Source organism: Balaenoptera acutorostrata, chromosome 20 (genome assembly GCF_949987535.1).
Source record: "Balaenoptera acutorostrata chromosome 20, mBalAcu1.1, whole genome shotgun sequence".
NCBI classification, from domain to species: Eukaryota; Metazoa; Chordata; class Mammalia; order Artiodactyla; family Balaenopteridae; genus Balaenoptera; species Balaenoptera acutorostrata.
Genome location: NC_080083.1, coordinates 22,548,391 through 22,835,909, shown reverse-complemented (window position 1 = coordinate 22,835,909; position 287,519 = coordinate 22,548,391). Strand labels below are relative to the sequence as shown.

Genomic DNA, 287,519 nt, shown 5'->3' with positions numbered 1-287,519 from the left:
CCTTGAGAACAAAGGCGGCAAGTCAGGGTGCCGAGGGCTGTAGCAGATGTACACACACACACGAACGGGCACATGTAAGCATCAGCTTAGCTACCTTCCCACTCTCACTGCAGCACGCTGATGCCTGCCTGGCCTCTGTCTTCTTCACAAGCCTGAGTTACCCTCATGCCCTGTCTGGCTTGCCCAGCTCTTTGGGCTCGGTGGCAAAGCCACTTCCAACACTAGGCTGGCTTGCATTGCTCCCGCTTCTCCTAGTGGCCTTGCCCAAGGTCCCGTCCTGGCGGGATTTCCAGAGGGCTATGGAGCGGGGAGAAGTAGGCACAAAGCCCCTCTTGCTTCCATGAGCTCAGGCCAGTCCCTCATCCCGTCACGCCTCACGCCACGTTTATCCATTTTTAAAGCATGGCAATTGGATCGTCTCTGAGGCCATCAGGCTCCAGATGTTCACAGTTTGTTGCTGAAGAAAGTTGGGCCTCTGTCTAGGTCAGAGAGTACAAGACAACAGCAGAGATGGCCCCAAACTGGAGAAGACTCAGCCCAGCCCTGAGCTCCCGGCCTAAGAGGAGCATGAGCCTGGGGGCAAGACCAGAGGTGGCAGCCTCACCGGAGCACGTCCTTGAGAAAAGGAGTAGCAATATATAGTGAAGGAGAGAAGTGGGACCAGGATCCAATCGGATCCAGCTCAGATGGTTATAGGTGCCAGACATGGCTCTTGTGGAATTTCATTCTATCTTCAAATACTGGAAGGGCTGCCATGGGCAGAGGGAAGGGACTTCTGTGTGATCCAGTTGATAGAACTAGCACAGTGGAAAAGTGGGCGGAAGCTCCAAGGAGACAGACAGACTTTGGTTCAATGTAATGATTGGTGTGATTTCTCCGTGTGTGTGTGTGTGTGTGTGTGTGTGTGTATGTGTGTGTGTGTGTGTGTGAATTCTGCTCTTGCATTTTTAGTTTCCTTGTAGTCCTTTATCTCATCTACTCCCTTATCTCTCCTCCTATTTCTTTTTCATACCATACTGTTTTCTCTTCATCTCAGCCTGTTCTTTGGGTAGAAAATACTCTCTTTTTAAAAAGTAAATTGTATTTTTACTAACAAAAAGTATTACATACACATGATGAAAAGTTCAAACTGGTCAAAAGTTTTACAGTGAAAAGGAGTTCTCTCTCCCTTCCCAGACTCCCCAGTTTCATAGTCATTCAATTTCCCTCTCCAGAAACAATCGCCATAACCAATTTTTATGTTTTCTTTCAGAAATTGTGCATCAAACATCTGTATCTATCTATTGATCGATCAATCGATCTTTCTATTTATCTTTCCAGCCTCTAGATCCTTTATTCTAACACAGAACAGAGCACATATGACCTAACCCTTGCCCCCTCCCTCCGGCCCCCAACCTAACCTATGTACCTTGTTTCTAAGAAAAAGTTTTCCATAGGGGAGTGTCCAACAGTGGAATGAGTTAATGAGTTCCCAACACCGGAGATGTGGAAGCACAGGCTAGATGACCACATGGAGAAAGGAAATGGGATAGCTGAACCCTTGATTGAGGGAGGGAGGTTAGGCTCCTGCCTTTTAAGTCTCCATCCATCACCCAGTTTCTTTCTTTCTTTCTTTTTTAACCTTTTTTTAATTTGGTGCCGAGTTCTAACCACTGGACTGCCAGGGAATTCCCATCACCCAGTTTCTTAAATACAAAGAGTATGGCTCTTTATCTCACTCTACCCTTTCTCCCCATCCCTCCCAGCCACCCCCCACCAAAGCCAGCCAGGGTCACCAGTGCTGAAAGCCGCCCAACCATGGCTTCCAGCCCTACTGTAATTGACAAGAACCCCCCCCCCCCGAGACAGCCGCCTCTCTCTCCACCAGCCACATGCCACTAAACTTCAGATTAAGAGGCCCAGCTGAGATTTCTCGTATTCCACCCATACCCCTGGGGCCAATCCTCTCTCATTTCAGGAAGGGAATGGAACTAGAAGTTTGGATTTGGGAAGGGGGGTAGAGGGGGCTCACCACCAAAGCTGGTGCCTCTATGCTCCGGAGAGATGTACGTGTCCTACCATGCAGCTTAAGACTTCTCCAAAACACCGTCCCCCCAAATCCAATAAAATTGCAAATTTCACTGTATTTCACAATATCCTAAATAAACATGAACAGCATGCGTTTCTCTTCCTTGCATCAAATATTAATCTGCCCATGGCCAGCACCCGCTCCCCCGCGTGTGTGCACATGCTGGGTAAACACCAGGGAGATTGTGATGCCAGACCTTCCCTTCTCTTCCCCAAGTCGAGAGCATGACAAATTTTTCTCCTAATTACACCTGCCATTGTTTGCCTTCTAATACTGTAAATCCTCCATCACATAGTTCTTCAGATTCGGGATTAGGTTCTTTTCCTGTCGTACAAATGATTGGAGGGGGTGGGGATGGGGGAGTGGGTGGGGGTAGGTGTGGGCTGCGTGGCATTGCTTTTCACGATTTCTCTGTGGGGTTCCCTGAGTTGGGCACGAGCAGGGTTCCTAGGCCCCTGACCCTCCTGCAGGGTGGGAAGGAGGTTTCTAGGGGGAGGCGAGAGGAGAGAATGGAGAAAAGACACCTGCTCAGGTGTGCAGAACCTGCTCACCTCAGCTTTATTAGATCCCTAGCTGCCCCCATATCCTGGGCATAAAAAAAAAAAATCCCAAGACGAAGGGAGAGGATGATGAAAAGTGTCCGGTACAACGTCCAGCACACAGTAGGTGAACAATAAACAATAGTTCCCTTCCCCTGTGCTCTATCTCCTGGATGAAGCCAACATCATCTCTCTCCTGGACCATGAGACCTGCCTCCTCACTGGTTTCCCATCTTGCCTCACCCCTCTCCAATGAACCCATTGTCTCCCAGCTGCCAGAGTGTTCTTTCTAAAGCCCAGAGCTCAGACTTCCCTGGTGGTCCACTGGTTAAGACTCTAAGCTTCCACTGCAGGGGGCGCAGGTTTGATCCCTGGTCGGAGAACTAAGATCCCACATGCCACATGCCATGGCCAGAAAAAAAAAAAAGGCCCAGAGCTCTCCAGTCATGGCAGCTCTGCCTTAAAGCCCCCAGTGACCTCCTACCATGTTTGAATCATGTCCAGTTCCAGCACATAAGACCATCTGCTGCCAGGCCCACCTTGATGCTCTGGCCACGTTTCCAGCCCTCCCCATGCCCCTGTGCATCCACTCCACACTGTGGCCCCCTGCTTACCATCTCACGCTTCCCCAAATGCACCGTGCAAGTGGCCACTTCCATCCATTCCTTTGCCTGTTGAGATTTCGGCTTTCTTTCAGGTGTTCACCCTGATGACAGCACCTCCTTGAGTCTTTCCAGATGCCCCCATCATTCTGAATCGTGGTCTCCTTTGTGTTCCCGTGGGGCTTTGCATCTACCATGTTTTGGCTCAGAACTCTGCCTTGTCTGTCAATGGTGTAAGAGGGTCTCTGGGGGCCTTCGAGGTAGGGAGCATCTCTTGTCAGCTCAGTGTCTCTCTAGCTTCCAAGTCTTGATGCTGCAGAGGGTGATATTCGGTGTGTGATTGCGAGCAAGGGGCTTCCTGCTGCCCTTAATCTCATGATCAAGTCAACTGCCCACCTGCTCCATCTGTGGGTTAAGAATGTGCCCCCAGGGGCTTCCCTGGTGGCGCAGTGGTTGAGAGTCTGCCTGCCAATGCAGGGGACACGGGTTCGAGCCCTGGTCTGGGAGGATCCCACATGCCGCGGAGCAACTAGGCCTGTGAGCCACAATTACTGAGCCTGCGCGTCTGGAGCCTGTGCTCCGCAACAAGAGAGGCCGCGATAGTGAGAGGCCTGCGCACTGCGATGAAGAGTGGCCCCCGCTTGCCGCAACTAGAGAAAGCCCTCGCACAGAAACGAAGACCCAACACAGCCATAAATAAATAGATAAATACATAAATACATAAAATTAAAAAAAAAAAAAAAAGAAAAGAACGTGCCCTCAGGGCTGGCCACCCAGCCTGGCAGATAGCATGGAGTCCCCACCAGCACAAGAGAATCAACCCCTCAAGGCCACAGTGGCAGACGGGAGGGGGGGCCTATGACCCTCCTGTCCCCCCACTCCTGTGACCAGCTCACCCCCCGCCCCAATTTCCTTCCCTGAGCCTGGGCTGATGGAGTCACCTGTCAGTCATCTGCGTGGTTGGAGCACCCAAGCTGTGCAAACAACACCCAAATCATTCCCGGGGGGCTTTGGCACATGCAATATCATCGGCTGCTTTTATTTGTTGAGGAGGTGCAGGTAACAGCTTTGCCTTTCTTATTCTGCTTGGTTCCTAGAGGCCCATCTGCCTCTAGGGATGCCCCATCCCATTGGCAAAGGAGGGAGACCCCACCCTCGGGGGCTGGAGGCCTAGAGTTGGGCTGAGGAGGGAGGTCTTGGGCATGCCCAGAGCTACCCTGGTAAAGCCCCCTTTTACTAGGGGCGGGGGTAAAAGCAGCCTCCAGCCTGCCAAAGCCCCCCACCCCAGCTGTTCCTGAAGACTTCTCTCGGAGTCAGCTTGTTCATGAAGCTTGAATAATAACTGGCCCTGGCCCTGGCCCCTCCCCACACATTTCACCTTCAAAGGGCTGGGAGAAATTTCCCTAATTAATTAACTCCTCTGCAGCCTGCCCTCCATGTCTTTGAGTGATTAATTGTCACTGTGCCTTTAAATCCAGAGGCGGAGGGAAGGTGCGTTGAGTTGGCAGTGTTGGATGCCAGAAGCAGGCAGGATGGGGTGAGGGCAGCCTGAGGGCCTTTCCTGGGGTTGGAAGACCCCCGCCTCCACCCCCAATCCTGTCCTTGCCCAGGGCCTAAGAGGTCCCAGAGCCAGACCACAGATGCATCCGTCAATAATCAATCGATGAGCCTAAATATGACACGGAGGGAACTGGGGCATTCTGGGAGAGGCAGGGTGGCTGGCGCCTATCCTAAAGGCTGCGAAACGGGGCATGGGCTTTGGAGTCAGGGAGAACTGAGTTCTAATCCTGACTCTGCCTCTTTCCGGCCATGTGATCATGGGCAGGTCTCTTTGCCTTCCTGAGCCTCAGTGTTCTCACCTATAAAATGGGGGCTAGTAATAGGACCAACTCCCAGGATTGCTGGGAGGATGAAATGAGATGAATGTGTGTGAAGCTGTTAGCGTGGTACCGGGTACACAGCGCGTGCTCAGTAATGGTGGCAGCGATTACCCTGCAACTGATGCCTTCTGAAGGGGCTGTAAGGCCACACTCCTCGTCCCCATGCCCATCGAGGACCTTCGCTCCCCCAACTCTGTTCTCCTTAGCAGCTCCTCCCCGGCCCCCTCCTCTGGGGGGGGGGTCACTCGCCAGATCCCAGCTGCAGCCCTCACCTGCTGAAGCCTGAGGTTTTCAGGTGTGTTCACTTCATTCACTCCCCCACCCTGCCCTGCCCCCAGGAACGCAGACGTGCACAGGTGCCCCGCGCTCACAGGGTGGGTCCTCCAGCGGGAGCGGGGAGCCTGGGGGCATTTGTCCAGTCTCAGAGCAGGTGCAGAGGGACCTAGACGTCTTCTAATGCAGCTCCTGCACTTACCAATGAGAAAGTAAATGCTGGGGGGACGGGGGCAGGACCTTGCCTAAGGTCACATGGGTTCTTGGTACTAGAACCCAGAACTCTGGGCCGGGGTTTTTCAGAACAGGATTCCCAGTAGGAAGAGTGTCGGCTGGGGGGAAAGGGAGGAGCGGGATTGTTGCCTGTTGTGGGGAGCAGGGCGGGGGGACCTGGCGGAAACAGCATTTGGTGGAACAAGCAGGGGGGCAACTGCATCCAGGAGGTCAGGATGCCAACATTTTTGAGACAGCGCAGGGTAAAGTAAACAGGTTTCGGAGCAGAGACACCACACTCCCCTGACACCTTTTACTTCACCCCTCTGACCATCAATCTCCCGAGTGTGAAGTGCTCAGTTCACAGAAAGGCTAAGACAAATGCCAGTTTTCTTCTGTTTCCCTTCTCCTTGCCCCTTCCGTGGGAGCTTCACCCTTGTTGTAGTTCCTGGTCGATTCATTCTTTTGACAGAAGACTCACGAGGTGCAGGTACGGTTCTAAGCACTGGGTCCAAGCAATGAACAGAGAGACAGAAATGATTGCCCTCCAGGAGGTTACATTCTAGTGGAGGGAGACAGACGGTAAACAGCTTCAGGTGGTGAGTGAAAGAGAAAAGGGGACGTGGAGGCGGTTGTGGAAGTGGGGTCAGTTTTAAATAAGGTAGTCAAGGAGGGCTTCACTGAGCAGGTGACGGCTAAGCAGAGACCTGATCTAGGTGAGCCATGCAGAATTCTGGGGGAAGAGACTTCTGGGCAGAGGGAACAGCTAGTGCAAAAGCCCTGAGGCAGGAGGGGGCCTGGCGCACTGGAGGAAAGGCAAGGTGGTGAGTGAAGCGAGTGGCGTGGAAGGGCGTTCCGAGAGGGGAGGGCACAGGAAACAGAAAGGGTGGTCCTGGGGGGTCACCAGAGGACTCTGGCTCTGCGGGAAGCAGGGAGCCACTGTAGGGAAGGGACATGATCCGACTCAGGCTTAATGGGTTGACGGTAGACTGTAGGGGAAGGAGAGCGGGAGCCAGAGGCCCATGTGGAGGGTGTTGAGACCAGAGGGGGTGGGACACATTGAACACGAACCGGTGGTTTTCTTCTGCTTAGAACGTGTTCTGGTCGCTGTCCCCAACTGGAGCTTCCCCCCTCCAATCGCCTTCTCTTTTCTGCCCACTGAGGTCCATGGCAGGCATTTCTTCTGGAGTGTGAGCCTCGCAAGGGACCTGCCAGGGGAGGCACGTACACACACACACACACACACACACACACACACACACACACACACGGCAGGCTGCCTCCTGGAGCTTCGAGATACTGTTTTCTGGGATGAGACTCAAGCCTCCCTCCTCCTGCTGCTGAAGCAGAATCAGGAAACCTCAGGTCAAGGAGCTGGAGCCTTTCTGTTTGTCTGAGCCTTGGTGTACTCATATGAGAAGTGGGGCAAAGATTGTGGGAGAGCCCCGGGCCGGGCTGAGGGCCGTGTAGGTGGGAGCTGGACCGTCCGTCTGAGTGTAGTTGCAGTGAGGCCAGGAGGGGGGGTTCGGGAGGGTGTCCAGGTACCCGAGGTGGGGTACAGAGGGGGCAGAGTCTAGAGGAGTGAGGAGGGTCTGCGGACAGACGTGAGAGGTGGGTCAGGTGTGGGAAGGGCAGGTCCAGAGGGGAGAGGTGACTGGGAGGCCCTGGGGTGCAGCAGGTCTTCACGGATGTGTGCTGGCTGTGTGACGAGCACTCCAGGTGTGCACGGCCCTATCCCATCCGCCGGGCACCTCTCCCACCTCCTCTCCCAGCCCTCTCCCCTCTGCTCACTCCGCTGTCCTCATGGGTCCCAGACCCACTCGCACCTCAGGGCCTTTGTCTCTCTTCCCCCAGGTGTCCACATGCTCCCTCATCCCCTCCATGTCCTCACTGAAAGGTCCCCTCTCGGCGAGGTCTTCCTGACCACCCTCTTTAATGCTGTAGCCCTACCCCCAGCACTCCCCCTTCCCTTCTCCTACCTAATTTCTCTCCATAGCACTTGTCACCATCTTTCATATATCTTTACTTATTTTGTTTATTGCTCTCTCCTTCCATTAGAATCTAAGCTCCATGAGGGTAAAGACTTCTGTTTTGTTTGTGTTTTTACTGTAGACTATAAATAACGTAATATTTATCATTTAAGTCATTTGTCAGTGTACAATTCAGTGACATCCAATGCATTTGCAATGTTTTATAACCATCACCGCTATCTATATCCTATACTTTTTCACCATCCCCAGCATACACTCCATACCCCTTAAACAATAGCTCTCCGTTCCCTCCTCCCAGCAAATCCTGGTAACCCCTATTCTACTTTCTGTCTCTGAATTTGCCTATACCTCATATAAGTGGAATCATTCAATATTTGTCCTTCTGTGTCTGGCTTATTTGACTTAGCACAATGTTTTCAAGGTCCACATATGTTGTAGCATGGATTGGAATCTCATTCCTTTTTATGGCCAAACACTACTCCATTGTATGTATATACCGCGTGTTGGTTACAGCTGCAGGCTCAGTGCCTGGCATAGTGCCCGACTCAGAGTTAGTGCCTGATCAATATTTTTTGAATGAATGAGTGAGTGGGTGAATGAATGAATGACGGGCAGGAGTGATAGACCTTTATGGTTTTGCCTTTGTTTTAGAAACATTGCATTTGAGAGCCTAGAGGAGCATTCATGTAGAGATGCCAGCGAGTGTCCTGGGTGCTGAGGATGAAGGGGGCTGAGCAGTAAATGGGCCACTGGGGAGACAAGCAGGGGTATAAGGAGGGACCCAGCTGCTCTCCCAACTCAAGGGGCTCCTTCCAGCCCTGGACAGAGCAGCCCCTCCCTCTCTTCCTCACTCCAGAGGAGACTGGTGGGGCAGGGAGGTGGTTTTTGGTGGGGATGCAGGTTAGGGCTCCTTGACCCTGCCCTAATCTGGCTTCTTCTCCCTTTGGGGTGCTCAGAGTGTGTGGGTTCTCTGTGCCTATCAAGGGGGGCAGCCCAGGTCCGGCAGACTGGAGATGGTATCCCTGCCGGGCAACTGTCCTCCGCCGGAGTGCGCTGAGGGTCTGAACTCACCCGGGAGAGGGTCCAGATGTCCGGCCTCATCCCTGCTAATTAGTGCAATTAATTAACAAGTGGCTCTGTGGCTCTGGGAGTCCGGAGCTCCCTTGGCATTCTGGATCAGGGGTCAGCACTGTAAACAGGCGTTGGGGGTCCATGAGGGGGTGATGAAGGAGACAGACTCCAAGCTGACCCTGCCCTGGGCAGTGAGCGCCCCCTTCCCCGAGTGATTTCAGTGACCTCTCTCTCTTCTCCTGTCCAGCTAGGCCCAGGAGAGCCACAGCTGGAAAAAGGTGGGATCCAGCATACCTAGGTGGGTGGGGGAAGAGGGGGGAGCATTCAGCCAAGCCCCACCAGAGGAGGCCCACGTTCCATGGACAGAGCTGCAGAAGGAACAGGAAACATGGGGCTACCTATTCCAGGTTGATGGAGGAGACATAGGTTCTGCCAGAGGACCCTCTGGGCTGATGGTGGGCGGGGGAGACACAGCTCCGGCAGGAGGGCTTCCTGACCTGATGCAGGAGATGGACTCTGTCCTGGAAAATTTCCCCAATCTGACGGCAGAGTCACGGCTGCTGCCCTTGGGGGAACTCCTAGTCTGATGGGGGAGACTCGGTCCCTGCCTTGAGGAAAGCCCCTGGTCTAGTGGGGAAATGGAATAGAGCCCTTTGGGTGATGCATATACAAGAGCCAAAGGAGGGTGTTCAGAGATAGGAGGGTAGATCGGGTCCTCAGGGAAGAGGCTGCCCGGCTCCCCTTGAAGGAGCAGAGAGGGGTTGAGAACACGTGAGCAAGATCTCAGCTCGGATGCCCTTGGCACCTCCTGGGGACAGTGAACTGCAGCACTGAATTGGGACATGGACGTGCTGGCCTAGACCAGAGGACTGGTTTGAGGGAGAAGATGGCCAAGGCCAGGAAGAGACCTGGCAGACCACGGCCTTGGGACGTCAAGAGGGTGAGGCCTATCTCAAGGCTGGGTGGACACCTGCCACCCAGCCCCCAGGGATGGGGGCTGGAGGGATGGCATGCTGGCTCGAGCGATGGAATCAGAGAAGGAGCGGAGGATGCTTCTGATCAATGTTGTGACCAGCAGGTCATGGGCAAGAGAGAGAGGGCGGCCAGGGAGAATGACCATCTGGAGGGAGGCGTATGGGATGAAGTGATGAGTCTTTTCAGTTGAGCTTTTGTTTAAGAACCACTGAGTTTGAGGTCCGAGAGGAGCATCCAAAGAGAGACGACACGTCGTTAGGAGGGGCCCCGATGCTGAGGAGAGAGGTCAGACCAGAGGTCAGAGTCAAGGCAGCCTCAACACCTGTGCCTGGTACTAATTCGCTGTTAACAAACAAGCCCTTGTTCCTCAAAGTGGGGGCCACCAAGCAGCATCGCCTGGGAGCTTGCAGACTCTCAGGCTCCGCCTTGGGCTGCTAATCGGGATCTGCATCTAAACAGGACCCGTGTGCGCCCTCAAGTGCCAGCAGCTCTGCCCCAGGTGCTGTTATTAGTCCTCTGATTTGGGGGTTGAGGAATCTGAGGCTCAGCAGTAGAAGGGGGGCATTGGCTGGTGTGGGGAGTTCAGGGACTCAGGGCCCCTGGGCTTAAGGAACTCACTCAAGGGGCGTAAAGTTCCCAGTGGGAACAGGAACACGTGTGCTGAGGTACCCGTGAATGTTTATCAACTGGCTCTCTGGGGAAAAATGTCCTGGCTTGTAGCCTTCACCCATTTCCGAGGGGTAAGTCCTCCCACCATAGCGGGTTTCGAGCTATCCACGTGGTGTCCCTGAACACGGACTTGGAAAGAGGTGTGTGTGATTGGCTCTTGTGAGGTAGGAGCTGACTCCAATGCGTGCACATTTCTTTTCTTGGTCTGAGAAAACTATCAGATGAAACAGAACCCACCCCTCCCCTACCAGCCTTAACGTGTGTCCTCTCCCTCCCCGGCCCTAAGTGTGGACAGGTGACCACGAAGACCGATGGCAGGTAGACACGAGGTGCTGTACTGGTGCCTCTGCATACAGTTGGCCTTCGGTGCTGTATGTGTATGTGTCCCCTCCTTGGGGACTGGCGATCAGTGACATGGTCGCCTCTGCCCCCTCTCCCAGCTGAGCGTCACCCTCAGCCAGCCTGCGTTTCAGTGAGCCCTCCAGGACATGAGCCCTAGGCTTAGAGCCGGGGCCTGGGGAGCTATCAGTGGCCAGACGTGTCTAGTTCACTCTTTTCACCTGAAAAGCCCGATTTCTCCTAAGATTCAGGTCACCGTGTGGGAGCAGCCCGAGCAAAAAAGCAGCCCAGCGCCAGGACCTGCCCAGCTGTGGGCTGTTTGGTGCCTTCCTCCCGGACCCCCGGGTCTGGGCTGGCACTCCCGCTCTCCTGAAAAGTCATGGACGGCAGAGAGCCTGGGCAGAGCCCAAAGCTCTGGGGTTCTGGCCTTCCCATTGTTGCTGTTTCATGAGCAAGCCTGGAGACCCATCTGTGACGTTTACGCGCTTGTGTGGGGCACTTGTGCGTTCACAAAGCACTGGGACGCAAAGTGTCTCTATCCTCACAACAGTCTTGCAGGGCAGGTGCTCTCATACCTTTTTCTTTTTAGTTAGATGAGGAAGCACGGGGCTCTGTGGCAGTAAGAGAATTTCTCAAAGTTACCCAACGAGGCGGGCAGAGCTGCTGGCTGCAGGGCTCAGGGCCCGCTCCGCCCAGGCTTCCTCTGCCTGCCGGGCCCCGTCACTCTGCTGTGCCCGGTCGACCCACCTGTAAGTGAGAAGGACGGACTCAATTCCCTTTAAAGCCCCGTCCGGTGCTAACATCCTGGGCTTTGCAAAAGACCGGGGTCGGGGGGTGGAGGGGTGGGAAATGCCAGGGGGTCTTTTATTTTTTTAGACAAACTTGCAGAGTTCTGTAGCGTGCACCAGGTAGATGTGAGGGGGTGGATACGTGTGCGTGGCTGGGCGTACGTGGGTGATCGGGGATATTGAGGGTACGTGGGTGTGGACATGTCTGCGTGTGGGAGGTGTGTATGTGAGCGTGTGCAGGCACACGGGGGTCCTGCTGGGGGTTGGCTGTCGTGAGCATGGGGATAGTTGTGAGTGCGTACAAGAGTGGTTGTGTCTGGGGGCTGAGTGTTTCGTGCGCAGGTGTGCTGCTGGGTGTCCTGAGCCCGTGGACATGTTGCACAAGTGTGTTGCAGAGTGAGTGTGGATGTGTGAGTAAGTGCACCCGTGAGTGTGCATTCACGTTGGGCGTTTAGTAGGGGAGCGTATGTCGGTGGAGAGAAGCATAGCAGGACAGGTTGGTGTCCATCTTTGCACCTCTCCGTGACTCGCATGCTGTGCTCCCTGCAAAAGGGCTCGTGGGGGGGGTTTGGAGCTGAGCCAGATCCTGACTGCCGCCCACCCTGAGTGCCAGGACCCCCTCCCGGCCCAGCATGGGAGATCAGAGCCCCTGTCCGGTGGGCTAGTGCCCACAACAGTGCTGGATTAGCGGCTGAGTGATACAATGGGCACATATGGTCCCGAGTGCCGGGTGCGGCCCAGGGCCCCTTACTCAGCGCCACTAGGATTAGACCTAATGAATTGGAAGGAGTTAACAGGCCCAGGAGGCCTGCTCAGACCCTGCGCTGTGACCGCCTTTCACCACAGAGGTGTAATCCGCTTTGAAATCAAAGGTGGTACAAAGTATGAATTTAAATTCGGTATTTACAACTCCGGTGAGATGAAGTATTCTGGAAAGGTCTCTTCTTCTTTAAGGGGTCCAGGGGTGGGGAGAGAGGAGGAGAGAGAAGCCATATGCTCTCAGAGGAGGCCCAGGCTGGCCCAGTCCTGGCCAACCTGCCCCCAGGCCTTGGGCCAGAGGAGGGGGCAGCGGGGGGCATTGGGGGCAGCTGGAAAGGAGGAGGAGGGGCAGTACAATCGGTCTCCCACCCTCAATTCAGAGGGTCTACCCAGTGCAGGGCTTCCCTGATCCCAGAGCGTCCCCAGAAGAGCTAGAGCAGAATTCTCGCCAAAGAAGGATTTGGCCCCGTTTGTTTTCCTGTTGGATTAAAATTTTTTTTTCAATTATGGTAAAATATATACAACATAAAATTTGCCATTTTAACCATTTTCTAAGTGCACAGTTCAGTGGCATTAGTTACATTCACAATGTTGTGCAACCATCACCACTATTTCCAAAACTTTTTCATTGTCCCAAACAGAAACTCTGTACCCATGAAGCAGTGACCTCCTGTTTCCCACTCCCTGCAGCCCCTGGTAACCTCTAATCTACTTTCTGTCTCTACGACTTTGCCCAGTCTAGAGATTTCATATAAGTGGAATCATACAATACAATACATACATACAATAGTTATCCTTTTGTGTCTGGTTTCTTTCACTTAGCATAACGTCTTCAAGGTTCATCCATGTTGTAGGATGTAGCATAACTTCATTCCTTTTTGTGGCTGAATAATACTCCATTGTATGTCCACAACAAATTTTATTTATCCATTTATCTCTTTTTTTTAAATTAATTAATTTAGTTTTTGGCTCTGTTGGGTCTTCGTTGCTGCATGCAGGCTTTCTCTAGCTGTGGCGAGCAGGGGCTAATCTTTGTTGCGGTGCGCGGGCTTCTCGTTACGGTGGCTTCTCTTTGCTGTGGAGCATGGGCTCTAGGCACGCAGGCTTCAGTAGCTGTGGCGCGTGGGCTCAGTAGTTGTGGCTCACGGGCTCTAGAGCGCAGGCTCAGTAGTTGTGGCGCATGGGCTTAGTTGCTCTGCGGCATGTGGGATCTTCCCGGACCAGGGATCAAACCCGTGTCCCCTGCATTGGCAGGCGGATTCTTAACCACTGCGCCACCAGGGAAGTCCTATCCATTTATCTGTTGATGGACACGAGTTATTTCCACCTTTTTGGCTGTTGTGAATAGTGCTGCTATGAACACTGGCATATTAGCATCTGTTTGCGGTCCTGTTTTCAATTCTTTTTTGGATATACACCAAGGAGTGGAATTGCTGGGTCATATGGTAATATTATGTTTAAGTTTTGTGGACCCTCCAAACTGTTTTCCATAGCAGCTACACCATTTTACCCTCCCACCAGCAATGCACGAGGGTTCTAATTTCTCCACATCTCACCACCATTTGTTTTCTGTGTTTGTTTTTTCATTTGTTTGTTTTGTTATAGCCATCTTAGAAGAGTGAAATTGTATCTCCATTTCCCTAATGACTAATGATGTTGAGCATCTTTTCATGTGCTTATTTGCCATTTGCATATCTTCTTTGGAATCTGGTCCCATTTTACAGAGAAGGAAGCTGAGGCTCTAATGTGTGGTGTGGCATTCTGGGCCCATTTTTATTTGGCCCCAGGCTCTCCACCCTCATATCCCCAGCAGCCACAAGGTACTCCCATGTTCCCCAGACACCTCTGGGACTCTGCTGAACTCTGGGCCGGGTAGAGGGGAAAGGAGAGGCATCTACTGTGTGCCAGCTCTGGGCTGGACTCCTTCCCTCTGGCCTGAGTCCCCTTCCCTCTGTCCATCCATCATGACTTCCTGCTTGTTCTTCCAACACAGACAACACCTCCTCCAGGGAGGACTTGGCATCCTCCTCCGGGCTCCCAGAAAGCTCTGTCCTTGTCACACACTGAGCTCCTCACGGCAGAAGGTAAGTTATGGTTTAGGTCCATGTTCAGGGGTTTTCTCTGAGAGCGGAAGCCATGCCTCTCCCATGGGTGCTCAGCTTGGAGCCCTGGAGCCAATGGGGACTCCATGTGCTTTATTTTCTCCTCCTGCACCTCATCTCAACAAGCACTTGTTTGGGAGAGCGATAGGGAATGGGAGAACATCCACACTTTCCAACATTTATTGAGCACTTACTATATGCCAGACCATGCTGAGCCCTTACATCATTTGTCTCAGCTTTAGGACAACCTCACGAGGTGTAGGTGTTCTTATTACCTCCTTCTTCAGAAAAATTCACCCCCTCACAGGTGGGCACAAGGGGGCCTACTTCCTGTTGTCCTTGCCTCTTTGATGGCCACCCTTCAGCCCTCCCAAGACTTCCCCTCTCCGACACAGTCCTTCTGGCTCTTGTATCATTTCATCCCATATCTGTCATGTCCCAGATTTGAATCAACAGGCCTGGTGGTGAGAAAATGATGTCTGACCCCTTCCCCAAGTGTAGGCCTTAGTGCATCTTAAACTCATGCGTAAGGATTAGTGAGCCCTCTATCTGCTATGTAGTGAAACTGAGGCTCAGAGAAATTAAGCAACTTGTCTGATACCACAAGACGGTGGAGATGGAGGCCAGCCTCAGTTTCAGATCTTTTTTTTTTTTTTAATAAATTTTTAAATTTTTATTTATTTACTATTTTGGCTGTGTTGGGTCTTCGTTGCTGCACGCAGGCTTTCTCTAGTTGTGGTGAGTGGGGGCTACTCTTCGTTGCGGTGCACAGGCTTCTCTTGTAGCGGAGTGCAGGCTCTAGAGCACGTGGGCTTCAGTAGATGCGGAACGTGGGCTCTAGAGTGCAGGCTCAGTAGTTGTGGTGCACGGGCTTAGTTGCTCCGTGGCATGTGGGATCCTCCTGGACCAGGGCTCGAACCCGTGTCCCCTGCATTGGCAGGCGGATTCTTCACCACTGCGCCACCAGGGAAGCCCAGTTTCAGATCTTTTGCTCAAATCCAGAGCTCTTTTCTCTAACCAGTTTGCCTCTTTAGATCCAAAAGCTTGTCTCATCAACCTCTAACAGACATTTTATTTTATTTTATTTTTATTTTTTTAAATTATTATTTATTTTATTTATTTATTTTTGGCTGTGTTGGGTGTTTGTTGCTGCCCGCGGGCTTTTTCTAGTTGTGGCGAGCGGGGGCTACTCTTCGTTGCGGTGCGCAGGCCTCTCATTGTGGTGGCTTCTCTTGTTGCAGAGCACAGGATCTAGGCACGCAGGCTTCAGTAGTTGTGGCACACAGGCTCAGTAGTTGTGGCACACGGGCTTAGTTGTTGCTCTGCGGCATGTGGGATCTTCCTGGACCAGGGCTTGAACCCGTGTCCCCTGCATTGGCCGGCGGACTCTTAACCACTGCACCACCAGGGAAGCCCTAACAGACATTTTAAAACACAACCCCAGCCTTAGGTTGACTTGCCTCCAGCCCTTAATGTTCTCATCCCCAAAATGGGACTCATAAATCCTACCTCTCACAGCCGCTGGTGGAGGTTATAATGAACGAAGAGCATCCAGCACAGTGCCTGGAACATAGTAGGTTCTCCATCGTTTCTTTCCCTGCACTCTTTGGACACATACCTCCCCGTTTCCTTGAGGGTCTGCTGCAGTGGGAAATGAGAATTTCTGGGCTGGGGGGTAGTCGACCGCGTTTGAAGTGACAGTGACAGATGGGTGCGGTGGCTCTCCCAGGCACCCCGCCAGCCCTGCGGTGCGTGTCCGCCAGTCCCCGGACATTTTCTTCCTCCTCCTGGCCACGATGAGGTGTCATTTGCCGCCTGTCCCTTCTCGTCATCGATTTCCAAGTCGTTAATTAACGGGGCTTGTCAGCTGGGAAGATGAATTCTGTCCTCAGCTCTCGGGGCCTTTTGTTTTGGGATTGTAAATGTTATAGATCTCCCATGATGGAAGGCCATGGGGTCAGGGGGCGCCGGGCTGCCCAGTGGAGGTGGCAGGCAGGGAGAAGAGCCTGTGGGCCGGGCTGGGCCCCGCTGGCCTGGGACAGGCCCCCAGTGGCTCCTCACAGCGGCCTCTCTGGCTTGGCTACTTGGGATTGGGGTGGGAGGGATAGGGGAGTTTTTCTGTCATCCAGAATTTCATTCTGGGAGAAACTGCCTTGTGCCAGATTGTGTAGATTCAGTCGTGCCCAGGATGGCGACTGGCTGGCGGGGGATACAGACCCTACTCAGTCTGATGGGGGAGACGCAGTTCCTATCCGGGGAGAACCCCCAGTCAGTTGGGGGAGACATAGCTCTGCCTTGGGACCCCAATCTGATGGAAAAACACAGATCCTACACTGGGGGAGTTAAAGCCTTGAAAAAATTGTTTTGCTGGCAAAAAAACGACTCAGAGCTTGGTTCAGCTGGGTTTGGATCCTGTTTCCGGGTATCTGAGCAAACCACTCCCTGGGCGGGCAGGGCCATGGGAGGTCTCAGGGCGGATCAATGGTTTCACCAACAGCTGAGCTGAATTCCAGGCAGGCAAAACTGATGCCTAAGCACTCGGGCTGATATAAAAATAAAAATGACGCCCTTGGTTTTTGGTGACCTGAGCCATGGGATTTGTGTTTTTGAACTGGTAACCAACAGCACGGAACAGCCCCACACATGTGGGAGACCCGGCTTCTCTTCCGCTAAGGACGGGGTGGGGCGGGGAAGGGAAGGCGCCTCATTTCCTGGGTAGTGGGGACTGCCGTGCCCTGAGCCTCGCCAGGACCGGCTGAATGCAGACGAGAGCTCAGGGTAGGCCCTCGGGAGACCAGTTTGAGCCACAAGATTGCTTCTGTCCTGCTGTGTGATTTGGGGGGATTTTCTTCCTGTCTCTGGACCTCTGTTTCCCACGAGAGGAGGAGAGAAGAGGTGCCCCCCCACTCTGATGCTCGGGGTGGTGGGTGCAGCTCAGGCTTCCGAGCCAGACCCCTGGGGTGTGAACCTGGCCGTGATCTCTTATCTCGGCCAAGCAGTTCCACCCCTTTGAGCTTCATTTCCCACCTGGAAGTTGGGGATAATTGTAACATATGCTTCTTGGGGTTGTTGTGATGATTAAAATAGCTGTTATGGGTAAAGTGCTTAGGACAGTACTCGGCTCAGTAAATGTGACTTCATCACTGTCATCTATGAGGTTGTACCACAAACGGGGGCTGAGCGCTGCCCACGGCCCAGCAGCCAGATTGGCTGCTTTCAGCCCATTAAGCATTTATGGAAACCGCCGTGGCTGTCCCCCACCTCGGTCATTTCTTCACCCACTCTTCTTTCTGCTCCCTGGGGCCCTGATGCAGGGGCACTGCTCCAGTGTCTGCCTGCTGCTGGGCATGCGCAGAGGAGACACACGAACCCGGACCTCTCAGAAGCCCCCCCGGGCTCCCGGGGTCCTGCTAGAGCTGCAGGAAACGCAGCCTGGTTCGGGCAGCCCTGCCTGGGTTGGGGGGAGGGGCTGCCATAAGAAGCCCCAGAAGGTGGCTTCAGTGTCTGGGTGACTTTGAGAGTAAGGGACCTCCAAGAGCCTGTGCCCTCAGGCTGAGGTGAGACGGGGCCCTTGGCCTTGGTGGCAGTCCCTGGGGTGAGGGGGACACCTAAGCAGCACCTGCCCTCCCTCGGCCCTCCTCCAGAATCAGGGAGTTGCGGGTGCAGCATAACACGACTTGTGGGCATGGGGGTCTCTGGGGAAGCCAGCTCAGGGAGTGCTATCCCAGGATATAGACTCCAGGGTGGGAGGCAGTGAGGGTGCCCCTCAGGCCCCCCACCCCACCTCTCCCAGGCCCCCATTACATAGACGGAGGAACCGATGCCCGGAAAGGGCCGCTTACCCAGGGGAACATCGGTGCTCTTTGCAGGGCAGGGACTAGAAACCAGACATCCGGTCGCCGTCCAGTGCTCTTTCCCCATCACCACCTGGTGGGATGAGGCCCAGGGCAGACAAGGAGCCCGAGAGCCCCCACCCCATTCCCTCCAGACACCCTAAAGCTTCCTTTCTGTGCAGTCTGGGCCCTGGCTTTGAGTGAGTGAATAAGTGAATAAACGAAAAATAATGAATGCTGTGGTTTTCTCCTCAGCTCTAGTGGGGCCCTGGCTAGAGCCCTCCCCATTTCAGAGTGATCCCCCAATAGTCCCATTGGACAGATGGAAAACTAGAGGTGAGGGAGAGTAGCTGTGAAATGAACCTCTTTGGGAGCTGATGCTTCCTGACTTCCCCAGGAGCCTGGGGTGGGGTGGGGTGGAATGCCAGCTGGGAGACAGAAGAGCCATGCCTAGGGGGAGGGGTTGGTGGATGCCTGGGGTCCCTGCTCCAGGCCTGGGGTGAGGACATCCCCTCTGCCAGGGCTGCAGGTACCCACTTCCAGCCTGCAGAGACAGCTTCTGCTTCTCTCCGTCTGTAAATCACAAGCTAAGGGGCTGGAATCTGGGAGGAGGAGCCCGGCAGGGCGCTGTTGGGGAAATTGACAGCGGTGATCTTCTCCTCCGCGTTGGGAGCTGAGGGGGCTGCAGTAGCTCTGCTGTGGCCCGTTATAAATATCACCCATGCCTCTAGCCTGACGCTCCATTTACCGCACAGGGGCAGGGGCAAGGCTACTGCGGGGAGGCTGGAGGGTAGACTTCAGGCAGAACTTCCCAGGCACCAGGAGGGTCGCAATGGGTGAGTGATGGAGGCAGCAGTGCACAGAGGCTGGGGGATGGATGGGATGGCCTACGGGGTACCACTCATCCACTCGGCAAATATTTAATGGGTGCCAGTTTGTGCCAGGCTCTGTCTGTGCCAGGTGCTGTTAAGCATGACGGATGTGAGCTGAACCCACTGGAGTTCAGGGGCGAGATGGGCTTTAATGGGATAAGCCCACAAACACATCCCCGAGGGATGGTGAGCCTGCTTGCAGATTCCTTACGGCCCGAGGGAGTCTGAAGGAATCACTGCCCTCCAGTGTCTGGGCTGGGTCTGAGGCCTGGGAGTTGCCTTCTCTGCCCACACTGACCTCCAATCAAGGTCTTAATTACAGCTGCCTGCCCTGTGCCGGCCTGGTGGTGACATCTTCATGCAGCCCCGGGACCATCAAGTTTGCTGGTCTTTCCTCCCGGTCTCTCCCAAACTAGTCCCAGGGAACCCAGCTTTCTGTGGAGTCGGGCCCGGGCTGGGCCGGGCTGGGCTGTGGGGATAGCCCTGCCCATCTCCCTCCCATCCCCACATTGCAAAATGCCCCGAGTTCCAGGACAAGGACTCAGTTAAGAAAGTGACACTTCTTGAGCAGTGGAGGTGAGAGTGGGAGGGAAGAGGGTCATGTCCAAGGCCCTCAGAGAATAATTTAAGATGCTTAACAAAGATCCCAGAGCCAGAGGCAGCCTGGCGAGGAGGAAAGAGCACCGTAGGCATCAGGAAGCCTGATTCTTGGCTCGGTGACCTTTCTGAATGTAACCTTGGGCAACTCACTGAGCCTCCATTGCTCATCTGTAAAATGGGGTTAAACACACCCAACACTGTCATGAGAATTAAATAGGAAAATACTTTGTAAATTGAAAGGGGTACATGTGCAGATTAATAATAACAAACATAATCAAGCACCTATGCTAACCCAGGCATTAACTTACTCAATCCTCACAGTAACCCAGGGGGGGCAGACATTATTATAACATTTTATAGGCAAAGAAACCTTCGTTCAGAGAAGTTAAGCCATTTGCCGGTCTCACAACGAGTGCTGGCAGAGGGGGTATTTGGGCTCAGACCTTTGCTTCCAAAGCCTTAAATTTCCATCCAGCGTCTGAGCTGGGTGGGGCGCAGATTGCCCCGACCTCACCCCGAGCTGTGCCAGCCACGGAATATAAGAACTAGAACAGTTTTTTCAAAAGTAATCTACCTACTTTTACTAGGTAATGCACGCCCGGAGTACCAAATTCAAAAGGACAAATGGGTGAGAATAGGGAGTAAATCTTCTACCTACCACTGCACCCGACCTCCCAGGTCCCCTCCTTGGAGGCAACCATTATTGCTTGTTTTATCGTGTAGCCTTCCAGAGAAGGCTATGCTATGCATATTAGGTATATGTATATTTATGTGCATATTTTTATATATTTACATAGATAATTTAAATTTTTTATAAAAAGAGGCACACACTGGATGCACCTTATTTCTAGGAAGCACTTTCTGGGGTCAGAGGTGAGCTCCCCATTACAGGAGATGTTCAGGCAGAAGCTGGGTGATTGATGGGATGTTGCAGATGGGAGCCCACCATTGGGTAGGGCTGGTCTGTGCTTCTATCGGAATCTTCTCCGCCCCCACATTCCGCAGAGGTGGAAGGGACGTGATCCGTCGTACAGAAAGCCTGTAGAAAAGCTAGTGAAGACCAGGTGGGTGAAAATGACGCAGAGGCTGAGCCCATGGGAAGATGCCCAAAAGTGCTTGGGTCCAAGATGGGGGCAGGCGGGGGAGGCCCAGGACATCCCAGGAGAGGGTCCACCGTGCCTTGGGGTTGATGTACAGCGTGTGTACTCCCGCAGCCCTTGCGTTTGTTTGTAAAGGCTCAGGCAGGAATCTGCCCTCGTGATCCTGAGGCCTCAGGTTTCAGGGCTCAGAGCTGGCCCTGGGGACAGAGTGGGGGCAACTGGCGTCTGACCCCCTAAACCCGGTGTCTCCACTGATCACCAGGCCAGATAAGGGGCAGGTCACCCGCTGACCTTAGGCCTTGGAGCCCTTGGTGGGGAGGGGGCGGTAGTGCTACAGTTAGAGGGTCCTGCTCTCAGGAAACCCCCAAAGAACTTCTTGGCCACTGTTTCCCAGACGTCACTCATCTGTATTCTGCTTTCACACTGCTGGCCACGTCCGAGTTCCCTGATGTCTTTTTTTTTTTTTTTTTTACAGCTTTATTTTTATTTTATTTTATTTTTTTTAATTGATTGATTGACTGCTATGTTGGGTCTTTGTTTCTGTGCTAGAGCTTTCTCTAGTTGTGGCAAGCGGGGGCCACTCTTCATCGCGGTGCGCGGGCCTCTCACTATCGTGGCCTCTCTTGTTGCGAAGCACAGGCTCCAGATGCGCAGGCTCAGTAGTTGTGGCTCACGGGCCTAGTTGCTCCGCGGAATGTGGGATCTTCCCAGACCAGGGCTCGAACCCGTGTCCCCTGCATTGGCAGGCAGATCCTCAACCACTGCACCACCAGGGAAGCCCTCCCTGATGTCTTTAAGCTGAAAGTGCACATATTTAAGCACTCAGCTTGATCGATTTTTGCATGTGTTTCCCCCCATCACAAGGTGGACCATCTCCAGCTCCCAGAAGGCTCCCTCTTGCCCTCTCCCAGTTGGTACTCTACTCTCCAAAAGTAACCATAGACTAGTTTTGTCTGTTTTTGAACTTCATATAAGTGGGCTCATCTACTAGGCCCTTTTCTTTGCCTTGCTTGCTTCTCTCAGCATCTTTTCTGGGAGCTCCATTTGCCATGTTGGGTGAGGCCATAGGTTGCCCTTTTCACACACTGTATAGTATTTTATTCTATTAATACACCGGAGTTTACTTATCCAATATCCTGTTGGTAGACATTTGAGTTTTTTTCTGGGACTATTAAAAACATACTGCTGTGCACGGTCTTAACATGCCGTTTGGTGGATACATGAAAACGTTTCTGTTGCGCGTACCTCTGGCTGGGGTGGTGGGGGAAGATACTGGGTCATGGGGTTTCACCCTCTAGTTCTGTTTATATACAGTATTGTTAATGGACCCACATTGGTATAAAATTTGACGGTGTACATACAGAAAAGTACACAACGTATATGGGAATTTCTACATGAATTTTTCATGAAGGAGGGACACATACACCTGTGTAACCAGCACCCAGAATGAGAAAACATAACCAGAACCCCAGAGATTCCCACAGACCCCCTTGCAGTCTCAACACCCCCACTCTCCTGACTCCTAACACCAAGGATCAGTTTTGCATTTTTAAAACTTTATAAAAATGGAATCACAGGGGATAGACCCTTCGGCATTTGGCTTATTGCGCTCAACATTATGTCTATGAGATTCGTTCACATTGCGTGTAACAGTAGTTCGCTCTTTTTCATTGCTGTATAGTATTCCATTGTATGAATATCCCACGATTACTTTATCCACTCTTCTATTGGTGGACATTCAGATATTACCAACAGTCCTGCTCTGAAGAGTCTTGGACAGGCTGGGGTATACACTTCTCTGTTTCTAGAAGTAGAATTGCCTAGTGGACAAACTTCTTAAATACATTCACTGAGTTTTAAATTAACAGACTTTATATTTGAGAGAACTTTTAAGTTTTCAGAAAAATTGAGCAGAACGTACAGAGATTTCCCATAGAACCCCATTCCCTCTGCCCACAGTTTCCCCTATTATTAACATCTTGCATTGCTGTGGTACATGTTACAATTAATAAACAAATACTGATATGCTATTATTAACAGAAGTCCACAGTTTATATTAGGGTTCACTCTTTGTGTTGTACAGTTCTATGGGTTCTGACAAATGCATAATTTCATGTGTTTGCCTTTTAAATATCACACAGAATAGTTTCACTGCCTTGAAATTCTCTGTGCTCCACCTATTTATCCCTCCCTCCCCTCAACCATGGATCTTTTTACTGTCTCTATAGTTTTGCCTTTTCCAAAATTTCATAGAGGGACTTCCCTGGCAGTCCAGTGGTTAAGATGTTGCCTTCCAATGTAAGGGGTGAGGGTTTGATCCCTGGTCAGGGAGCTAAGATCCCACATGCCTCGTGGCCAAAAAACCAAAACATAAAAAAACAGAAGCAATATTGTAACAAATTCAATAAAGACTTTAAAAAATGGTCCACATCAAAAAACTCTTTAAAAAAAATGTCATAGGGCTTCCCTGGTGGTGCAGTGGTTGAGAGTCTGCCTGCCAATGCAGGGGACGTGGGTTCGGGCCCTGGTCTGGGAGGATCCCGCATGCCGCGGGGCAACTCGGCCCGTGAGCCACGATTGCTGGGCCTGCGCGTCTGGAGCCTGTGCTCAGCAGCGGGAGGCCGCGATGGTGAGAGGCCCGCGCACCGCGATGAAGAGTGGCCCCCGCTTGCCACAACTGGAGAAAGCCCTCGCACGGAAACGAAGACCCAACACAGCCATATATACATAAATAAAAAGAATGTAAGCAGACAAGAATAGCATTAAAAAAATAAAAAATTTTAAAAAAATGACATAGAGTTGGAATCATGCATTATGTAGCCCTTTAAATTGGCTTCTTTCACTTAGTAATATGCATTTAACTTTGCTCCATGTCTTTTCATGGCTTGATAGTTCATTTCTTTTTAATACTGAATAATATTCTATTGTATGGACGTACCACAGTTCATTTACCCAGTCACCTTTTGAAAGGCATCTGCTTCCAAGTTTGGGCAATTTTATCAGTAAAGATGCTATAAACATTCATGCACAGTTTTTTGTGTGGACCTAAGTTTCCACCTCATTTGGGTTAACACCAAGGAGTATGATTGCTAGGTCGTATGGTAAGAATATGTTTAGTCTTGTGAGAAACTTCCAACTGTATTCCAAAGTGACTATACCATTTTGCATTCCCACCAGCAATGAATGAGACTTCCTGTTGCTCCACATTTAGTGTTATTGGTATCTTGGATGTCAGCCTTTCTAATAGGTAGTTAATGGCATTTCATTGTTATTTTAACTTGCAATCCCCTAATAACATATGATGTGGAACATCTTTCACATGCTTATTTGCCATCTGTATATCTTCTCTGGTGAGATGACCATTCACCTCTTTGGCCCACTTTTGGAGTTGTTTGTTTTCTTACTGTTGAGTTTTAGACATCTGTGTATATTTTGGTTACAAGTCTTTTATCAAATATGTGTTTTGCAAATATTTTCTCCCAGTTTGTGGCTTGTCTTTTCATTTTCTTAAAATACATTCATTTAAAAAGTGAAACTTCATATCACAGCAATAATGGGGAAACCAGAATCGTTTGCCATGAAAGAAGGTAACCATAAAAAAATAAAAGAGAAAATCCCACGTTATTCCATTCTAGTGAGTCTTGTCCCCTGCTTCAGAGCTCTGAGCCTGAGGCTTAATCTCTCCTGTTAAAAAGGGAACAAACATGTGGTAGAGAAGTGCAAGCTGTACTAGCACCAAACCAAGACCTTCTCCTGGTCAAAATCAGAAAGTTTGAAAAATAATTGAAGGAGTAATCTTTTTCTCTGTGTACCAGATGTTATTTGATGCTGGCCAAGGTATCTCCTAAATAATCTCTGGGAATCACCGATACAGTCTACCCCTTGGCCCCTGCCTCTAAAGTCCTTTGATCTTTCACCCTGTGTGTGCACACTTCCAGTGAACAGGAAATCCCTCCCTTCCAAGACAACCCATCTCTCCAGAGGCGGCTCTAGTAGGAGGCTCTTTATTGTATCGAGCTAAAATCTCCCTGTAACTTCCCCCATTGGTCTTCTCTCTCCACCTCAGGGACCCCAGGATCAAAGCCATTAATTTCTCAGAGCCTCAGTTTCTTCATATAAAAATTGGGGGGAATAATACTCACTTACCAGGGAGTTTTAATGATGAAATGAGATACCGCATGTAAAGTGCTCAGCCCCTGGCCTGGTGCCCAGGGAGGTGGGAAGAAACGAGCCTTTCTGTTGATTCTACTGTGAACTCCTCCATAGGAGGAGGTGGGGAGGGGTTGGTACAGTTTTATCTGAGGAGGCAGGCAATGGGGGGTGGGATGGGGTGTCTCAGCATCACTGAGAGGGACCAGGATCTGAAAGTCTGAGGAGGCCCTGCCATTGAATGACTGGGTCTGTGTCCTAATAGAACCTTGGGGATAATCTGACCCAACTTCATTCCACAGTTTAAGAATCTGGAGATTAGAGAGGCTGAAAGATGTGTCCAAAGCCACACGATGAGAGGCAGAGCAGAAGCCTGTGGGGACAGACGTGAGTTTCTTAGTGCTGGAAGTGGACTTGGAGTCCTGAGCCTTAGATATGAACTATGTAGTTTTGTGGATAACTTGCTGTGCCACCTTGGGCAAATGACTTTCCATCTCTGGGCCTCAGTTTCCTCACTTATAAAATGAGGTATTGACCTAAAGGAATTTTGAGGTTCCTTCTGGCTCTAAAATTCTATGATCAAAGAGGTGGTTCTTGAGCTTGAAGGAAGGGTGGGAGCAACTTATCCAAGATACAGTGCATTTCAGGTGAGGAAAACGATACAAGAAAAGATTGGGGAGCTAACTGAATCGGACATTTGGGGAGATGAGAACCCAGAGCCTTTTAAATGTACAGGAAAGCATTTAGCATGGCGTCTAACTCAACAAATTCTTTTCCCTTTCTCTGAGCAAAACTTTCCATTTCCACTTCTCTACTTTCTCCATTAAATAGAGGATAATGTTATTGAACCAAAGTCCATTCTCCTCTTCTTCCAAAGCAGTGAAGGTGTGGCTTGGCACGTGGTTGACCAGCTAGGGACCAAATTCCCCCACCCCCTTGTAGCTTGGTGTGATCAAGTGACAACTTCCCCACTAATGGAATGGGAGCTGAAGCGATGTGTTGCTACTTCTAGGCCTGGCCCTTAAAACACTACTCACGTGCTCTCCCCATGTCTCTCCTTCCTGGAGACATTACATGGACATGCCTGTGACCCAGCATGACCGTGCAGACAAGGGCAGCACCAAGGGCTGTTGGAGAGAAACTTGAGGAAGCAGCAGGTTCTTGCCTGGCTGTGTGGAGCAGCGCAACCCTCCTACCTACCCTGTTACACGGGAGCAGTGGACTCTTTGTTACAGCAGCTCAGCCTTTTGCCAGGACCAACACGATGTCTCCGGGTGACTAAGGGTAAAGAGGACATCAGGTGGCTCCTCAGTGCTGAGTTCTGAGGGTTTCTGAGGGCCAGCTCACTGCTCCATCATGGGGAGCTCAGTCCTTTGGCCCCTCTCCCTGGGTGATGGCTATAAGTACGTTAAAATGAATGGAAGATTCCTATTAAAAAAAGGAAAGAGAAAGAAAAAGAGGTAGTTCCCTTGTTGCCTAGTGGTTAGGATTCTGGGCTTTCACTGCCATGGTCCAGGTTCAATCCCTGGTCGTGAACTGAGACCCTGCAAGCCTTGGTGTGGCCAAAAAAGAAAGAAAGAAAGAGAGAGAGAGAGAGAGGGAGGGAGGGAGGGAGGAAGGAAGGAAGGAAGGAAGGAAAAGAAGGAAGGGAAAGAAAGAAAGAAAGAAAGAAAGAAAGAAAGAAAGAAAGAAAGGAAGGAAGAGAGAGAGGGAGGGAGGGAGGAAGGAAGGAAGGAAAAGAAGGAAGGGAAAGAAAGAATGAAAGGGAGAGAGAGAGAGAGAGAAAGAAAGAAAGAAAGAGAGAGAGGAAGAGGGAAGGGAGGGGGAGAGAGTGGGAGAAGGGAAGTCAACCATGAAGCCAAAGAAAGAATCCTAGGGTCACAGAGGTGTAAGAGGTCTTAGAGATGGTCTCGTCCACCTGCAGCCCTCTCAGCCACCATGGCCTCCCCCTTTTACAGAGTCTCCCTTTTGACTATCTGGGAGGTATAGCCTTAGCTAAACCAAAATTTTTTTTTTTTAAATAGAAAGTCTTTATTTATTTATTTATTTATTTATGGCTGTGTTGGGTCTTCGTTTCTGTGCGAGGGCTTTCTCTAGTTGTGGCAAGTGGGGGCCATCTCTTCATCGTGGTGCGCGGGCTTCTCACTATCACAGCCTCTCTTGTTGCGGAGCACAGGCTCCAGACGCGCAGGCTCAGTAATTGTGGCTCACGGGCCCAGTTACTCCGTGGTATGTGGGATCTTCCCAGACCAGGGCTCGAACCCGTGTGCCCTGCATTGGCAGGCAGGTTCTCAACCACTGCGCCACCAGGGAAGCCCCTAAACCAAAATATTTGGGAGTTAGTGGGGAGCGGGACCAAGCGGGCAAGGGCACGCGTGTTGCTGTCCGTGGTCCTGAAATGCCTCATACTCGTACAAGTCTCGATTATTTCTTCCATTCTGGGACATCGATGATTCCGGTTCATTCTCTTCTAGGAATTCTGAACCAAGGGAGAGAAGAGGGGGATCATGGGGCAGAAAGGAGGTCACTGAAATAGAAAGGCTTAGGAATAGAAGCTATAGCGAGGCATAGCTGTAACAGATTGTCAGGGAGAAGCAGAGAGACTTTTGTTTTGACGTTTTTTTCAAACAACTGCAGTTACCTGGAAAGAAACCAACCACTACCAACAATAGCCTAAATATAAAATGACTGAAGAAGAATAAGAAATGTATGTTTCAAGTGATGCAAAGCTGTGCACGTGTCAACATGAGTAAACTAATTCAGATGGGCATGCAGAACACAAATAGGAAGGGTGATGGGGTTGACTGTACTTAGTCTTTGTTTTTCTGTTCTTGCCTGATGAAAAATTTGCAATTTTTACACTGTCACAGAGCAATCAAAACTGTGATTATGTTTCACAATGTTGACAGCTAGTTTCATGTACTTTAAGTAGTTCTATTCTGTTATAGACCGTTTAAACAATTTGCTCTTCCCTGGAAAGTTAAGGGAGGACTACACATGCCTCTACTTCCCACTAAGTCCATATGAGAGCAAGCCATAGAGCTGGAATTTCTTGATCCCTGCTCTAAGTGCATTGTGCATAAGAACTTATTTATCCTTCATAATGACTCAGAGAGGAAGGTGTCCTTAGAGCAGATGAGGAAACAGAGTGTCAGAGTTGTAGGTACCTGGTCTGAGGCGACCAGCTGGAAAATGGCAGGCTGAGATTTGAATCAGGTAGTTTGGTTCCATATCTTTCCTTCTCAGCCCTTCCAAACCTTGGTGTCTTACTTGGCAATAGCAGAACCGTACCCACACTTCCTGATTCCCAGAGTATACCCTTTCTTCCCCACCATCTCCATGTAGGTACAACACAGAACTGAGGTCCATTTGCTGAAGGGAGATGCAGTGATAGGGGGTCCTGTAGATCTGCTATGCAATGGAGGGACAGGGCTAATCTTGGTGGGAGACATGGGGATGAGAAAGTAGGCTCCTGCTGAGACCTGGGTTCCAGCACCCCTTCATGCCCCAGGGAGCTCTGGCCAGGGAGGAAGATCCAATTTCCAGGCATGGTTGAAACCAGAGCTGGGCTGCCCCCTCCCACTTGCCTCCTGTGTCCCTCCCCCATGTGTGCTGATGTGGGATAGGCCGAGGACACAAGGGGAGGTATTGTTCCTGCCCCCACCTTGCATGACCCAGCTCTCAGCAGAGCGTGGAGGAGTTTGTGTAACTTTCCTGGGGGTTAAGAGCAGGTCAGCACAGGGCTGCAGCTCAGGCTACTCTCCCAGCAAAAGGAGCCTCAGGCTAAACCGGGCGGCCCCGTGGGAACAGCAGCACATACCTGCTGCCCATGCCCTGAAACGAGAGGGCAGCCTGAGCTGCTGGGTGTGAAGATGCAGACCCCAAATCCCCCAGCTGCCCTCCTCCCAGCCTGGGCCTTGGGCACAGAGGCAGATCACAGAAGCCAGGACTGACAGGGAACTGCAGACAGGCAGCCCAATGACCACATTTGACAGGTGGGCATAATCAGGCCCAAAGAGGAAATAGGAGCTAACATGAATTGTACACCTTACGGAGTGCCATTCATTCATTCACTCATTCATTCATTTACTGAACAATCACTTGTGGAATGTTAAGTGTGGACACTGAGGGGTTCATTACATTTCTCATTCAGAGGAGGAAATAGAGGCTCAGAGAGGGCAGGGATCTTTCCAAAGTCACACAGCTGGTTTGCGTCACATCTACTAGTGTCAGCCCTAGACTCTCACCCGCGTACCATACATGCAAATGTGTATTTATGTATGGTTCCTAGAAAGTCAGATGGAGGAGGAGCCTTAAGAACCTATCTGACCCATTCTCCTGTCTCCTGGCAAATATGACTGAGTCTGTTCCACTCAGCGATTTATTTGGTGTCTATTCTGGGCAAAGTACTTAATTGATTCTCTTCTTCTGGGAAGATTTCCAGGAACCAACCAACCTCCTGTATTGGGAAGTTAGTCCTAATAAGATCTTTCCTCCTTTACTTTAAGCCCTTTTCATTTGTCCTACATAGGATGGGAACATCAGTTGTGTTTCAAGCAAAATTCTTCCCCACCACAGGGTGAGTGAAGGCTGGAATAAGGTCATGAATATGGAAGTGCAAAGGTGTGTTCACTGCCTGGCATCTGATGGAGAGTCAGAGCTCAACAGAGACTGCGGGGATGAATGAAAATGTACCTGAAATTCAACATTTAAGCAGTGTTTCAAAAGTTTACAGAAGATGTTCATAGACACTCTCCTTCCACAAAGCAATCCTGGAAGGCAGGCAGGCAGGCATTTTATGCCCATTTCAAAGATGAGAAAGTCGAGGCTCAGAGAGCATAAGTGGGTTGCTGAGAGCCACAGAGCTCATGAGCAGCAGAGTTGGACCTGCCCCCAGGCCTCTTGACTCCCAGTCCAGTGATCCTTCTGTGATGCCATGTGATTCAGGTACATGTGCATGGTACGAGTGGGCAGGATGGTGTCGTGACAGTGGCAGGTGTGTGTCTCTGGCATTCTTGCGGGGAGGGAAATGCTCAGTTGGGCTGGAGCCGTTTCTTCCTTTCCTGGAGCGGAGGTGGAGGAGGGGCCTCTATCCGGCCAGATGTGTTGGGAGGAAGAATGAGTTCATGGCTTGGGTTAATGATCCCTGCAGCCCACATCACTGGGTGGTGGGAACAGGTGGCCAAAGCCAGGCTGATCGTCCAGGGAATGAGGGTGACTGAGTTAGGAGGCACCAGCTGCGGTCCACTCCTCCCACCCCCAGGGAGATGGGACATGGGGTATCTCATCCCACTATCCCCACCTTGGTTCGAACCCTCATCAGCATTCATCCTGGCCATTACAACTATCTCCTAACTGGTCCCCGGTCCCCAGCCCCATCCAGTCCCAAGCTTCCTCCTTGCTGCTGGCAGAGCTGGGTTTATACAGGTCAAACCTGCTCATGTCACCTCTCTCCAGAGAATCCTTCAAGCCCCTCTCCCCCAAGTGCAGAGCCCAACTCCCAAGCAGGCTCTCAGCATTTGGTCCCAACTTACCCTTCTAAACTTGGGTACAGAACTCCCTTTAGGCACCCTGTGCCCTCACAGTAGCTCCCCCCACCTTTGTCCTTGCTCTTCCCTTTACCTGGAATGACCTCCGCCTCAGGCTCTGACATTGACCTTTCCCTCTTTTCAACTTGCAACTCAGTTTTTCTCTTGTGACATTTCCCACCTTTTTACTTGTGTTTCTGTGCATTTTATCTCCTGACCTGGACCATGAGCTCCTCAAGATATATCTCATTTAGTCCCCTCCGGCCCCAGCACAGCAGTTACTCATGGTAGGGGCTTAGTAGCCTCCTGAGGGGTGGGCAGGGGGCAGGAGAGGGGAGTGCTCGCCGTGCAGGCTCCAGAGCCAAGCCGTGCCTGTTTTCAAATCCTGCCTCTGCCACTCATTAGCTGTATGACTTAAGCAAGCTGCTTCACACCTGTGCCTCAGTTTCCCTACTGTCAAATGGGGGTAATAGTATCTGCTTCATGGGGTTCTTTGAGGATTACATGAGGTAACATGTAAAACATTCAGGACAATACCTGGTACATAGTTAGTATTCAATAGATGTTAGGTATTATTAATAATTTAGTCCTATCAATGGGCTTGACAAGATTTTCTTTTTTAAAAAAAATTTTATTTATTTGTTTATTTATTTAGGCTGCATTGGGTCTTCATTGCTGCGTGCGGGCTTTCTCTAGTTGTGGTGAGCAGGGGCTACTCTTCATTGCGGTGCATGCGGTGCAGGCTTCTCATTACGGTGGCTTCTCCTGTTGCGGAGCACGGGCTCTAGGCACGTGAGCTTCTTCAGTAGTGTGGCATGCGGGCTCAGTCGTTGTGGCTTGTGGGCTCTAGAGCGCAGGCTCAGTAGTTGTGGCGCACGGGCTTATTTGCTCCATAGCATGTGGGATCTTCCTGGACCAGGGCTTGACCCCGTGTCCCCTGCATTGGCAGGTGGATTCTTAACCACTGTGCCACCAAGGAAGTCCCGAGATTTTATTTTCAAATGAGAATTTCAAATGGAGAGTAAGAATTACAATTTATTGAGCACCCACTATGTGCCAGTCAGGGTGCTGAGATTTCCACATGCTTTTCTTCATTTAGTCCTGGCAAGGATGCTGGGAGGTAGGCAGTGCTCCCATTTTTCATATGAAGGATCTGAGGTTCAGAGATTAAGTGATGGACTTGTGGACACACAGGTAGGAAATGGTGGAGCTGAACTTGAACCCAGATCTGTGTAACTCCGTGCTCTAGCCTTTCTTTCTGTTCAACCCTACTGACTCAGGAATCCAGAGAGACATCCCTGTGAAGTGGTCCCTGGAAGGAGGCACCCCCTTTGCTGCTCCACAAGACTCGGCACCCTTCACAGTTCCTCTCCAAGGCCCACCCCTCCAGGGAGCAGTGGAGCTGGTACTGAGGTCAAGGTGTGGTCTCAGCGGCTGGGGAACTTTCTTGAATCTCTCTCTTCTTTTCTCCTTCAGCAGCTGAGCCAGGACTGCCTCTTGGGCTCAGCCTGTTGACTCCAGGCCAATTGCAGATGTCACATCAGGCCTGGATCCCAAGAGGCAGCAGAGTACAGGCAAGGTGCCTATTCCAGGGGCCATCACAAGGGCGCCATTGTACCTCTTACCCAGGCCCCAGCTGAGTGATAGAAAGCAGGGGCTCTTTGGAAGCTAACCCACGTGTGCTGGAATCCTGGCTCTGGCACCCCCTCAGCTGGCCTCGAGCAAGCTACTTAAGGGCAAAGGGACTCAGTTTCCCCATGTGCAAAATGGGGAAAATAATCCCTATTCCCCAGATTGCTATGAGCATTAGTTAAGATGGGGCTTAGTAGGTGCTCAGTAAACACTAGTTTCCCCCCACTGGAGCTCCCCCAAGACCTTCCTCTGAGGGCCTTGTCTAATGCATTTGAGAAGTAGACCTGCCTGAAAGTCCCCCCAGCCCACTCCAGGCAGCAGAAATTGCCTGGGGAGCCTGTCCTGTCCACCTTCTGTCCGAGGCCCTGGTCACTTTGGCCTTTCCCTCTAGGTGTGGAGTGGGGAGAGGACTCAGCCTGGTCCTGCCTAGACCGCTTTCCTATCCCTTTGGGGGGGCTTTTAAGTACCCCCTGCGGATACATGAGCCCCAGGCCCTGGGCTGGCTGGGGAAGGAGGTGCACAAGGCCCCAGTCTGCCTGCCCCTTGGCCAAATTCCTGGCATCCCAGCAGGAGCCGACCTTTTCCTTGCCTCAGTCAAGTCAAGGGATCCCCCCATCAACCTCAGTGCACCTTAAGGAGGCTCATCCTGGACCCCAGTCAGTGGCTTTATCTGCTCCATGCCCTAGGGCCCCTGTAAGGATGACGTGCTTATTCACACTTTACAGATGGAGAACTTGAAGCTTGGAGAGCATACAACGGGCTGCACCACTGGGAAATGCCTGGGCTGGAGCTCAAGTTTACCTAGCTCCGAAGTCCATAGTCTTTCCCCCATACCCCTTGCCTCCCGGGTCCCGGCCCTGGGAGGAAACACTCCAACCTCACCAGCTAAGGAAGGAAGTTCCCTCACCACCTAAGTAATGTGGCCTTTGCTTTGAAAGGGCCTTGCTTCTCCTTGCCTAGAATGGACTCCCTTTGATCTATCCCAGAGAGGGGGAAAGAAAGATGATGAATTCCCTGGGGGGAGGCAGAGAGAGTCTGAAGACCACAGTGGAAGGAATTGGCCACTGAAGCTGAATGATAACAACAGAGGTGGGCTTGCCCCGGACTGGCCTCACTGTGGCCAAAATCCCCCAGTAAACATGGTAGACCCCAGGGGGGAGCAGGCTGCCTAGAATAGAAGTGAAGGAAAGTAGATTAGGGGGTACGTTTTGGCTTTAACTGTGAGGGCTTGCTGGGTGTGCTAACCTTGCAACACACAGCATGCATGTCTGTGAAGACTCTTGGTTGCAAGTGAGAGAAAACCCTCCTCAAATAGGCATCAGAAAATGAAAGGAATTATTTGTTCTCATAATAGAGTAGTTCAGGCATAGGTCTGGCTTCAGGTATAGTTTGATTCAGGGCCCAAATGACATCACCAGAAGTCATCTCTCAGTTTGGTTGCCCATGGTTGTCTCCATTCTTCAGCTCCATAAGGTGGCAAAAATAGCTGTGCTACACTAGGATAGATACCAACTCACTACAATGGAAAGGAAGGCACTTTCCTTTCCCAGAAGCCCCAGCTTTCATTGGCTCTGATTGGATTATATGCACACCCTGGAATCAATCACTGTAGCTGGAGGTGAGGGTGGGGGACACAAAGATTGAATTAATCCAGAGCCCATCCCTGGAGTTATGGGTGGTACAATCCACTCAAACCCCCTGGGGATGGGGAAGGAGTAGTGTCCCAAAGGGAATTCGGGATTTGGTCCTGAGAAGAGGCAGCAAGTGCTGGGCAGTCAACAGCAGTGCCCCCCACACCATCTCCCCCAGCAAAGAGAACTCCAGTGCCCATTCAGACAGCCCAACCTTGGTTCTGAATTCTCCTCTCTGCCCCTCTCCTTTCATCTCATCCCATTTCACTCCTGAACTTGCAGCTCAGGCTCTGTCTTAGGTCAGGGTCCCTAGAAGCAGAGCCTGAGATAAGGATTTGGGTACATAAGATTTCTTGGGGGTGTGATCTCAGGAGAAAGGGAGTGAGAGAAGCAGAATTAGGCAAGGGAAAGAGCTAAGCAAGGATGAGGTCTCAGCTTCAGCCTGACCCCCCAGGGAGCACTGGAGCATCAACTGCTTCCGAGGTTGTCCCTTCTCGAGGCAGGGAAACCAGCCTCTTGCACTCCCCTCCTCTCCCCATGCCAATCACTCAGTGGTTAAGGGCTACCCAGTGTGCGTGTCCTCTCGGGAGGCAGCTCCCATTCACCAAGGGTGATCCTCCAGAGGTGGGGACAGCTCAGAGCCATTAGCAGCTAACACTCATAGCAGCAATGAGGGTTTGGGCAGAGTCCAGTACAGACTTTTGCTTGCCCTTCAGACTGAACACTTAGTCCTGTTTCTTTGGCAGCACTCTCTCAGAGACCTCCCTGGGCTAAATCACCATACTTCTCTGGTTGCTTATAAATGCCTCTCCAAACTTGGTGGACTCCAAGGGCCTCCTACCTTTGACACGGCCCCCAAGGCGGTGCATGGTCCTACCTGGCCCCTGGAGCAGGAACGAACCAGAGATAGGTATCCTGCCCTGGGATGCAGCCTCCTGCAGAAGCAGCATTTATATGGGGCTGCCACGGAGAAGGGCAGAATCGGTGGTCTCCTGGTTTCCTCACTCTTCCCTAGTCTGACCTTCATCTGCTACTTCAGCATTGGGATTCCTGGGACGTCTCCTGCCCGCCTTCTAGTGAATGCCGTTGAGCCTCTTTCTAGGATGGTCAATTCTGCTGGCCCTACCAGTTCCCCAGCCCTGGATTCTTCTTTAAGCAGCTGATCCCCTCTGACAAAAGTGGTTCAAGTGAACTCTCTTACCAGGTGCCAACTGCGTTTGAAAGCTTTGCTTGGCCTTGTTTGGGAGCTTGGCTTATCTAGTTTAAGAGCAGCCACGCTGTACAAACTTAAAGGACAAGCAACAAATGTTTGCAGAGATAGGACCAACAAGGGGTTAACACTGTAATCTACAAAAAGGTTTTATAAATCAATAATTATATATATGAACACTGCAATAAAAAAATTGGTCAAAGGAATTAAACAAGCAATATTATAAAAGAAGGAGTAGGAATCATCAATATGCATACGAGAAGGTGCCTGACCTCACTGGTAATCAAAGAAATTCAAATTAAAGCAGCGATGAGGAATCATTTTTTTCGCTTTTCCAATGGGCAGATATTCCAGCGAGGGTGTGGAGAAATGGCCACCTTCGTGCCCTGGTGATGGGACAACAGGAACGTAAAGAGGTACATTTCTGGAGGGCAATTTAGAAACCTTGGCAAGCCTGAAACCTTAGAACCTGCAATTCGACTTCTTGGAATTTACCTCCTTAGGAGGAAACATAGGAAGATGTGCCCAAGGATGTATGTGCAGTGATGTTTATCTCAGCACTATTTATAATGACGCCCCCCAAAAAAGGAAGTGACATAATGATCCATCAATAGACAACTGGTTAAATCAATTATAGTTCATTCCTATAGTGGAATATTATGCAGCCATTAAAAATGATGCACATCTTAAATAAGTCAGAAAGAGAAAGACAAATACCATATGATATCACTTATATGTGGAATCTAAAACATGGCACAAATGAACCTATCTACAAGACAGAAACAGACTCACAGACATAGAGATCAGACTTGTGGTTGCCATGGGGGAGGGAGAGAGGGAGAGGGACGGACTGGGAGCTTGGGGTTAGTAGATGCAAACTATTACATTTAGAATGGATAAACAACAAGGTCCTACTGAATAGCACAGGTAACTATATCCAATCGCCTGGGATAAACCATAATGGAAAAGAATATTTAAGAAAAGATGTGTATATGAGTAAAACTGAGTCACTTTGCTGTACAGCAGAGATTGGAACAACATTGTAAGTCAACTATACTTCAATTAAAAAAAATGAAGCACATCTGTGTCCACTGACATCAGAAGAGCCCCATGATCCTTTAAATTTTAAAAAGTTAACAAAATATGTAGAGTATGCTTTATCTATGTTGAATTTTATACCTAGGTGTGTAGATAGGCCCAGGAGGTTGTCTGGAAGGATGGTCACCTGTTTCTGGGTGGTAGGAATAGTGAGTTCTGTGGGTTGTGCCTTCTTCGGGTAACCAGTGCCACATGGCCCTCTGGGCTTGCCATTGCCCTGCCTTCTCATTCTGGTGGAGTTGACTCACCCCAGGGTCAGAATGACCGGCTGTGCCCCTTGTATAGGCTCAAGGGGATTGATCATGGGGACCTGAACCAATCTGGATTGTTCTGGAGCTCCTGAGAAAGACTGTGTTACATAACAAAGCTCGCCGAAAATTATTGGTGTAAAACAACAACCATTTAGGAATTTGGAGAGTGCACAACTGAAATGGCTTATCTCTGATCCATGAAGTCCGGGGCCTCAGCTGGGAAGTTGTAGATGACCAGAATGGCTGGAGGCTGGAATCATCTGGAGAGCTCTTCACTCACACATCTGACACCTAGGATGACTTGAAGGCTGGGCTTAGCTGGAGCTGTCGACAGGAGCAACCTACTCATGGGCTGCACGTGGCTTGGGCTTCTGATAGCATGGCAGCTGGGTTATAAGGGGAGGGGAGAATTTGGAGAATACTTCAAGAGATGAAGGTAAAAGCTGCAAAGCTGCTTCGGTCTCAGCCTCGGAAATCATGCCGGCATCACTTCCGTCACATTCTATTGGTTACTAAAGCCAGCTCATATCCAAGGGGAGAGGAACTAGATTCCACCTCTAGTTGATGGGAAGTGCAAGGTCACATTGCAGAAGAGCAGGTGAGATGGGAGATAGTGTGGCCTCTTGTGGAAAGGGCAGTCGGCCGCAGGCAGTCTTTCTTTCCCGCTGGACTCAAAGTTGAGAGATGTGAGATTTGGAATAGCCAGAGCCACCTTGGAACCACAAAGAGGAAGCCTGTGCAGGAAGCCAGCTTGGAGGAGAGCCAAGGGATGTGTGAGAGCCAGAAAGAGAGAGACAGAGAGACACAGAGAGAAGGAATATGAATATGAATATGAAAGGGAGAGAGACCAGGTGCAGAGGGCATCATGTGAAGCCAGCCCCACCCCTGGCTCCTCAGTCCCAGGAGCCAATAATCCCCTTATGCTTAATCCAGTTTGAGCTGGTTTTCTATCTCTCGTAGAAGAAATGGTCCTAATCAATATAAAGGGATTTTACAAGAATAGTACTCCCTCTTTTTAATACTTTTTCATATGGTTGAATTTTCTACAATGAGTTTGTCACATTTTCAGTGTTTAAAAAATTAAACAGCCATTTGTGAGTCACCAATGGCAGCTACCATGACTTTAATAAACTCCCATTTTGATCGATCGGAAGACTAACGTCCTTTGCCTTCCATGATCTTTTGTTTGTCGGAGTGCAACACCCACACTCCCATCCCACCATGCCTCGCTAATTCCTCAGTGTTCTCTGAGCTTCAAGCACCTTCCAGCTATCCCATCCAATGTACGGTTAACTGGTGGGAGGGTTCTGGTACTGCATGGTTCCTGGCCCCCAGGATTCCTCAGTCCAGGTAGGAGACAGAGGCAGGCAGAATCATTCTGATCAAGGGCTCTGGGTGCTAGGTTGGAAGTACAATGTGCTGTGGGAGGAGATGGAGAAAAAGGGGGAAATTCTTACTAAAATGGAGATGAAGGGGGCATTCCAGGCAGAGAGACCAGCTTGAGCCTGGTAGTGAGATCATACGATGTATGGTTCACATGACACAAAGCAAGTGATGGCAAAATAGGGAGCATGATATGGGGGCTTCAGGGGAGACTTAGATGACCGGTTGGAACCTAAGCTGGGAGGGCCTTGAATGCCAGGATAAGGAGTTTTAGCTTTATCCTGAAGATAATGGGAGACACTGGAGAGGTTTAAACAGACAAGTGTCATGATCAGATTTTGAGATGGGATGGTAGCTCTGATGAAGGTGTGGATAACAGATGAGAGAGGCCTGAGACCAGGTAAGCAGCCATTGCAATAGTCTAAATGATCAGTAGTGAGAGCCTAAGTCACCTTGCATCCTTGTAGCTAGTCTGTCCAAGCCTCACCAAAGAGCAGGCCTTCCTTGCTGCCTATGCCCAGATCCTGGGCTGGGGGAGAGAAGGCATTCTGGTGTCCTCCAGAGTCACACTCTGACCTTGAGACCTCGTCCTGCCCGAGCTGCATCCATACAGTTTCCCCGCTATACCCAGATCCTGGTTCTAGGTAGGGTGTGTGGGAAGCAGGGGGTGTTTGTATCTACCCTCGTTCAATCCACCTGACTGAGTAATACCCATACTGGAGGCAAGTCTTCAAATCACAAAAGGTGAAAACAATAAAGACAAGAACAATCATCACGTACTGCAAGACGGTGTAAACACTTGACATGGATTATCCCATTTCCCCCTCTTGGTAAGCCTCTGAGGCAGACCCCAGTGCCCTGTCTACTTCACAGATGAGAACATGGAGTCTCTGAGTCAATGCAATAGCCACTCACACTGGAGGCACCCAGGCCAGGGCATTGCCTGAAGATTCTACCCCAGCAGCTCTGAGGTCCTTGGTCTTCACAAGTGGAATGCAGTGGCCCACTTTCTCCTGCCACTCATCTGTCCAAGATCAACAAGGATGTCCCCTCCTCTAGGCAGCCCCCGACTACCCTGGTCCCATCCCCACCCACGCCAGTGGGGACAGGTTTCCTGCTCCCTTTCCACTGCCCCAGCATTCATCTCGCCACACTGTAATGGTTTGCTTGTCTGTACTACGGGGCCAACTTCCCGAGGATAAGCAGGCAGCTCTCACTCACCCTGTGGTCAGCAACCACCCAGAGCAGACTCACAGTACATGGTCAGACATTGAAGGGAGGGGTAGGAGGTGCCCCCACTTCCCCACCAGAAGGCGATGGGGCCTTCGGGCTCTACAGAGGGCTGGGCTGCCTCCCCTGACTCCCCTGAAACCTGCCCGCCCCCTGCACGGAGGGTCTTTCCCAAGTTGTGTGTCCTCCATCATTACTACTGCTCCCCACCCCTTGCCGTCTCTTTTCCAAATAAGGGTTCAAGTTCAAGGACTGCTGATAATCTCTAAATGAAGCGAGGCTGGTCCCGGCTCAGTCTCATATACCGGGGTGCCCAACCCATGACCAACCTGGAAAAAAATGAGGAGAGAGTAAGAGGGAAAGGGACGAGCTGGAGGCAGATGAAGAAGCGAGAGAGCAAAGTGTCTTCTCCTTTGGAGCCTCTTTTGAGTCAGGGATGTGGAGAAGTGGGGGAGGAATCGGCACAGCCTTTAGCAGACAAAATTGAGCAGTTGTGGTGTGCGGCAGCCTGTGGTACTTAAACACAATAGCTGATCTAATCACCAGCCTCATTCTCTGGGAAGCTTTTTGCTGCATTTTAGCACAGAAAAGTGTTGCCTTTCTCTCTTTTGTGGCTCGAGCTGCTATTTAAGAAAGCAAAAAAAAAAAAAAAAATCAATATGCCTTCTCTGGCTTTCAGTCTTTTTCCCCCAAAAGGTGTTTCTTTGGGGAAGGGGGAAAGGTGAGGGGGGGGGGGTCGAGGAGTGTTTTTGTCATTCATAAGCCATGGTGACAAATCCTTGACACCATCCGCAGTTCCTATCGATCAGCCCCATTCGCGGCACCAGAGGACAAATAGAAATCATTTGTCTGTCTTGGCTCCCAAACAGCCCGAGACAAAGGGCTCGGCGGGCAATCAGCAGCTGGAGGTATTAGCAGTGGGTCAAGTTCGGAGGTCAGAGGTCAAACAGGTTGTCATCAGTTTCTCACAGCTATCAGAGCAAGGGCAGGGGAGGGGCCAAGTAAAAACCCACCAACAACACAGCTGGTTCTTATTAGCCAAATCCTGCCTCCCTGTAAAGAGAGATGGGCCAGTCGGGTCCACAGCCACCCCAGGGACACCTCAGGGTGCCGGGTTTCATGGCGCAGTGGCAGGGCCAGGGGGTGGTGAGGGGCTAGGAAGAAAAGAAGTGAGATCTGAGCCCTGCCTTCCACTATTCATCCTTTCCACTCTCCCCGGGGAAACCCTGAGTTATTCTGTCCTGGGCCCTGAAAGAGATAGAGGGAAAGACCTTGGGTTTCTTTGGGAGTCTGAGCAAGCGAGTTAATCCTGTAAAATTGGAAGTGGCTTAGATGGCCTGGGAAACAGGGGATGCAGCCAGGGGATCCTTGAGTAATTTTAAGTCCCTGATTACACACCACCTGTTTTGGTTTCTCCTCCCACCCTTGGGAGGAGGAGACCCAACTCTTAGGGCAATTAATCTAGAGAAACATACAGAACGATGAGCATGACAAATCCAGCCTCAGGGGAGTAATACATTGGGTGGTGACTCAGGAGGGCAGGAGAAGCACGACAAATAGGATGGCAGCTAACAACCCTTCTCATTGAGCACTCAACACCAAGGCTCTGGGCCTACTGCAGAGGTATCTCACTTAAGCACCATTGAGAGCCCTGTCAGGGCTTATTGGTGCAATTTTACAGATGGGGAGACTGAGACTCAGAGAGATTAGATCACCAGTCCCATTGAAGCTGCAAGAGGACCCCAGCACATACCTGAGAAGTAGATCTCCAGGAAACAAAGGTAGAGGCACCTTTGATGGGGTATATTCTCAGTGAACAGGAGTCCACCTGATAGGAATATGGTGAGAGTTCTGGGTCCCTGGTCTTGTCAGCTGCTCCTTTGGCATGACCCCAAACACCCAAGGACTGTATTGTCTTACAAGGATGAAAGGACCCAGAACTGGAACTTGCAGCCTCAAAGAGGACCCCCACTCAGGGAAAGAAAGGTGATGTGCATGTAGAGCTGATCAATGTGAGCCCAGGTTGGACTGCAGGACTTGACTCCACCAATCAAGTGGTAAAGCCAGCTCTCAGGAGCCTTCTAATCAGGTAACAAGAATGATGATCCTCTTCAGTGCTACAGAGAGACAGGAATGGGTGGGTTTAGTGCCTGTCTAAAGACATGAGTGGCCTGCCACTCAGAGGACTCTGCTGGAACAGGGGCCATTCCCGAGTCCAAGGGTCTCCAGGGGAGACCTTGGAGTGTTTGAAAGAAACCTCAATGATCCATGGGGTAAATAGTCCTTCTGAAACAGAAGACCTTAAAAATAACTAAGGGCTTTGTCTATAAAAGGGTAGCATGAAGGGTCCACAAATCTGCACATGGGATAAAACTGCATAGAACTGAATACACACACCCAACTGGCAAAATCTGAATAGGGTCAATGGATTGTACCAATGTCAGTCTCCTGGTTGTGACATTGTACTATGATTATGCTAGATGCTACCATTGGGGGAAACTGGATGAAGGATACATGAGATCTCTCTGTATTACTTCTTACAACTGCCTGTGATTCTACAATTATCTCAAAAGGAGAAAAGGTATAAAGACAAAAAATAAGAAGAATTCTGTTCCCTTAACAGAGTTCTAGTCTCTGCTGCTTGACGAAGAGACAGGGAAAAGCAGAGGGAGGAAAGAAACAAGCCCTTGATCCATGAGCTCTCTCAGGGTAGAAGACAGAGAAGAATGACCCACATTATCTTTAATCACACATTATTATCCCATTTTTTGGAGGGGAAAACTGAGGCTCAGGTTTGTGTACTCATTTGGTCTGAGGCCACACTGGCTGAGAAGTCATCCCAGTTCTGGTCCACTGATTCCAAAGCCTGGGTCCTTTCCACCACATCACCAGGTTGGTAGTGTTCCTATTCCCAGAGTCCCAGAAAGTGTGCTCTCCACAGGCAGGCTTAGCCCAAGAAGAAAGCTGTGTCAATTCCATCAAGTATCCATTAAGTACTTTGCCACCAAGAGTATGGAGTTTTTAAAAAAGGGAATAAAACAAGACCCCTGTCCTCAAGAATCTGTGGTTGTGTACAGGAGACCAGTGTACCTAGGGATGGGCTGGACTTTCATAAGAGCAACACAGGGTCAGAGAAGGGGACATCTGTGGGGAGTGGACAGATAGGGAGGGCCTCTTGAAAAGGGCAACTATGTCTTTTTTTCCCAGTTTTTTTTATTGTGGTAAAATACATATAAAATTTGCTGTCTCAATAATTTTTAAGTGTACAGTTCAGTGGCATTAAGTACACTCAATTATTGTGCAACCGTCACCACCAGCCATCTCCAGAACTCCTTCATCTTGCAAAACTGAAATTCTGTACCCATTAAACAACAACTCCCGGGAATTCCCTGGTGGTCCAGTGGTTAGGACTCCATGCTTCCACTGCAGGGGGCATGGATTCAATCCCTGGTCAGGGAACTAAGATCCCGCAAGCCGCACTGCATGGCCAAAATACAAGTAAAAATAAAAAGCTAACTTCCCAATCCCCTCTCCTCCCAGCCCCTGGCAACCACCATTCTTTCTGTCTCTGTGAATTTGACTACTCTAAGTACTTTATATAAGGAGAATCATGCAATATTTGTCTTTCTGGGACTGGCTTATTTTACTTAGCATAATGTCTTTAAGGTTCATCCATACTGTATCAGATGTCAGACATTTCCTTCTTTTTTTAAGGCTGAATAATATTTCATTGTTTGGATATACCATATTTCACTTATGCATTCATCTATGGATGGATACTTGGGTTGATTCTACTTTTTAGCTATTGGAATAGTGCTGCTATGAGCGTAGATATACAAATATCTCTTTGAGACCATGCTTTCAATTCTTTTGAGTGTATACCCAGAAGTGAAATTGCTGGGTCATATGGTAATTCTGTTTTTAATTTTTTGAGAAAAGGGGACAGTTATATCTTAAAGATTATAAGGTTTTGGTTTTAGTTTTTATTTAGGGTTTTTTCTTTTGTTGCTTATTTTTTGTTGTTGTTTTTAAAGTAAGTAATATATGTTTATATGGTTCACAATCCAAAAGGTCTAGAAACATCCTGAAAAGTCCCCCTCCCACTCCCATTCCCCAGCTCTCCCCTCACAACCCCCCGCCAGAGATAACCAATGTTAGCAGCTTCTTGCTTATTCTTGAAGAGAGATTTCAGGCATGTACAAACAAATACATATATTTATTAGCAGGGTTTTGGTAAGTGGAGAAAAGAAGAAAGGGCACCAGGAGGTTTAGAATTGTCATGGGGAAAACTCATCCTTGTCCTCTTAAATTTTCTATCTCTTTGTTTTAGGGATGTCTCATAAACAGCATGTAATCTGATTTTAGTTTTCACTCAATCTTCAAGTTTTTGTCTTTCACTAAGGAAATTTTACCCATTTACATTTTTTTTCCCCTGTATTTAACTGATTTGGTCATACTGATAGACAAAGGGGAAAGAATTCCTTTGGTGAAAACAAATGCCTCTTGGTTTTACCTCCTGGCTCATTTTTTTTTAAATTAATTTATTTTATTTATCTATTATTTTTGGCTGCGTTTGGTCTTCGTTGCTGCGTGCAGGCTTTCTCTAGTTGCGGCGAGCGGGGGCTACTCTCTGTTGCAGTGCGTGGGCTTCTCATTACAGTGGCTTCTCTTGCTGCGGAGCACAGGATCTAGGCACACGGGCTTCAGCAGTTGTGGCTCGCGGGCTCCAGTAGTTGTGGCTTGTGGGCTAGAGCGCAAGCTCAGTAGTTGTGGTGCACAGGCTTAGTTGCTCCACGGCATGTGGGATCTTCCCAGACCAGGGCTCGAACCCGTGTCCCCTGCATTGGCAGGCGGATTCTTAACCACTGTGCCACCAGGAAAGCCCCTCCTGGTTCGTTTTTATTCTTTCAAAGATTCTGATCTTCTAATCTCCACTGTCCCTTTTACCTTTCTTCCCTAGTGTTTTGGAAGAAGTCTTTATTCCATTACCGGTTAACTTTAAAGTTTCGTTTAACAATTCTTTAACTTGTAATCATTTAATATTTTTATTTTGAGATCCTTAAACTATAAAGAAATTAAGAAAAATATAATCAACATCTGTATTCCCACCATCCATCGTTAGTGTGCCAGTCACCAACGTATTGCCTCTTACCTCCAAATCCATCACTGTTTGCCCTGCTCGGTGATACTGGAGCTGGGCCCTGTAAACACTTTTCTTTTATCAGCTGGCATGATGTTAGGCTTTATGAGTAGAGGGCCCTGGAGGTGCACTGCAAGGCATAGCAGAGGAAGGGGCTTCTCTTCCTGGTTCCCGTGTGCAACTCTTCCTTCCACGGCAGAGCTGCTAGCAGCATATGGGAGACCCGGTGGCGCTCACCCTCCAACAGGTTACGGTGGCACCCCTGTGGGCAGATTCCTGGTTGCCAGCTGTGGGCCAGCTCTGGCTGAAGCACCTCAGTGAACTCTGTGGGGTCCCTCTTGAGTCTGAACCTCAGTCTTGGGTTGGGGGGGCCCTCTTCCAAGTGTGTTCCTTCCTTGGATACCCTCTCTTAGCCCTAGATGCAGTAGCTTCTCCTCATGTTTGTTCCTTTAGAGGTCCCTTTTACCCCTCTTAGTAGTTAACTGCCTTCCACCAATTAATAATTTTTTCTGAATTTTTGAATTTTATTGTATTTATTTTTTTATACAGCACGTTCTTATTAGTTATCCATTTTATACATATTAGTGTATATATATCAATCCCAATCTCCCAATTTATCACACCAGCACCCCGCCACCACCACTTTCCCCCCTTGGTGTCCAAATAATATTTTATATTAAATGTTCCCTGTGTTGTTCCTGTCTCCTGATTGGACCCTGACTGATACATTTAGTAAAGTTAATATCTTGTGGGGTTTTCTTGCTTTTGTTTTAAGTGAACTACACATTACAGATATAGTTAAGACCCTCTCTAACTGCCATTCCCAGTTCTATACTCATTCTGCAAGAAGGAACCATTATTATGAGTTTGAGGTGAATCCTTCCACTTAAGAAAAGTTTTACATCCACTCATAGGTAGCCATAATAGTAATATTGTACTATTTTTATATTTAAAAATGTATATAAGTAGTATACTTTCCATACGATTCTGAATAGTGTTTCTATCCACCCAACATTACATTATTTAAAACTATCCATGTGGGGACTTCTCTGGTGGTCCAGTGGCTAAGACTCCACGCTCCCAATACAGGGGGCCCGGGTTTGATCCCTGATCAGGGAGCTAGATCCTGCATGCCGCAACTAAAAGATCCTGCACACCACAACGAAAAAAGTCCCGCGTGCCACAACTAAGACCTGGTGCAGCCAAATAAATAAATAAATACATATTTTAAAATAAATAAATAATTAAAATGATCCATATGGATATGTATAGTCGATCCTCCAATCTGCAGATGCAGAACCTGCAGATATGAGGGCCAACAGTGCTGTGCCCTCGTATATAGGGACTTGAGCATCAGCGGATTTTGTTTTTTGTGGGGGATCCTGGAACCAATCCCCCGTGGATACTGACGGATGACCATATCGATCTAATTCATTCCCACCATTTAAACATATCATATGTCATTAATTCATTCCCCTATAGATATTCGCTTATATTGTTTACATTATTTGGCTGCTTGTGAACAATTGTGTAGTATACATCTTGTGTATACACACACCAGAATCCTCCAGGGAACATACCTAGAAATTGAATCTTCTGAATAGGTCTTAGAGTATGTACATTTAAAAATGTTATTAGATGCTGTTTATTTGCTCTCCAATTGGCAGTATTTACACTTCCACCAGCCCTGTATTACAGTATTATTTTCCTTACATCCTCACCAACGTTTTATATTGTTAGACCTCTTAATTTTTCCCAATCTAATGGGTGAAAAATTGTATCTCACTTTTCTTTTCACAGCTTTAGTGGATATTTGAATATCCTCCTCTGTGAATTGTCTGTTCATATTGTTTCTCTACTTTTCTGTTAGGTTATCTTTTTCTTACAGATTATAGGAATTCTTTGTACATTCTGATAGATACATTATATATCGCAAATATCTCCCAGTAAATTGCCCACCTTTTAATCTTGCTTGTGGTATATTTTGCCTTAGACAAGATATAATTTTAATAAAGTTAAATAAATCTATATTTTATTTTATAGGTTGTTCTTACGTTGTTCTTGTTTGAGAAATCTTTCTCCATCCTGGTTATGAAGAATATTTTCCTCTAATTGTTTTTCATAGGTCACTAAAACATCTACATTTTATTTTTGGGAATGATGTATTACAGCTCTATTATTTCATAGTCTTTCTTTTCCCTAGTGATTAGTGGTGATATCTCTAACACTGCCATTTTCCTATATACATAAATGAATATGTTCCTGGGCTCTCTATTCTGTTTTATGTGTTTATTATCTATGCCTGTGTTAATCAGGATTAAAAAAAAAACAAGCTGATATAAGAAGAGTCCCAACAATTGTGTGACTTAAAGAACAAGGTGTATATTTTATGTACATAATAGTCCAAGGTGGGCTCGGCTCCGTGGAGCCATTCAGAAACTCATGTTCTTTCCATCTTGTGCCTCAATCATTCCCTGTTGATATCTGGGTCACTGCCACATATGGGTTCCAGTCTAGGAGAAGGAAGAAGAGCATGGAGAAAACCTTCCTGCTGCTTTAAGAATTGTAGCCCAGAAGGGGAACATATCACTTCTGCTCAGATTCCATTGATGACCACGTTTTCTCATAGCCTCACCTAACTATAAGAAGGACTGGGAAAAGCAGCGCCCATCTAGACCACCATGTGTCTACCACTCTATGAGCCTGCAAAATGGGAAAAGTGGATTTGGGAGGACAGCTAGCATCTCCATCACAAACCTTGACCAGTGTTACACTGATTTCATTACTATTCTGTCCTGTTAGTAGCTCCCTTCATGTTGGCAAACGGTTATCAGGGCTCCAAGTGTCCTATCCTTACGCACTGCTGGCTAGCCATCGATTGCGTCATTATGAGTTACCCCAAAAGGTAGTGGTTTAAACAATAAACTTACAAGTGAAGATGACGGAGCAGAAAGACGGCATCACTCAGCCTTTGAATGAACTAATCCTGCCACAGAACATCTTATTACAGAGATAATAAATCCCCTTAAGGTTGAAGCTAATTTGATCAGGGTTTTCTGTAACTTAGTAGCTGAAAGTAACCTACCTGATACATATTTTATATTTTTAAATACCTGCTGTATCACTCAGAATGAACTCAGTTATGCTACAATAATAACCAGGAAGATCCCAGTAGTTTAACACAGTAAAGGCTTTTTTCTCTCTTATACTACGAGTCCATCACAGGTTGGCTAGGGGCTCTGCCTATGCCACACTCACTCTAGTCACCAGCTATTGGAGCAGCCAATATCTGAAATGGTGGTGGTTGCCATGGTAGAGAGAAAGAAAGCACTAGATGGTTTTGTGCCAATAATTAAATGTTCTACCTTGGAAGTGACACAGATCACTTTAGCTCACGACTCATTGGCCCCATGTAACCAAAAGGGACCAGGAATCGTAGCCCTACCATGTGCCAAAGCACTGGGAATATCTAGTGAACAGCACTAACGACCATGACACATATATTTAAGGTTATAAAATTTCCTCTAAATACTGCTTTAACTGCTCCTTACAATTTTTACCTTGTACTTTCATTATCATTCTTAAATAAACGTTTAATTTTAGAGCAGTTTTAGATTTACAAAAAAAATTGTGACGATGGTACCTAGAGTGTTCCCCTATACCCCACACCCAAATTTCTCTATGTTAATATCTTACATTTAGTGAGTTACATTTGTCACTATCAATGGATCACTATTGATACATTATTATAAACTAAACTCCACACTTCATTCAGCTTTCCTTAGTTTTTAACCTAAGGATCCCATTCAGGATACCACATTACATTAATCATCATGTCTCCTCAAGCTCCATTTGGCTGTGACAGTTTCTCAGGCTTCTCTTGTTTTTCATGACCTTGACAGTTTTAAGAGTATTGGTCAGGTATTTTGTAGAATGTTCCTCAACTGGGATTCGTCTGATGTTTTTTCTCATGATTAGACTGAGGTTATAGGTTTTTGAGAGGGAGACCATAGAGATGAAGTGCTATTCTCATCACATCATACCAAGGGTACATACTATCAACATGATATATCACTGTTGATGTTGACCTTGATCACTTGGTTGAGGTAGTGCTTGTCAGATTCTTGTAAAGTTGCTCTTTTTTAAAAAAATTTATTAATTATTTATTTATTTATTTTTGGCTGTGTTGGGTCTTCGTTGCTGCATGCGGGCTTTCTCTAGTTGTGGCGAGCGGGGGCTACTCTTTGTTGCAGTGCGCGGGCTTCTCATTGCGGTGGCTTCTCTTGTTGTGGAGCGTGGGCTCTAGGCGCGCAGGCTCAGTAGTTGTGGCTCACGGGCTTAGTTGCTCCGCAGCATGTGGGATCTTCCCGGACCAGGGCTCGAACTCGTGTCCCCTGCATTGGCAGGCAGATTCTTAACCACTGCGCCACCAGGGAGGTCCCGTAAAGTTGCTCTTTCATCTCCTTTCCACACTGGACTGTTTGGAAGGAAGTCACTATGCACAGCCCACTCTTAAGGAGAGAAGAGTTATGCTCCATCTCCTTGAGGGCAGAGTATCAACACAAATTACTTAGAATTTTTCTACACAGATTTTTCTATTCTCCCTATTTATTCAATCATTTATTTATATCAGTACAGACTCATGGATATTTATTTACTTTGGATTATAATCCAATACCACGGGGGTTTTTTGTTTTTGTTTTTGTTTGTTTGTTTGTTTTGTTTTTTTCTCAAATTGTTCCAGCTTTGGCCACTGGGAGCTCTCAGTTGGCTCCTATGTCTCCTGAACAAACATCCATCAATGTGAGTTGTTTCATATTTGAGCACTTTCTTACTTTCTGGCAAAACAAAATGCTCTAGGATCATCTTGTATATTTCCTGCCCTAGTCCTAGAATCAGTCATGTCTCTAAGGAACTCTGGTTCCTTTCATTGAAGAATGGTATTAGAAACCAAGATCTGAGTACTAGGTATGATCATTGCTACCAGGGTCATTGTTTCTAGGCCCTCTCAGCTGGCAGAGCAAGGAAATATATGTGTGTATACTAACTCATGCATGCATACATATCTATATAAGATTCTATATGTAACCATCTGTATCTTTTATTTATTTATTTATTTATGGCTGCGTTGGGTCTTCGTTGCTGCACATGGGCTTTCTCTAGTTGCCACGAGCGGGGGTTACTCTTTGTTGCGGTGCACGGTCTCAGTAGTTGTGGCTCACGGGCTCTAGAGCGCGGTCTCATTAGTTGTGGCACACGGGCTTAGCTGCTCCGTGGCATGTGGGATCTTTCCGGAACAGGGCTCAAACCCGTGTCCTCTGCATTGGCAGGTGGATTCTAACCACTACGCCACCAGGGAAGTCCTGTATGTATCTTAAACTAAACATAAATCCATCCTGATGTCTCCAACTCTAATCCATCACCACATGGCTTATTCTAGCCTCAATCTCTTGCTCATCCATAACTTCCCACTACAACAGTGAGAAGCCCATCCATTAACTTAAATGTCTGAGTCCAGTGTACACATACAGTCATTCAGAATTGTTCAGAATTAACCCTTTAATTATCATTTAATTATAACTAATTAATTTTCATTGATTTAATGTTTTTTATTGGGGTATAATTGTTTTACAATGTTGTGTTAGTTTCTACTGTACAGAGAAGTGAAGTAGAGTTCCCTGTGCTATACAGCAGGTTCTCATAAAAGGGAACAAAATTGGGTCACTTGTAGAGACATGGATGGACCTAGAGACTGTCATACAGAGTGAAGTAAGTCAGAAAGAGAAAAACAAATATCGTATATTAATGCATACATGTGGAATCATTGATTTAATCTTTAACCACAAATTATTTAGAAGTTTGGCTTTCAGTTTCAAAACATAGAAGGTCTAGACAGATCTCTTTCTATGGTTGATTTCTAATCTTCTTGCATGCGGTCTGGAAACATGTTCCATGTAATGTTGATTCTCTGGAATGTTTTGAGACTTCCTCTAGGATCTAATATATGTTCAATTTTGGTAACAGTTGCATATGTGATTGGAAAAAAATGTATAAATTTTGGTACCTCTATGCCATTTAAAACATCATTATGAAAATGTAGAAAGTATACAAATGTTCGCGGTAATGTGAAATGAAAAAAAAGAACGCTAAACACATGCTGTATTTGCAGCAATGTAAACTATTCAGGCATAAAAACAAAGACTGGAAAAGAATAAGCAAAAATGAAAATAAGTATCGACAAATAGTGGGGGGATTCTAAGTACATTTTTTTCTCTTCTAAAAATAGTATTTAATGTTGTTTTATTGTTTCTATAATTTATAAAACTCTAAAAAAATCATCCCAGAAGACACTGGTTTGATAAATTAGCAAAGGATCAAGAGTATTTTATTCTACAGACATTTTTGGAGCTCCTGCTATGTGTTGCACCATGTTGGGTCCTAGGGATCCAGGAATGAGAAGTCAAGGTCACTTTCTTTAGAGACTCTTAGATCAAGAGGGGCACACCAGGCATAAGTAATTCCTACATAAGGCAGATAGTGAACGGTCCCAAAGAGGTCCAGACACAGTACAGCTGGGAGACAGGAACGGGAGAAATTAATTTAGATTCGGCAGGGAAGATGAGGTATGCAATGTCCTTGGGGGACCAGCGGGAGCCAGAGAGGATTTCAAGGCTCTGTGTGTGGACACTGGGATGGACCATAGGCAAAGGCGAGACCTTGAATAATAATAAAATTTGATGTTTGTATAGACTGTAACTTACAGAATCTTCCAACACACACACACACACACACACACACACAATCTCATTGCTAGTATCCTATCTTTATGCTCTTTACCCTGTGAGGCAGATATTACTATTTTTATGCACATTTTTTACAGAGTTGGAAACTGAGGTTCAGAGAGGGGAAGCAGCTTGTCCAAGGTTACACAACTAGTAAGTGACAGAGCCAGGACTCAGGTCCTAGTTTTCTAGTTCCAGGTAAAGATTCCTTCATGTAAACCCCGCTTAGAAAATAACTCCTTTGAAGTACACTTAGAAAGAGCCAGAAAAATGGCTCAGCAATGCTGTCCCCCTCAGTGAGAAAGGATATTATCAAATGTCTTCTCAAGGAGAAGCTACTGTGAAAACAGACATTGAGAGTCACACGAGGTGGGCAGCTGAGCAGAGACAAGACCTAGTTGGGTGTTTTGTGGAATTAGACTCTTGTTCTTTGTTGACCACAGAAGGGGCCCATCCAACCCCCCCCCCGAGGCAGCAACCCACAGTGGTGAGAGCTCAGAGCCACTAGCAGTCATGGGGCCAGGCCAGGGGTTCAAGTTAGGTTACTGTTCCATACCCAGTTGAAAAAAATATGGTGTATACATTTTGGTATATCAGTGTATTAAAAGGATCATTTGAAACATCATGAGACTTGAAAGATGAAAAAGTTGCCCAGAAGAAGAGCATTCCAAGCTGAGGGAGGAGAGTGTGTGAAGGCCTTGGGCTAGGAAGGAGCTGAAGACTTTGGAGGATTGGAAGCCTAAAGCTGGCCGTGGGGCTGGAGCCAGAGAGAGGTGACTGGGGTGGGGAGAAGAAGGCACGGGCCAAGTAATAAATAAAATAGAAATGCATATACGTGAATATGTGCAGAATCTAAAAAATAATACAAATGAATCTATATACAAAACAGAAACAGACTCACAGTAAACAAACTTATGGTTACCAAAGGGGAAAGGGGGGGGTAAATTAGGAGTATGGGATTAACAGATACAAACTACTAAAACAGATAAGCAACAAGGATTTACTGTGTAGTACAGGGGACTCTATTCAATATCTTGTAATAACCTACAATGGAAAAGAATCTGATATATATATAGATAGATAGATATAAAACACAATCATTTTGCTGTATACCTGAAACTAACGCATTTCTTTTTTTTTTTTTTTAAATTATTTATTTATTTATTTATTTTATTTATTTATTTATGGCTGTGTTGGATCTTCGTTTCTGTACGAGGGCTTTCTCCAGTTGCGGCAAGCGGGGGCCACTCTTCATCGCGGTGCGCGGGCCTCTCACTATCGCAACCTCTCGTTGCAGAGCACAGGCTCCAGACGCGCAGGCTCAGCAATTGTGGCTCACGGGCCTAGTCGCTCCGCAGCATGTGGGATCTTCCCAGACCAGGGCTCGAACCCGTGTCCCCTGCATTGGCAGGCAGATTCTCAACCACTGCGCCACCAGGGAAGCCCCCGCATTTCTTAAAAAAAGAAACGCATATAAGTGAATAAGAACCGAAATGCATTACAAGAGCCGATTGTCACCTCCAGGCTCCTAGCCCCTTCCTCCCAAAAGTTCCGTGCAGCATACAGACTTCATTCTGAACTGATTTGGAGTCAGAAAGACAACTCAGAGAGCCAGCGCACCCTGCATTCCCTGAGTCCCCCCTGCCATGCTGGATTCCTGGTGCCTGGCCTCAGCCCCAAGATCCTCACCTGGGGATGATATCAAGGTCAGAGTTCAGGGGAAATAATGGCTGGAAGGCCTGCCTCATAACAGGTGTGCACATGGGACTTCCCTGGTGGCACAGTGGTTCAGACTCCGCACTCCCAGTGCAGGTGGCCTGGGTTCAATCCCTGCTCAGGGAACTAGATCCCGCATGCCGCAACTAAGGAGCCTGCCTGCCACAACTAAGACCCAGAGCAACCAAATAAATAACTATATTAAAAAAAACCCAAAAACACTAGGTGTGCACAACGCCAGTGCCCTGCTTCTGTCCTCCTTCTCTACACTCTTTCAGCCCATTTGGGGCGCTCCTCAGCTGCAGTGTGCCGATGCCTGGGTGCGAATCCCACCACTCTCAGTTAGCTGTCCCTGGGCTGTGACTCTGGGTGCCTCAGTGTCTGCACTTGTGAAAATGAGGACAATCGCTCCATCCACCTCGAGCTGCGGGGGAGGGGAGGGGGTAAAAAAGATAATAAGGTACTTTACATACTTGGCATTGAGTTGAGCCTGGCACATAATAAGCACTCAATAAACGTGGTGTTACTTCTACCCCACTACCATGTCTGGGTGAATGATAACCAGGACGGACAGGGACAGGACGGTTGCGGGCCTTTGCGGGTGCGTCCCTCCCGCCCCGCCGCCCCGCCGCCCCGCCGCCCCGCCGCCCCGCCGCCCCATCCCTCCGGCCTGGCCAAGGGCAGCACCAAGGGCGGACGCCCAGGCAGCAGCTGCGCGGGGCGGAGCTCCACCCCCAGCCCCTGTCGTCGCACGGATCCTCCTGAGCATCCAACTTCATTTCCACTTCAATTTTATCAGCGGCCGGGGAGCCGGGCGGGAGATAGGAGACCGGCCCTGACACGAATTAGCCCGGAGATTGCCGGATACGCTGGCCCGGGCTCTGGCGCGCGCTCGCCTCCCTCGCCTCTCCTTTGTGTCGCCTTGCGGCTCCCGCCCGCCGCCCTCACTCTGGATGCGCCGGCCCCGGGGCCAGCGAGCTTGTTTGCATTTGGCCACATTTACCAGACCGAGGCGGGCGGCGGCGCGGGGCTCCCACCCCCGCAGGGCCAGGCAAGGGCACCCTGGGGCCGTCAGGGCGCGCAGGGGCCTTGCTGCTCCTCCCAAAGCCCCTCACCTTCCGAGGGGCGGGGGAGCGCCTGGGAGCCCAGGGGAGCGCGTCCGGTGGGGACGTCCTACTGGGGGACCTGCCTCTGTGTAGGGACTCGTAAACACCATCCTATTGAATCTGCCCAAGAACCCTGAGAAATGAAGCGATAAAGGGAAACTGAGGGTCAGAGAAGCAACGGTACTCGCCCAAGTTCACACTGTGCTTAAGGGGTCCGGCCAACATTTGGACTCAAATTTGTTCCTTCCACGAGCCTTGGTGAGGGGTGGGGGGGTCTGTCATATTTACACAATTGGTATTCCGCCTTTTCCTACTGCAGAAGTCATGGGAATTAATTATTCCCCCAAGTTACTGCAAGAGAGTAGGCCCTATAAGATGGAGACAAAGGAGGCTCTGGGGTTTCCAAAAGGGGGTAGGGTAATGACTTCCTTCTGCTTCTTCTGCCCCCAGGTGCCCCCCACCGCGACACACCCCCTCCCAAGATCCCTCCCCACTTTACCCTGCAATCCCCACCCTCACTCCCAGCTCGACCCAGAGAAACCACTTTGCTCTGTTCTAGCCAGGAACCGGCCTCTGGGACCCAGGGGGTCTCTCCCCAGACCTTCCCTGGGGCCTGGGGGAGGGGAGGCTAGCCCTAACGGGCTCCCCACCTCTGTTTCCGGGGTGCTGCTGGGGAAAATTTATGACCCTCTCAGGTTTGGGAACTGTTCCCACACTAAAAAGAAAGAAGAAAGAGAGAAAGAAATGATTTTAATTTTTTTTAGGTCCAGAAATGAAGCAGAAGTGAGTAAATTTTAATGAAACGGTGCAAAAATGACATCATTTACTCAGAAATCATTAATTTGTCAGCATTAATATTTCAGCTACAACATTGCCTGTCATTTTGTGCCTGCAATGACTGATAAATCTATAAAAGCGTGCTGCTAATTTACTGAATATTTATGTGCAGTGTCATTTGCAGAGTAAGGATGGAATTTATTTCATGCCGAGTTCTGCAGGAGAACATTCCCCACAAACCTTCACCCTGGTGGGTGGGGGAGGGCAAGGGGAGATTCCAAACTTCCTGGAAAACTGATGACAAGATGGGGACAAAGAGGTCCCCAGGGCTCAGTCCCGCTCTCCGCCCCCACCCCCTCCCCAGCTCCAGTGCACCCGGGAGGGACCATCTTGGTTTTGCTCTGATGGTTTAAAGGCACTTTGGGGACACCCTTCCCTCCCCAATCCTGGCAAGTCCAAATTTTACCTTCAAATATTCCTGCTCCCAGGAAGCCACCCTGGATTGTGCTGCCCCTGCACTACCGGGAGGTGGGAACACTGTTCAGTGGATGTGGGACTGGCCCTTAGTAGAGAGGATGGCAGGGCAGGTGGGCTCCAGGCCCTGGGTGAGTTATCAGAAGAGGGCATCAGAGAAGAGGTCAACTGCTGGGTGTGGGATTCAGGCAGCCTGAATTCCAACTCCGGCTCTATGAATGGTCTCAGAAATCTGGGTCTCAGTGTCCTCATGTGGAACATGGGGACACTACCAGTACTTGTTCCTGGAGACTCTGGGGATTGACAGACCTAATGCACAGAAAGCTTCTTAGCAGAGGACTTCGGGAAACATTAGCTGCTGCCTTTGTTGAAGGAATCACCACCACGGTCCCTGCTCCTGAAGTGTCCCTTTCCCAGGTCTGTTTCTCCAGATGGGAAGTAGGGGGCCCTGAGACCCCATCCCCATGGTCCTGAGAGGGACATGACCTTGCTCCTTGTTCCTGTATGTGGGTCTGGCTCCGTCGACCTCAAAGGAGAGCCCATCCCCTCTCCCCACTCCCTCCTCATTTCCACATGCTTGAGTGACCAGAATTCCGGAGGATCTATCCAGAAGCAGCTTCATGGAAGCATCCAGCTCGTGTTCCCCCGGCCCTGGGAGCTGTTTGGGGAACAGATGGCTGTCCTTTGAAATGCCTCCATTTTACAGAGACCAAAATCAAGGCTCTGAGAGGGGCACCCGAGCCCGATGACCCCTCACCCCCACTTCCCCATCCCCCATCCCAACAGGAGCACAAATCACGAGCCTTCGAGGTTGGCACAATTTTGCTCAATTTCCTGCCTGAATGGCACAGGGCTTGACCCTCTGCAGGTGCTCAGGAAATGTTCGTGGAATCAATAAAGAACAGCTAAATCTCCCATCTTCTGAGGGCGTTGTCTCCTCCTCCCTCCCGCTCCCCACCCTCCAGCAGGGGTGGACTCGGATGGTGGTTGCGGTGTCCTCCTCTGTAATGCCTCTCCAATCGTTCCTTTTTCTTCTTTGCTGCTGCCGCTGCTCCAGTGGCATCCCCCATTAAGTCTTCCCTGGACCACTGCGATAGTCTGCGCACGGCCCTGCCTGCCTCCATTTTCCCACTGCAATGAGGTCAGCACAGGGCTTGGTAAAGAGCAGCCCTGACACTGCCACTCAAAGGGCTCCAGTGGCTCCCGCCGCCTAGGGATGGCGTTCAGCGCGCCCTCCCAGGTCCTTCAGGCCTGCTCCTCTCCGCTCTCACAGACCCACCCACTGCTTAATATACACGTCCTGTGTTTTCCGGGCTCCAAGCCTTTGTTGACCCTTCTGCCGAATATCCCTCCATTCCTCACAGCCAAAGCCCATCTGTCCTTGCAAGCCCCATCACTACCAGGAAAGCTCTAGAAAGCTTCCCGATCCCCTCAGAAGAATTCCTCCTTATTCCAAGCAGGGCCGAGGGGCAGGGAGCCACGTTTCCTTCCAAGAGGGTCCTGGTGTGGGAGAACCTCTCAGCTAGAGGAGGAGAGGGGCGCCCATTGTCTGAATCCAGGGGAGAGCGCTGGATCGGTGGCCAGGGGACATGGCCTCTCATACTTACAGATGAACCCTGTGTGGCCTTGACCTTGCCATACTCTTATGAAATGGGCTGGTCCAGCTCTCTCCCGTCTGTATGAATCGGTCATGTCCACAGCTGCATCCTGGCACCAAGCATCGTGCCAGGCAGACAGCAACCACTCAGGAGATACTGGCTGAATGCCCTCTGTGCCAAAGTTCTGAAGTCCTGTGACTCAGCATTGTCCAGGCAGTACTGGGGGTTCACCCAGGACAGGCAGAGGGGGATGCTTATGATACTATCATTGAAGAACAACACACTTTCCCATAAATGATGTTATTTAGTCCTCACAGCTGCCCTGTGAGCTGGACTTTCCTGTCCCCATTTCACAGATGAGGAAGGTGAGGCTAGAAGGTAAAGTGACCTGCTTGGGCCTCACACCCAGGCCCTTGACTCCAAATCCAGTGCCCTTCCTGCTGCTGCATCCAAATGCTTTCCCTTGCTCTTAGAATAAACCCTAGTCCTCTGTGGCCTATGTGGCCCGGCATGATGGGGCCCCTGAGACCCTCTCCAAGCTCACTGTCCCCCTGCGTCAGAACCACGCTGCCCTTCTGGCTGCTCCTTCAACACTCGAAGCTCATTCTCACCCCTGGGCCTTTGCACTTGCTGTTCCCTCTGCCTGGAAAAAGTTCATCCTCACCATCCAGCTCTCAAGTCTAATGTCACCTTCTCAAGAGGCCTTCCGTGCTCACCCAAACTGAAATATGTGTTTACTTCCTTTCCCTCCTCCACCACCTGAAATGGTCTTATGCACCTGTGTCCTCCATGAGGGTAGGGACGTAGCTGCCTTGCTCACCCCTGTAGGCCTAGCACCTGGGGCAGCGCCTGGCTGAGGGCGGCTGGTGGTTAGACAGACCCATGCTTTGGGTCTGCTAGAGTAAAACTGTGAGCTCCTGTCTTGCAGGAGAAGATGTGGGGGCTCTGGGGCCGGTGGGGTGGTAAGGGGGTCGGGGGGCAGGGATTTGGTAGGTCAGGGACACCAGGAATAGACGGTGCTTCCTGCTCCCAGAAGCTGGATGCGAGAGAGGATGAAGCTGGGAGGTGCCTCCCCACCCTCATCCTCACCATCGCCCCCCCGCCCCCCCCAATGCCTCACACTCATTTCCTTCCTGGAGTCAGTCTCATTTGCTTTCCCTAAAAGCCGCTGGAGGAGCCAATATGTATGTGATGAATATTTCATCTCCTGAGCGTGGGTTTGCGGGAGAGCTGCGATCACCCGGGGAGGGAGCGCTGCCCAGCCGTGCCTGGGAAGGAGGGGGCCTGAGAGGGGTGCTGGCAATAGCATCTCAAAGATGCAGGTTCTCCAGGGCCCACCCACCTGCTCCTGCAGACACCCTTGGCCTTAGGCTCAGAGCAACTAGGGCAGCCATGAATCTGGGGCACAGATACCTCATGCTTCCTGGGGCTCCCACTCCTTCCTTGGGGTTTGCCTCTGACTAGGGGCAGACTTGACCATAAGCTCAGAGGCTCACGTTGCCCAGGCTGGAGGTTTGACTGGCATGGCCGTGGCCAAAGCTGTTGAGTCTGTTCTGGTCGTCGTGTAGAGTGGCTTCTCAACTAGGATCGTGCGAATCCTCTCACCCCAGGGACTGAGGCTGGGAAACTGCAGACTGAGAAAGGAAGAAGGGACAGATAAAGGGACAGACTGAGGCTGGGAAACTGCAGACTGAGAAAGGAAGGAGGGACACTGTGGAGTGGGGCAAGGCAGGGACTGGGAGCGGCCTGTCACTCCTGGGCCATGTCCATCCTCAAACCCTCCATCACGCTTCCCCGCACCCATGACTGCATCATCCCCAGGGCGATGGTCAAACTGAGCTTCTCCAGCTCTGGAGTCTGGTGGTCCTGGCTGTCAGTCATCTGCTCCTTCACCGGTTAAGCGACCACTGAACCTCTATGAGCCTCAGTTTCCTCATCTGAAAGATGGTGTTGGTCACGCCACCTGGCAGGGTGATTCTGAGGGACCAGCAGAGTGCCTGGCACATAGGAAGTACTCAAAGGATTCAAGGCCTGCACTCCACACACACACACACACACACACACACACACACACACACACAGCACCACCATTCCAGTTCCATTAGCATCCACCTCCGGTTAGAAAACAAAGGACCATCCATCCCCTCCTCCTTCAGCCAGGTTCTCTCTTCTCTCCCTCTACCCTGTCCGCCCCACTCCACAACCTTAAACCTCTGCTCCCTAATGAATTGAGGCGGGAAGGAAGGCACCTTGCTTCCTGGGCCTCAGCCAGCCCTGGGTCCAGATGACCCCTTGCCGGGGAACCCTCGGCCCCAGCTCCAGCCCTCTGCAGCCAGCCCCTGTCCCTCCACCCCTGGCCAGGAGCAATCCCGTCCTTCTCGTCCCTACCCACCACATTACCCTCTGAATACTCTCATTATACCATTACTAATTAGGGCCGCTCAGCAAATTGGCGGCTGCATTAGAGGAAGACAGTGCGTGGGAGCATATGGCATAATATCGTATTAATGAACACTCTAAATTCAAACCCGGGTCAGCTGCTCGCTTCTCGCCGGTGTCACCCACGCTAAAGGGAGGGAGGGGGGAAAAAAGCAGTCAACCTTTCCCTCGCTTTCCTCAGCTGCCTCCAAACACACATTCCCCAGCGTGGGCTGGGCTGCTGGAGGTTTTTATCATATCTGGAGAGAAAAGAGTCTGGGCCTTCTCGGGGGCTGCAGAAGGACCTCTCCGTCCCAATCATGTATAAGCGTATGCTTAGCATGGTCGGGAAAAATAATAATTAATAATAATACACCAGGCTGTGGGCCAGGCTTTTGAGCCAGAATATCTCTGGCTCCCAATAGCCCTTGGAGGGGTTTTAGCACAGACGGCAAACCAAGGGCTACGGACGGAGGTCGTGGAGCTTACTTAAGGTCACATGGCAGCTGAGCTGGAAAGTCCAGGGGGAAGGGACGAGTCTGAGGAGACTCAAGAAGATCCCAGCACAAGACCCTTTCCCCTCCAGGAGTCCAGTAGCATCCATAGACCCCCGGAGCCCCAAGGTCAACCAGTGAATTCAGGGACAGAACTCAGACCCAGATCCTTGTCTTTAAGCCGCTGGGTGATGCTGGGGGTCGGTTCCCCGTCCCTCCCCCAACAGGCTGAGAATTTGGCTTGTGGAGCTCAAATCAGCAAGCCAGGGGTGGACGAGGTCCTTCCTCTTCTCCTTCTCTCTCCCTCACCTCTTTCCCACGTTCCTCAGAGGAGTGCGGAATTCACCGGCTGGGCTGTGAGTCTTGGAGCTGCCCTCCTGCCTCCCTGAATCCTGGCAGGAGGAGGTGAGGGGGGAGACACCTGTGAGTGGGGGCCAGGTTGGGGTCAGTCTGAGGGGGCCTCGAAGAAGAGGGGAGCTCTGACCGAGGCTCCTGAGTGGAAGGGGAGGACCTGCACTAAAGCTGCCTCTCCCCCTCCCCCCAGCCAAGGGGGCAGCAGCCACCGATGGCCGGCCTGGGCCCGTCCAAGGCACCCTGACTCTGGCACTTCTGAGCCAGGCCTGAGCTGAAAGGGCCTCCCCGTGCCATCCGTCTCGCTGTCTGATGGGGTGATGTCAGTGATCCTCTAACAGAAACTGGCTTCCTGAGCTCAGAATTCCTCATTTCACCTCCAGATGAAGGGCTGTTCCGTTCCTGCCGCCTGCTGAGCTCAGAGCCTGGGAGGAGCACGGGGCTGGTCCACTCAGGCACAGGTCTCCCAACCCTGCCCAGGCTCAGCCTTGCCCTGCTCACGGCATCCCTCAATACTGTCTCCTCTGGGAAGCCTTCCTTGGCTGAGACCACAGATCCTTGGCATCTGAAAGTGTCTTAGAAGCTCATTTTATGTGATGGCCTCAACCGAGGACCCAGTGTCTCTCAGAGCCCGGCTAGACTCCAGACCAAACCAAACCAAACCACCCTCCTCCCTCTGCCCATCACACCCCAACGCTGGGGGCCCAGTTCCCTAGGAGGAGGGTTATTTGTCTCAGGTGTGTGTATGGGCTAGGAGACAAGATGGATTTCAACTCCAAATGAGTCACAGTGCAAACCTATTCTAGCACCTACCCTGGCTTCAGTGTTTATGAATTCTCTTCCTCACACCCTCCCTGTCTCCACCCACCTGAGAGGATGGGGACAGGAGCAGCTGTGACGATCAGTGGATATTCTTGGTCCGGGAAAGGGTTTATTAGGGCCCGCTGGACAGAGCGCTGGAGCCCCCATGAGGAGGCCCTCCTCTCCCGAGTTCCTGTCAACCTCTGGGTTTCTGTGATGTGTATGTGGAGGAGGGATTAGGGGTGGTAGGGCGCTCACCTCCTTCCAGGGCCCCCGTCTGGAATCAAGGAGCAGTCCCCTGACCTTGAACATTTAATGTGGCTGCAGGACTTCGGGGAGTGAGTGCCTTCTCTGTTTACTTTTCCATCTGTGAAATGGGCGTATTGACATTAGCTTAGCCAAGATTGGGGGATGTGTCTGTGAAAGACCCACCCTCAGAGGCAGGAGACTCTGGCTGAGCCGAGTACCGCCAGGCTCCTCCCCAGTCAGCTCCATCAAAAAGAAAAAGCACCTGGACAAGCAACTGCCCCTCCCCGGGCCGTCCCAGAAGGGTGGCGGCTGGGGGTAGCTCTGCAGCGCTGACCCCTCACGCAGGCTAGCAGGCTGCAAGGCTTGAGGGGCGCCAACAGGGGGTGCGAGAGGGCCCCTCCCCAGCAGACAAGCAGCCCCTAGGAGCGGCATCCCCCCACGGCAGGACGGGGCACCAGAACCCAACACGGGGGCGGGGTGGGGGACCCAGGTTACCCTATGGGGCCCTCCCCTTCCCCAGGCAGCCTGGGCCATGGGGGCGCCCCGGCCGTGGACTGTCTGCGCGTGCGCACCGTGCACACCCTGCACCCCGCAGCCGCCGCCCCGGCCGCCCAGGCCCCGAGCCGCGTCGCCCTCTCGCGTCCCTGCGCCCTGCCACTCACGCCCCCGTCATAGGATCATTTTCCTTTGTCTCCAGAACCCGCAGATCCTCTCTCTCCTCTCCATAGCTCTCCCTGCAGGGGAGCCCAGGAGAAGTAAATAATTGTCGCCCCTCCCGGCCCTGAGCAGCCAGGCGGAACGCGGGGGTGTCATCAAGCAGTGGATGCCAATTACTTCATCCGCCCCCACCAGCCATAACCACGGCACCCTCTGCAGCTCCCCAGCCTCTAGCAGGGGAGGCAAGCCTGGGAAAGGTGCTGGCTGGTCTCTGGATTTCCGAAGCAGCTTGTCTGGACTTGCCTGGGCGTGGAGACACCCCCGCTTCATCTCTCCAGAGGCAGTGATAACAGCTCTGTGTTGAAGCTGTTGGCTCTGGTGTGTGTGTGTGTGTGTCCCTGCAGTAGGTGCCAAGATTCCAAGGTTTGGCCTCCTCCCCAGGAAGGAGTGGCTGAGCTAGAAAGGAGCTGAGAGGTCATCTCCTTGGAAGCCTGAGCTTGGGACCCAGAGAGGTGAGGTGACTTGCCCAGGTGACAAAGACAGCAGGACAGAGCTCCAGGTCCGGGTAAAGTGCACTTTCCACAAGTGACCGCCCTCACTAGAGCTCTGTCCAGAGACCCCCTAAACAACAGAACCCCAGACTCACACTTTGCACACAGCCTTGTCCCACTGGCCCTGTGTCAAGGGCGACAACAGGACCGGCTACAGCATTTGGGGTGCCTAATGCACAATAAAACTTCAGGGCCCCTTGTTCCCAGTTATTAAGACTTCCAAGACAGGAGCAGAAGAACATTAAACCATTAAACCTTCTAACTGCAGGGCGCTGTGCACACATCACCAGCCCATGAACCCTGCCCGGCTAGGACCAGGTCAGTCTACTTCCTCTGCAGCTGTGAAGGCCTTGAGTAAAATCCCCACACACATTCTAGAAGCTTCTCTGCCTGGAGTCAGGGTTCTACAGCCACCGTGACCCCACTGCAGCCCCTGCTAGGTGCAGTCAGCCCAGCAACTCCAGCCCAGGTAGGGGGAAGTGGGTCAGCATCTTGGCCTGGGCTGATCCCTAGAATCAGGGGGAGCTGACCTGGGGATCAAATTGGATCTGGCTCTTGCAGACGCAGTAGGCATAGGCTCTGGCATCTAAGGGAGAAGCTTCCAGGCTCTGTGGATTTCAGAAGAGGGCAGGGGCCAGGGGCTCTTGGGGGCTGTGCTTCTTCAGTGTTTGCATGTGTCTTGTTGCGATTATGGGCCGTGCAGATATCGTTCATTTCTGTGCCTCCCCGGGTGGCCCTTCTGTACACGGGCTGCACTCAGAGCCTGAGAGCAAGGTGGACAGGCTTTACCCTACCCCCAGCCCCCATCCCCGACCCGAGCTGCCCCCATGGGTACCCTGGCCTCTGTTATGGTGGATATGTTCCTATCCTCAGGCATTCTGCATTGGAATTCAGGCCCTTGCCAGCCTGTTCCCTGCTTGCTAACTATAAACTATCTGATTTATATTCATTAACCAGTACTAGACAGTGGCAGGCGCAGCAAACTTCGGTGGGAGACATGCCTCCATCGACAGGCGAACTGCATTTCAGTTAATTAAGGGGCTGTAATTGTTGTCCAGGACAAGGGTCCCCAGGGCACAGGCTTTGTAAATAACTACCCTCCGCTGCCCCCACCTCTCACCCTGCCCCTCCCTCCCTCCTTCCCAGACCTCAGAAGCCAGGTAAAGGGAGCTAGGGCCGGAAAGAAGGCTGTGAGAGGTGGAGGTGAGACCTGGATGCGGGGAGTGCCCTGCCAACATCCCAACCCCAGAAAGGCCACAATCCTAGGACCTGGGGTGGGCTGGGGGGGAGTCCTGGGCAGAGCACGGTGCGGCTGGGTCATAGGAACCTGGGTTTTACTGCCCAAACTGGCTCAGTCCAGGAAGGCAGGACCTGCCTGCACACACACACACACACACACACACACACACACACAGTGCACGTGTGCTCACATGGAGCACCCCCACAACCCCAGTAGTTTGTGCTGTTGCCCCATCTTCTGCCTACATACCCACCCTGTGAGCTCAACCCTGGAACCTGGGCACGGGGCAGGCTTTCTGGCATCTGTCAGGCACTGGGGGACTTCAGTGGGTCCAGCAGGGAGCTAAACAAACGGGGGGGGTCATCTCACCAGCCCCAACAAATGGAGAGGGAATCTCTTACAAGAATCGAATGAGGAAGGTTTGTCCCCTCTGGAACTCTCAGACCAATGGGGGGACCTGCGGTCTGATGGGGGCATGGGAGTGTGATCAGAGATCCCACTTTGATAGGGGAAAGGGTCCCTCCTCTCAAGAAGTTCCTAGTCTGGTGGAGAGCGAGGAGCAGGGGGCAGCCCAGGAAGACAAAAGTGGTGAGAGAGGTGCATGTTGAAGACACCCAGGGCAGCCAGTGTAAATAGACATCATGCAGGCGAGTGGGCCATCCCTGTGGATGACAGAGCAGGAGAAGCCTCCTGGGAGAGGGGTCTGAGCAGGGCTTTGAATGAAGGGTGATCGAGCCTGGAGGCGGGCTTCATCCAGCTCTTCTCTGCGCAGGTGTTTCCAGGTGCCCACAAGGTGCTGGGGACAAAATGGCAAATAAGACCAGCATGTTCCCTGCCCTCCCAGAGAACAAAAAGATGGAGATGTGTGTGCACTCATGTGTATGCAGGCCTGTGTGCATGCAGGGCATGTGTGTGCGTATGCATGTGCTATTTGGGCATATTTTCTAAATATCTATTGAGTGCTTGCTGCATTTTATTTTATTTTATTTTTAATTTATTTATTTAATTTATTTATTTTTGGCTGTGTTGGGTCTTTGTTACTGCACGGGGGCTTTCTCTAGTTGTGGCGAGCTGGGGCTACTTTCGTTGCGGTGTGCAGGCTTCTCATTGTGGTGGTTTCTCTTGTTGCGGAGCACAGGCTCTAGGCGCACAGGCTTCAATAGTTGTGGCACGCGGGCTCAGTAGTTGTGGCTCGCAGGCTTAGTTGCTCCGCGGCAATGTGGGATCCTCCTGGACCAGGGATCAAACCCGTGTGCCCTGCATTGGCAGGTGGATTCTTAACCACTGCGCCACCGGGGAAGTCCCCTTGCTGCATTTTAAACCTATGAGGCACAGGAGAAAACAGCCAGCGTGATGGTGGTTCTGCCCCTGTGGAACTTGCATGGGCCCACGCAGATGTGTGTACACATAGGTGTGCAATGAGTGCTCATGATCTGTGTTCTCTGGGTTCTGTGTCCGTGTGTGCAGGTCCCAGAAAGCACTCACTCAGAACTGGATCCAGGATTCACATTGCTCTGCGACTGTACTACTCTGTGACCTTCCCCAGCCTACCCTCAGAACTATCACCTTCTGACATTTTGAACCTGTGACCACCTCTGCTCACACCTCACCACCCCCATCCCTTGCCCAGAGAACCCACATGCGTTTTGCTTTCAGCCTAAAAAGTTATCAGCTGCCCTTGAATCACTGAATAATCACCTGAAGGCAAATCAGAATTGCTTTTTGTTAACCTGGCTTGCAGTTTAGGATGAACTGTGCCCATCTTCCTCTTCCTCACCCCCCATCCCACCCCTGGCATGGATCTCAGGGTTGACCACAACCTTTAACGTGACTTTTGACAAGATGCTCCTGGGAGTAGGTATTTAACTTGGATCTATCGAGACAGAGTCGAGCAAAGAAGAGACGTTTCTCTGTCCTCCCCCCACCGCCTCTCCCCCCCCCCCCATTTCCACCTATCAGCCCTTATCTGAAAGAAAAATTAGAGAGTTATTAGGAGTTTCATTAGGGGTGAGCAGGTTGGTAATGAAATTACATTTCAGCTCCTTCTCAGCCCCTGTAAGTATTAAGTGGTTTGATCAATGGTGTTCACACAATTAATTCTGCCTGATTGCGGAGAGTGGCTGTATTGACAGTTGGGTTTCACACCTCGAACTTTGTCACTTAGCCAAAACGTGCCTTCAGGAAGGAAGCTTGGAGTGTGAGGGTGGGGACCCCTGTCGATAAAGGCCTTTGCTGAATGCCACATTCAAGCTCATAGATTATTTGTTTCTTTAAGCTTGTAAGGAAATTTCGGGAGCACAGCACAATTACTGAACTCTAGACCAGGAGAGGTGATATGACCTGCCCTCCTTCCTCCAGTGTATGAAGTGGACCGGCACCGCGGGAGTCGCCGCCCCAGTTCTCGGGCCTCCTTCCTGGGACAGGGAAGTACAGCCTCCTTCCCCCGGCCTCTCCTGCCTCTCCTGCCTGTTAGCCCAGGCTATCAGGACAGCCTGCCTTGGAGCCCACTCAAATCTCTGCTGCTTTAATTTAATCCACCGACCCTTGTTGGGTCTTCCAGGGATATGGAAGGCAACTTTTATTTGGTCCTTTGTGAAACGACACTACCAACAATAAAGGTCATGTTCTTGAAGATGGGGAACCTCCAGTTCCTGGGACCCTGCCCATCAGGACGTATGTCCTTCCCATCACCCCCAGTCCACGTCCCTGCGGCCTCTGGACATGCTGCTCCGGTGAGGATGGGGGAGGCCCTCACACCAGGGTTTTGGGTTTGCAGTGGCTCTTTACACAATCCCAGAGTAAGTCCTGCTTCTCAGTAATGTCCCCCGTGGGAGAGCCCGAGTTTACTGGAGGGGAAGGCTGTAAAAATGTTGGTGACAAGGATGTGCTGGGAAAGGGGTGGAGGGGCAGAGAGAGGGGATGGACAGACTAAGACCGGGACCAACAGTGACATTCTCTGAACCCTCACATGTGCTGTTTTACAGACATGGTTTTGTGAAATCCTCCCAACTGCCCCAGAAAGTACATTCTCTTTTATTCCCCTTTAGCAGATGAGCAAACTGAGGGCCAGAGGAGTCAAATCTTTCCCAGACTCCACCACTTGTAAGTGGTTGAACTTCCTGAGAGGATGGGAAAGAATCATGTCTTCCCTGCTCAGCTAGGCTCACCCAGTTGTGCCAGAGACCACCTCCACCTCCAAGAAGTCCTCCAGCAGAAGCAGAACGTGAGGGGGTTGCCCACACACCCATCACTCATCCCTGCCTGCACTTTTTTTCTCAGCATCAAGAAGGCTTCTGCTTGGGACTTCCCTGGTGGTCCAGTGGTTAAGAATCCGTCTTGCAGCGCAAGAGACGCCGGTTCGATCCATGGTCGGGGAACTAGGATCCCACATGCCGCAGGGCAACTAAGCCCGTGCGCCACAACTACTGAGCCTGCACACCTCAACTAGAGAGAAGCCCACGCACCACAACGAAAGATCCCGCGTGCCGCAACTAAGACCCAACACAGCCAATAAATAAATAAGTAAGTAAGTAAGTAAGTAAGGCTTCTGCTTCTGCTGGTTTGTCTGCCTGTGTATCCTGAGTATTTCTGTTGGGTCACTTGTCCAATTCTGGCAGCAATGGGCAAATCGTAACATCCGGCCCCCAGTACTGCAGCATCAGGGCTTAGCAAAGGAAACCCTAGGAGGAAAAGGATTCTGTGCTCCCTTCCTAGAAGGAGGTGCTAAGAATGAGGAGGCCAGCTGGTCAGAGCCTTGAGTGAGGGGCTTCTACTCCAGGGAGTGGTCTTTCATCCAGGTGGCTGAAAAGGAAAGGAAAGGATTATTGGGCCCTCCTTGTCTTCATCGTAAACCTTCACTCCAGATCCCAGCTCAACAACCACAATGACCAACAATAAAGGATTTAGGCCACCATTTGCCATATATTCATCTGATGGAATATTGTGCGACCATTAACAGTACATAATAACACAGGGACCTCAAGGGTGCGGGTGGGAATCGGAATGGAAACAGTATGAGCCCAATCTGGGGTGTGTGCGTGTGACTCTATGTCAGGCCCTAGCGCTGAGCAGCAACCACACGTCTTCAACCTAATCCCGTGGGGCAATAATACTATCCTTTTCTTATAAATTCGGAAACTGGGACTCAGAGCAGTTAAATTAATTACCCAAGGCTGCACAGCTAATAAGTGGTGAAGTCGGGATTCCATTCCAGACGCTCTGACTCCAGCACCTGTGCTCTTAACCGCCACCCTATGATGACCCCGTATCACTGGCCAATCCTTTTCACTTTACGAAGTGCTTTAATGTTTATGATCTTTATACAAATATTCACAACAGCTCTATGAGGTGCCTATTAAAAAGCCCATTTTATAGATGAAGAAACAGAGAAGTTAAGAGACTTGCCCAAAGTCAGTGTCATTCCACGCTGGCAAAAGAAGGTCTCAGACTCGGGTTGTACTTGACCAAGCCCTGCACTAGTTCAAGAACAGAAATAGACAAGAGAAGGCAACACACACAGATGTCAAAACAGACACAGCAGAGACCAGGAAAAGGGAAGGAAAAGCATTCTCTTCCCTTTGCCCGTCTCTACTCAAATGTAGAGGGGAAAAAATCATTTTAAGCAGGTGACTTACAGCCTTGAATTTAAGAAAAATGCATGGAATTAAGTTCCTAAAAAGCTAGGAAAGCTGAACCAAACCATCATTGGGGCTTGAAATGAGATTTTATGTTTTCCCATTCTGGGCACTGAGCCGTCAGTGGTGCCACGTGCCAGGCTGATGAGGACCACTTGTTCGTTCGAGGCACCCGGGGCTGGTGGCCGTCCGCCCAGCCTGGCCCTGCCCTGGTGAGTGCCAGCTGCTTGCAGCCTATCAGAGGGCTGGGCTCAGAGAACAGACATAGGGCTGTTCTAGCCCCTTGCTTTTCCGAGTGTGGCCCACAGACCGGCAGCATCACCTGAGAGTTTGTTAGGAATGCAGAGCCCTCTCTACCGAATCAGAATTTGTATTTTAACAAGACCTGGAGGTGATGTGTCTGCCTATCACAATTGCAGAAGCCCTGCTTTAGCTAAAATCTGAATAGAGGAAGGACAGGTCCAGGTCTCAAAAGCCCCTTCTCCCCCTGCCCTGGGTCCCCAAGTTCCGAGCAGCTCACACAGACCCTGGGATCCCTGAAGCCCGACAGCATGTGGCCATGGGCACAGGGGAAGGAGGGAGAGAGGAGGCCCTCCCCAACCTGAACCGCTGGAGGTGCCTGCCAGCCACAGCCAAAGAGGGTGGGGGTGGGGAAGTTTTTCTTTGTCAGCACATCTTTCTGGAAGGAGAGTCAAGGTGCCCCTAGTTTCCCCCTCCCACGTGGGGACCGAGTGTAAGGACGCCGTGTGCAGAGATGGCAGGGCAGGTGGCCAAGGGCGCTGGGTTCACCTTCCCCAGAGGCACCAGGGCTCGCGTGGTCTGTCCCTGTCCCTCCCAGGCCGGTACTCCCAGAGCTGGTCTCAGAGGGTCAGACCAAGGAGCTGCTTCTCTCCAGAAAAGGGGGGACCTCTGTCCCCTGCTCCTGCCCCAGGCCTGGAGTTTCCCCTCCTCCCTGCCTGCCTTTGGAAGGTTGCTTCCCCAGCTCCTGCCCAGCCCGCTCCCCAGCCACCTGGCCAACCGGGCTGGGCCCTCTGCTGGCTCCTAGCGCACCACCTCCTTAAAGAGGCAGCTGTGCCATGTTTCTTTGCGGTGTATCCACGCTGAGCACAGAGATGCAGAGGCTGCAGTCTCCAAACCTGGGGAAGGGGCTGGGCTGCACCCTTAGCCCCGAGAACTAGCCATCCTCTCGTCCAAGGGATTCTCAGCCCTGGCGCACACCTAAATCACCTAAGGAGCTTTAAGGAATACTAATGCCTTTGGCCCAGCCCAGGCCAATTAAATCAGAATTTCTTGGGCTAGTGGGGGAAGGGGGAGGGTCATTTTTAATATGTATTTAAATATTTAACTAATATATTTAAAAAATACCGACTCATGTGCAGCCAAGGAAAAGGAAGCACTGAGTCAGTCCATCAACCTCACTTTCCTGATGAGGACGTGTGGCCCAGATAATCCAATAGTGTAGCTGCATCCCAAGAGATGGGCTCACTCAGGGTCCCACAGCAGCCGAGCCAAGACCAGAACATACCAGGCAACACAGTGGGCTCTAGGCACTAACAAGTCTACCAACCTCAGGGCCATATGACCTTGGGTGAGTTTCCTAACCCGCCTGACTCTCAATTTCCTCACCTATAAAATGGGGATAATCATGCCTAAATGATAGACTCATAGCAAGGGTACCTGACACGTGTAGGTGCTCAATAAAATGTTGCCACATGAACGAAGGAAGGAAGGAAGGATGGATGGATGGATGGATGGTGAATGAATTAACACTTGACTGTTCCCTGGGATTGGCATGGGGTGCTCTGCTTAGAAATCTAAAATCTGCAAACCAATCCCAAGAGAATCCTGCTTGTCCAAGGTTCTAGAACTTTTGAAACTTCTACTGGGAGGGGTCACGGCAGAGAACCAGGCAGTGGGAGGCTTTTCTTCAAGGGGCCCCAGGATTTCAGGCCAAGGTGTGGGTAACTTGACAGAAGAATAAGTGCTTCATTCATTTTCCAGCCGCCTCCTGCCCAGCGCAGTTCCACTGGAGTGGCTCTGGCCCCATTGCGGGAGGGCCTGGATGCTCACCTTCCCCTTACCCTTCTCCCTCGCTGGAGCCCAGCCAGGGCACCTGTGGGGTCACAGAGATGCTGGCACGGCCGGCCCCTGGGGTGGGGAAGCCAGGCAGGGGCCCCCTTCCCGTGCTGGCCAGGGTGAGGTCTAGCCAGCAGAGGAAGACGGGGGCAGGGGTGGGGGCCCTCTCAGGACAGGTAAGTGGCCTCCTCAGAGGGCTGGAGGAGGGTGGAGGAGGGGAGGGGGTGATGGGACATCCCTCTCAGCCTCCCCCCCCCTCCCCTACAGGCCCCAGCAGGCACCTTTCTGCCACCACTCCCAGCCAATTTCCTGGTTCTCAAACCTCTCCCGCCTGCTCTGCTTCACTGCCGCTGTTCCCCTCCCATTAGAGCCACAGGTCCTGGCCTTCCTTCCCTCAACTTCCCCACCCCCACCACTTGTCACCATAACCCCCAGGGCAGCCTGGCGCCCAGATGAACCAGGACAGGGCCCACCCTAATCTGCTCCTTCATCACTGCTCTGATGAGACAGAAATCCTGCGGATGGAGAGATCAAACTAACTGTAGTGCGACATGAATGGGGGCAGGGAGTATCTCCTGGATCTGAGCTGCCATCCTGGGCAGGAGGGGGCACTGGCTTGTTTTCCTTCCTTGAGCAGGTACAAAAGAAGCCACATTAATACAGCCCTGCCTTTGAAGCTCACCTTTGAAACCTGGGTTCCTGGGTCTGAGCCAAGCAGACTCAGCCGCTAGTGCCCTCTCCCCAGCCACGCCAGCCACCCCTCCAGAGATGCTTCGAACTGTGAGATCAAAGGGTCCTGGGCCCCTCTCCACCGTGCAGTTAGAGCCCTGGTTAGGAGTGACTGTGGTGGGGCTGGGCGGTGGGGGGTGTGCTGTGCACAGGGTCCCCCGCAGGAGTGCAGGCCTGGATTTCAGGGCTCCAAGACACATATGCTCCCTAATAGGTATTGGACTTCTACACACGTGGTTGGCCTCATTTCTTCCTCGCAGTTGTTATTGTGTCCTCTGTCCCATTTTACAGATGGGGAAACTGAGGCTTTGAGAGGTTAAATAACTTATCCAAGGAGTTAGGATTGGAGACCTGATCCCAAATCTAGGGCTATCTCCCCATTGGAAAGTCCTACTCCCACCTGAAAGGTAATTTTCAATTCTTGGTCACCAACCCAGTTATATGCTTCAGTCCCCAAAGCCAACAGCTCGCAAAAGGCTGCCATTTTCCTATTTCAAAGTGGCTAATGTCAGGGGGCCCTCTCCTCCCTCCGCAACCTGCACAGGCAGGACAAACAGGCATCCAGGGCTCCACCACAGACCCCAGTTTTCCTTCTTCTGGAGGCACATCTGCGCTCACGTTGCCTTTGTGTTTGCTGTATGGCCGCGAGAACTGGAGAGCTGGCAGTGGGGTTAGCAGGGAACTCAGTCTCAGCGTTGACCTCTCCTTAAAATAAAGGAGGGGGTTTCCCTGGTGGCGCAGTGGTTAAGAATCCGCCTGCCAATGCAGGGGACACAGGTTCGAGCCCTGGTCCGGGAGGATCCAACATGCCGCGGAGCAACTAAGCCCGTGCGCCACAACTGCTGAGCCTGTGCTCTAGAGCTTGCGAGCCACAACTACTGAGCCCGTGTGCCGCAACTACTGAAGCCCGTGCACCTAGAGCCCGTGCTCCGCAACAAGAGAAGCCACCGCAATAAGAAGCCCCACGCACTGCAACGAAGAGTAGCCCCCGCTCGTCACAACTAGAGAAGCCTGCGCACAACAACGAAGACCCAACACAGCCATAAATAAATAAATAAATTTATTTTAAAAAAAGAATAAAGGAGAGATGGGAGGGGCTGGCCCCTGGGCAGGGACTCAGCTCTTTCTCGGGTGCAGAGAGCCCGGGGTGGAAGACTCACCCCCACTCTTTCCAGCTCGGCAGCTGAGTCTCTCACCTGACCACTCACCTGACCCTCTGCTTCCTCTCCTTCCCACCACCCCTCACCTCACTCCAGACTACCTGATCAAAGGCAAGAATTTGGGAGCCATTAATGATCTCCTCTTCCTCCTCCTCCTCCCTCTGGCTCCCCTCTCCACCCCTCCCTCTGCTCTTCCTGCCTGGACACAAATAACTGTTTCCCAAGGTGGAACCAGACTGAGTCAGAGACGGAAGGGCCTTCTACATCAGCTCCTTCATTTTACAGCCGAGCAAGCTGAGGCCCAGAGAGGGTGACTTTCTTAAAGTCACATAGCACATTCATGGCCTGGGACCAGGGCAATATTTAGGTCTTTGGAAGCCTAAATAATGAACTGATTTTGTTTCTCCCCCAGCAAAGGTGTTTCAAAATAGAAACAACATTAAACTGTGAAACATAGCACTAATAAAAATCAGATAGAACTTTCTGCAGTGGTGGAAATGGCCCTATGGTTGGCCAGTAGCCACTTGCGGCTCTTGAGCACTTGAAGTGTGGCTAGTGTGACCGAGGAGGTGAACTTTTAACTTAATTTAATTTAAATGAATCTAAATTTACCTGGAAATAGCCACGTGTGACTACTGGTTGCTGAATTGGACATCCCTTCTTTCTAGATTTTCTGCTTGCAGAATTCTGGTTCAGTTTATTAAAGTGAGAATTTGGGGGGTTGAGCTTTGTTTTAGGAGTACCCCAAACCACTAAGTCTGTCTGTTAAGTAATCTAGTCCTGTCTGGAACTCAATTTTGGGTCTGTAAAAGGTGATAAACGGTAAAATAAGATTCTAGGGAGGGACTTCCCTGGTGGAGCAGTGGTTAAGAATCCGCCTGCCAATGCAGGGGACACGGGTTCAAGCCCTGGTCCGGGAAGATCCCACATGCCGCGGAGCAACTAAGCCTGTAACTCACAACTACTGAAGCCCGCACGCCTAGAGCCCGTGCTCCGCAGCAAGAGAAGCCACTGCAATGAGAAGCCCGCGCACCGCAGCCAAGAAGTAGCCCCCACTCACTGCAACTAGAGAAAGCCCATGCACAGCAACAAAGACCCAACGCAGCCATAAATTAATTAATTAATTAATTTAAAAAAAAAGATTCTAGGGAGTATCAGAAGGAATTGCATCCAATATGGGGGTAGGAGGGCCAGTTGAGGGAGAGTTTCATGGAGGAGACATTGAGATAGACCCTGGAAGCAGTGGGAACAGCATAAGGAAAGACACAGAGGCAGGCAGTTCAGGGTCTGCTCGGGGCCAGTGTCCAGTGCCCAGGAGACACAGAGGCTCAGCAGGACACACAGATTCCCCAGGCCTCTGAGCTGCGGTCCCCTTCATCTTGTCATGCTCTGACTGTTGTCCAGTTTTCCCAGGGAGACTGTGGTGGCCTTGTGTGCCGGAGGAGGAGGAGGCCCACCTGACGTGATGGGAAGGAAAGCAGGGAGCCAAATGGCCACGGGCTGTGTGAGAACTGAACAGTGATGGGGAGCCCGGGGCCTCCCCATCTGCATCCTAACTCTGGCAGAGACACCAGGAGGGCAGGACAGATGCTGAGGCCATTTAGTCACACCCCAAGGAACCATAGCATCCCAAACTCGTCACCTAAGTTTCTGGTCCAGCGTCCTCAGTAATAGCCTTCTAATCCAGGGGCTTGAGAGTAAGGACGTGGAGTCTGACCTCCACGGTCAGTCTGAACATTTAAAACTTGGGGATCCAGAATATACAAACAACTGAAAATTAATATGACAAAGAAAAAGAACTGGACAGAAAAAGAAAGGTCGGGGTTGGGGGGCAAAGGATAGGAGCAGGGAATTTACAGAAGAGGAAACACAGATTAATGGTCAATTATCAGGAAAGAATAATCAACCTTGACACATTGTACACTTAAATTTACACCATGTTATACGTCAATTATATCTCAATAAAGCTGGGGAGGGGGGAGAAGAATCAACCCCACTAGTAATCAGGACAGTGCAACTAAAACAATCCTGTGACACCATTTCACATCCATTCGATTGGCAAAATTAAAAGTCTGGCAATACCTTTGTACTGGTGTGGACACACAGACACCATTGGCAGGAGACTATACAAGGGTTGGGAGATTATAAACTGATACTTCCTCTTTGGAGAGCCATTTGTCAATATCTCATAATGTTGATGATGCCGTACTCTATTGTGGTAGGCTGTCATATTGGTGGTCCCCAATGAACTATACCTTGCAGTATCCACACCCTCCCTCATTGAACTCTAGGCCTGTCCATGTGACTTGCTTTGGCCAACAGGTTATTAGCAAGAGTGAGACAAGCAGAGGCTTAATAAGCACTTGCGCAGTGTGGCTTGGAATCCTGGACCACCATGCTGTGAGGAAGCCCAAGCTATCCACAGGAAGAGGCCATGTGGAAGAAAACTGAGGAACACATCTGACAGCTAGAACCACAGCCCCACACATATGGCCCCAGTTGAACTGTCCCAGGTGTTCAAGGGGCCCAGACTGAGACCTCAGACACTGTGGAAAAGAGATAGCTCACCACTGTGCCCTGCTTGAATTACTAACCCACAGAACTGTGAGCACATAAAAGGGATGTTGTTTGAAGTCACCAAGTTTTGGGGTGGTTTATGATGTAGAAATAGAAAACTGATAAACCTGTCATCCAGCAATTCCATTCCTAGCTACATGCCCAGAGAAAACTTTGCATGTGTGCACAAGGAGATTTGTACAAGGGTACGTATCACAGCCTATTAATAAACAAAGAATAAGCTGAGGCATATAACTTCGTTAAATGAATATAGCACAGAGCCACATGGAACAAGAAGGATAAAACGAAAACATGCTGAAGGAAACACCCAAGGTGCTGAAGTTTACATACAGGATGTAATACATAAAGTTTATATAAAGTTGAGAAGCATGCACACTCATACAGTATAGTGCTTATGTACTGATAATCTAAAGTTAAAACCTGCTTGTAAAGAATAAACCCTAAATTCGGAAAGGTGGTTCCCTCTCAGGAGGAAGGGAGGAGAACGAGCCTTGGGAGGAAGAGACAGGGAGTTTCCATGGGATCTATAATGTTTTGTTTATTTAGAAAATATAAATCTGAAGCAAAAATGGCAAAACATTAAGATTTAACAAAGCTGGGTAGAAGAGACTTGGGTGTTCATTATATTATAGTTTATAGTTTTCTCTGTGTGAGAAATATTTTATAATAAAAAAGATAATTTAAAAAATAAGAATAGAGGTGGGAGGCTCTGAGTAGTGAAGGATAATTTAAGAGGAGATAGAGGGCTTCCCTGGTGGCACAGTGGTTGAGAATCCACCTGCCAACGCAGGGGACACGGGTTCGAGCCCTGGTCCGGGAAGATCCCACATGCTGCAGAGCAGCTAAGCCAGTGAGCCACAACTACTGACCCCGTGCGCCACAACTGCTGAGCCTGCGCTCTAGAACCCACGAGCCACAACTACTGAAGCCTGTGTGCCTAGAACCCATGCTCCGCAGTAAAAGAAGCCAGCGCAATGAGAAGCCCGCGCACCGCAATGAGGAGTAGCCCCCGGTCTCTGCAACTAGAGAAGGCCCTCGCACAGCAACAAAGACCCAATGCAGCCAAAAATAAATAAATAAGTTAATTTTTTTTTTAAAGAAGAGGAGATAGATTTGGAGAGAGGGTTCTGATGCCTCCTAGGCATGGTCCCAGTTTCCCCTTTCCCAGGGCAGCTGCATTCCTGCCCATGGGTTCAAGTCCTCCCCATACGCTTATCACAGAGACCCTGTTTCTATTAAAACAAACAAACAAAAAAACCAAAAAAACTTCAAATAGTTAAGTTGCTTCAGCCTGCAGAGGGTGCAGGGGGGGCATGCAGGGAGGGGTGTGCAGGGAAACAGATCAGTAATAGACACCTGACCAAGGCTCAGGAGATTTGAGCTGGGGTCCCAGCTCTTTCACAACCCCCTGCATGACCTTGCACAAGGTCTCTCTCTGAGCCTCAGTTTCCTTATCAGCAGTGTGAGATTAGCAGATCAGATCAGGGACAATCAACCAGACAGAGCTATCAGAATCAACATTCCCCCTCCACACCCAGCCAAGGTGACCAGAATCTCTCTCCATAAGGCAAGGGAAGCAAGCATTTGAAAAAGCCCCTGGGGATTGTGGTGCCCACACCTGGGCAAGATGACCTCTCAGAACCCTCCAGGCCCAGCACTGTGGGAGTCCAGGACGTGGTAGTCTCTATCTAAATTACGTCAGGATTGTCAGCAAAATTAATAGGGCACGTCTGAGGTGTCCACTGTACACACTTCCCCTCAGGCTAGTCTATCCACCCATCCATGCATCTGTCCATCCATCCACCTATCCATTCCCAAAACATTTGTTGAGTGCTTATTATGTGCCAGGCCCTGTGCAAGATTCTGGAAACTCAACAGGGAATGAAGTAGACATGATAAAAATTAACACATAGATACCAGCCACTTCAGAACACTTTACATTTATTATTTATCCTCGTAAGAGCTCTGTGAAGTAGACACGATTATCCCATATTGCAGATGGGGAAACTGAGGCACGGAGTGGTTAAGTATCTCACCTAAGACCAGCAGAGTATAAGTGGAGGAGCCAGGATGCAGCTAAACACTCTGCACCATCACCCTCTACATCCTTCCTGGCTTCCCACTCGGGTCCCTCTTCCTGGGCTTTCCTCCCACACCTGTCTACACAGAAGAGCACATTTCTCTCAACCCCGACCCCTCACCTCCCACCGGGAAGGGAGGAGGGACTCTGAGTGACACAGGGCCAAGCGGGCCTGCCATGTGTTGGAGGCAAGTCTCATCCCTTGTGTTTGTGAAGTCAGAGAGGGCCACGAGCTCCTGCACAGAGGGAGGGAAGGCAGGAGCCTGGATTTCCAATTGGCAGAGCCCAGGGGGTGGGAAGAACTGGCTTCACAGGAGGTGGGTGGGACAGGGCAACAGGGGACCCAGAAGCCATCAGCACAGTAACTACCATTTACTGTGTGTCTGGCAGTGATTCAAGGAAGTGCTTGACAAACATCTCATTTCACAAACTCCCTTAGGTGATAATCGCTACTCCCATTGTATGAATGAGACAACTGAGTGCAGAGGGGCCGAGTGACAATCCCAGTTGCTCAACTGGAATCTGAACCCAGGCTCTCTAACAACAAATACTTCTTGTAGGAGCCAGGCACTGTTCCAGGCTCTGAGGACAGCAGTGAGCAGGGTGGGCAAGCTTCCCGCCCCACTGGAGCTCACATCCTAGTTGGAGCAGGCAGGCAGTAAGTGAGCAAACAGATGATGATCGTTATTTCAAGTAATGACAAGTGCTATGAAGACAAAGTGCCCGAGAGGCTTCAAAGTGCACCATGAGAGTGCCCGAGGGACTTCCACTCCTTACAATACAATGAACTGGACACCCCGTCCCAAACTTCTAATGCAAAACACCTAGAAACCCAGAGTAAAATATACAAATATCCCATTACAGGGAGAGCTGAGGTGGCAAAAATTGAGGGAACTATCAGGGGTCAAAACCAAAGAAGAACCTGGAAATCTGAAGCTTCCACTGCTGGTTTTGGCAATTTTGAGGTTTAATAGTCTTGGGAGGGACAGGAGACAAGTTGGGGAGATGGGAATGGGACACCCATCTCCTACACACACCACTAAAGCCTAGACCTTTGGAAAGCTACACCCTCAGTGAAGAGGAGAACTTGGGGATTGGGGGTGGGGATCTACCTACTCAAAGGAAATCAACAGAGAAACGTGACTGTTCCTGTCTTCCCCTGGACCCTGACTGAAAAGGAAAAAGCCTCTGGTGAGAATTCCATAAGCACAGGCCTGCCTTCAAATGGGTAGGGGTCTACTCTCCACCACTCGTGTGGAGCAGGAAAACCCAAGGCAAGAAGTGAACTAAAATGGACCTAAGCTGGTATTCGCCTTAGGGTTGAGGAAAGACAGATTGTCTCTGGAGGGACCTACCTCCAACCCAAGCCTCTCAGAAATCTCATAAATAAGCTCTTCAAGCAGAAGCCCACGTTCCAAACACATAGTACACATCCTACAAGGAAATCAGCAGCCATGAGTGAGAGCCTGCCGACACAATGAGCAGCAGGTTTAGTCCCTGTGAATTTCGTCTCATGGAGTTCTCAGAGAACCACAAATGTATATATTTAACCTGTCAAAAGAAGTACACGAGGGAATTAAGTATGACTAAAGAGGCAACATTGGACTGGTGGTCAGGGAAGAGCTTGTGAGGAAAAGACTTAGGAGATAAGACTTGAATAAGGGCTTCCCTGGTGGCGCAGTGGTTGAGAATCCACCTGCCAATGCAGGGGACACGGGTTCGAGCCCTGGTCCGGGAAGATCCCACATGCCACAGAGCAACTGGGCCCGTGAGCCACAACTACTGAGCCTGCGCGTCTGGAGCCTGTGCTCCGCAACAAGAGAGGCCGCGACAGTGAGAGGCCCGCGCACCGCGATGAAGAGTGGCCCCCGCTTGCCGCAACTAGAGAAAGCCCTCGCGCAGAAACGAAGACCCAACACAGCCCAAAATAAAAATAATAAATAAATAAATAAATAAAATGTATTTTAACAAAAAAGACTTGAATGAGAAGGAGCCGACCTCCTGACAGGAGAGGAGCATTCCAGGCAGAGGAGACAGCAAGTGCAAAGGCCCCAAGGCAGGACTGCCCTAGGCCTGTTGAGGAGCAGAAAAAGGCAGTGTGCTGGCTGGGATGACCTTCAGGGACCATGATAGGGGATGAGGTGAGAGAGCTAGGAAGGGGTGGGATCACACTGATGGGCTCTGCAGGTCCCGATGAAAAGTCTGTTTTTATTGTAAACGCAATGGGAAGGCACAGGGCTTAAAGCAGGAGCATGCCGCGATCTGATTTGCATTTTTAAAAGATCCCTTTGGGAATACCGTGGCAGTCCAGTGGTTAGGACAAGCCACGCGGCGCGACCAAAAAAAACAAAAGCAAAAGAATGAAAGATCACTTTGGTTTGCCACGTGGAGAAAGTAGGTGACGGTGCCCATGTTAGAGCCTAAGACTCCAACTCTAATCATCTCTAGAAGAAGACTCTCCTCGCCCAGAGAGGGGTCCCAGAGGAGTATATGGGGAGTAAGTGTGTGAGATGGGGGTGGAGGTGGGGTTTGGGGGAGAAGCTGTTGGTCTGTAAACTCAACCACAGAGACAGAAATAAAGAGCTGAGACTGGGCAGCCCACTCTGACCAAGCCCCAGTGCCCAAATTAGTGACTTAATCCACTGAGTCACTTATTCAGTAAAATGCTACTGGGTGTATCCTCTGTGCCAGGAGTAACCATAGTCATCCTACCTGCTGGGGATGGAGAGCTGTGAGGCCCAGTCTCTGCCCTCCAGGAGTTTGCATTTAACAAAGAATGACAGCCCCTGGGGAAGGTTCTGGGCTAGGGAAAGCCTCTGGGAGCACAGAGGGAGGGTAAGGGTCTGTTCTCAGGGAGAGACAGTGTCAGGAATAATTTCTTAGAGGGGGCAACAGGAGCTGCTCCTCCCCTCCATCTCCCAGGACCCACCACATCTCCTGCTAAACATTTCTGCACCTGTCTAAAAGAGTGGGGTGGTTGAACCTCTCCTACCAAGAGCCCTCAGCTGAAGAAGAACTTCCCTGTCGTCCACTGTGGAAGGAAGAGAGGAGACAGCAGCTAATGATAATAACCACAAACCTTAGATCTAGGCCTCTTTCACTTCCATTCCCTTACTTGATGATGTCAGCCGAGCCAGGATCATTACCCCATTTCACAGATGAAGAAACTGAGGCTTAGTGAAGCTAAGTGTCTTATGCGAGGCCTCACAGGGAACGTGTGGCTGGGCCCACACCAGAAGTTAGTCTTCTGTTCCAATGCTCTTGAGAGGAATGTCCCTCTGGCCTTCCTCTGTGTCCACTGCCCTCACTCCCGGTCCCACCCAACTGCCCTCTGCTCCCCATCAGGGCCCCAGCAGCAGAGGTAGTGACAGCCAAGCTGCAGCCAGGAGCAAAGAAACTTGAGGCAGCCACACCAACTTCCGGGGCTGGGCATCCCAACTTCTTTGCAAGTTCCCCAGGAAGAGTTCCCTGGAATGGAGTGCAGGGAACAAACTTTATAAAATTCTCCACAGCCAGCCAAGCGGAACCTATTTTCCCTCACAATGCAATTAACAGCACCAACATTTACAAAATATGATTTCAAGCGCTTTGGTTAAGTAGAGGAAAGTATATTAGATAGCAGCGAGGGGTTGATCTTAATGTGCATTTTTTTGAGAGACTTGCATTTTCTTTGTGCAAATAAAGAGGCCCTAAATTCTCCATAGGCACTAAAATCAATGCAGTGGAACCATGATAACAAACACAGGCTCCACTTTTTGCTACATCCCCCAATTAATTAAGCCTTTCACGGGCATGTAATTAGGAACATTAGCAAGTCATAAAATTGCCGTGAGTCTTTAAATTATGTGCTGGCCCTCAGCAATTTGTTTTTAATTCCTTCTGAAGACAATGGCACTGCGGGGCCCAATAGATCTTCCAAGCGGCCTACTGTGCTCTCCTTTATTGAGGGAGGGCCGGCAGGCAGCCCTGGTGCCCCGACTTCGCTCCCAGGGCCCAGGATGCTGCGAGGCTCTTTCTTTCTTCCTCTTTCTTTCCCCCTTCCTTTCTCTTCTTTGTTTTTACTTCCCCTTTAATTCTCCTTCCTCCCTCCCTCCTCACTTTTCCTTCTTTTTCTCTCTTCCTTTTGACCTCTTTACCTCCTCCTCCTCCTCTTTCCTTCTCTCCTTCCTCCTCCTCCACCTTCACTGCTTTCTTCTCTCTCTTCCTCCTCCATCTTTTCTTCCCTGCTCTCCCTCCCAGCTCCCACCCCAGCACCAGGCTCCTCCTTGCCCTTCCCATGATCCCTCAGGAGCGCTGGGCACACAGGACTGCTTCCCCTCCCCTCCCCTCCCCTCCCGCAGGGCCCAGCCCCTGGCCCCTGATTCCCATCCACGTTGTAAAGGACCATCAGAGGCCATCTAGCCTAACCTGCCACCTCTGATTTATAGCATCGGTTACACTCCTTGGGAGCCAGACACTGAAGCAATGTGGAGGTGCTGGAGGGATGAGGGGCAGGGGTTATGACCCCACTCCCACCACCCTTCCTCCTCTGAGGGAAGGGAAAGTGGGAGGCAAAGCAGAGGGCTGTGGTGTCCGCCTTGCTGGCAAAACGCCCCTGAGAGGGTCTCCATTGGCCTTTCACTCATCTGCCGGGGCCCCCTGGGACCCGAGGGAGTTGGAGAACCCTGCTCCCCATCCCTGCACCCCCCAAAATCCCCTGCCCCCCAGATTGTTACCCTTCCAAGTTTACAGCCACCAGCTCCAGGACTTAGGGGAATTAGGTCTTTGCGTTTAGGGCTTCTAAACCAAGCCCTGCCCTTACATCCTCCACCCAAGGCTTCCTTTTCTGTCAACCAGAGCTTTCCGAGTTATGAATCAAGATCTACTAGAAGATGATGTGGAGCCTGGAATGGCAACTCCCCAGGCCTATTGGCACAATCCAAGCCTCCTCCAGGGTTTGCTGAAATTCTGGCTGGGCCCCCCCTCCCTTCCTCTGTACTATCAGCATCCCCTCCCCACTCCTGGAGATCACAAGGCTTCTGTGATATCTTGGAATCCTCACAGTTTAGAGCGGGGAGGAACATTACAAAGGAGCAAGTGAGAACCACACTAAGCAAGAGGTCAGGAACAAAAGACCTGCTTGCTCAGCAGCCAACCACCGTGACCATCTCTTGTTCACAAGCTGCCGTGGGGTCAGTGGCTCCTCTGCTTCCCAATCTCTTGTCAGCTTGTCTTCTCACTGAGAACTAGCTCTTTCTCTCCGCACCTCCCAAGTACGATAGACATTGCTAGTGCTCAATGGTATTTTTGCTTCTGCTTTGCCTTCCGGGCAAGATTATATTCCTGGCCCCACTGAGGTTAGACAAGGCTATGAAACTTACATGGGCCAGTGAAAGGTGAGCAGAAGGGGTATGTGTCACTTCCCGGTAGAAGTCTTTAAGAGCCGATCTTCAATTCCGTGTGTCTTTTTACCCGGCCCCTATGGAAGCACTTGCTGGTATGGAGGTGCCGTGGTGGAAGTGGCCCGAAATGCTCAAACCACACCTGGCGGCACCTGCTCTGGAGAGCTGCCCAGACCCAGCAAAGAATTCGCACGAGCAAAAAGTAGATCTTCGTTGTGTTAAACCACTGAGATTTGGGTGATGTTTGTTACCACGGTGTAACTTAGCCTGTCCTGACTAATCCACCAAAAAAGAGCCTCTGGCTGGTCCAGCTAAGACCTTACCTGAACCGATGTGGGGGGTTAGTTGCCTTTGGATCAAATGCATAGCTTGCCTGAATCCGGGAAAACAGTTCTTCAATTTATGTTTCCTATTCTCAACAGAGTAAACATTTAACTTATTTGCAAGGCTCTCGGTGGGCTGACCCCTGCCTACCCTCCAACCACATTTCCTGCTACACCCAACCCTGTTCCACATCTAAGGCCCAGACACACTGAGCTCCTCCTTATTTCCTCAGCATATCAAGCCATCTCTTTATACTTGCTTGTTCCCTTTGCCTAAAATGCTTTTCCAGTCACACCTCCTCCTGAGGAGATTCTACTAAGTAGTTTAAGGCCCCAGGTCAAGTCTTATCTATTCTTTGAAGGCTCCCCTGGTCAATCCTGATGTGTACCCCTCATGGCACATGCATCTATCGTAGACTTCTCACGTGAACTTTTTTTTTTTTTTTTTTTTAAGAGCGTGCATTTTATTTTATTTATTTATTATAGCTACTTTATTTATTTACTTATTTATTTTTGGCTGTGTTGGGTCTTCGGTTCGTGCGAGGGCTTTCTCTAGTTGCGGCAAGCGGGGGCCACTCTTCATCGCGGTGCGGGGACCGCTCTTCATCGCGGTGCGCGGGCCTTTCACTATCGCGGCCCCTCCCGTCGCGGGGCACAGGCTCCAGACGCGCAGGCTCAGTAATTGTGGCTCACGGGCCCAGCTGCTCCGTGGCATGTGGGATCTTCCCAGACCAGGGCTCGAACCCGTGTCCCCTGCATTAGCAGGCAGATTCTCAACCACTGCGCCACCAGGGAAGCCCTCACGTGAACTTTTAATTATTTGCTTATCTGTCTGTGTGCTCAGTCCTCCCTAGACGGTAAGGTCCTCGCAGCGTGACTAGCTCCGCGGTCATCACTGGGCCTCCTCCTCCCTCCCACACATTGCTGCCAACAAACAGCACAACGAGGCCACCGTCTACTGATTGCCTACCACTGCCCCGCCTCCGCTACACACCGTACCTAGCTGACCTCCTTGAATGAATATTAACATCATCTTCATTGCACATCCTCCAGAACCTCTCCATCCTACGGCCTCCCCTTATGGTCCCTCAATTTCTCAATAATACTCTGTTGAATGAATGAATGGTTGCGTGCATGAAATTAATGAATGAATAAGTGAATTCTGACTTACACAGAGGCCAGGTCTTCGTGGGACATACCTGTGAAAGCCCACCTCCTCCCCGAGTCACATATGCCTGCTTTACAAACTGCCCAGGCTGCTGTTCACTTGTCTGGGTTTTTTTGTTTGTTTTGTTTTTTTGCCTGGGATTTTCTTTCACTGAATTTCTAAAATTCACCCAACAAAGTTTAACCATTTCAAAGTGAACAATTCAGTGGATTTGGTACATTCACCTTGCTGTGTAACTATCACCTCTATCCAGTCCCCAAACATTTTCATAACCCCAGAAGGAAACCTTGTACCCTTTTAAGCAGTCATTCCTCATTCGACCCTCCCCCCATCCCCCCTTCCACCCCCACCCCACCCCCTCCATGGGCACTTTTAAACCAGGGAGTCTGTGGATGGGCAGGTGTGTCCCCAGGAGGAAGGACATGCATTCCTGGGTCCCCCAGGAGGCACACGCAGGCATTCCTGACCTGAGCCAGCAGCCCTTGAGATTTCTGCTAGCTCAACACCAAGGTAGGCCGGCTGCCCCAGGACCCCAGCCCAGGGCTCTGCTGGGCCCATTTTGAGACAGCCACATTCCCTAGGAGAGGCAGCTGTGATGGGGAGCCTGGTGAGCAGAGTCTAACCTTGAGTAAGTGTTTTCCTGTCGTCATCCGCAGATCTAACTCGAAGTCTGCCGAGAATACTCGGCGGGGACATATATTACACCCAGAGCTTTTTATCTCGCACACGTGACCCTGCCCATCATGAGCTGTGTGTTTTATTCTTGCTGGTAGGACAAAAACCACCTCCCACTGCAGCATATATCAAGGGGAAGAATGTTGAACTTTCTTTGCATTAATATAAATAGCTGTTTAGGCCTCATTCCCCACCCCAGGACCCTCTGTGCACCTGTCCTTCATCTACTCTATTTGGCATCTGGTTCAAGTTTGGTTTATTTAGAGCCCAAGTCGGCAGGCTTTTACATATTAAAGGTGCATTTTAGAAGAGCATTTTCTATTCTAATTTGGGGGAGCCAAGCTCTTTAGGGCTTTCAGGAGCGGTGTCCACCTGATTTACATTTTCCCCACTGGAGCTGAGCCACCGAAGCACACTAGAATGTAAATAATATAGTGATGGAGACGTGTATCTTTAAAGATCCATTTTCTCTCCATGTTTTCTATCTTTGTGGGGAGGGGACAGGCCAGGGAGGAATGGAAGTACCCAGGCTGCGGGGGCAGAGGAAAGAAAGAGCAGGGAGGGAGGACGCAGTGGGTTCCCTGGGAAGGCTGGCTCCGAGGGAGGAAAGGTTGCAGTTCAGGGGGTTGGGGTGGGGGCAGGGTTTCTGCAAGATGGCGGTCAACAAACTTGGCAGAGCCAATCCCTTCTCAGTCTGGGGAGAGGCTACTGTGCTGCAATTAAGCCAGTATTCAAATATTGGTTCCTGTGTGACTTTGGAAAATTCACTTTGCCTCTCTGTGCCAGAGGACACCTATCAGGCTATGGGCATCATCATAATCACCCCATCCAGGGCTGGCATGAGGTGTACATGAGAGGACACCTATAAAACACAGGGCATAGTCCCAGGCACGCAGTAGTTGAGCAACTTAATACATGTTATCTCTTGTTTATTATTATTTTCTTTGTACATTTTGTCTTCTATGCCAAGCCCAAGTGCCCTGCACATGGTAGACACTTGATTGGCGTGTATTAGCTGGACTCCCCATTCATTCAATGTCAAAAAATTTACCTGGGGAATTCCCTGGTGGTCCAGTGGTTACACCTCTGCGCTTTCCCAGCTGAGGGCCCGGGTTCAATCCCTGGTTAGGGAACTAAGATCCCACAAGCTGCAAGGCGCGGCCGAAAAAAAAAAAAAAAAAGGGAAATTTACCTGGCTCCTACTCTGGACTATGGACATGGCCCAAGGCCCTGGAGAAAGATGATGACTGAGGCCTGGTTCCTCTTCTCTACCCACTTGCCACTCCCACAGAGGCTCCCGTCTGACCTACCTCTTCAGGTCCCCATTTGAGCCATGCTCTCTCTTGCTTTCAATACCCTCAGTCCAGGACCTCCTCTCCTCTGTTCTTCACCTGAATAAATCTCATTCACCTCTTCCAGGAAGCCTTCCCAACTCTCCAAGCTGGGTGAGGTGCGCTCTTCCCTTCACTCCACCACACTGCTTACCACCCTGTGTGATAACTCTTTCGTGGGTCCATATGCCATATAGAGTGTAAGCCCCAGGGGGAGAGAGGAAGACTGTCTGTTTTGGTCATCATTCTATTCCCAGCCTGACACACAGTAGGCGCTCAACAAATGTTTGCTAAGTGAAATGATGAAGTTGATGCTTTCAAGGCAATCACAATCTTGGCGGGGATGGACCCACATACAAGTTGTTGGCCACATACAAAATGAGTTTGGAAGGGGCAGCTGGGTGAGTCAGGAGGGCTTCCCAGAGGAGGTGACAGTTGAGAAGTGCCTTGAAGAATAAGTAGGGGCTGTTCCAGAGAAAGAGGGAGAGAATTTGAAGGGAGTGAAAATTTGACAAAAGAGAGACCCTGAATGAATACAAAAAGAGGTAGAATTCATTTCTGGATTTTGGACCACCTCTTAGAGGTGGGATGGGACCCATCTGGGGGGTGTTTCCCAAATGTGGGCACTAGGCAGATCTAATTGCGAATGGCAAGGAAAGGGTGGAGGGAGCAGGGAGAGGATGCCCACCTGCCCTACCCCCCAACCCGGCTTAGGCCCGGGGCCAGGACAGTGAGGACTGAGGAGGAGGAGATGAGAAGAGGAGATCCTCCTGGCCTCAGTTTCCCCATCCCGGGAGATCTGGCTGATGTGACTGCTTCAGAAATGCAGGGGAGAAAGCCTGGGGCCCTCGCTCATGAGCCATCTTGCGGGTGGAAGGCCGGTGGAGACAGGGAAAAAAACAGGAGAGGGGAGGGAATGAAAAGAGAATCCAGTCAGGTGCTGGAAGTGCCCTTGATCCAGAGAAACAGGAAACTATGGGGAGGGAGTGGGAAATGGGAGACGGGACAGCAGGGGCAAGGGGACGTGCAGAACGGGGTGGAGGTTGGGGAATAGCTTCCCAGGGAGGTTTGACTGTAGCAAGTGCTGGGAGAGGAGAAGGAGCGGGGAGGGGGCGAGGACAGGAGGCAGAGAAGAAGATGAAGATATTGTCTCATCCTCTTCCTGGAGAGAAGGGGCCAGGTTGTGATAGGGAGAATGACGGAAGGTCTCATTGGAGCTGTTGGTTTGAAAGAATTTGTCTTCGGAACAAGCTTTTTGTCAGTCAGCCTTAAAGATCAGGATTCCTCAGAGGCCGCTGCATCTTCCCCTCTCTCCATTTCTCTCTGTCTTACCCTCCTTTCCCGTTCCCTCTGGCTCCCATCGCAGCTCACGTCCCCTTTTTCGGCCGGTGTCTCTCTCTCTCTGTGCTTTTTTTCCAAGTCGTGGGAACCCTCGCCATCTTTCTCGGCCCGGCCTCGCTGCTGGCTGACAGCAGGCCAGACCCTCCTCAGAATCTCAAGGGAGCCGAGGGGCCGAGAGGGCAGCGAGCAGGGCCTAGGCTGGCAGAGCCTCCTTCCAGGCTGTATGTCTCCTTTGGCCAAACCATGGAAGCTCTCTGGACCTCCTGTTTCCTCCTCTATAAATGGACAGGGTCAGACGCTGTGACCCTTAAGACTGAGGTGGTGGGTAGGCAGGTATGACAGTCCTCAAGGCGGGGAGAGCCTTGCGGCTGTCCAGGAGAGGGGATGCCTTAGAGCTGGTGCGCCTTTACCTTCCTGTATCAAATGAGGTCCTGGGGCGGGGGGCTGCCCAGAGTCCTACCATCCTGTGCTGGCTGACCTCCAGACCTCACCCGGGGAGGGGGAAGGGAGAGGTCTGTGCCTGTGACGGGGGGCAGGGGGCACCAGGGCTACCTTAAGACCTTTAGGTGCCCCTCTCCAAATGTAATTTAAAAACCCACCAACTCAGTGATAAATAGGTATAAGGAAGGCCAACAAATTTGATTCCCCCATGTTGCTTATATGCTTTCTTAGGAATATTAAATTCTTTCCAAAACCATATTTTGGTGGTCCCACTTTGCTGGTGCTCTCGGCCTGCCCGGTGTGTAATCTAGCACAGCCCACCAGGACACAGCAAACCTAGAGATCATGGGTGAGCCAAGGGCACAGCCACAAAACCCCCTTTCGAGCTGTACTTCAGACAGTGAGGTTGGGGCAGAGAGGGACCGGCCTCTCCTGAGGAAGGTGTGCTCTAGGCCAAGCTAGGAGGCCCTGAGTCCCAGGGAAGAAAGGGGTGGGGACAGCCTGGGGGCCCTGGAGGCCCTTGCCTCTGGCATAGCCTCCCTGCCACCACTACCACTCCAGCCAAAGCTAACTTTCCCACCATGGCCCACCATCCAGGTGTGACTCTCACCTTTGCCCTGTGTCCACAGCAAAGGCAGGTTTGAGGAGCAAAAGGAGAAGCTATCCTCCACCCCCTGGACTCACCAGCAGGCCTCAGAGGGGGTGGATGGCAGGAGCTGGCTTGGAAGGAGTTAGTTAAAGAAAAAATACCCCGAACACTCGGTAAAACTGGTAAGGCAGTCTTGATTCAAGACCATCACGGAAAGCATAGGGACCACTGCAATGGGATTTTGCAAGGATTTGGGGCTCAACTCCAGATACAGCATTGGCAAGTGGGACTTTGTAGCCAAGGAGCCAGGTGGGGATCAGTGGATGGAAAATTACTAAGAGGAAACATCAGGGGTAAAGGGGGGTTACCGACCCGCCAGAATTCTTGCTGAAAACAGGCCAGGGAGATCAGACATCCCCTGGGGGTATCAGATACGGGGTGAGGGAGCTCTTGCCAAACTGACTTAATAGGGTTCTTGCTCAAACTGGATTTCACAAAGAAGTGCACAGATGGGCCTAGGAGAAGGTTCGGGAGGCTGACTAAAGTTTGGTCAAGCAGAGAGTCTCTGTCGAAGAGAGGGGAGGAACCACTGGGAGCACCAGCCTGGGTGGAGTGTTGACAGTATGCCAGGTGCTCTCCCCACAGGAGTGGAGGAGTCTCAGCCCCGTTTTCCCCAGGGGACATTGAGATGTTTGCCCAGTGTCACATGGCAAGTGGCAAGCGAGTGGAACCCATGCGGAATCCATGGCAGGAAGGGCGCTGGCTCGAAGGCCAGAAGGAAGCCGAATCAGGGAAGGTGGAGGCCTGGGCCCCTGCCTTTTTGCACTTGCCTCTCCTGGAGCGTTAACGTTTTATGTTCCCTACCACCCTCGTCCAAGATAACCTGGCTTTTATCTGCGTCCTGTCTGATGGCCTGGAGGACTCTCATCTCCTGCCCCTGGGTGTTAATGCTAAAATGTTAATGATTTGTTTTTCTTGGAAGGGATAGGGCCGTGGGGTCAGGGGTTTCCTTGGAGCTACCAGGGGTTTCCTTCTTCCAACTCTGACTCTGCGCCTGAGGGCCCCCAACCCAGAGGGGTGCGTGACCCGGGAGAAGGAGGAGGATCGGGGAGGAGGGAGAAGGAGAATGAGCAAACGGTGGCCTGGGTGTCAGGCCCGAGTGGCAGCTCCAGTAGCCCCACCTCTGGGTCAGCGACTCTAAGCCATCTCTGAGGTGCCCACCCTCCAGAGTTTGGAGGTGACCCTCTGGGGCACCCAGGTCCCCTCCCCATGCCTGGCCCTGCTTTTCCCAGGCGCCTGGGATGGGAGGGGGCCGGGCTCGGGGAGGAGCAGGGAGCGGCCAGGCCGTGTGTACAGAGAGGCCTCAATTTCACAGGGCTTGCTCCTGAGTGAGTTTCGCATAAAAGGATTAAGGCGAGAGGAAGTGCAGAGGAAATGGGGTGTTGGACACCTTGTTAAACGGGCTGTCAGGGCTCCCAGAGCGTGCGTGCTAACTCTATTCCCTGCCTGCGCCGGGTGCAGGCCCAGCCATCACCTGAGCGATCAAAGATAGGGCCGCCGAGCCCAGCCTGGAGGACAGAGAGGCTGGACCAGCCAGAGGAGGGAGGCCCGGACCAGCACCTCGACCCGCAACACGCCCCCTCCTTCAGGCCTCATTCCTGAGGGAATTCCACGGGGCCGGGGGGCGGGGGGCCGCCGGGGAGAAGGGGAAATGAAGGCTCAAAAACTCTTCTCACCTGGGCCTGGAGAGATCTCCGCCCCGGGATTAAATCACAGCATGCTTGGGGCGTGAGGGAATGGGGGCCTGGGGGGCGCTGGACCTAATGATGTGTGGATTATCATTTCCTCCCTTATCTAACACCGAGGGACATTCTTTTTCCTGAGCCCAGGGAATTAGCTCCGTTTGTGAATGAGTCTGATTGGATCAGCGCTTTTCCTGAAGAGATAAGGGGGTTATCGGGATGGGGGCGGTACTTCCTGGAGGGAGAAGGGCTGCTGAGGACCTGAGATGCGTGGCGGGGACTGGCTGTGGGGAGAGACCCCGAGGCCTGCAGGCAGAGGCAGACACCCATCTGTGCAGGGCACCCCTGCCTTTGTCCGTGTCTGTCCCCTGCCCTGTCTGGACCACCTTCTGCCCACTTCACCCAGCCGATTCCTACTCATCCTGGTTCAGGGTTCACAGCCCTGGTTGAACCTTCAGATCACCAGGGAGACTTTAGCCGTGCCCAGGACCCACTTGAGACAGAAGGAACCGGAAGCTCTGGGGGGCTCAAGTATGGCATGGTTTTCGAAGCCCTCGTGGTGAGTCCCAGGAGTAACCAGGGTTAAAAGATGCTTGTCCAGGAAGCTCTCCCTCGGGCCAGGCTGGGTGCGGCTCCCACCCCCTCTGTCTCCTCCGCTCCCTGGGGCATATCTTCACAAGTCACACCTACCACATGGTGGTTTTCTGTTTACTTGTCTGTCTAGACCTTCCACCCCAGACTGTGAACACCTGAATGTCGGGGCAAGGGGCACTCACCATTGTCCCCGGGGCTTCATCTTGCACGTGGTGGACCGTCAATACACACAGCACTGAAGACCGGAGCACGGAAGCAGGACTTAGTCATCTTACTATCGCTCTCTGTCGCGGGGGTTGATTAGAGTTAGTGCCCGACAAAGTGACACCTGTGCGTTGACTGCATGATGATCTCTTTCCACCTCTGAGATGTGGGGATGTGGAAGAGTTAGCAGACACGCCCTCATCTTGCCTATGGTCGGAGGGGGAGGGGGCTTCAGGAGGATGCCTCCTCTGTTCCCACCATCGCCACCACCACCGATTGTCTTTTATTTATTTTTTAACAATTTTTAAAATTTTTCAAAATTATTTATTTATTTATTCGGCTGCATTGGGTCTTAGTTGCGGCACGCAGGATCTTCGTTGCGGCATGCGGGATCTTCTGTTGCGGCGCATGGGCTCTCTAGTTGTGGTTCGCAGGCTCCACAGTGTGCAGGCTCAGTAGTTGTGGTTCGCAGGCTCTAGAGCACAGGCTCATTAGTTGTGGCGCACGGGCTTAGTTGCTCCGCAGCATGTGGGATCTTAGTTCCCTGATCAGGGATCAAACCCATGTCCCCTGCATTGGAAGGCAGATTCTTAACCACTGGACGACCAGGGAAGTCCCCGATTGACTCTTAAATGCTTTCAGCTGGGGGAAATGAGAGTTTAGGTCTGTAAAGGGCCAGAGAGTAAATATTTTGAACTGTGCGGGCCGTTCTGTCCCTGTCACAACTACTCCACTGTGATACACAGAGGCAGCCATGAACGATACATAAATGAGCAGGCATGGCTGTGTTCCAATTATACCTTATTTAAGGATGCTGAAATTCGAATTTCATATCATTTTCACATGTCACAGAATTTCTTCTTTTGATTTTTTTCAACATTTTAAAAGTCATTCTTAGCTTGTGGCCCAACAAAAACAGGGTGGAGCCAACTGGATTTAGCCAACGGGCTGTCATTTGCAGATGACAAATGACATCTATGCCATCTAATTTCTATGACAGTATTGGTGGCGATTTCCCAAGTCCAAGCTTAGAGCTGAACACTGCTGTTCACCCATGCACCTCTGAGGTTCCCAGGGCCCTGGGCCATGCCAACTGCCCCTCAGTAAGACAGAGGTGTAGGGCTTCCCTGGTGGTGCAGTGGTTAATGCCTGCAAATGCAGGGGACACGGGTTCAATCCCTGGTCCGGGAAGATCCCACAGGCCGAGGAGCAACTAAGCCCGTGCGCTACAACTACTGAGCCTGCGCTCTAGAGCCCGCGAGCCACAACTACTGAAGCCCACGCACCTAGAGCCCGTGCTCTGCAACAACAGAAGCCACCGCAGTGAGAAGCCCACGCACCGCAACGAAGAGTAGCCCCCACTCGCTGCAACTAGAGAAAGCCCGCGCGCAGCAACGAAGACCCAACGCAGCCAAAAAAAAAAAAGGAGATAGAGGTGTGTGTGAGGGGACCCAAGCAGAAACCCTGATCCCTTCAGGGATGGGGGAGGGAGCGTGAAGGCGATGAATCCCAGAGACACTCTGATAAGTAATGTGGTTTCACTTCAGGTCATTTCCTGAAAGTCAGATCCACTTTGCACGTGAGGACAAGAGCGGGGAGCTTCAGAATTCACTCTTGGGGCCTCCAAATTAAAAGCCAAATAGGATGTAGCTTTTGCCTGGGCTGCATCTTCATCTGTCAAGAGCAGTTATCTTCATCGTCCACCGCTGGGGCCTGCTGCTGTCATTCACCCCTGCCCAGCACCCGCTTTGTTGTCTCCTCCACATGGAGCACCCCAGCGGGGAGAGGGGTCCACTCATGCGCCCAAGATCCCACTGGTTATTCAAACCAGGCGGGAGGTGAGATTGGAGGCCCCAAAGGGAGGACTCACCCAGCTGGGTCTTTAGAGAAACCTGCCGCTTCTGGCCCAAACTCCCAGCTAGAGCCTTGCCGCTTGGGGCCTGGGCCAGACTCCTGGAGTTTCTCTCTGGGAAAAAGGTTGGGAATTCTCTATAAAGGCCCAGCTATCTTAGAGGAGAGTGGCACAGTCTGATGCCCAGAAACTGCCAGCTCCAGGCCCTAGAGGAGAGATGGGAAGGGAGGTGGGAAGGTAGATGGGGACACAGAGAGGACCCAGAGAGCAAGGGTCTCCGAGTCACACAGTTTTAGTCCCAGCTCAGACCTTTACCTGCTGTGTGACCTTGGGCCAATCGCTTCACCTCTCTGAGTTTCAGCTTCTTCAAGTGGGATAGTCTTACCAGCCATGCGCCTCTCAGGACTGTCCATTTTAAGGCTCACAAGAAGCCCAAGAGAGCATCATGGAGGCCCCAAAGTGCCATTCCCGTTCAGGGCTATGCGTCAGCCTGTCCTGGAGGAGAGCCTGGGAGCAGTGGACTCTGCAGTGGACCGCTGAAGTGATGGGGGCCCTCGTTTTCTCCCTGCTCTCCTCCCACAGCTGTTTTTGGGCAGGGGCTTGGAAGCTGCCTTGGGGTGTTTCTTTGTCTCCCTCGTGAACCAGAACTATCAGACAAATTGGCATCATAAAAAAAATAGACATTCTGTAATCAGAAGACTTGGGTTAAGATTCATCTCATCACCAGTGTGATCCCTGGTAAACTAGCCTCAGGATTCTCATCTGTGAAATGGAAATAACATCTCAATGGGCTATGGGTGACAAGTCCTTAAGAAAGTACTTTGTTAACCTAGTGGGCTGCACACGTGATCATACAGATTTATGGGTCCCCTCCTCCCTCCAGCCAGTCACAGGGGTCTCCCCCAGTCCTACTGCCATCCCTAGCCTTGTTCTGTTGACACCTCTACCCCACCCCACCCCCAGGACATTTGTCAGTGCTGGACCTGCCCTAGACGTACTACACTTGATTCACTGCAGAACAGGGCTCTTTACCCACTGACTCAAACCATCCCTGGGGTTCCCTCACCCGCTGTGGCTGAGCCAGACCAGGATGAAGCTTCCAGCCCTGCTCTCCTGCCTCGTGGCCCTGGCCCATTACCTTGGACCCCAGCCCAAGGCATCCAAGGCCTTGAGCCCTGACCTCCCTGCCTTGCTGTGTGAGAATCCCAGGCCCCAAATCCCATGCACTCCAAGTTAGGGTGCCCATCCAAGACAACCATGCCCTGCACCCAGTAGGTGCTCAGTAAATGTTGTTGGCTGGTCAGTTGAGGGCATATTTTCTTGGCCTTTGGTATAACCCTGTTGAGAGCAGTAAGACGGTAGTTGCCTTGCTCTTGAGGGGCCAGCAGGATTTAGATGTCATTAGGGGTTCAGCTATTAAGATGTGGGGTGGAATGACTCATGATCAGCAAAACAATGATCCTTCTAATGACAAGATGAAGATGGGGATTCTCGAGCCCTGTTTCTCCACCGGGACATGGCAAGTGATATATTGTCTCCCTTGAATGGAATTTTTTTCGTTCATTCATGCCCTCGGCAAAAACTCACTGAATCCCTACTGTGTGCCAGCCCAGGGAGGGGGATGTCAGCAGCGGAGAGGAAGGGCCCTCGAATAAGGAAACGTGGCTTCCCAGCTGTTAAAAAATCAGGACATTTTCCTGGAGGAGAAGGAATGCGAGTGGAGGTGGGGAGGTGGGGAGGGCAGGGACGCGGGCTGAGGGGCTGGCTCTTTCCAGCAGGTGCAGAGCAGTGAGGCCAGGTGCTGTGGTTGACAGTGAGTGTGAGGGGGGCTTGGCCTGAGCCTCCCTAACCCACCTCCCTCTCCCTTTGCTCACCTTCCACCCTGGCCATGGTAAGAGGAGGGCTGGTCAGGGGGCCCCTTGGCACCCAGCTCCTGAAACCCAGCGATACTCGCAGGGAGGGTGGGAAAGGACTGGTTTGATCTGAGTTGGCCCCTTCAAGGCCGGGAGATAGGTGGGGGAAGAGGAGGGAATGTAATTAAAAAAATAAAACACCTTTGTGACTGAGAGTTCTCAACTGGAACAGCCCGACAGCTGGGCCCAAAGCCAGGAGGTAGGGCTACAGGCAGGTCCCAGGATCTGGTGACCCTTCGGTGCCCTCAGGAAGGTTTTGGGCAGGGGAGGGGGAGACTGCTGCTCCCGTCACGCCCACCCCCCCCCCCAGCCAGCCTCCTGAGTTCCACCTTGTCTCTCTTCCTCCAGCCTCATGTCTCATTAGTCTGGGGTCTCGAGAAAGAGAGGGCCTAGGTATAGAAACTTCCAGAAGGGGAGGGGTGGTGAGCTTTCACTACACGTACCAGCTAGGCCTCAATGCCTACTGCTCCCAACCCCTGCCAGGCAGCCCCAGGCCAGTTCAATGCCAGCGTGAGACACTAAGGATGCCAGGACAGTAAAGCAGGCCCTGTCCCCTGTGACCTCAGCAGGGCACAGGAACTGCTCAAGACTGTGCGATCAGTGCCGTAGTGGTGGCATCTATGGGTGCTGTGCAGGCTCAGAAACGGGAACGGTTCCCTCTGCCTGGAACCAGAGAGAAGAAGGGGTATCCAGAAGGGTCTCTATGGTTGAGTAGGAGTTGGTCAGGCAGAGAAGCGGTGGGAGGGCATCCTTTGCAGAGGCAAAGCATGAGCAAAGCATGCAGGGTGAGGGAAGCTGGGTTTGAGAAACTGAGGCCGCTTTGCAGAACCGGATCCGAATGCCCGTGTTTGAAGTCCAGCTCCACTTTCTAGCGGGGTCACTTTGGGCAGTTTGCTTACCCTCTCTGTACCTCCATGTCCTCATTGCTACAGGTGTTAATAATAGTTGTGGTAGTCATTAATGCTATTTACTGCTCTTGGCTCTTACCCCTTCCAGGCACGGGTAGGAGGGATTTTCTGGCCCCGCTGTGGTTAGGTGGGGTCATGTGACTAGTCTAGGCCAACGAGCTAGTGAGCAGAAGTGTCATTTCCAGGCCTGGATGTTTCACGGTCGGCAGGAGGGCCTCCAGCACCTTCCGGTTTTCTTTCTGGCCCAGTGCAGTGCCCAAAGGTGTTAGAGATGTGACTACACGATCTGTCCGAATCTCCAAGTCTCTCCAATGAGCAGAGTCCCTGAGCGCCCACACTAGACACGTACTTTACTAGACAACCTTGGTTGTTGAAGTCACTGACACGTGGGAGGTGTCTGTCACCACAGGAGAACTTAGCCCGTGCTCACTGAGGGCTGTGACCGGGATGCCAGGAGCTAGTACAGGTAAAGCGTGGGACCCATGGCACTGACACTTCACATTCCATACACGTGAGCTGCTCTCATCATTAGTTTTGTCAGGGAGGCGGAGAGGGGTGGCCATGGAAAAGGCTAAGATGGGAAGCAGAGCCCGCTCAGGAAGCATCTTGAACACCAGGCTCAGAAGCTCAGGATTGAAGGCAGCAGGGAAGCAATAAAGATTTTTTAAACAGAAGAATGACATGCTTTACAGACAGTTCACTCCAGGACTTGGCAAACAGCAGGCATTTAATAAATACTTCTTGAAAGAATGAATGAATGAATGAATGGAGTTTGGAGGAAGAGGGACCAGTGAGGATGCCGTCTCAGCAACCAGGTATCCCACGGAGAGGGCTGGACCGAGGGCAGGTGCCATGCAGTTGGGTGGGACCCACAGCCAGGCACCGGGCTTCCGAGCCCACCCCCACTTGCCCACCCCCCAGCCCCACCCGGGCAGGCAGCTCCATCGGCACCGATGCTGGTGTGCAGCTCACACCACCGCCTCATAACTCACTGTGTCTATGATGAAGCGGAGCGGTTGTTTGGGAAGACAGCCACTCTGATACCCACCAGCCCCCAGGGCTGATCCTGATGTTTCTCCTCTACCATCCCCTGGTTGACATGCCAGCTCTGTCTCTCACACCCTGCTCTCCGCACCCCCATCAATGGCACTGATCTCTCCCCGCATACACAAGCCCCCTCCACCCGCCTCTCCAGTGCTGCAGCCAGAGGAAATTTATTGCAGCCCCAGACTGCTATGGGCAAATACTAATAAAATGCTGTTTTGCTGCAATTTGTTTAATTGGCCACAGAAGAGACGTCTTGAGCATGTGCAGGCTCTGCCTGCGCCCGCCCGCCTGCCTGGCTCACAGATGCTCTCGGCTTCCTGTGCTTTGCCTCCCTGGCTGTGACCACTGGGGATGGGACATTGGGGAAAAGGGGAGCGAGGGAGAGGGGAGGCAGAAGGAGGCCGCTGGACTGGAGAGGGCAGTAAGGAGCCCACTTCCAGATACTCTTTTTTTTTTTTTTTTAAACATCTTTATTGGAGTGTAATTGCTTTACATTGTTGTGTTAGTTTCTGCTGTATAACAAAGTGAATCAGTTATATGCACACATATATCCCCATATCCCCTCCCTCTTACGTCTCCCTCCCACCCTCCCTATCCCACCCCCCTAGGTGGACACAAAGCACCGAGCTGATCTCCCTGTGCTATGAGGCTGCTTCCCACTAGCTATCTATTTTACGTTTGGTAGTGTATATATGTCCATGCCACTCTCTCACTTTGTCCCAGCTTACCCTTCCCCCTCCCCATGTCCTCAAGTCCATTCTCTACGTCTACGCCTTTATTCCTGTCCTGCCCCTAGGTTCTTCAGAACCTTTTTTTTTTTTCTTAGATTCCATATATATGTATTAGCATACGGTATTTGTTTTTCTCTTTCTGACTTACTTCACTCTGTATGACAGACTCTAGGTCCATCCACCTCAGTACAAATAACTCAGTTTCGTTCCTTTTTATGGCTGAGTAATATTCCATTGTATACATGTGCCACATCTTCTTTATCCATTCATCTGTCGATGGACATTTAGGTTGCTTCCACGTCCTGGCTATTGTAAACAGTGCTGCAATGAACATTGCGGTACATGACTCTTTTTGAATTATGGTCTTCTCAGGGTATATGCCTAGTAGTGGGATTGCTGGGTCATATGGTAGTTCTATTTTTAGTTTTTTAAGGAAACTCCATACTGTTCTCCATAGTGGCTGTATCAATTTACATTCCCACCAACAGTGCAAGAGGGTTCCCTTTTCTCCACACCCTCTCCAGCATTTTATTGTTTGTAGATTTTTTGATGATGGCCATTCTGACCGGTGTGAGATGATTGTAGTTTTGATTTGAATTTCTCTAGTGATTAGTGATGTTGAGCATCCTTTCATGTGTTTGTTGGTAATCTGTGTATCTTCTTTGGAGAAATGTTTTTTTAGGTCTTCTGTCCAGACGAAAAGACAACCCTCAGAATGGGAGAAAATATTTGCAGGTGAAGCAACTGACAAAGGATTAATCTCCAAAATATATAAGCAGCTCATGCAGCTCAATATCAAAAAAACAAACAACCCAGTCCAGCTATACTTACACTTCACGAGTCCTTTCACCCACAGCCCTCGGGATCCTTGTGATCAGCCAGACTGCCTGAGTTCAAATCCCACCACCTCCTCTTCTTAGCTGTGTGCCCTGAGGCAAGCTACACAACCTCTCCGTGGCCCCAGTTTCCTCATCTGTAAAATGGGAATGATAATAACAACATTCTGAGGATTAAATGAACTAATCCATACCAAAAAAAAAAAACCCTTAGAACGACACCTGGCTTGTAGGAAGCACAAAATCAATGTTGAGAACTTAGATTGCTTGGGTTCTAATCCCAGCTCTGCCATGTGCCAGCAGTGTGATCTTGGGCAAGTTATTTAACTACTTTGTAGCTCAGTTTCCCCATCTGTGAAATGCGGATAGTCATTACAACTACCTTATAGAGTTGTGCAAAGATTAAGTAATTAATGGTTGTAAAGGGATTAGAACAGAGCCTGGCACATGGTAAGAGCCCAGATGTGTGAGCTGCGATTACTCAACAGCCCGTGGCATTACGGTGAGCTCAGTACTCTGGTTAGGGCATTTGGGAAGTCTTTGAACCCCATGTTCCTTCACTGGAGGAAATTGTAGGGCAGGGATGAGTTCCCAGAGATAGGAATTCCCAATGACAAAAAGTTCGAGCTGGTTCCAGGCTACCTGGCGTGGCTGGTGGGGTAGGGAAAGAGCCTTACTGTCGCCCAGGGGTTGGGAGATGCAGTGACCCTGCTGCAGTTCCCCAGACGGAGCCCTGGGGCTGGGCTGCTGCTGGTGGGGTCAGCCCAGCCCCCCAGCTGCTCCCCTCTTGGCCCCTGGCACCCACACCCTGGGAGCGGGCACCTTGCCACCCACCAGGTGGCAGCAGCAGAGGCTGGGGCATGGGGGTGAGTGAGGGGGGGTTAGGCCAGGCTACAGGATTTGGGCACCCAGGTCTTGAGACAGATGGGCTCGTGTCTGTCCGCAGCACAGGATGCCTGTGGGCAGGGTAGGGGAAGCCACTGCCTCACGACAAAGCTGGGCTTCAAGATTTCCCCATGTCGTTGCCAGGAGAGTGTGACATGGGAGTTGGGAGCTCCCAGGCAGATCCCTTCCCTTCTCTGAGTCTGTTCCTCGTCTGGAAAAGAAGACGTTGCCTAGATGATTTATCTGATTACCCAGGTGAAATGGTTAGCCCGAAGCCCGGAGCCCAAGAAGTCCTCAGTGCCTGTGTTATTATTGTTATTACTTCACAACAGGGCAGAGGTTGAGATTGTGGACTCAGGAGTCAGATAGCCTGCAATTCAAATCCTGACTCTATCACTTGCCTGCTGTGTGACCTTGGGCAAATGATTTAACCTCTCTGTGCCTCGTTTGCCATCTGGAAATGGGCTAGTGATAGAAGACGGTTGTTGTGAGGATTAAATGAAACAGTATTGGACCCTTACTTTGTGCCCTGTCAGGTAAGTGCTATTTTACTCCATTTTTCTGGTGATGAAACTTAGGGTCAAAGAGGCAAAGACACTGGCCCAAGATCCCACGACCAGGTAAGGGTCAATCTGGAGGCATTTTCAGCCACTGTGGCCCAATGCCCTGTATCTAATCCTGTTTCCCTCTTAAATGAGGCTCCAGGTTGCTGGCTGGCTGATGCCCACACGAGGCAGTGCACACACACTCACGCACATGTATGTTCCATGTGTTTCTGATAGCCTTGTTTCAGTTGGCTCAGGAACCTTTGTCCAAAGAAAACTTGCCCCTCCAGAAGAAAGCTTTCACCCTGACCTTCAGGTCATGAAAGCTAGGGTGTGCCCCAGGTTACAGAAGGCAGTATAGCATTTATTTATTTATTTATTAACATCTTTATTGGAGTATGATTGCTTTACAATGGTGTGTTAGTTTCTGCTTTATAACAAAGTGAGTCAGCCATACATATACATATATCCCCATATCTCCTCCCTCTTGCGTCTCCCTCCCACCCTCCCTATCCCACCCCACTAGGTGGTCACAAAGCACCGAGCTCATCTCCCTGTGCTATGAGTCTGCTTCCCACTAGCTATCTATTTTACATTTGGTAGTGTATATATGTCCATGCCACTCTCTCACTTCTTCCCAGCTTACCCTTCCCCCTCCCTGCGTCCTCAAGTCCATTCTCTACGTCTGTGTCTTTATTCCTGTCCTGCCCCTAGGTTCTTCAGAACCTTTTTTTTTTTTTTTTTTAGATTCCATATATGCATGTTAGCATACGGTATTTGTTTTTCTCTTTCTGACTTACTTCACTCTGTGTGACAGACTCTAAGTCCATCCACCTCGGTACAAATAACTCAATTTCGTTTCTTTTTATGGCTGAGTAATATTCCATTGTATATATGTGCCACATCTTCTTTATCCATTCATTTGTCAATGGACACTTAGGTTGCTTCCATGTTCATTGCAGCTCTATTTACAGTATAGCATTTACATACGGCCTTAAAGTCAGATTGACATGAGATAGAATTCTAGTGGGCAAGTCGCCTAACTGCTCCGAGCTCTGCTTCCCTTGCCTGTGGAATGTGGAGAAGCTATTTGAGGAGACAGTGGCCCTGAGGTGTCTTTCCCGGAACTCCTTGGGGAAGAGGCAGGATGGCACAGGGGTTGGAAGGGCACTCCTGGGCCAGAGGACCAAGCTTGAATGCCAGCTCTTCCCCTGGGAATTCAACTGGATGCTCTTGGGCAAATAACCTCATCTCTCTCTGTACCTCACTTTCCTTATCTGTAAAATGGGGGTGATGACAAGAGTACCTACCTCAGAGGGGTGTTGTGAGGGTTAAAAATGAGTTCATACCTGCGAAGGGCAGGAGACAGGGCACACAGGCAGTCCACGTATCCGGGCCACTCAACTGCTCCTGCCCCGTGGTGGTTTCTGTTGTTGCTATGCTGGGCTCTCTGATGGCCGGGGCAGAGGCTTGCCCCTTCCCTGGCATACGTTAGGCAGGCAGGTAGGTGGTCAACACGTGTTGGCTGGTTGGCCAGATGAGGGGCTGTGCGGTGCCCGGCCTGCCAGAGTGGACGGGTGGCAGGACGGCACCCTTAGCCCACCCTCTGCGGCCCTTGGCCCTCCTGGTTCCTTGAGGCCGGTGTTATTTGCAGCACCACGGAAAGCCCCACCCTGCCCTGCCCTGCCCTGCTGAGCGGGTCTTTCACAGTGCAGCTCTGGCCCAGGTGCTCTGTGCTTCCCTCCCTTCTAGACTCTTCCCACAGCCTCCTCCCTGTAGCCTCCCAGCCTCTGACTGCTCCCCTACCCGATTCAGGCATAATCTCCAAGCAGGGCTCCACTCCTGTTCTCCGGCCTGTCAAGGCCCTTCCCCAGAAGGTGAGGGCTTTCCCGAAGCAGCCTACATCCCACTGTACAGAAGAGAAAATGGAGGCCCTACAAGGGGGAATGGTACCACCTCTCACAGTCCTGAGTGAAGGCATCCAGCAGAGCCAGGGCTCAGGAATGCAAGAAGGAAGGGAGGAGGGGACGCCATCAGTCCAGGCCTAGGACTGAACAAATGTGTCTTGTCCCCAGCCAGGAACGTTCCCAGGTTCTCTTCACCCTCATCCAGTCTCGGGCATTAAATGGAGTGGGAGGAGGGGGAGGGCAGAGCCTGCCCTTCCTGGCTCTGCAGAGCCCGATGCAGCCAGCTGTGGCAAGCAACAGCTGGATACACACACCAGGATGCACGGTCCCACGCCCTCTGCCAGGCTGGGCAGTTGGAGAGCAGGGGGAGGGCCTGGATCCAGACAGCTGCTGGGGAGGGCAGTGCAGCAGCTCATGAGGCTGGGGGGAGGGTGGAGAGGGGAAGGGGAGGCCTGGGGAGTGCTCAGCCAGCCCCCGAGCCCCAGGTCTCCTCCAGGAGGCCCCCGGGACGCAGGCAACCACCCCCTGACTCGTGGGTGAATTTAGGGGTTCTGTAGAGGAAGCCCTGACTGGGGACCTCGTTCCCCACTCTCCATCTCCGGGGAGTGGGCTGCGGTGTGGCAGCAGGAGGCTGATAGGAGTTCACAGGACAGGACAGGTCCCAAGAACGAGTGGGGAAGGTAATCCTTAAGAACAACCCAGGTTGTAATAGCCAAAAACTGGAAACGACAGAAGAATGAATACATAAATTGTGAAAAGGCATATAATACCACACACGCATTAAGGAGGATGTATCAACGTGGGTGACTCTCAACAGATAATGTTTAGTTTTAAAAAGAAGGAAGTCACAAAAGAATCCGTAAAGTATGATTCTAGTTCAATAATATACAAAATTAAATTGTATATTGTTTAGGATTTGCCCATATGTGATAAAACTATAGAGGAAATGCAAACGAAATTTTAAAAATTGGTTACCTCTGGAGAGAAAGGTTAATGTGATATGATAGGAGCTCAGCAAGCTTTGAAAGTTTTGGAAATAAACTCTTCTTAAACTGGGATGTGAGTACAGGGTTATTGTTTTATTATTATTATCATCGTTCAAAGAGTATATGTATGTCATTTACATGTTCTTTTGTACAAATGATATGCTTCATTTTAAAAATGAAAGTTAAGGGCTTCCCTGGTGGCGCAGTGGTTGAGAATCCGCCTGCCAATGCAGGGGACACGGGTTCGAGCCCTGGTCTGGGAAGATCCCACATGCCGCGGAGCAGCTGGGCCCGTGAGCCACAATTACTGAGCCTGCGTGTCTGGAGCCTGTGCTCCGCGACAAGAGAGGCCGCGATAGTGAGAGGCCCACGCACCACGATGAAGAGTGGCCCCCACTTGCCGCAACTGGAGAAAGCCCTCTCACAGAAACAAAGACCCAACACAGCCATAAATAAATAAATAAATAAGTTTAAAAAAAAATGTAAAATGCAATACTTTAAAAAAAAAAAAAAAAAAGAAAGTTAAAGGCTTAAACTGTATATCAAAAATATCACAAACAGGGCTTCCCTGGTGGCGCAGTGGTTGGGAATCTGCCTGCCAATGCAGGGGACACGGGTTCGAGCCCTGGTCTGGGAAGATCCCACATGCCGCGGAGCAACTAGGTCCGTGAGCCACAACTACTGAGCCTGCGCGTCTGGAGCCTGTGCTCCGCAACAAGAGAGGCCGCGATAGTGAGAGGCCCGCGCACCGCGATGAAGAGTGGCGCCCGCTTGCCGCAACTGGAGAAAGCCCTCGCACAGAAACGAAGACCCAACACAGCAATAAATAAATAAATAAATAAAAATAAAATTAAATTAAAAATATCACAAACATTAAAAGGTAATTAACAAAGCGGAAAAAAAAAGAAAGAAGAAAAACCCAGGGTGGGCTCCCTGACCTCTGTTCCCTATACCCTAGAGCTGTCTGCTCAAGTCCCTTTGAGGAGTTAAAGGGATTCAGGAAGAGCGACGGTGTTGTCAAGCACTTGTTCCTTCACAAGTACTCACTGAGAACCAGCCTCCATAAACAGGAACACGGGCCTTGGTTTCACGGAGCTCAGAGTCTAATGGAAGAGACAGACAGCAGGCAAGTTCACAGGCAATTCCCAGTCTGTGTTTTAAGGGCTATAATAGGTGTGTGCAAAAGCTTGCGTGGAACAGTGGGCACCTAACTGGTAGGGATCAAGGGAGGCTTCCTGGAGGAAGCGACCCCAAACTGAGACCTGGAGGATGAGGAGGTGCTCACCATGAAAGGAGCCAGTGCAGGGAGGAGTACTCCTGACAGAGATGGGTATGTGCAAAGGCCCAGGGCAGGGTGAGGGGGACATTCTGAGGAACCCAGAGTTCAGTGCAGCCAGGAAGGGCGGCAGGTAAGGCTGGAGTGGTGGGCCAGAGCCAGCTCTTGGGGAGTTAAGACATTTGAACTTCATTTTGAAGGCCGTGGAGGCCCTGGAGGGTTTAAGCAGAGGAAGGACAAGCTCCAGTTTGCATTTGAAGAAGAGGGCTCTGATTGCAACTGGAGGCAGGGAGGCCAGGTAGGAGGCTGTTGCAGTAGTCCAAGATGGCGGCCGGGGCTAAAAGAAATGCGTAAGATGCAGAATTGGTGGGACCTGGCAATGACTGGTTGGTGGTGGTTCCAAGGCAGGGAGTCAGGTGTCTGCTTGGCCCAGTCATGGCTGTGGTTTCAGTCACCAAATATGGGACACCAGGGTATGAGCAGCGTTGGCTGATGTGGATGCAGCAGAATCTGGGTTCAACTTTGGTCCTAGAGAACGTGAGGTGCCAACCCCTCCCACTGTCCCTGTCCCCTATGGTTATCCCCTACGGTTCCTCCTTGCCCAGTGCTCCAAGCATCAGATCCAAGTCTGAGCTCTTGCTTACCAAACATCCTCAGCATGTCAGCAGTGTAGGGAAAACACAGAAATATCCAGCCACCTGGTTCTTGCCCTCCAGGCCCTTCCAGTCAGCAGGGGAGGTGGGCCACGTGCACAAATGGCAGCAACACAAGGTCTGGTCTGAGTCAGAACTTTATTGCTTTTGACCAAGGCTGTCTGCAAAGGCAGTAAATGATTAAGGGCCACATGAGTGGTGCAGATGGTAATGACCTCAGCAGGTCAGAGAGGAGGGAAAGCCCTCCTTGTTAGGACCTTGGGGATGAAGAAGGGCAGGGCTGCTGGATGACTCCAAGCCAGGGGAGTGGGTTCAAAGTCCCAGCTGTGCCCTAACGTGGGTGACTTTGGCCAAAGGGTTGTATCTCTCTGGGCCTCTGTTTCCTCATCTGTAAAATGGGAACAAGGAAAAAGTTCAAGCTTTCTATTCCCAGGCCAGTGTGGGATCAACAGGGTTAATGGACCCAAACCATCTCTGGAAATGTTAAGTATCACTCCTTTGCAAAGGGTTGAGGTCCACTCTGCCCTGGTCACGGAGTTTGTTCTGGAGGCCAGAGCTTTTAGAATCAAGCAGACCAGGGTTCAAATCCTGGTTCTGCCATTTTCTGCCTGGGCACCTTTAGGCAAGTGACATACCTGTCCAGGCCTCAGTGTCTGTAAAATGGAATGGATTCTCCTGTATCCAGGGTAAATGAGATCACCATCTATGCCTGGCAAGGGCTCCAGCAGTGACACCCAGTGCTGTGGGCGTGGCACCAAATCTCTGGGACAAGCTGCCCCAGGGCCCTGGCCACTCTTAACCACACATCTTCCCAGCCACACAAGAGGTCCTCATCTGCCCCTCCCTTGCCATCCTGCCCAGTGGGGTAGGGGCCCCAAGTCCCCAGCAGCTTGAGCCCAGATAACACACACGCCAACAGGGACCCTGTGGAAACTTCCCAGATAAATGCAGCCACCCCAGATAACTGGGGCCTATCAGCCTGTCATCTTGTTTTCCAAACCACGTTGCTGGTGATAAAGGGATTGTGTAGGGCTGCATCTGCCCGGGCCCAGGAGGGAGCTTCTCACAGGGTTTTTTTTTCTCTCACTCTTATTAACGACAAATGTTTGGCCTCTTCCGGGACAGACCAGTCCTCTGGCAGCCAAAGTCTCCCAGCTCAGCTTCCCCTCCCTCTCCCTCACATCTTCGCAAGAGGGCCATTTGTCCCCTTTGTCATCCTTCCACAGAAGAAGAAGAAGGCAATCAGAGATGGGATTAGGCAGTGGCAAACAGGCAAGTTCTGTTTTGGGGTCTGCGTGAGTGGGGTGCCCTTGTGATAGCGCTTACTATGGATGAGGTATAGCTCATCGGATCCCATGGGAGAGGCCTACTGTCTCCTTTGTTTCCATTTCACAGGTAAGGCAACAGAGGCTCAGGTCACAGACACAACTGATAAATAAATCTGGAAACGAAGGCAAGGGCTGAAGTCTCCAGACCCTGTGTTCTTGCCCTCTGCACCCTGTTCCCAGAATCTGCCCTGTGCTTGGCCATTTCTGGGGCATGGAAAGGAAAAAGTGGCTGCTCTCCTGGGCACAAGCAGAAGAATCTAAGCCACAGCTGGAAGCTGGCTTTGGGCCACGGCTGGGGTGCTGGGCTGGAACCTGGGCCTCATGAAGTCTTGCTGGCCCCCCAACTCTCAGGTCTTCACATCCCAGGGCAGAAACAGCCTTGGAGGTCCACTAGAGCAAGGGTCTCACAGGACAGATGGGGAAATGGAGGCAGAAAGGAGGGATGCGATGTACCCAGGAGCATCCAGTGGGTGAGTGCTTGGTTTGAAGACTCTGGCTTCACGTGGTCCCAACTCATTGATTTTACAGATGAGGAAACTGAGGCCCAGAGACAGGGAATGACCTACAAAAGGCTCCGTAGGTGATTAAAGCAGAGCTGGGAATCGAATCGATCTGCAGCGCAGGGCCGTTTCCACTCTCCTATGTCAGTCACTCACCACGAGGTGCAGACATTCACACAAAAACATAGCCAGAGACCCTCATGGATGGAGACTCAGATGCACAAGTAAGGGCCCACCCAGGTGGGCAGGAGACTCACCCACACTTCCAAGTACACATGCTCAGGCTGACACTCCCATGACACTGTATGGGACCCACTGTCCACCTCCCCTGCCCCAGGACCTGGAGGTGACACTGTTTACTTGTTCTCACTCCACCCCCTCTCACGCCCCACCCCTGCCAACCCCCCACCTCCAGAGCAGCACCAAGCCAAGGAGCTCCACGCTGGGCTTAAAGAGGGCACTTAATTTTTCATTCTTAAATGCTGGGATGCTCTTGTCTTCTAGCTTCACCCAAACCCCTTGGTGGAGATGGATGGGGGCGCGGAACAGAGTTATCAGAAAGATTAAGCCGGGACTTGTCATTTTTTTATATCACGAAGAGCAGTCAGCCCTACGAGTGATGTCCTCCACTCCGCCAGGATGAGTCCAGAACCTTTAGTGCCAGTAGTAAAAAAGACTATAAAAAACACCAGCGGAGAAAGGGTAATGATGAAATTTAACTGCCCCCGATCACACACCTGGGGTCTGCTCACCGCGGAACCAGGGCTTCAGCCACATCATCCTTTACTGCTGTGTCCTTGTCTCGGAGTTTAAGGTCCTTCCGCTGAACCAGAACGCTGTGTCCACTGCTGGGACCCTGTGGCCTGTCTGCACCACCTCGCCCTCCCTGGCCAGGAGCGCAGAGAGAGGCAGGGAGCAGGACAGACTTGGTCCTGGGAGGCCTTAGGGACTGTTGGGCTGGCAAAGGGGTCATGGCTGGTTTTCCCAGGAGTCCCGCTGAGCTGCAGGTGCTATTGAAAACTGGTGTGAGGCTAGACTGTGGTTGGCTCTGATTTTATTTCCTTCCTTTCTTCTCTCCCTCCTCCCTCTTTCCCCCTTCATCTCACTTTTCTGTGCCAAGTACTCTGTTACATCCAACATGGGTACCAGGGTCTTCCATTGCTCTTAGGACACAGTACTCTGCTCACCCAATTCCTAGCCATCCCCGCTCTGGTCCCCCTTGCCCCACAGCCCTCTGCCACACTGCCTCTTTATCCCTCCTAACGCTCTGTTCTAGCGTATCGAATTTCTTCCAAATAATTTGCTCTTTCCAGCCTCTGAGCTTTCGTGCGTACTGTTCCCTCTGCCTGGAAAATGCCTTGGTTGACTCCTACTCATCAGCAGGTCCCAGCTGTAACTTCCTCCAGGAAGCCCTCCCTGCTGTTCTCCAGGTACACCTTAGGCTTCCTTGCTAAGAGCGCCCTCAGCTGACTGCACTTCCCGTCCAAGCCTTATATCATCACAGTGTATTGTCATTGTTTGTTTCACTGTAAGGTCTATGATTCTGGGCCTGAGGATTTAGTGGTGAACAAAACAGACAAGATCTCTGGCCTTCACGGAGCTTATATGCCAGTGGGTGGAACAGGACCGTCTGTCTTGTTCAAATTTTGTGGACATGTCACTAAAGCCAAAGTTGAGTTTCAGCCTCAAAAGCCCCTGTGAGGGAGGTGGTATCATCCTGCCTGTACAGACAAGAGCCCTTGGGTCACCTAGCTGGAGAACAGCAACGCTGAGGTTCAAGGCCAGGTCTGACGGGCGCCCGAGCCGCGGGGTCTCCATTGCATGATCTGCCTCCTCTCGCTCACCCTGCTCAGGCCTCAGTGGCCTCCTTGCTACTCCTTGGCATGCGAAGCATGCCCTTGCCTCTGAGGCTTGTCCCTGTTCCTTCAGCCTGGAATACTCTTCCTGCAGAAAACCTTAGGCTCACCCCCTCACTTCCCTCAAGTCTTGGCTCAAATGTCATCTTCTCAATAAAGTCTTCCCTGACACAACTGCACACACACACAAACACACACACTCACACTCCTTTGCACTCCCCCGCCCCCATATTCTGTCTACCTGACTAGGGTGTTAGTTCCCTGAGGGCAGGGATTTTGCCGGTTCTGTTCACTGTTGTATCTCTAGCGCCTATAATAGATGCTCAGGAAACATTTGCTTAGATGGATGGTCGGGGGGATGAGCAGGCGGATGGAAGAGACCCAGAGCTGAATAAGGCCAGGTCCCAGCCCTGAAAGGCCTTGAGGTCCAGCCGAGGGAGCGGGACCATCTCCTGAGTGAGAGGCGGCTCCTACCAGAGGTGTGTGCACAGAGAAGGAACCACAGCCCCCGGCACTCGTCCCCTCCCCGCCTCAGGACAGGGGCCTCTCCTGAGACTCACCCTCTCCCTGAACAGCCGGGCTGTCGGCTGCGGGCAGAGAGCACCCCAGCTGGCCCCAGGGCGGGCAAGCTGGGAGGCGCTGTATGAGCTGGACCCTGGTACAGCCCTGGCACAGTCTCTCTCGGTTCTGGAACATCCCTGGGGGAGCTGGGGAGAAGAAGCAAAGAAATGGGGCCCCCAGCCCTCTGATGGCTGCTGCTCCTGTGCCCACAGTGCCTGCAAAAGGCCCTTCCCAGGGCCCAGGAGGCTCGAATGCCAGTCCAAGACCCCACCTCTGGGGAGGGATAAATTAGGAGTTTGGGATTAAAATATACACACTGATATGTATAAAATAGTCCGGTGGTTAAGACTCTACGTCCATTGCAGGGGGCACGAGTTCGATCCCTGGTTGGGGAACTAACATCCTGCCTGCCATGCAGCACGACCAAATATATATATATATATAAAAGATAGATAAGCAACAAGGAAACAGGGACCTACTGCGTAGTACAGGGAACTATACTCAATATCTTGTAATATATATATGACTGAATCACTTTTCTATACACCTGCAACTAACACAACATTGTAAATCAACTATATTTCAATAAAAATTTTTAAAAAAGAAAATCATAATAACATGGGGCAAAAAAACAAGACCCCACCACTGACCCACCAAAGGACCTGGAGCAAGTCAGCTTCCCTCTCTGAGTTCTAGTGTTTTCTCTCCCATATAATGAGAAGATTTGAACACACGAATCACTCCAAACCTTTTCGAGTATGAGGATCCCCTTCAAAGTATTTTACTGGAGCATCATGTACCTACAGAAACGTACACACATCGTATTCAGTGATTTTTCACAAAGTAAACATGTTCATGTGACCTGCACCCCGATCAAGTAATAGACATTATCAGCTCCCCAGCAGCCTCCTTGGGCCCTTTCTCAGTTCCCATCTCCCCCAAAGGCAAAGATTCTCCTGATATTTAATGCTATAGGTCAAATTTTGCCTGTTTTTGAACAACTCAAGGATCCGTTTTTAACCTCTGCAAAATGCTCTTTTGATCTCAGTATCCGTGGTAGCCAGCCTCTAAGGTGGCCCCCAACGATACTTTCTGGCTGGTAATTCACACCCTTTGCAGTCCCCTCCCACACTGCATCGGGGTGATTTTAGTGACCAGTAGAGTATGACAGAGGTGACACTGTATGGCTTCTGAGGCTGGGTCATAAAGAGCATAGTGGCTCTGCCTTGCTCTATCGGATCACTGGCTCAGAGGAAGCTAGCCCCCATGTTGTGAGCCATCCTGTGGAGAGCTCAGCACGTAGAGGAACTGAGGCCTCCCACCCACGGCCAGCACCAATACCAGTCATAGGAATGTGCCACCTTGGAAGCAGATCTTCCAGCCCCAGGGAAGACTTCAGAGGGCTGCAGCCCAGGCCAACATACGATGTAACCTCGTGGGAGACCCTAAACCAGAACTGCTGGCCAAGCCACTCCTGAATTCCTGACCTATGGAAGCTGTGAAGGCTAATAAATGTTTATTATTATTTTAAGCTACTAATTTGGGGGGGAGGGGGAATAATTTGTTGACAGCAAAAGGTAAGTAATAACGGTATTCATTGACTGAGCAAATACCCAATGAGCCAAACCTCCTAGGGTTTCAGGAACCCTTTAAAGGAATCCCTTTTTCAATTTATTTATTTAATTTCATTCTTTTGGCCGCGCCTCAAGGAATGCGAGGATCTTAGTTCCCGGACCAGGGATCGAACCGGTGCCCCCTGCATTGGAAGCACGGCGTCTTAACCACTGGACCACCAGGGAAGCCCCAGAATCCCTTTTTAAAAATTATCTTAATAGTATCCATTCACACTTGAACAAAGGGCCTTCCTTTTGATGCATGACAAAGACTTGGTCAGGCCAAGGACTGCAATGACCTCAAGGGTCTGAGGCCCCCAGGACTGGGCCAGGGTGGGGAGCTATTGCTGACTCAGTTCATCTCTACGGCTCTTTTCCTACTAAAACTCTGGAATCAGAGACTTTCAGGAAGCCATCTCCCAGTTCTTGACCCCTCTACCTCGTTGGGTGGTAGAACATGATAATGAGGACCCCAAACTTTGGGTTTAAGCAGTCCTGTGGCCAAATCCTGGCTGCTCCTCTTCCAAATCTGGGTGACCTCACACAAGCAGCTGTACTTCTCTGAATCCCGGTTTCTCATCAGAGGATTTGGAGGACAGATACCTCGCTTATAGGTTGCTGTATATGCAGAAGTAACACGTGCCTCATCACGGTGACACTTCAGAAACACTCAGGAAGCCCAGCAGCTGTAATGATCATCAAATCACAGACCGGCAGGTGCTCCCAGGGGTGTCGGGGGACTGTGGTCTCCCTCTGGCCCAGGTGGAGGTTCGGTCCTATTCGGCTGCCCCACGTGCTCACGCCCTCCTGGCTCATCCACACCGCATCCACGCCCCGGCAGCGAGTTTGAGGAACCAGGTGAGCATATGGCCTCGTGACAGAACTTGGTGGGAGACGGGTCTGCTTCCTCTCCCTCGTTAGTGTCGCCCGGGGGGCCTGCGCTCTCCTTAGCAGAGGCCTGGATAACGAAGGCCACAGCCTATTAATTGCGGTGACAGTGATAAAGGAAGAGGGGGAGGCTGCTATTTGTCTTGCCCGTAACCTCTCGCATCATTCCAAGATGAATGAAAACTCATTTTCTGCTTTGATTCGGTCTAATTTCCCTGGGCCCCCTGGGCCTGGTGGGGGGAAGGGACTCACAGCCCCTGCTGAGAAGGAATGGAGGGGAGGAGGGGGAGGGGTCAGAGGTCACAGAGGGAGGAGGACAGACTCCATCCACTAGGGAACCAAGGACTTGTGGGGGGGAGTGGTTGGTGCGTTCATTCACTAGGCACCAACTGTATGGGGCCTACACAGGTGCTAGCTGATTGGATTCGCAAACAATCCTGTAAGGAGGGACTCTGCTACCCATTTCACGGATGAGGCAGTAGCGGTGGTGGAGAGAAAGGGGCTTATACAACGTCACACAGCTAGTGAGGGCTAAAGTCTGGCTTCAGCAGGGAGGGTCTGTCCAGCACCATCACCAGCTCTTTCCTGACACCCACTACATCACCTCCCGCCTGGATGAATGAGTGATTTCATCAGAATGGAAGACCCTAGAGGGGAAGGACCGTCCAGGTCGGGGAGCTACCACCCACCCAGGGGACAGGAGCGGACGGGGAGGGAAAAGGATGGAGGGGGGTAGACCTTTTTGTCCATCAAAGAGCAGAGACTGACTGGGGTCCTTCTTGGCAGAGCCATTTTCTTTTTTGTAAGATGGAACCAGCAGTGCCTCCCTCCCAGGACTGCAGGGTGGCTGGAGAGGGGTAATGAGCATGCGTGTGAAGGTGCTTCACACCTGGTACTTCCTGGTACTTCTGTTTGTGGAAAGGGAGAGGGAACCAGTAGCCCCCTGCGATTTGAGCTGCCATATCCCAGACGGATTAACCATATGTCCGGAGGTCACCTGCCTGTGAGTCCCTGCACCCACCCTGCCTGGTCACTTGCTGCATCACCGGGGTCCCCTCTGATGATCCAGAGGTCCAATGAGGCCCAGAGAGTAAGAGGGGCCTGGGCCCCATGACCTGTCTGCTAAAGTGGTCTCGCGGCCCCAGAGAGCTGCATGGGCTGTGAAGAAGGTGGGAGACGCCCCCAGGTCTGATTCACAGCAGGAACTCAGCAAAGCGTGTTGAACACACTTCATACAACATCCTCTTGGGGCTCTGGGGCAGAAGGTAGAGCGGTTGCAATTGGGAGGTTTTAAGTGGTGCGAATGCATGAATAAGAGCGCGGATTCTGCCGGGCAGCCTGGTGTGAATGCTCTGTCACTGACTACGCATGTGCCCTTGGGCAAGTTGCTTTGCCTCTCTGGACCTCACTTCCCTTACCTGTAAAATGGGGTAATAATGGTATCTCCCTCATAGGATTACCAGTTAGCTTATGTAAAGCACCTAGAGCACTGTGGGGTACAGGTCAGTGCCTGAGTGGTTTTATGAGGGGCATCGGGCCGGAAGGGCTGGTCTGGGCTTGGGATGTGTGTGAGAAGTGAGGCAGCTGACTCCACTCGTGTCCCACCTCCCCGACCTCCTCCAGCGAGGTCCTTCCATCTGCCCCAGATCTGAATTGCAAATGGCCTTCCCTTCCCCACCACTCCAGCTCCAGCTGGAGCCAGGACGGAGTCCAGTGAAGATGCGTTTCTGCCGCTGCAGGATGCCTGTAGCCTGGCTTTGTCTCAAAGGGTCTGCAGGCGGAGCCCTCAGACCAGCGCCCCTTTCGCGCAGTCTGGGTAAGGGGAAGCCAGGCCCAGTTAGAAGCACCTAGCCTGACATTCAAGGCCTTCACAGCTTGCTCCCTCCTTCTCTCTCTGCTTTTGTAAGAAACCTCTCCTCTTTCCTCCCCCTGCCCCCTACCTCCAGCCTCAGCTCTACTTCCCACTACCTGATGAGGTGTGCACTGCTGGTCGTCCTATTCTACAGATGGGGGCACTGAGACTCAGAGAGGTTCACAGCTACCAGGTGGCAGAGCTGGGATGCACAGCAATATCTTGTTCACTCCGGAGCCCAGCACTTCACTGTGACCCTGGCCTGCCACAAAGCAGACTCTTCAATTCTCCGTACAGGAGAAGTGAAGTCAGGGAGTCGGGAACTGCAATGAAGGCATAAAAGGAGCTTCTACAGGAGGTCGTTCATTCATTCATTTGATATTTACCAAGCTCCTACTTGGTGCTGGGCACTCAGAGATAATAATGATGTGATGAGAATAGCATCAATGATAACAGCAACATTAATGACAGTAATAATGTGACAGCAGTTGCTGACATTTCCTGAGCTCTTACTATGTACTCGGCACTGAGCTAGGTGTTCTGTATGCAGAGCCTTAATCCTCATAGTAGTCCTGCAAGGCAGTTCTATTTTTTTGTTTGTTTATTTTATTGACATATAGTTGATTTACACTGTTGTGTTCATTTCTGCTATGCAGCAAAGTGATTCAGTAATACATATATATTCTTTTTCATATTCTTTTCCATTATGGTTTATTACAGGATACTGAACATAGTTCCCTGTGCTATACAGTAGGACCTTGTTGTTTATCCATTCTCTATATAATATTCAATAGTTTCCATCTGCTAATCCCAAACTTCCAATCCTTCCCTCCCCACCCAACCGTCCCTGGCAACCACAAGTCTGTTCTCTATCTCTGTGAGTCTTTTTATATTTCGTAGACATGTTCATTTATGTCGTATTATAGATTCCACATATATGTGATACCATATGGCATTTGTCTTTTTCTGACTTACTTCGCTTAGTACGATAATCTCTAGATTCATCCATGTTGCTGCAAATGGCAGTGTTTCATTCTTTTTTATAGCTGAGTAATATTCCATTGTCTATATATACCACATCTTCTTTATCCATTCATCTGTCAATGGACATTTAGAATTATTATTACCACATTATCGATGAGTCAGTCAACTGAAGCTCAGAGATCTCAGGTGTCTAAGGTCACACAGATTTCATGCACCTGAGCAAGAACTGAACCCTGGCCTGTTTTGAATAACAATGACAACGATGGTGATCACTGCCTAGCACATACTGGGCACTTTCTGTGTACCAGACAGTTTGCTAAGCACTCAAAATGACAACGTAACCTTGGGGAGGAGTGACAAGTTTAGACTCAGTAAGCTGATTCATTCACCTGCTTCCAGACTTACTGGGAGCAGAAGACCTGGCCTCAGTCTCTTCCCGCATAATCATGGGCGGCCTGCAGGGTTAGGCAGGTCTGGGTTCTATGAGGATCTGTAAAATGGGAAAATGCTACCCACCTCACAGGATGGTTGTGAACATCTGGAGCATTCCTTATTGGGTAGGATTGACACTTTCTAGCCTGAGGACAGGCCTCCCAGCCAAGGTATCACAGGTCCCAGAGCAACCCGTCCTCCTCCCTCCTTGCCCCACCTCTACCCCTTGTGGGGCCCTTTGTCCCCTCTGTCCCCCTGAGAAGCTCAGCCACTTCTGCAAGGGAGCACCTGCTAGATTTTTTTCTTCCACCAAGTTGTGGGTGGTGACATAGCGGAGACACTTGGGGTTTCAGGTAAAGGGAGAGTCTGAGACTCAGAGAGAAAAGTGGGGGAGGGGAGGAGAAAGGAGGGAAGAAAAAGAGAGATACCAAGAAGGAAAGAAAATTGAGGTAAAACAGCAAAACAAAACAAAAAGACCAGAATCAAAAGACTAAGACCCCAAGGGACACCACGGAGACAGAAAGATGGAGACAAAACAGAGAAAGGGCAAAAAAAGAGAGAAGTAGGCAAAGCTAGAAAGATGTTGCCAGAGAAAAAGTGAGTCAGAAGGGAAAGGTCCCTCAAGCAGCTGGGGAAGGACAGGGACAAAGCTACCCGCCTCGGCCCCAAGCTGAGCAAGGCTTTTAGACTCTAGCATCCTGCTGCTGAGAGAGAAAAGCCTCTTCTCCCACATTCGAATGAGTTTGATATTCAATCAATGGAGATTAACTCACCGAAGGTAAGGGGGTTTTACATCCATAAGGAAGTCAAATACGATTATGCAGATGAGAAAATTATCCTGAGATGAGGCACATCTCATATATGATAATTCCGGGAAAGGGTGGATTCCCACGCTGATTAGCATATCTTCAAGACCAGACCGAGATGGGGAGATGAGGACCCAGAAGTGGGCACTTAGGGATGCACTGACCGGGAATCCCGCTCGGAGATAATGGTCAGAGACGTCTGCTCCCTGATGTCCTTTTCTGGAAAAGAGGACACTCAGCTTCAGTCAGGGGAGACCTTAACGAGAGCCTTGACCCTGCCGTGTCCATTGAAACTCTTTGGACCTCAGCTTGCTCTTGAAACAAAAGAGCGCTCCAGGGCAGGTCTTCTCAAACTTTAGAATGAATACAAATCACCCGGAGATGTTGGTCCTGATTCAGTGGGCCTGGGGTGAGTGTCTGCGTTTCTAAGCAGCTCCCAGGTGATGCTGACGCTGTGTCCGCAGGCCACACCTTAGAGGGCCCAGCTCAGTGGTCCTCACCCCGGTGGCACGTTAGAATCACTTGGGGAACATTTGAAAAACTGCCAATGCCCAGGGCCCACTGCAGACCAACTAAATTAGAATATCCTGGAGAAGAGCCTGGGCGCTGGTATTTTTTAAAAAAGATGATTCTAATATGCAGCCAGGGTTGAGAACCTCTGGCTTGAATGATGCCTGGGTTCATGAGATGTCTGTGGATCTATTCCAAGTCTCCAGGGACCCTCATGCCCCCAGACCCTCAGAAGCCACGGACGTGGGCAGGGCCGTGGAAGAGGTAGGGACTGAAGATGGGGTGCGTAACCCAACGTGGGATGGGCCGAGGACACTGCCCTGGGCCTGCTGGGGAGCCCTGATGGTAACTGCCAAAATCAGTCCTTGTGTATTAAATACCTACTCGATACAACACATATAGTCTCTACTACATATATTCTACTATATATACACATGTATTCTCTCCAGCCCTTAAGTGGAGATATTATCATTTCCATTTGACAGATAAGGAAATTAGGCTCAGAGAGGCAAAGCGGTTTTCCCAAGGTTGTAGAGTCGGGATTCGAACCCGTCTTTGTCTGACCCCCAAAGCCCCATGCTCCTTCTACTCTAGCCATTGCCTCCCACTCACTGGGTCACCTTACCCAAGGGAGTTAGCGGCTGGCATCTGGGCCCTAAGACCTGACTGAGCCAGGGGTGTCCCACTCTGCCAGCTCTGCCTGAAGTAGGCCGACTTCACGTGGTGGAAGTGGGTGAGCAAGGGCTTGGAAGTCAACAGCCCTGGGTTCAAATCCTTCCCTTAGAGCTGTGTGACCTTGGACGAGTCATTTACCTTCTCTGAGTGACAGACAGGCTCCTCCTGGGCCAAATAGGGATAATGAGATCAACTTCTGGGGTTGCCAAGAGAGGAGATGAGGTCAGCTAGCACGTGTGTGACATGGAGTAGACACATGTAGACAGAGTGGACCCACGAGTGGACAGAGTAGATTTTCCCCTTGCGAGGGGATGGAAGCTGGTTGAGCCAAGGGTCAAAGGTTCTAGAACTCATGACTCTTCATTGCCACCCTCAGAAGCCCAAGAGCCAGAGCCTTGGCCAAGTGACCACAGGCCCCTCCTCCACTCAGTTGGTGCAACACCAACACGGACGTGAACCCAGTGCTTCCCAAGTGATGCATCAGGGCCCAACCCCGGGCTGTCTGAGCCGCATCTGGACTTGTAACCACTATCTCCACAATACGGATGGCTGGGACTGGACCCTCTGCCCAGGAGCCCACTGGGGCAGGTCTCCTCTGCCTCCCCAAGGAAACTTGGGGTATGGCCCCCAGCACCTCTCCCAGAGCAGGTGCCCCATTACCTGTTGGTGAGCAGGGGTGGGGGAGTTCTGGCCCTTGAGTTCCCCCCTGTAAAGAGAGGCAGTGGGCCTGGGCCGTCTCCAAGGAAACTTCCAGCACCAGACGGCCTTCCTTTCCTCTCCCAGGAATTTGCCTCGGAGAACCGTCCTGTGTCCGGGGCTGCTGAGTAGGGTTGCACCCTCCACCAGGGGCCAAGTGGGGCAGGAATCCAGCCCCTGATCGGCTCACCAACCTGTGCTTCTTTTGCTAACTGTCACGAAAATACCCTGTGTGTCATCGGGGAAGAACTTACCTCTGTGGGCCTCAGTCTCCCGGTCTGCAAAATGCAGCCAGTAATGGTGCTCCAAGAAGGTCCAATCCCTGCCTACTTCCCTCTGGCTTTGCGTGCCTACAACCTCCCCTCACTGCCAGCCGCACCCAGCACCCCTGGCCTCCAGGTCCTCTAACAAACAGAGACCTGGAGCAGGGGGGCCCTGGGCAGCCAGCAGTGGATGACCCCAGTCTTCATTCTGTTTCTATCTCCGCATCACTTCCCAGGATCTCCCCTCGCAGCCAGGGCAAGTGAGGATGCGGGTGAGGAGAGAAAGAGAAGAAAGAGAAGGGAAAGAGTCCGCAGCCGGGGAGTTAGCAGCTGCCTACGGGCTCACGGGTTTCTCTGTTTTCTGTGCCCTCGACACTATATCGTCTGTCTCTGTCCATGTGTGCCGGGTGTTCGTCTGGGCACCCGTGCGTGTGCGTGAGTGTATCACTGTGACTTCACGCCTGTGCCTGTCATAGATCTCCGCGAGTCTCTTGCTCTGTGTGTACCCACCTGTCTCTGTGCCTAATGCATGTGTGGGTCTGGATATGTGTGTGAATCCAGTGGGGAGCAGCTCTCTGTACGTGTGTGTCTGAATGGGAGTGTATAGCGTGTGGTGTGTGTGCACACGTGTTTGTTCGAGTGGGTGTGTGTCAGTAGGTATGGGTGCGAGTCTCTGCATGTGTTTGCACATCACAGTGGGTGTGAGGATCTGAGTGTGTGTCCAGGCGAGTGTGTATTAGTATGGGGGACGAGTGTCTGGCTGGGGTGCATCAGCATCTGTGTGTATCTGTGTCAACATCGGTGTGGGTGTATATCAGTGTGTCTGGTTGTATCTGGGTGTGTCTGGGTGGGCGTGTATCTGTGTGTGGTAGGGCATGAATCTCTGGGTGTGTGTCTGGGCGGGGTTATCAGCTTGGAGGGTGAGTACGTGTGTGCATATCACCATGTGTATCTGCTCATCTGTTTACACGGTGTAGGGTATGAGAGTGCATGTGCGTGGGAGTGGGTGTAGGTGGGGTGTGTCAGTGTGTGGGGACTGTATATCCTGTGTGAGACCAGGTGAGTGTATAGCAGTATGTGGGGTATGTGTATACGTGTGTGTGGGCGTAGCAGCGTGTGGGGTGTGTGTGTGCCCTTGAGTGTATCACACAGTGAGCATACCTCTGTGTGGGTCTGAATGGGTGTGTTTCAGCGTGTGGGAGTGTGTATATCTGTGCATGAATCACGGTGAGAGTGCCTGTGTATCCATTTCTGGAAAGGAGGGAGTGTGCATCTTTGTGTCTGAATGGGATGTATCAGAGTGTGTGAGTGTCTGCATGCGTGTCTCTAGATCTGTGTATCCGTGTGGGTCTGCACCTCTCCAGCTTGGCTGGGCCCAGGCACTGTAAATCCATCAACTCCACATGATTTTGTCAATCCTGACAGCTAACTTCAACATGACGACAAATCTGGCCCCAGAGGATATTAAGCAAAGACACATGAGCCTATAATTTTCTGCTTCCACGTGTGAGATGCTATAATAATCAAAAGAAAATGAGTTTCTAACTACCCCAGCTCTTTGTGCTGTTGCCTTCATGCCGGCTGCACTAATTGAATCACCCGGCACCACTGTATCAATGGTAACTTGGGTATTGGGGGGTAATCAGGCGTGTGGGGGGCACCAGCTTGGAGAGGTGCGGGGGCTTTTGTGAAGGTCCCATCTGCCTCGTGCACCAAAGCCGCCCGCTGCCCATCAGCATTTGGCTGGACAAGTGAGCGACTGAAGGGCAGCCCCTCACCGAGGGGCGGGTCCGGGAGGGAATGCCTGGGGGAGGGGGCACCTGTACCCAGATGCTGTGACTCCAGTCCCTTGGTCCCAAAAGGAGAAACTGTGCAAAAGTAATAAAGAGCCAGACTTCGGAGACAGGCCTACCTGGGTTCAATCCTGGCTGAAGGGCCGTATGTCATTTGACCTCTGGGGCTTGGTTTCCTCGTGTAGAAAACGGGGTGACCTGCCCACCTCACAGGGCTAAGGGAGAACACACAGATTAAGCACAGAGGAGGCACTCAGGAATCGTCATTATTTTTGTTGTCACCGATGTTTACAGTGCTTTACCATGCCTTACCTTCACAGTGTGAGACAGGGCTCATTATCCCATTCTACATCTGAAAAATCTGAGGCTCAGAGACGTTAAGTAACTTGGTCAGTTGAGACACAGCTCTCTCTATACAGTTGTGGGGTTTGAAGCGGATCGTGTGTGTGTGTGTGTGTGTGTGTGTGTGTTTTCAAAGAGGGAGGAAAATAGTTCCTGGTGGCTTCTGGAGGTCCCCCACCAAACAGTCCTGTGACTCAATAAAAATAACAGCTGCTCACCCTTGTATAGCACTTACCATGGGGCATTTACTGTATATTAACTCCTGTAATCCTCATCCTGAGTTTATGAGGTAGAAATGCAATTATCCCTGTTTTACAGATGAGAACACTAAAGTACAGAGAGGCCGAGTAACTTGCCCAAGGTCACATGACTGGTACGTGGTAGAACGGGGCTTCAAGCTAGGAAGCCTGTCTTCACAGTCTCCATTTTAATCTACCGCCTGTTCTTCTTAAAGATCCAGCTGTACTCTCACCCTGCATTTTGTTCCTCAGAATCTTCTAAACTGAATCCTTCATTTGCCTCTGAGAAACGTCCTCTCTGCCCAGCCAAGGGACCATTCCTCCTGAAATGAGCCTCCAGAGTGGGGTGGAAAGTTCCCCATCCCTAAACCCACTGCGCATCCCCACATCAAGGTGGGAGATCACCCCATGTCACTCTCTGGCTTGGTCCTCACCACTTCCAATCAGACAGCAAGTTGTCACCAAGCAGCTGCTCTGCACCTGGGACTGGGCAGGGAACTGGGTGGTGGGGAGAGGGCTAAAAGAGGAAATTATTATAACTCCATAGTTTTGTACAACACTTTACTGTTTGCAAAGCCAGGAGCAGTAGAAAGGGAAAAGGCTTTGGAGCCAGGTAGATCTGGGTTGTGATTTTGGCACTGTCACTGACTAGCTGGGGACCCTTGGGCTTGTTACTGAACATCTGTGACTCAATTTTCTCAACTATAAAATGGGAACAATTTTCCCCAAAATATCAGGAACAAGGCAAAGATGTCTGCTCTTACCACCCCTACTTCACACTTTACTGGAGACCCTAGACTGCAGCAAGACAAGAAAAAGAAAAAAAAAAAGACACAGATTAGAAAAGAAAAAGAAAAACCATCTTATTCATAGACATGATCATCTTCACAGAAAACCCTAAGTAACCAACCCTCCTCAGCAAAAAAAAAAAAGCTACCGGAACTAATGAATTTAGTAAAGTTGAAGGATACAAGGTCCTTCTTGTCCTTTTATACAATATAAAAATCAATTGTATTTGACATACTAACAATAAACAATTGGAAATTGAAATTAAAATGGGGACGTTAATCCCACGTCACAGGATTGCTGGAAGGAATAAAATGAGATAATATTTATCTTGAGGTATCTAGCTCACCTACTTTCTCATAAATTTCTTTAGAGGTGTAAAGAGAAAGAGACTGGTAGAGACTCTCACCCCACACCCATCCCCTCCTATCTGCCTGGGTGGGAGTGCTTCAGATATGTCCTTAGTAGTTCTGCCAATTACAAATCTTAGGGCTTTATTTATCTACAAATTTGGGGAACAGGTGGGTGGAGAGGTGGTTCATCAAAATCTGGGGGCTCCTGGGAAACATATTGCCATGAACACGTGAACATTGTCCATCACGTGGGTTGCCTAGAGGAGGAACTGAGACTCACAGCCTGTATGCACTCTGCCTCTTCTCCCTCCATCTGCCCTTCTCATTTTTCTATTATTCAATACTTCTGCTGAGCCAGGCCCAGGATGTACAATGCAACCTGGATAATTCTTAGGTCAATCTCAGCCTGGGTCATATCCAAAAGGAACCCAAAGAGCTTCCAAAAGCACTGATTTGCCACAAAATATTTACCAAACTCTCTTGGACAAGCAGTAAAGTGGAGAAAGAAATTACATCACACAACATACAGCAAAACTCTCTCAAATCCTTTTTAGCCCTGTCTTTCCCCAAAGTCTCACACGGCTTTTTCCTTTGTCTCTCCTAAAACTTCAACTCTACTCTTTTTGGCCACCACCACTTACCAACCACATGGATTCTATTCTGATCCAGCTTTTACTGCTGATAAGTTTATGCTCTTTTTTGGGTAGGAACTCTATGGGAATCTGTGCCTATCCCCTGATCAGCTCAGGTGTGGGAACGTCGGGGCAGGATTGGGGGAGAATGTAAGTATTTAAAGGTAAGGTACACCTTAATATTTTGGTTCCTGCTCATCAGAAGTCCTCAAATCACTCACAACCTTGTAGGGGGAAGATGAGTATAGACGGTTACAGCACACACAGGGACACTCTCCAAGAGGCAGGTCCAACACACAACAGATACAGAGAGGTGGCTCAATTCCTTCAGAGTGGAGGCTCAAGAGGAGGTGGCATTGACCCAGGGCTTGAAGGACAAGTAGGCATTCATCTGATTGGAGGACAGAGAGGAAAGGGGAAAGGAACTGGCAGTTATGCTTCACCTCCTGGCACTTGTCATTCATTATCTTCTTTATTACCCACCCACCCCAATAGTTCTGTGAGGTGGGTGTACCTTAATATTCCCATTTTACTGATTTGGAGATTGAGGCCCAAGAGGAACATGAACTTGTCAAGGTCACCCAGAGAGTAGTCGACACAGGTAGGATTGAATGCTGGTCTCTATGGCTTCAAAATCTTTACAGTGGGCAGGTGGATGGAGAGGACGAGAACTTCAAATATCCCCCGTGTGTGGAGGGCTAAGAGTGGAAAAGGAGACTCTGGTCACCAAGTCATAGTAGCAGAGATAGTGGGGTGCAGATCAGCGTGAACAGCACACCGCCCTTGGTGGGAAAGGCAGGAAAGGCTATGAATGTGTATCTGCTTATTTTTGCATAACAGATCTCTGGAAGGATACCCAAGAATTGGGGATGTTGATTGCCCTTGGGATGGGAACTGGGGGGTGGGGGAGCCCTGGGAGATGGGAGGGAGCCATTTCACACTCCCTTTTATGTTCTCTGAAATTTGAATCTTGTGAATGTGTTACCTGTTCACAAATAAACCAAACTGGTCTCAAGAAAATATGCAAACAAGTAAAAGAACAAGCGTTATGCAGTCATATTAAAAATTCAGAATAAAACAGTGCCCAGGCATTGACCATGCACTTGAGGCAGCACGAGATGGGTCACCTCTGGGCCCAGGGCTTGGCCCTGGGGGAGAAGGGATGTGCGTGGGAGCCCGGAGAGGAGAGCCCCGGTGAACCTGAGTCGGCAGTGAGGCTCTCTCAGCTCGCTGGTGCCAAGGATATTCCCTCTCCAGCCTGACGGGTGCGGGGCTGTCAGACCGAGGAGGGGTTGCAAGAGAGACGTCCGAGATGGGATGGGATATTTGGGCAGTTGGGGCCGATTTGTTGCCATTTTCACGGGCAGACTTGTGAATTAAGTGGCATGAAATTGAGCACAGACCAGGTCCCCCCCAGAGACAGGGCAGCCCTCACCCAGGCGGGGAGAATGCTGAGGGGGCGGGAGCAGGAGGGGTGGTCGGGGCGCCACGCTTGGCTGCTCCTGGGTGCAGATGGAGGGAGAATGGGAGGGGGCTGGGCCAGCTCCTCCTCCCCGACCCCTCCCCACCCTCCTCTCCCCTCACACAAGCAGAGGGTCTGCCAGACCCCAGCATGGGGCTGAGCCTGGACTGGCTTCCTTGTGCCCGAGGACCCCCTGGGAATCAAGGTGGGGGGTTGCGGCCAGGCAGGAGCCCCATTCAGGAGGCCCCTCAGACCTTCTTGCTTATCTCAGCATCTCTCTGCTGCCATTTTTGCTCAGTGCCCAGGAAATCGGGACTATTGGGAGACAGCGAATCTGCCCCCTCTTCTGGGTGGGGAAGAGGTGAATGGGACAAAGCATCTATTGGGGAACTAATGGGGACCTAGGTTCCAGTTTGGGTTCCAACAGCGTGGCTTTGAGTGAGCTACTTATCTTTTTCTGAGCCTCCGTCTCCTTATCTGTGAAATAATATTAACAACATCCAGCATATATATGATGTTGACCATGTGCCTGGCATTGTTCTAAGTGTCTTGTATTCTCTGGCACCTCATTCGATCTCAAAAATAAACACCTTATCAGGTGGTGCTGTTATCAATTACACTTCCATTGTGCAGATGAGAAAGCAGATCAGCTGGCCAGTGAGCGGTGAATATGGGATTTGCTGTTGAACATTCTGCTGCCTTCGGGAGTCAAGGGGAAGATTAAATGAAACAGTGAACGTCTATAGTCTAACCCATGGTCCATACGTAACCCAGAGCTGCTGGCATCCCTGCTCTGTTTGCCCTTCAGTGGGGGAACAGGAAGTTCAAATGCAAAACATCAGAACCGGAAGTTCAAATGCAAAACATCAGAACCGGAAGGGATAGTCCGGATCACCTCGTTTGCACTCTCATGGGCTGGACAGATAGAAAACGAGGCCCAGGGAAGGGAAGGGACTTGTACAGGGTCACACATCAAGCTGGGGCTGGGCTAGGATTGACAGGGTCAGTGACCCAAGCCCTTGCTCTTCTTGGGTCCTGAGGACAGTCCGGGCCTTTGGGAGGGAGGCCGACTTTCTTTCCCAGGAGGGAGAAGCATCAGCCTGGAATTTCCATCCCCATGGGCTCTGTGAGCTCTGAGTCTTCCCTCCCCAGGTGGGGTGAGACCTAGTCCCAGCCCCAGCGGGGGTAAGGGGAGGGGCCAGCCTCAGTCTGCCAACCTGGCTGTCTTCTTCTGGGCAGAACTGTGCCCTACAATTAGGAGGGCTGTGTTTGCCTCAGCGCCGGGCCCAACAAGCCCATGAAAGCCATGAGGAACCCGGCAGGTGGCCAGGGGGAGGACAGGCCCCATGGTGCTTAATAGGACCTAATCTCTGCCAGCGTTGTTGGAAATGAAAATGAAAACAGCCGCGATTTTGTGGTTTAAAAATTAGCATGTGTGCCTACATCGTAAGCCCCTGGCCCACATTACCATACAGATTTATCCCAGGCCCAGCACGCGGCCAAAATATGTAATTACACACAGGCTCAGGGTGGCAATGTCACTCCTCTTCCCTATCTCTATAATATGGATTTTTTAAAATGAGAGCTCGATCTGGAATTTTGTGAGGACCTACTTTATGAGGGATGCTGCCTGTGGTGGATTTGGGAAGACAGAGGGTCTCAGCCCCATCAGCAGTATGTGAGGGGGACACATGGATGTGTCTGTCAACTTAAGAGCCACCTCCCTGGGCCAGGAGAAAGGAGGGCAGGGAAGGGAAAGCTTTGCTATAAAGCACTGTCCTGTCTATGTTCCGGGTCCCACCCAGGGCTCCCATACATCCTCTCCTTTCATCTGCACAGGAAGCCTGAAAAGTAGGTATCTTTATCCCCACTTGAAAGATGAGGAAACTGAGGCTTACAAATGGTGAAGCCCAACATTCAACCTCATGATTCCAGAGTCTGTGCCCTTTCCAAAGTGCTACATATGACCCCCAACTTCATTAGGCTCTCTTCATCTGACAAGTGACCCTAGTTGAAGTCACTGCTGGAGGAAGAATGGGGTGATGGATGCAGGAAAGTGGGTCAATGTTCAACTATGAAGATTGAAGGGGGATCAGGGTCTTCACGTGGGGACTGATGGTAGGCAGAGAAAGAAAAACAAAGATCCCAACCGTTAGCACAAAAACTGACACCTAGTAGATACAACAAATGAATGATTGAGGGAATGAATGGACCAAAGCGCTAAAATAAAAATCAGTGTCTTTATTCAGTGTTGGGTGGTGGATAATGTACAGATACTGAGAGAGGAAAATAAATCAGCATCCCCAATGTGGGATCAATGTCCCCATCTGGAGTTGGATGGGAAAGGGTGTCAACATTCCAATGGAGGGATCAATACCCCAGTGAAGATTTGGTTGAGGTAATCAGTGTCCCATGTGGGGATCAATGTCCCAATACAGAGTTGGTTGAGAAGAATCAATATTCCACCATAGGGATGGGTAAGGGAATCAACATCCCAATATAGAGATCAATGTCCCAATTCGGAGTCAGTTAAGGGGAATCAATGCCCCAATATCAGGATCAATGGCAGTCAATGTTATACAAAGATGAGTGTGACAGTCAATGTCCCAAAGAGATCGATGATGGCCGAAGTTCCACTCTAGGGATGGATGGGGGTTCATGTCCCAGCGTAGACACCAGCTTGCCAATATTGAGAACAGTAGAGTAGCTATCCATGCCCTCTAGGCTTCCCTGGGGGGCTCTTGCTTCTCTTATTTGCTCTAAAGGGACAATTCCCAGACTCCCTGGCCCTTTTGACCCTCTAGCTAAGTCTTCCACTGCAGAAAAATTGGGGATGGGGTCAGTGTTCTGCCTGCAACATGGCCCAGCCTGCTTTTCCACAGCAGCTCCCCTTGGAGGGCTCCTATTTCCTAGCCTGTCTCCAGAGCCAGCTTGCAAGTGTGTCCAGAGAATCCCACCAGCCTGGGAGAGGCTATTTACTTTCCAGGGATTATTTCCTGCGGGAGATCAAGCCTTGGGCTCTCCCAGGCTCAGCACAAACCAGTAGCAGGTAAGATACAGTCACAGCCAGTTGGTTCTTGCCTCATGGGACTGATATGCGTCTAAAAACCAGTCATCCATGTTTTTTAATGTTACACCTGTCATTTGAATGATTGCTTCTCCCCATTTAACAGACGAGAAAAGTGAGGTCCAGAAGAGCAAACTGACTGACCACAGAGAAGTGGCAGAGATAGAACTAGAAGCCTGATTTCCAGCCCACCAGCTCAGCCCTTTTCCAGCTGCATTAGGTTGACACAACAGAGTACCCCTCCCAACCCCCTGCCTACACCCCCCCCCCAAAATAGGTGGGTTCTGGGAGTTTATCACACAGTTTAGGAAAGAGGATTGAAAGCATCTCTCCCCCAAACCTTCACTTTCCTGCATCTTCCCCATCACCCCTCCAATTCCTAGAAGCTGGGGGACAGGATGAAGGTCCCTGTTGCTTTCCAGCATTGGAGATGGAGTTGGAGGGTGAGATGGGTAAACCACCCAGCCTCAGCCCCCGCAGGGGCTTAAGGGGAGGGTGTGATTTCTCTCTTGCTCAGACAAAGGCCGAGCCATGGCATCTGTCGCCTGACTCTTGTGTCTCACAGCTGCTCAACAGTCAGACCCAAGGCAGGTGCCAGTTTGGGGAGGGAGGGGAACATGGCTGCGTGCACTCACACCCCAATACCCCCTCTCACAGCCACCCCCCACCCCGCACATGCAATGCCTCCTGTTGCCCCTCCCACCCCAGCAAGCCCACTCTGTGCCCCCGAGACCCGGCACTTCGGGAAAGGACTCCCATCCCACGTGGCCTCACTGCCCTTCCCCCATGTACGTGTCCTGCCGAGCCTGCTGCCAGTGCCCTCCGGCCTTTGCCCAGCCAAGGAGGAGCTCGGAGGAGGGAGTGTCTGGTGGAAGACGGGACCTTGTGCCTGATGGGATGTCTCTCCCTTAAGGTTCTCTGACTGGGGTCGGGGGCTTCCTGAAGATCTCTTAAGAGGCTGGAGGCTCCAGTTCTTCTGGTTCTTCTGACTGGGAAGGGGGAAGGCCAGATACACAAGCTCACAGAGGTGGGCAGACACGGATGATAGCGGAGAGAGGGAGAGCCCACTGTATCGTCAGACCACGTAAAAAGAGCAGAGTGTGTGTGTGTGTCTGTGCATTAGTGTTACACACATGAGAACACACCCAAACACACAGGCATATTCATCCTCATCCTCATTTTTGCACACACACACACACACACACGGCTATATGACAAATTGGAAAAGTGCTTCAGATGCCCAAACAGTCAGTGTTCTGTGCTCTCCAACTTTTCAAAAATTTTTACTACTTATATACTTATTTAAGTCGCGCTACCACCCCACTCCCAATCTGAAAAGAAAAAAAATTTAAGGTGGCGGAGACTCCTCCATTTAGGCGACTAATTGTAAAATCTATTTTATTGTCCACATATTTTATTTTTAATTCTACGGGCAGAGGAGAGTATGGTAAGGGCAGCAGTGGAGGGGGGTGGATGGAGGGGGGTGAGGGCTGCCCTTGCCCTGTTAAGAAGATGATGCAGGAGGAAAAGAATATTTCCGTGAAAGCTGCTTGGACGGGGAAAAAAAAAAAAAAGTATAAATTTTATACAAAGATGCTTCCGAGCCCCTCCGTGGCGCGGTCCTCGTGACCTCTTCCTCCCACTCCCAACCTCCCAGCCGCCTCCCTCTTCTCCTCCCTGCCTGCCCAGGCCTCTCCTTCTCCCCTTCCTCCCTCCCCCCTCCCTCCCTCGCAGCCCCCGCCCCTCCCCAGGGCCCCCTCCTCAGATGCAATCCCCCTGCTGTAATTTCTGGGGGAATTGCTTCATCTCGGGTGCAGATATATTTGTGTCAAGGTGCAGCTGCACAGATAGCCTTCCTCTATGCATAGTAAGAGGGTTTCAGAGAGAGAGGTTATGCCCAGAGCAAGGCCTTATCAGAGCAAGCTGCCTGCCATTTATCTGATTCCCCATCAAATAGGAAAACGGGCCTCAGGCTGCTGCTTCCACTTTCCTTGGAAAAGCCATGGGGGGAATAATAATTTACTCCAATCTTTTTGTTTCCAGCACTCACCTTCAGCCTGACATAGCCCCGGGTCTCTCTACCACCCGCCCTGCACCCAGCAATGCCAGCCTGGGGGTACAGACCCCCAAGGCCCACCCCCAGAAATGCCCTTGCTGGTTGAGTGGACCTTCATAATGGATTGGCATGAGCTAGAGAAGATATCCTTTGGCATCAGGGAGCAGAGACACGGGGGGAGGGAGGCAGGGACCCGGTGGGCTGCGGGGGAGGCTTGGCCTGGCTGCAGAGGGCCTGGCCTGGCTCGCTTCCCAGCCCCCCCATGCACGCAGATTCCCCACGAACACGCACTCGGTGTGTGTGCGCGCGTGTGCGTGCCTGTGTTCCCACGCGCACGCGTCTGTCAGACTTGACCCTGTGAGCATCCTTGCGTGAGGGCCTATCGGTACCTTTATCTGTGCATGTCCGTCCATCTGTCTGTCTATCTGTGTCTGGGGCAGAGATGAATAGAGCGCTGGGGGTGGTTCCTGTTCCACGACCTCCCGTCTGAGTTGTCAATCCCAACAGCCAAGAGCCAGCCCAAGACGGGGTGCCAGGGACCGCGCGAAAGCAGGGAGCAGTGGTGAGGGAGGGGTCCCGGCCAGCCTGGCGGCGGTCATCGCGTAACCCTCCCTGGTGGAGCTGGCCCATCTGGTCCAGGAGCCGTGGAGAGGTGGGCAGTGGGGAGGGGACCGCTCCCCACAGGCCAGCCATAAATCACAGTTATGTGGCCAGGGGGCAGGGGGCGGGCAGGGGCCGGGGGCAGCCTCAGCAGCATACGCGGGACTGGGCCGAGAGGCCAGGGTCAGGTGCAGCTGTAAATCGTCACCTAAATGCTTCCAAGCCAAGGCTAATCAGGGCACAGTGACAGACCACACCCGGCCCCACCTGGCCCCAGTGGGCACACTCATGTCTGTGCAAGCATATACACACTCACAGCTACAAAAGCACGCCTGCCTATGGTCTGCATACAGAGCCGTGCAGGCAAAGGTGTCACACTCACACCTGGATACCCGTAGACACAGGGGCACACCCAACTTACTGCTGCCACGTATGCGTGTTCTCACACGCACACACATACAGAGGCAGCTCTGCACCCGTGTTCGTTCACACCAGGGACACAGAGGTTATCTAATACACTCAGCGTGTGCACACACACACAGGTGGGCATATGCAAAGTAGGGGGTAGACTGTACAACACCCAGGGCAAGTACAGCTTGGAGGCCAAACCCCCACAGGGAGAGAGGGGCATAGAGAGAGGTGGACATGCTTAGTGGGTCCCAGCGCCTGGGTTCTCCTCCCAACCCCCCTCCCCCTCCCCGCCGGGCCCTCATCCCATTCAGCAGCCCTCCTTCAGAAGTCCGTCTCTCCTTTGCCAGGAGCTCACACTGTTTGCTCTCTCCCTGCACCGGTGCTGGAGTCAGACTCGTTCATTCACTAGCATTTATTAAGCACCTACTCCGCTCCAGGCACTGTGCTAGGCTCTGGCGGTAGGATCCCTGCCCTCAGACTGAAAACCTAGCCGAGGAGAGAAATGAGCACGCAATTACAGCTAGTTGCAAAGGGAGGCTAGCCCAGGGCCGGGGGGGCACCCCATCCAGTGTGGAAGAGGACAAGGAAGACTTTCTGGAAAAAGCCATGTCCCAGCTGCGGCCTGATGCCCAGCGGGAGCCAGCCAGGTGGAGAAGCGGAGTAGAAGAGAGGAAGTGCCCACTCCACCACCCCCCCTTCCCCACACCCCACCCTGAGCATGGCGTGTCGTTGGCAGTGGGTAAGTTCGGGAGGGGGCCCTTCCCCGCGTGCAGCACCCCACAAGGCACCCACCTTGGAGACTTGATGCCAGCAGGGAGACCCAGTGAACCCCCTCACCTGGACCCCACTGGGGCACCCAATTTCATTTCCCAGGGTTTCCCTAGGGACCCTTGCATTTGTTCAGGGAGAGAACTGATAGCTGGACCAAACCTTCCCAGAAGGCACCACAATCAACTTGCATACAGGGTGAGGATGCGGGGCTCGTGAGGGGGACAGACAGCAGTGCCCACTAAGCCTGAGGACAGGGACACTGAACCCTCCCCCCAGCCCTGCTCGCTTTGAAAACCTTCTCAGTGTAGGTCTCTGAGTTCCTGGGAGTCCTTCCTAGGACCAGGGGTGGAGAGCGGGGGTTGAAAGCAGGAGTCTGGAACCCCCCCAGGCTCAAGGCAACCATTTATCTGCTCACCCTATTGGACTTCCAAACAGGACCTCATTTGAACAAAGGACTCCATGTGTGAAAACCATTAATCCATAGGACAAAGTCCAAAGTCAGCTTGGCATTCAGAACCCTCCCAACCTCTCCGTCCCCAGCCTTTCTCCTGTGACGCAGCCTGATGGTCCCTCCACAGCCCCGAGCACCACCCCACTCCTCTCATCCCTCCACCCCTTCCACGCACACCGGCCCCATCCCACCCAGAGTCCCCTACCCTCCGAGCCAAACTCTGACTCATCATTTTAATTTTTATTTTAATCATTCCTTGAGTGCCTGCAACACAACAATAGACACATGGTCTTGTTCCATTTCCTCTATAAAATTCTGAGAGGTGTAGCCTCATTTTACTAGTGAGGAAACTGAGTCTCAGAGAGCTTCAATGATCTGCTCAAGGTCACTGTCACCTTGGGAAAGCTAAGGGAGAGATCATTCTAGGGCCACCCTGAGCCTCCAGGCAGGGATCCGGGCTCCTTTCTTCCCTCCCACCCCAGAATGACAGCGGAACAGGGGCCTTCCCCCCTCATCCTTGCCCCAAGGCAAGAGCAGAAAGAGTGGGTTTCGGGGGTCAGTGGCCAGAAGGAGAGAGAGAGGAAGAGGAAGAGGAGGAGCCAGGCATCCTCGGAAGTAGAGAGTCCTGGCTGAGGACTGGGGAACCCAAGGGCAGTTGTTGGGGGAGGGTGTGCTTGTGGGTCACACGTTCATAAACGGAGTCCGTGTCAGACCACTGCGGCTGTTTACATCTTCAAGCTTGTCTGGTCTCCTGCCTTGATGGGGTGGCTCTTGGAGGCCAGGCATCAGTGCCTTAGGGAGGCAGAAAAGGAGAGAAGAGAGCAGAGGCTCTGGGCTCTCGGTCATGCTTCTGAACCTCTCGGAGCCTCAGTCTTCCCATCTCCTAAATGGGGATAATAATAATATCTGTCCAGGATTGTTGAGAGAATTAAACGTGACTCTGCCAGGAGGCTGCACATAGCAGACCCCCCACAAATGCCAGCAGCTTCCTCCTGACCTGAAAGCATGGGATGGGCTGCGTGCTTCTTGATTGATAGAAATGGCTGGAGTGGGGTAGCACGTCCTGGGGTTGCTGGGACTGAGAAGGGGCTCTGTTCTGACCTGGCTTGCAGGCGACATGGTTGGGTGAGGGCAGGGAAGTAGCTCATTTCTCCTCCTCCCTTCCCCTTGGCTGTCCTCTCTTGCTCCATGGAAGGACCAGCCCCCTCAGAGTTTAAGTAGATAAAGAAGATAAAGAACATTGAGGTGGCCCTTTTCTAGCAGAGTTTGGCTGGTGAAACAGCCTGTGTCGGGCTGTTCCTTTAGCCCCACCCCACCCCACCCCAGCCATACAGAAGCCTCTGATCCCCCTCGCTGATCATCGGGAGTGGGAGCAAGGCTCTCCATCACCAACACAGACAACAGCCAGATACAAACTGGCAGGCAAAGGAGGGGGCAATCGATATGGATTAGAAGGAAGGGCCTCCCCTGGCCTGGGGTCTGGGGCTCCCATTGATCAGCTTCTTGACTGAAGAAGCCAGCTTGGCCGGTGGCCACTGTCCGCCCAGGTGGGGGGGCCAGCCCAGTCCACCGCCTCACCAGCCACAGAGCCCTGCGGAGCTGAGGGCCCCCAAGTGGGCCGTGTCTAGAGGGGGCAGGAGAGCAAGAAGGGGTGAGGGAGCCCAGCCTCGGGCCCAGCGTCACATCCCCCAGCCGAGTGAGTTTTCTTGGTGTTGAGAAAATGATCAGCAGCTTGTCACAGTGCACTGACTCCAAACGGCCCTCTAGAAATGTTGTTGAATTTCAATCCAAACACAGAGATACCCACGTACATGCCCGTCACTCCTCCCGCCCCTTCCTTAGACACAAACATAGTTATCTCATGGCTGCGCACACACCGTATGATTCCATTCAGTCCGAAAGCATTTACTGAGTACCTACGTGAGCCAGGTACTGCAACTACAAACAACTTCATGCCCTAAAGGAACATACATTCTAAGAGGAGAGACAAACATGGAAAGAGGTCATTATCGGGCAAGAGAACAGGTGCAATTACAGGAGCACCAGCCACGCACAGAGGAAAGAAGGATTAACTCTAGGGTCACTCTAGGAGAGCACTTCCTAGAGGAGATGGTATCTCATCAGGGTTTTTAAGGATGAATAGGAGTTTGTCAAGTAGATAGAGTGGCAAAGGGTTCGTTCTCATTGCCTGCCTCCTGCCAACATCTCTGACCACAGAGTGCGCTCCTCTCCCTTTTTGCCAACTCTGCACTTTCCATTATGAGTTTCTTTCACCCCTAACAGTCTATGCTGTGCCACTTGCCAGAATGTTCTTCCCCTCCTTCCCTTGACTATTTCCTATTCAACCTTCAAGGCTTGCGTTAAAGAATTATGGCTTCCTCAGAGAGAGCTACAGTCTCCTTCTAGATGCTGTCCACTATACCCCTGGAAGGATTAGGAAGTGATGAGATCACCCTCATCGCTAAAGGACAGGTACAGAGTACACATGCGCGCGCGCACACACACACACGCACACATAGCGCCTGTACCCACCAGAGCAGGTGACTGAAACTCAACCCAATTTGGCTTAATCCAAAAGAGCAGATTCTTGGCCTGTGTGTAACTGGGAAGGGCAGGTGGGGCTGCCTTTGGGTGCAGCTAGTTTTAGGCACTTAAGCAATATCGCCAGATCTCTCACCTCTGCTTCTCTCTATGTGCTGCCCACATTCTCTCTTCCTCCTGATGGCTTCCTCCGTGTTGGGTCAGGGGCCATGGGAAGGGATGGGGCATGGCCCATCGAGCTAGTAAGGGAGTGGGAGGGAACTTGCCTTTCTGAGAGTCTGTATATAAAATCCCAGCTAAATATTCTGATGGTTCCAGCTCGGGTCCAATCCCTGTGGTCAGAAGGATGGGGCACTTTGATTGGGCAGGTCTGGATCTCATGTCTGTGCCAGAGGCCAGGAGAGGGCATCCATGGACTCGCAGCTCATCAGGTGACATGGAAAGGAGAGGGCGCTACTCCAAAGGAAAGGGGCGCTATTCTCAGCAGAACAGGGAAGGGATGCTGAACTGTCACACGTGACAGACGGCCACAGCAGCGCCATCATAGTTCTGGACAACTAAGGCATAGTAGAAAGAGTACTTAGACATAATAATAACAGCAACAACAACAATAGCTTTTAGAGGATGCCATGCGAGTACCCTGCATACATTGTCTCACTTAATCTCATTTAAACCTAGAGTGAGAAGACCCAGGTTTGAGTCCCAGCTCCACCATGTACCAGCCCCGGGGCCTGTCACTGAACCCTTATGAACCTGGTGCCCCATCGGGAAAATGGGAAGAATATAGCCCATCTTCCAGGAGCCTTTGGGGGTTCTCTGTAAACTGCAAACATTGTGTACAATGTCAGGCAGGAAAGGTTCGCAGATTCCAAGTGGAGACAAGGAACAAGGAGGTGATTTTAGTGACCCAGAGGCATTCAGGCCAAAGAAGCAGCAGGCCGGCTTCCAGGCTGACATGGCAGGAAGGCCAGGCCCACCCAGGGCACAGAAAGCCCTGTTCTGGGACCCCCTGGCCTGGCCAGTCTTCACCCAGGTGACGGGGGTGAAAAGAGGAGTTCATGGATTACAGGGCTGGGAAGGAAGAAGAGAGGATTTCTCATTTTAAAATGTTTGGAAATAATTCATATTTGTGTTGCAGGATGGCGTTGTGCTCTGTCAGCTCTGTAATAACTTCCAGGCCTTTATTTATTGTTTTGCCTTAATGATTTCGTGTTGCCCCAGTATGGAGAATTCGCAGTGTCTTGTAACACATAATTGCAGAGAAGGCCCAGGTGGAGGCAGGCCCCAAGGGGAGGGGGGTCATGCTTCCCTACAGACGCTGCCCGTCCCCCTGGAGATGACAGAGCCTAGAGCAGGAGGCAGTGGCAGTCAAGCTCTGTGTAAGGTTCTTTATCCGTGAGGGCCAGTTCTCACAATGCCCTATGGAGCCGGTACTATTATCCCATTTTACAGAAGGAAAACTGAGCCTTGGAGAGATTACAAGACTTGCCACCTGACTTCGTGTGGCCAAGCTGGGATTTAAATGTAGGTCTGTTGTATTCCAGCACTCTGCATACCGGTGGGTCTTCAACTTTGGTATGTATAGGGTCACCTGGGGAGAATCTTTAGAATATGGATTCCTAGGACCCACCTCTAGGGACTGGGCTTTTGTAGGTCTAGGGTGGTGCCTGGGGCTCGGTATTGAACAGGCTGCCCAGATGAATCACAGCCACATTTGGGGACTCAACTGGTGGCTGAGGCCACACTAGCCACACACTTGGACCTTGTCCCTCAAAAGTTGTGGTCCCACAATTGGTCATCTCCTCACGGCCCCTCTCTCTTACAAATGTCCCATCAGCTACCCCTGTCTCCCTGTCATTCTCTATCCTGTGTCCCTGAGAGCATGAACTCCCCACCAGACCTGTAGCCCCTTCAGTGAAGCCAGGAGAGGATGGGGAGGGAAGGGAGGAGAGGCTTGCTTGGTTGCCATGGTGATTCTCCACCTCCCAGTCTGTGGGGGGAAGCAGTTTCATTGTGAGCCTCCAGCCAAGGCCTGGAGGGAAGCAAGCTGTCCTGGGCAGGGAGGAGGCAGAGGGGTGAGGAGAGGACTCTAGTCACTGGGGAGAGGGGTGAGGAGAAGGAGGGGTGGGGAACAGGGTGGGGGACCCTGGGCCCGGGGCAGCCAGAGCAGAGAGCCAGCCCATCCAGATGCTGGGTCTGCCAGCCTTCAGCCCAGGGGTGGGGAGGGGTGTGTGCAGGAGCTGAGGCTGACTGACAGGGCCTGATGCTTCCTGAGCCCAGAGCTGGCAGGAGACCCCGGGCAGGTGGTGGCAGAGATGCAGGGACGGACGAGACAGCCAGAGGCTGGCACAGGGCAGAGTCAGAGCCCCAAGGCTGGGAAAGACCAGGGCTCCGCAGGCAAAGAGGAGCTACGGAAAAATAAAACAAAGCAGCAGAACCTCTCACAGACCCCGCGCTGAAGCCCACTCCCAGCCCTATCCGGGCCGTAGCTGGCACAGGCTGGGATCCCAGCCTGCTGGCCTGGGCTGGGCTGGGCTGGCAAGCCGGATGGCACAGGCTGCGGCAGAGGCAGATGGAGTGAGGAGGGGGTCTGACCCCCGGCCCACCGGGGAATGGCTGGGATTGTCTGTTCTTTGGAGCCCTCCCACTGCCCCCCGCCCAAACCTCCCGCCCCTGGGAGCATGGCTGGGGACACAGGGAAAAAAGAAGCAACCTCTCCGGCCAGCGTCTCCACCTCCTGCTGCTCGCTTTGGCTTTCTTTCCCTGCCAATGGCATACGCTGCCTGCTCCCAGCCTGGCTCTGGCAAAGACCCGGACGCCGGGGAGCATGATGTGAGTGTGAGGGAGGGGCAAACCGCGAGGCCACGTCCTAGAGGGGAGTGAAAGGAAGCCCACGGAAGAGGCCTGGTGGGAGCTACCCACCCCCTCACCCCAAGACGCAAGTATTCACTCTGCCCCAGGCCCCATTAAGCCCTTGACACGAATTAACACACTGAGTCATCACAACAGTCCTAATCAGTAGGTGCTGTTATTCTGATCCCTAGGTTACAGAGGAGAAACCGAGGCAGAGAGGGGTTGAATGATCTGCCCAAGGTCACAAGTTAGGAATTGGCAAAGGGAGGATTCAAACTCAGGGAAGGTTCAAAGTTCATGCTCCGAGCTCCCACACGCTACTGCCTTTCACCGCATCCCCACATTTTTAGTCTTTTCTTTTTTCCTCTTTGCCCTATCTTTTCTCAGTATTTCTCTAACCAGTCTTTATTCCTTCAGGTAGTGTGTTCCATTCTCTCCGGGGTCCCAGACCAGCACCAGCACATGATTGACCTATGCAAACACATACATGTGTGGACACAGGGACATGCACGTGGACATCCACGTGCATGACCCCACATGCCCATGAACGCATGTGCACCCCTCTACACGATTAGCACGCACAACCTGTGTCCACATATACGAGCGCGGGTCCGTTCACCCATGTATCCACATTAGGGACCACACCCTGGTAGATCAGTGTTCTCACCAATAGAGTGTTAACTGTGGCTAAATAATCCCAAACAATGGTTGAGCCAAAAAAATCTGTTTGGCTTTGCAATAAAGTGCTGCTTGGCATATGGGGCTTTTGGCAATATATTTACCTTTCTAGGTTTAGCTTGGGCTGATGTGGTCTCCTGTATGTCTGCGGCTTGGCAGCCCCGGGTTCCAGCGTAACCTGCCCCTGAGAACCTGCCAGATGCCAGGCTCTGGGCAAGGCACCTACCAGACGTTCTTGCCAGTCCTGAGGCAGGTCCTCCTGTTCCCGTTTTGCAGGTGAGGACCCCAAGACCCAGCAAGTGGCTGTTTGCACTGTCACACAAGGAGAGAGAGGTCTCGAACCCCAGGTCAGCCTGAGGGTCTGCAAAGCTTCAGTGGCTGCAGGTGGGCTGGTGAGCCAGACGTGATTTCCCAGGCATGCCTCATCCGTCTGGAATGCGGCTGCCTCACCGTCTGGTCACGTCTGGGCCCTTTTTCTGCAGCCAGGCTGGTGGGCGTGGATGCGCTGCAGTGGGTTCAGGCCGAGCCACTCTCCAGAAGGCCCCACACAGGCTGTGTACAAGTAGGGACGTAAAAGCCTTTCCCCAGTGACAGTGAAGACGATAATGACGGCCCAGACTGACATCACCCACCACCTAGACTTCAGTATACCCGTTCCTTCAGCATCTCTTAAATATTGAATACCTACTATGTGCCTGGCACTTTATTTTGAGGACGATGCAAACAGAAACCAAAACTGAACTCTGCCTTCCTTCCAGTAGCTTAGGAGAACAGTTTTCAGGGATGGATATAGCTTTAAAATACGTTTTAAAGAAACCTAAATGCTGTTAAGAGAGATGCAGAAAAAAAGTGAGAGATCACTTCCAGCTTGAGACATCAAGGCCGCCCTACTGGAGAAAGAGGTGTGTGATGGGCCTTGAAGAGTGGGGATGACTTGGTGTGACAAGGAAGGAGAAAGGGTTCTTGGTTTCCCAAGGAGCACCATCCAAAGGTGCAAGGGGGAGATTGGCAGATGGGCATGGAGAGAACAAGTAGCTCCATTTTTCTGGGGCAAAGACTGGGTGGAGGGAGTGGTGGAAGGTGGGTTGGGGTCAGAGAACAGATGATCCCAAGACCAAGGACAAGGAGTTTGGACTTTATGGACAACAGGGACCATCAAAGACTGTTGATCACATCACTAATTATTAGAGAAATGAAAATCAAAATCACAATGAGGTATCACCACACACCGGTCAGAATGGACACCATTAAAAAGTCTATAGATAATAAATGCTGCAGAGGGTGTAAAGAAAAGGGAACCCTCCTACACTGTTGGTGGGAATGTAAATTGGTGCAGCCACTATGGAAAACAGTATGGAGGTTCCTAAAAAACTGAAAATAGGACTTCCCTGGTGGCGCAGTGGTTGAGAATCTGCCTGCCAATGCAGGGGACACGGGTTCGAGCCCTCATCTGGGAAGATCCCACATGCCACGGAGCAACTGGGCCCGTGAGCCACAATTACTGAGCCTGCACGTCTGGAGCCTGTGCTCCACGACAAGAGAGGCCGCAATGGTGAGAGGCCCGCGCACCGCGATGAAGAGTGGTCCCCACTTGCCGCAACTAGAGAAAGCCCTCGCACAGAAACGAAGACTCAACACAGTCATAAATAAATAAATAAATAAATAAAAGAATGTGAATTTCTTTAAAAAAAAAAAAACTGAAAATAAAATTGCCATATGATCCAGCAATCCCACTCCTGGGCACATATCTGGAGAAAACTATAATTCAAAAAGATATGTGTACCCCAATGTTCATAGGAGCCCTACTTACAATAGCCAAGACATGGAAGCAACCTAAATGCCCATCAACAGATGAAAGGATAAAGTATACACAATGGACTACTACTCTGCCGTGAAAAAGAATGAAATAATGCCAGTTCTTTTTAAATTTTGAATTGTCTTTGTTGATTTGAATAGGTGATACATTCACATGACCTAATATTGAAAAGGAATCTAAGAGAATACACTGAAAAAATAAAGCTACCCCCCACTCCATGCTCCAGGCCCCCAGTTCCTCCACCTAGAAGCAAGCACACTGGCCATTTTGGGAGCCTCTTTCCAGAAATGTTCTGTCCATGGACAAGCAAATATCCAGCTGCATTTTTATTATGTAGGTTTTTCTGCACCTTGTTTTTCTCATTTAATAATATACCTTGGAGATCCTTACACATCGGTACATGGAGAGCTGCCTTGATCTTTTTAACTGCAGTATACTATTCCATTATAGTTGGACACTTACGTCATTTCTGGTCTTTGGCTATTACCAAAAATTTTGCGGTGAATAACCTTGAACATATGTCATTTTACATAGTCACCCATCCACTCATTCATTCATTCATTATTCATTCAATAGACATTTATTAAGCACCTACCATGTGCTGGTGCCAAAGATAGAACAGTGAACAAAATCGGCAAAAGTCCCTGCCCTCATCCGGGGTACATTTCTGATGTGCATGTGTGAGTAGATCTGCAGGATCTTCCTAAAGGTGGAATCACCAGATCAATGTGGCTGTGCATTTTTAAATTGGGGGAGATAAATCTACATTTCCGCCCAGAGAGGTGGTACCAATTTACCCTTGCAATGTAGGAGAGTGTCTGTTTCCTCACCCTTTCGAAACAAAATGTTGTCAAACTTTTTGATCTTTTCTGATGTGACAGGTGAAAATGATGCATTTAATTCACATTTCTCTTATGATGAATGTGGTCCAACATCTTTTCATATATTTAAGAACAATTTTCAAGTCCTTTTCTGGCAGCTCTCTTCTACCCTTTGCTCATATTTCTATTGGGTTGTGGAGCTTTTTCATATTGATGTGTGAATTCTCTTTATTAAGGAAATTAGCCCTTTGCCTATGGTATGAGTTACAAATAATGTTTCCCTAGCTTGTCAGTTGTACTTGGACTTGATTTATGGTGCTTTCTTTAAATGCAGACTTTTTTAAATGTAAAATAAAATGTATGAAGAATTCTGCTCATTCCCAGCTTTGCCTCCTTTGGTGAAATGCTTGCTACGGTGGAGAGAGATATAGGTCACAATAACATGACCTTGGGTTCCAACCTGGGTTCTTAATAGAAGCACAGGTTCTAAACAAAAGAAGGTGATAGTCCTATCCTGTTCTGATGCCCCATCTCAAGAGATCTTTGGACAAAGGGGAGCAAGCTCAGAGGAGGGTAACCAAGAGGGTAAATAGGCTTGAAATCAAGTCACATAAGGGATGGTAATGGAACTGTGCCCTTGACCTTGGAGCAGGTCGTTGTCTATGAATATCACCTTGGGCAATGGCACTTTCCACATTATGCACAACCAGGGCCTGTGATGGAAACTCTGGGAAGCCAGAGTGTTAGATAATGGGGCTCTTTTTAAGGCAGAGCTGTCTGAAAGTAGAATGGCCTACTTTGTGAGGAAGTGAGCTTCTCGTCATTAGAGATATACAAGCCAAAACTGGATGACCACCTACCAGAGATGCCAGGGGTTAGATCAGATGCCTTTCAAAACTTCTTCTAATCCTGAGAGCCTATAATTCTACAAGACCAGGAATCTTAAAATTCCTCACTTTACAGATGAAAAAAGGCAGGGGTGCGGTGTGGGAAACTGATATGCATTGAGCACCTACTTTGTCCCAGGTACTTTGACACATATGACCTGATTTAAAAGGATAAGGACCAGAGAGTTTGAGTGATTCACTGAAGGCTGCACAGCAATCTAGTTGCAGAGGCAGAACTGGAACCCAGGTCCCCAGACTCCAAATCTAGAGCTCTCTCCACTGAACCATCTGTTCTTGTTCAAAATTAAACACATGTTTATTGCATACATACTCTGAATGAACATTAATGTGGCCAATGAGAGCACATTGTATGCAAGCTATTAGCAGAGTCACAGGGTCTTTGCTCTGTAGAAGTTCACTGCCTACTTAGCAAGTACAGTCACCATCTCTGCATTGCCTGGCTGCATGTGAATGTTGCCCTCTGGAGTTGTGCAATGTGGTAGCCCTGGGTGGAGCTATAATGAAATAAGAGGCAATTTGATAAGTGCTCTAACAAAAATGTGTATACAAAGTGCTACGGGAACACAGAAGGCATGATTAGTTCTACCTGGGAAGGCAATCCAGGAAAGCTGCCCAGAGGAGGTGACATCTGAGCAGAGCCTTGAAGGATATGTAAAAGAATAAAGAACAAAAGAGAATAATTTCTGTATTCATTCCACAGACGTTTATTGAGCAGCTCCAGGTCGCCAGGAAGAGATGAATAGTTCACAGTGCAGTCGTGCAGACAGACACAGTGCCAATAAGTTGCCAGAGTGTAAATTCAACAGTGGAGACACACTCATGGTGCAAAAGTGAAGGTAACTCCTTCTGGAGTAAAGTGAGGACAGGGTGGGGGCCTGGGAAGGCTCCTGGAGAAGTGAGGCCTGAGATTTGGGGGAGAGAAATAGAAAATTTCCGGGCTGACGATTAGGGAATTGAGAGAGATGGAGAGGCGTTCCCAGCGAAGGGAATGGCCTGTGTAAAGTTTCTGAGTCGTCTTCAGAGACCCACAGCAGAGTGTAAAATGCTGGGGTGGTGGGCAGCCAGGTAGGAGGTAGAATGACATACAGGCTTTGAGGCAGGACCTACCAGGTTTCCGGATGAATAGGGAGAAGATGTTGGTGTGCATTAGGACTTAGCAGGCTTAGCAACCTTCCTTCAAAGCCGTGCCCCAGACTGAGAGCTGGAAGAGAAAAGTGTGAGCCATAAATCCCCAGCTCCTCCTGCTGTGCCTGGTGCTGCGGAGCCGGGAGTCTCCACGGCTCTCCAGTCCCACCGCTGCGACCCCGGCTAATCCAGCCTCCTGGCCCATCTGACACACACTTCCACTTAACATTTTGTTAGCGACTCTATAAACGAGCTCTCCCTGACCTTCAATCCCTGGCTAATTGCTGGTTTCATGCACAAGACTAGCTTAATTTTACGTGATAATTACCTGAGAGTGGCGATACATATGGCATTGCATGTTCAAAATGTCAGGCCTGGAAAACTACCAAGTGGCCATAGTCGGGGGCAAAAGGAGGAGGCAGCTGGGCGACGGGGACCTTGGGGAGGCAGCCAGGGGACGATGAGGCCACCAGGGGAGAGGGGAAACGCCCGGTGCCAACGAGCTCTGGAGAACTGGGGATCCAGCCTGCAGTAGGGCCCAGAACCCTCTGCTGGCCCAGCGCACCAAGGGGCACAGGTCAGAGGAGCAGCACACGCATCTCACAGTCACACATGCACACGCACGCGCGCACACACACACACACACACATCGCAGAGAAACACGGACCAGGTCAGAGGCACAGCTCATGAATGCTCTCGGTCACCCACCCAGCAAATGCTCACAGAGCACCTACTACATGCCAGGCAGTGTGTGGACACCTGCACCGGTTTCAAATCCCCACCCCACTCAGAGAGGTTGGGAACACTCGGAGGGCAAGTTTGGGTTTGTCACACTTATCTGCAGGGATGTTACCGGTGCTGCATAAGCCAGGTCCAGGAATGCTAAGTGGCTGGCAATTCCTAGCACAGTCCCGTTCGATAAAGAATTGCCCACCCCTGGGAGTTCCCCGGCGGTCCAGTGGTTAAGACTCGGTGCTTTCACTGCGTGGGCCCCGGTTCAGTCCCTGGTTGGGGAACTAAGATCCCGTATGCCGTGCGGCGCGGCCAAAAAAAATAAAGAATTGCCCACCCTAAACCCAGCTGAGAACCCCCAGCTAAGCCAGGCCACAGCCATGAAGAAGACAAGGGGCCCCAGCCCTCTTGGAGTTTACCGTCGGGGAAGGACCATGATGGCAAGGGATTACAATGCATGAGATGTGAGTAAGAAAGAGGACTCAGTACATTTCGCCGGTGGACTAATAAAGTCCAGGGTTCAGAAAAAAACCTTAAAAAGCACCATGTGTCTGCCCAGCATCTCCAGTTCATGCCTAGTGCAGTGCTTGGCACAAAGATAGACAAATACCAACTGGTATCCGTGTGTCTGTACAACGTGCCACACACCTGGGTGCACACGTGCTCTACAGAGGGATGCCCTGGGTTCACTTTTTTTTCATCGTTCCAGAATACAGGGCAAGGCGGGTGGGGGGCCAGGGGTGGTAGGACAGGCAAGTATAGGCCGAGAAGGAGAAAGGGGGCCCCTGGCCAGCTGGGAGGGCCTGTCCCCGGGAGGCATGTGTACACACCCAGTCACACGCGCACAGGCCACAGGATGAAGTCAGAAGCACAGTCCCCAGATTAAGGTGAGTTCTAAAAACCCCTTTAGCCTCCTCACGTGTAGAATTGTGCACTCCTGAGCTGTGCTGGAGTAAATTACTTGCTTAATGAGATTTCAATTAACAAAAACAAATTAAAATCACTTTGGTAATTAAGCTGTTGTGAACCTCGCCAGCAGCTCTCCCTCAGACCTCAGATATCCACGTGGAGGGGGCTGGGAATGGGGTCCGCTCAGCAATGCTGCGGAGGCCTCGGCAGAGCCAGAAGCTCCCCGCCCTGGGGGATCCACCCCAGGAACCACAGCTTCCTGGAGCTGTTCTGCAGGCACCAAAAATGTGGGTGGGAGGGAGGGGGCAGCACCTAGCAGCTGAACTTAAATTCAGGCTGTAGCCCTGCCACTTGGCTGTGTGAGCTGGGGCACGTTAGTTGGCCTCTCTGAGCCTCAGTTTCCTCATCTGTGAAATGAGGGTAATAATGGTGCTTACATCGTTGGGTTGTGGGAGGATTAAGTGAATGATGCATATAAAATATTTAGAAGAGGGCCTGTCCCGCAGCAAGGGCTTTTTTTTTTTTTTTGTAATTTATTTTATTTATTTATTTTTGGCTGTGTTGGGTCTTTGTTGCTGCGAGCGGGTTTTTCTCTAGTTGTGGCGAGCGGGGGCTACTCTTCGTTGCACACGGGCTTCTCATTGCGGTGGCTTCTCTTGTTGCGGAGCACGGGCTCTAGGCGAGCAGGCTTCAGTAGTTGTGGCATGCAGGCTCAGTAGTTGCAGCTCACGGGCTCTAGAGCGCGGGCTCAGTAGTTGTGGCACACGGGCTTAGTTGCTCCGCGGCATGTGGGATCTTCCCGGACCAGGGCTCGAACCCGTGTTCCCTGCATTGGCAGGTGGATTCTTAACCACTGCGCCACCAGGGAAGTCCCCACAGCAAGGGCTTTTAATCCACTTTTCCCTGTATGGAAAAGTGGTTCATTTGCCCTTCACAGGGTGATCTTTCCAACCTTGCAATTCGCATTGTCCTGACCCCCAAGCCCCTCCAGGGCAGCCCTGTTCCTCTGAGTTAGGTAAGTAAGGATCTACCACAGAGGTCCCCTTGGAGGTGAGGTTTCCGCCAGGTTCTGTCTCACCCTGGCCCCATCTCTTTCCATCAGAGCCAGAAGCTCAGATCTGGGAGCTATAAAGTTTTTTTATTCCTAGGTGGCCTGGGAAATACTCCTTTTCTTGGGTTGCAAAATCACCACATCCTCCCACATGAGAAGCCTGAGAGTCAAGGTAATGCAGGGACCACTGGCCTCATTGCACAGATGAGGAAACTGGCTTAATGACTTAGCCAGTGGTTGAAAGGAAAGAACAGTTCTCAGTGCTGGCACAAATACACATATTTAGTCTTGTGAATTTTGAATAATAAAATTTTAGTTTCCGTTTTTGAGTCACTCTTTGCTACTTTCATTCAGAGGGACTAAAACAGAAAATTAAAATTTTAAATTTATTATTCAAAATTCATAAAACTAAGTAAGTGTATAATAAATCTAAATCAGGTTTTGAATGATTTCTTTGGTTTTTAAAGTTTGTAGCACTTACACTTGAAGTTATTAAAGCAAAAACTGCACTAAGCCTTTTGGGATAGATATTCATATTATATAGGTGTGTTTTATATGTATAAAACATGTATTTTATTTATGTAATAGGTATATACATATAAATATACACACATCAAATTTTTCTCTGTAGCGGTTGAAATTACAGATGGTTTTATGTGTTCACTTATTCACTCAACAAATTTTTTTTCATATCATTATACTTAACAGCAGCTTTTTTAGTGCCCATGAAGTGCCACAATCAGCAAGCCAGACTCGAACTTTGTTTCAGGGAACTTATAAATTGTTGGTGAAGATGGACATTGGACATGAAACAATGAGGTGAATATTCCAGAAAAGGAAAGGCAGGCCTTGCAGCCTATTACAGAAAGGGCACTCCTGGGGTTGGGGGTAGGGGTCTGCAAGAAACATTTATTTCTTTTGTAACTGGACTAAAATAGACAATTTATGTATGCATGTGTGTGTGCATATATATATATATACATATATGTAATATTTACAGTAATCCCAAGAGTCCCATAACTAGTTAGTAATAGAACTAAAAGTAGACCTAAAAGCCTTCCAGTTCCCAGGTAAAAGTGGTCCCACCATCTGTGCACCTGTCAGACCAAGGAGGTGTCCTATTCACACATCCATGCCACATAGAGGTGCACACACACGCGCCAAACAGGCCTCAGATCATGGGGGGCTCCCACCCTCCCGTCATCTGTGGAAGAGGAGTCCAAACCCTGCTTGGCCTGAGCAGCCCCCCACCCTCCCTGCCAGGCTGGCCTCTAGCGCTCTTTCAAACTGCCCTTCCAGCCAGGCCAAGGAAAGAACACCCAATCCCCAGGACATCCCCCGCCTGTTCCTCCCACTCCCTGAGAAGCAGCGCTAACCTTGCAGCCCCTCCCCTGCAGCCCCCTCTGCCCTGGGGAGAGAGAGGGCAGGCTGCCATCCTCCCAGCACCCAGCTCAGGTGAGGGCTGCTAAGGCTGTGACGGCCCCCCCACCTAGAGATGCGGCCAGAAGGGTCGTCCTCTCCCCACCCAGACTCCATGTATCATATTTTGTGCTGACTTCAGGCAACCAAGAGAGGAGGACACAGAGTTGTACTTTCCAAGTAGCTGGAAACCCTTAATCAATGTTAATTGGCTCTAATTAGCATATGTTAATTAATGATATTTACTACAAATTAAAGGTATGAGTGCTCCCAGAGGGTTTCCTGTTCATCCAATTAGTGCCAATTAGTTGCAATTAACACGTGTAAATGAGATTTCATTGAACCCAAAACAAACAGCACAGAATCTCTCAGATTCCCTCTTGCACCTTTTCAGTCAGCCAGGGATTGGGGTAGGGGTGGAGGGTGAGAAGTGAGGGTGGGGGTGGGGAGAGAAAGAGAGAGACCCTTGGGCTGACCTCCTGGAGCAAGAGGCTGACTCTCCACGCACCAGGGAGGAGAGAAGGAAGAGCCAAGTTGGGCCAAGCAGGCTATTGGACAAGTCTGGCTGCCCTGAGGGCAGTCTCCCCAGGCCTTGACTTTGCTCCTGAGGGCCTTGACTTTGCTCTTGGCAGGCCATCCCTTGGGCATCTCTGTACCTGCCAGGGCCTCACCCAGTGCATGGAATATAGTAGGTGCTCAGTAAAAATTGGCAGAATAAAAAGTTGGTTCCTTTGCATCAAGGGCCAATATTTTTACGTATAAAACTAAAAGATGCATGGACCGGGAAAACATGCAGGGTTCTCTTCTCCATAACATCTTCCCAAGAGCTCTATCAAGGAGCAAGACACTGTTTACCTCTATGACATCATTTTAATATAATCTGCGTATGTCTATGGAGATTTTACTTTATTGCTAATGTTGCTATTTCCTAATTTTATTTCCTTTCTATTTAACTACTAGCCGGGGCCTAAACCACTGACATGGTGGTAACTGGATATAAAAACAGCCAGAAGGAGCTACCATGGACAGTAAAATGCTACCCCAAGTTCTCCACCCCATAGAAACTTTCATGAAACTGTGATATAAGATCTAGCTCCCAATAAAGTGGTCATTCCTAACTCACTTTGCTACCTTCCATTAAAGTTGACATTCATTATTTTAAAACATCTGTTGTTCACTGTGTGTCAGGTACTGTTCCAGGGGCTGGGGAGACAGCAGTGAACAAAACATCTACAAATGCCCGCACTCGTGGTACTCACATTCCCTCATGTATTATTGCCCTGATGTATCTAGATTATTGATCTGATGTATCTAGAGTCAGAGAGACTTGGGTTCATATCCCAGTTCTGCCTCTTAGCAGCTGGGGAGAGGGGAGGGCAGGGTACTTAATCTTTCTGGGCCTCGGTTTATTTATCTGTCCCATGGGTACAATAATATACCGATCTACCTATCTTACAGTCATGTTATTGGGAGGATTAAGCCTCCTCCCCTGTCCCATTCCTTGGCAGGGCAGAATTTGGAGTTAAGCCACAGGGAAGGTAGGACAGAAGAAGGTATAACTCAATATGAGCCCACAAGTGAAAGTCTGATTAAGTCTACATCAAGTCATCTCCTTATCTCCCCCATGCCTTGCTAAGTAAGTAGGGCAGGGAGGAAATAGGTTCAGAAAGGGAAGTGCTTCCTGGGTCACACAGCTGCTGAGCCCTGACCTCTGCTCCTCTTGGTACATCCTCCTTCATCCATGGCCTGTGATGAGAGACATGAGTAGGGTCCAGAAAGGGTCACTCCACCTAGCTGGAAGCAGGGATTGGCCCACGTGTGCCAGGATGAGCCTGGCCCAAGGTGAAGCCTTGCACACCAGGCTCCAGGACCCCTTCGGCTCAGCCAGGCCTCCCCCAGGCCAGAGACCACATCCCCGCAGCTTTTGTCCTCTCCGTCACCATCTCAACTCAGCCCCCCATGGACCCGCAGGCAGGGTGTTCAATCATTTCAAAGTGCTTTACTGTCCCCTTTATAAAGCAAGAGAGTCTGCCTAGATGACCCTTTTCAGACCTTATGTTCTAGGACTTTGGATCTCCTCTGAAGCATACAGGTTCTGTCTCGACATTCACAGCTGACAGGCAACAAAAGAAGCCTTGATTTCCCTCTTCCTTTGGGGATCCCTCCACCTGTGATGGCCTAAATGGGTCCCACTGGGTCCTTTCCTATCTCTCTACAGCATCCTCCCCACTACCCCAACCTTCTCCTGGATAGTGATGAACCACGAGGCATGGTCCCCAAGACACCAGGCCAGGGGGAAAGTTCTTCCTCGCTCTGATCAAATCAGTTGATTAGGAGGCCAGTGGGAGGAACGGAGAGGGCTGTGCTTAATAAAAAGAGCTCAGCTAGGTTATCTTCCAGGAGGGGTGTGCGGCCGTGTAATGGATGTCTGCATGGGGCCTTCTTGGGGCTCAATATTTCTTCCCCACCTCTGCACCCCACCCCAGGGCCAGTAGGAGATATTGAGGGGGGTCTGGAAACAAGCGGAAAAGACCCTTTTCTGACTGTGTCTCCTTCCAGCAAAAATAGAACCACCACTACCGGATGCCCACCACGTGCCAGTCACCGTGCTGGGCCATTAACTTGCATTGTTTCCATTTAGAGGGGATGGCATTTGCTCCATTTTCATCTCCAGGTGCCGTGGACATCTTGGGCTGGGCCTGGCTAGCTTTGGGACCGATGATCAGCCGCATTTGGCCATGGAAGGTAGAGCAGGAAGGCTGCACTGAAAGATGAGGAAAGTACCACCTGCTGCGTCCCCCCCCCGCCCCCTCCCCGCCAGCAGGCGCATGCGCGCATGTACACATGCGCCCGCACGCACTGTTCGTGTATGCACACGTCCCCTCCTCTCTCCCGGCCAGATGGACGCTGGCTGTACCAGTTGGCAGAGGATACCTCTAGCGGGACGAGGCTGCCACTAAGAAGGCTGGGTGAAGATGCTGAAGAAGCCCGGGAAAGAGCCGGGTGAATCCTCCGTTTTCAAGGACAAGAATGTTGCCTGCAAACCAGGAGTTGTAGGTGCCCAGGAAACTCTAGGATGGAGAAAAGGGACACAGGCGAAGTGTCTGCGCTTTATCCCACTAATGCCTCTTGATAAGTGATATCTCTCGAAAGACAAAGTTCCTGAGATGAAGCTTAACCTGGCCACTTTGGGAAAAAAAAAACACCTGTGCTCCAGGAAAGTAACAACAGAAAATAATTAAGGTCTAATAAGGTCAGTGTTCCACCTTAACACCTTTTCAGTTCCAGTTAAAACCTCTACTAATTTGCCGAGAAAAACCAGCCTCACTTGGGTCTTATTATTTGAATCACGTCCTGTCTCTTAATTTAAACGAGAGACTCACATAAGGGTTTTTTTTATTTTAAATTACAATGCCGACTTTCTTCCAGTTGATTACGGTATATGACTCTCTGTTGGAAGGCCATTATTTTTTGCTATGATTTACAAAGCATTTAAAGTGAAATCAATGTAATAAATATTGAAGTATTGTAATAGATAATTCCATATATTTAACGTGAGACACAGTGCAGCCCTGGTTTGGGCAGCCAGGAGAGGAGCAGGGAAAGGATGGGGTGGGAGAGTGACCTGATATTCACTCAAAGGGTGACGTCTCCTCTTTTCTTCTGGGTTCATTTAGCCAGGACTCACTGAGCCCCCCTTAAGGTCCTGCACACTGGACTTGGGACCATGGAGAGGTATGGGATGCCCAAGACATATCCTCCAGGTGCCGTAGACTCTTTGGAGAAATTCCCCTGCAAAGGAGGGGGACAGTAATGAAGGCCACCAGAACCTACGTAAGGAGCCCTGTGATCGGGGAAGGGGTTCAGCAGAGGGAAAGACCTGTGTGTTGGGGGGAACAAGTCAGGAAAGGCCTTCCCTAGCCTGTCCCCTTCTTTCCCTCCCCTACTCAACTCTTTCCTTCCCTCTCCTTCCCCCTCCTCCTCTCTCCCTGGGTTGAGCTGTCTCTAGGCTTCTGGCTGCAGCCAGCATCTGCTGGCCCCTGAGCTGGCCAAGCTTAGCTCAGAACAAACAGCCCAGTATTCAGAGCCCTGAAAGCCCTTGATGCGGGGAGAGGTGTGAAGGGGGAGATGGTGCACCAGTCTCCGTCAGCGCTCTTGGTATGTGACCTTGGGCTCGCCCCCTGGTACAGACACCCCCAGCCAGGAGATGTAGATGCTCCAGCCCCTGCACACGTGAGAAGTCAGATTTGCAGCATCTTGCTCCATTTCTCTCGGCTGGAGTGCAGTGTCCGCAGTGGAGGCCAAGACAGCTTCCCCAATAGCCCAACTAGGGAGCCCTCCTACCTGCCCCTGCCCTGCCCGCCTCACCAATCTCAAAAGGTACCCACGAGCAGGTTCCTCTCCAGCTACCCCATGACCTACCCCCTCGTGGGGAGCACCCCCTTCTTCCCATCCTCAGAGGCATTGCATGTGGGTCACGCATCTGTTCCCACGTGGGCTCTGCTCCCAGGTTCCTGGCTTGATTCAGAAACTCACGCCCACCAGTGAGGGGGGCACGCAGGGGGCACCAGCCGATGGGTTGGTCCCAACAACAAACCCCTAGTGCAGGCAGCGTGCTGTCTGCAGAACTATTGGAGCACTGTGGAGATCGTAATAAAGGTTTTGTGGACCGCACAGTGCAGGCTTGTGATGGAGCGTGGGTAGCTCATGCACACACACACACGTTTAGCAGATCCCGTAGGAGGAAGATGTATTGTCCCTTGCCTTTCCACCCCAAGCCTGAACCCAAGCCCCAAGTCCCTAGCTCTGAACATGTTCCACCATAAATCCCAGGAGGGAACATACAGAGGGAAAGGAAGCAGAAAAAGGAGATTTACAGCAAACTTGCTTCCTGACACCTCTTTGGCCCATCCCATAAAATAGCAGTACCACCAGATAAATCACACAGAGTCTCCGGGGACCTTACCCTTGTCCTTGTGGGGTCTTTGGTGGGAGTCAGTAGTACGTGGTCAGAGGGATTCACCCAGCTACATTCTCCATGACAACATCAGTCCCATACGGCAAGGGGGGTGGGGTCAGCCCTAATCCTTAGAGTATGAGGAGGTGGAGAATGAGGGTAGAGGACATTAGCTATCATCACCTGAGAGAGAGCAAGGCATTAGAGATTCAGCATGGGCTTTGAGCAAATCCCAGCTCCAATTCCTAGTGGTGTGACTTTGAGCAAGTTACTTAACCTCTCTGGGCCTTGGTTTACTCCTCTGTAAAGGCAGGGCATAGAATATCCACCTGACAGAATAATGTATGCCAAAGTGCCTGGCATATAGCAGTACTCAGAATAAGGTAACTATTCATAGTCACAAATGTTTCCCCTCATCTGGGACACAAAACACTGTAGTAGTGTTCCCAGCAGAGAGGACTGAATACAGAGAGCCGGGCCCTCTACCGAGATGCCACGCTGCCCCTTTCCTCTTTGGCTGTTTCGGCACGAGGTTAGAAAGGCAGGGCTCACAATGTAACTGTGGGCAGGTTTCTTCCCCTCTCCGGGCTGCAGTGCCCCACCTGTAAAGTGAGGGGGGATGGAAAGTACTTGGTCTTTAAGGCTCAGTCCCTCATAACATCATAAAACCCAACAATTAGGACCAACTCCCGATGGGCTCTGTAACCAAAGAGGAGCAGGCAGGATGGAGGCTGCAGGCATGAGGTGGGCATGGCCATGCTGACCGGGCAGAAGCTGTCACCATCCTGGGAGGGGACAGGATGGTCCTCACAGTTCTGACCACCCCAAGCCAGAGACCCCCGTGGTTACGGTCTGGCTAGCCATTGATGTGGTCAGAGGCATTGCAGTGACTAACCTTCACCCAGAGGTGGGAGCTGGTGGGCGAGGCTGCACCCAGCCTCCTCCCTCGCCTGTGGAGAGACCCCTGGCTTCCCTCCTGCCTGTGTAGCCCCCTCCTCCCCGTCCAACATCCCTGCCCATCTTCCCACTGCCCCCACCATGCAGGGTGACGCCTTAGTTCTTCCCAGTCTTCCGGCCCCTGCCCTCCCTCCTTTCATCCTTCCTTCACTTCTCCTCCTCCTTTTCCACCTTCTTGATTTCTTTCCCTCTCTCTCCTCCTCCTCCATGCCCTCCCTCTTCCTCTTTCACTCCTGCTTCTCTGTTTTCTGTTTCCTTCCTCTTCTTCCCCCGTTGCACCATTTCTTCTCTTTTCGTCGTCTCCCGGCTCTCCTGCCTAGTCTTCGCCTCCTTCATTTTCTCCTCTCTGGGTCTGATTCATGGAGCCAAGGTGGCACTACCCTGAGGGAGTGAGTATGTGTGTAGGGGGAGGGGGGGCTGGAAGGGGCATGCTCTGGCCTGAGCCCCCCACCAGTATCTCTCCAGCCGCAGGAGGATTGGAGTTCACCCGCAGGGCAGCTGTCAGCGGCTCAGTGGATGGATGAGTGAAAGTGTAGGGGGTGGGGAGGTGAAGGTGCTGGGGAGGGAGCTGTCTTCAAATAAAAATGAAAGGAGTGTGGTGGGTGAAATAATGAGGCTGTTTAATAACAAGTCCCACCCAAGACACCTCTGCCCCAGGACCCAGCCCTCCTGCCCACCTCCCTTCCCCATCCCTGAAGTCCCCTCATCACAGAGGCCCATGAGTGTCCCTGATCCTTTGGACAGGCCAGACAGCAGGAGACCCTCCCCCAAGTGCTAGGACCCCTGACCCTCCACCAGCTTTCCCCGTCTCCCACTGAGGGGCAGCTGGGATTGGGAGCCCAGGCAACCTGTTTCCAGAGTCGTGTCTGAGCAGATTAGCACCCCAAACCTGGCAGGCCTATTAGGAGGCCTTTGTGGAGAAGGAGGCAGGGGAAGAGGAAGGGGATTTTCCATTCTCTGAGCAACTGGATTACACAGGCAGGGGATCAGGGGAGAACTCATTGCTTAAGCTGCCTCTTCACAGCCCAGCCTCTGCCCTGGCTCTCAGCCTCCTGCATTCTCAGCAGGGATCTCAGTGAGCCTTGCCTTGCCTGCTTTTGAGGTGCTTTTTTTGTGATTTGAGTCGGCCTTGAGGGCAAAACCAAGTCTCATCTCCCCCTACCCCCCCCAGAGCTATTACACCAAAGAGGGGCTCAAAGGGGAACAGCTTGCTACCACCTCTGCCGACCCTCACCTCCCATGAAGACCTCAGGTCTGGAGATGGATCCAGAAGTATGGCTCAGAGAGGTGAAGTGACTTGCTCTAAGCCTCACAGCAAGTAAAGGGCGTCTGTGCCAGGGAGTGGAAGGAGCCCAAGGCTGCTCTTCTCCCTTTACTAGAAGTGAGCTTCCTCACCCCCAACATCACCTTTAAAGGGAACGGAGCCCTGCTCCCATTCCATCTCTGAGGCTGCAGGGGACCAGATCATAGCAGATGGTGAAGGGGAGGGGAGGGGAGGGAGGGGTGGGGAGGGGAGATGGAAAGGCGATTAGGCTTAAAGAATCTGAATTCTTCAGGTCTAATCCCAGTCTTACCACCAACTTGCTGTGTGACCTTGGGCAACCCAGCGCCCCTCTCTGAGCTTCAACTGCCTTATCTGCAAAACGGAGATAACATCTCTTTCAGAATTGTTTTGAAGGTACTGGAAGAGCATCAAGCATAGCACCTGGTACATACTAGCTGCTCAAAATGATGGTAGGAGCAGAATGGGAGGTGATTTTATTTCCTTTACCCGGAGCTGTGCCCATTCCCCGGAACAAGGGGCTCCAATGCGCATTCAGGCAACTGGTTCTTCCCACTGAGAGGGCAAATCCATCATGTTCAGCAACTATTGGCCTCCCCCACCTGGTGTAAGGTTATTGGGGGGTCATGCCTCCACACCCTGTGTCCACTTTCTAGAAAGAGGCCCAAAGCCTGCCACCCTAGCCCTGTATGGCCCCTAGAGGCCTTTTGCTGAAAAAGTGGCCTTCTCTGACCTTTCCGATGGCCTATGTTCTTTCCAGCCAGAAAATTCTATGATCCTGTGACCCCTGAAAGCCCTGCCCTGCTAATGGTTTTATGATCTTCCCTATGGAATCCTCTCTTTGCCCTCCCTAACCCCCAGTCCCCTTTCAGTAGGTCCTAGTCAAAATAAACAACATTTATGACCAGAGCAGGATTCAAGGTCTGCACTGCAAACAAATGTGGAGCCCTTTGAAGGTGCCTGGGGAATCCATCACATCCTGGGGTGTGATGCTCCCCAGGCCCAATGGGAGGTGGGCCCTGGGAAGGGGCACAGGCGTGGGAAGCTGGGCTCTGGATCTAGATTTAGAATCCAAGGATCCTGAGCTGCGTCTGGGGTTCCCTCCTCGGCACCAAGTCCGGCCTCCCTGCGAGGGAAGGTGAGGAGAGGGGGGAAAGGACTGGGCAGGACCTGAGATGTCCACTGTGATCAGCAACCTTTCTTGCCCGGTGTGCAGGCCCCCTTGGGGGCCAAGACCAGATTTGGTATGTCATCAGGGGAGAAAATGAAAGGAGACAAAATGAAGGAGACAGGGAAAAATCGAGGCAATTGGAGAAAAAGCAAGCATGAGCGGATGGGAGGGTGAGAGCCCAAACCACAGGGCTCTCTGGCCCCATCACAGCCTCCAGTGCTCACCTGGACAGTAGAGCAACGGTAGGTGCATTGGGACAACCTTCCGAAGGAAGAAAACTAGTCCAAACGCCTTCAGGAGAAAGATCAACCCAGCCTGGCTTGCCTCCTGGGCCGGCCAGCAGAGCTACAGAGAGAGGGAGATTGTGGGAAAGAGCAAGAACCAGACTCCGTCCTGAGTCTCTCCAGGAGACCCCTAACCTGGACTCCAGTGAATGATAACACTGATGGAGGCGTAGGAGCTCTGCATCCAGAATGAACACCTCTTCCTCCATCCCACCCAGGTGAAAGGCAGAGCCCCTCCCCTGCGCTCTGTTAAGCATCCTCCAACTGAGAAAGGGGCCCACAGGCGGCAGCCGGAGTCGCCTCATCTCTGCCTCCTGCTTGCCACGTGGCTGAGATGCCTCAGCTGGACTCCGCCTCTTCCAGCAGGTGCGACTGTGAGCAGATTTGTTTTCGAGAGGGACCGGCTCTGCCTGGGGACTGTGGTTGCAGAATATTAAGGTAGGATTCCCAAAGGCCCAAGTCTGAGAGCAGCTTTCTAGGACACGCAGCTCAAGGCTTTTTCTCAGCTAGCACACCAGCCTCCAGAACTGGGGCATGGGCCTAGGGGCTGGTGTTCTCTGACTCAGGGCTGGGGCAGGGGGACTTTCCCCAGGAGACCTGTGCCTCATCATTCACCCTACTAAAAATACCATGCTACCTGACAGGTTGGGTGAGGAGCTAGACAGGAAATATGTGCAGTTAACAAGGTATCGATCACATTTATTAGGGGCCCGCTTATAGTATTCGCATCTATGGCAGATAATTAATATATGGAAGACTGGAACAAAGACGGAAGGGAACAAAGAGGGAGCTGGAAACGCAGGCCTGAGTTCTTCCAGCATAAATAGAATTCGTTCAAAAATTATCCTCTTCCTAAACTGAAAGAAGAATAATTTTAATGACTTGTTATGATCTTATACAAGTGAATTAGAACTTTCGGCAGAGTACCCTGGTGCCCAGCACAGTGCTTTATAAATTAAAAGGTCCGCCATGGCATAGAGTTTTAGGGCTAGAAGGGCCTTGGAGAGCATCTAGGCCAGTGGATTCCAACATTGGTTGAACATAGAATCACCTGGGGCACTTTTTTTTTTTTTTCCTGGCCGCACCGCTCGGCTTGTGGGATCTTAGTTCCCTGACCAGGGATTGAACCCGGGCCCCAGAAGTGAAAGCACCGAGCCCTAACCACTGGACCACCAGGGAATTCCCTGGGGCACTTTTTTAAAAATGAAATGCCAGGTACTTACCTCCAGAGATTCTGATCTAATTGGTCTGGGGTGGAGCCCAGGTGTTTTATTTTTTAAAAGCTCCCCAGATGTTTCTACTATGTAGGCAGGGTTGAGAACTACTGGTCTAGGCCAATACTTCAATTAACAGATGTAGAAACTGAGGCCCAGCGAGCAGGTTACCTAGGCTCACACAGATCACTGGCAGCAGACCCAGGACCACAGAAGCCAATCAGATATCTGCCTCATTTGTTAAGTGAGCAAACAAGAGATTGATCCTCTTTTGGAGGCATCTCTTTCTGCAGAGACCAGCTACCCAACCCCTTCCTGCCACCCCCACATTTTCGTATTATCTTCATCAGAGGCCGGGCGGGCTGGCATCTTAACCCTACTCCTCCTGGCCTCCCATCCTGAAGGCCTCAGGGCTCATCCAGGGCAAACATGCAATTCAGACAATGTCCACCAGGTCTGGAGAGGAACAGGGCAGCTGTGGCACCTTGGCCATATGGAGTGTCAGTGTGTACCCAGGAGCAGGGGTGTGGGAGTATGTGTGTGTGCAAATGTGCACATATACCTAGATTCACACTTATGTGGAGAGGACTCTCCTGCATGTGGGCATGCATCCTTCCAGGCATGTGTGCACTCTCACTGAGAACACTTACATGTGGACATGTAAGTATCCACGTGCGGGATGGTACACATGTTCACATCAGCATCTGTCTACGCAGCAGGGTAGTTATGGGAGGGGATACGCGTAAATGTACCAGAGAGTCTAAAATGCTGGTATATGTGTCTGTAATTGTGTACTAGTGTATAAAGCTGCATCTACGTTTACAGAATCTACATGTGCATTTACTGGTGGAGGCCTGTATATAACAATAGGTACGTGGCCAGCTGGCCATATGAGTATGTGTGACTGGCAATCTGTGTGTTCGGGGTACAAGTTTATGTGGAGAGAGAAAAGGTTTCTGCTGTTTTCATCACATTTCTCCTAAGGAATCACTGGGAAATGTATATGTGGAAAAACTGTATCTTTCGTGCTTAAATGTATCTGGCATATATAAACAAAACATGATATTGTGCCAACTGAGATGCTACACATTAACATCGTGTATCTGTCATTGATAGAATTAAATAAGCCATGCAAGGCCCCGAAAGCATTTCTTACAATTTTATTTAATACTGTTTCGGCCAAGCAGGTTTGGCAAACGCCACGTACACACTGTAGATTACCGCCACAAATGCATAATTTGTAGGATATAATATACAACACATGAGAAGTGTAACAGAGGGGCATCATCTAAAAATTCCAACAGTCCCCATGTTTCTTTGGGCTCAACTTAGTCCCCTTCCTTCCCCAAACCTGATTAAAACCCATCCCTTCACACTTCCCTAGGAGGTCTCTGCATTTGTGGTGAAGAGAGATAAAATGGAGGGTGAGGATTTGGGGTGGGGGAAGAGATAACACTCTGAGACCTGGTCTCTGGAATGTTTCTACTCCTCCCCAGTCTGTCAGAGGCAGGCTCAAGCCCCAGCATGTGTTAAAACAGGGAGGCCGAAGAAAGCATCTTTGTAGGTTTTGCAGCCCCTCGGGTTGACTGACGAAGTTATTCATTCAGAATGAGTAAAAAGAGCATTGAACTTATCAAATTGGTAGTAAATCCTTCATTAAGAGATTCATAGAAATGGTTCCCTGCTTCTCTTTCTTAAGGAGAAACTATATCCTCTCTTGAGCCCAAAGGAGAACGACCTTGCACATAGTTACAGGCCCACCAGCTCCCCTTTCAAAACGTGGGCTGACCCATGGCCTGAAACGTCAGCTAAATTATGAATGGCCTGAGAGAAAAGAAAAACTCAAGAGCTGGGAAGGTTGGGGTGCAAACTTGAACATGAGCAAGAAAATGGGAGAACCACCACTGAGGGGCATCCAAGTGGAAAATGCTCCCTGCCCAGCCACTGGGCCACGAAAAGAGGTCAAGATCCCATGTGGACCCTCCAAGCCCTGTTCTCTGGGATCTCATCTTACCATCTGTGGGCTTCATTTTGGCTTGGCGCTACCAAGATTGAGACAAGAAACTCCCTACACCTGCCTTCCTGTGTTCTAAGTTTCTGTAACTTCCCTCCGACTGAGACTCCGGAGGCCTGTAAGGTAAAGACAAGCAGCCTAATTTGAACAGCGATTAGAACCGCGCCCCCCACCCCCGCACTCCCCAAAATGCAGCAAAGCAGTCATCAGAACTATCTTTCCAGACAGCCCCCGGCCCCTTTCCGCCAGCAGTGATATCAGCCAACCTGCTTCAGTGCCAGCACCAGAGTACTGTATCATCTTCACACGCTGAAGTCTCCAGAGCCTGACGCTGTGGGCTGGCTCCTGAGTGAATATGGAAAAAAGAAAGTTTCCTAATGTTTGGATTAGAAGTAAGAATGGGGAAAAGCAGCCATCAATGTGTGTGCCCCTCCCCAGCAGGCGCACGCGCGCGCGCACACACACACACACACACACACACACGTCCATGCAGACAAATCATGAATCATCTCCGTGGCTGAACACTTTAGCGTTCAGTAATATTCTCAGAGGCCCATGGTTTTCAGGCAAATCCCAGGTCTGTGCACAAGGACACTGCATAAATCCCTCCCCTTATGAAAGGCAAGTCTGAGCAGATGGGACCACTCTTAAGTACTGCAGAGCCCTCCCCATCTCTTGAGGAGCAGCAGGGGGCCAGCCCTACCAGCCCAGAGAGCAGAGATCTACAGAAGCTGCTCATTTTGAAGCTAATGTTCACATCCCCAACTTATCTCTCTGAGGGAGGTGTCCTGTTTGACCACACAATCCTCCCTCCCCTCCCTCAAGGGGAAATCAGATCTTAAAGGGAGATTGGAGGAAACCACTGCAGACCAAGTGGTGGCCAGAGTTGGGAAAGCAAAGATGAGCATCGGAGAGCGGTCCAGGACTGGGAGGAGGTAAGAGGCAAAAGGGTGCCTCCAACCCAGTTTCTTTCCATGCTAAGTCTGGGGAAATAACCTCACAGCAACTCCATTTTCTGATAACCTGCCTTATTAATATTTATTCAACAACAGATTTTTTTTTAAGAAGAAGGAAGGGCCAGATAATTAAACACTCGGCAGAGGTCGAGGCTTACACCCTGTTCTCTGTCCAGCGCCCCACCTGCAGCCTAGGCCAGATATATATGCCACACCATCTACCACCCAGCACCTACTCAGCTCCCCAGGTGTGTCAGAAAGAAATAAGGCAGGTGGATGGAGAGAGAGAGACAGACCTGGGCACCCCAGGTGCTCCCCAGGAAATGCACGGACTGTGAAATTACACCAGGGCTGGACAACTTACCACCACGCTGGAACCCTTGGGGTACTGAAATAATTAACTTGCTAATCAGCTACACCTTGCTCTTTCCTTTCTTCCTGGAAAAAACAATTGCAAATCGCCTTCACATCAGGTTCCTATGTCAGTTACTTGGAGACAAACGATGCTTTGGAAGAAATACACTCTCTGCCTGCATTTAAACTGAAATGGGTCCTACCAAGTGAGGCCTCCTCCTCATCCTCCCCACCCCTTCCCACCAGGCCTGGGGGGTGGGAGTGCATAGAGACAGAATGTTTCTGGAGAGACAGAGTTGTTTTTTCTGTCCATGGCACAGAGCTTTTCCACCTCCGCTACGCTTTCTCGCTGTCGGTCCTCTTCAGCCTGCTTGCTGGCACTAACCAGCCAAGATCCACGTGGAGAAAAGAGGATTGATTAGAATCGTAATAATAATCCCTGGCATTCGTCCGGCTTTAGCGTTTACAAAGTGTTTCCACACATTATCTCATTCGGTCAGAGGAGGTCGGAGCTGGAAGGGACCTGAGCAATTATGTAGCCAAATTCCCTCGGATTACAGATGGGGAAACTGATGCCCCAAAAGGTTCAGTGTGTTCCCCAAAGGTCACGGCTAAGGACAGTGTGGCCAGGTCCCCACGTTCGCTGTCCAGAGACCCTGTGCTGCCTCCCATCCTCTGAAAAGAGGGAAAGGGCATGATCACCTTTCTGCTCCACTGTGGATGTAAACCAAGAAAGCAAAAAATTACAAGAGTAGGACATGAGAATGAGTAAAAGCTACTCTCATAAGAAATGGTTTGTGGGGGCTGGGAGTGGAGGAGACTAGTGGACATGCTTCCCCGCTGTCTTTGTCTCTTCACTCCCCCTTCTCTCCAGGTTTAAAAATAAGAACATTATGCAGTTTGGGATCTAAGGCTTAATTCGGCCACAGGTCCCAGGGGAGGGGGCCGGGGTGGTAGGTGCTTTCCTTGGATTCAAATCTGGCACCTACACTCCCAGGATTCACAGCATGATGGGCTCACGTGTGCACACATGTGTCCCCTCAAGACATTGGATTTAGTGGTGAAAAACAGGCATCTTGATCCTTTCACAGATCAGATGATTTGCAAATTAATAGCTCTCCCCCCACTCCAGGCTCTGAGGAGGTGAAAAAAGATTTCTGGTGAAGGGAGAAACAAGAGTGGGAAAATATCAAATGGGACAAGGAAGCAAACTGACATTGGATTCTATAGGAAAATACTTCCCTGTGAATGGCACGTGTGTATTTCGACGTGGGTCTTGGCATTTCCATGGGGCCGCCTTGCCCCTGTTGCCCCAGCCTCTCGGAAGGTAAGCGGTTCCTTTGTGTGTTCCGTTTATTACTAAGCCCAACTCTTTTCCCTCTAAAACTCCTTCTTCTCCCTGTTGAGCTGACCATGCTTCTGGATTTATGAAGAGAGATGTTTTAGCAGAAATCCCCCAGAGTGGCCCATCAGCCCTAAATCCCAGGCCCGCTCACCCCCCCAAGACCCCATGACACACAGCATGCCAACACGGTTTCCTCTTGCCTATGCATTAGCCATCCATTGTGGCAACCTGACATCTCTCACACATAAAACCGTAAGAGAGAAATAAAATATCTGTCTCTTGGCGAAAATAAAGCTTTGCCTCCCTCCTGATGTATAGGATATAAAATAAAGCCGCAGCTCCAATAGTGGCTTTTCCTTATGCCAGAGTTGCCTTTGCACACACGGAGACAATGAAGACGGATGGTTTGGGACGAGGCCCAGCCTCCTGGGGCCGCCTTCACCCTGTTTTATTACCGTCTCTGCCCCCCACCTGTCTTTTCCTTTCTTCTTCACTTTCTTTCCTTTCTGCTTTGGATGTGCCTTTTATATGCCCTTCTCTTTCTTTCCTCTGGAACTTTATCCCTCTTGCTCACTTTCTTTCTAAAGCATGACGGCAACAGGGAGGGAAGAGCCAAGTTTCTCACTTTCTCAAATACATGCCCGCCATCTCTCCCCACCTCCCTCTCCTCCAGACCCCCAACTCTCTCCGGACTGCCAGCCCCTATGACGAATTTTGCTGTTACTGCTTGGGGATTTGCTTTGGTCAAATGTACAAATGTTCCCAAGGGACAATTAAAAATGTATTTAGTTGGGGGAGTGGATTTTTTTTTTTCCTGAGGAACTGCCCTCCCCCCTTTCCTCTCCCTAGACTGGGTGGTTTATGGATCTCAGCAATTATTTAGCCTCTGAGGAGCCAACAGAGCAAAGCTGCCACCTTGAAGGGGTGAGAGTTGACATTCACCTCCCAAACCCAAGCCTCAAAGCTGCATCATCAGACAGACTGTGGGCCTTGGGCCCCTTCGGGACAACTCAGCTACCAGAGGTTTCGTCCCAGTGCAACCCTCTCTCCCCTGCCTCTTTCCCCAGTCCTGAGAACTGAGGGTGCTGTGGGGAAAATAAGAGGGGCCCCTCCCTGTGCTCACACGGAGAGACAGAACCGTCGCCCTCGCAGTCACAGACATGGTTACCTTCCTGCCCTCCCACACACTTAACACTCTCTCCCACGGTACATAGCGGCCACCTTTTTTCTCCTCTGTCCCCAGAGGCCTCACTCCTGCCAGGTGTGCGTTGCTCCCCTCTTGTGTCCCTTCACCCAAGTCTGAGTGGGTTTGTCCCCAGAAGCTTCTTCCCATCCTTGCCCTGACCTCATCCCTCCTGCTGCTTCCTAACTCATTCGAATCTTCGCCTGCTCTGCTAGGGGCTGCAGGACACATCCCAGGCCAGGGAAGAGTAAGTGGTGACTGAAAGAAGGGGGTGCAGGGTCTGGGCTCCTGGGGGAACAACAGGGAGGGGGAGCTTTGGTGTCGCCTGGAGGTAGGCAATGTCCAGCAGAGGGGCAGTGGGTGGCTTTCAGCCTCTGAGATTGATGAAGGGTGTGTGTGTGTGTGTGTGTGTGTGTGTGTGTGTGTGTGTGTGTGTAGGGCTCCTGGGCACCCCTAATCTGAGGAGAGCTTTATTAGTGCAAACATGGAGGGGCTGGTGAGGCAGCAACATCTATGGAACTCTGTCCCCCAAAAACGGGGGGCTTAGAGCTGCCAAGTGCAGAAAGAATTCAATCCCAGTCCCAAAGATGGTTAGCTTTGGGGTGTCTTTCTCTCTCTCTCCCCACCTGATGTCTCTCCAGATATCAGCAGTGACCACCGCCATTAGGTAAGGGGAGAGAGTCAATTAGTGAGAGGATTAATTACTCGGAGGCACGAGCCCCGTTTGTCTTCCTTACTGGCTGTGAGTGTGTTCAGACAGAGGAACACGGGCACGCACCCAAATACACATTGTTGTCACGCTGTCTTAGACGTTTTATTTATTTGTTGGATTCCTGCCCAGAGCCGCTCACACGCTTTTCCACGGGCTCTGAGTCTCCCACCAAAAAGGCCGCCTCCTTTTCTCCTGCCTGCGATGCCGACTGTCACACACCAGACACCCTCCAGTCACTGCCAGGACCCGCCCGCAGCACCTGCTGGGTCCTGGGCTCTGAGCCTCTCCCTGCCGCCTTTTTTGTCGCTGGGTTTCTTTTCCTCCACTCCTCCACGCATTTCCCCCAGTATGTCTTTCCTCCTTTTATTCCCCACTTACTTTTCCACAGTCCTTCTCTGTTTTCCTCTGGGTTTCTGCCCTTATTCTCTGTTCCCATCCCCCTGCCCTGACTTCTGTCTTTCTCTCTCTGTCCCGCCTTCTCCAGCTCACCCTCTCCGTCCCAGACTCTCCATGTCCTGTCTTTGCTCCGCGCGGCGGTGCTGACTTGCATCTGAGACCACCACGCTCGACCTGGCTCCCCCCTTCGTGCCCAGGGTGCCTCCAGCCCTCGTGGGAAGCCTGGCGTTGTTTACCCAGCCCGAGCACGCACCGTGAAGGCCCGGCCGGATGCTGCCCTTTCCTGGCCTCGAGGTCCCCCGCCTCCCCCCACCCGGGCCTTGGAAACATGGCCGGGGCAAGTACACAAAGGGGCAGGGTGACAAGACCCCCAAACTTCTCGCCTTCAGTAGCACACTGACCCAGGAATCTCGGGCAAACCCCCTAACTTGGGTTTCTTCCCCGGGAACGAGCTAATACCGATCCCCCCTCTTACTATGTGGTTCTGGGCAGGTTGCGATAAAAACTGTAAAGTGCTGCACGCAAGTAGATCATTTCCAGGAGAGAGTGTTGGAGTGAGATTAAGGCAACCCGAGGCAGGAGCAAACGAGAGAGGGCAAGGAGAGAGCGGGGAGAGGTCAGATCAGATCCCAGGGACTCGGGCCAGCTTCCTGCGTCGCACGTGTGGCGTCCTCACCGAGTCTGTGCGGAGCTTGCGTGGCCTCCGGTCCCGGAAGGGTCCCGGACGCGCCCGGCTCGCTCCCTCCTCCCTCTTCCTGGAAGGTGGCGGCTGGTCGTGCCCTATTGCTGCGGGCCGGGCGCAGGTACCCACCTAGAGCCCGCTCCGCCCCAGGCGCCCCCTTTCGCGGCCTCACCGCCGGTTTCTGGAGGCCGCGGGCTGTACAGGAGCGCCCTGGGCGAGGAGGGAAGCGGCCGGGGCGGTGGGCGTTATCGGGACCAACAGCAGCCGACCTTGTCGGCAAGCTCGGGTCCTTGGGCCTCCCAAGCCACTCGTCGGGGAGGGAGGCCACGTAGGGCTCGGAATCAAGGAGGCGGCGGGAAGAAAGGGGGTGCAGGAGGGGGAGCCTTCAGCCCCCCAACTGCAGGGCGGCTGGGAAGAGCTGGCAGAACCCTCCCATCCCCCGTTTCCGGGCCAGGTCCCTCCTCTTGGGCTGATCCTCAAGGCGATTCTCATAGCGGAAACCTGTGATGTGAAAGCCGCTTCCAGGGCCCTCTGGGGTCTTTTCCAAGGACGTCTGGGATGAGGTCCAGAGGATTCTGCGGCCACTGAGCGATGACTGGGCGGCAGATTGCCCCTCCCGGCACCCGGTGCAGAATTTACACCACCTGGCAGCCGTGCGCTGTGCTTGGTTGTGGGTATGGGAGACGTGGAGAGCTTTGGGTAGAAAGCGCCTGCGGACTTCAGGACGCAGGCAGTAAGGGTGGCGGAGAGGGTGAGGAGGCAAGTTTGGTGCTCTTGGCTGAGCAGACATGGGTTTAAAAGCAGAGCTGAGCTGAGAAGCTTCGGAGACGGTCAGTTTTCTCTCCATGTCTCTGCGACCAATTACATTTTAAAATAAAAGCTCAATGCAAATACGAAGAAAACACATTAATCTACTGTGCTGTCGCCTTGGAGGCGTTAAAATTGGACTTAAATTTCTAGAATCAGGAGCCAGGAGGCGCGCTTCGAGTTTCTCACCCCGACGCCCTGCGAGACACCGGGGTTAGTTCCCGCGGACCTGTTTACTGAGCCATCTGGACCCCGGAGCCCGATGGCCTAGAGTCCGCGTCCTGCCCTCGCCCTCAACTCTCTTGCCGCGCTAGTCCGCCCGCAGGGAGGGACCCTCTTTCCCCCACGTCGAGGTCCCCGCACCCCCAAACGGCTGCAGCAAACCTCCTCCAGCCCACTCGAAAGGAGACGGCAGGCCTCGGGTTCAGGAAGGGCCGGCAGCCGGGTCCAGCTGTCGCCCCGTAAGTCCCCGCCGACTGCCCCCCACCCCCCGCGGTCCCTCTGCTTTGCATGAGAAGGAGCCCAGCTGGGGCGGGGGCGGGATGGAGCCACTCGGGACAGGGTCCGCTATAGATTCCAGAAAGGGGCGGTTGAGTTGAGGGCGCTGGCGGCGAGAACCAAGACAGCTGGGGGTGTGGGGGGGGGGGTGGGGAGAGCGTGGAGACCGCTCACAGGACCACCCCCTCCCGCGGGCCTCACCCGGCGCAGCGGACTGGGGAGGTGCCTCCGGGTCAGGGTGGAGGAGGCGAGGACCCCGCGCCACGCAGCTCTGAGCGCCTCCCCGGGTCCTGGAGTACGGGCTACGGGTCGGCTGGCTCCTGGAAATGCCGGGTCCGCGGGAGGAGCACAAAGCCAAGTCGCATCCTTCGAAGCCGGCCTGCTGGGTTGGAGAGCGGCCCCCCGCATCCCCAGCTCTGCCCTGAGCCCCGGCCTGGGAGAGACCCGCGTAGGGGGCTGTTGCGAGAGACAACCAGCCCCAACGCCGCCCTCCCCGCAGTGGGGAGCCAGAGGCCAGGTGTGTGTGGAGGGGGTGCGGAGAAGGCGAAAGGGCCCTCGCGCCCAGAGGTCAAGATGGGCGGAGCGCCAAAGAGCCTCACTGCCGGCCTTGGCTTCGGCTTCCAGTGAAAAGGTGACGCGGGCGGCAAGGCGGGGGCTGCCGGCGGGCCTCGGGGGTGCCGGGCTGGGCGGGCGGAGGCTTAGAGGAAGGAAAAGAGTGTTGGCAGAGCCCTAAAATCCCAGTCCACAGAGCGCAAACCAAATTCGCTGTTGCGGCTAACCGGTTCGTTCGAAGAGGGTATTCCATTTTGCAAAGAACTGGATTCCTTGCCTGCCACGTTCATAACAATTGCATTGCAGGGCGCATTTCCCCCAACTTAGCTCCGGCCGTGTGTGAGATGTCTGAACCCAGCACCGCGTGGGGGGTCAAAAGGCCATTCTCAAAATACCGGCTAGACCTTGCTGGCTGGCTGCCCATCCTTATTTCCTTCTACACTCGGGCCGAATGCGCCTTTCTAACACCCCTGCCCCCAAAAAACAAAAACGAGGAGCAAATGCGGGACTGCCCAGCCCTGCCACCTTCAGATTTCACTTGGGGAGAAGTCCTGGTTAAGCATAGAAATGGTGCTGTCGAAACGGAATTTGGTATTTGACTGGTGTGGGCCACGGAACTAGAGTGACTCTTCGAGGCTGAGTCTCAGGACCCGGACCCGACCCCCACTTCTGGGAAAATCTGCCCCCGTGGGCAGTGGTCCCTAGTTTATACCCTGAGGAAAATTAGGGAAGTATAGGTTGCCTAAGACGTGAACTACCGGAGGTGGTTCTGCGCTTGTCCGGGGAAGCTGGTGCCAGCCCGGAGCCTGGAAAAGGGGACAGGGCGGCCGGGCCCGTATTCTGCACACCCCAATCCTCTGCAGCCTCGCCGTGGAGCCCCCAGGACGTCCCCGTTTCCACCGTCACTACCGCCACCCCCCAGCCGCCGCTATTGCCCCATGGTTTCCCGCCTAGTCTTTTGTTTTTGTATGGAAAAGGTGTCTCCGGATCACAGTTTTCTCACAACTTCTCGCCGGGGTTGCAACTCCTCACCCGAGGCGCTTCCCCACCCATTCTTTTCCCCCGCCCCGGCGCCGCGCCTCCGGTCTCCCCCGCCCCACCAGGAAACCGCCGGAATCAACTTTCCAAGACTGCGCTGCGGGAAACAGACACCCAGATCTCCCAGAGACCCGGACCCTGTGGACTTTGGATGGACTGGGGGAGGGGGCACAGAAGGAGGGACCGGAGGAAGGAGATTCTGCTGCCAAACGCCCTCCCCCGCCCAACTCCCCCAAAGACAAGCGCTGCGCCCGGGGCAAACTTCTAGGCCAAGAAAGCAAGAGGAAAAAAAAAAAAAAAGCCAGCACCCGCTGAACTGCAAAGCCAAAGAGTGCACCTGGGCCGCCGAGGCTCCCGGACCCAGCTGCACCCCAACCTCCAACAAGACTCGATCTTGGGTTACTGCCCCTCTCCGGCAGAACTCTGCCCTCCGCCTGCGCCTACTCCCGCGCTCTCTCAGTCTCTCCCACCGAAACCGACGCCTTACCGGAGCAGCAGGGGACCCGGGCACCTCGCTGCCCGCCGCCCGCACCGCGCCGGGCCGCGGTTGCCGCCGCCACTGATCCTCTAAACGCGGTCTCCCGGCACTCTCCCCAGCCGGGGGATGCAGAATGGTTTACAGAGGGACCGCGAGCCGCTGATTGGTCGCAGGCCGCCGTGACGTCGGCGGGCGCTGCATTAAGGCGAGGGGGCTTCCAGAGCCCAGCCAACAGCCAGGAGCAGTGACCGAGCCACCGGAACTGGGGAGAGACGCGCCGGGGCGGCGGACTGGGCCAGGAGACCAGGGACAGAGGGACGCTTGTCCGGGGACAGCCTGCAACGAACTGCGGCCCGGAAGGCGAGAGCGGCGGCCCGTGCCGAGCTGTTCCAGCCGCACAGAACTGTAGCCGCTGCACCAGGACGTTTTTTAAAAAGCTCTTCAAGCTACTCCCCCTCCCCCCGACTCCTCCCGCTGCAAAAGAAAAGAAAAAAAAAAAAAAAGGAAGGAAGGAAAGAGGCTAGAAAGGAAACCCAGATTTGCCATCACAACGAAAAAAGAGGGGAAAAGGAAAAGAAAAGAAAGTCGAGAGACTGTGGGGTTGCACGCAGGCAGCTGGAGCGTGGGCCGAGCGATGTGGGGCTGCGCGCCCAGGCGGCCGCGAGTTGCTGCTGGAGCCACGATGCACGGCCAGGCGCGGTGAGGAGCCAGACGGCACCCCCTCCCCGAAGGAGTCCAGGCGCAGGGAGGGCCGTCCCGAGGAGACGGAGGCCGCCAGGCAGGCCACGGGCCGAGGTGACGGGGCTGGGGCGGTGGGGAGCGGGCGCGCGCACCTGGCTGCGTCCGCCCGGAGTTGTCCCTCTCACTCTCGATTGACACAAACACTTCTCCAGAAGGGGGGAAACCTAAGCGACAACAACAATCAACAACGAGATCTTCCTCCTTTCCTCCCTCCCTCCCTTCCCCCGCGGCCTGCCCCCGCCCCCTCCCCCAGGCCCACCGCAGGCTCCCAGGGCGTCCCGACCCGTTGCGCGAGGCCGACAGTTTAGGATCCAAAGCTTCCCTACTCGTTTGGTTCTTCTCTTTCATAAAAAGAGGAGGGGAAATTCCGGTGACGGGCAGCCCTGCATACACACACACACCCGCCCTCATACCCCGACAAAAGCAGATGCACTTTGACTTCTGACAGCTCTACCTCAAGCCCGAGAGAACTCAGCGGCGCTTTCCCTGCAAGCCGAGCTCGCCGCGTCGTCCTCTTCCTTCTCCGACTCCGTTTTATTTATTTATTTCCGTTCCTGTCGCCGTTCTCGGTGACCTTCACTCCTTCGCGGGCTCTGGACAGAAGAGTCGCTTTCTCGCCCGCCTGAGACTCTTTCCTCGCCCCAGGAGCGGCGGCGGCGCTGCTGTGCCCCGGGGCCCCGGGGCTGTCGGGCTGCACACTCCACCGAGGCGCCCCCCGCCCCCCATCAGCTTCCTCCCTCTCTCTGATTTTCCGGTGCGGGTTTCGGTTTGCACTGCCAAGTGTGTCTCCCCATTTTGGAGGGGCTGGGGAGTTCCTGCCGGTCGTCTTGGTGAATCATCCCCTCGGCTCTACCTGCGCTTCTCTCTCCGGGCTTCACCCGACCAAACCAAAGACCATGGTGCACTGTGCCGGCTGCAAAAGGCCCATCCTGGACCGCTTCCTCTTGAACGTGCTGGACAGGGCCTGGCACGTCAAGTGCGTCCAGTGCTGTGAATGTAAATGCAACCTGACCGAGAAGTGCTTCTCCCGGGAAGGCAAGCTCTACTGCAAAAACGACTTCTTCCGGTGAGTACTTCCCTCGCGCGCCTCTGCTGCTCCTTCCCCGCGGGCCCTTCCCAGCCAGCTTCGGATCAGAGGTCAGCGTGGCCGCGGCGGCCGCATTAGGAACTGCCTTTGGAGAGGGCAGCCAAGTCCCGGGGGCTCCCGCCTCTTCGCCAGCTGGCGCGCTGGGCTCCCCGGGACGCGGCCTGCTTTCGTCCTGGAAATTGTGGGTCCGGGCTTGGCTGCACGTGCCTGGGAAGAAAGAGTCTGAGCTCGCCTCTGAGCCAGAAGCCTCTCCAAGCTTGGAAGGAGGTAGCTCAGCCTCAGGAGGTGTAGCCCCGGCTCCTGCCTTTCCCCTTGCAGAGCTCTCCAGCGACTGCATTCTCCGGGCCTCCCGGCTTTGCTCGTCATCCAGGCTGAGCTTAGAAGCTCGGGCTAGCTCCATGCCACTGTCTTTTCCGTCTCCGAGAAGTCTTGGCGGGAACCGCCGAGCCTTTTGCATGGAGTGTCCGAGTCGCCTGCGGTGGCAGCGGCAGGGAAGTGCTCGGCCATGGTGCCTATCCTGCACGCCCCAGGGTCTTCCTGAAACCCGGATGGGCCTCCCAGCGCCGACCTGGGCACACTACTGCACGGTAGCCTAGACCTTACCCGGCTGCCCGGGTTGGCGGGAGGTTCAGCCTCCGCCCAACGCCGACCTCGGCTCTGAGGCGCAGGCTCCGCTCGGAGCTCTCCCAGGCTCTGCCCGCCACAGCCCGCCACCTCCTTGCCGAAACCTGGGGAAAAGCCGAGACCCGGGTCCTCGGAGCCGGGGGACTTCTCCCGACAACCCTCCTCCGTTTAGCATTTTAATTGAATCCTCTTAAAGTTACTGTTTTGCCACCAAATCCACACAACACACAAGTCAACAGAGAACTGGAGCAAAATCGAATTGAAATTCCCTTGTGCCCGTTTGAAATCTCCCAGTTTACTTGGCTGACTTGGTCTCTGCTTTTCTCTGAGTTTGTGGTAACAGATCAAACTGGGGGACAGAGTGGGGGTTCGAAGCCACCCGGGTCGCTTTGCTCAGAGGCCTGGAACGCGCTGTCCCCAGTGCATCCCCGGGATGCGCGGCTCTGGTTGCGGCGGACCATGGAGCAAAGCTCTGTCCGCTGGTATTGCCGAGAGCAAGCGCAGGCTGAGCCTCTGGGCCTCGGCAGGTGGTGCCGGGCCTCCCGCTACTGGCGGGAGCCGAGCCAGGGAGCGGCGAACGGTGCCGACTGCCAGTGGGCCCCAGAAGCCTGGCTCCCGCGAAGCGCGGCCCGGCACCTAGAGCCCCCATGCGGTCTAGCTTGCGCCAACCTGCTGGGCTTTGGGCTTGAACGTGGCGACGGCCTGGCTGTGGCCATCCGGGCTCTCCGCGGCTGTTTGTTTCCCCGCGGCCGGACTGGACCTTGCCAACCCCCAGCGCGTGCGCGCGTTCTTTTTCGACGAAGGAGAGGCAATATAGAGAAAAGCGGCGTTCGAGACGCATTTGTGTGGCGCTCTAATTTTGTTCTCCGAATCTAATCGGAAAATAGGTGCCTTCCTCTCCCTTCCCGTCGCCACCTTGCCGCCTTCGGCAGCGCTTTTTCCCTCTGGGACAACGCTGGGCGTGAGGCTAGGGGTGGGGGCAGCTTGAACTCCTTACTCCATCGTTCTAACCTTGTGTATCTCCTCCCTGACTTTTCACTGGTGCCCCGCGCTTTCTCCTGCCTTCTTGCCTGCTTAATCGGCATTCTGCCTCTCTTTTTGGCTCTCTCTCTCTTTCTCCTTTTCCTCTTTCCTATTCTTCTTCCTCCACTTTCTTTCTCTATCGCCTTTCTCCCTGTTTCTGTCTTCCCCTGGCCCTCGCCAACCTGCCCCCCTGCAGGTGTTTCGGTACCAAATGCGCAGGCTGCGCGCAGGGCATCTCCCCTAGCGACCTGGTGCGGAGAGCCCGGAGCAAAGTGTTTCACCTGAACTGCTTCACCTGCATGATGTGTAACAAGCAGCTCTCCACCGGCGAGGAGCTCTACATCATCGATGAGAACAAGTTCGTCTGCAAAGAGGATTACCTAAGCAACAGCAGCGTCGCCAAAGAGAACAGCCTCCACTCGGGTGAGGCCCTAATTCCCGGCTCCTTAGGGGCGGGTGGGTCCCGGGGAAGGAAGGCCCGCCAAGGTTGCTGCTCACCTGTCCCTTCCCTCTCCCCAGCCACCACGGGCAGTGACCCCAGTTTGTCTCCGGACTCCCAAGACCCGTCGCAGGACGACGCCAAGGACTCGGAGAGCGCCAATGTGTCGGACAAGGAAGGCGGCAGCAATGAGAACGACGACCAGAACCTGGGGGCCAAGCGGAGAGGGCCGCGCACCACCATCAAAGCCAAGCAGCTGGAGACGCTGAAGGCCGCCTTTGCCGCTACACCCAAGCCCACGCGCCACATCCGCGAGCAGCTGGCTCAGGAGACTGGCCTCAACATGCGTGTCATCCAGGTCAGGGCCCGAGCGTGCCACTCAGTTCCCTAGAGGCCCACACAGCTACTCCGTGCAGGCCGAGCTGGGGCGGGGGGCTGTTTTGCGGAGCAGAGCAAGTCCCTGGAGGCTGGCGGAGGGGGAGGGGAGAGGCCCAGACACAACCCTACCCGGTTCGAACTTCGAAGCGTCGCCAGATGCGTAGAGCATCTGGAATTCCCTATACCTCCTCCTCTTCCTGGTCCAGCGCAGGTGAGAGTGGTGACGGTGGGGTAGGGACGGGGAGCATGAGGCTGGAGGAGGGGACACTGTCGGACACTGCGACGAGAGTTGGGACCTATCTGTCTGCGCTACCACCCCTGTTCGGGAGGAGCCAAGAGGTCGCTGTGCATCCGGGAATTAATCGGTTCCGCTGGCTTCTGCACAACGTAATTTCCCTCTGCGGGTCCCCACCCCCAACTTTGTGGGTCTCTTGCCCCAGTTAAACAAGCCCCAGAGCAGAGACTTCCCCTCCGAAGAGAGGTGGGCTGTCCAGGTTTCAAGGGAAAGTGGTCGGGGCGGGAGTCACCTCTACCTCGGCCTGTCCGAAGTAGCATGGGATGGGAGGTGGCCATCCAGGCAGCTGCGCAGGTGCCCGCTGTGAGGTCTTGAGACTGCGTGTATTCAATCGGGCCCGACTCTGGGGCCCAAGGTGAGGTGTCCGGTGCCTGGAGGCTCTGCGAGGGAATGGGTGGATGTGCCTGGGAGGCTGTGTGCATGGGCACACTCTTCAGGCTGCCCTCCACGGGGGCCCTCTGCCTTTGAAAGGTTGTGCGATCTTGTGCGCAGGTGAAGGGGAGGCTGCATGTCTGTGTCACTACCAGTGAGAGGCTGTGGATAAGTACGTTTGGCACTGGGAGATTGTGCGTGGGTGGAAAAGGAGACTGGGGGTTTTGGTGTCACTATCTTTGGGAGACTGTCAACAGGAGGCTGTTTGGATCTCTGTCACTATCATGCGGGGGAGGGGGCTGCCAGGGTCCCTGAAAGGGAACCTGTGTGTCTGATAATATTTGGGGAGGTTGTGCCTCGGTGTGTACAGCCCCCCGGAAGCTGTAACTGTGTCGGTGGAATTATTAGAAACAACTCCAACTGCCTCATGTTGAGCAGGGCGGCTTGCCCAGGTTCCTCTGTCGGGAATCCTGTTCACCGCGGGCTCAAGGGCCACCCTGCGCGGTCCTACTCAGAGACCGCCCTCCCCCCCCCCCCCCCCCCCCGCCATATACAACACACACACACACACACACACACACACACAGCCCGGAATCCGCGAGTTAGGCGGTAAGGGGCCAGGTCCGGCCGCGCACCCGAAGTCGTAGGTGGGGTCTCCGGGGCCTCACCACCACTCCCCCCCCCCCGCCGCCGCGTGTGTGCTTCAGGTCTGGTTCCAGAACCGACGGTCCAAGGAACGGAGGATGAAGCAGCTAAGCGCGCTGGGCGCCCGGCGCCACGCCTTCTTCCGCAGTCCGCGCCGGATGCGGCCGCTCGTGGACCGCCTGGAGCCGGGCGAGCTCATCCCCAACGGGCCCTTCTCCTTCTATGGAGGTGGGTGCGCTGCCTAGGGGCAGGGCACGGGCAGGGCGCGGGAAGGGCGGGGTTGGCTTCGTCGGAAGCGGGTGGCAGCGCGGAGCCGCTTCTGGCTTTCTTAGAGAAGTGGAGAGTAGGGAAGAGATGGGTGGAGGCTGGGGAGTATAATCGAGGGGAGGTAGTGAGACCGAACCGAATTCCCGATCGTGAATGAGGCGAATGGGCAGGTAGGGAGCAGCTCCAGCGTTCGCACCCAGCCTTCCCCGTGCTCCCAGCCCGGCAGGGGAGCCCGGCGACTGGCGACTTCCCCGAGTTGCCCTCCCCAGCCGGCTCGCGGGCCCGCCTTCCCGCCCGGTCACCCCGCCCCACCCAGGGCCCCGCCCTGACAGCCTCCTCACCGCCGCTCCGCAGATTACCAGAGCGAGTACTACGCCCCCGGAGGCAACTACGACTTCTTCCCGCAAGGCCCCCCGTCCTCGCAGGCTCAGACGCCAGTAGACCTGCCCTTCGTGCCGTCGTCCGGGCCTTCCGGGACACCCCTGGGTGGCCTGGAGCACCCGCTGCCCGGCCACCACCCGTCGAGCGAGGCTCAGCGGTTCACCGACATCCTGGCGCATCCTCCCGGGGACTCGCCCAGCCCCGAGCCCAGCCTGCCCGGGCCTCTCCACTCAATGTCGGCCGAGGTCTTCGGGCCCAGCCCACCCTTCTCGTCGCTGTCGGTCAACGGAGGGGCGAGCTACGGAAACCACCTGTCTCACCCCCCCGAAATGAATGAGGCGGCCGTGTGGTAGCGGAGACGCGAACGATCCGCGGAGTTCGTGGTTGTACAGAAATGAACCTTTATTTAAGAAAAACAGAAAAAAAAAAAAGAAAAAAAAAACAAAAAAGCAAGTCATTCCCCCCACTTCCTCCAGCTTGGGGGACCATTTTCCGTCTGGGGAGACCGGATGGGAAAGGGGGACACGAAATAGAATCCAAATCCGCCTGGAGGTAAACTGGGATCCGTGCGCTGGCTGGCAAGGTGCAGAACTGGGGCTCCCGCAGGGAAACGCAGACCTCTCCCCATCTCCCACCTGGACCCGGATCCTTGGACAGACACCGCCGGCGTGAGCGAGAGCCCGGCGGGCTGCATAAAAACACCCACGGCAGCCGCGGGGGGCGGCCAGTCGGTGGTGACGCCAGGAGCCGCGGGGAGGGAGGCTGCGCCCGCAGCCGGTTGAGGGCGGTGAAGCGGCCGGGGCGCTCCCGGGCCAGCCAGGAGGGTTCTGGCTCTGGGAAATTTATTAGTGTTGTCTCAGAGTTCAGCAACAGCGACAGCAAACTTATAGCTTCAGAAACGCCGACCTGCTGTGCATCAGGTGGGACTATATATATATATTTTTTGTCTCTCTGGGTTTTTTGGTTTTTTTGTTTTTGCCAAAATTGCAAAATTCTAAATGTAAAGCCCTCAGTATCAACTCTTCTACCTTCACAAAGCTCTACACACACACACACACACACACACACACACACACTCAATAGGATGGTCTCCAGCCAGACCTCTTAGTAAAATGACTTGAACATCAGCTGTACAAGAAAAGTATTCTACCTTCACACACACAAAATTTAAAAAAAAAACTATTGAACTAAAAACAGTCAACTGTTTACGTATAACGTTAAATTCAGGAGTTCAGTGTTTTACTAATATATCCTGTTTTGAAACCTCTTGTTCAAAACACTTTGTTTTGAGCAATCAACCAAAATTGTTCATTTTCTTTTCCTGTAGATGTTCTGACAGATTTACAGGGCTCACAGCTCACTGTGCTAGTATGTAAAAAGGTGTTGTTTACACAAGGCAAAGAGAAAACATGATATTCAGACACTTGCCAAATAGAGTAATTATAGCACAAATACTGTAAAGGTGCCTGGCACCACAACCTGAAAAAGTGTTAAAAAAAAAAAAAGTGTTACAAGGTTTAAAAAAAAAATCTTTGCTAATTTTTAGTCCTGTTGAACATTCATGGAATTGTTAATATGACTTATATAGACCCACACAGGTTTTATTTTTGTGTCTTTAAAATAAAAGTCCAAAATATTTAAATTTTATGGTCAAATATGCAGTCAACAGCTGCTACTTTTTTCTTTATATATTAAATTTCTCATATGTCTTTTATTGTTCTGATAAACCTAAGCTTGTGTGACCTCCAGTGCATATTAGACCATTCACTGTATGAAAGAAAACATGTTGAATAAATTTGTGAGTTTTTAATAAAAATAGAAAATCTGATGTTTAGATAATTGGTGTGTTATTTGATGTTTTAACAACTAGAATTGAGCTGTGATGGAGCCGAATGACCTCTCAGAAGCCAGGAGGAAGAGAGACAGGACTGGTGGATCTGTTTTTACCTTGGCTGTAGTTGAACCCCTTTGCTAATGCCAGCCAAGCTTTTCTCTGTGCCTTCCTGCTGTTATTAACTACAGATTTGCATTCTGTGAATTTTAACGGATACAATTGAAGAGATGTTTGCTGATAAGTTAATATAGAACTGGAAATAGAAATCAAATCCATGGCTAAAAATGAGTGGTCCCAGTCTGTCATTAAGCATGAGACCCCATGCACTCTCTCCCTCTCCCCTCTAAACAGGCAAAACCAGACTTCTGAACGTCGGTTACCTATAAGTAGGTAGTTAGAGGTGGTCCTTTTCTATTTCAATTCATTTCCCATAGATAATCCTGCTTTCTAACTTGGTAGTTTGAAAGATAACATAAAATGAATGTACAGCACAGCTATAAATGAAATACTTTAATCCCTTTCACAGAACTGATGTGAAATAGTTGTTTTATAGTATTTGTTTCATTTGAAGTTTCCCAGAAGGAAAACTATTTTGCTTGGCACAAGATACATATTACTTTCTCTGAAAGAGTAGTAAAAATAACCAATATAGAAATCAAATTTCAACTGAGAGTTGCCATAAGGTTCTGAAAACTAGTTCAATCCCTTCCAAGTCTTCATTAAACATGGAAGGAATTTAAATATTTTATCTGCTGTGAAATACGTGTGTGTGTTTTATTATCAGCCACTACCACATTTCCAGAATTTCTTTTCCATATCACCTACATTTCAGTCTGGATTCTTTATTTCCTTTTTTTTTTTTTTTTTTTAAATCAAGGGTTTTACATGAAATGGTATGCAATTTCCAGTGTTGTTTTTATATTTTGTTAAGACACAACCAAGTGTATCTTTCTTGCTAAGAAGGCTTTAAAATAAATATTTCACTGCATCCACATGACAGCTTATTCAATGGGGAGGACTATCTGGGTGGAATCTGACAGTGTTCTTTCAGAAATCCAAATTTATGAAATACTGGGGAGACTTTTGAAACTCCTAGCCTCTGCATGCGGCACATTTATTTATCTGCTTTGTATGCAAATCGCCTTGTTTTTGCCCTTTTAGCATTTATATACATTAAATCATAGCCAACTTATTCATTATAGCCAGCCTCCTTTAAAGACATTCATTTAACTAAACGTATGCTCATTGGGAAGCCACATCTTCCTATCAAGGCTGCTGAATTATTTAGCAGCTTTATTGTGGAATCCGGTACTTGATAAGCATTTTAGAGTTGGTTGCTCGGTGTGGACGCAGTTCTTCTCTCTGACTTCTCTCTGGCAGCAGCTCGGTCTTTCCCCTTGGAAGCTGTGTCCAGAACCTTAACGAATCCCTGGACAGGTGGCAAACTTCAGTGGTCAAATTTGGAGCCGCCCGAGGCAGGGAGGTCTAGGGATGTCAGGGACTGTCCTTGTTCCCATCAGAGCTGTGCTGCCCACCTCTGGCCCTGAGGTACAGAGGAGCGCTGCACCATCCCACTGTGCCTGGGCGCTCCCCGGAGAGGCATGTGGGCAGGAGGGGGGCGCCCAGGCGGTCCCTTCCGACCCCGCACGCAGTCTCCTCTCCTGCCTGGCTTGGCAGCCTGGTTTCTCCCCGCAGCCATCTCAAAGCTGCCACCTCTGTGCCTCTAGCCACCTGCCCTCAGGGTTCCGGCGACTGGGAGCTGTCATCTGCCCTGGACGAGGGAGGCATAGCTCACCCACCTCTCTTTTCCAGGATGGGGAAAAGTGGGAACTGCTTTAGGGCTAGACAAGGTGGGGGAGGGCGACGTGTGGAGAGCCAGGACAGGCATTGGCAGGGGCCTGGGACCCTTGATAGTATCTGAGAAGGGAGAAAGGTAAGAACGTGGTTTCCCTAAACTCTTGAAACTCCTGGTCACCTGAACAGACAGGAGATTGGGACAATGAGGGGGGGTGGTATCCAATGTCACCCCTGCCTATCCTCTGCTCTTCCTACATCTGTGTGCCACTTTGCAGCCCTTAGGCAGCAGGCAGAGGGACCGTGAACTGGGAGACCCTCTGACCTTCTCTGGAGAGGACTGTTCTTTTCGGAGCATGCTCGCATTTATTCCCTTCCCCCTCCTCATCTCATCTGCTCACATCACAGGGGCAGTCAGGGTTTACATTTCTTCTAAGAGGTAGAGTTTTTGAAATAGCCCCTCCCATAGTCCACCTTCCATCTCCACTCCCACTCCCATCAGGAAACCCCTCCTCCCTTCTCAAGAAACTAGAATCAAGTAGGGACGACCCCCCAGAGAGGGGATTTAGGAGGTTGCTGCCTCGTGCCTCCACATCTCTGAGCTGCATCTTAAGTCCTAGAACTCTTTCTTCTTTCCTCCACTCCTAGAGTCCCCTCCCTACTCTCAGGATGGGGTGAGAAAGCCAGGGAAGCATTTTGGGGGCCCTGGGATGTGTGCAACAGGAGTAGGGTGGTCTTGATTTCTTCCTCAAAAGGCTTCCCAAGTCAGTAGGTGCCTGGACAGAGACAGAAGAGTAGGGAAGCAGGCATTTTCTGCCCAGAATTATCCAGCAGTGTCCTGTTTGCATGACAGCTAGAGGTGCTCTCTGCCTTGCCTCACCTCCCGGCTCCTTTTCTCCCCTTTCTTTAGCCTAAGGTCAGGTTCCTAAGCCTTATTAGTGTCCCAAATAGGAAGGGAAGAGGACCAGGGGAGGTAGTTTCCTAAATGTGGGGTGAGGGAAACATTTTTGTCCTTCAAAGCCCGGGGCCATGGCTGTCCCAGTCTGTGGAGCATGCTTTTACTCTGGAGGCCCCAGACGCAGGCACCAGACTGCAATTACAGGGGATATGGTTTGTTTTGTTTTGTTTTTGTTTTAAAGCTGTTTTCGACTGAATTCTATTGCAGGTGGTAAAAAGCAGTTTTCTTTGCCTCAGTGCCTTGCCTAGGCTGCCACCATCCTAGTCTGGAGTGCTTTCCCTTCCCGTGTCTGTGGGCATCTACCCTGAGGGCTTCCTGCCGCCACCTAGGAAGGGGACACGGGACAAGTGGTCTCTTGTTGCTCTTGACGCTGGGGGCGCGTATGAAGACTAGGGAAGTCAGGGACCCTCATGTCCCTTGGGTTCCACAGGAGACACTGGAGAACTGAGGGTTCCCCAGGCTGTTCAACTGTGGGATCCAACCGGCCTGGGCTGTTCCCAGGAAGGGCACAGGGCACCCCTGACCCTGTTTTCTGGATCCATTTGAGGCAGTGTCCGTTTAGGGGCTTCTAGGTCTTTACAGGTGACCTCAAACAGATACTGGAAGGATAGACCACTTTCTACTCCCCTGATCATCCCTTTTTGCAGTTTCTGTTTACATGTTTGTCTGCCCCCCTAGGCTGATCACTGCCAGAAGAGAATCTAACTTACTCATCTTTGTATCTCATTTAGCAGTGCCTGCCACATAGCGGGCAGTCAGGGAATGCTCGATGAAGGAAAGAGCATATAAAGGGATTGTATTTTTCTATGTGCCTGGGTGCAGTTAAATTGATCCTATTGGGTCTTTATATTTTGAGTCTACCTGTGCCCCTCTAACTGTAGACCTGAGTTTTCCCGCATCTGTGCACTGCTTTCAAGTGTCTGAGTATGCCCTCATCCTTGAACAGCAAGGATATCAATACCGATGGGTGTGCAGTAGAGTAATCCCCACTCCATCCCTTTTCCCTGCACAGACAAGGCTACTTGCAGAAGCTACAGAATCAATCTTTATTTACGCACAGCTATAGCGCTTGCTAATTCCTATTAATAAAAATGCCAGTAGTGAACCGCACACTTACACATGCCCATCCCTGAGGCACGATTTCCAAATCGTGGCCATCGCGGGGCCAGAGGCGTGTGCCCGGCCCCAGACTCCTCCAAATTGTGAAATGCCAAACCTTCTTTTGGTCCCAGTCTGTGCGTGCCCTAAAGCACACGTAAGCCTCGAGACGCTTACCCTTTACTCCTCCTCCTTCCCAAATCAGCCACCACGGGTCACACTTTATTTCTAAGCAAATCTTGGACAAATCTTGAGACATACTTTATACAAGAGGACACAGGCTGCTCGCAATGCTGTCTCGTCTCGGGGCCAGCGGCGGTGCCGTGCCCTTGCGCGCTCCCTCGCTGCCCAACACACCCCCTCGGCTCACGCGCACGCGCACACGCGTCAGCCTTCCGGGCGCTTCCGCCTTCATCCTAGCAACGCCCGTAGTGACGCAAGTCCCGCCCCCTCCCGGGAGCCTCCCGGAAGTTGCCGGCCCGGAGCTGGGTGCCCGGCTCTGGGTGTCCCTGGTTGTGCTGGGGCTCAGTCTCTGGGCGAGAGGACTCGGAAGGGGGAGAGCGACATTCAGTAGTGCGGCGCAGGGCGAGACCTGGTGACAATGGCGGGGCCGCAGCCTCTAGCGCTGCAGCTGGAACAGTTGTTGAACCCGCGACCGCGCGAGGCGGATCCTGAGGCCGACCCGGAGGAGGGTGAGGCCTGATGGGGGCAAGGCCACGTGCGGAGCCGTGGGCCGGGCCCAGTGCGGACCCGGGCAGCGTGTGAGGGGCCGGCAGCTGGGCCTCGCCGCCTAGCCTACTCTCCTTCCCCTGGCGCAGAGGAAAACTGCTTCCCGGGAGGGTGGCCCCCGGGGCTGGGGAGGAGGGCTTCGGGATCCTTCGGACGTGCGTTCTAGATTTGGTGCTCGGGTGGGCGGAGCGTCCGGAGGACTCAGGCTTGGGTTAACTGTTGATCCAGTGCTGTTGCAGGCAACCAGAGTCTAGTAGCAGGTTGGAAGTTATCTTTCAGGATGCCCTTACTGGCATTGCGTTAGAAATGAGAAGAAAAAGTCTCATCCTTTTCAAAAAAAACTCTGCCTGTCCCTGAGAACCTACTTGGAGGATGAAGGAAGAAGTAGGCTACCATGGTGCCGTTTAAGCCTTTTCAGGCTTCAGCACACTTGCTTAGCGGCTGACGAATGATATTTCTGATCTGTAAGCTGATGTTCAAGGTCTAGTTGGGAGTAATCCTCCTTTAGGCTTGAGTCAGAGAAGTGTGAGGAAGGGAGAATACGGAGGGATAAATGTGAGTGCTGGACCGTTTCTTAGGAATAATTAGTTGAGGGAACTGGGGCTGTTTAGCCAGGATAAGCAAAAAAAAGAAAAAAAAACAACTCCCTGAGGGATGGGCTGGAGTGGGATAGAACATGATGATGGCTGACTTAAAATATTTGAGCTGACTGTCACACATGGAAGAGGGATTAGACTAGTTTTCTATGATCCAAGGCCTGGAAATATATCCTTCTAGTAGATGCAGAGAGTCAGCTTTCTGTACAGGAACAGCAGCAAGGTAGCAAGTGGTCTGCCTTGGGAGGTGATGAGGTCCCTGTTCCTGGAAGTTGGTGGGGATTTTGTAGAGGACGTTCAAGCGTGAATTTAGAGGGCTGAACAGGGTTGCCATTAAAGTTTGTTCTAACCAGGAGATTCTCATTACTTTTCCCCCTCCCCCGACAGCCACTGCTGCCAGAGTGATTGACAGGTTTGATGAAGGGGAAGATGGGGAAGGTGATTTCCTGGCGGTGGGTAGCATTAGAAAGCTGGCATCAGCCTCCCTCTTGGACACAGACAAGAGGTATTCTGGCAAGACCACCTCTAGAAGAGCTTGGAAGGAAGACCATTGGGAGCAGACTCTGCCAGGTTCATCTGGTGAGTAGACGTATTTCCATGGTACTCTTTCTTTCCTGATTTTTTTGGGGTTAAATTTTTTTTTTTTTTTTTGATGCTCTCTGCAGAACTAGTCCGGATGCCCCACTTACTGTCTTAGGAGAGACCACTGATTTGGCATTAGAAAGGGCCCTTTGAAGTACTGAATTTCACTTTGTAAGGAGTCTGAAGTCTGGAGCTATTAAGTTGCTATACTCCTAATGTTTGCACTAATGGCTCACCCTAAAATGGAGTGAGAGAAAAGGCCTTGCATATTTGGATTTCGGAGAGGGCTATGTGTTGAAAAAGCATTGTGTCTGATGGGCATGCTGCTCATGGATTTTGGCCCTTTTCCTTTGGTTTGTCAAGTCTTGCATCGAGTCACTGGATAATATTAATTTGTGACACTCATTTTTTGCCACTGTAAAAATTTCATAATCCTTCCCTGTTCCCTGCAACAATTAGGAGGATGTGAGCTTATAGTTTTAAAGACTGTGAGTTTCACAGAGTGGAAGAAGGGGGCGGGATATGGTGATTATTGAGTGGATGCTGTTTGTTTTCCTTTAGAGAGGTCAGAGGGACCATGTTGAGAATCCACAGATCATATAAAAGAAACAATCACTCATGCTGTGATATCCATGATTTAGTCCCTGGTACAGTCCTTGGGGATCCCAGATGATAAGCTCATTTCGTATTCTTTGCTTAGAGAATGATAAACTGACCAGTCCTGGGACCAATATAATATTTATTGAGCTCTCACCATGTGTCAGGCACTGTGGTAAGTCCTTTAAATTCTAAAAGCCTGGTACATAGTAAGTCCTCAGAAAATGTTACCACCGTATCATTACATGTATTATCTCATTTAATCCTCCCAACAGCCCTGTGAGGTTGGTACTGTTTATCCCCATTTTACAGATAAGGAAATTGAGGGGCACATTGGTTAAGTAACTTGCTCAAGGTCATATATCTAGTAAGTGCAGGCTGGAACTCAAATAAGGCAGTCTGACTCTAAGATCTATACTTTAAACTACTACTCTGTGAATATTTCTTATTTGAGAAATGGCATACATTTAAAGAACTTAAAGGATTATTTCTCTTTACTATTTGGCACTTAGTTTCTGTATATATGTGTTTTTGACAGCCTTCTCTGTCTTGAGTTTATATATTGTTACTTAAAGAAGTACTTAAGGCATCATGTTTTCATAAAAATCTTTATTTTATGAAGAAAGTTGTTGGTAACAGGTCCCTGTATGATTATGCTTCCTGTGTTCTACCATGGAAGAGATTGGATAATCATTAAAGACCTGTAAGTATCAGGATACCGCAAGCATAAGTAAAATCAGGAGCCATAACTAATATTCCATTTACTGAAGGATCAAGTTCAGACTCCTTCCCTTGGAAGACAAGACCCCTCCTGATTTGGTCCCTGAGCAACTCTCTGGGCTCATATCCCAGCATTCTGTACCCCAGTGCACTTTTGTGTGCTGGACCTTTGCATTTGCTGCTTTTCCTTTCCTTCCCTCTTCTCTGTCTGATGACCTGTTACTTATGCTTAATAAGTAAAACTATAATGTGTCCTTCACAGGAAGCCATCTCTCACCCTTCTCTATACACTGTACTAATGATATTGTAATGTAGTTATTGGTTATGCATATCTACCACTCCTAGCAGACTGTGAACCCGTCCCCACAGATATTACATTCTGTTTGTCAGTCTCTAGTTTTATTCCATGGCTGGTTCATAATAGGTGCTTAATAAGTGTTTAATAAGCATCACTAGGGTGATAGAGATTGTGCATTTGGGACAGTTAGTGATAAACTCTATTTTTTCAGATGCAGGTTTGGGAAAACCAGTATTCCCTCACACCAGATGAAATCTGACCATTTTTCAAGGTCCAGATCAAAGGCTGCCTTTTCCTTATAACCTTGCTTAAATTCACTTGCTCCACAGTTAAAATCTCTTCCTCCTCTTGATTACCAAAACTTTGTCAAAGTGCTTTTAATTCTTCTCTGTATTATAGTTTTTATGGGTCTGTCTTTCCCACTAGAGCCTTTCAGTAGGATAGGACCCATGTTTTTTGTTTTTTTGTTTGTTTGTTTATTTTTTTTTGGCCGTGCCGTGTGGCATGCAGGATCTTAGTTCCCCAACCAGGGATCGAACCTGAGCCCCCTCCATTGGAAGCGTGGAGTCTTAACCACTGGACCGCCAGGGAAATCCCATAGGACCCATGTTTTATTCATTTTTGTTTCTCACTTAACATTTTAGAGATAGTAGATGTGTAATAAATATTTGTTGAGTTGCATTGAATACAGTAATACTTTTTTTTTTGGATACGTGTCATGATCCTTTAGTTAAGATGAAAGATATGGCCTAGTATTTGTTTTAAGGTAACTTTTTTTTTTTTTTCCTTCTTCCCTCCCTTGTTCAGATAAAGAAATATCTGATGAGGAAGGGTCTGGAGATGGAGATTCAGAGGGTCTGGGCCTGGAGGAATCGGGGGAGGACGCCATGAGTGCTGAGGAACAGGAGTGTGGTGATGGTGACAGTAGCCTGGCCTGGAAAAAGAGGAGCAGAGGCCACTCCAGGAAGGCGTCGGGCTTCAGTGTCCAGAGCATCAGTGACTTTGAAAAATTTACCGAGGGAATGGATGGCCTCGGTAGCAGTGAGGAGGAGGAGGAAGACGAAGAGCGGGAGAGTGGTATGGAAGAAGGGGATGGTGAGGAAGACTTCGAAGGTGAGAGTGAGGAAGACAAGGCTGAAGACAGGACCAGTGAGGACGACGGGGTGGTGATGACCTTCTCTGAGGTCAGAGTTTCCGAGGAAGTGGAGAAAGGCCAAGCTGTGAAGAACCAGATAGGTTTGTACACGGCTTGCTGTTTGCTTGTTTTGAGTGTCCACATTTGATCTCCTTTTTGTTTGTTTGTGGCTGTTTGCTCTCTCCTGTGTCCTTCCAGTTAGTTGGTGACGTGCCCCACTTACCTAGAGGCCCAAAGTGCCGTTCCCCTGCGCTTGGCCTGCTGTTGCTTCACTCAGCTGCTTTGCTGGTTCTGCTCTAGTACTTCTGGCAGCTGTGGAAGGTTGAAGAGAAGAGCGTCGTCTCCTCTCGTTGGGCCGTAGCATTCTCTCTCTCATGTAGCAAGTCAGTTTGCGTCCAGACACTGGATTTCTTTCCTGTAATAAATAGTTTCCATGGCTTGAAGCTGATAAAGCCATGCTGCTTAGGGACTGCTTTGATTTCCATTCCCTCCCCCTCTCCCTGCCGCAGGAAGATTTTATTAACTGAAGAATGGAATTCTTTTTTCTTTCTCAGCACTGTGGGACCAGCTCTTGGAAGGAAGGATAAAGCTACAAAAAGCTCTGCTGACCACCAATCAGCTTCCTCAACCAGATGTTTTCCCTATTTTCAAGGACAAAGGTGGCCCAGAATTTGCCAGCGCCTTAAAAAACAGTAAGGATACTTATCCCGTATTGGGATGCTTAGAACCACTGGGGATCATTGGGATATACTGGGATTGTGTTCACAGCACCACAGAGTTGAAAAGACTTGGCTTTAGTCATAATATGGTATAAAATAGTGATTTTCAACTTAAAAAAAAATAGCAGTATAATTCTCTTATCAAATGAAGGCAACTTTGATCGAAACAGGTTGGATGCTTGAGTCATGTCTTTTCCTCTTTATTCCAGCCCTGCTCTCACTTTCCCCTTCCCCTCCTCTTGGCTTTCTGAGCTACTACTTTAGTGCTCAGGGAAAAACCACTGGCACAGAACGAAAGGGAGACAGTGAATGACTAACCTCAGTTCGTTTAACTTGTATATCACGTGCTTAAAGGATGCCTTTCTTTGTTGGGTGGTTTCTAGAACAACATGCTGAGATGACCTTACTCCTGTCTCCCTTTGGGTTACGGAGGGTGATGAAGGATGGTGACCGCAGAGGGAGGAAAAAGTTGTGAAAGAGAATTGCTGGACTGTAAAGTCCAAGAATTTTAGAAGAGCAAAGGAATTTAGCAGTTATTTGGCTCCCAACCCCCTCATTTTACAGAGGAGAGAGCCAAAGCCCAAAGAGAATGAGTTGCCCAAAGTTGCAGAGCTCGATCATGCACGGCAGAGACAGCCGCCTCCAGCTTTTCTGCCTTACGATCTAGGGGCTGCCTTCTGCACCACGCTGCCTCCTGGGTGCCCAGTGGCACCAGAGGACTGGGGCCGAGGAGAGAGATGAGGGGTGAGCGCACGGAGGCTGGACTCTCCATCCCTTATTTGCATGCCGAGACTTAGTGTTGTCATTTGCTCTTTCAAACTTTTTTTTTTTTTTTTAATTTATTTTATTTATTTATTTTTGTCTGCGTTGGTTCTTCTTTGCTGCGCAGGGGCTTTCTCAGTTGTGGCGAGTGGGGGCTACTCTTGGTTACGGTGAACAGGTTTCTCATTGTGGTGGCTTCTCTCCTTGCGGAGCACGGGCTCTAGGCGCACGGGCTTCAGTAGTTGTGGCACGCGGGCTCAGTAGTTGTGGGTTGCGGGCTCTAGAGCGCAGACTCAGTAGTCGTGGTGCACAGGCCTAGTCGCTCCGCGACATGTGGGATCTTCCCGGACCAGGGCTCGAACCCATGTCCCCTGCATTGGCAGGCGGATTCTTAACCACTGCGCCACCAGGGAAGCCCTCAAACTTGTTTTTATAATATCGTGGAGTTAGCCTGAGAAGGGGCCTGAGGAGGACATCAGTCTGATTTGGCGTCTGCCTCTTGGTAGAATCACCTTAAACCGTTTAAGATAAATGGGTAGGATTTCTAGGGTAAGGAATTGTGTGAACCTTTCTTGGCGGGGACTGCTTGGTTTAATTAGGAATTACTTCCCAAGGGCCAGTCTTTAGATTGTGTGTCTTGACACACTTGAAGTCAGGAACCCTGCAGATACTGTGAGGGTGGGTCTTTTGTAGCCCCTCCTCCAGCTCTTCCCCGCTTCCTCCCTCAAATAAATGATAGCTTGATGGTTTTCAGCATTTTTGAGATTTTTGGAGCACTTCTCTGCTATTTTTAATGCCCTAGTGCCCTGATTTCCAGTATGCCTTTGGAATGAGACCTAGACTACTCTAGATTAAATGTCTTAAATGTTTCACAATAAGGCCTTTTCCATTTTGTTACTCATTACTCTTCTTGCTTGAGCCAACCCTGCCCCTGCTTTTTTGGGGATTCATCTCAAAATGTAGATATTTTAAGGGTTAGTCAGTGCTCGATATAAGGGATGCATTTTTACTCTTGGATACAGTTCAGTTTTTTTAGCCGTTTTAATGTTATTTAACTTTTATTTTGCAACAGTTCTGATCTTTTTAAACACTTTAAAAAAATTTATTTTATTTTATTTTTTTATTTTTTGACCGTGCCATGTGGCATGTGGGATCTTAGTTCCCCCACCGGGGATCGAACCCAAATCCCCTGCATTGGGAGCGCTGTGCCTTAACCACTGGACCGCCAGGGAATTCCCCGATCTCTTTAATCTGTCTCTTTTTGTACTTAACCAATTGCCTCTTTGCCTCGTTGATGAATTCCAGTTAATCTGACAGATGTCTCCTAATCCGACTAGATGGGTTGCAGCGGAAGAGGGAGAAGAAAGGAATGTTTATTTGGTGTCACATATTCTAAGGTGGGAGGGTGGAGAGTTTTCTTTTTTTTGAAATTTTTGTTGGAATATAGTTCATATACAATGTTGTGTTAGTTTCAGGTGTACAGCAAAGTGAATCAGTTATACATATATCCACTCTTTTTTAGATTCTTTTCCCAAATAGGCCATTGTGGAATTGAGTATTGAGTAGAGTTCCCTGTGCTATACAGTAGGTCCTTACTAGTTATCTAGGAGCGTTTTCTGGTTACCAGAATTTCTGTGCATCTGAAGGGTAGCTAATTCTTGTTTCTACCTTTATGACAATATGATATAATACGTTGTGTATTTCCCTATCTTGGTGAACAGAGTTTAAGAAAAACTTCTTGGTTACGTTACTGTGGATGAACAATTTATACTATGTTATACAGCTGGTGTGGAACATAGGCTGAATTTGTACTGACCCCAAAACAAACACTGGAACTTACTTTCTTTAATTAAATCTCTTTTCAGTTTGGTTGGTCTTACAGTAAGATCAGACTGCCTGGGTTTAGATTCCATCTCAGCAGTGGATTAGCTGAGTGACCTGGAGCAAGTTACTTAACTTCACAGTAAGATGGGGATAATATGATTGTGAAGATTAAAGGACGTAATCAATATAAAGCATTAGCACAGTGTCTGGCACACTGCACACCACAAATGTTAAGTACATGCATTCTCTTCTTCTGCGGAAGGAGGCATTTGGCAGTGTTCAGCCCTGTGAATGACGGTCCTCACTGTAACTAACCATCGTCCCCACTGTCTCCAGTGTTTTTTGACTTTTTGTTAGTGTTCAAATTCCCTATATAATTTAAATTAACCATTTGTTCTGGAAAATGGGTAGTGTTATATTCTTTTATTATTATTATTGTTATTTTTAAATAAATTTATTTGTTTACTTTTGGCTGCATTGAGTCTTCATTGCTGTGCGCGGGCTTCCTCTAGTTGCGTTGAGCGGGGGCTACTCTTCGTTGTGGTGCGCCGGCTTCTCGTTGCGGAGCACGGGCTCTAGGCATGTGGGCTTCAGTAGTTGTGGCACACAGGCTCAGTAGTTGTGGCTTGTGGGCTTCAGTAGTTGTGGCATGTGGGCTTCAGTAGTTGTGGCACATGGGCTCAGTAGTTGTGGCTCGCGGGCTCTAGAGCGCAGGCTCAGTAGTTGTGGCGCACGGGCTTAGTTGCTCCGCGGCATGTGGGATCTTCCCGGACCAGGGCTCGCACCCGTGTCCCCTGCATTGGCAGGCGGATTCTCAACCACTGCGCCACCAGGGAAGCCCAGTAGTGTTATATTCTACTGTAATACTTAACGATTCAGCTTTGGCCTCTATGACTGTGAGAAGGTGATCAGAGGTTTCCTTATTGCCAGACGCAGCTGCTGCCTCCCTGAAGCTTTCAACCTTTCCTTGAAATTTTGCCCTTAGGTTTTGGCGCTACTGCATGTGATGTGTGGGTTCTCCTGCTTTTCTAACTCCTCTTTTATCCTCTCAGTGTCTGTTTCACTGCATTTAAGATCCTGTTCTCAGGCTGTGTTTTCTTGGCATATTCTCTCCTTGGCTCTGTCATTTACTCTCATAGTCCTAACAGTAGCCTCTAGAACAGAGCAGACTTCCAGCTGTATTTCAGCCACAGTCAAGTCCCGAGCAGCATGCCTTTGTACCCTAAGCACCTTAAGCTCTACTTTTCAGAAACTAAACAAATATCTCCTTTCTTCCCCAACACACTTAGTCCCCAAATCACCCTGATATTACATGTTGGTGATTATACCTCTCGATGTGAAATAATTTCAGAGGCATTTTTTGATATTTTAGTAGTTGCATAAGTGGTAAGTCATGAAGTAACCTTAGCAAAATTAAGGGATTTTCCATGCACAAAACCATTCCTCTAAAGAGGTTAGCTTTTTCCTCTCTGATTTCCTTTTAAAAACTTCTATAGCATTAGGAGGCGGTTCTTTTATGTTGGTAGCAGCAATGTATAAGGAAAAAGGCATGTTATTTAAGGAAACCTCAGCATGAGTTGTTTAAAACTTTTCATTATGGAATATATCAAACCTATATAAAAGTAGAGAGAATTGTATAGTGAACCCATATACCTTTACCAGCTAAACACTTATCAAGTCACGGCGTATCTTATTTCATCTACTTATACTGACTCACCCCCTACTTCTGCTTTATTTTGAAGCAAACACCAGACATCCTATCATTTTATCAGTAAATCAGCATGAATCTCTAAGAGAAAAGCATTTAAAAAAAAAATCACAATATCATCCCACACAAAAACACTTAACAGTGATTTCTTAATAAGCATAACTGGTTTGAATGGAGGGGGAATGGAGGGAGCATTCCTGTAACAGGCGCTCTCTATTGTCTTTTCAGAGTTTGCTCTATAACTTTAAATGAAATGATTAAAGGAAAGCCAAACTTCAGCCATAATAAGTTGACCTTTTAGTGAAATGCATGTTATTAATGTATTTAATGAGATGCAGTACAGATTGCAGTGAGCACCATGTTTCATTATAGGTCTAAAATGCAATATCATTAAAGACCTTTAATAGAAACAATGGTTGACATTTTGATATTTCCTATAAGCAAAAACTCCCCAAGAACACAGTATAATGTAATATAAATATAGAGGAAGTGTTGAGATTTTTTACTTGCTTAAGAATATAAACACAAATTCCACTATTAAGAAGTTACGTTTTGCTTGCGCCCCACCCCCCCGCCCCCATCTTCCCATTTCTAGTTCGAGTTCACCCTCTCATCCCTCTGTGGCCCTTCCCCCAGCCCCTCAACTATTGTGACTTGAATAGACTAAAAATTTTAATGCCAATTTGACCACAGCACTGATAGACACCTTAAAGAACAACTTGTAAAATTTTGAGTAAGTCATGGCAATCGGAATCTTGATAGATAATGTTTCTGTTTTGTTTTTTAAATTTTATTTATTTTTAAGTAGGCAGTGTATTCACATGGCTCAAAATTCAAAAGATGCTAATGACTCTGTAGAGAAAATCCTCCTTCCCACCCCGTGCCCCTGCCACCCAGTCCCCTATCCCATAGGCAACCAATATTGTCAGCAAAATTCCCCTTTGTTAATTACTTAGCTGCCTTAGGTGACAAATCCATGAACATCTATTTCAGTGTTCTCTCGATTAACGCTTTGTGGGTTCATGACAGAGTTCTCACAAATGATTTGTAGAACCCTGAAATATTCGTAATTACTTGGGATAGGTTTAAGTATTGCTTGGGACGAAGGCACTTGCAAGCTTCTACAAGTGTAGCATTGTGTAGGATTAAGGACTCTTATTACTGTAGACTTCATCTAGCCAAGATGGTGTGAGGAAGATTGATCTTTTTGTTTCAGCTGATGGCTATTATTTTTTAAAATAGCTTTACTGTTCTAATTATAAAATCATGTCATGCCTACTTCAGAAATTCAGAAAATACATAAGAGCATAAAGAAGAAAATAAGGATTACCTGTAGTCTTACTACCCAGAGGTAACCAACAGTTGTCATTTTGATGAATATCCTTTCAGACCTTTTTCTGTGTTTACACATACATACACACACACACTTTTTTAAACAAACATGGAATCTTACAAATATGTACTATTTTGTAAGCTTATTTTTTTCTTCTTAACATATTTCATGTCAGTATATTTAGATGTACATCAGCATTTTCAGTGGCTACAGAATATTCCATTTTATTGATTTACTGCAGTTTATTTAGCCAATCTGTATTGATGGATACTCAGGTTTATTTCAGCCTTTCACTTTTATAAAGCATGCTTTGATAAACACTCTTGTACATACATATTCGAGCATTTTGCCTAAAAGTAGCACTGTCCAATATAAATATAGTTCAAGTCACATACGAATTTTAAATTTCCTAGTAATCAAATTTTTAGAAAATTGTAAAAAGAAACAGGTAAAATTAATTTTTGTAACATATTTTACTTAATGTAGTATATAACAAATATAAGTTTAACATATAGTCAATATTTAAATACTAATGAGATGTCTTATGTATATTTTTTCATGTCAAGTCTTTGAAATCCAGAGTGTATTCTACATTTACAGTTCATCTCGATTTGGGCTAACCACATTTCGAGTCCTCAGTAGCCACATGTGACTAGTGGATACTGAATTGGACAGCATAGGTCTACATTCCTGGAAATTCGATTGCTGGGACAAAGGGATTGTACTTTTGTTTCTTTTTTAAGGCTTTTGGAAGATACTGCCAAGTTGGCCCTTAGAAGAATTATAACCATTTAATTCTCATCTGTAACAGTTGTTTTCCTGGACTCGTGCCACCGCAGAGTATTACTGATCCTCTTATTTTTCCTAAACTGTAGGTGAGAAATGAAGGCAATCATTTCTTGATAACTTTCTGTTTGATATTTACATAATACCTCTTGACTTAGCTTTGAAATCTGTGCTATGTTTGGTCTATTTCTTAGAGAATGAGTTCTATGTAGGAAGACTTTTGGTCCCTATTGAGCTACTACCTAATTTGTCCAACGTGGTTAATTAGGCATTTATACTATGTAGAAAGTAAAGTGGTGTCAACAGAGCAAGTGCTTTTCCAAAGCAACCGAGTGGGGGACCCAGGAGGAGAGTGTCAGATTCTTTCACCCACCCTGAAAAGATGAGCCCTAGATGGCTCACGGAGCTGTGGAAGCTTGAAAACTACTGCAGCCAATCTCGTCAGAACATCTGTTTTATTGTTTTGGGTTTCTTGGGAATTAAGGTTGTCTTCAGGCCTGAAACACTCTTTAATTGTGATGAGTTAAATAAGGAAGCAACCCGGACTTGTAGTAGTACTAGTAGTAGGCAGTAGTAGTAGTAGGTAGTACTAGTAGTAAGTAGTAGTTGTCATCGTCGTCGTAGTAGTAGTAACATATGTAGTAGGATTGCCCTATCCGCTGGATTCACAGTGAAGTCATACACATCAGTGTATGTTGGAGTCTCTTTATATGGACATTTTATGAACTCACCTTTAACCATATATGCCTGGCCAAAAGAAAAAGAGGGAGAGAGAAACAGCTTAAGTAGTGCCAGTGATTCTGCCTGCCATCTTTCTCAGTGTCCTCATGCCCTGGAGTAAGCATGGGTGGCAGGTGGAGTCTGTGGCTGCCGTAGTTCTTCTTTGTTCCGGGTACGTCTCCGGTGAGCACCTCGTCAGACAGACTGCGAATCTAGTGGTTACAGTTACAGCCTGCAGTCTTTGTCCAGCACGGTCCCCAAATGTAATCATCTTGTGTTTAATCGACGAAGCGGCTGTAGTGTTTGAGGGGAGAAACTGACCATGTTGAACTTGCACAGAGACTGTGGTGCTGTACTTTCTGGGCAATTTTTGGGATTTTTAAAGCAGTTTTGTGAGAACTTGATTTTTGCTTTATGCTCAGACTTTAGAACCTGACCACTGCAAAAAGATGCTACTCTATTATTGTTATTTGTGTCTTAACACTTATTCTTAAATCACTTTATTAAAATTATACATGAATATGATAAATAGTACAGAAGCATTCAGGAAGACAACAGTCCTTTGCCTTACCTTCAGTCTCATTTTATTTCGTTTTCCTTTTATAATTTTAAATAATTTGTTTAGATCTCTATTTCTTGATTTCTTTATCCTCTGGTATGAAAGATGAGAATGCTACTCACAGGTGAAGACGAAGACTGAGCAGTGACCATTTCATTTAGCAACATGGTGGCCATCCTCTACCTTGAAGAGCAGTTTTGGTGGGGTGGGAGGGATGCAGGCTTGACTGGGATGGGTTTGTGAGAGGACGGGAAAAAGGGATCTGAGATAGTGAGTATAGACAGCTCTTTGTAGGAATGTCACTTTAGAGGGAAGCAGAGAAATGGGAGGTTAGATGGAGAAGGATGTGGAGTCGAGAGAAGTGTTTTGTTTTTGAGATGGGAGCAATCACAGCATGTTTGTATGTTGATAAGAGTGATGCAGCAGAGGGGAAATTGATGATGATGTGGGGGGATATCTGTAGCAATGTCCTTGAGGAGGTATGTGAGATGGGACTAGGGCTCGAGAACGGTGGCCTTCGATAGTGGGGACAGTTTAATCATAGTGACAGGTGGGAAGACAGTATATGAGTAGACACAGATAGGTAGGAGTCTCTGAAAGTTCTCTTTTGATCGTTCTATTTTCTTTGAACTAGAAACCAAGGTCATAAATTACGAATAAGGAGTAAGGAAGGAAGGTGGTAGAAATCTGGAGGAAAAGGTATGAGGTAGTCATTCCATTCTTCTTCCACTACATTTTTACATTCTGCCCTGCAACTGCAACCAAGATTCCCGTGCTCTATCCATATGTTGACTCTGGGAGTTGAAAACCAGTCAACTGCATTTACAGTGTGTTATTATCATGTAAATAAGGGTATAATACCAGGGCAGGGAGGGACTGGAAAATTACTTTTTCTTTCCTGTGTGTTCAGAGGCCTGTCTGTAGGAGTATGTTCCCAGTTCAGTACAAGTTCCTAGTTCCTAGTTCAAGTAGATTTTTTATAAACCTCCATCAGTTGCTTAAAATCATGCTGTATTTTAGTTTGCTTCACATTTGTTTTTTTCTTCTTTTTATTTTTTTGTGTTTCTTTTTTTCTTTTTCTTTTGTTGTTTTTGTTTTTTGATTCACATTTGGACTGTTTATCTATTATGTCATTTTTTTCCTAGGTCTCTAGATTTTCTTCTTTTCCCCTGATGGCTCAGTTTTATCATCTCAATCCTTCTTTCCCCAAACTTTAAATCACGCGGTCTCTCCTCTTACATTCTCCCAGTTTGAGTGGGTTGTTCTCTGGGTCTAGCGCACCGGGTCCTCCTGGGACTTCCTTTCCTTGCTCTTCTAGGGTGGAGCTGTGTTCTGGCTCTTCCTGTATCTCAGTTTGTCAATTTGGTGCCAAACATGGATGGGGAGTAAATGATCTGATTTTTTGCAGATTTAAAAATGCTCTGCCTCATTTGTCATTGATATCAATATATTCTTCATGGATTGGGTATAAATTTCTGGGTTGAAAATTACCTTTGCTCAGAACTTGAAGGTACTGCCCTGTATTAGTTTCCTATTGTTTTTTGTTTTTAATATTTAATTAATTATTTATTTATTTTGGCTGCACTGGGTCTTAGTTGCAGCATGCGGGATCTTTAGTTGTGGCATGCGAACTGTTAGTTGCGGCATGCATGCGGGATCTAGTTCCCCAACCAGGGATTGAACTCGGGTCCCCTGCATTGGGAGCTTTGGAGTCTTACCCACTGGACCTCCAGGGAAGTCCCAGTTTCCTATTGTTACTACAACAAATTACCACAAACTTGGTGGCTTAAAACAGCAGAACTTTATTGTCTCACAGTTCTGGAGGCTAGAAAATCCTAAAACCCAGGTGTCAGCAGGGCTGTGCTCCTTCCAGAGACTCTGGGGGAGCATCTGTTTCCTTGCTTTTTCCAGCTTCTCGAGGCTGCCTGCATTCCTTGGCTCATGGCTCTTTTCCATCTTCAAAACCAGCAATCCCATCACACCAAGTGTTCCTTTTCTGACTCTGACCCTATCGCCTCTCTCATAAGGACTTCCTGTTTACATTGGGCCCACCTGGCTAACTCAGGCTCCTCTCCCCATCGCAGATCCTTAACTTAATCACACCTGCCAAGTCCTTTTGCCTCGTAAAGTAACGTATTCACAGGTTCTGGGGATTAGAATGGCATGTGGACGTCTTTGGGGACCATTATTCAGCCTTCCACGTGCGCTATTGTCTTCTGTCATCCAGATGTTGTCCAAGAGAAGGTGGTTGCTGGTTTGAGTCTCATTCCTTTGTAAGTGACTTGTTTTTGTTCTCTGGAAATGTTTGGGATCTTCTGTTTATTCTTGGTTTTCTGAAATTGCCCGAAGCTATGTCTAGGTATGGGTCCTTTATTATTCATTGTGTTGAGTACTTACTGGGCCCTTTTAATCTGAAGACTGTGTGGTCTTTCAGTTTTGGGAAAATCTCTTCTAATATTTCTTTGCTAATTTCCTTCCCTCCATCATCTCTGCTCTCTTTTAGGTATTAAACTGGATTAGTGTTGTTTTTTCTCTGACATGTTCCATCTTTCTGTGATTTTCTGTGTCTGTGTTCAGAAAAATTTTGAGTTTGATTTCCTAGTTCTTTTTTTTTTTTGCAATCATGTTTTTAATCTCTAAAAGATCTTTTGTTTTCTGAGTGTTCCTTTTCTATATAATTAATATGCTTAGAGTATATTATGTACATTTAAAGTTCTTTTGCTTTTGTTTTATATTCACTTTAGTTCTTAGAAGTATCCCTATCTCCACCAGCTTTTCTGTTTACTCTGGACTTTTTTCCTCTCTTTTACATTTTTTTTTCTTTTTTTTTTTTTTTTAATTTTATAGCTACTTTATTTATTTATTTATTTATTTTTGGCTGTGTTGGGTCTTCGGTTCGTGCGAGGGCTTTCTCTAGTTGCGGCAAGTGGGGGCCACTCTTCATCGCGGTGCGGGGACTGCTCTTCATCGCGGTGCGCGGGCCTTTCACTATTGCGGCCCCTCCCGTTGCGGGGCACAGGCTCCAGACGCGCAGGCTCAGTAGTTGTGGCTCACGGGCCCAGCTGCTCCGTGGCATGTGGGATCTTCCCAGACCAGGGCTCGAACCCGTGTCCCCTGCATTAGCAGGCAGATTCTCAACCACTGCGCCACCAGGGAAGCCCTCTTTTACATTTTTATCCAAGTTAAACATGTATACAATTTAAAGAGTCAAATAATTCTACAGAGCTTGTTATGAAAACTAGTGTCTGCTGACTGTACACTCCACTACCTTGCCATACATAACCCACTCTCCTAAAGCAACAATCATATTTTAAATTATTATTATTATTTTTTGAATTCATGAATTTATCTCCATATCTCTAATTGACATGTTTCATTTCTACTAGATTTTTCAGTTTTAGGCATTATTTATTGACTCCTCATTATGAAAATGAGGATTTAGCCCTTGTTCCTACTACACTCATGCACACTTTCTGTCCCTTCCTGGTTATATTGTAATTTGGTTAGATCAGTAGTCAGTGTTTACATTATTATGTCTGTGTAAACACTGTTCACAGCTGAGCGTGTAGTATATATGCCGTGATTACTTTTCCTTTCCCACACATCATTTTGTTTTCTAGAGTTAATAACTGTTACTTTTTTGTTTATTTTGTTTTCTATGCTGTAATTCAAGCCTGAACTTTTCTCTAGTTGTCTAAATCTCCCCTCAAGATAATCAGTTGCATCAGCTCTTCCGCCAGCTTACCTTCCTAAAGAAGTCTCTCCCAGAACCTTTTTTTTAAAAAATTGTATTTATTTATTTATGGCTGCGTTGGGTCTTCGTTGCTGCGTGTGGGTTTTCTCTAGTTGCGGCGAGCGGGGGCTACTCTTCGTTGCGGTGCACGGGCTTCTCATTGCGGTGGCTTCTCTTGTTGCGGAGCACGGGCTCTAGGCGCGCGGGCTTCAGTAGTTGTGGCACACGGGCTCAGTAGTTGTGGCTCGTGGGCTCTAGAGCACAGGCTTCAGTAGTTGTGGTGCACGGGCTTAGTTGCTCCGTGGCATGTGGGCTCTTCCTGGACCAGGGCTCGAACCTGTGTCTCCTGCATTGGCAGGCGGATTCTTAACCACTGCGCCACCAGGGAAGCCCCATCTCCCAGAACCTTTTGACCTGCTCTAATCTGGACTGTTACCCTTCTCCGGTGCCCGGCTGTCATGCTGGGATCTCCCTGCACCACCATCCTAGGGATTACCTTCACTTCCCACTTGTGTGAATCTCCTTGTCAGGATCTTTCTTGGCTTATTCCCTTATTTTGGTGAAGCACACCCTCTAATAGCTTGCTGAGGAAGGATGCACGAGAGGGAAACTTTTTTAGACCTTGATTGTCTGAAAGTACCTTTACTCTATCATCACAATTGATTGGTTTGCCAACTGTGTATAGAAGTCTATAGAATATTCCCTTGCCTTTCACCTTCCGAAGTTGCTGTTGGTGAGTCAGAAGCCATTCTGATCCCTGATCTTACTGTTTTTTCCTCCCTATTTTGAATTCTTTGTCCAAAGAATTCTGGAATTTCATGATGCTGCACCGTGGTGTGGATGTGTTTCATCATTGTGCAGAGTGCCTGCAGGCCTTTTCAGGCTGGAGACTCGTATCTTTCAGTCCTCGGAAATTTTCTTGAAATTATTTTGTTAGTGATTTTTCTTCCCTCTGTTTTCTCTTCTTTTTCTGCAAGGCCTATCATTTGGTGTTAGACTTTTCCTCTGATTTTCTTCTTTTTTTTTTCTCTTCAGTTTTCCAGTTCTTTCTCTCTGTCTTTTTTTTCTTTTCTCTCCCCCCCGCACTTCCTAAGACATTTCCTCAGCTTTATTTTCTCATCTGTTGAGTATTTTTATTTCTTGTCATACATTGTATTTCTCTGGGGATATACCTGGTGTATATATGTATGTATAGTCTTAAGAGTTCTTCCTGAGTAGTCTGTTTACTCCAAGATGCTTTCTTTTCTTTTGTTTTCACCTGGGTATAATACGTTAGATGTTTTCTTCAAATATTTGGTGATCTTTTGTCCGCTGTTGACTTTCAAGAGTGGGTTACTCAAAAGCTGATTAGTAGCTTTGTATGTTTGGATGAGGCTCTTTGTCTGTGGTTTCCATTGTAAAGTGATCTATCTGGGCCATGTGGGGAAACCCCCGTGTCAGTATTTTTAGATCTTTGCTCTTTATGGGATCTTAGTTGCTAGAGAACTTCTAATCTCCTGCCTGGCTGCCAGCATTGTAGGAGGCGGGTAGGCTGGGGGTCTCAGCATTCAATCTGTGAACTTCTGCTTATTCCCCGTTTTGAGAACTATGCCCTTGCCTCAACTGTGTCTGGTGTCCCCCTGTCCAGAGACCCTATGTTTAACTCTCTTCAAGGGATAAACCTCTAAACGTCTGCCTGAGTAAAGAGGTGTGTTGACTGTTTGTAACCCTACCTTCCTCTACTCTCCTAGAGGTGCCCGGCACTGCTAGTTCTTGAATCTTCTGGACCGTGAGGGGATTGCTTCTTTTTCTTCACTGCCAGCACCAAGGTCAACTAGCTCAGGTTTGCTAAGTCAGTTATTTGTCCATCTGCTTTAAAAAAAAAAACTGGTTTACTGAGCTCTAATTGACATACAGTAAACTGCATATAGGTCCCATGCCTGTAACCCTAACCCTGTAAACAGCATCCCTGGGAAGAGTTGTCTGTACTCACTGTCTTGAATCCTTTTCTCTTGTTCTCTCATGCACGCGTTCCAGTCAAGCCTGTATCCCTCCTGTTCCACCAAAACTGCTCCTCAGGGTCACAGATGGCCACCACGTTGCTGAGTTAAATGGTCAGTTCTCAGTCCTCGTCTTGCTTCACCTGTCAGCAGCCTCTGTACAATCTGACCTCTGTGTGCACCACGAAGCCATCACCACAGTCAAGACGATGAGCGTATTCCTCATCCCCAGAAGTTCCTCAGCCTCTTTGTAACCTTTCTTTCTGTCCCTCCCCATTCCTCGGCAACCACTAATCTACTCTCTGTCACTGTAGATTCGTTTGCATTTGCTAGAGTTTTATATAAATGGAATCATGCAGTTTGTACTCTTTTTTGTCTGTCTTTCACTCAGTGTAATTATTTTGAGACTCAGCCATGTTTTTGCCTATATCAGCAGTTCATTGCTGAGTAGTAGTCCATTATATGGATATAGCACATTTGCTTTGTTTTGTTTCTGGTTTTTAGCTGTTATGGATAAAGCTGCCATGAACATTTGTGTGCATGTTTTTGTGTGGACGTATACTTCCATGCCTCCTGGAGAACTAAGAACGGAATGGCTGGGTCACGTGGTAAATATGTTTAATTTTCATAGAAACTGCCAAGCTGTTTTCTAAAGTGGTTATACCATTTTACAATCCTACCAGCAGTGTATAAAAGTTCCACTTGCTTCACATCCTTATTAACAGTTGGCATGGTCAGTCTTTTTAATTTCAGACATTCTAATAACCGTGTAGTCATTGGCTTTTTAGCTTACAAAACTTAGTTGCTGTCATCTCTCTTATCCAGGTATACCTCGGAGATATTGCAGGTTCATTTCCAAACCACTGCAATAAAGCGAATATCTTAATAAAGTGAGTCACATGACTGTTTTGGTTTCCCAGTGCGTATAAAAGTTATGGCTACACTATACTATTAAGTGTATAATAGCAATAGCATTATGTCTAAAAAAAAATCTGCATACCTTAATTAAAAAATGCTTTAGTGCTACAAAATGCTGTCATCTGAGCCTTCAGTGAGTTGTAATCTTTTGGCCGGTGGAGGGTCTTGCCTTGATGTTGATGGCTGCTGACTGATTGCGGGGAGGTGGCGGGGGGTGGGGGGTGGGGGGGGTGGGGGTGGGGGGGTGTTTGCTGAAGGCAGGGGGTGGGGCGTGGCAATTTCTTAAAATAAGACAACAATGAAGTTTGCCGCAGTGATTGACTCTTCCTTTCACGAATGATTTCTCTGTCGCAGGCGATGCTGTTTGATAGCGTTTTACTCACAGTAGAACCTCTTTCAAAACTGGAGTCAGTCCTCTCAAACCCTCCCACTGCTTTATCAGCTAAGTTCATGTAATGTTCTAAATCCTTTGTTGTCATTTCAACAATCAGTTGAGTTCACCGTCTTATATGGGCATGGTTTGTGGCACCCTGAGACAGTCACAACTGTAATATCAAACATCACTGATCACAGATCACCGAAACAGATATGATAATAATGGAAACGCTTGAAATATTGTGAGACTAACCAAACTGTGACACAGAGACACGAAGTGAGCAAATGCGTTGGGAAATGGTGCCTATAGACTCGCTCAATAGAGGGTTGCCAGAAACCTTCAATTTGTAAAACACACAGTATCTGCGAAGTGCAGTGAAACAAGGTATGCTTGTACTTTGTCCTTCCTTTGTGGGTTTATTCCTTTTAAATTTATTTTAGCCAGTGGAATAAAATAGAGAGTTCAGAAATAGATTCTCACAAATATAGGCAATTGGCTTTTCACAAAGGTGCAGAGGTAGTGGAGAAAAGATAGTCTTTTCAACAAATGGTGCTAGTACAATAGTACATTCATTTGCAAAAAAAGTGAACTTCAACCTACAGCTCATACTTCATACAAAAGTTAACACAAAATAGTTCATCAACTTGAATGTTAAGCATAAAACTATAAAGTGTTTTGAAGAACACATGGGAGAAAAATCTTCATGACCTTTGGTTAGAGAGAGTTCTTAGATCATCAAAAGCATAATCCTTAAAAGAACAAACTGATGATTGGACTAAATCAGAAGTAAATCTTTTGCTCTGTGAAAGATGCCTTAACAGAATGAAAAGAAAGCTACAGACTGAAAGAAAATATTTGCAAATCACTCATCTGACAAAGGATTTGTGTCCAGGATATATGAAGAACTCTCAAAACCCAACAATAAAAAATACCCTTTAAAAAAAAAGGGCAAAATACTTGAACAGAAACTTTACCAAGGAAGATATATGATGACAAATAAGCACATGAAAAGATGTTTATAATCATTAGTGTTGATGGAAATGCAAATTAAAACCACAAGGAGATGCCCCTATATACCTATTAGAATGACTAAAAACAAACACCTGACAACATCAAGTGTCAGCAAGGGCGCAGAGCAACTGGAACTTCCATGCATTGCTGGTGGGAATGCAAAATGGTATAGCCACTTTGGAAGAAAGCTTAGCAGTTTTTTATAAAGTTAAACGTATATTTACGAGATGATCCAGCAGTCCTACTTTTAGATATTTTCCCTAGAGAAATGAAAACATACGTCCACACAAAGACTTGTATGTGTGTGTTTATAGCAGCATTAATCATAATCACCAAAAACTGGAAACAGCTCAAATGTCCTTCAGTAGACAAACAGATAAATTGTGGTACATTACTCAGCAATAAAAAGGAGCAAAATATTGATAAACGCAGAATCACTGATGAATCTCAAAGGTATTATGCTAGTGAAAGACGCCAGTCTCAAAATGTTATACATATACTTTAACATTCCATTTATATGACATTTTGGAAAAAGTAAAACTAAAGGGACAGAGAATAGATCAGTGGCTGGCAGAGGTTAGGGGTGGGGGAAGGGTTTGACTACAAAGGGGCAGCCCTGCTTTCTTCTTTGTTTCCTGTAAGTTTCTATTTTCCTCTTCGGTAGCCTCATTTCCTTGGAGTGTTTTGGGCCTAAACTTTGTCCCCTGGATTGCCTCTGAACCCTTCCGCTTGGCTTGATTGTGAACATTTTGCTTAGATTGAGGGAGGGGTGTAAATAGTTGTGTGGTTATTCCCACATAACTCTGGGAATATTTCTTATGGTAATGGGTACATGATACAGTACTTCTAGGGATGGAGGAATGGGCTACATCAACCTGTAGTGTCATTTTTGCTTGAAAAATATATCTCTGGTACTAAAACCTTACCCAGAAGAGAATAATAGATTATGCAGAGCTTCTAGATTTTGATGTGGGTTAGAACTGAAAAATGAGATGTCTTTAAACTCCTTTTCCTTCTCTCTTTGATAAGTGATATAATGTGGTTTGGACACTCAGAGATTCCTGAGATTCCAGGTTCTGGTTGATGATTTACTGCAAAATTGCTTATAAATTGAAGTAGAAAATGTTTTGCAGACCTGGCAGCTTTCTGGCTTCACACCCATTTGTCACCCAGCATTTCCCTTTGTGTATAGAACAAGAATTAATTAGACTGCACTGCAGGAAAAGTTTATGGCTATAATTTATATAGGATGAATTTCTTTTTAAAGAGACAGCATTGTTTTGTTATACCTATATACATATAAGTGTGTATATATATAAAGTGAGTTTTTTTCCTTAAAGCAGTGTCTGTGAGCTTCTGGAGTGAACAGTCATTTTTCTTCTTAATGCTAGATGTTGGTGGAATAGATGCTTTTATGGTGATTGCTTTCTGATTAAACTGTTGAGGTTTTTGTTTCTTGTTTTTAAATTCATTGTGTACTAGTGAGCAGGCCTCAGTTTTAGGTTTGCATTTTACACATTGGTCAGACTTGTCTGGTTTCCAGAGCTTTGTATTCTTTTGGTCTCTTCAAAGATTTAGGATTGTGTCTTTTTTTTAGGGTCTTGCTCATTCAATTAATGTTTTCATAATCAATGCAAGTCAGAACTTGCAATTTGTTCCTGATTTGCACATTAAAGAGCTTCATTAATTAAGAATCTTGGTGTTTGGCATGTTCCTGCAGGATCTGTGCCTTATTTACATGGTAAGAGTGCAAGATGCAAGTTTCTCAGTTGTAGTGGCAATTGCAGTTAATCCTGCTTTTTCTTTCTTCTTCTTTTTTTTGGCTTGTGAATGACAATTAATTCACAACTCATTGAAACTACTTAGGGATACATTGTACCAAAGTAGGAACAAGGGATCCAAATGTAGGGGGCCACAGGAAGAGCAGAAAGTAAATCCTTTGTTTAAAGGGAAAAAAACCTCTGAAACACATAGAGAATTTATGTGTTTGATTTTTGTTGGTTGTTTCACTTGGCTAAATGTAGGAGGCATAATTCTGTTTACTCTGAATTTGCAGATTTTTTTTCCCTCTTGGTAATAATAGTTGTACTGATAAATGAGGTTGCCTTTCATAATCCGAATAACCCCAGACATTTAGAAGAACATACCCCTATGCTTATGTCAAGTATGCTGTTTCATAATATTCCTTTTTTGAGTTTCTTTCTCATGAAATCACTTTCCAAAGTGTTTGGGTTCTGTTACCATTTCTTTTGGATGCCTTGGTCAAAGCCGGAGGTGGTCTCCATCTTGATATGTTAGATGGTATAAAAGCAGTTGGAAATGTGAAATCAGATCACTGGTTTAGCAGGTTCCTGCTTTCCAGTTTCAACCATGGCTAATGCTTACCTACTCATAATGTATTTTCCCAACAGTAGCTAGTCCATCTTTAAAAATACCATGAGAAGCTGCAAAGCATTTTTCGAAAGAGTGGAGACGTTTTTTCCCCTGATATTTATGAAACTTGCTAGGGCTTTTATGGGACTTAATTTAATTTGTCCTTATACTCTTCCATTACAATATATATGTAAAATCTTTACATATATCTTTATATATAAAGGTATGTATAAAATCTTCACTGTAAAAAAAAATACATAAACAGTAGAGATGTATGTAAAAGAAAAAGTGAAAGTTCTTCCACTTTCCCAAATCCCCATACCTCCTTCTCATAGAAAACAATGGAGGTGTATTCTTCCAGATATTTTAATATATTTAATATATATTTTCTTCCACTGTATATATTTTTCCATTAAGCTTTAATGGAAGTTTGACAAGGAGAGGAGATTGGGAGGTGTGGGGAAAAAAAGCAAAGGCTATTATTATATTAGTTATCAATTATCTTAGGGAAAGTCAGTATGTCATGATACCTTTAAGACATAATTCTCTCTTGATTATTATAATTATTATATTTATTACCTGTCCCCAAATAAGTTTGCCCATATTACTTGCTTTGAAAGTTTGTTATGCTTGGACTACACTTGACTTTCGTTTGAGTTCTTCGGTCATTTTTCATTTGCTCTCATGTAGTATTGATTGTTTCGCTTAGTGTTTAGTCTCAAATCTCCCAGATTCTATTTTTCTTGAGGCAGTTGAATAAATTTGCTTCTCGATAAGTCCAAAATGCTACTATTTTGAGAAGAGTTTTTACTAGCTATTCATACGGTTTCATGCAAGGAAAATTTTTATAGGTAGAGGGGCTGTTCAGATAATCTTAAAGATTCTTTCATCCTTAAGATGGCGCATAATCTATGCTACGTGAATGTCAGCAGTGGTGGGGCTTTGGAAGAGGGCAGAGACAAACGTGCTAACTCGAGTGATTAGAAAGCATTTCCCGTGTCCTCAGTAAGGCTCATGCGGTAGAAGGACATGAGGGAAAAGAAATCAGAAGTGACCTTTTGAGAATCGGGATGGTTAATTTACTTCTATCTTGGTATTTTATTGAGCAAGTACAATGCAGGATGCCACTATCCTCTAAAAATAACAAAAATAGCTCCCATTTGTTAGTTGGCACTACTCCCCATGCACTGTATTAAGTTTTTACGAATGTCTCATTTAGTTCTCATGGCAGCCTGTGAAATAGGGGCTGGCTGATAACTATGTTGTACAGAAGAGGACATCAAGTCTTAGGCTAAGTAACCTGGTTAAGGCCACACAGTTAGAGGCAAGGCCAGTATGACGTCTGCTTTGCTTCAGAACCACTGCTCTAGGCCATCACTATGCACATAGTCTGAACTACTCTAATCTGTGTTTTTTTTTTTTTTTTTAATCTTCTCTTTAAAGAAAGTATGAGGGAATAAAGAAATGGAATAAATGCCAAAGCTTAAAGGAATGAAGGCAGGAGAGATATGGAGATGAATTTGTTGTAAAACAGAAGACTTAGAGTGTGAGTCGTAAATGTATCCTTCAGTTTTTCTAAAGATCATTCCTGCGTACTGCTTTTTCAATAAGAGAGCTAGAAGGGTCCTTGGGGGATCAGATGATCTAGTCCCTCCCCTATAGGCAGGCAAGACTTTTTTTAAGTGATAAAGAAAAAGATAAAAATGTGTTTTTCTTATTAGAAATGTGCTACATATTCATTATATAAAATTTAGAAAATGGCCAAGGGAAAGTAAGGAAATAATCTTCCTCAATCTCAGCAGCTGGAGTTATGTATTTTTAATATTTTGGTATATGGTATAAATATTTTCTGGTTTCCTCTCCCCCTGTGGGTGTGTAGTTAGAACAAAAATGGAACCATATTCTATATTCTGTTTTGCAATCTGCTTTTTTCTACTTAACAGAGATCATGAATATTTTTCCATGTCATTAAATATTGTTCTACAGCATTATTTTTAATGGCAGCAGAGACTTTCCATCATATGGGTAGTTTAACTAGTTCTTTATTGTTGGACATTTGGATTGTTTCCAGTTTTTCATTTTTATAAATAATGCAATAAACATTATTGTTAGTAAATCTTTACTCACATCTGTGATTATTTTGTTTCATAAAATAAATTTCTAGGTGTGGAATTAGTACGTGTTCTAAGGATATACACAATTTTAAGGCATTTGATCTGTATGGCCAATTCGCCCTCCAGAAAAGCTGGATCAGTTTACATTCTCATCTTCTTTATATGAATGTCAGTCTCCCTTATCCTTGTCAACCCTGGATATTATAATTTTGTTTCATCTTTGTCACTTTGGTAGGTGGAAAATGGTTTCTGCTTCTTTTAATTTGCATTTTTTAAAAATTTACGTTTCCCAGTGTTTAACGAGGGTAAGCATTTTTTCCTTACATTTATTGGTCTTTTGTATTTCTTTTGTGAGTCATACAGGGAAAATTTTAAATTAGTTCTAGGGACGGGTGATCTCCTTTTCAATCAAATGTATGGCCACTTCTAATTTCTCCTGCTTTTATTTTAATCTGTCTTTTTGTTTGATTATTCTGTTGACAGGAAGAGTTATATCTACCTCAGAAGACCTCTCTGTATTCTTGAATATATTTATTTAATCTTAATCAGCTTTTTAAAAAAATTATTAAAGTGAAGTTTGTAGTAAAAAAAAATTCTTTTTCAAACAGTACTAATTATCCCCCTCCCCCTGACCTAATCCTGAAATACGTAACATGGGTTGTGAAAGTCCTCTTTTTCCTTTCTATTAATAGTGCTCTTCAGAGGGAACTCTCTCTAGCAGTTTGGTGTATATTCTTCTAGGTATTTATGTCAATTGAACCTTTTTTTAAACCATAAATGCGATCATAAGGATACGTTGAACTAGAACCATCTTCCCATGTTAATAAATGTCTTAACTGTTCTTTCTTTAAAAAAAATACTATGCTATCTTTGTTTTCATTTTCTTTTTCCTGAAGTATTTTAAAGCACTCATCATCATGTCATTTTGCCTCTAAATACTTCTATCAATAGCTCTAAAAAGTAAGACTGTTTCCTGTGTAACCCTGTCATCTCCCCTAACCAAATCACTACTTCCTAACAGTCCTAAGTAATATGTCCACTCCATACTCAGATTACTTCAGTTATCCCCCAAAGTATTTATGGTTTAGTGTATTCAAACCAAATTCTGTTTATACTTACCCTTTTCAACAGCTGCCCAGAAAGTTATCTGGCTAAATACCCTATAAATGGGCACTTAAGATGTTTGCTGTTTTTACCTATTATAAATAATGCTAAAAAATAATGTTTTTGTACCCACCTCTTTGCTTTCTTATCTGATTATTTCTCTAGAATTAATTTCTAGAAGTGGAATAGTAGGGTCAGGAGGTATGCGTGTGTAAAACTTTGATACATTTTGCCAGATTGCTTTCTGCATCCGTTGTGCTAATTAACTCTTATCAGTTGTGTATGGAGAGTGCCCCTTCACATTCTTGCCAGCATCAAGCACTATCAGAAAAGTATCACATTGTTTTAATTTTTTTTTTTTAAGTAAAGCTAAGCATCTTTTTTTGGATGTATTTGGCCATTTGAATTTTGGAGACTATTAATCCATTTCTTAACATTTTCTTTTTCGGGTTAAGCAAATATTCTTTTGTCTTACCGGACCTGCCTTCCATCCGTATGATTTGGGCTTTCTTTAGTTTCTCCACTTTGTTTTTTCAAGTGTGAGGACCAAATTTAGATATAGCATTTTAACAGAAACTCACTACTGTTTTTTGTTTGTTTGTTTTTTAAATTTATTTATTTGGCTGCTCTGGGTCTTAGTTGCAGCATGCGGGATCTAGTTCCCTGACCGGGGACCGAACCCGGACCCCCTGCATTGGGAGTGTGGAGTCTTAACCACTGGACCACCAGGGAAGTCCCCTCACTAGTGTTTTTTTATTGTGTCATGGTATTGAGAAGGGCAATTTTGTCATTTTTTTGGAATTGAAAATTTCATTTAGTTTTCCAGGTAGTTTTGATACGTATCCCATAAGGGTACATTGATCTAGAAAATGAAAAACATGCAGTTTTTTTTTTTTAAAGCTTGTAGTAGTGTTTCATTTTCTTCATCTGTGTAATGGTGATATAATAATAGTATGTACCTGAAAGGATTGTTGTGAGGATTTAAATGAGTTAATACGTGAAAAGTGCTCAGGCTAGTGTCTGGTACTTAGTAGGTCCTTGATAAGTATTAGCTATTAATCTTAATAGTGGTAATAGTTTTTTTCTTAGGCTATAGCTCTGTGGCCACAGTATTTGTTTCCCACTTCTTAAAAGGGTTATATAAATAAATACTGGTACTATACTTATAGTTAGTTCTTTGGAGATTTGAAATGCACACACAAAAAGCACATGCCAGGAAGAATATTAGGATGTCATTTTTATTCAGTTTTTCATTCAACAACGTGGAGTCTGCCGTTTGCCAACACCCGGTATACCAAGGTGAGCGGTTCAGTCCCTGCCTCAGGATGCTCACAGCAAGGTGTGGAGATAGGTAAACCACTTTTAAAGCATCATTTAAATGTTTTTACATGAAAGCAGCGTCTCCACGTGTTTCATTTTTGGGTTGATGAATAAGCAGTGCTTACCTTCACTAATATTAAAAGGAACGCAAATAAAATAATCTTTTATTTTCTGAGCCTCAGTTTATCCAAGTGGCGATAATGACTGTTTTCATGAGAATGCATTGTAACATGCCTAACAAAAATTGTTAATTATTTTCATGTTTGTAAGTTCTTAAATCTGATACAGTGGTTTTGAGACTCTTAGGAGTAGCCTATACATCTTATAGTTGGCGTGTTCAAACAAGGAAAAAGTTAAGTTTGATTACCTTGCTTCCGTGTTAACAAAAGGTCAGTTTGTTGAGGATACACAGTTATGGAAGGTAGCAAATAGGGAGTCCACATTTTGTTTGCTTGTCAGCATTTAGATTTGGAAATGATAGTGTAGTTAGATGTTCTGTCATGTGACTTGGGCATCAGTTCTCTGGAACTGAAATATTTGTAGAGTACTTTTTATGGCCCAAGTGATGTGTTGGCTGCTAGAGTGGCAGGACAAGGTTTGTGTCTCAAGCAGCTTACAACGTGCACAGTACAATATGTGTTGTAGCAATGCTGCGAAGGATACTGAGAGAGGAAGGATTAACTGCATGGGAGCCCCCATTTCTAGACCCATACTGTATAGAGAATTTGGGCCCTTGGTTCGAGACAGTTCACAACCTGTTTATTTAAAGGCTTTTTAATATGAAAGGATCAGACTATTTTATATGAAACAGAAGGTTACTTGGATTGTGGTTTTAATTTTATTTTTAACAAGTTCCCTTACTTCAGAGTTTAAACTTTAATAGTATTTTAAATTGTAAGAGTAATATGTGCTTATAAAATATTCAAACAGTTCAAAAGTGTATCAAATAAAAATGAAAGTATCCCCACTCTCCCAGGGTAACTCCTATATTAGACAGTTTAAGCAATTACTTGTAAATAAACTTGGATTTTAAGTACCTCATGCTCTGAGCATTTACCCTTTCTGTTTAAAGGGGAAAAATAAATTTCCCTTTTCAGGTAAGTACTCTGAAACAATGGAGGTTGTCTAGGAACTGTGAAATGGAAAGTAGCTAGTGGGTTTCGGGAAGTACATTGATCAGTTAGATTGCTGTGTCCTGTAGGGCTTTTTAAGGATTTATTGACACACTTCATCAAGGTATTTGAGAGAGTATTCAGGGAAACCTAAGATATTCTGCACTTTTTTTCCCTTCCTTACACATTCATACCTGGTCAGAAATTACAGCTTGAGTGGGACGTCCCTCCACAGAACTCAAATGCACACTATCTATCATGTTACTTAGTGCGACAGTAATGTAAAATGGGAAGGATTTTTCCTTTTGGTTTCTTTCTGTGAGGGGGCTCACCCAACATATTTTATCCTATGTCTCTTCATCTCTCCCTTATTTCAACTTCCACTTACTCCCCAATTCCCTACATCATTCTCTTAAGAGAAAAAATAAGTTTTGTCCACCGAGTCTTCTTTCTTACTTGATTTAATATGTCTTGGGCTGAATGTTTCTCACAAAAATACTTTGCATTCAGAATTAGCCCATCAAATCGTTTCCTCCATAGCCCCCTGCATGCCTTCCGCCATGGGGCTCCCTGAGGTCGCAAAACCCAAGTCTGCTTTTGGCTTAGTTGTCATGATTTTAGAGTATAAGTCCCCACGCTCTGCTTTGGAAAAGTTATCCTGGTGGTGATTTTGTACCATTAAAAAAAAAATCCTACTTTTGGTTCACACAACCAACCAACACAGTGGGACAGAACTTCTTCTACTGTTCCAGTCGAAACGTGGTCCTCCTAAGAGCACATCCGTTTCTCTAAATCGGGGGATATATATGTGCCCACACCTGTGTATGCGTATACCTACATGGATATATAAAAATTCTAGTTGCACCCACCCTGGAAATGATAGCGACTCATCCACACAGTGGGTGTTAAGGAATTTGTAACCTGCAGTGCTCTTCCTTACTGGTAACGCCATTCTACTTGGGGAATATAGAACAAGCCCAAACAGTAATACTGACAGAATTCGGAATTATGATACAGTGCAGCCTTCACGTAATTCTTTGTTGAAGAAGTTAGGGCCTAAATGTTAAGGCTTATTGTTATTCCGAGTTGATAATCTCTGCCTTGCTTTAATAATTTTTCCTCATGCCTGGGTAGCCCGCGAGTTGCACAATAATCACTCACACAGCTTTGTAATCAATGCCCAAAGTAATAGGATTCCTCTGGCCACCGGCAATTAATAAATTTGTGTCTTTTTTAAAACACTAGCAAGTCGGGCCTGAAATACGACTGACTGGCTCTCCTCATTTGCATATTTATTGCAGTGGAAAAATTCTTACCAGATGATTGATGCTGAGCCTGCCTCTTGAATTCCAAGCAGCACATTATTATGAAATGAAAAATGCAGGCCATACAGTTGATTAAAGTTGAAGACAGTGGAATCGGTGTTTTTTAAGATTGTGGGAGAATTAAAGGCATATTTTAATGGATGTTGACAAGAAGTGAACTAACAAAAGCAAAGCAAAGGATTTGCTTGAAAAGATTTAATCAAACGTCTTTCTTGGGGGATTAATTGCCGGGGATGACTACTGCAAGTGGCAGGCTTGTATGGATTTGAATGAAAAGTATTGTTCTCAGGCCAGTATATCGTGTGTCCTTTTGACCTATAGTTTAGCTGCAGTCCTAGAGTTACTTTGGAAGGAGGGAAAAAAAAAAGTGCTGTTGCGATCTGTATATTCTACCTCAATGTATATATCTGGGGTAATAGGAATGTGGGAGTTTATATTACTTGCACATAAATAATTGTATGTTTGCATATTTACTTTAAAAATAATTGTGTGGATATTTAAAAACTGATAAGGTGAGCTTTATTTTACTTTATACATTTGCTCTTCCTGTTGCCCTCCATCCCCTTGCCAGAAGTTTTACTTATTGGTTTATAATCTAATTAATGAACTGTGTGCCCATGTCCAAACTTATTCTCTGCCTACAGTTTTGTTTACGTCGAGCAGCCTAGATGAATCAGGGGAAAAAATAAAGCTGTTAAGTGAAAATGGTTTTTAGATCGGTGACATTTTATATATAGAATGCTTGCATATGGGTAGCATGTAAATGAATACTTAATATAGGAATGTGTGAATACTAGTTCAGTCCTAGTGCTGTAGAGCAGAACAGGCAGAGCTAGAGATTTTCACCATGTGAAAGACGCTGATTTTGTGATAGTAATATACTTTCTCTTTCTACAGCATTAAAAAATTTGCAGAATACCTTAATATATAAAAGCATTTGTTATTTTTCACCTTAATTCTGCAAGATAAGCAGGCAAAGGCTTATCTACATTTTATAGATGAGACCATTGGGACTTGAAGAGATTAAATTGGTCCACTCAGTGGAAAATGACTAGTGATAGTGTCAGTTAGGATACAGGGCTCCTGACCCTTAGTAAAGTACTCTTTCTTTTTATTCTCTACTTGGGAAATTATTCCTAAAGCCAGTGCCCAGATGCTTGGGTTGAATCTTGGTAATAAGGTGAGGCACATGTCCTTCTTAATCTCCTCTTAAGGGAAAAGCCTCTGGAAATGGACCATGTAAGACAAAATAAACATATATGTCCTTGACAGTCGCCATTTGTTTTGTGGCCAGGTGCCCTAACTTCTTCAACAAAGAATTACGTGAAGGCTCCACTGTATCATAATTCCGAATTCTGTCAGTATTACTGTTTGGGCTTGTTCTTTTGAACAAGGAGAAAGTATATGCAGCTTTTCTTAACTTTTAACTCAGATGCTAATTGGGAGAAAAACTAGAGGTGAACTAGAAACTGTTGATTCCATTCCCTTTCTCATTCATAGGGTTGAACAAGTAGAATTCAGCCCTATATGAATGCTAAAGAGAGTTGCTTGTTTTGGTTTGGTTTTTGGCTGGGAAGAATTCACTATTGGATTTGAGCCTCTAGGGGAGAGTCTTTCCTCACCCTCGTCAGCTGTGGCTTCCAGGAGGCCTACAGCGACCAGCAGAGGATTGCTCATCGTCTCTTCAGGTTTTACATAAAATTTTACTAGAAGGAAATGTGGCCCTAATACCACAAAGAAACGAGAATTGGGCTCTGGCTTCTAAATCTCTTCGCAGGAGGTTGTCCATGTGTTGGCCACTGGTGACTTGACTTTGATAAGCATTTTTTTTTTTTTTTTGGTGGTTAGAAGCACAGAATTGCAGATTTCATCTCTGGTAGGTCTCTTGACACTTTGATGCATGGTGGTGCTATCCCTGAATGGAGCTTAAATACTTTAGGGCTACTTTCTGACTGGGTGAAGGGGTGTATAAAATGAGAACATATGAGAGAGTATTAACAGAAAGGCACACTTTGATTTACTGATATTGGCTCTCTGCTTTCTTGTTGGATTGATATGCTGTCTAATATATCTGCGATGGATTTTTTAAAACTGACTTGAACAAAAAAAAAAGGGCTTGTGTAGCTACTTCAAAGTGGCCCTTAAAAGTAGTAGTCTTTTTGTTGGACGTTTTCACAATTCTTAGTTATGTTACATGTGAGAGTCAAATTATGACTTGATTGTTGGGGGCAAGCAGCTATAAACATTATGAACTGCTTTGCAGCTTCTTCCCTGCGTGGTTCTTGATCTCATATTTTAGATCATGGACACATGGTACCTAGAGGAAGTAAGGGACAGGCACTTGATTTTCCTGTTCTTATAATTTTTTATTGTGGTAAAAAGACACATAACATGAAATTTACCATCCTGTTTTAAGTGTACAGTTCAGTAGTACTAAATATATTCACATTGTTGTGCAGCCAGTCTCCAGAACTTTTTGATTTTGCAGAACTAAAACTCTATACCCATTAAACAACAACTCTCCATTTCCCTCTCCCCCCAGCCCCTGGCAAGCACCGTTTCTGTTTCTACGAATTGGACTACTCTAGGTACCTCATATAAGTGGGATGATACAGTATTTGTCCTTCTGTGACTGGCTTATTTCACTTAGCATAATGTCCTCAAGGTTCATCCATGTGGTAACATGTGTCAGAATTCCTCTCCTTTTTAAGGCTGAGTAATATTCCATTGTTCTTTTGGACTAGGCTCCAGGTTGAAGGAATGTAGACGATTTTTTTCTGTAGAGAGATAGACTGGGATGGTAGAATTATTACAACTTTGGTCTTAGGATTTTTTAAGGTGTTTTTAAAAAGTGTGGTAAAATAGATATGACATAAAATTTACCATTTTTAACCATTTTAAAGTGTACAGTTCAGTAGCCGGTACATTTGCATTGTTATGCAACCAGCCATTACCACTGTCCATTTCAAAACCTTTTTCATCATCCCAAATTGAAACTCTGTGTCCATTAAACAATAAGTCCCCACTCCCACCTCTCCCCAGCCCTTGGTAACCACCCTTCTATTTTCTGTTTGACCATTTTTTTTAGATACTTCATATAAGTGTAATCACACAATATCTGTCCTTTTGCAACTGACTTATTTCACATAGCCTAATATTTTCAAGGTTTAGTCTTGGGAATTTTGAAGACTACTTTGCAAATGCAAAATTGATTTGTAGTTTCACTTTGGAGAACATGGGCTCTCTTAAGATGTAGCTCTTTCTAGAAAAGGAGGTAAAAACAATGGTTCATATTTGCACAGAATTTGGATGAGAGGAGATTTCTGCATTTTCATGGGCTTCCTTCCAAGTATTAGTGTCTCTTCTATTTTCTTAAGGTTCTGGCTGTAACATAACTTTCAGAACCTTACCTATATGGAATCTCTGTTTATAATTTTCAGCTCTTTTCATAGATGATCATTTGTGGTAACCTAATATTTGTAGTTATTTGTATTCTCTGCTTTCCTCATTACTTTAATTTTGCATTATCCTAGTTACACACTTAGCACATTTGAAGTAATTCTTGTCTTTAAAATTATTATATCTTTATTCTTTTTACTCTTCTTGCCTACTTCTCATCTTGTTTATACCTAATCCATTTCCCCAAAACTGTCCGAAGATTAATTCTGTGTTACTTTTTTCTTCTTCATGAGAGTAACTTTTTATATTTGGTGGAAAGGTTTTTTTGTTTGTTTGTTTTGTTAAGATTCAGAGTAACAGGTTGAGGACCTGGGTTTAGAACACAAGGCATTTTGGATTTTTTTCAGGTAATATTTAGGTATTGCAGGTCCCCCCAAGTGGTGTGGATATGTACTGATTATAAAAGGATTAGAAAGTGGAATTCAGAAAAGGTGTGATCAAGGGTCTTCTGTTACATTAAACAAGCAAGTTGTATTTATATAGTCTTTTTTTTTGGATACAAGAACAATATTTTGTTTTATTATTTTTATTAATTAATTTATTTTTTTTGGCTGCATCGGGTCTTTTTTTTTTTTTTTTTTGGCTGTGTTGGGTCTTCGTTGCTGCGTGCGGGCTTCTCATTGTGGTGGCTTCTCTTGTTGCGGAGCACGGGCTCTAGGCGCGTAGGCTTCAGTAGTTGTGGCATGCGGGCTCAGTAGTTGTGGCTTGCAGTCTCTAGAGTGCAGGCTCAGTAGTTATGGTGCATGGGCTTAGTTGCTCCACGGCATGTGTGATCTTCCCAGACCAGGGATTGAACCCATGTCCCCTGCATTGGCAGGCAGATTCTTAACTGCTGCACCACCAGGGAAGTCCCTGCGACAGGTCTTAGTTGTGGCATGCGGGATCTTGGTTGCGGCATGCGGGATCTTTCATTGTGGCTCACGGACTTCTCTAGTTACAGCGCTCAGGCTTCTCTCTAGTTGTGGCGTGTGGGCTCCAGGGTGTGCGGGCTTGGTAGTTGCGGCGTGGAGGCTTACTTGCCCCGAGGCATGTGGGATCTTAGTTCCCTGACCAGGGATTGAACCCAAGTCCACTGCATTGGAAGGCGGATTCTTAATCACTGGACCACCAGGGAAGTCCCTATATAGTCTTATATGGAGATTATTGGAGGAATGCAAAGTAGCTGTTGGGTCATTGAGTTCCTTCTGACCAGTCTGAGGAGGCTTTCTCAGGTAAGCTCCTAGCCAAATGTTGAAATGGAATGCTGCAGCGTGATCTGTTTGGAGAACTTGTCTGAGTCATGTGTTGGTGTCCCATTGATGAAATAGGTTGAGATGTAAAATAGTGAGAAAGCTACTCATGCTGGGCAAGGTAGAAGCAGAAGAGATAGAATCAAATTCGTAAACATCACTTAAACTGAAGTTCGTGTGGGCTGAAGTTAGTCTGGAATATAAAATAAAAATGAACGTAGGGATTGCTAAATGAGAGTAAGGATACTTGTGAGAAGGTTACAGTTACTAAAGGAAAGCGGGAAGGAGTGATCGAAGCATAGCCAGAGACAGATGGACAACGGTTAGTGACAGGAAGTATGGAAACCACAGGATTTAGCAACTGACTGAATATATCGAATAAGGGCACCAAAATGTCAGTGATCTCCTGTGAAAACACATTAAACAGAGGTGAGAGAATCAGACGAAGGAGAAGTATTAGGTTGGAAGAACGAAGTCTTGTTTCTGACGTGGTGTGTTTGAGGGAGTGATCGAGCATCCATGTGAAGATTTTCTTGGCAGTTGCTGGAAATGTGAAAGTTTGATTATAAAGAGAGATGTCTGAGTGCTGTCAAAACTTAACTAGTAGTTATCAATGTCTATTTAGCCCCTTTAGTAGGATTTTGCTGATAAAGAAGGTAAGAGTTTGGTTCTCAGAGGGCCAGATTTTATTCTGAAAGTTCTTGGTCATAGACTTTAAACTTAATCCTGACCAGTTTTATTACACGTGCCTCCTTTTGGTTGTGAGGAGAATGAGGTGAGAACATATTCTTGGTGTGCAAATTTTTAATACACAGTTCAGTACAGTGGAACCTCCATATCCTTGGGTTCCGCATCCACGGATTCAACCAATTTTGGATCAAAAATATTTGGAAAGAAAAAATGTCAGAAGGTTCCAAAAAGCAAAACTTGAATTTGCAGCACTCTAGCAACTATTTACATAGTATTCACAATGATTTTTATAGCGTTTACATTGTACTAGTTGTAAGTAATCTAGAGATGATTTAAAGTATGTGGGAGGATGCGTGTAGGTTACATGCAAATACTAGGCCCTTTCATATAGGGAACTTGAGCATCCATGGGTTTCGTTATCCTGGGGGAGAGCTCCTAGAACCAATCCCCTGTGGATACCGAGGGATGACTGTACTGCAAACAGTAAGTCATTAACTTGGGTTCCTATTCGTGAACTGGAACCTTCCTTAAGGGTATGTGTTGGGAGATTGAATGAATGAGGTGGTAGCTCACACCAGAGGCAAAGGAGATCTCCTGGGGGAGGGTGGTGGTGGTGGTAGGGACCCCAGGACTAAGCTGTGCTCTTTAGAAGAGAAGGAATTGCTTAAGGAGTTGATCAGTAAAGGGATAATCCAAGAGGTCAATGGGTAACCTGTGGAAAAATATCTGAGAAAGAAGCACCAAAGGAAAAAAATGATTGGTTATGATGACAGGCAAGGAAGGAGTTTGTCAAACTTACTAAATTTAAGAGCTCACAGTTTACTGCAGACGCTCTTCTAAGTACCTTACACATTGTTACCTTGCTTGTTCCTCACAACGACCCTATGAGGTAAGCACTGTTATTATTTCCTTTCAGGAATTCTGTATTTCAGAGAGTTCTCAGTCCCGGCGTACCCTGTGCCCACCCCCTCAGCCAGTACTGCTCAGGAGTCCAGTGTCATAAGCATCACCTACTTTGGAGAACTGTAGATAATTAACTGTTCCTTCTCTCTGCTTTATTTCCCAGGTCACAAGGCACTTAAAGCATTGTTGAGATCATTGGTAGATCTTCAGGAAGAGTTGCTTTTCCAGTATCCAGACACTAGATCTCTAGTAGATGGAACAAAGCCCAAAGCAGAAAGGTAAGGAGGGAATGGAACTATGGAATTGCTTATTTTCTTTTCATCTGAATGGTTTCCCATTATTTATGAAAAAGAAAGTCAGGTCCTTTCCAGGCAGATATCGGACTTAATGTTAGTAAAATAGAAGGAGCCTCTTACATTTAATTGGTGGCCAGGATGACACGTAAATTGGGAATTAGGTTTTGGATTTTTATGCATAGTTGTGCCTAAGCTTCTTTGTAAGCTTCTGCAAAAATCTTGCCTTCTTTTTAGGTCTAGTGAGATTATAGGTGAAAGCACATTTTTAACATGAACGCTTAATTAATGTTTATGAAGCACTTTGTTGCCCATACATGAAATTGCCGGTCACAACTGTCGACTTTTCAGTGAAGGAAGAAGCAGTTATTGCGAAGGGTGGAAAAATTTCAGGAAATAGCAGAAAGAACCATTTTTTCCCTTCCTGAAATTATCACAGTTGATGAAGGTTCTCCTCCACCTCCCCCCTTTGTTTGAGCCTGCCGCGTAGGGCACCTGCCTGCTGTTTTCCGTTGGGCTTCCCCTCTGCTCCATCCCTTTCTACTGAATTAGTTGGAATGGCAAAGGAGAGGAGCTCGCATTCAATTCAGTAAGCACTTCCTGCGCGCTGGGGTCGGTGGTCCAGGCAGTGTAGCTGGCTCCGTAGCTGTAGGCTCTCGTGTTCCCTCGCACGGTTGAGGGTATTACAGTCTAGCTCGGATTCTGTGGCCTACCCCTTTGAGTTTTCTTCACATTCTGCTTCTCTTCATTTGGTTCGACCAATATTACTCAGCTTTCCTGAGCAGTTGGTTACAGGGAGACATATTTCCCTTATTGATTTGGGGATTGAGGTCATAAAAGTATGATTATATGTTTAATTTTTAAAGACCCTCCTGTAGTGGTATAGGCCTGGTTCATGTGCATTTCTAATAATGTTTTTAACAACCTCATTTATTTTTATAGTTGGCTTGCTTTTTAAAAAATATTTTAAAACCATCTATTTTTATATTTATTTGGAAAGTTACATGAGTTTTTGTTTGACCTCACGAACGTTTTCTTCCAGCAACTACAAAAAAGCTGTCCTCACATCTCCCGTGCTATTTAAGATGCAGACAGCATAGGGAAGGCACAAATACTCTTGACTGCATGTGGGCCTAGGTTTTGTTTTGTTTTGTTTTGTTTAATTAATTAATTAATTAATTTTACTTTTGGCTGCATTGGGCCTTCGTTGCGTGTGGGCTTTCTCTAGTTGCAGTTGCATGGGCTTCTCATTGCGGTGGCTTCTTCTTGTTGCAGAGCATGGGCTCTAGGTGTGCAGGTTTCAGTAGTTGTGACACAAGGGCTCAGTAGTTGTGGCTCGCGGGCTCCAGAGTGCAGGCTCAGTAGTTGTGGTGCACTGGCTTAGTTGCTCTGTGGGATGTGGGATCTTCCCGGACCAGGGCTCGAACCCGTGTCCCCTGCATTGGCAGGCGGATTCTTAACCACTACGCCACCAGGGAAGTCCCACGCCAAAGTTTTTATTTAGGTAACGTTTATTTACATTGGACTCAGTGTTCTTACTGGTTTTCCAGTGAGGAGGAGATTTCCAGTGAAGATGAAGAGCTCGTAGCAGAGAAGAAGCAGCAGCAACAGAGGAGGGCCCCAGCAAAGAGAAAGCTGGAGACTGAGGACTACCCCAGCTTCATAGCGAAGCGCTTCGCCGACTTCACCGTCTACAGGAACCGCACGCTCCAGAAGTGGCATGATAAGACCAAGCTGGCTTCTGGAAAACTGGGGAAGGCAAGTGTGTGCACTCGTGTGTGTAAGGCAGATCATGGCAACCTGAAGCAGCTGTGAGAGATTGGAAGTACAGCTCCCTTATATGGATGATGCCTCAGTGTCATAGTAATCAGTCATTTCTGTAGAAAAATTTACTGAACCCTAACGCTAACCCTAACCCTAATCCATTGGGGTTTATACCATTCAGGCATGGGATTTCAACTTTATTAAAAAAGTATTTTATTCTAGAAGTTGTGGTCTTGTAAGTGTTGGAAATACAAAATACTTTAAAGAAATGGACTTTAAAACAATTATTATTAAAGGAGCCGAAGTTAATCTCTGGGTATAGGAAACTAATATGACCTGCTTAGGGACTAATTTTTTTTTTTTTTCTGAGAACAATTAGAGCCATTCAGAAACTCAGTCTTTAACAGAAAGTCCCTCCTGGAAGGAGGATTGTCTGTTTCTCTACTGACACAGAAAGATAGGGAAACCAACGTAGCTGCCTTCAGCAGAGACTTTCCACGTTATCTGACACTGGTTAATGTTGTTGCAGGGTTTTGGTGCCTTTGAACGTTCAATCTTGACTCAGATTGATCATATTCTGATGGACAAAGAAAGATTACTTCGAAGGACACAGACCAAGCGCTCTATCTACCGAGTTCTTGGCAAACCTGAGCCGGCAGCCCAGCCTGTCCCAGAGAGTTTGCCAGGACAGCCGGTAAGAACTGCGATGCATGGTGATTATGGGAGCGGTTTCTAGGAGGCTAATTAACTGAAAAATCTTATCATCTTCTTGTAGGTATTCCTCTGGGTATAAGAAGTCAGTGAAAGAAAGGGAAAAAAGCACTACTTTCCTAGATTGTTGAGAAACTGAGAATATGTGGGAGGGGAAAGTTTTTAAAAAATGAAGCTGTTATTGTGTGTAGCCTTCTCTTAATTTTGAGTTTGATCTGAGTCTGGTCATGGAAGCATTTGTAATCCAATTTATTTTTTTTTAATAAATTTATTTATTTTATTTGTTTATTTTTGGCTGCGTTGGGTCTTTGTTGCTGTGCATGGGCTTTCTCTAGTTGCGACGATCGGGGGCTACTCTTCGTTGCAGTGCATGGGCTTCTCATTGCAGTGGCTTCTCTTGTGGCAGAGCACAGGCTCTAGGAATGTGGGCTTCAGTAGTTGTGGCTCACGGGCTCTGGAGTGCAGGCTCACTAGTTGTGGCTCACGGGCTTAGTTGCTCCACGGCATGTGGGATCTTCCCGGACCAGGGCTCGAACTCGTGTCCCCTGTGTTGGCAGGCGGATTCTTAACCACTGTGCCACCAGGGGAGCCCTGTAATCCAATTTTTTTATTTTTTTATTTTTTTATTTTTAGCTGTGTTGGGTCTTCGTTTCTGTGTGAGGGCTTTCTCTAGTTGCAGCGAGCGGGGGCCACTCTTCATCGCAGTGCGCGGGCCTCTCACCGTCGCGGCCTCTCTTGTTGCAGAGCACAGGCTCCAGACGCGCAGGCTCAGTAATTGTGGCTCACGGGCCTAGTTGCTCCGCGGCATGTGGGATCTTCCCAGACCAGGGCTCGAACCCATGTCCCCTGCATTGGCAGGCAGATTCTCAACCACTGCGCCACCAGGGAAGCCCCAATCCAATTTTTAAAATTCCGTTTTAAAGCTTTTTCTTTAGAAATGCCAGTATCGAAGCAAGCGTGTACTTTAGGCTTTCCTTTGGATGTTTAGACGCTCCAGAAGAGGATCCAGGATTGGAATAGGCAGATTCTTCTGTCTAAAGGAAACTTCTATTTATAGTAGAAATATATACTTAATATATTTTTTAAGTTCAGAAGAATTTAAAATGAAAAGTAAAATTCCCCCTAGTCTAAAAAGTCCACTCCTCAGGTTTAACCAATGTTCATAGTTGTGACACACTTTCAGGTATTTTCTATTTATATATATAAATATATATATATATACACACACACACACACACACACACACACGCATATAACACGTACGCACTTATAAAAATATGGTTGTCTTTTTTTAACTAAATGGGTTGGATGTATATATGTATGTGTGTATAAATATATAAAATGTTATAAACTATATGTAAAATCTTAAAACTTTCTAAATTATTCTAGATACTTTTCCATGTCATTACATGTAGATCTACCTCATTTTTCCTAATGGCTAGAGTATTCCATTGTATGGATGTGTACTATAATTTATTTGAACAGTGGATATTTATGTTGTCTCTAGTTTTAGAAACAGTGCTATAGGAAACATTCCTGAGCATTTTTATTTTGGTATTTGTGTGAACATATGGATAGACTTCTAGAAGTGGAAATGTTAAATCAAAGAGAATATACATTTTAAAACCTGATAGATGTTGTAAAATTGCCTCAAAAAGGCTGCATTAATTTCCAATCCCACCAGCTGTGTTTTCCTACTGAAGATTGCCAGTTTTAGAGGTGAAAAATGATGTCTTCTCATTTTAATTTGCATGTATTTAATTAGAATTAGATTAAACATATTTTTGTATAACTATTGACTGCTTGTGTTTTTTTTTTTTTTTTTAAGAAATTCACGTTCTTTTATTTATTTATTTATTTATTTATTTATGACTGTGTTGAGTCTTCGTTTCTGTGCGAGGGCTTTCTCTAGTTGCGGCAAGTGGGGACCACTCTTCATCGCGGTGCGCGGGCCTCTCACCATCGCGGCCTCTCTTGTTGCGGAGCACAGGCTCCAGACGCTCAGGCTCAGTAATTGTAGCACACGGGCCCAGTTGCTCCGTGGCATGTGGGATCTTCCCAGACCAGGGCTCGAACCCGTGTCCCCTGCATTGGCAGGCAGATTCTCAACCACTGCGCCACCAGGGAAGCCCTGCTTGTGTTTTTTTTCTGTCAAGTGCCTATTAATGTTTTGCCCATTTTTCAGTTGCATTGTTTTTGTTCTTCAATTTTTTTAAATTAATTAATTTATTTATTTTTGGTTGCATTGGGTCTTCGTTTCTGTGTGCGGGCTTCTCATTGCGGTGGCTTCTCTTGTTGTGGAGCACAGGCTCTAGGCACGTGGGCTTCAGTAGTTGTGACATGAGGGCTCAGTAGTTGTGGTTCGCAGGCTCTAGAGCGCAGGCTCAGTAGTTGTGGTGCACAGGCTTAGTTGCTCTGTGGCATGTGTGATCTTCCCAGACCAGGGCTTGAACCCATGTCTCCTGCATTGGCAGGTGGATTCTTAACCACTGCACCACTAGGGAAGTTCTTGTTCTTTAATTTGAAGAGCTCTTTATATCTTAAGGAAAATAGTGCTTTGACTGTTATACACATTATTTATAGTAGCTGCATTACTTTGGTAACCTCATTGGGATTCACTCTTTCCTTCTCATTGATATAGGAGATCCTTCCTCAAGCCCCTGCCAGTGCCCACCTGAAGGACCTGGATGAAGAAATCTTTGATGATGATGACTTTTATCACCAGGTATGATTTTTACACTCTTTTCTTTTGTTATAAATCAGGCTTTAGCATTTTAAAACAGCTGATAGAATTCTCTGACTAAAAGGTAGCTTACTTTGGAAGGATAGAGTCAGATAGGGAGTTAGAACTCTTGTGTTCAGAATCGACTTACTGTGTAGTTCTGGATTTATTGCTTTACTTTTATATTTTTCCTTTTGTAATGAAAATAGCTACAGCTATGTTGTTGTTGCAGAGTGTGAATTATTTGTAAAACAGTTTCAACTTCTTTGCATCAGGTGGTTTATTCTCTCTCAGCAGCTTTTGATGATGTTAATGGAGGATTTTTTTGGTTTGGTTTCTTGTCCTATTACTATTAGATAAGGATATGGAGCTGAAGGGCCGGGATCCCAGAATTCTTGAATTGCACTTCTGGTTCTATTAACCTATTAAGTCTATTCTCTTAAAACTTTTGTGCATGTGTGCATGTTCACATCAGTTAAGTATTTATATTTATTGAGATTGTCTGCTACTGTTGATTATAATAAGTGTAGTGCTTTGAAGACAGAAGGAATTGCTAGAGGTTGAAATCTAGTCCCGTTCTCAATATCTCTTCACAAACATTTCCCCTGTTCTTTCCCTGACGCTGTGATCTGCTGCTGTGCTGCTCTTTTTTTTTTTTTTTTTAATTTTATTTATTTATTTATTTATTTTTGGCTGTGTTGAGCCTTCGCTGCTGCGTGCTGGCTTTCTCTAGCTGCGCGGAGCGGGGGCTGCTCTTCGTTGCGGTGCGCGGGCTTCTCATTGCGGTGGCTTCTCTTGTTGCAGGGCACGGGCTCTAGGCACGCGGGCTTCAGTAGTTGTGGCATGTGGGCTCAGTCGCTGTGGCTCGTAGGCTCTAGAGCGCAGGCTCAGTAGTTGTGGTGCACGGGCTTAGTTGCTCCGTGGCATGTGGGATCTTCCTGGCCCAGGGCTCGAACCTGTGTCCCGTGCATTGGCAGGTGGATTCTCACCCACTGCGCCACCAGGGAAGCCCTGTGCTGCTCTTTTTGATGATGGTGGTGACCATTAAGGTAGACTAAACATCCAGGCTGTTCTAAAGAACTAAAATAATTTCCTGTAATCCTGGGTATCTTGATAAGTCATGCTTCTTAATGAAATGTGCTTTAGGATGCACCCTCTCTAGCTCTGGAGAGTTGAGGATGCTGTTCAGCAGTGCTAAACCAGTTTTGATTGAGCCATTATTTTATCAAGATGAATTTTTATTTTCCTCTGCTGAATTTTTAGTGTTAACTTTTGCCGAAGAATTTGCAGATGCTTGTTGGAGGTTTAGCTATGACGACAGTACTATGTAGTATATGGAATACGAAGGAAGGAACTTAGGAAAATTACACTGTGAAGCAAGTAGGACAAGCGATTCTATATTGGGGATGCCTCTGGTTTTGCCCTAAAAGAAGAAAAAAGAGAGACTTTTAATTAATCTTGCTGTTCACTCTGTGATGTTCAACAAAATTATTGCTGTAAGTCTCAAAAGTAACGATGAGAGGGTCTAGGAAAGAGGATCGATGTGGCCCCAGGGGTTCCTAGTCAGAGGCCCCGGTTCCTTTTTCCTTTTCTCCTCTTATTATATCCATTTGTCAGAAGCGTAGGGGATTCTGTTTTGTTCTGGAGTGTCCGAGGAAGTACCTGATATGGGATATTAATGCTGTATAATTGTGTGAGATCATGGGAGACAGCCAACAATATTCCAGTCTTCATTAATTGAAGTGTACATTGTTCAATGGAAAGTGCATCATCAATTAAATAGGCTTAATAAAATAAACTGAAATTACTGGGGGAGACGTTGCTTCCACTGGCAATCCTTAGTCTGAAAGATATATATATTTATATTTATATATATATATATATATATATATATATATATATATATATATAGGGTTTTTTTTGGCCTGGAGGTCTGCTGAAAAAGAAATAGCATTACTTGATTGGCCCTTCATCCCAATTAATAATTTTAACTTTGATAAATTCTGATTTCAGTTATGACTAGTCACATCTTAGCTTTTCCCCTTGCTGGTTAATTGGGGTGCTGGGGTTAATCTAAATTAAAACTTAAACTAATAGAGGTCAGCAAGGCAGCTGAAACACCTGAGTGAAACAAATGGGGCTGCCAGGTGCAACTTTATCTTGGCTGTTTCCCAAGAGGGAAGTGGCAGCAAATTGGAGTTGTTTCAGCCTTCTGTAAAGGTGAATGATGGGTGACACTTGTTAATGTACAGCATCTCCGGAAGCATTCCAGATTGCTTTGCTGCCGTACCAACTGCTGCCATCCATGCACAGTCAGTAGGAACTGGACCAGTTGCCAACATCTGGCAGCACAGCAAGGAATGGGTGCAAGTCTCGAAACCCTGCAGATTCTAAATATGGTGCTTAGAAGTGTGCAGGCTTTAATCACTTACCACTCTTTGGCAGCAGGCTACGACAGCTTATCCTAGCCTCGTACATCACATCCCGACATCTGCTGAGCCGCAAGGCAGCTGCACATTCATTTTCTTTTCTTGCCTTTTCTCTTTGCCTCCTGTTCCTCTTCTTCCCACTACCATCCCCCCTGCCCCCACCCTGCCTTCCTCCCTTCAGTTTTTCTCCCCCTCCCCAATATGCTTCTTGGGAGAGATGATCTGTAAAGATTACTGCTTCATTGTGTGCAAGTAATTGTGGTGATGCCAGGCCCTTGACAGACACAACGTAGCACCTGTTCTGCTGACCTGGTTAATTTCTTCTGTTGAGTGGGATTTGCCAGAGATTGGAGCTGAAGCCAGTTCAATGATAAGGCTAAAGAAAATGGCTGTATGTTTTCTGTCACCTCCCAATTAAATTGGCTTCATAAAGTGCTTTCCTTTATTTGTCAGGGTAGTAAGCCTGAGCTAAGTGTTGCATTCAGAAGTGGTACAATGTATTACAATGGGCCTGTGAGTTTTCATTTGTGTTTTTTTATGTGGTCATAGGGAAGAGCTGGGTGGTGAATATAATACGTCTGCCTTTTTAAAAAAAAAACAAAACCATACTTGAAGCCAGACTCTCTGGGTCCATGTTTTGTAAGGAAGAGATTATAGCCACATTGAATTTTAATGTTTCATTGTAAGGGTTTAAAGGCTTACGTGGTTAATTCAGGTGTCACAAGGCTTTGTAAATGCCCTCACCGTTGAGAATGGTGTTCAGGGTCAGAACACCCAACACATACACACTCTCTTTGTTTCACAATGGGCCTTAAGTTACTACAACTTACAAAATATGTCTGCATTATTTAATAAAGGTACATGTATATGTGTATGTGTGTATAAGCATATACATAGAGAGGGGGGACCCTGAGGAGTATCAGATATTGTAAGTAATCATCCCGTTTTTGAGCTGAAAAGAACCACACAAGAACCTGAGTCCCTGAGACGTTAAGTAACTTCCTGCAAGTCATATAGTAAATGGCAACACTAGTACTTGACCTCAAGACTGCTTAGGCCAAGTCCTGTTCTTCACATACCTTTATTTCTTAAATACTTCATTTGTGAGCCATAAAAAGACTTCACTATAGTATTACAGTTTTCAGTTCGTAAAAAACTAAGCTTCATTTTCTTAGAACCAGAAGAAATATTATGTGTGCTAGAAAGTAATTTTTTTCCCTTTGGAGGCAAATGATTTATTAAACTCCTGGTTTCTTAACAATTCTAATGAAAAAATTAGCCTTCTAGTTGTGTTACTGGTTTGTTTGGAAACTGGAGTTGCTGAAAGCCCGAAGTGTGCCCAGTGGTGACCGTTTCAGGAGGGAAACTGTTCACTGGCTGCAAACATTGCCGAATCTCACCCGCTGATGGAATCAGTTTGCATCTGGCTTAGCTCTTGTCAGAGCTCATCCCTGAAGATGAGTTCACAAAAGATGAAGGTTGCAAATGACCATGAAGGATGAGCCATTCAGAAATGTTTTCAGTATCTATTTTTCATTTTCACGATCCCGTTTGCTACTTTTTTAACATTAAGTGCTTTTAAGATGTGTTGTCTATATCTCCATTTAAAGTTTTTGTTTGTTTTGATTTGCTTTTTTTAAACCATCCATTGATTTTTGACTTGATAGGCCTGAGTTCTTAAAGAATCGAGGAGGAACTAATGTTTACTGAACACTAGTTATGTGCCAGCTCCTGGACTGAGTAGACAGGTACTTGACTCACGTCTTTATTTAATCCTCCCAAGATCTCCATGTTGAGATATGACTGCACTTAGTAATATGCTGTGTAGTAAAGTGACTGGATTTATTCTTTTCATAGCCAAGACCTCAAACTAGTTTCTTGTCACCTCGTGAGGTATTTTGTTCTGAAACGACTAATTGAGCTTAGATATTGACAGATTGATACCTGGATTTCTGAGGGTTCATTAGGATTTTGTATGTTGCTTCTTGCTCTGTTTAGTTTTGATCTGGTTTGTCCTGTCACTTTGAATTTAACCAGGAGCGTCTGGAGAAAGGCATAATAGGTTCTGTTCTTTAGATGACCACTTTGATGGGTTAAATCTCTCCTTTCATTTGCCATCAGGACATGTCTGTAACTGACCCTGCCACACGCTGGACTTTTGTGTCCAAGACATTTGATAATGCCATAAACAAGTAATTACTAATTCAGTGAACTATTAAAAGTCAATAATGTTAAGAAATAGAGAAGAGGCAAGCTTTCTGACAAGCTGGTTTACTTTAATTAAATTGGTGAGTGATTAATATGGACGGCTGATGTGGTGGCCTTAATTGTATGCATTTGGATCGTAGTGTGAATAAGGAATGTGTGAAGCCATTCCTAGGGTTAAGGCAATACTGTGTTCTTGCTGGAATGTATCTTTCCAGCAGTTCAGTTGATGGCTAAGAGTATGCTTTAAGGTTTGATTTGAACCTCCTCCTTTTAATTTGTAGTGGAAAACAGATCCCTTCTGTTCAGAGCAGTATTTCATTTTTAGGTTGACTTTGAAATGTTGCTGTTATTTAAGATGTGGATGATGTTTCTTAAAATTTTGATAACATTTATTACGTATAGACCTTTATGGTGACTTTAGAGAGGACGTGTATGTGAAGTACACAAATTTGAAGATTGAAATTACAGTTAAAGTTATAGGAGAGAGGGACTTCCCTGGTGGCGCAGTGGTTAAGAATCCGCCTGCCAATGCAGGGGACACAGGTTTGATCCCTGGTCCGGGAAGATCCCACATGCCGCGGAGCAACTAAGCCCGTGCGCCGCAACTACTGAGCCTGCACGCCTAGAGCCCACGAGCCACAACTACTGAAGCCCGCACATCTAGAGCCTGTGCTCCGCAACAGGAGAAGCCACCGCAATGAGAAGCCCGCGCACCGCAACGAAGAGTAGTCCCCGCTCGCCACAGCTAGAGAAAGCCCACGTGCAACAACGAAGACCCAACGCAGCCAAAAAAAAAAAAGTTATAGGAGAGAGTTAATCAGTTAGATTTCTTTAAGACATAATAAAGGTGTTAAACAAACTCCAAACCAATATCAATGTCCAATTAAACCCCAGTTTTAATAATTACAAGATTATTTTTTGACCATGTGTAAGAATTTTATTTGAGATGCATTCTAGTTCCTGTGCTGCTGTTGTTGATCTGTCAGTGTTTAGACCCAATACGGTATCAGCATCGGCATTGGATGCCATTGGATTGCCAGCGTGGGCTCACTGTTGTGCAGGCTGCATAGAACAGGAGCCCAAAAGCCACATTTTAAACTCAAGGTCGAGAAATTTCATCACAGGGCAGCGTCAGGGGAAGGCACACACGACTGGCCCTGATTTCTTTCAGTTTCCTTGCTTTAAAAAACACCGGAGCCTGACTTCAGTACTACTGCTTCGTTTAGACAAAGGTAAAAAAAACCTCAGAACAAAGCCTAAAATAGTACATTTGATGGAGCCAGCTAGGAAAGAGATAAGAATTGGCTTAGAACTATTGAAGAAACTTTTCGAACACAAGTGGTACCTTGGCAGTTTACTAGGCAAATATGTGGCCAAAATTGCCTTTTCTATACTACTAATAAGCCCAGTGTCAGCTGGCTGAGTGTAAATTAAACACAGGACTCCAGCAGTATTTTAGTAGACCCAAGTAAAGAATTTAGCACTTCAGAAATGGGGAACACTACCTGTTTACTAAAGTAGGCATGATGTCTCCTTGTGAAATTATATTCAATGTATAGCTCCTTTAAAGTAAATTATAGGGACCATGACTTAGTATAGAAAGGGGAAGTTAATAAGCATCTTAAAATATGTATGTGTATTGTAGATCTAGAATAGAACTTAATTGCTGTAAAGTTAGATAGCGTCTTTGAAAATCATCAATGCCAAACTGACTTTTTACAAACTAGGGCCTAGAGGAAGTAAGTGACTAGGATAGGATCACCTCATTTAGGACATTGAAACCCATGTGCTCTTGTTCCCAGTTTGATTTTCTTTCTAGCATATTCTGCCGCCTTTTGATCTGACACACTTAAAAATCCACTTGAGTGTTTCCTTTTCAGATTTGTATCTGTTTAGGAAATTGGAGATCCAGTGTATCTGTTTGCATTCTGACAATTCACATGTTACCACTTTTGTGCAATTATGAACTTCATTCACTTAACAACTGCTGTACCAGATGCTAGGTTTACAAAGACTAATAAGAGAAAACCCCTGCCCAAGGAATTTGTGTCATCTAAGGAGCAAGATTCTCCTCAATTTTTTTTTTTTAATTTTATTTATTTATTTATGGCTGTGTTGGGTCTTCGTTTCTGTGCAAGGGCTTTCTCTAGTTGCGGCAAGTGGGGGCCACTCTTCATCGCGGTGCACAGACCTCTCACCATCGCGGCCTCTCTTGTTGCGGGGCACAGGCTCCAGACGCGCAGGCTCAGCAATTGTGGCTCACGGGCCTAGTCGCTCCGCGGCATGTGGGATCTTCCCAGACCAGGGCTCGAACCCGTGTCCCCTGCATTGGCAGGCAGATTCTCAACCACTGTGCCACCAGGGAAGCCCTCTCCTCAATTTTGTATAGTCACACAGCTCCTCTTGAAAAGTATGACTTTGGTAAAATTTAAGTGGAGAAAATAAATGGTGCAAGAGAGCAATCAGGTCCTTGATATAAAAATGTACATGTAGTTGCCTAGTGTTGTCTTACCACAAATGTGCCTCAGACGTTCGTTAGCACACAGGTTTTTCCCTCAACAGACACCTGATCTAATTCCTAAAGTCATGTCTCAATAACCTGTAAAAGACTCTAAGAGATGCTGTTAGATATAAACTCTGGATAATAGTATAAATTCACTGTTTTCCAGGCATATAGTCATTGTTAGAAGCCAGTATTGAGATGCCGGTATCCACTGAAACCAATTTCAGATTAGAAGAGCATTCAGGGGACTCCCCTGGTGGTCCAGTGGGTAAGACTACGTGCTCCCAATGCAGGGGGCCTGGGTTCGATCCCTGGTCAGCGAACCAGATCCCGCGTGCCGCAACTAAGAGTCCGCAGGCCGCAACTAAGCAGTCCGCACACCGCAACTGAGACCGGGCACAGCCAAAATAAATAAATAAATAAATATTAAAAAGGAAGAAGAAGAAGAGGAAGAGCATTCAGGGAGACACTGCTTTGGGAAAGATCCCTGGTCTTCTCCTTACTTGCTGCAAGTAATAATAAATCCTTCCTTCTCCCCCACAAAAAAAAAAGGGGAAAAAAAAAAAAAAAAAAAGAAGAGCATATTCAGGTTGGTGATGGGTATTTGAGGGTTCATTTTGCTGTAGCCAACTTTTGTGTATTTTTGAAGTTTTCTGTAATAAAAAGTTAAGGAGAAGAAAAGCCTTCAGATTTCTTTCCTCCATTAATTGATTCAGCAAATAGGTGAGTATCTACTGTATATTTATTGAGTAACTGTTGTTCCAGGCTGTGCTGCCTAATGCAGTAGCCGCTAGCCACGTGTAGCTATTTAAATTGTAGTTAATTAATTAAAATAAGGTTGAAAATTCAGTTTGTCAGTCATGCTAGCCCCATTTCAAGTGCTGCAGCCACATGTGCTAGTGGCTACTGTAGTGGACAGTGCAAACACTGAGCATTCCCAGCATCACAGAAAGGTCTCTCGGAGCTCTTTTAGGGGCTGGAACAAAGCCAGGTCCTGCCCTCATGAACATTCATTCTAGCTTAGAGACAGGATGATAGTGTGAGCCTGCAGTGGAAAACCATTAAAGAAGGGGGTCTAGGGTAGGGATGGGATGGTCCGGGGATAAGGTGGTATTTGAGCAGAGCTGGGAGGGCAGAGAGCAACAGAACCATGTAGGTATTGGGGGAAGAGCGTTGGGGACAAAGGGAATGGCAAGTGCCAAGTCTCTGAGACATTGCAGAGGCTAGCATGTTCCAGGAAAATCGGGGAGGCCAGTGCCACTGGGGTGAGTAGGTAAGAAAGAGTGGGATAGGAGAGGAAGTCAGAGAGGTTATGGGGGGCCAGGTCCTGAAGGACCTTGTAGGCCACTGTAAGGCTTTGGCTTTCACTGTGACTGAGATGGGAAGCCACTAGAGGGTTCTGAACAGAGGAGTGACAAGATTGGACTAATATTTTTAAAGAATCGCTCTGATGACTGTGTTGAGAATAAACTCTAAGGAGGCAGGGTGGCAAACAGGGAATAGGAGACTCTCATGATAGTCTGGGCAAGGGATGGTGGTAGCTGGAACTAGGATGCTTTGGAGGGACTGCTGAGAAGTGGTTGGACTGAATTTATGCTGAAAGTTGAACTGACAGGATTGGTTGATAGGTTGTGTGTGGAGTGTGGAAAAGAGGTGTCCAGGACTTTAAGGTTTTTGGTCTGAGCAATTGGATGGATGAAGTTTCTGTTTACTGAGATGGGGAAAAACAGTGAGAGAAGCTAGTTTGGAGGAGAAATCTGGAACTGAGCTTTGGTTATACTAGGTTTTTTTCCCCCCATGGACCTGTGTTGGCTTTAATTATTTTGATTCTAAATCAGTTACATTAAGTTTAAGATACCTCTGAAGCATTCATAGGGAGTTGTTGAAGAGGTAGTTATGTATATAATTTTGGAGTTCATGGAGAGGTCTGAACAGAAGGTGTGAGTTTTAGAGCCATCAGATTGTATTTAATACCGTGAGACTGGATAAGATCACCTAGGGATTGAAGGTAGAGAGAAAAAGGGAAGAGATTCAATCCTGAATCCTGGGGCATTCCAAAATTTAGAGGCTGGGGAGAGAGAGGACCCAGCAAAGGTGTTTGAGAAGGTAAGAGAGAATAAAGGAAGAGTGATTTCCCTGGTTCCATATCAAAGTGTTTCAAGAAGGAGGGAATCCAGTATCATCCTGATACCAAAACCAGGCAAAAACATCACAAAGAAAGAAGATTGCAGACCAATATCTCTAATGAATATAGATGTAAAAGTCAACAATCTACTAGCAAACTCAGTCCAGCAACACATAAAGAAGATTATATACCATGACTAAGTGGGATTGAGCCCAGGAACGCAAGATTGTTTTAGCATCAAAAATCAATGTGGGGGCTTCCCTGGTGGCGCAGTGGTTGAGAGTCTGCCTGCCAGTGCAGGGGACACGGGTTTGAGCCCTGGTCTGGGAAGATCCCACATGCCGCGGAGCAACTAGGCCCGTGAGCCACAATTGCTGAGCCTGCGCGTCTGGAGCCTGCGCGTCTGGAGCCTGTGCTCCGCAGCAAGAGAGGCCGCGATGATGAGAGGCCCGCGCACCGCGATGAAGAGTGGCCCCCACTTGCCGCAACTAGAGAAAGCCCTTGCACAGAAACGAAGACCCAACACAGCCATAAATAAATAAATAAATAAATAAAAATTGTATAACTTTAAAAAAAAAAAAAAAAAAAAATCAATGTGGGACTTCCCTGGTGGCACAGTGGTTAAGAATCTGCCTGCCAGTGCAGGGGACACGGGTTCGAGCCCGGGTCCGGGAAGATCCCACATGCCATGGAGCAACTAAGCCCATGCACCACAACTACTGAGCCTGCGCTCTAGAGCCCGTGAGCCACAACTACTGAGCCCGTGCACCTAGAGCCCGTGCTCCACAACAAGAGAAGCCACTGCAATGAGAAGCCCGTGTACCACAAGGAAGAGTAGCCCCCGCTCACCGCAACTAGAGAAAGCCTGCGTGCAGCAACAAAGACACAATGCAGCCAAAAATAAATAAATAAATAAATAAATGTAAAAAATCAGTTTATGTATGTATACATATAGGTGATTCACTTTGTTGTGCAGCAGAAACTAACAACATTGTAAAGCAATTATACTCCAATAAAGATATTAAAAAATCAATTAATGTAATATACCGTATTGATAGATAAGGACCAAAACCACATGATCATCTCAACAGATGCAGAAAAATATTTGACATCTTTTCATGATTAAAAAAAGAAACACTCAACAAACTAGGGATAGAAGAGAACTTCCTTACCTAGTAAAGAACATCTGTGAAAACCCATAGCTAACATCCTATTCAGTGGTAAGACAGAAAGCTTTCCCCTAAGATTAGGAATATGGCAAGGATGTCCACTCTTGCCTCTAATATTCAACATTGTAGTGGAGATTCTAGCCAGGGCAGTTAGACAAGATAAAGAAATAAAAGGCATCCAAATTGGAAAAGAAATAAAACTATCTCTTATTTGCAGATGGCATGATCCTATATATATAGAATCCCAAAGAAGCCACCAGAAAGCTGCTAGCTCTAATAAACAAATCCAGCAGAGTTGCAGGATACAAGATGAACACACAAAAATCAGTTGTGTTTCTATACACCAGCAGTAAGCAATCTGAAAAGGAAACTAAGAAAGCTATTCCATTTACGATAGCATCCAAAAGCGTAAAATACCTGAGAATAAATTTAACCAAGAAGGTAAAAGACTTGTATGCGGAAAGCTATAAACATTGCTGAAGGAAATTTTAAAAGACCTAAATAAATGGAAAGCCATCCCATGTTCTTGGATTAGAAGACTTCATGTTGTTAAGATGACAGTACTCCCCTAATTGATCTACAGATTCAACATAATCTCTATCAGAATCCCAGCTGCCTTTCTGCAGAAATTGGTGAGCTGATCCTAAAATTCATATGGAAATGCAAGGGACCCAGAATAGCCAAAACAATCTTGAAAAATATCAAAGTTGGAGGACTCATTAATTTCAAAACTTACTGCAAAGCTACAGTAATAAAGATGTTGTGGTACTGGTATAAGGTTAGGCATATAGATCAATAGAATACAATTGAGAATCCAGAAATAAACCTTTACGTTTATGGTCAGTTGATTTTTGACAGGGGTGCCAAGACAATTTGATGGGGAGAGAAGTCTTTTGAATAAACAATGCTAGGACAACTGGATATCCACATGCAAAAGAATGAAGCTAGAGCCCTCCCTCATACCTACACAAAGATTAACTTGAAGTAGATCATATACGTAAATACAAGAGCTAGAACTATAAAACTTTTAGAAGAAAACACAGGAATAAATCTTCATGACCTTTGGTTAGGAAATAGTTTCTTAAATATGACAACAAAAGCACAAGTGACAAAATGAAAAACAGATACATTGGACTTCATTGGAATTGAAAACTTTTGAGCTGTGAAAGTTACCATCAGGAGTGTGAAAAGACCCACAGAATGGGAGAAAATATTTGCAAATCATATATTTGATAAAGGACTGGTATCTAGAATATATAAAGAACTCTTACACTCAATAATAAAAGCAAATAACCTACTGAAAAATGGCAAATGATCTGAATAAACATTTCTCCAAAGAAGATATTTAAGTGACCAGTAAGGAAGAGATGCTCACCATCGTTAGTCTTTAGGGAAATGCAAACCAGAACAACAGTGAATACTACTTTTCACTACTAGGATAGCTGTAATCAAAAAGGACAGATGAGGGAATTCCGTGATGGTCCAGCGGTTAGGGCTCCATGCTTCCACTGCAGGGGGCATGGGTTCAATCCCTGGTCTGGGAACTAAGATCCCGAGTGCCGCACAGTGCGGCCAGAAAGAAAACAACAACAACAAAAAAACACCAAAACAGAAAAAAAGACAGATGATAAGCTTTGGGAGGGTATGGAGAATTTGGAACCCTCATACATTGCTGGGGGGAATATAAATTGGTACAGCCTCTATGGAATGTAGTTTGGTAGTTGCTCAAATCATTAAATGTAGAGTTACCATATGACCTAGCAATTCTACTCTTAGGTATATACCCAAAAGAAATAAAATTATATGTCCACACAGAACTTGTACCTGAATATTTGCAGCATTATTCGTAATAGCCACAAAGGAAACAACCGAAATGGCTGTCAACTGATAAATGGATAAACAAAATATGGTATATCCATATAATAGAATATTATTCGGCCATAAATAGGATAAAGCACTGATCCTTGCTACAACATGGATAAACCTTGAAAGCATTGTGATAAGTTAAGTGAAGCAAGGGATTCACAAAAGACCACCATATATTATATGATTTATGAAATGCTCTGAATAGGCACATTTATAGAAACAGAAAGTGGATTAGTGGTTGTTTAGGGCTGGGAGTGTTGGGGTGAAATGGGGAGTAACAGCTAATGAGTAATGGGTTTCTTTTGGGAGTGATAAAAATATTCTAAAACTGATTGTGGCCATGGTTGCACAACTCGGTGAATATACAAAACCATTGAATCGTACAATTTAAATTGGTGAATTGTATGGTATGTGAATGGTATCTGAATAAAGTTTTTTTTTTTTTAAAGAAGAGAGTGACATACTATGTTAAATGTTGCAGATAGATCAAGTAAGATAAGGAGTGAGAATTGACCATTCGTTTTATTTATTTATTTTTTAAGATTTTTTTTTGTTTTTGATGTGGACCATTTTTTAAAGTCTTTATTGAATTTGTTACAATATTGCTTCTGTTTTATGTTTTTGGTTTTTTGGCCGAGGGGCATGTGGGATCTTAGCTCCCTGACCAGGGATCAAACCCGCACCCCCTGCGTTGGAAGGCAAAGTCTTAACCACTGGACCGTCAGGGAAGTCCTGACCATTCGTTTTAGCACCGTGGAAGCCATTGGTGACCTTCACAAAAACTGTTTTGGTAGAGTGATGAAGCGGGTTCAAGAGAGAACGGAGGGAGAAAAGTTGGAGACAGTGAGTGTAGACAGTCTCAAGGCGGCTTGTGCTAAAGGGAACAAATGGGGTAGCAGAGGGTCAGGAGCGAGTTTTTTGTTTGGTTTTAAGGTAGACGTCCTTTGTATGCTGTTTGTTTCCTGATGGAAATGATCCAGTAGAGGACAGCATGCATGTTTCAGGAAGGAGGTCAGAATTGCTGGTGAGTACACAGTAGAGAGGGGATGGTCTGATGGACAGTTCGTCCGTAGGTATTGGAAGGAAGGCAGGTGTGTAGCTGCCCTTGCAAGTAGCTGTGGGGTGGGAGCATGTGGAGGTTCTTATCGGAGTGCAGGGGCTGGAGGTTGAGAAAGGAGGAGGTGTGGCAGAGTCACCTAAGCGAGCGGGAGAGTGAGTAGATGGGGAAACGAGTGGAGTTATCCGGTAGCGCTGAAGACCCACATAAGGCTGGAGGAAATGATTTTAAAGTGAGTGAGACCAGTTCACTCCTTCTTGTCTTTTTCTCCAGACAGCTCAGCCACATGGATGCAGGTACTGAGATTTAACATGGTTTGGGGTTTTGCCAAGGAAGTACAGGTACATGATCCCTTATCTGCAATTCTGAAAATTCAAAGAGTTCTGAAAACTCATAGTATTTTGTTTTGTTTGTTTTGGTAAGTTTGGTAGAACATTGTGGTGGCAACATCTGATCTGAATGGTTCTGAAGCTATATAAACCTATAAGGCTTTTATTTGTTCCACGTAGTGGAAACGTTCATGTATTTTGCTGCAGAAATATATTAATGTGTTTGACTTCGGGTTGCTGCCCCAGGCTTTACTGGGACATTTATGGTATATACACTGTATCACCTTCCCCCAAATCGAGAAAGTTCTGGATTCCAAGACACATCAATCCTCAAGGGATTGTGAATCTGTATGACAAAGGGACAGCGTGCAGGGGAGTCGAGGATGTTTACCAGGAGTGACTATCCTGATGGACTGTGGAATTACATGCACCTGAGTAAGGAGAGAAGGGGGCATGTGAGGAGAGGAGGAGGCATGCTGAAAAGGTGGCAGGATCAATGGGTTATCGATCCTGGTGGGGCTGAAGAATTATTGGAGTCTGAATCCTGGAAAGAGAGGTTGAGGTTTGTTTCAGCTGGGCTTTTAATCCTTAAAGGACATAATTACAGAATACAAGTTGGTACTGCCCTTTTGGTTTCTTACTTGTGAATCCTTTTTAGTAAGATCTTCTCTAGTTCTGAATGACTCCCTCTTTATTCTTTCGGTACAAACGATATATTGTATGGTGTCATTAAAAGAATCATTGCCAAAGAATGCCCAGAAATAGTCAGTGATTGAGCTGGTGTCCCAAAGGGTATATAAGCCCTCTCCTCACCTTTTTTTTTTTTTTTTTAATTTTTATTTATTTATTTATTTATTTTTGGCTGTGTTGGGTCTTCGTTTCTGTGCGAGGGCTTTCTCTAGTTGCGGCGAGCGGGGGCCAGTCATCATCGCGGTGCGCGGGCCTCTCACTATCGCAGCCTCTCTTGTTGCGGAGCACAGGCTCCAGACGCGCAGGCTCAGTAGCTGTGGCGCACGGGCCTAGTTGCTCCGTGGCATGTGGGATCTTCCCAGACCAGGGCTCGAACCCATGTCCCCTGCATTAGCAGGCAGATTCTCAACCACTGCGCCACCAGGGAAGCCCCTCACCTTTTTTATAGATAGAATAAATATACATATACACACACACCAGGACATCTGCCTGGTGACCAAGGGACAGAATACTGGAAATGGGGGCTGTTGGAAGTTCTAAACAATAGCACTCCTGGCACGTTGTAACTTTTGGTATAGATTAGGAAGAGTGGGTTAATGCAGTCACTTAGTCCTTGTACAATTCTTTTTATGTGTAGGAAAAAGAAAGGAAAAGCAAATTGGCAAAAAGAAGTTCTTTAGCAGTCGAATTGCCTAATTCTCACTCTGTCTTCACACATCAGAACCTAATACTGATAGTGATTTACTTACACTTCTAGTTAATAAGTAAACATTGGGAGACACTATATATCACACCTAATGGAACATATGGGGTCTGATGAGAAAGTTTTCTGTTTTGACTAATAAATTTTAACCCAAATGGCCAAGCCAAGTGAAATATCATGGCCTTTGAAATATTTTAGAACTTGTGCTGAGAAAACAGTGTGACTTTATTCAGTGAATGGATTTATCATCCCTTCCAAATCACAGGCCTTAGCTCCAGCTCTGGAGTGGAGGCACGAGGCAACACTGAATCAGAAAGTGGAAAAACTAATCAATCCTTAGAGACCAAGGGCAGTGAGGCAGAGTTAGCTGACTTTTTCAGTGGTAGCCTCTAGCTGTACATTTTCTGATTTTAGTAAGCAAAGGTGGGTTATCTGTAACTTCAGTAGTAAGATGCACTTGGGTTTTATTCATACACCCTGATTTCCCTCCATTCTTCCCTGTGTTATTATTCTGGTAAATATTGTACTTGCCACTGCAGAAGTTGGGTGCTTTTCCTCTTTGATCACAATATCTAGAACTCAACTCTTTCCTTTTAGAAATATCATTGAATAGTCACTGTGTACGAGGCCGTGTGCGGAGTTCTGTGGGAGGAGAGAATTTGAGTGAGAGTGTACCCTGCCCTCAAGATGCTTACAGCCAAGCAAGGGAGACGACATGAACTTAGACAACCAAAGTGCTTGGCGAGGGGGTGATAAAGAATTCAGGAGAGGGAGAGATTAATAACAGTCTGGGAGAATTAGAGAAGGCTGCCGGGAGGAGATGGCATTTGATCCAGGCCCTTGCAAAAGGATAGACAGGGTGATCTGGAGGGTGAGGTTGAGGGGCAGGCTGAGGAGGAGGGGACTGTGGGAGCAGGGGTGGTGGGGTGGTCACAGATCATGGAAAGGGAAGAGCAGTTAGTTGTCCTAATAGAATAAATGGTAAGGGAGAGCATCGCTTTTGCCCCAATTTAGCATGGCCTAGTTTGGGAAAGCTCTGCAAGTAATAGCCTACTTGGCAAGTATTGACTCACTATTTTTTGTGAATCTTCTGTGCTTTTTACATTTTCTTCCTTCCATTCTGCTTTTCCTTCATTTCATGTCTTATTTGTTGTCCACTGTTGACAACCAGTAGAAAGGAACATTGAATTACTGTACTTGTTCATTGCTGTTGTTAGCAGCTGTCGTGATTCAGCTCTGGAAGGTGTTGAATTTTCTTGTGCCAAATTGCATTTTGTGATTATCTGATGAGTATTGTTATCTGATGTTGACAGTGTTTCTCTTTATTGGAATACTTACATTTTGCTAAGTGCTTTACTTTTATCATCTTTTAAAATCACAAATCAACTTTATGAGGTACAGTTATTATGAGGAAACTGAGTCTCACTCAGAGAGGTCATATAACTTGTCACAAACTACGCAGCTAGTAACGGGCATAGCTGGAATTCAGAACCCAGATATGTCAGACTCCAAAGCCCTGGCGTTTTACGGATTCATTGGCAAATGTTTATAGTTACGTTGAACCATGGGGTGCACTCACTCACGGAATTGAAAGCTCATATCTGGAAACATGAGATCTTAGAAAATGGGAGATGGAAACCTGCAACTGAGATTTGACAAACCTATTTAATAGATAAAAGATATTTAAATAGAAAACGCTATACTGAAATTAATTCAGATGTTTATTATAAAGATGTCAAGACACCTTTCTTGTAGTAAAAAACCAACTTGAAGATACTACAGGAAGGGGTCAGGGTGTGGGGGAGTGGTTAGAGGAAGCACAAAAGATCTGTTTCCCCTCTTCTTTTCCCGAGAAGAACTAAGTTTTTTCTTTGGGAAATGAGACCCAAGAGGGAGGCTAGATCTACATCATTTTAACAGTAAAATAATGAGAGGTGTTTAAGATCTTTCCATTCATTTGGATTAAATAGTTTTTTGTTTCTGTTTTTTTAAATTCAGGTACTCTTGGGATGGTTAAAAAAAAGGGTAATTCCTACCCACTTAAACCACCCAGTTCTCTAGGCCCTGTGTGAGATGTGAGAGAAGGAGAATATTGTTTGGGGGAGGAAGTGCTGGTAATGGGTAGTGATAAAAACAAGGAGGTTCCTCAGTTGCTTGGGTAGCTAGTGGTGCTCTGGATTAGAGGCAGGGTATTACAAAGTACCATTCCTTTTGTTTAAAAACAAAAGGAGTGTGTGTGTGTTTGTGTGGGGGGGGGCGGGTAAAGTAAACAAAAATTTGGTATTTTCTACCAGAAGCACTTTTTCCCCCTCTGTGTGTATGTATGTTTATTGAGCTCCTTCTATGGCCAGTGGACGGGATAGAGTGGTGAGCACAGTCAGATACATTCTCTGCTCTCTGTGAGGTAGACAGTCGGCCAGTGGAGGAAATAGACAATAGACATGTAATCCACTAATAAAATGTAAATTAAGTACAGCAAGAACATCACATGAATGCGTATAGAGGGGTGCAGTTAAGAGAGGCTTTCCTGAGGAAAAGGTGGTTGAGCTGAGATTTAGCGAATGAGGAGAGAAGGTGGGATGTAAGCCGGTTAATGGCTAGGGAGGCATGTTCCAGGCAGTTGCAGGTGCAAAGAAGGGGTGCATGGTGGGAGCGAGCCTGGGAGCATTTCAGGTACAAAAGGAGTGCTGGTGGGACTGGAGCACCGAGGTGGAAGGTTAGGCTGGAGACGTAGGTAAAGGGGCCTTTAGGCTGCAATAAGAATTTTATACTCTGGCATACTTGCATTTTGAAAATATTACTCTGCCTATAAGGAGCAGAACAAAATGAAGGAGGGGCAAGTGTAAATGTCAGGAATCGTTACACTAACTCAGGTGAGACCACGTCTGTTTCGTTCTTCATTGTTTCCCCAGTGTACTAAATGTTTATGGAATGAATGAAGATGATGATAGCCTATACTAGGGTACAGGCAACGGAGATAGAGAAAAATGGACAGGTTCATGAATTGGTGGATCACATATATAAATCTCAGAGATAGATTAGATATTGAGTGTAAGGGAAAAGGAATTCCAGGGATAACTCTTAGGTCATTGAAGCCTTGAAAACAGAATGAAATTCTTGGGGGGGGAGCATATGGAGTGAGAAGAAAAGAAAGCTTGGGACTTCCCTGGTGGCGCAGTGGTTAGGAATCCACCTGCCAATGCAGGGGACACAGGTTCAAGCCCTGGTCCGGGAGGATCCCACACGCTGCGGAGCAACTGAGCCTGTGAGCAACAACTACTGAGCCTGCGAGCCACAACTACTGAGCATGTGTGCGACAACTACTGAAGCCCGTGCTCCACAACAAGAGAGGCCACCGCAATGAGAAGCCCGCGCACCACAACAAAGAGTAGGCCCTGCTCACCGCAACCAGAGAAAGCCTGCGCAGAGCAACGAAGACCCAGCACAGCCAAAAATAAATAAATAAATAAATAAATAAATAAATTAATTAATTTAAAAAATAAAGAAAGCTTGGAACTGAGTCTTGAGGGATGTTAGCATTTAATGTTTGGGTAGAGGAGCTGGCTGAATATGGCGTAAAACGAAGGAGGTGCCTCACAGATGCCAAGAAAAGGGTGTTTCAGGAAGGTGAGATGTCCAGCGTCACTTGCTGCTTCAAGAAGTCTAGAAGGATGAGTCGTGACAGATGTCCATTGGACCCGGGCATCTTGAGACCTGGGCCTGAGGTGTTTCAGTAGAATAATGGAGCCAGAACTGTTGGGTGGTGCAGAGTTGGTTGAGGAGTGAGTGGGCAATGTGCAAAGGGGACAGAGAAAAAATAGTTACCTATGAACAGTGGGTCACCTTATGGCGATTTTATACTATAGGTGTGGACAATATAGTATATGTGGATTTATCTTTTGTATGCTTCAAATATAGTATGAAAATTGCAGATGACTCCTTTTGGGTATAATTTGAAAGACTGGAGATCGGAGAACTTAAAAAAAAAGGGTAGTAAAGCAGGAGTTAGAGCAGAAATAGATATTTCTTCAGTAAGAATTCTTGTGGGAGCTAGAGAGGAAGCTGAAGGAAGAGTAAACCCAAGCCTTATGAATCCACTTTTTATATCTATCAGTAAGGGAGGGGCTGAAACACATGTAAGAGGGGTTGACTGCACTTCTTTCATGTGCTATGTATTGGGGAGGGAGTTTGAAAAATCCTGACTTAGCGAGGCTAAGTCAGTTACATACAGGGTTGCCCCAACCTTTTTTCCATCTCAAGCATCTGTGGCTATGAACCATGGAAACCTGAGAGGTAGGAGTCAGTAACTGTGGGTTACAAATTCAGAAAGCCAGGGAATATGAGGCTATAAAACCAAATGCTTTAAAAATTACTTGGATTTTTGATAAGGGTGCCAAAACAATTCAATGGGGAAAAGAATAGTCTTTGAAGGGACTTCCCTGGTGGCGCAGTGGTTAAGAATCTGCCTGCCAATGCAGGGGACATGGATTCCATCCCTGATCTGGGCAGATCCCACATGCTGCAGAGCAGCTAAGCCCGTGTACCACAGCTCCTGAGCCTGCGCTCTAGAGCCCGTGCTCCACAACAAGAGAAGCCACCACAATGAGAAGCCCACGCATCACAACAAAGAGTAGCCCCCGCTCGCCGCAACTAGAGAAAGCCCACGCACAGCAACGAAGACCCAACGCAGCCAAAAAAAAAAAAAAGAAAAGCACAAAAAACAATGTATTCAAATAAAAGTAAATCTATAAAAAAAATAAAGCTGTTTAAAAAAAAAAAAAGAATAGTCTTTGAACAAATGGTGCATTTGGATATCCACATGCAATAGAATGAAGTCGGACCCCTACCTCATACCACACATAAAAGTTAACTCAGACTGTATCCTAGATCTAAATATAAGAACTAAAATTATAAAGCTCTTAGAAGAAAACGTGGGAGTAAATCTTCATGACCTTGGGTTAGGCAGTGGCTTCTTAGATACAATACCAAATACACCAATGACAAAAGAAAAAATTGGACCACATCAAAGTTAAAAACTTCGATGACAATCCACAGAATGGGTGTTAATAAGGGACTGGTATCCAGAGTATATAAAGAACTCTTAAAACTCAATCATAAAAAGACAACCTAATTAAAGAACGGGCAAATTCTGCATAGACATTTCTCCAAAGAAGATATGCAAATGGCCAGTAAGCACAGAACGATGATTAACTTCATTTGCCATCAGGGAAATGCAAATCAAAACCACAATGAGATAATACTTTACACCCACTAGGGTGGCTATAATGAAAAAGTCAGGTAATAGCAAGTGCTGGCAAGGATGTGGAGAAGTTGAACCCCTCATATGCTGGTAGTGGGAAGGTAAAGTGATGCAGCATTTTTGGAAGACAGTCTGGCAGTTCCTCAAAATGTTAAACGTAGAGTTAACTGCATGACCTAGCAATTCTCCTCTTAGGTATAAACCCAAGAGAGATGGAAGCATATGTCCACACAAAGACTAGTACATGAATGTTCATAGCAGCATTATTCATAATAGCCATAAAGTGGAAGTAACCCAAATGTCCCTCAATGGTGAATGGCTAAACAAAATGTGGTATATACATACAAAGGAATATTTTTTTTATGCACATCATACAAAAATACTCTGTATGATCAATTTTATTACAAACATGAAATTTTAAAGAATTTTTATTGGAGTATAGTTGATTTACAATGTTGTATTAGTTTCAGGTGTACAGCAAAGTGATTCAGTTATACATATACACCCATCCACTCTTTTTTTAGATTCTTTTCCCATATAGGCCATTACCGAGTATTGAGTAGAGTTCCCTGTGCTATACAGTTGGTCCTTATTAGTTATCTGCTTTATATATAGCAGTGCGTATGTGTCATTCCCTGTCTCCCAGTTTATCCCCCACCCCCCGCTTATTGTGACCGTAAGCTTGTTTTCTGCATCTGTGGCTCCACGCAGCGGTGGACGATGCCACGGTATCCGCGAAGGAATGTTACTCAGCCATAAAAAGGAAGGAAGTACCAACATATGCTGCAATGTGAATAAAGCTGGAAAACCTGTGAAGTGAAATAAGCCAGTCATATATTATATGATCCTCTTTATATGAGATGTCCAGAATGGGCATCTCTATAAAGACAGAAGGGTTAGTGGTTGCTTAGGGCAACTGGGGGTATGTGGCTGGTGGATACTGGGGATGACAGCTAGTATGGGGTTTCTTTTAGGTGGGATGAAAATGTTCTGAAATTAAATATGATTGCACAGTTCTGAATTTACTAGAAAGTGCTGAATTATATACACTCTGAATGGGTGAATTGTATGGTAAGTGAATTATAGCTCAATAAAGTTGTGAACAGTTATTTGGCATTATCTGCAGCAAATCAAAATAAATGTTATTGGTATTATTTCTAGTATGTTTTCATGTTTTATTTTAGGGAACAGAAAAATATTCATAAGAGCTTTAATCAGTATATCCTTGATCCTCCTGTCCTGTAGGAATTGTAAAATTTCTCAGTGTGAATTTGCAGACTGGAAGCATTTTCCAGAAACATCTATACTCTTTCCTCTGGACATTGCTAAATAAATACCGGCAGATTCTTCTTGGGTTCTCCATTACCTAAGAAATGTTAAAATACTGTTGTGCTGAGAAGTCCTGGAGGGTAAAACCTTCTGATACTTTAAGTTTTTTTTTTTTTCTTTATATAGTTACTTGCATGTTTTTTTTGTTTGTTTTTTTTTGTTTTTGTTTTTTTTAAAGGACTACCCTTTTTTTTTTTTTTTTTTTTTTATTTATTTATTTATTTTTTGGCTGTGCTGGGTCTTCGGTTCGTGCGAGGGCTTTCTCTAGTTGCGGCAAGTGGGGGCCACTCTTCATCGCGGTGCGGGGACCGCTCTTCATCGCGGTGCGCGGGCCTTTCACTATCGCAGCCCCTCCCGTTGCGGGGCACAGGCTCCAGACGCGCAGGCTCAGCAGCTGTGGCTCACGGGCCCAGCTGCTCCGTGGCATGTGGGATCTTCCCAGACCAGGGCTCGAACCCGTGTCTCCTGCATTAGCAGGCAGATTCTCAACCACTGCGCCACCAGGGAAGCCCTACTTGCATGTTTTTATTTTTTTATTTTTTTAGAAGAGGGAACACTTTTATTTGTTTATTTATTTATTTTTGGCTGCATTGGGTCTTGGTTGCTGTGCGCGGGCTTTCTCTAGTTGAGGCAACCGGGCTTCTCATTGTGGTGGCTTCTCTTGTTGCGGAGCACGGGCTCTAGGCAAGCGGGCTTCAGTAGTTGTGGCACACAGGCTCAGTAATTGCAGCTCGCGGGCTTAGTTGCTCTGTGTCATGTGGGATCTTCCCGGACTAAGGCTCGAACCCGTGTCCCCTGCATTGGCAGGTGGACTCTTAACCACTGCACCACCAGGGAAGTCCTACTTACATGGTTTTAAATGACTTGTTTATATGACTGTTGATTTATTGATGTCTGTCATTTTTCAAATCCTCTCTTGATTTCCCATTGTGGTAGTGAGGCCCTGCTCCCTCCTCACTCCCAATACTTCAGTTCTCCATTCTCCTGTTGTACTTATTGTCGCAGTTTGTGAAAACAATTGTTTCCAATATTATGATTAAATAAATGTTCACAAATGATGTACTATGATTACATTTCCTTACAAATTTGTTTTTTCCTAGAGCGAATAATACCCGCTTTTAAAAGATGTACTTAACCTATCATTTTCCCCCTTTCTCCTGGAGCTCCCTGGACTCTTCCTTTCTGGGACAGGCTCTCTGGGGCTCTGCCATCTGTAGTCCTGGGACTTGCCTCACTTCTTTCCTGAGGTAGACCTGTTTTCTAACATCTCCTGTCTTCGTCCTTCTTGCCGTATGCTCTCATTTTACTGAGGCACAGCTTCCTGTGAAAGAGTGTGTGGAAAGTAAATTGTTGAGTTCTTGCCTATGTGAAATGCTTTATGTAACTCTCATACTTGGTTAGTCTTTTGGCTGTGTATGGAACTTGAGGTTGACAGTTATTTTCCTCAGAATTTTGAAGGCCTTGCTCTGCCGTCCTCTGGCATCCGTTATTGCTACTGAGATGTCTAATCCCATTTAGATTTACAGTCCTTAATATTTAGGGTGACTGTATAATTCATTGTCAGAACTAGGACCCTTGAGGTGCTAGCCTGAAAGAATAGCAGGACAGCAGGCATTAACCAGGACTCTGGGGTAGCTGGGGCCATGTGGACACCCTCTTTACATGTGACCTATTTTTCCTCTAACCATTTAGGATCTTCTCTTTGCTTCTGGAGTTCCACATTTCATGATGATGTGTCTTACAAAAGGTCTTTTTTCCTTCATTGCACTAGGTTGCACTAGGTTGTGGTGGGTTCATTCTCGTCCTTCAATTTGGGGAAGTTTTTAAAATTATTTCATTAATAATTTTCTCCCAGCCTTTGTTAGGCAGGTGTGTGACATTCTGGATTATCCTCTAAGTTTTTTTCTTCTCTCACAAATAATCAAGGGAATATCATCTTTTTACCTTCTTGTTTTATATCTAAGAGATTTTTGTACATTTATCTTCCAGTTATTCTATTGAAATTTTTAAATATTTCTGTTTTGCGTTTAATTTTTTGTTTTATTCTTTTCTCATAGCATCCCGTTCTTGTGGAAACGTGTCTTCTCTCACTTCTCTGAGGTCATCCATCGTGAGTTCTTTTCTCTTTCTTTTCTTTTTCTTTCTTTTTTTTTGTGTGCGTTTGTTCTCTGCATTGCTTTCTTGAGTCCCTTTTTTTTCTGTTTGTTCTGGTCTGTGTCTGAGGCTTTCCTCAGATGCTGGTGATCCTTACCTGTCCCTTCGTGTTTCAGAGTAAGGCACTCCAAAGTGTCTCTGAAACCTGGGCAGAGCTTTTTGGCTCCTTTATATATAATTTTGCTGTGAACGAATGTCTTGGTTGTCAGAACTTGGATATCTTATTTTCTGGGGAGATGGGGGATGACCATGCAGTTTCTCCAGAAAAGGCCCCTCTGCTCTCCTGCCTAGGAAATTTTACACATGGTGCTAGCGTGCTGTGTAGAGGGTGGGGGAAGGAGACAGAAGGTCCTAGAGATGAGCGTCGAGCCTTTCCCTTATGCCCCATCTCAGCCTTCCGTGCCTCGTATCTCTCAGTATGGAGCTTTTGTGGCTCAGTTTTTCCAGAGAATAAAGCTTCTTTTTTCGCTGTGGGGTAGTCACTTGGCTGTGTGGGGTAATGGAGAAAGCCCTGTGGTTCTGCCCCCACCCCCTTCTCTACCTGTCAGGGTAACTGCCCTCCAAGAGCTCATCTCACAGGGATTCTGTGGGCCTCATTAGCTCTACCCTCACCTTTATTCCCTCTGGACATTTGGGTGATAACTTCCTTTTACTCCTTCATCTCCTGACTGTCTTTGAAAATTTTGTGAAAAGCTACTCTCATTAGCTCTCCCTTTTCTCTTCTTTCCTTTTTTTTTTAAATTAATTAATTAATTTATTTATTTATTTTTGGCTTGTTCAGTCTTCGTTTCTGTGCAAGGGCTTTCTCTAGTTGCGGCGAGCAGGGGTCACTCTTCATCGTGGTGTGCAGGCCTCTCACTGTCGCGGCCTATCGTTGCGGAGCACAAGCTCCAGACGCGCAGGCTCAGTAGTTGTGGCGCACGGGCTTAGTTGCTCCGCGGCATGTGGGATCTTCCCGGACCAGGGCTCGAACCCGTGTCCCCTGCATTGGCAGGCAGATTCTCAACCACTGCACCACCAGGGAAGCCCTTTCTCTTCTTTCTTGCAGGTTAATACATTTATTTTTTTCCCTCTGCTGTCTTTTAGAGGAGTTGAGAAGGGAGAAGAGATAGACTAATGTGTTCAAAGTGCCATTTTTAACTGATTCTGGCATGCATTTTTCCAGACAAAGTATTATAAATGTTGATTAGATTCTGAATAGTACTATTGGTGCCGTTCCTCACATATGTTGTTATGGGTTAAATAGGTTTTTGTGGGCTGACCTGGAAACCCAGCTACATCTATGATTTTCCCCTAGAACTAGAGAAACAATCAAGCCTTTCTGAATTGACTCTCTGGAGGAATTATAACAGACTGGAACAAAAATATTTCATATATCTCTCCATTTTCCAAATCACATAGAAAATTAGGACTATTGTATCATTATTGTTGAAATAAAAAGCTCCAGTAACTAACAGAAACCGGAATTTTAATGGAAAAGTTTGGTCATAAAGTTAAGCTATGAAAATTGAACTGAGAAGCAAAGCTAAGTTCTTCAGCAGTATCCCTAAAACTTCATTTTTCGGCAACTTTTTTGAAAACATTTTTCCTAATTAAATTTAAGCCCAGTGATAGTCAGAGCTGTGGGAAATAGCAATAGCCACGAGAAGCATTTGTTTACTTATTTTCTTGCTGCTTTCTTATTCCTGCCTTGCACACAAAGGGTCTTCTGAAACATTGGACTGAATAAACTAGACTCAGCCAGATAGACCAATAAAACTCTCTTCCTAACCATGAATGACTAAGAATAGCTGTGAGACACTTGGGTAGTGAAAATGCAACCCAGAATATGTAAAGTACACAGGATGCTTGAGAGTAAATGCTGCACCAGCTTGGTGTTGGAACTGCAGAGACCACTGCAAGTGCAGCAGACCCACTGCGGTCATGCGGCTCCCGTTTCCAGCCTCCCACGTTGTGCTGGGGCAGCCTTCCCTGAGCACTCCTTCCCAGTGGCCGTGATGGCCCCAGTCTCAAGGGATCAGAGACTATTAGGAAAACCAGGAATCGTGGCTGTTATCTCTTATGTGGCTGGAACGAGGTAAGGGCAATGAGATGTAGTGATTCCATTATTTTCCTTCTTTTTTATTTTGTTTTCTCTTCTTCTTTTTTATTAAAAGAAAAAAAGATTCTTTTTTTAACCTCTCCCCCACCCCCCGCCTCCCCTAACCTTGCTTTTGACAGGATGTTGACTAGGAACCAGAGCCCATTTTGGCTTAGCCTTAAGGGCAGCTGTTTACAGAGTAGCGGTGTTACATAGGGTTCCTGTGTCGTATGTCTGTGTAACACTGGATTTGGATCTTGTATTTAGCTGCCAGAAGTGACTGTGATGAAGTAGCGGAGATAAACTGATAGATTGGCTGCCAGAAAGATGTTGGGAGTCAATCAGATAAACAGGGCAGAGAAATAGCTTGCTGTTTTCTAGTGATAATAAACCAGAGGCCTCTGCTCCCCACGTTTTTAAACGTAATTGCCATCGTAGTAATAATGTCTAAAATAAGCAAATGAGAAAACATCACAGGAGGTTTTTTATTTGCGATTGAGATGTCCTTTTCCCTTTTGCAAAAAAGTTTCGTCCTATATGGAAATGAATATTTTTACAAATTTGTTTTACTTCTTCCAGTGCCTACTTACATAAACAAATGACAATTAGAGAGTGAACTACTTTCGTAGGAATTTATCCCTCCTTCCTTATCCTCCCACAGGCTTTGGCTGTTTAACTTGATGAACTATCTATATTGCTCCCATGCCTCACCTACAAAATAATTACTTATTTTTGTGAAGAAACAAGTTTTAAAGTCAAACCTGTGTTATTGACAGGTGATAAGCAGGAAGGAGTTTATTTTAGTGTCTTCCCTTGGATTTCTCTCAGAAGATTTTTGGAATTTTAATCTCTGTTGCTGTTTCCCTGCACTTGTGTAGGAGAGATGATATCTAGTTTTATTATTGTAATTTAAAATTCTCCTTCTTTAGTGTTTAACTTTTAAATCCATTGCTTCTTCTCACTTGGGACTTTGAGATCCAATGCAAATTCTTCAGTCTGTGTGAAAGATACAGATTTAGGCTTTGATTGCATGCGGTGGAATACCCAGTATTAAGAGGAGAGTAGGAGAGTGATTTAGAGTTCCCATGGAGTTAATTGTGGGGATGAGAGACCGGCTGTCTGTGTTGTGTTTCCAGTACGCACATACGACTTTCTTTAGGTTCCTTCTCAAAGTTGTGGCGGCTGTGAATGTGTTGGTGTCATATACGGTTAAATTATTTATTAGTAAGCATGCTAGGGTACCAGCTGTGGAAAGCAAGAGAGTGAAGTCCACACTTTTAGTTATATCTATAAAGGCTTTTTGCCTAAGGAAGACCTTCCTGACTGCTGGAGGTTATAGGTCAGAAGTTAACCATGTACCATTATCCTATTGGTGAGAAGCTGATGTGTTTTCCTCTTTGCCACCCAGCCCTTCCCACCTGACCTTTTATAGATTCTCCACTGGTATGGATGAGGTGGACAAAACTAATCATAAAAACAATGAAGGGAATGTTGCATAATCATTGATCCATTTGAAATGAACTGCAGTACAATAAGTCTTTCAAATGGACTTTGTTCTCAGCTATTGCTTATAGCTCTTTTTAAAGATATATAAATATGAAAGGGTTAATGGGAATTCAGTCATGCTCTTGCCACTGAGTTGTCCCTTATTGATTGTAGTTTTGAGCTGTCACTATGCCATTCAGAATCCCTTCTGTGCCCTTTTAAAGTCAGTTGGTTCTGGGAGATGATAAATAAATCACTTGCTTTCCTTTTTCCCCTAGCTCCTTCGAGAACTCATAGAACGGAAGACCAGCTCCTTGGATCCCAATGATCAGGTGGCCATGGGAAGGTAATTTAGATATGGCTTTCTATTCATACAAGTAACCTGTATAATAGTTTCTCCCTCTGAGTCTCCTTAATTCAGCCTCCAACGCAATGATTGGCCCTATAATTATAAAAGTTGAGAGTTCCCTGGTGGCCTAGTGGTTAGGATTCCGGACTTTCACTGCCGTGGCCCGGGTTCAATCCCTAGTCAGGGAACTGAGATCCCACAAGTCCTGCGGCACAGCCAAAAAGAAAAAGGTAAGCTAGATAACAAGAGCTAGACAGACAAAGTGATGGAAATTGTTTACCCTACATTGCCTTAAGTGCAGTTTGACTAAGAGATTATAAAATGCCTATAGGTGTTTATTTTAGGGTTTGTTTCACAAAGTCCTTCTTAATCTCTTTGCTCTCTGATTTGGGCTGTGATTATATCTGTATCAATCTCTGACCAGTGGGTAAAAAGCATCCACCCAAATGCGTGGTCTCAGCTGTCAGGACGTGGCACTGTGCACAACAGGTTCCTTGCTCTGGGAGAGTCTGCCCTAATTTAGACCTCCGCCCCTTCAGTGAAAGCTGCTGCACAATTAGAAATGGAATGTGGCGGCATTACCCAGATGTCAGGGTAGAATGGAAAGTAGTGAAGGAAGGCCCTTGTGTGTATGCTTCATTCTGTGGTTGGAAAATAAAAAGGACATTTAGAGTGCTACCTAATGAATAGTGTACATTTAAATAGCCATGAGCCATAATTTGCAAAAGCATGAAAGGAAACAAAAGCTGCAAGTATCAGAATGGGATTCTGGGGCAGAGCAGCATTTTGAGATCACAATGAAAAATTTGTGTTGATGAAATAATTTTATGTGAGTAAAACATATGAATTTTAGGGTAGGATGTTGATATTTTGTATATCTCTGGAATGCTATAGAGAGCTGTTCACCATAAATTTAATGTGATAGAGCAAATTGCATTTAAGTGGTGATTATATTGTACATTTATCTGACTTTACAATAAAATAGATTATGGTAATTAAGATTATATTAAGATTACAGTAATTGGATTTCCCTGGATTTTTTTTTTTTTTTGATGTTAAATTTTCATTGTGTAAATCAGGTAAGATGACTAGCTGCTGCTGTTTTTCCTTTTTTTCCCCCACATTTGTTCATATGAGCAATATATGAAGATTTTCTTAGCCCAGTATCTTTTATTTGAAAAATTAATTTCTTTTAATCTAAGACGACTGCAGACTACCAAATGTAAAATAGATAGCTAGTGGGAAGCAGCCGCATAGCACAGGGAGATCAGCTCGGTGCTTTGTGACCACCCAGAGGGGTGGGATAGGGAGGGTGGGAGGGAGACGCAAGAGGGAGGGGATATGGGGATATATGTATACGTATAGCTGATTCACTTTGTTGTACAGCAGAAACTAACACACCATTGTAAAGCAATTATACTCCAATAAAGATGTTAAAAAAATAAAATAAAATGACTGCAGAATATGTGAATCTTGTTTGGATCCTGATTCAAACAAACAAACTGTAAAATTGAGACTACCTGGGAAATTTAGAGAGTGAATATTTGGTAGTAAAGAATTATTGTCAACTTTTTTTAGGTGTGACAGTGGTATTGAGATTATATTGGGGCTCTTGGTATTGAGATTGTATTGCGGGAAAAAAAGCCCTTACCTTTGAACAACACATTCTGAAATATTATAGCTGAAATGAAAATTAAATAAATAAAATGACTGTAAAACTAGTATCAATAGTGGATAATTCTTAACACTTAGCAAAAAGTGGAAAGCACAAGAAAAAGCACTTGGGCATTAACAATGGGAAAATTAGATTTAAAGAATTCATGTGCTCAAACCAAACAGCAGCTGCAATATTAGTCATAGAACAGGCCGAGTAGCTAAAACATTAAAAGCAAACCCAAGCAACTATACTCAGTTTGATGGGTTTTCCTGCAGACTGGTAGATTTAGTGCTTGTCACAGTAACTCCAAATACTAAGGAGCATTGTTAACCAAATTTGCTGTAGAATTTCCCAGCTGCCATTTGTTTTTGTTTTTGTTTTTGTTTCTTTAAGCCATTGCACAAATCCTCTTCTGTTGATTAGTCCCCGGACTATCTTGAGGAAGTTGATGTAGGTTGATGATTTCTTTCTGCAGTGTTGTTAGTGAGAAAAATTCCCATTTGTCGATACATGTAACTATTTCCATTAGTGATGATGCATAACATCGCTTGTGAATTTCCTAGGCAATGGCTTGCAATCCAGAAGTTACGAAGCAAAATCCACAAGAAAGTAGATAGGAAAGCCAGCAAAGGAAGGAAACTTCGGTGAGTTACTTTTTAGAAAAAATGTTAATCTTGTGTGTTGTTACCTCTTCTCTTGCATGTTGGCTGTTACATCATTTTTCTATTTCTTTTGATGATTCTGTTTTTAAGGAACAGAAAAATAACTAAAGCAATATTTGAAGCTTTTTTTGAGACTCCGTTTTTTTTTACTCTGTAATGAAAAGATAGTTTCAGTTACTTCTTGTTCTTGTGTTGTGAATGGATGGGTTAAATGATATTTGCATTTCCCTGAAAGAGAAATAATAAGGAAATAAGACAAGATCGTTGAAATTGCCTTAGTTTTAAAAAATGATTTCTTTAGAACAATATAAAAATTGTATTTTGGAGTCTTATTTAGACATAGAATTATATTGGTCCATTTTCATGATGCCATACATGTACGCAATATGCTAAAAAGGTAAAAATGAAGGATTCCAGAGAATGTTAACACTGTGCTTAAATGAGATGAGGAATATAATTTGTATGAGAACAGAGAGATATTTCTGTGTGTAGGAAAGCCCTCAACCCTGTGAGCCCTTGAAGGAGTCTTAAAAGTATGGAGACAAAAGATGGGGCAAGAGTAGAAGTGACATTGCTATACTTTCAGACTTAGATTCCTTGTAACTATTTTTATATATTACATAATATCACTCTCACAGGGCCTCAGTGTCAAAGAAACTACTTGTAATTCAGGTGCACATTGAAAAAAAAATGTTAAACTCATTGTGTTAGGACAGTTTTAGGCAGATAGCTAATCCCACATCCTTATTAGAGCCTGCCTGTCATTAAATTCCCTTTAGACAAATGTGGATCTGTCTCATTTTTAAATATCTTCAGAGAAGCAGATTTCACTACTTCAATTAACCTGTTTTAGTATTTAACAAAACTCATCAGGAAATGCTTATTATTATTATTATTTTTTAATAAATCCATTTCTTTAGTTTTTTTAAATTTATTTATTTATGGCTGTGTTGGGTGGGTCTTCGTTTCTGTGCGAGGGCTTTCTCTAGTTGTGGCAAGCGGGGGCCACTCTTCATCGCGGTGCACAGGCCTCTCACTATCGCGGCCTCTCTTGTTGCGGAGCACAGGCTCCAGACGCGCAGGCTCAGTATTTGTGGCTCACAGGCCCAGTTGCTCCGCGGCATGTGGGATCTTCCCAGACCAGGGCTCGAACCTGTGTCCCCTGCATTGGCAGGCAGATTCTCAACCACTGCGCCACCAGGGAAGCCCCAGGAAATGCTTATTTTTCTTTAACTTTGCAGAAGTGCAAAGTAGCTTTTCATTATCTTTTGATTGAAAGTCACTTTGCCTAAATCTCAGGTTAAATTGTTATAATTTGTTTATGTTTTTTCATATGTTGAAGTTTTCAAGTCTTCATACTTCTCCAAGTTTGTTTTCAGTGTACTGGTTGAGAGCATGGTCTCAAGAGCCTGACTGCCTGAGTTTGAATCCCAGCTTTGACAGTCTGGCATATGACACTCTAGTAGTTACTCCGAGCAAAACCCTTAAACTCTCTGTGCTAGTTTCTTCATCTGTAGAATGGGGGTGATAATAGTACGAGACTTGTAGGGTTGCTGTGAGGTTTAAATGAGTAAGTATATATACAGCTTTTAGAACAGTGCCAGGGACACAGCAAGCACTATATATGTGTCTATTGCCATCATTCCTATCATTATTATTGCTGTTATTATTCCAAGACTGGATCAGTCTGCTCCTGGAATGTTCATTACTTACTCACTCACATACATGCCTCTTTTGTACCTGTCTCTTCTGCACCCTCCCCCCGCCCCGGAAGGATTTAAAGGAGAATGCTATTACTAGTACTTTGTAATTGACCAGGCTGATTAAGTACCTATTCTTTAAGTTTGAGATTAGACTTCTCTCCAATACTGTGCTTTTAAAATTATAGCTTTGAGAAAGACAAATACTCTATGTTATCACTTGTATGTGGAATCTAAAAAATGAAACAAACGAATGTACATAACAAAACAGAAAGAGGCTCACAGATACAGAGAACAAACCAGTGCTTACCAGTGGGGAGAGGGGAGGAGGGAGGGGCGAGATAGGGGTATGGGATTAAGAGACACAAACTACTGTGTATAAAATAAATAAGCAGCAAGCATATATTGTACAGCACAGGGAATATAGCCATTATTTTACAGTAACTTTAGATGGAGTATAATCTGTAAAAAGATTGAATCACTATGTTGTACACCTGAAACTAATAATATTGTAGATCAACTGTACTTGTGATTAATTAATTTAATAGCTTTGTGAGGCTTTAAATGTCCTCTAGAGGGAGGAGCCCGGGATTTCAAATCAGGGGACTGGCTCTGTCTGGCTCCATGATTTTGGTTGGTCTTTATTCTCTGAGCCTCACTTTTCTCATTTAATAAGTGGAGATACTCATCCCTACTTTATAGATTTGGTTTGAGGACCAAAACAAGGTGAATATGTCTGGTACATAGGAAGTATTCGAAAACGTTAGTTTCTTTGGTTTCTCGTGTTTATCTGTTGACGTTGCTGTTGCAAATATACACTCTTCAAAAGAACAGAGTGGGGAAAAATGCCTTTTCTACATTGTCATATTTTTATGAGTTTTAAAACTATTAGGGCAAGTAGCTATAATTGTGTGTCCCTTGAGGGCAAGCATTGTACTGGTTTTTCAAGACAGTTCCAGCCTTAGCCGTCTACCGTAGTGCCTCGTAGACATGTTTTTGGATGATTATAACAGTAAAATTAACACGCTTGTCAGGTAAGACTCTCTGTAAGGTGCAGCATCCACACTTCTCAGTGTGAAGTGAGCAGACTAGGAAGAGTTAGCCTAGGGACAGGCCACAAAGAATAATGTTTGCCAAAACACAGACTTGAGAGTGTACACGTCCATTTTGGGAACTGCAGTTCATTTGTTTTGGCAGAGACTTAAAGTGAGTATGGGGGAATGGCAGGAGATGAGGCTGTATGAATAAGTGAGTGCTAGATCGTGGTCACGCTCAGAATTCGGACTTTATTTTATAGACTGTAGCGAGTCATTGAAAAATAAGGAAGCCTGAGCACCTGTCACAGATTGGAGGAGACTTAAGGAGACACCACAATTAGGTGCAATGTGGGGTCCTAGGTTGGATCCTGGAAAAGAAAAAGGACACCAGGGTAAAAATGGGTGAAGTCGGGCTTCCCTGGTGGTGCAGTGGTTGAGAGTCTGCCTGCCAATGCAGGGGACACGGGTTCGAGCCCTGGTCTGGGAAGATCCCACATGCCGCGGAGCAACTAGGCCCGTGAGCCACAATTGCTGAGCCTGCATGTCTGGAGCCTGTGCTCCGCAACAAGAGAGGCCGCGATAGTGAGAGGCCCGCGCACCGCGATGAAGAGTGGCCCCTGCTTGCCACAACTGGAGAAAGCCCTCGCACAGAAACAAAGACCCAACACAGCCATAAATAAATTAATTAATTAATTTAAAAAAAAAAAAGGGTGAAGTTTGAATAAGGTCTATGGTTTAGTTAATAGTATTGTACCAATGTTAATTGTTTCCTAATAGTACTGTAGGAAATGTTTCCTAATTTGTTTCCTAATAGTATTGTAGGAAACAATTAACAATGTTAATTGTTTCCTAATAGTATTGTACCAATGTTGTTTCCTAATTTTGATAATTACACTATATTTGTGTAAGCTGTTAACATTAGAGGAAGCTAGGTGAGGATATACATGAGTTCTCTGCACTAGTTTTGCAACTTTTCTATAAGCCTAAAATTACTGCCAAATAAGAAGTAAAAAGAAAAGTAATGAATAAGGTCATGTGCTTTGAATTGTTTTGCAGTTTTACCATCCGTATTCACCTGGCTCTCTTTGTGAACATGAATGAGTGGGATGTGGTCAGAATCAGAGTGATCTTGTTAGCAATAGCGACAAGTAACATTTATAAAGCTCTGTTGGGCGCTGCAAAGCAATTGACATGCCGAGGTAGAAAAGGCATAGGCTGTGATGCTAAACTGTCCGGGTTTGAAATCTGACACTTCCACTTACTGGCCTTTAGACCTTGGGCAAGATACTTTACATCTTTGTGCTTCAGTTTCCTCATCTGTCAACCTAGCAGGATGATAAAAGGCACATCTCATAGGGTTGTTATGCAGATTGAATTAGCTAATTCATGTAAAGTAGTTCGGAAGGTAAGTAACTCACCCAGCGTTACAGAACTAGCAAGCACAAACTTGGATTTGAGCTAGTTGGTCTGATTCCAGAGCCCATGCTTCTAACCTGTGGCTATTGAGTTGTTTCTCTGGCCAGGACCTTTGCAGACACCAAAATGATACCTTTGACTACATTAGAATTCTGCCATGACGGATTTAACAAGGGGCCCAGGCTAGATGAGAATATCATAAATAACTGCCTTAAATTAGACCCCCGGAAGAGCTGGTGGAATGTGCCAGCTGTCATCACTGGTACTAGATTCCACCAGTGAGCAAGCTTTGCTCTGTGTGATAGGGTTGGAGAGAGAAGAAATGTCCTAGCAAAGAGGAACATCACCTTGTGGAAACCTTAGTTTAAATGGTAGCGGGTCAGTGGCATCATCCTGGTCAGACTGGGTGTGGCAATTTGCTAGTTGGATGCTAGAAAATAACTTATAAAAAAAAATATTTTGGTTTTGGGAAGTAATTATAATTATTGATTATCAGTCTTTTACTCAGCATTATCTGTAAGTGGATTTGATCATGATTTAAGCAGAATTCATAATGTAAATGAATTAAGCTCTCGGGCCTTTAAATAATGAGGTGTCATACTGTGTTTTGTGTTTGTCTATTCTTCTGCAACAAAATTATATTTATCTCTTCTTAGTATGGTTGGTAAAAGGTATTTTAATACTAAAACATGCATCCATCCTCAGTAGCACTGAGATTAGGTAAAATGCATTGTATTAAGTACACATTACTAAATCTGATTACTTCTTAAAGCCTGTCTTTCATCATGCAGCTAATAGTTATTGAATATATTTTATGAAAGTGTAAAGGTATTCCACGGAGCAGTGCCATCCAATAAAAATATCTTTACATGTGTAATTTTAAATGTTCTAGTAGCCACAATTAAAAAGGGGAAAAAATGAAACAAGTGAACTTAATAATATATTTCACGTAACCCAATATATAAAAAATATTATTTCAACAATTTATTGTTTTAAAAATTATTAGTGATATATTTTACATTTTTTTCATCTCAAGTTTTCAAAATCTGGAGCACATCTCAGTTTGGCACATTTCAGGTGCTCAGTAGCCACGTGTGGCCAGTGACTCCGGATTGGACAACACAGCTATAAGGTATAGTTCATAGTCTTTGTCTAGACAGTAAATTAAACCTGTATTTGGACACAGCCAATAATAGTTTTCATTTTTTCAGATGAACAGTGAAGTTTGGCGAAGCCTAAAGACATTAAAATATATTTATTAATTGTACTTAGGCTTTATACTTAAATAAAAAGGTTATGTAAATAATTATATTCTTGTACATTAACGTAACCTTTGGGAGGGCATTTACCTTACTTTTTCAATTTTAAATATGCATACTTTTCGATTCACCAGCAAAGCAATTACACATCTCAAAATTTATCCCATGAAATGTGTGAACAAACATACAATAATTTATATGTAAGAATCTTCACGTTAGCTAAGTCAGAAAGAGAAAGACAAATACCATGTGATATCTCTTATATGTGGGATGTAAAATATGACACAAATGAACTTATCTACAAAACAGAAACAGACGCACAGACATAGAGAGCAGACTTGTGGTTGCCAAGTGGGGGGCAGTGGGGGAGGGATGGACTGGGAGTTTGGGATTAGCAGATGCAAACTAGTACATATAGGATGGATAAACCACAAGGTCCTACTGTATAGCACACGGAACTATATCCAATATCCTGCGATAAACCATAATGGAAAAGAATATGAAAAGGAATTTGTGTGTGTGTGTAACTGAATCACTTTGCTATGCAGCAGAAATTAACACAACTTTGTAAATCAACTATGTGTCAATAAAATAAATTTCTAAAAAAGTTTTAAAAAGTCTTCACTTTTGCACTGTTTAATATGGTTTTTAAAGGGGATAGACTGTATAATGCCTATCAATAGGAGGTTTAATAAATTATAATATATTGACATGACAGAATATCCTGTAACTATGAAAAAGAATAGAATATGACAAAGTAGAAAACATAATGCAGAATATTAAGTATATTACAGTCTCATTTTTATGTGAAAATATATAAAGTTTATATTTGTCTTATATATGGAGAATGCCACAGACAAACTTAACAATGATTAACAGTGATTTAATTAACAGTGATTATTTCTGGGGGATAGGACTACAGGGAACTTGTCAGCTCTCTATACATTTCCAAATTTGGAATTATATATTATTTTTTATAATTAGGAGATAGCAGACATTAAAAAAAGTATAGTGAACAGATATTTTGTTGTTGCATCTTATAAAAAGTGAAGAATTGGAAGCAATATGAATGTTCAAATATATGAAAATATATTTATGGTACTTCCATTCCTGGAATTTTGTATATAGCTTTGAGATACAATGCTAAGTGAAAAAACAGATATGAAATTATGTGTGTGTATGGATTACTATATAAAATGAACATAATAACCAAAATATTAACAAAATCATAATATTAATAAATATTAATAACAGTTCTTCTCTAGGTGGAAGAACTATGTATATATTTTTGTGTGTACTCAGTTGGTTTGTTTTCCAAATTTTCTGTAATGAATTATGCTTTTTGTATTATTCTTGGTAATGGGAAAAATCTCATCACTATTATTCTTTTAAATTCAATTGTTAAAAAAATGAATGAAATTTGGGAGGCTTGGCTATTGGTGGTGTAGTAGAGAATCAAATTCTTTGATGTGTGTAAAAATGTTTTTAAAACTGTAAAACATTACACATGTGAAAATATTTATATCATATTTTTTTGTGGATAGTGTTTTGCCCAAGAACAGTTCTTCTGGTTAGAATTTTATTGGGCTGGGCTAAAAGTTCATTTGGGTTTTCCGTAACATGGAAAAACCCAAATGAACTTTTTGGCCAACCAATATACTACGCATCTTGTCCTTCAGCTTCTCCTTTTATAATGAACAGAAAGGGATACCTTCTTTGAATTCTCTTTGGTGTAATTTCTTCTGTATAAGGTCAAATATTTGTTCAGCCCCCCTTCACCAGAGGATCTCAAAGCACTTTGTACAAAAATACCCCTTTTTTCTATTGGTGGGAGATGGAGGTGACATAACTTAAATTTCTGTAATACCTTGACTGAAGATCTAGGCATCAGACTTGTTATGTACTCAGTTGCACGCATCATTTAAAGATGGGCGAGGGGCTTCCCTGGTGGCGCAGTGGTTAGGAATCCGCCTGCCAATGCAGGGGACACGTGTTCGAGCCCTGCTCTGGGAAGATCCCACATGCCGCGGAGCAACTAAGCCCGTGAGCCACGACTGCTGAGCCTGCTCTCTAGAGCCCGTGAGCCACAACTACTGAGCCCATGTGCCACATCTACTGAAGCCCGCGCACCTAGAGCCCATGCTCCGCAACGAGAGAAGCCACCTCAATGAGAAGCCTGCACACCGCAGTGAAGAGAAGCCCCCGCTCGCCGCAGCTAGAGAAAGCCTGCGCACAGCAAAGAAGACCCAATGCAGCCCAAAAAAAACAAAAAAAACAAAAAAAAAACGGCGAAATGAAAGACCTGGTGGCGCTAGTGAGTGAAGGTGATTCTAGAAGCCTTTTCTGACTCAGGGAGCTAGTGAGTGATGGTGGTGGTGAGGTGTTCCATTTGAATGTTATGCCACTACCTGTGCTACTGCCAGTAGGTAGCTTTAATGACACTGAAAAATGATTAAGATGTATGTAGAGGAGGGGAAGATGAGGTAGTCAACTCCTCATTGTCTTTTGTCTGGAGTGATGTTTAAGGGGTAGTATATTGCTCAGGGGCACAGGTGTATCTACTCTTTTTTTGGGCTTTGGAGCTCTGTTGAACTACTGTCATTCACAATGTGCTTTTATCACATGTTTCTCCTGTAGTTTTAAGGAAAAAGTGTTTTTATGGTCGTGAGTGGTTCGTGCCTATGAATTGTTCCCTGTTGCACTCTGGAGCCAGATATACCTGTGATCAGTTCTGGAGTTTGTTACCTGGTAGGGTGTATTTCCTTTTCTAGGTTAATAATAGTTACTAATGTTGCTGCCTGTTTGTTTCCTACTTTATTAGGTTTCACGTCCTTAGCAAGCTTCTGAGCTTCATGGCACCTATTGACCATACCACAATGAATGATGATGCCAGGTGAGTAATAGATTAATTATATGTCTCAAATGGCTTCATGACAGCCCAGTATTGACCTGTTCTACAGCCTGTCGCCCTCCCCATTTCTTCTTATCAGTGAACCATTTGTCATTGGCATCATAGCAAGGGTCCTCGTCACATCTCTTCACTCCCATCATTACTGTAAGACCAAAACAAAATTTCCATAAATCTCAGTGCTGCCTCTGGTGGGTTTTTTGTTTTTGCTGTTTTGTTTTTGTTTTTTTTTGTTTTTTTGTTTTGTTTTTTTTTGTTTTGTTTTGTTTTGTTTTTAACTTTAGCCACCTGCCTAGGACATCTGAGCTCTTCTCTAGACGGATGGGTTAGGACAGCACACACACTTCCTTCATGTGTTTGGGGGTTTTATGCATATGTTCTCCTTTTAAAAATGGGTCTAGAGATTGCTCTAGAGATGTGCATTATGTTGTGTTTGTTCAGGCTGCTGTTGAGGTTTTGTTTTTTTTGAGTATTTTTACAAAAGAAGTACGTTCTCATTTTACAAAGCTGAAACAAGATAGAAATGTGTACAGAAGAAAATGTATACGTGTACTCAATTCGGAGATAACCACTTTTTAAAGAATCATTCCTTCTGTATTTATCAGTTGGCATTCTACTACATCATAATATTTTTATAATATTATTTATCTATCCATATTCCTTCTCCTTGATTTATTTAGCATTTATTTATTCATTTATATCAGTGTGGATTCATGCTCTCCTATTTTATTCAATTAATTATGATCCGTTACTGTCATTATTTATTTTGATTTAAAATTGTCTCAGATTAATAGAAGCCCCTTCAAGCTGGCTTGCATCTTTTTGAGATGTCCCCAATTACTCCTTGAGTGCTTCCTTACTTTCCACCACAGCAAGGTGTTCTAGGCTCATCTTCTATTTTCTCTGTTCCAGCCCTGGAATCAGTCTTTCTCCAAGGAGTCCTCACTCTTTTTAAGTGAATTGTGGTTTTTAGAACCTAAGGTCTGGGTGCTGGGGTGCTCATCGTTCTGGGTGTCATTGTGCATAGGCGCTCTCAGCGTATAGAGGTAGGAAATGCGTGTATATACACATACCCATACATAGGAGACAACCACTTTTAGTATCTCAGAATATTTCCTTTCAGCCTTTGAGTTCTCTTTTAGTATGTTCTGGTTTTTCTTTTTATATAATTAAAATTATTTTCAACAATATAGAATTATATTCTGTATTGTGATTTTTTCTTTAAATATTTTGTATACTGTGACCATTTCATGTCATTAAAATTATTCAAAAATTTAAATGACTGTGTAATATTTTTATAATATTACCTATTTAGCCATTCACTAATTGTTGGAAATTTAAATTGTTTTAAATTATCATTGTTGTAATGCTGTGGTAGACATTTTAAAACATAAGTCTTCACCAAGTGAAATTATTGGTCATAATGTAGGCATATGTGGGTTTTGCCAGCTTTAACCCTCAAGCTACATTCAACCTTTTTATTTGAAAGTGTTTAGTTTGCTAATAAACCCCATCAGATTTCCCCCCTTGCTTGAAAAGTAGTAGATGTGCAAGTTTAGTTGAACACAATGATTATCAATTTTTTGTTTGCATTTGTTCAGTGCTTTGAGTACAAAATAGCTTACGGGTGGCGCTGAGTCCATTTATACGCACATCTTTGTGACTTCCTATGCTCTCCTGTGCTTTGCAAATGAATGCCTTTGTCTGGCTGGGTTTTGTTTGTTTGTTTTTCCATTTATTTCTGGGTCTAATCTGTTTTTTAAAATAATAGAGTGAGGGACTTCCCTGGTGGTGCAGTGGTTAAGAATCCACCTGCCAATGCAGGGGACACAGGTTCGAGCCCTGGTCCAGGAAGATCATACATGCCACAGAGCAACTAAGCCCGTGCACCACAACTACTGAGCCTGTGCTCTAGAGCCCAAGAGCCACAACTGCTGAGCCCCTGCTCCACAACTACTGAAGCCTGTGAGTCCTAGAGCCCATGCGCTGCAAATACTGAGCCCACGCACTGCAACTGCTGAGCCCACGCACCACAACTACTGAAGCCCATGCCCTCTAGGGCCCACGTGCCGCAACTACTGAGCCCGCGTACTGCAACTACTGAGGCCTGTGCGCCTAGAGCCCATGCTCCGCAACAAGAGAAGCCACCGAGAAGCCACCACGATGAGAAGCCCGTGCACCGCAACGAAGAGTAGCCCCCGCTTGCCACAACTAGAGAAAGCCCACATGCAGCAACGAAGACCCAGCGCAGCCAATAGATAAGTAAATAAATAAATAAAGCAAGAGAAAAAATAAATTAAAAAATAATAGAGTAAAATGAATGCTTCTTAGGTTCTCTGTCAGGATGACATGAAAAAATTACTTCAATAGAAAAGGAAAACTAGGCACTTAAAAACTAAAATTCATTAAGGTAACATTATCCCAGGCATAAAGTGAAATCTAGTTTAAGTATTGGTGGCATCTTTTGAATATAGTACTACTAGATCATTTAGAAATTGATTGTCATTCCTAGCTGGGATTTTTCTTGAATCACCTGATACCCCTGGACACTTAGTTTTCCAGACTCTTGTTTATTCACTCATAGTTTTTGTTTTTGTGTTTGTTTTTCACTCATAGTTTTTAAGGGTCTATTATATGCTAGACATAAAGTTTATTTGAAAACGACTTTATTATTTAGGATTATGTTGGGCTTGGTCTGCAAGAAACATAAAATATGACTACAGAGGTATAAGCAAATGGGAGTTTATTTTTCTGACAGAATAATCCTAGGGGTGGCAGGTAATTACTGGCAGTGGTTTTTCCCTTCTCAGTAGTATTAAGGCCAGCATACCTTGGTCTTCCCCCTGTGGTCGCAAGGTGGTTGCTGCAGCTTTAGCCATCAAGTATGCATTCCAGGCAGGAAGAAGAGGAAAGGAGTGGTGTCAACCATACTGATTTTCTTTTATCAGAATGCCCTCCAAAAACAACTTCTCATATCTCATTGGCCATAACTCTGTTATGTTGCCACTTCAGCTAGAGCAGGCAAGGGAGGAGGAGGGGTTGGGAATGTGTTTGCTGGGTAACAGTGTGGCATTTGGTGTTGGGGATGGGGGGAAGCTATCCCTTGTGGACGTTGCTAATTATCAGCATTGTTCTCCAGCTGGTTTAGCCACTTTGTAACAAGGAATTTAATAAAAGTGTTACAGCTGGAGAACTGAGCATTTGTTTTTTACCAAGTACACTCCCTTTGCATTGTGTTTCTTGACACAGAGGCAGACATCCATGTTACTGCTCGTGCTCCATAGTCTGAGTAGGCCAGACTAACTATAGGCAGAGTAAGTGAGTATTAGCTCTTTCTGCTTCTGGTATCAAATATTCCAGGGCCCGTAGGTAGTGTTAGGTAGTATCTTTTTTTTTTAACTGTATGTATCTTAAGAAGGAGGCCGTCATAGCTTCGCCTATTTTGTTTTTTGTTTAGGTAATTCCATAACTGGAAATAATCCAGCACTGTTCTATTTGGTTTCTCACCTTGTACGCCACAAAATATTGAGGAATGGGAAACTTTCATTTCACCATCAGTGCATACTATTGATACTTTTCTCCAAGTGAATAGTTCTGGTTTTGATAAGTTACAGATGTGTCATTCTTTTTTTTTTTTTTTTAACAATGGTGTAGATTTATTGAAGGTAAAGTTCTGGGAAAAATTCAACCCATTTTTATAGTTATATCTATGGTAGAGTAGAACAAAGTTACAGATGTGTCATTCTTGGTGTGCATGTATGAATAGAGAATTTTTTATGATTTTGAAGTAGTAGAGAAAGGCTTTGTAAGCACGACACGAAGGCCAGAAGCCACGGGGAAAGTACTAGTAGCTATGACTACATAAGAGTCACAGTGAAAAAGATATCAAAAACAAAGTTATAAGTAAATGACAAACTGGGAAGAAAAAGTTCAATGTAACATTACTGTGTAAGAATGCTATGGAAAGAGTTTTTACAGATCTCTAAGAATATCCCAATAAAAGTAATGGGTAAAGCATGTCAACAAGCAAACTTAGAAATCATAAAAGAAAAACCGCAAATGGCCAAAAAATATAAAGACTGTCAATCTCATTAATCAAATAAATGGATATTAAAATAATGAGATTTCATTTTTTTCTTATTAAATTGGAAAACATTAAAAGAGTGATAATCACTAACGTCGATGGTGTGAGGAAACAGACGCTTTCATTTACTGTTGTTAGGAATGTAAATGGCAAAATAATTTTGGAGGGCTATTTGGCAATGTTTTTCAAAATTTTAAATGTAAATATATCTGTTGACCCAGAGAAATCCACTTCTAGGAATTGACCTAAGGAGACCTAAGGAAATAGCAAGTTCGCAAATATTTTTATATCAAGGATCTTTATTGCAACATTGTTTATAATGGGGAAAAATAAGAAACAATCCAAATGACCATCAATAGGGAACTAGTTAAAATAAATCACAGAAAATCATTCAATGAAGTTATAAGCAACTGTTAAAGGAGGAAGTGGAGCTGTACGTATTAACATAATGTTCAATGTAATAAGTAGGCTACAGAATACTATATCATAATCCTACTTTTGAGTAAATAAACATGTATGATTGAAAAAAGTGGCGCCTTACAAAAAATATATATATATATTATACTGTCATGGAAAGATCTCCAGGTTATTTTGTTAACTAGAAAAAGAAACATCCATTTATGTAATATCCATTTATGTTTTTAAAATAAATATTAAACAGCTGTATATGTATACATATGTATGGATATGTTATAGAGCTTAGGAAAATGCCCGGAAAGGCCATACATAAATAATATTTAAAATGTTTACCTACAGGGAGGGGACTGGGAGGAGCAAGGGGCAAAGGGAGGTTTTCAACTTTTTTTTTTTTTTCACACTTCTATTTTGCTCTAATCTCCTGCCATGAGGATGCATTCATATTAACTGTCACTAAAAAAAATAAGAAGCTCTGAAACAGTGTACACCAAACTCTTCACATGTTTATTGCTGGGCAGGGTGCAGTTGAAGACACATTTTACTTTCTAGTCTATTATTTCTGTAGTATTTGATTTTTTTTTTTTTTGCAATAAACTTGTATTGCTTTTTATCAACAGAATAGGACATGTTCATTTTGAAAATCATATCTATAATATAAAGAGGAGGTGGGAAGGTCCTGATTTTCTCTATTGAAGTATTACATAAATGAAAGAGCTTCTTTCCCTTAAGGCTTCTGCCCTGTGAGCCATTTGGATAAAACTGGCTTTTGAATACCCGAGTAGCTTCTTTCCCAGCCCACCCCTCCCCTTTTTTAATCATGGTGAAAAATTACATAATAAAATTTTCCAGCCCTTTTGATTTCTTATTCTCAGAGGCCACTCTACCTGGGGTTCCTACCATACCCAGGTCTGGAGAGAGAAGCCCTTCTCTTTAGTTGTGTCTTGGGTCCAATTTGTTGTTCCACACGTGTGCCTAAGTTGGATTAATACCCAGTATTAATAAAGAGAGGAGAAGGGGGGAATCCCAGTATGGTTACTCATCCTTGAATCCCCCATGTCCATTGTCCAGTTTGAGCTCAAATTTGGACTTGGTCAAATTGAATTGAGACTAGAACATAGCTTTCATTAAGGGAGAGAGAGCAGAGATCTTTAACACAGGGTATTAAAATACCCTTAGTGGAGGAAGAAGTACTATCTGTAAAAGGATCTTTAGAAAGGTAGTGGCGTCTTCATATTTCTGCTGATACATATTCTTTTCTCATGCTAGGAAATTTTCTCTTCAAGCAATCTATATTTTATAAAAGTCTTTTTAAATGCAGAGTAGCCCAGTTTGCTCCTGTATTACCAGATTTCCCTTTGGGGCGTCTCTAGGTAAGCTTTGCATACTGATTGAAATGCCTTTACAGGCCCTCAGGTTTCCTTTGCTAGTGAAAGTCTCATGTAACCCCTGACACTTCTGCTGGTCCGGTAGTAGGAGGTAGGCAGGTGGTTTCTATTGCAGGCCTGATGAACACTCCCAGTTCTGGGAGGAGAGGCGGTGGTGGTATGGTGGTTAGCATAGCTGCCTTTCAGTACTGGGAGGGAAAAAAAGAAATTCAACTTTGCCCCTGTATCATGTGTTGCGTGCGAGAGAGGGGTTACCATGAGTCTAAAAAGGATCGCTGGCTTTGCTGGACCCTCAGGTACTCTTGGCACGGGGCAGCACATCTCCCAGAGCAGCTCCTGTTTGCCCTTCAGAGTCATCTTTGCGAAGAGGGCAGAAGTGTCATGTGATGCTGTAGAGGCAGAGTTATCAGTGGGCTGAGGAGGACAAAGGGCTTGATGTCTCATTGGCAGAGAATCCCTCTAAGCATATTGTCACCACTGAGAACAGGTCAGTGTGTTACTTGCATGATTTACAGGATTGCTGTTCACTTCTCTGACTACTGAAGTTATTCTAAGCTTATCAAGGACATTTTAGAAGCAGAGCTCACTTTACATGGTGTGAAAGCCCTGGAGTGCCGTTAAGACCAGAGGGAGGGTGAAGTGAAAATTCAGGTGATCTTTTATTATCGTTCTAACAAAATGAAGAATTTGTCGGTTGTGGAAATAATCATCTGGGGTTTTGCCTGTGTTTTTGAAAGATCCTCTGGGGCAGACTTTTAAAGAAGTTTGTTCTTTTTCGTTTGCTGGGTAGATGTAGGTCAGATAGTAAAATGCTAGCGTGACAAGTAGGAGAAGTAAATTCTGAGTAAGACCCTGAGACAGGTCGAGATGTGTTCCTCAGAACTGTCCACCGCCCCAGATTTGGGACGGGGAATGCATGGGAACTGCTTACTCTGTCAGCGTGGGTTTTGTTGTCAGCACAGAACAGGTCTAAGTGGCAGCAGTCAGCCTGGTGCCTAAGAAAATTGGTGTTTGCCTTGCATTTACTGCTGCTTCAGAGAATTTATTAGATAAACCCAGTTCTGGTACTGTTCATTGAAAGGGTAGGTTATTGTATTTTCCTAAGAAGCTTTTTTTCTCATTACAAAAATGATAGCAATATCAACATTTTGTAGGTACTCTATTCCTTTGCAAAGAACTTAAATTCTCAGTAGGAAGAGCAAGAATTTTCATTTTAACCCCCACTCTGTGCCCCCAGATAAAAAACCACTTTCCCCTCTCCTTTTTTTTTTTTTTTAAAGTATTTATTTATTTATTTATGGCTGTGTTGGGTGGGTCTTCGTTTCTGTGCGAGGGCTTTCTCCAGCTGTGGCAAGCGGGGGCCACTCTTCATTGCAGTGCGCGGGCCTCTCACTATCGTGGCCCCTCTTGTTGCGGAGCACGGGCTCCAGACGCGCAGGCTCAGTCATTGTGGCTCACAGGCCCACTTGCTCCGCGGCATGTGGGATCTTCCCAGACCAGGGCTCGAACCCGTGTCCCCTGCATTGGCAGGCAGACTCCCAACCACTGCGCCACCAGGGAAGCCCTTCCCCTCTCCTTTTATAAAGCTACTGGCTTTAGAAAGAACAAGGAGAGAATCCTTTAATGATAACTGCTAAGCACCAAATACATTATTGTTTTACATCTGGAGTTTTAGAAATGTACAAATGTAATCCAGCCTTGGAAGGTGCTTTGTCAACATCACTGCCACGTTGTTCTTGAAGTGCCTCGGTATAATAGAATTTGTACAGGCAGTTTATCTTCCGCATGCCATTTTTGTGTGTGGGTCTGTACCCTAAGTATGGGCACATTCTACCACTCTCCTGATGGTGTTCTTTTCTCCCTAATTGGTAATCCAGAGGTTACTTAGACCATTTTTGATTCTCCGTTACCTACTTTAACCCCCCCCCCCATTTTTATTAGCCATAATGCACCGAATCGTGGTGAAATATTCTGATGAAGTTTGCTTAGCATTTGAGAGCACATCAGCTAATAACCCCAGAAATACCCTCCATAGAGCATTTTTCGTTGGTTAAAAACTTGAGAGCAAGAATGGTTAAGATATAGATGTTTTCTCTGAGGCTTCTTATCTCCTAAAAAAACACAGGTTGTTCTGACAGGTGAAACAAGCCCGAGCAAATATGCAACATTGATCTAATCAGCAGGAACGAGCTCGAAACTTGCACTGGTGCTGTCTTTCCCCAGCGTCATTAAAGGCTCCCATTACTCTGTTATTAGAGGTTCCCTCTTTTCCTTATCAGATTACAGAATGAACATAACTCATGGCAGTGATTTGATCTCTTGTTAAAGAGGATTACAGCTTTGCATTAACTCGGATTGACACAGTTTATAATTTGCTTGTTGATGCTCAGGCGGGCGGCATCACACGTTTGACCCCCCAGCAGTGCTGAAGGGAAAGGACCCCCATATATCATCATTAAAGATGGCATCCAGCACGGAGCGAGGGGGCCTGGGGCCTTCCTCCTCCAGAAACGTCAGAAAGGACAAAGAGAACATTCTCAAGTTCAAACCTGACACTTGGGCCAGAGTTTTAAAACTGGATTGCAAAGAAAGCACTGCTCTTGTTTCTTCCATATTTCCTGGTTCGCTGGTTTGCAGTCCTCACACAGTTCTAAAGAATTTGCATTCTCAAATTCAAGCCTTGGTTCCAAGCAGGTTGTAGAGAGAGAAAAGCACACTTTCTAGAAAGAGATTGTAGATGCTGAACAGATAAATCTTTCCCCAGAATAGGGTTTCTTAACTATAGTTCTCATTTCTGCAGTCAAATTCCCATCATTTCTTCAAAAGATTGTGAATCTTATTCTTCTCCCAAAGGGATATTTCACATTCATTAAAGTGAGTGTAAATGTTTCTCTTAAGGAATTATTATTTTTAAGTTTTTGTATTCTATTATTACTGTCTTTTAAAATGTAATATCTTACAGATACTGTATTAGTCACAATGAAGTAACTTGCAAGGAGGTAGGCCACAGCTAATGTTTTTCACCTGAATTTAGATTAGTCATCCATTCATATTATGAATACATTTCCCACAGTGATCACTGAGCCACCTAAGCAGCTTGGGTTGCTAAGATGTGCAGATCATCTCAGTTTTTGTGTTCATCCTTTGCTCTGATTTATCCACCCTAAGTCTGCCACCCTATTTCTGATTGGCAGTGAAATGGCGTGGAATGATAACTTCATATTCCACTTATTATTATTTTTTTGGATCTCAGTTCCTTGACCAGGGATTGAACTCAGGCCACGGCAGTGAAAGCCCGGAATCCTAACCACTAGGCCACCAGGGAACTCCCTCAGATTCCACTTACTGAACATTTACTATACGTCAGACACTGTTCTAAACTCTTCATATGTATTTTCATTCGGTCCTTACAAGAAACCACTAAAGTGGTTGACATTATCTGTGTTCTATGATAAGAATACTGAGGCACAGAGCAATTGAGTAATTTGCCCAAGACAAACAGCAAGTTTGTCGGGGAGCTGGTTTATGCATCTGGGAGTGTGGCTCCTGACCCCTGCCCCTGTTTTCAAGAAATCAGCAAGCTTATTTATTTTATTTATTTATTTTTGGCTGTGTTGAGTCTTCGTTGCTGCGCCTGGGCTTTCTCTAGTTGTGCTGAGCGGGAGCTACTCTTCGTTGTGGTGCGTGGGCTTCTCATTGCGGTGGCTTCTCTTGTTGCGGAGCACGGGCTCTAGGCGTGCGGGCTTCAGTAGTTGTGGCTCGCGGGCCCTAGAGCGCAGGCTCAGCAGTTGTGGTGCACAGGCTTAGTTGCTCCGTGGCATGTGGGATCTCCGCGGACACGGGCTCAAACCCGTGTCCGCTGCATTGGCAGGCGGATTCTTAACCACTGCGCCACCAGGGAAGCCCAAGAAGTCAGCAAGCTTTTATGAGACTGACGCGCTGCCTGCTTCGCTAAGAGGGCAGACAGCAAGCTTTTAGAAATACGTGGGAATCCTGTGCCAAAGGGAAGCTGCCTCCCCACCCCCGGCGCACATACACAGAGCCTTTCTCTCCATTAAAAACTTGTTTGGATTAAAATGATTGTTTCTTTCTGTTATAATAAAGATGCTTTCTATATAAGAAGGTTTTACCTGTTAAGCCATTCACAGTTTAGTGTGAATCACTGAATTTCCAGGCCTGCTCTTATGGTTACACCATTCTTTGATTCCAAAGACCCTAAACCTCATAATTAGCTTTGAAACCTGGTCCAGTGTATTCAGTCCATTTGCTCTTGACAGTTCTCTTTCTCCCGGATTCAGGTGCCTGTCACCTTCTTTCCTTAGAGACTACATTTTTCCCCTATAATAAAAACAAAAGGGACTTCCCTGGCAGTCCAGGGGTTAAGACTTCGCCTTCCAGTGCAGGGGATGCGTGTTCGGTGCTTGGTCGGGGAGCTAAGATCCCACATTACCTCACGGCCAAAAAACCAAAACATAAATCAGAAGCAATATTGTAACAAATTCAATAAAGACTTTAAAATGGTCCACATCAAAAAGAATCTTGGGCTTCCCTGGTGGCGCAGTGGTTAAGAATCCGCCTGCCAATGCAGGGAACACGGGTTCGAGCCCTGGTCCGGGAAGATCCCACATGCAGCGGAGCAGCTAAGCCCGTGTGCCACAGCTACTGAGCCAGCGCTCTAGACCCCGCAAGCCACAACTACTGAAGCCCGCGCGCCTAGAGCCTGTGCTCAGCAACAAGAGAAGCCACCGCAATGAGAAGCCCACGCATCGCAACGAAGAGTAGCCCCTGCTCACCGCAACTAGAGAAAGCCCGCGCGCAGCAACAAAGACCCAGTGCAGCCAAAAATAAATAAATAAATAAATTTATTTTTTAAAAAAATCTTAAAAACAAAAACAGAACCTTCTTATGGAAGAAAATTTGGAAAATACAGAAAGGACAAAGGAAATTCATGTTACCTGCTACTAGGAATTGAATATTATTACTACTACTAATATATATTTTCTTGCAGAACTTTTTGTGTGTATATTTTATAAAGATATATTCATATATGTTTGAATCCCTTTTTCCAGTTAACTTTATATTATAAGCATTTTAATACCATTAAATATTTTAAAGACATCTTAATGACTTTATAATATTCAATTATGGAATATTTATTCTTAGACGTTTAGGTTATTTCTGATTGTTTTCATTTCTCTTTAAGGAATGCTGCAGTGAACATATTTGTATAGAAATCCATGTTCTAGGTTTTGCTTGTATCTTTAGGTTCTAAGGAGTAGAAGGGTAATTCCTGGGTCAAAGGCAAAAACTTAAAAAAAAAATTTTTTTTATTGCAGTATAGTTGTTTTACAATGTCGTGTTAGTTTCTGGTGTATAGCAAAGTGATTCAGTTATATATGTACTTTCAGGGGTTCGTGATGGGTTGTACTGATTTACATCCCCCCTACCCCCACCTGAGGCTCATGTCATTTACCTTTGCTGATATGGAGAGTTCAACAACAGTGACACTTTACTGAGGCCCTGCAGTGTGCTAGGCACTGGGCTAAGTATCTAATGTTTATTTTCTCATTTAATCATAGCCTTGAAGAGTCTGTATGTTTATTAATCATTTGTATTTCTGTTTTTATCCTTTGTCCAGTTTTTCCTTTGGGTTTAATTTTTCTTTACAGTTTGTGTGAATTCTACATATTATGATTATATACCATATTTCCTATTTTTTGTAGCTCTCCCCGTTTGCTCACCTGTTGGTATTAACGATCTTCATTGGTCATATGTAAGTTTTACTTTTCATGTGATCTAATAACACCTTTTTCTTAGGAGTGTTTTTCATTGTGTTTATGCTTAGGCATTCCCTCCTGGATCCCAGGGTGAGCTGTTTGCTGATATTTTCTCTTGCTTTTTTCTGATTTCTTACGTTTGGTCTGCTTGGAACTTTATTTTCGTATATCATTCAGTGGTCTCTACTCTCCAGTCCTACGGCTTTGTGAGCCCAGATTTTTTTTCTTCCCACATAGACTGTTAACACCAACAGCCTCTTGACCCCCCGTCTGATTTAATTAGTTCTGTGCATCGTTGCCAGATTGCACCTTCCTAAAATACCACTTAGAAAATGCTATTCCTTGTCGCCTACAGCGTAAAAGCCACACTCGAACCTGCCACTCAAGGCCTGCAGTGATTTGTCACCCTGCTACCTTTCTCTCCTCACCACCTGGTTTGGTGTGCACGTTCTTTGTGCTGTCCTGCCGGCCCCCGAGGTCCCAGGACACACTCCCTCCTCCTCCCGCTTGTGTCTCTTAATTCTGCTCACCCCTGCCCTGCCTGCATCCTTTCTTGTTGCAGGGTCCGTAGTCCTTGGTACACACCAGCCTTTCCAGAGAGCCTTTAATGGTTCCCCACCCCCGACTGAGGTGTGGCTCTTTTGTCCTTGAACCCCTGTTTTATTTGTTCCTCTCTAACAGTACTTATTACAGTTCACAAAAACACTTATTCGGGTTTTTTTCTTGCTAAGAATGTTTCATTTATTAGTCAAAGTACAATAGTATGCGTATGTTTACTGTAATCCTGTGTTTGGTATTATCGAGTTAGATGACTTGGAGAGATTTTAGTAAAAATGTATGGTATTATACTCATACATTTGCAATAATATATTTTGATTCCAATTGAATCCTGCCTTACTTACTATATAGCATTTTTGTAGCAGAAGTTTTATTTGCAAAACAATTTAAGTCTTTTCCCAGTTGATGTCAGCCTTCTCTGGGCTAGAGAACCGACTCGGGATCCTTGAGCACCTGTTCTGCCCCAGCTCACAGACAGTGTGACCTTGAAGAAATCTTCTCTCTGGGCCTTAGTTTCCTTCTTTTTTTTTTTTTTTTTTAAATTTTATTTATTTATTTATTTATTTATTTATTTATTTATTTATGGCTGTGCTGGGTCTTCGGTTCGTGCGAGGGCTTTCTCTAGTTGCGGCAAGTGGGGGCCACTCTTCATCGCGGTGCGGGGACCGCTCTTCATCGCGGTGCGCGGGCCTTTCACTATCGCGGCCCCTCCCGTTGCGGGGCACAGGCTCCAGACGCGCAGGCTCAGCAGCTGTGGCTCACGGGCCCAGCTGCTCCGTGGCATGTGGGATCTTCCCAGACCAGGGCTCGAACCCGTGTCTCCTGCATTAGCAGGCAGATTCTCAACCACTGCGCCACCAGGGAAGCCCAGTTTCCTTCTTTATAAAGTGAAAATAATCCTTCTCGCTCATTAGATTCTTGAGAATGAAATGTTCTTTATAATTTTTTTGTTTCTGAGAAGGACTGTTTTAATGATATCTGTACAAATAGGTAAATAAACAAAATTTACATTTCCCATGTGTACATATTATGTCATTGTTCCTTTCCCTGCAACGCAGACATACCCATTTCTGTGCAAACCTGAGAAGAGTTGGCTGTAGGTCTCCTGTCTGAAATGCCTTTAAAGGCCTTCAGCTTATGAGTCTGTTGCTTGTAAGCAATTTGCTGGTAAGATTATTTTTGCAAACAATCCCTATAAGATGAATGAACAAAGGCTTCTTGCCTCTTTTACTAAAATCTCTCCAAGTCATCTAACTCTAATATACAGATCTTCATCGACTTACAGTGGGGTTACATCTCGATAAACCTATTGCAGTTTAAAAATAACGTAAGTCGAAAATGCATTTAATACACTTGAGCTACTGACATCACTGCCTGAACCTCGCCCACCTTAACCGTGCTCAGAACACTCACACTAGCCTGCAGTTGGGCAGAATCATCCAACACAAAGCCTATTTCATAATAAAGTGTTGAGTGTCTCATGTCATTGATCGAATACTGTACTGAGAGTGAACAACGGGAGGGCTGTCTGGGCACAGAGTGGTTGTCAGTGTGTCGGTTGTCCAGCCCCGTGATCGTGTGGCTGACCGGGGGCTGCGCTGCCCAGCATCCCAAGAGGGGATCTGCCGCACATCCCCGGCCCGGGCAGAGAGAGGTCACAGCTCAAAACTGGAAGTACACTTTCTACTAAGTGCACATTGCTTTCGCACCATCGTAAAGTGGAAACATCCTGAGTCGAGCCGTTGTAAGTCGGGGACCGTCCGCACTTTGCTCTGTTCCCACGGCACTCTGTACACGGCAGTTCACCGGCCGTGCGGACCCTAATCCTCTCCGCGCGAGGATGTCGCACCGCCTGAGAGCCGGCTCCACAGTTTGTTCTTCGCTCCTGGCCACGTTGGAAAAGCCCTAGAAATAAGGAGAGTCCAGCTCTGGGACTTGTCATGCCCAGTCCTTTACTTAGAGAGTTTTGGAGGTCTTTTAACTTAGGATGAACCCTGGGAAAAGATCTTTCAAGAACACTCTTGTATTTCAATTGCTCCCAAGAGTGTACACCACAAACTTGTTCATACTGTTGGTTTTCTCCTGCCCATCTTGGCTGTGATAACCATACCGGGTTTGGTTTCTGGTGGCCCTTCTACGAATTATTAGTTACTGTGGAAACATGGAGTGTTCAGACAGGGCTCAGTGATGACCAGTTCTCATTGTAGGTCAGCTTTTTTGGAATGCTCTCAGGATTTGTTTGGTTTAAGAAGAAGACAGTTCTGGAATGGCTCCTGTACGTGCATTAACAAGGCATAATAGTCCTTGGTTCCCTTTTGTTATTTTTAGTGTTGGTATTAAGTGTCACAGCAAAAAAGGATATTTAGATAAAGGGCATTGCCTGAGTGTACTTCGAGTTCCAGGTGCTGGGAAGCAGGGCATTTGTAATGGGAAGCTGTTACTAACTACCCTGGAAACGAGGTCTTGAATGAGCCAACCACACCTTGTGTTTTATCCATTGTCTTCCTCTGGGGAGCAGAACACTTTATAAACATTAACTCTTTTACCCTCTGGGCACATCCACTTAAAAGGTAAATAAGACTGAAGGCTCTTTCTTCTCCAATATAGATGAGGAAACGTCAGCCCAGAGAGGGAAATTACTGGATCCGAAGAAGGGGAGGCGTTCGTGGCCTGGGGTGTTTGGAGTCCGCACCTTAGACCTGGCAGCCTGGTGGCCACAGGAGCTGCCCCTTTCTGCTTCCCGGAGGCGGGCGAGGGCTGGGCCTTCTGTCGCGCGTGGGATGTGAAAGGCTGCAGGGAGGAGCAGCTGTCCTTCAGCGCTCCGTGCTCCTCTACAAGAAGGGAGAGATCAATACACATTTTCTCCTACGGCGCTGGCGGCGCTCGGCCTCCTCGTCCTCGCCTGCCTCTCCATCCTGCAGGGGAGGCGCAGCCGCGCCGCAGAACGGAGTCACCAGCTTCCGGGGCAGAAGCGCAGACCTCTCGTTTTGCAAGGAGCAGCCAGGCTTTTAAAAACCAGTCCCATAACTGGCCGAGGTCATCAGATTGCTGACTTCAGTGACTAGCTGGTGAACCGAGGCGCGTGGGTGGGGAGGTGGCCAGTTGCAGACACCCGGAAGCTGATGGCTCCTGGGCAGTCCTCGTGGGGTTAGTTGCCCTGGCAGGTGTCTGGGAGAAACCTTTTTTCCAAATTTCTCTCTGATTTACGGAGGAGAGGAGGAAGTTCTTTGAAGGAAACCATTAAAAACCAAGAAAGAGTGACAGAGGGAGGGCATCAGTTTGCATTCTGTCAATTAATGTAAGTGAACTGTCCAAACAAGATCCCTATCTCAGGGAGGATTTTATTTTTTAATCAGAAAATGTGGTGTTGGTACCTATAACTTTGTAGCTTCCTGCCATTGAACAGTTAAGTGTTGGGCATGAATAACAGAATCTGCTGCCATGATTAACAAAGGTAGTTGAGGTGGCAGAATCGCCCTGCAGGGCCTGGTGCCCTCAGTGGCCAGTTTATTGGAGTTGGACGCAGTGCCGAGGTGGGACGTGGGCCCTCCGGCCATAGGCGGCTTTTGCACCCAGGAGATCGGCAGGGCTGAGAGCGTGGATGAGTTGGCCAGGGGAGGGGTAGAGAGAGAAGGGAGGAGGGCCTAGAACAGAACCCAGGAGAAGGGCTATGGGAGGAAGATAAAAAAGACCAAGAGGGCGGTCGCACCCTGGGGGGAGCGTGTGGATGGTGGTCTTTGTGTCCTGCAGGCTGGTGTTTGTGTGCTCAGTAGTTGCCGCTTGTATGTTCGGATTAGGACTGGGTGTTTTTTGGTAAAGTAAGTAATGGAATGCCTTGCTGAAACTCTGTGGGTTGACGACAGATACCCTTGTTAATTTCTGTGTGTTTTGATCCCCTCAGAGTAGCCTTAAACTGGAGCTGAGAGAAGCATCATACGCCCGCCCCTGCCCGGCCCTGGGTCGTTGGGCAGCGGTCCTGATAGGGATACAAATGTAACTCAGTGTCAGCCTCCCCTTCCGTGGGGGTTGAAGGAAGTGATTCACGTCTAAGCAGTGAAGCATCCCCTGGCTTTTAACAGGAGCTGTTAGAGGGGCTGCTGTTTGGACAAGGAGCTTCATCTTCCTGAAGCCAGCAGTCACAAAGCCGTAAACACAACACCGGCCAACTCTATTGCCAGCATCGCGGGGGCTTGTGGCGTTAATATTAAACATCGCCAGCAAGGCAGAGAGCTCCGCAGCCCAGCCACAGAATAAAAATAAATAAAAGTAAAGAGAAGACCCCGCTAAAAGCGGTGAGATGATTTGTCGTCTTTCCTTTGTAAGGCCATTTGTCTTCTCTCGCGTCAAATCTGTTATAAAACAGTCAAACTGTGAAAGTGGAAATCATCCCAGGAATATGGAATATTAATGCACAGGAGAGGAGGCGACATCCCTTTTGTCAACAGTCCCTCCCACCCACCTCCACTTTTTTGCAAGTCCCACCAAGGTAAATTATTTTTCTTTAAAAGAATTTGAAAGGCTTGAAACTAGTGGTAGAGATGATGGAAGTTTCAAGTGTTTTTCTTCCTTGTGTAAGTGGAGTGAATTTGTAACTGGCTTGGGAGCAAGGAGGGAGCGCAAGTGGGAAGAAAACCTTTACAGATTCACCCCTCGCTCCCTCTCACCTCTCCTTCCTCCTCCCAGCCGTTCAGTTCCTTTGTTTGGGGCCTGAACCTGCGTCTTTGAACATTTATAAATCTTGAGTCTGTCTGATCTTTAGGAGACGGGCCAGAGGCCGTGTCATCATCTGTAATTTAAAGCTGTAGGGCTAAAAGCATTTGCAGAGGTTTGAAGGACCTGGTTCTGACCTGACCAAAGGAGCGAAATGGAACAGACCTTCCCGAGTCTCCTTCAAGCACTGGGGAGGATGGCGAGGAGAGCAGACACTCTAGGTAATTTATGGCCACAGTTTGCTGGGAGCCTTGGTAGTTAGTTGCCTGGTCCACTGAGAAATGCGTCGTGTGCTGCCACCTTGTGGCAGATTTGGGCAGCTGCGGTGGGCTGCCTTGGAGCTTGTGAAGAGTTGAGCCTGGTTCTGATGGGAGATTTGCTTTGGGTCCAGATTTAGGTAATTAGTGATAGGTGAGGGCATTCTCTGAGTCACTATTACTTTGCTAACTTGATCCTGTTAAGAAATAAGACCTCAGTAAGAGAAGGTCGCTTTCTTCTCTTTTCACGTTTCTTGGTTGTGTGTGTGTGTGTGTGTGTGTGTTATTTTTTGGTATGCAGTTGTGCCGGCGTTTCGGGAGAGAAGCCCGAGACCCACTTTTTGTTAAGTGCTGGCCTTTCGGCTGCATTCAAAAATTCTGAGTCTTCTACTCGTTTTGTTTTACGTCATCCTACGTGATGCTCCCTCCCTTACAGGACGTACTTCTGTCCCTTCGCCCGCATTGTCTTCCTCACAACGCAGGCTCCCTGAGAGATGAAGGCCCGGAGTGTGGGCCCTGCCTCTGATCCCGCTGCTGTGATGTGCACGTGGGCCCCAGGAGTGCAGGGCAGCCTCCTGCCATCTGGACCAATATAGTTCCCCTCTTAGGTCATAGAAACAGTTCTCAGGCGTCTTTCTCTCGCCTGTAAAGTCTCTGATACAGAGTAGAGTAGATTGGGGTCAGAGGAGGCAGAAGGAATGAAAGGTTAAGGGAGGTGCCGTCGAGTCTCTAGTATTTGGGGAGCAGACCTCAAAGCAGCCAGAAGGTTAGGTTGGGAGGACCCCTTGGTTTGGTGCCAAGTGATGACTGGCAAGATATCTTTTTCAGCTGGCACTTGGGATGCACTGGGCACGCTGGCAGGCAGAACAGAGAGACTGGAAGCTCTGTGAGGGCAGAAAAGGACGGGCTGAGAACAGAGGAGGTGGTAGAGCTCGCCCCGCGCACCTGGGCCGCCTGGACTGTCCAGACACGTTGGTGTGGGCTCGGAGAGCGAGGGCCTGCCCGTCAGCTCTTCGGCAACCTGGAGGGCTCCGAGGGGTTCCGCCAGGCCAGCAGGAGGACTCCAGCTCTGTCATGGCGGGAATGGAGTGAACTGTTTCTTTTCACCCAGAAGAGACCAGATTTAGTCAGGGGAAGGCAGCAGTGGTTGAAATGCTGCCACGGGGAGGAGCAAGGAGCTGTCCCTCCTGGCTCCGGAGGACTGGACTGTGGGAGGGTCCCACAGCAGCAGAGGGGCGCCCGGCGAGAGGGAGAACGTTGCCACCTCTCCGAGTGGAGTGGGCTGTCCAGACGGAGTTACCTGATACGTTCACCTTCCCCACGCAGGTTCCGCCGCGTTGTTCTTGTCTCTGTAATCCTACGAAAACCTAGCAGAGCAAATAGGCGTTCCTGTGTGTTTTATGAATTTATTATACCTTTGTGTTATACTTTGAGGGCAGGGACCATCCTCACCTAATACACATTTATAAGCTTCTACAGCACTAATAAGTAAAATGTTTTCCAAACACAAACGTGAAAAACATGCATCAGTAACATTGCCAATGATTTTTAAAAGTACATCTGCAGTCAGCAACCACAGTGGTCGGTGTGAGTTTCTGTTCTTGCTGTGTCTGTACTGACAGGGATTCGGGTTTTGTCGAGGTTCTGCTGGACACGAGTGCTGCTGGAATTGGAGCCCTTAGTCTCACTTTGCCTTTGTGCGTTTCGTCACCCTTGGATTCTCAAATGTATGTCTAAGACATCAAGTTCCGCAGAAGCACGCGGCACAGGGCCCTCGGGTGTGCAGGGAAGGGGAGGGGATTATGGGGGAGGGAGGGCCCCCCCGCACACTCTGGGATGCGTCTTGTATATTTAGGGAGGACAACCCCCCGTCCCCCCCAGTGAAGCAACTAATGAACAATCTCAAATTAATTAAGGACAAATTCTGTGTATAGTTTTAATCAGGAAAGCAGCGATATTGTTTCTAGGGGCACACGCTGAAATCCCTGCATATTGTACTTGCTCGGAGAATGGGATGTACTTTTGGAGGCTGTGCAGGTTTCTTTGGGGAGCGGTGGCCTGGCTGCTTTCTCCCTGCTGTCTGCTCGCCTTTGGCCCCAGGGCCAGGGGGGTGCAGCTTGGGGGTGTCCGGGCCGGAGGAGGAGGAGGAGGAGTGGGGTGTCTGGGGCGAGGCCTGGGCGGCTCCTTCAGTCCCAGGTGCCGTGAGCTCCTGACCGAGTCAGCCGCGCCCCCGCACAGATCCTCTGCAGGGTTCAGGTGCTCCTTTGTACTGTTTGCCCCAATGATGGCGTGGAAGCCCCTGGTCTGTGTCGCGGTCAGTGAGGAGTGCGCGTGGCTGCATGGCAGCATGACTCACGTCCACCCGCGTCTCATTTAGGGCTGCTTCAAACCTCGCCCGCCACTCAAGTGATGGCATCTCACAGCCAGCTCGACCGGGCGCGCTTAAGTCTCTTCACAAGAGTCACATAATAAATAAGCCGAATCCCAGTACACACACACACACACACACACACACACACACACACACACACACACACACACACACACACACACACACACACACTCTGTCTTTATGGAAAATGGCTACTAATCCATGATCATTTTTTTCCAGAAACAGGTTTTATGATAATATAGTAAAAATATTAAATTAGAAAATGCCTCACTAAGGGTTATAAAACCTTACTACATTAGAGATAGGTAATTATCCCCTCTATAGCCTAAATGACAGTTTAAAAGAAATAAAAATGTTAGTGCTCATTACTTGCTTTTGTAGTTGCAATAAAGGGTAAGTTAAATTTTAATTCAAGGAAGAGCCCCTGCTATCAACCTTCTACCTTAGATCCAAGTCCTGTTAATTACTCTGCAGGTTATTCTCCTGCATGATACCCACATTAATATATTTTCTACAATGGACATTCCCACTGGCCATTGAGGCCAGGAGTGTGGGGGGAGGGTGACAGAGGGGGGAAGGCATTTCAGCTCAGTGATTCAAATCTTGATTCTTAATGTGATAGGGAGCAGGAATTATATATTTTAAAAAAACCAACTTCATTATGCATGGCCTTAAGGGGACCTCAAGTATTAAACTATACACTTACCCTGGAGAATCGGATGGAGATGAGGTTAACCTGAAGGACTGATAGCTCGGCTTCTCTGGGCGGCTCAGTCCCGCTTAGGAAGGATGCTGCAGGGGAAGGCGCTTTGTGCAGCAGAAGGCAGCCCGACCCTCTGTCCCATGGCGGCTTTTCATCCCCTAGTTCTGTTTTTAGTTTTGTGTTCCTGCCTTGGGATGGGATAGGGATATGGACGCAGCCTGTTTCTTTCCAGTGCCTTCCCTGGCCCTGAGCACTGGCCCCAGGTCTAGCATCTGCCTGGGTCTGGGGCAACGCTCAGGACGCCCTCCGCCTCAGTCTTCCTCCTGGGCCGTGCAGAGATCTTCCCACTGGAAAGGAGACACAGGGAGGTGGCAGGAATCAGATTTCCAGCTCTTTCCTGAGAGGCTCTCAGCAGCCCTGCCTGAGAGCCTGCCCGAGCCGGAGCTGCCAGTCCTCCTTCTCCCTCGCCTTTCGCGGTCGTCCTCTCCAGACACGAAGCCCCTCCTTACCCTGACATGGGACGTTACTCTGGAGTGGGGAACCTCACAAAAGGACCGGTCAAAATACGGTGTAGGGATTGCGACCGGCCGTGACCCAGGACTGGGTAACAGAGCCCTGCCAGTCAGGTGGCTTCCAGGTCTTTATTCTCAGCAAAATTGCAGGAGAACCTAATTGAGTTGTCAGCTGGTAGATCATTAAAACTAAGTTTTGGTGGTAGATCACTCTGTGATTGGGGGGTGGTTAATTCAGAAGGAATTAAAAGAATTGAGTATCATTGCTATAACAAAACTCTCCCATTCCCACATCTACTTGTTTGTGTGGCAAGGTTTCTCATCACTTCTGTCTACAAAAACTAAAAAATAGGAATAGACTTGGTGCTGAACCCTCTTTCATTCTAGCAATAAATTATATTCATCCATGGAATGGGAATGGAGGGGAAAGCCTCGTCCACATCATTGAGAGATAATTTCCAGTAACATTTTACATATTTATATATATTAAAATTTTACCAAAATTATACTACATTTTATTATATTGTTATGGTATATATCAGTTGTATCCTAATAATAATTGTAATGATAACACAATCCAGAAGTAATTTTTAAAAATTACTTAGAGCCTTATGGTCCCAAGGAATTAAAATATTTCAACTTTTCAAATTTCAAAAAGTGTTTCAATTTGCATACTTATTTTTGTGGCCAAGAAGTATGATAGTGTGATCAATAAAAGACTTTCAAGCATAAAACAATTATATTAGGACAAAAATCTGTAGGGAAAAATCAAATGGAAATACAAGTTTAAAAAGAGAAAGATGCTGTAAAATTTCCAAATTAAAGAGTTTGTTTATGTGTTGTTTAAGTGAGTGATGATGGGTATCAGATCAGTATGGCATATAGATTCCATTGGGCGTATTACAAAAGGGATGTAAGAGTTATTTTAAAAGTTGGTATTCACAGATTTGTGGTAATTATATCCTTTGTGACTATTAACTTCATCAAGAAAAATTTTATATGTCAACTTAAAAATGTGTGCAGGGGCTGCGGGATTTTGTAGAGTTCTGTTAGGGGGTACACAGAGAGGCTCGAGGACCAGCCCCTGGACCCCACCCTTCGTGGCCGTGGTTTTCCCAGCTCTGTCCCCGGCGGGTCCTCCGCAGGGAAAAAGAAGGGCTGGGGCTGAGCTAAGCAGCCGGAGTCTGGGGGTCTTCATCCTGGTGATACTCCTGGACCCCAGGAAGGTCTGCTTTGTCCATCTCTAGAGTCCTTAGAGTTGGGGCTCAGGGGGATGGAGGCGGGGGAAGAGGAGACGGGAACAGAAAAGTCGTTTAGGAGGCTGTCACCGCATTCTGGGTAAGAGATGGTAAGATCTGAAATAATGGAGCCTGGAGGAGCAGGGAAGTTTGAGATACTTTGAAGGTAAAAACGGTCACTGATTGGTGGTCATGGGTGAGGAAGACTTAAAGTTGAAATTGCTTGGGGATTCTTAGATTGGAATAATCCCTTACTCATATTTTCTCTCTTTTCTGCAAAAATATTTTAAGAGCCCAGACCACTCCGCTTTCCAAGTTGCTTTGCCATGAACAGCTGCATGTTTGTCAGCTTTGCCCACCTGAGTGTGAAATGATGTTCTATCAAAACATGGGTTTCAGCATTTCCCTCTCTGCTCCTGACACGTGAACCCTGCTGCGGGCAGTAACTGCCGCGTTAGCCCAGGCGGTTTGCTGATGTCACCGCGCGGAGAGGAAGCATTTGCTCGGTGGTAATGATGGGGTCTGGTGCAGGCGAGCACGGCGAGGCTGGGAAGGGATGACTGTGAAGGGCTAGATGGCCTGGTGCCTCTGCAGCCCCCTCTCATCAGATGTCGCAGCCTTAAAGCCACACTGTCCTCTTTGTCATGGCGACGCTCCCCTTAACACCATTTAATTTCTTTGTGGAACTGGCGAGAGAGACTTGTACTTATTGGCAAGTAGGCAGGCCATCGCGTGATAAAGTGACGCCTGGGCAGGGCATCGCTGTCCTTTGTGTGATGGAGCTGGTGATTTGGCAGCCACTGCCTCTGGAAGGGAGGCTGCCTGCCTCTCATTCGCACGTGGTCTGAAGCTGCCTTCCGCCTTTGTACGCGCGTGTCCGGGGCCCGGCCAAGGCCGAGCCAGGCAGATGTGTACAGCTCAGGAACAAAAGAGACCCTGGAGCTCCGGGTGAACCTGCATCCTTTGTTTATAGGTCCAGGGGCACCATGGTCGGCTGAGGGCACCAGCAAATTCTTGCAATAAAATTCCTATAATAATACAGGAGACCCACTGTTTTCTGGCTGCACTTTCCCTGCCTGCCACGTGGTCCCCAGCATGATAAGGTTTGTTTATACCCGTGGCTTCTGCGGTTCCTTCTTTAAGACTTTTCCCTTTCAAAAAGTTTTAATATGCTGTTCCTATTGCTGGGTTTTCTAATTATTATGTCTCTTTTGGTACACACCACTATAGTAAGGTGACTTCAAAAACAGACTTGTAAGTTTTTGTGTTGAAGTCTAGCAGGACCAAAAATAGCTGTTTGAAGGGTGGGGTTTTTTTTTGTCTTCTGTTTTGTTTTGAAAATCAGATTTGCTGCTGATGACTCTCAGATGATGAGAGCAGTTCTGTCAGGAAAAGCCTGTTTTCCTAACAAGGAGGGCAGGCTGTAGATCTTGAAAACACAAGCAGAGCAGGCACAGCTTTCTCCGAGGTCGTTTACTCGCTGGTCCATGGCCTTCGCCCAGGTGCCTTCCCTCCTTCCCCGAGGGCACGGGCGTGGTCCCCACCTCCCCGTGGGTTTGACCTGCTTGGACCCTCCTGGCTCCTGGCATCTCCGCAGGGAGACTCTGCCCTCCATCCAGGGAAGTGTTCTGGAGCTGCGGGCTCGGTGCCGGTGCTGGGAGGGCCTCGCCCACCCCCGACAGGTGCCTTTGGCCAGGTGGTGGTGGAAACAGAGGTGGCAAGTGGTCATTTACTTCATTTTCAGGGACGCAAGACCCTGGCATGTTAGGATTTTTTTTTTTAACGTCAGACCCAGCTTTAGAAATAAATTAGCCAATCGAATTATTTATTAGATGGAGAATAGCGGAAGGGCCGGGGCGTGGGGAAGAGCCTTGGTGCCCGAGCAGCTGCACGTGTGCTGGTAATTGGAATCTTGTTGCTGGGTCATTTTCATTGTTTTTCAAGTACTGCCAAGTCCAAGAAAATGTATGAAAACTGAATTATATCCCCTACATCCCATGTCTGATTGAATCCTCCTCCTCGTGCGGCAGTCTCATACATCCTATTAAAATATTCAATCTTGTTTTCTTACTTGAAGAGCCTGTGTGTAAAGGGCAAACTTATAGAAAACTCGCTCCCTGGAGACAGGGTATCCAGCCACGCTGGACTATTTACATATTCTGCTGTTTGGCCGCTTCTAGGTTCCTTCCCTCCTTCGTATTTGTGAATAAGAGCTGTGGGATGCATTTTTAATTATGTGGCTGTGTTTCCAATGGAAGAATCAGACTGGGGTATTTCCCAGCTTCTTGGTTCTTTTTTAACCTTGAAAAATTAACCAACGCGTTAACCAGTTTGTTTCGTTTGTCTTCCAGGACAGAGCTGTATCGATCTCTTTTTGGCCAACTCAGCCCCCCTGACGAAGGCCACAGGGACTGACGGCGCCCATCTCCCTCTGGCCCGAGGCCTGAGGCGGGACCTCCACACACCCAGCCCCAAATAGACGAACTCGGGAAATCCCGGGAACGTGTGCTGTTCAGAACACGGGCCTGACGAGTGCCCGGAAACCTGGAATCCAGCATCTGCGTCACCAGTGCGTCCGTGTGCAAAGGGCTTGCCCCCCACGGCCTTGAACCACCACAAATAAAGAGTGTTTTTACTGTTGCCACCGCTGCCACACTCGATTCCTTAAGCAGCACAGAGTGAGTGATGTGGCGTTCCCGCAGGGTGACAGGTTCTTTGGGAGGGTTTTCATTGTTTTCCCAGCCAAATGGCCTTCTTTCACAATATAAAATACTTCATGGAAGGAATAATCCTAGGGTAGATGCCGCTTTCGGGGTGAGTCACCTTTAGCGATTGATCGCGGCTGTGAGGAGCAGGGAGTCCCCCAAAACCTGTCAGCTCTGCCCCGGAGGCATTGTAGCTTGGAGGTATCTGCCTATTTGTTGATAAATACAAATCTCTGACTTCTTTTTTGTTTCCTCTTTTCACCCATAAAGATTCTTCCAGAGTCCTTTTCCATTCTCACCATTCCTAAATCACTTTATTGAGATTAGCTCTGGTGTAAATCTAGCAGGGGGAAATGATTCACTTGTTTTTCATCCAAAGGTCAAAAGCTGGAAATTAAATCCTCATAAGGGGGATTTATTGGCCTGCTGTGGTCAGTATGCAATGAGACGATCTTGCATAAGTAATGTGTGCGTGCCCGCACTCAAGGCCGACCATCTCCCGGGTCCTTTGCCCAAATCTGTATTTTAAGCTATGGAATTAAAGGAATGTTGCGTACAGGCAGCTGAGGGCAGTCGTAGTTAATAACTAGTCATTGTTTTTAGAGTCAGGTTTTGGTATTGTTTTAAAATGTCAAAACCAAGTGACTGATTTTTGTGCCCAGGAATCCCATGTGTCACTGACGTGGTGTCTGGGGACTGTGACACAGCGCCTAGAGGCTGGGCTCCAAACGAAGTGAGTCTGGGATGTAATCTGCATCACAGTTTAGTATTAACATCTGAGTGTGTCTGCTGGGCTCGGACAGGGCAAATGGAGGGAGGAGGATTTCTCCATCTCACATTAATTGGACCTTGGTACATCCTGATCTGTTTTTCTTGTCTTGGTAAGTTACCTCTTGGGCTTGATTGTCAGGGAAACGTTTAATTTTCAGTGTGTCTCCAGTTACCTAAAAGATCACTCAACAGAAATAGAAGATTTCCCCCACAGTCACTCCCTTCACCGTGATCACTTTTTAAAACATAGACCATCCAACCCCATCCATCTAGCCTGAGGATCCCGGATAAACCCACGTTAGAACAGCAAGTAAGTAACCTCTTAACCCGGCACTTCCCGTGAGCATGATGCAGACCCATGATTCCTAAAGAGATGGAACCTTTGTCACAGTCACTCTCTACCTGATGAAGAAAAAAATTTAAGGCAGGTACTTCAAAATATTTGGAGTCCATCATGTTTAATTAAAATGAATTAAAATCAGGAGAGATGAGAAAGAACGGATAGAATTTTCAGTAAAGGGAGGCTTGCATTTTAAAATTCAGAGGACCACCCTCCTTCCAGCCAAGAATAAATTGGAAACTATTTTAATTGACACGGATACTGCAATTCAACTGTTACTAGAAAGACAGATTAGTTGATTGATTTGCATTTTAATAAAACGAATACTTTACATTTTGGTGGCTAATGCTGATTTTGAAATGAGTTGAGAACTGTTATCAAGAGTTTCAATCCAGGGCCCTTTTTCAGTGTTGACTGAAGCATTCCTCCCTTTTGTGCGGAGTTGGCTTATTTTCTTTTTGTCCAGTTGACTCCTTCACGCATGACCCTCCTAAACCACAGCCCCTGAAGACACCATCAGAGCAGTGAGGAAACCACAGGGCCCACCCAACCCAGGTTTGCACCCGGGGCCAGAAGCAGGCCATGGGCTTTGCCCTTCGGGATAGAGAAGTTAAGGCTGGTTTCTCGTCTTAGTTTATTTTACGTCAAATATTAATTACAGAAAAGTGGAAGGAACAAATGGAAATAAGACTCGGCTGTAATCCCACCACTCAGAAAGATCCCCTTCTCGTAGCTAACCTGTATTCCTTCGTAGCCCTCTTAAGTATAGATGCTGTGATACCCAGTAGACTCCTCTCTGGGGGGAGGGCCCAGGGAGCAGTGCAGGTGAAGACTTCGTTTATTCCCTGGACCGTTAGAAATGTTACCCTTTTAAAAACAGTAAAAACAAAGTGCCCGTGCAGCATGTCCCCCTCCACATAACACACGTATACCACCCGTTGAGAACCAGAGGTACGTTGTATTCTGCATTTTAATATTAATAGTAGAGGGGAAGGTTGTTTCCACGTTTTTGCAGATCTCAATGAAGTATTTTAACTGCTAACTAATTCCATTGGGGGCATGTCTCTTTAGCACTGAACCAGATCCCCTCTTGTTGAACACTTAAATTGTTATAATTATTTGCTATTATGAATAATGTTAAAGGAAAATATTTGTGCATAAAGCTTGTTTGTTGTCTTTTAAAATTTTTTGGCATAGTTTTTTTTGGCATAGATTTTTGGGAGTAAAGTGAACCAAGTGAAAGAGTCCAAATATTTCAAACGCTCTTGGTCCCTATGACGGAGGCTTGTTTTAGGGCCCGTGCACTTCTCACCTGCCCTAGGATGGACCATCTGCAACAAAGGGTGTTGAAAGGCAGAGAGGAGGTTGGCCCTGGAGTCTGATCCTGTGGTTTATTTCTTGCTCCCCAGGGAACGCTTCAAATCAGCATCCTCCTCTGGGAGGATTAAAGAGCTGCTGCCTGTAATGTGCTTTGAGATGCTCCAATGAAAGATGGTGGACAAATAGGAAGTGACACCATCCTCTCCCTCCCCGACCCTCCTATCTGTTTTCTGGCTGCTAGATCGCATATAATTTGCTCTCCACCCTCCCCACTGGTTTTCATGCTCTTGCTACTTTCAATGCCTTCATCCTGGGGATCTCTCTGGTGGGTTTTCCTTGCCTTATATGAGTTTATGTTCCTCCCCATACTGTCTTTGGTGCATAGCCATTCTTTCCAGGTCACCGACCAAGAACGCTTGTTGAGCATCACTTGGAAACCCTGAGAGCCAACAGAACACCAGAGAAAGCCAGCTCCGACCAGTTCAGCAACAGACACTGCATCTCCAGTTCAGAAAAGTAGTTTCCTTTTAGTGGTTGAGTTTCCTGGTCTCCACATATGACTTCTACAAGATTATTGCCTCTTTATCTCTTACCATTTCATCCAAAGGGAGCTGAGTTTGAGGCTCCATGGATCCAAATGGGACATTCGTCAACCTTCACCACCACGGAGGGGTCACTGTGTATGTGGGACACCAAGATCTGTGTCTCCCTGGGCCAGGCTCACAGGTGAGGAGCAAAACTATAGAGAGTAGAGGTAAAGGGTGTCGTGGAGAAGCCTGAGGCTGCGGCTGCAGAAATGTGGGTGTTTTATGCCAGGGCAGCTGGCGCCCGTCTGCTGACACCCTGATAGGCTACCCTGTGCACGTGGCGTTTAAGAAAGGCAAATACAAGCAGTGAGCCTTGTCTAAAGTGAATGAACCTTGTTTTCTGCATCTGAGTTTGTGTTTTTGCTTTTTGATTTATGTGTGTGTTTGTGTACCGGGGGGGGGGGGGGGCGCGGCAGTTGTGCTAGGCATTAAGTTGAGTTTGCCTTGGTCATTCTCTTTTTTTGTTTGTTTAAATCTTATCTATCTCATTTCCTTTCTTTCTTCCTTTTTTTTTTTTGCTTTGTCTTTCTTCATAACATTTCAAAAATAATTGCCAGTAATTTGGTAAGTTCATTAACTAATTCTTAAGTCCAGGGGATCCATATCGCCCTACTGATTTGTGTATGTTCAGTTTGTCCAACAGCCGTATTGATGAAGCCCTCGTTACCTGCTCCTTGTCTGGAGAGGAGGGGAATGGTGCAAATGCAGAGTGAGTATGCCTTATCTAACTTCGTTTTTCTTGCATATCTGTAGATTTCCTTTACTGGGTCATCGCCTCAGCGGCATTTATATTCCTGAGAAGTTTGCTTGGTTTATTTCCCTGGTTCAGGGTTCTCAGTTCATTTGTTGAGGTCAAGGACACTGAATTCTCAGAAAAGAGAATTTAAAAGAATGTAGAGAAAAAAAAAAACAAAACCAATCCCACATTACCGATAGGGTAGAAAAAGAATATAAGGTCCCCAATAGGCACGGTGACAGTAACACGTAAAGATTCCTGCCCACCCTCCTCCATCCCTGTCTTTCTCTTTATGGCTGGGTTGGAAATGAGCTCAGGCTGCCCTCGGCCGGCAGGCTCCCCGCCACGTGGTGCTGGCTGCTTCTGCCGCCCTCATCTACCCTCCCCGAGGTGTTTAGGGGTGTGTTACCGGCTCTCACAGAGACTTGGGGGCACAGAATTCATCCTTGAAGGGGCTGATGTGACATTCTGAGTCAAGGACAGATTTGAACAGAAGGTGGCGTAATGGCAAGAACCTTGGATCAGAAATCAGACCTGCCAGGTGTGACCTTGAGGAAGTCTTTTGACCTCTGGGCCTCAGAGGTCCTCCTCAGTACTGGGAGGGTCAGCCACGCTGGTTCCTGAGGACCTCCTCGTCCTAAAGCAGCGGTTTCTATGGAAAGGCAGCTTGGGTCTAGCACCGATGCAGGAATGTTTCTCCCATCCATTCATTCAGGTATGTGTTGACCTCCTGCTGTGTGCCAGGCACTGGGGGAGGTTTACAGAGCACAGGGTTGTTTGGGCAGGTGACCTGGTCTCTAGTGGGGCTCTGTTCCCCTCTTTAGTCGAGTGAGTCCTGAATCCTCTAACTTCGGTCTGATCAGACCCATTACCTGCGCTGGAGTTGCCTCTGTTAATCCTGGCGGGACTCCTGGCAGCCCAGGCTCTGGCCGTTTTTCAGGCTCAGCATCACTCTCCCAGGGCTCCTGTTCTACAGGGCGAGAGCTCGGCCGGGCAGGAGGGCAGGAGGGCAGCAGCCCTGGTGCTCGTGGGCTTCCAAGAGCCACACCCCGGGATGGCCCGGGGCGTTAGTACGCAGGTGGGGCTGACGCTGAGCGCCCCGCACCTAGGCCGCTGCTGCGTGGCTCC

At 47.7% G+C, this 287,519-nt stretch overlaps 2 protein-coding genes and 1 long non-coding RNA gene across 4 annotated transcripts; 2 read left to right on the top strand and 1 right to left on the bottom strand.

The window, feature by feature from the left end:
• Positions 1-96,556: 96,556 nt before the first annotated feature.
• LOC130706021 (uncharacterized) lies at positions 96,557-165,537 on the bottom strand. Its single transcript, XR_009006444.1, has 3 exons — positions 165,394-165,537; positions 97,468-97,609; positions 96,557-97,345 (listed from the first exon to the last, which is right to left on the bottom strand). It is a non-coding gene; the product is annotated as an uncharacterized LOC130706021 (long non-coding RNA).
• Positions 165,538-165,636: 99 nt separating this feature from the next.
• On the top strand, positions 165,637-173,464 carry LHX1 (LIM homeobox 1). The gene is made up of 6 exons (XM_007190244.2): positions 165,637-166,083; positions 166,574-167,191; positions 169,056-169,282; positions 169,379-169,656; positions 171,051-171,216; positions 171,610-173,464. Exons 2-6 carry the CDS (start codon positions 167,022-167,024, stop codon positions 171,987-171,989), a joined length of 1,221 nt encoding a protein of 406 aa, XP_007190306.1. The 5' UTR covers positions 165,637-166,083; positions 166,574-167,021; the 3' UTR covers positions 171,990-173,464.
• Positions 173,465-177,779: 4,315 nt separating this feature from the next.
• AATF (apoptosis antagonizing transcription factor) lies at positions 177,780-282,572 on the top strand. Of its 2 annotated transcripts, XM_057535467.1 has the most exons (13): positions 177,780-178,012; positions 179,033-179,224; positions 181,650-182,078; positions 182,532-182,669; positions 214,198-214,312; positions 215,878-216,085; positions 216,621-216,785; positions 219,444-219,527; positions 247,190-247,257; positions 249,481-249,561; positions 257,813-257,884; positions 269,509-269,558; positions 282,284-282,572. In XM_057535467.1, exons 1-12 carry the CDS (start codon positions 177,922-177,924, stop codon positions 269,537-269,539), a joined length of 1,674 nt encoding a protein of 557 aa, XP_057391450.1. In that variant the 5' UTR covers positions 177,780-177,921; the 3' UTR covers positions 269,540-269,558; positions 282,284-282,572. The 2 variants fall into 2 exon arrangements, with proteins under 2 accessions (XP_057391450.1, XP_057391449.1); XM_057535466.1 differs by lacking the exon at positions 269,509-269,558.
• The last annotated feature ends 4,947 nt before the right edge of the window (positions 282,573-287,519 follow it).

Excerpts from the sequence above, each read along its gene's own strand:
- LHX1 (XM_007190244.2), top strand. The coding sequence starts at position 167,022 with ATGGTGCACTGTGCCGGCTGCAAAAGGCCCATCCTGGACCGCTTCCTC. Across the intron at positions 167,192-169,055 it reads TGCAAAAACGACTTCTTCCG|GTGTTTCGGTACCAAATGCG; the intron begins GTGAGTACTTCC and ends GCCCCCCTGCAG. Across the intron at positions 169,657-171,050 it reads TCAACATGCGTGTCATCCAG|GTCTGGTTCCAGAACCGACG; the intron begins GTCAGGGCCCGA and ends TGTGTGCTTCAG.
- AATF (XM_057535466.1), top strand. The coding sequence starts at position 177,922 with ATGGCGGGGCCGCAGCCTCTAGCGCTGCAGCTGGAACAGTTGTTGAAC. Across the intron at positions 249,562-257,812 it reads AGCAAAGGAAGGAAACTTCG|GTTTCACGTCCTTAGCAAGC; the intron begins GTGAGTTACTTT and ends CTACTTTATTAG. Across the intron at positions 257,885-282,283 it reads ACAATGAATGATGATGCCAG|GACAGAGCTGTATCGATCTC; the intron begins GTGAGTAATAGA and ends TTTGTCTTCCAG.